General features: G+C 37.6%; 1 protein-coding gene and 2 long non-coding RNA genes across 7 annotated transcripts; 1 reads left to right on the forward strand and 2 right to left on the reverse strand.

Annotated features, from left to right (window-relative positions):
• Positions 1–60478: 60478 nt before the first annotated feature.
• LOC144333389 (uncharacterized) lies at positions 60479–133559 on the reverse strand. The gene is made up of 3 exons (XR_013402008.1): positions 133383–133559; positions 132425–132496; positions 60479–60963 (listed from the first exon to the last, which is right to left on the reverse strand). It is a non-coding gene; the product is annotated as an uncharacterized LOC144333389 (long non-coding RNA).
• TANK (TRAF family member associated NFKB activator) lies at positions 104655–209688 on the forward strand. 5 transcript variants are annotated; one of them, XM_028830464.2, is made up of 9 exons: positions 133733–133859; positions 134246–134401; positions 152559–152706; positions 176563–176671; positions 177764–177882; positions 197487–197563; positions 198198–198313; positions 204514–205094; positions 208872–209688. In XM_028830464.2, the coding sequence occupies exons 3-9, from the start codon at positions 152608–152610 to the stop codon at positions 209046–209048; spliced, it is 1278 nt and encodes a 425-aa protein (XP_028686297.1). In that variant the 5' UTR covers positions 133733–133859; positions 134246–134401; positions 152559–152607; the 3' UTR covers positions 209049–209688.
• LOC144333388 (uncharacterized) lies at positions 196830–228467 on the reverse strand. The gene is made up of 4 exons (XR_013402007.1): positions 228410–228467; positions 224816–225031; positions 222342–222403; positions 196830–197054 (listed from the first exon to the last, which is right to left on the reverse strand). It is a non-coding gene; the product is annotated as an uncharacterized LOC144333388 (long non-coding RNA).
• Between the last annotated feature and the right edge of the window lie 49918 nt (positions 228468–278385).

Here is a 278385-nt window from a genome sequence, read left to right on the forward strand (position 1 = left end):
CTTGGCACATCTGGTTGGCCCACTGAGTGGCCATCAAGAATCGCACTGTGGAGGTCAGGTGCAGTGGCTCACACCTATAACCCCAGCACTTTGGGAGGCCCAGGTGTGTGGATCATTTGAGGTCAGGAGTTCGAGACAAGCCTGGCCAACATGGTGAAACCCCGTCTCTTCTGAAAATACAAAAATTAGCCGGGCATGGTGGCGCACACCTGTAATCCCAGCTACTAGGGAGCCTGAGGCAGGAGAATCACTTGAGCCCAGGAGACAGAGGTTGCAGTGAGCAGAGATCACGCCACTGCACTCCAACCTGGGCAACAGAATGAGACTCTGTCAAAGGAAAGGGAAGGGGAAGGGGAAGGAAAATCCAGGATAAATGCTAAACTGAACAGGATACAGCAGGACATTCTCAGGCAAGCTGAATACATAATTTATGTACCCTAAGAATAAAGCTCTAGAACAAGGTCTGGCTCACAGTAAGCAATAGGTAAAGACTAGCGATTTTTATTGGTTTAGCTTTCATTACTGTTGTTGCTATTACCATGGTACCAGTTTTGTTCATTTATTATAAACAGTTCACTGAGATTTATAAATATTGTCTTGTTTAATTTTCCCCAAAGCCCAACTGCTGCATTCTTTTACTTCTATCTGCATGGCCCTTCAAGGCATACTGAGTTGGTAATCCCTGGATTTAGTCTGGAGTCTGAATCACTATACTGTGCTTTCTTTTCCTATTCTCTATTCCTGTAGCTGTTTTAGTATGAAGCACAATCTACTGGACATAATCTGACATACTATCTTATATATTCCAGATGTTTCTGTTAGTCATCTCCACCCCAAGATTAGAAATCTCTTGGGAGCATGGACCAGTGTATTGATCACAGTTTTAGATGCAAGCAACAGGAACCAACTCTGGCTAATTAAAGCAGAAACAGGATTTATTAAAATATATTACATAGCTCACGGAATCTACAGAAGGGCTGGAGAACCAGGCTTGGAGGCTGTGCAGCTCAGAACAAGGCCCCAGATCCACCACAGAACTCACTGGTCCTGTGAAGACAAACAAGCAGCATCACTGGACACAGTCCTCCCAACAGCCACATTGCTGGACACGGCAGATTAACTGTTGTCACAAACACTTCAGAAACCGCTAGGTTGCTGCTGTGACCATCAACCTCCCTAAGATAAAAATTCAAGTGTTCTGAGGTTTTTGTTTCATCAGTTTCCAAAAGAGAGGTGAGTGCACCCAATTGGTAGAAGCCAGTCACGTGCCCATCCTCCAGCTGCAAGAAAGCGAGTATTTGGCATTTTCAGCTTCTTTGGTCATGAGAAACATTGCTTTGTATGAGGAAAATTCCTACAAGCCTAGGGAGGGTGCTCAAAAACTAGGCAGTCAAAATTCAAGACAAATGTCTCCTGCATCCATGACTTACAGTTCTTTACTATCGTTCTCAGAACTGAGCACCACTGAACACTGAAGACTTGCTCTCTGCCAACATTACAAATTATCCAAGTGATGCTGTGGAGATTAATTTTAAAAGCAAGGCTTCAGACAACAGTGAAAAATGATAATGTAGCTATTTTCTCATTGGCATATCAGAATATTAGCATCACAGAATCCCTTTCTATTCAATCTCTTTGGTAGTACAGAAGTTCAAAGTAGTCTACAAATTCACTGAGAAACTGAGAACCAAATAATTTATAGATGACTATAACTACTACAAGTTCCTTTGATCTCTCAACTTTAAGGCAAAGCAGGAAGAAAAACAATAAAGGAAGGGAAAAGGTGTTTTGCAACAATTAATCAAGTGGCTGCTTTGCAATATAACACTTGACTCCTTCATAGTCACTGTTCAATTAAGTCTCAAATCTTTTCTACCAAAGCCTGCTGATTTCAAGACAACTGAGGTTACAACAGTTGATGTACAGCATCTTTAGCAACATAGTGCTGAGCAAAGAAAACACCCAAGAGAAATGAGAATTTAAAAGCCCAAGGGCCATAATCTAAAGAAACTACCAAAGAGCACAAAACATACAAGTTGACCCCAAACAACCTGAGGTTCCAACTACCACTCATCAGACAAGCCATGGCCGCAATATTGATTGGGATGTGACAACTTAACAGCAAGTTGAGAATTGTTCCCAGACACCAGGCACCTGCCATAAGGCAGAGACTGTTGACTTATCGTGGTTCCTATGCTAGACACTGACAATCTAACTTCTCAAATATTTATGTACCTGGCACTTCACTTGGTACTTTGATGCAAAACCAAGGTATATAAATTGCTATCCCTGATACCCCCAAACTTATCATCTGTAGGAGGTGAGAAGTCAAGAATTCAAATGGCTATAAGGCAGAACACGGTAAATGCCCTAAAGGTGGATTCAATGAGAGAAAGAACATGGAAGTCAAGAAAGGAAAATGACAGGAAGAGAACGCAATGAATTCCTGAAACCTCCTTGACTGCAAGCCATTTTCACAGATTATTAAAGACAGGGCTGAAACAGATCCCTCTACAGATTATCTAACACAACCCTCTCTTTTTAAAAACTTTTATTTTAGGTTCAGGGTACATGTGAAGGTTTGTTACATAGGTAACCTACCTATATTACACAGGTAAACTTTGTCATGGGGGTTGGTTGTACGGATAGTTTCATCACCCAGGTATGAAGCCCAGTACCCAATAATTATTTTTTTATGCTCCTCTCCTTCCTCCCACCCTCCACCCTCAAGTAGACCGCAGTGTCTCTTGTTTCCTTTTTTGTGTTCAAAAGGTCTCATCATTTAACTTGTAAGTGAAAACATGCGGTGTTTGCCTTTCCATTCCTGCACTGGTTTGCTAAGGATAATAGCCTCCCATTCCATCCATGTTCCCACAAAAGACATGATCTTGTTCTTTTTTATGGCTGCACAGTATTCCATGGTGTGTACGTACCGTAGTTTCTTTATCCAATCTGTCATTGACAGGCATTTAGGTTGATGCCATGTCTTTGGTATAGCAAACAGTGCTGCAATGAACATTTGCATGCCTGTGTCTTTAGGGTAGAATGATTTATATTTTTCTGGCCATACCTAGTAATGGGATTGCTGGGTGGAATGATAGTTCTGCTTTTAGCTCTTTGAGGAATTGCCGTACTGCTTTCTATAATGCAACTGCCTCTTTTTTGCACCTAACATGAGGCTCTCAAGTTCAGTGGCTAGCAGAGTCAGAATTAGAGTCCAGGTTTTCTGACTCCTAAACCTGTAGAGTCATAATCCCTTAGAGTCCTGAGACACTTAAGGAAAAGAAAATTTTCCCATCCTTTCCTGTGCCCTAAATGCCACTTCTGTCCTTATGTCCCATTTATGGAGAAAGGCTATTTGATCTTGTCACTTGGCAGTGAAGTATGTATGTTGGGGAGGAGGGTAGTCACAGGGACACAGAGACTCTGAGGGTCTTTCCTGATATTCTCCAGAGAGAGCTGCTTAGCTTAGCTGAGATACTGACCAAACCCCTGTTCTAAGAAAGACCCTCAGCACATAGGTGGGTGGAGATGGTCGAGAAAAGGCCAAGGATTGCCAGTATCTGAACCAGGGACTGAGTCTCTCTGGGAAGTAAGAATTGAAAATTCAATCTGAATCTGAGACAATTTGGCTGGAGCTCTGTCTTGTCAAGACGAGAGTGATCAGGGTCTCAGGTGTCTCAGGTTCAGGATATCATCAGTGGGCACCTAAGAACACAGTGCAGGACAAGCTTGGCAGCAGCATGGAAAAGAATGAGAACACCACACACTTTGTCCATAGCCAAAAAACCAAGGCTGTGGAAACCTAATTGGGCTTTGAAATTAGCACTTCATGGAGGGGAGATTGATTCCTCCTTGGTTCTGTTTCCCCGATGCTGGCAGCAGATTCTGTCTAGTAATTAGCTGGTGACAGTCCATATCATTTCCTTCCTAGAATGCTCCAAAGTTTCACAAAGCCTGATACACTTATGTTAATTTTCTTTTTTCTCAACTTTCTGGGCATGGTGTTTTTGTTCTTGTCTGGTTTTGTTTAATTTTGGTTGCAAAGTGGGTTAATTGGCCTCCTTCACTAATCTAGTGAATTCCTCTCTTGATTTTCAGATATTTTCTTTCCTTTAATGTCAAGACCAAGAACTGGCTGTTAGTAAGTATCTTTGACCTCAGGCTAAAGTCTGTGGGTTTTTAGGTTATCATTAAGCTACTTGTTCATCAAGGGCTTCTTGTGGGAACCTATTTCCTGCAAATAATAGGCCCACTACAGTTAGTTTTGACTGGTTTGGTCTTACTAGCACATTTACTGCCACCAAAACCACAAATGATTCTCAGTACATCACAGCCTGATTCAATTATCCTGAGTCCTCCAGTTCCCACATCCTTAACTGTCATAAACTTTCTGAAAATGAATCTATACTAATTTCTGCCATGTGCTTAAGTCTTTATGGCATGTCTTTTTATGGAAGATTTCCTTAAGGATGCATCGTGGTCAAATTTCCTTTCCTACTGACCAGATTGAGCTCAAGGGAGAAGGGAAAACAACCTATCTGAATCCCAAACATCCCTAGATTGTGATGGCTACTGTAGTTTAAAAAAAAAAAAAAAAAAAAAAAGTCACTTTCTGAGACAATAGTCAGATATCATGGCACTTTCTAGATGCCAGGACTATGCTAAATACCTTAGGAGCACCACATAAAGAGATGATTTTGTCCATAAATCCTTTGTACTTTTACCTTGAAGGCAATCAAGAGCAAACTGGTTAGCATGACTTATAATTAGAAGGCTATGTGTATTCTTAGCTCCATGTCTGACAGCTGAGTATGCCTCAGTTTCCTCTTCAGTGCAGTTTCCTCTCCCCCTCACAGTGCAAACAGACTGGAAAAGATATTACCATAGAGACTTTAGAATGTCTACAAGTGCAAGAATTCTTTTTACAGGACATTTCTCCTTTAGTCTATGGCAACGAATGCATATCCTCATCACTTTCAAAGGCAGTGTTGGCTGGACTCAGAATCAAGACAAGAGTGATCAGGGTACTTCATCTCCCTGCTGCAGCCCAGCAGGCAAGTGCAGCTTATCATTCTGGACCAACTCAGCTCCACTCCCTGTGTGAGCTTTAAGGTTCTTAGTCCCTACATCCATGTCTTCAGGGGCAGCCTGATAAGCATAAGAATTTGCCATTTTTATATTTTGCAGAATAAATTAAAACATGAGAGATTTGGATTAGATAACATGTTACTTTCCTCACTGGAAGTTTGAACACTGGTGTAGATGTTCCCCAATCAGCTTGTCCTATTAGGTCCTCTTGAGTACTAGATATTGAAATATACAGGTTTGAGAAGGTCTCAAGCCCATGTTTGTACAAAAATAATTTACTTATGTCACCTCAAAACAAAGGTAGTCTTCAGAAAATTCGGTAACCTAGCATTTGAGATCTCTGTAAAAGAACTGGTCCTCACTATCTGCTCATTGCTGTCCTAATCCTGTCCTTCATTGGCCTCCGAAGATGGTTAGCAGATGGGGTTCTCTCCAGGCCAAATATATGGCCACATACTGCTAACCCTCCCCCATGTTACCCCTTCCCTTGCCCATGACACATATAACTAATTATAGTACTCTTTCCTGCTATGGCCAGATGTAGCCTCAGAATCCTTCTCAACATAGCTTCAGACCACCACTAGTGATCATTTAGAATTGGCATTTAGAAGATCTATGCTGCCAAATTGCCCTAGGGACTGCTGAATAGTGAGCTTCCCTTGTCGAATTCTCCCAGAATCCGAGTCACTGTTCAGAGAAGCATCCACTAGAGGATGAGAGAAGAGCTTTGTTCATTACTATCTTAAGAAAACAGACTTGGGAATGAACAAAGCTCTCAATCTTTAAAATGCTTATAAATCACCTGTGGATTTGTTAAAAGATAGATTTTTATTCATTATTTCTGGAATTTATCCCCTCTTAACTTTTCCTCCTTTAGTTTCTATCTCTTTATTTGTGCTGCGTCTTGAGAAATCTTGGGAGTTAGTGTTATAGTGCAATGGTTAAACACAAGGGCTCTTTTTAGATTCAAGACTAGTTGTGTGACTTTTGACAAATTACTTATCCTCTTGACCTTAATTTCCTAATCAATTAATTGGGAATGAAAAGAGAACCTACTTTATATCATTCTTGCAAGGATTAAATGAAATTATACATATTAAATGCTTACAATAATGTCAGGCACAAAATAAGCACTCAATATCAGATAAAACTAATATTTCAACACAATTTTATGATTCACTGATTGACTCTTCAGTTATGTCTAGTTCACTATGTCGAGTCTTGTTATATCAACAACCTTATTTTTTATTGTCATTATTTCTAATTGGTTCTTTTCCATAATAACCATAATAACCCATTCTTGATTTATAGCATCATATTTTATGTATCTATATAGCTATCTATATGTCTATGTATAGATACTTTCACCTCTTTATCTCTTTGAAGTTATTAAATGTATTTACATTTTTTAAATTACCCTTTTGATTTTTACTTCCTTAGATGTAAGTTCTTTTTTGAAATTGTGCTTTCCTATCTATCTGGAGGTTTTTAGCTATGAACTTATTATGGTGAGGAGATTTTTCAAGATTTCAAAAATAATCTGCTGGATTATAATTTCCACATATGAGCTTTGAGCAGGGAGCATAGTGCCAGTACACAGGCCTCACTCAGGCATCTGTGTAGAGATCACCCTGCGGGGGAGTTCAATTCCAGGCCCTGTCCCTGCAGGCACAACCCAAGCCTAGCCCGTGGGGTTAGTACAGATGTCACTGCCCTGCCCCCTGGCCTTGTGCTGGCCGCTCAGCTCTCACTTCAGGTGGCTCCACTGTAGACTGGCAGGGCAGTTCCACTGCTGGCCATCCTCTGGCCTCAGATACACCTACCTTCTTAGAGCCTTTTCTTTTATCATCCAGGATCAGCCAATTTTTTCAACTGCTTTTGATCCTATTTGGCATTTTTTTTCTGCATTATTCTTAGGCTCCTCCCATGTGCTTAATTGCTTCCCACACTCACTTGTACCACATGCTCTCCTGAACCCTGTCCCCAGTGTTACAATTACATTTAATGAGGCAAGATATTCTGTGTGTGTGTTGGGGGGATGGGGGGTGGGCAGGGTCTCACTCTGTCACCTAGGCTGGAGTGCAGTGGTGCAATCTTGGTTCACTGAAAGCTTAACCTCCTGAGCTCAAGCGATCCTCCTGCCTCAGCCTCCCAAGTTGCTGACACTGCAGGCATGCACCACCACACCCAGCTACTTTTTGTATTTTTTGTAGATGCAGTTTTACCATGTTGCCCAGGCTGGTCTCAAACACCTGAGCTGAAGCCATTCACCCTCCTCAGCCTCCCAAAGGGTTAGGATTACAGGCGTGAGACACCACGTCTAGCCAAGACATTCTTCATCAGAAACACTTAGGAACAAGTTTGTCTTCCCATCCCTATCTCTACAGCCTCAAGCTGCAGAAGTTTTCAAACCCATAGCCTTTCAAAATCCCCCAATCTCTCCAAGCCTCCCATTTCTCTGCAGTCATTCTTATAGGACATACCAATACCGGAAGCTATTTGGGCCTTGGCAACACCAATCACTGGGCATAACAGCAAGTGTTGAAACCAGGAAGGAGGAGGGGGCAATAAAAGTGCCAGCAAGTGGAGAAGCTTACTGTATTCATACAGATCTCAGTTCTCCACAGCCCTTCCCCTTGCTCTATGGCTTTCTCTTTACAGTTGCTACAGAAGTCCTCTACAAGGTGTAGCTCAGATGTAACACTTTAGAACACATTAACTATCATGACAACCTCATGGTAGACACTTTTTTCCTCTCTCCTGTGGTATGGACTGGACTTAGTAACTGTTTTTCCTTCCAGACACACACACACACACACACACACACACACACACACACACACACACACACTTCTCAAGATGAAAAAACTCATGTGATAAGACTTGCTGCCTTCTTCCATGATTCATTTCCCCCTTTTCCATATGCTCTCTGCCTGCATAAATACCTTTAGCCTATTCATTAATTCCCTGGTAAATGTATTCAATTCTTCCCTCTGTTCCTTTTTTCCAACACTCCATTTGCTTTTTAGAAGTTTTAGCTCTAACCTTATGCTCTCTGTCTTTCTAACCCTGCAGTGATTGTCACTGTCTTTCTGTGTTTCTCTTTCCTCAGAGTCTTGTAAAATAGAACATACTGCAAAGCAGTGGTGTTCCTGGGATTTAGCATTTGGGGTGGCAGATGGGGTGGTAACAAATCTGCTTGTGGGGGCTGGGTACATCCCCCAGCACTCCCAATCCATTACATATATTTTGAATGAAAAATATTAAAGATAATGGAATTAAAAGCACATTAATGTGCCACTTAATCTATTTAGGAGAAGCTGAGAAAAGAAACTCTTTACTAATACTTAATCTAGTACAACTCACATATAGATAAACATAATCTCCTTGATCAACAAGCAGGTATGAGAGATTTCACTTTTGTGGTCTCATTGCAACTTAGCCATTGATGAAGAAAGCATTGGCAAAGGCAGATCCAGTATCAGAAGTTAAGGAGTTTGGCTGCCAATCATGTTTCATTTAGAATCTCTTCTTGAACGCTGGTTTTTACTCACTGTTTTCACTCAAACTATCCACAGACTCATTTTTTAATAAGACCAGGATGGTTGTTGCCAAATCTTAATGTTATAATTATTCCTTTTTACATGTTCCTCATTTAGATTGTAAACTCTCTAAACAGTAACGACTGTCAATCTGTTCCATGGGATGCCAATGTGCACAGTAGGAGGGAAGTAGAGCACCTCTTATCTACAAGCAATACGTACTGTGCAGGCATTTCACCTCTTTATTCTTCTGTAATCACTGCAACCACCTATGTTCACAGATGTCAGTATGGAAATTCATAAAGGTAAAGTAATTTTACCAAGATCATGAAATTAGTAAGAGAGCTTGGATGCAAACCCAAGTCTTGACTCTAAAGCTTATGTCCTTTACACCACACTGTGCCACTCACTGCTGCACGAATACATGATGAGTGATGAATTAATGAATCAATCAAACAAGCCTGGACCTAAGGCACTTAAATTCTGCCAGTTCAACTCTCTGATTGCAAAATAAAGGGTGGCCACTTAATAGTGGATGTGAAAAATAAGTGTTCTGTGAAAAGAATGATATTGACCTCTAAATTAAAATTTTCAACATTCAGATATGCAAAAAACCAACAGCAATAACTCTCCTTAAAACACTAGAAGCTATATCAGTTTTATTATCCCATCTGACAATTGATGGAATAAAAACAGAGAGACTAAGAGAGGCCTGGGTTAATGTCATATGGGCTATCTAGAATTAGAACCAAGAGCCTTTGAAAGTGGCATCCTCTGTCCATCAATCCATAATTTTTAAGATACTAATGTGCAATTTTTCACCACAAGCACTAATGGAACCTGCACCAGGAGTAAAACTTTAATATCAATTAACCAATATTGAATACTTATCAAGGATAGCCATTGTGTGGGTGCTGTTGGGTTTTCTAGAGTAAAAAAGCAGACTTAACTCTAGCCTCCTTTGTGATGTAACCATAGTGAAGCTAGAGAATTACATCAAGCACTGCAGATGGTATAGAATATCCTAATTACAATTCCAAATTGCACTAAATGTTTTTCTAAATAGAAAAAGATCCAGATAAATTAATCTGAAAGGATGTATAAAATTGCAGTCATGGGGAGATAAATCTTTCATTAGCAAATCTTTCCATTTGCCTGACCACTTCTAAGTAACTTTTAGATCACTAAGGATTCACACACAAACCATTTTCCATGGCTTATGAAAAAATAAATGCATTTCCATTATGTTCTGTTTCTTTTGAAGAATTCCCTGAGGAACTGTTCTAAAGTTGAGGCAAATCAGCATACACAAATACATCCATTTATAATCTCCTTGGAAACTAGAATCGCTGGTCAATTCAGGCAGCAAGCAGCAAAATGTTTTGTCCAGGTTTCCTTGAAGAGAGAAAAATATTGTGAAAAATTCGAAGGAGGATATACACTGAGTTGCAGGGTTTGATGTGCTAGCCTCTAAGCAACTACATTTCCATGCACCAGAAAGACTGCTGCTTTATGCCAAGTCTACATGCTATGCCATCAGAATGAAATAAGCCAAAGAAAAATGATAGTAAAAATGGCTACCATTTATAGAGCATTTAGCAGGTGCAGGCACTACACTAAGCACTACACTTACATTACCTCATGTAATTCTCACAACCACTCCAGGATGTAAGCATTGTTTTCCTCATTTTACAAAATAAAACATGGAGTCTCAGAGAAGTTAAACAGATCACTTAAAGTCACACAGCTAACAGGTGATGAAGTTTTATGAAACTTGGTGCCTGTCCTCTGAACACAATGCTGCATTTCCACAGGCACAATTGTGTTGTCAACAAGACCACCTTGCCTTCCCTCCCCAGCTCAATGACACAGTTACTGCCAAGCTTCAGATAGGATTTTCCATCAAAAACTGCTTTAAAAGAACCACAGATTTCCAGCAAAGACATGGAACTGTTAAAACAAGATACAGAAACTGTTCCCACTGATTATATGGCCATTTGTTTACCTATTCCTCATGACTCACTTCTGCAAAAATCTATACTGTAATGAAAAATCCATAATGAGGAAAGTAAACTATTTGTACTCTACTTCTAGATGGACAAAAAGATGAAGAGGCATACTGACACACTCACACACACACAAATGGAAAACAGATTTGTTTTGACAACCTATTATACTACAAAAATATTTATGAATGTAAGCTGCAGCAAAGTGCATCCATCTTCCAAAAGCACACATACCCCGCCAAAGGCTGCTGAGATTCAGGGAAGGTGAGAATATCCTCCCATTTAACTGCCTTCAGGCTAACGGGGGGACCAGAGGGAAGCCTCCAGTCTTCCATTATTAGGGTTTCTCATAATGTCGTTCTTTTCACAGAACATTCTTATTCTTCACATCCACTGTTAAGTGACCACCCTTTATTTTGCAATCAGAGAGTCGAGCTGGCAGAACTGAAGTGCCTTGGCAGCTGCAGAGATGAAACTCAACTGAACAAACAGATTCTTAAGTGATGCTTAGATGGAAGAACTTGGACATGGTTCAGATTTCTTAAAAGTTCATTTAAATGTGTGATTGAATCCTGCTCATTACCCTCTCGGCAGTATATTATATATTCAACTATTTTATTGTATAATAATATAGAGGGTGGAAAATAAAGGTACAGTATTACCAACTCTTCTTATTATAGAAGAAGAGCAGCTTTGTTTATGTCATAAACAATAGTCAATAAATGCATGTAAGTTAATTTTTCACAGCAATCTATACCCAGAACTTGAAATATGCTATTTTGTTCTTTGGTCCAAATATCTTGAGACAAATAAATCCTTCTGTATGGTAATCAGATTGAAGTTTTGGAGTAAACAGTGTGTGAGAACATGCAGGCCCAATTTTAGAATGTTGCTTAATGTGGACCAATGACAGACGACTTTACTACAGCACTGCCCGCCACCTCTCTGACCTCCTTTCCAAACACTCCTCTCCCCTCACTCACTCTGCTCCAGCCATTTAGATCAACTTATTTTTTTTAATTTTTATTTCAATAGGTTTTTGGAGAACAGGTGGTGTTTGGTTACATGAATAAGTTCTCTAGTGGTCATTTCTGAGATTTTGGTGCACCCATCACCTAAGCAGTGTACCCAATGTGTAGTCTTTAAGACCCATTTATTCTCCATGAATGTCCCAAGCATGTCCCCTTCTCACAGTCATTGCATTTGCTATTTCCTCTGCCTTAAACACTCTTACACCAGATGGCCATGTGGCTTAACCCTTCACTTCTTTTAAGTGTCTCCTCCAACGTTACCTTCCATCTTCACCCACCACTCTCTGTCCTCCTAACCTACTTAGTTGCTTCATATTTGCATCATCTGATGTATATTTGTTTGATTCCTGACTTTCTTCTCCCACTCGAAGGTAAGTTCCAGGAGCAAAGGGACTTTGTTCACTGCAGTAGCCCCAGCACCTGGATCAGTACTTGCACATAGCAAATGCTCATGAATGAATAAAATGATGAATATCCTCAGAAACAGCTTAGGGCTGGGGGGCACAGTGGGGTGGTGGCCTAAGATGCCCATCTATAAAAGGGGGCTGAAGCTTCACTGAAAAGATAGTGAGATAAAGAATATTTACTTTAGAACTCCTCTGCAAATGTTTAGAGGGAATACTTTCATAAACCACGTAAGTCAGGGGAAGGATGAGCCAGCCTCCCACAAGGGTGTTGGCTAAACTGCCCTGAAGGAAGGTAAGTACAATTCACTATAGGGATCTTCCTCTACTGAGTAGAGTTTTCAAGTTTGAGTCAATTTGCTTGGGTCTAATAAAGAGAGGTCAAAAACAGCCGCCAGTAGTTCTCCTTCTCATCTCTTCCCTATGTCTTGCTTAGTCTCTCCTCTACATAAATGTTACATGAATAATTAAATAATTCTGGTTTGAAGGTATGTCATATCATCAGCCTGTCCTGTGTACCTACATACCCTTCCTCTGTTCAAGAATCTACAGTGCTTCTCCATTACCTTCTGTCTCACATTCAAACTTCTCAGCTTGGCCCTTAGTCCCTGGAACCCACGAATATGTTACATGACATGGCAAAAGGAACTTTGCAGATAGAAGTAAGGTTCTGAACCTTAAAACAGAGATTAGGAGATTATCCTGTATTCTTTAGTTGGGACCAGTGTAATCACAAGGGCCCTTAAGAGTGGAAGAGAGAGGCAGAAGAATCAGGGTGATGCAGCAGATGAGTGAGGCACTGCAGTGATTTAAAGTAAGACAAAGACTCAAACCACCCTTGCCAGCTTTGAAGATGGAACAAGGGATCCATGAGTGAAGAAGGCAGGTGGCCTCCTAAAGCTAAGAACCACCACCATTCAACAGCTAGCAAGGAAACAGAGACCTCAGTCCTGTAACTACATAGAACTGAATTCTGCCAACAACCTAAATGAGCATAGATGCAGATTCTCCTCCAGAGCACAACTGCACCAACACTTTCAAGTTCGTCTTATGAATTCCAAGCAGGGAAACCAGTTGAGTCCACTAGACTTCAGGCCCAGAGAACTATAAGATAATAAATTTGTGTCATCTTAAACTACTACATTTGTGATAATTTGTTATGGCAGCAACCAAAATCTAAAGCAAGACCTTTAGCAATCTGGATCCAACTTATGTATCCAAAACATCCCAGTGCTCTGAAACATGAATCCACTGCTCCAGTCAAGTGGGTCTCCTTTCGGTCCCTAAACATGCTCATCTGTTTTTAATCCCACACTGCCCCTCCACTCAAACCATTTTTCCTGCACACCAATTCAAATCTGGTGCTCCAAGTCGGAGTCAGATGCAAGTGCCAACTCTTTATCACCTTTTAATTGGTTGCTCAATATGACTTTCCACTTAGGGACTTCCAAGTGTCACAACATGCTCCAAAAATTATGTATTTGGGGGCCGGGCCCAGTGGTTTTCACCTGTAATCTCAGTGCTTTGGGGGAGCTGAGATGGGAGGATGGCATGAGCCTAGGAGTTCAAGGCTGCAGTGAACAATGATAACAGCACTGCGCTCCAGCCTGGGCACAGAGCAAGGCCCTGTCTCTGAAGAAAAAAAAAGTATATACTTTTGTCATGTGTCTTTATCATTTTCTCTCCCAACAAAACTTTAAGCCCTTTGTGAGCTGAAAGTACATCTCCTTTGTTTTTGTCAAAACATAAAACAACAGATACCCAGGAAACATTTCTTAGGAATTTGCCCACTTCACTTTAAAATGCTCACCTGGAGATTTTTACGTATAGAGAATATTTTCTAATTTGCTAAAATGACAAAATTTGAAAAAGTTTTCACAGCATAGTTGATTTCAGCTTGTATCACAGATCAGGTGAGCAGAGTCCTAATGATATGATCCAGTGACAGGAAGTACTTAATTGCATTCATACCAACCAACTGGATATTCCTTGCTAGGACAGAGTTCTCACCTGACACCTGCTTTCCCACTTTATCCTGTTGCTGAGGACTTAATGCTAACAACATGAAAATCATAATCATACCATGTGGGGACAGCTCACCAATGCTAGTGACAGCAGTATTGTGTCTCATTGCCTAAATAACATCTCCAGCTTTCAGCTTTCATTACAGTAGACAGACCAGGTGAACAATGAAACCTGTTGTCCTCTCACGAATAAGCTCTCATTTTTCATAATAAAAAGAAGCTGGGCTGAGTGCTGTGGCTCACGCTTGTAATCCTCACACTTTGGGATGAGAATCAATGAGTTCAAGACTAGCCTGGAAAACATAGCTTTAACTTAACAATGAGTTCAAATGCAGGGATGAGAAATGCCAGGGTTTTTGCCACTGCTGGTTTGTGTAGCTGCTGGAAGATCCTGCCTTCCATAAGTGGCCCATCATTTTTAGGCTGAATTTCAGTCATGTTGGTAAAGCCCATTTCTTTTATTGCCTTCAAAGTGTTTTCACTGACAAAATTAGAGAAGCAAATGCAGTATCCTCATCCCTCTCATTGTCTGGCTTCCCCCTAGTTTTCTGTTTCTTCAAGAGCCTCGATATCATCTTCTTTGGATTCCCCTTTGTTTTCAGTTTTGGCTTTTTTTTTGTATCACGCCCAGCATTAGTCACTATTTTTCTCTTGTTCTCCTTTTCTTTTTTGGTTCTGAATCTAAAGACTGCATTGCTGTTTCTGCACTGGTTAATATGGTAGATTTCTAGTTTTCTTTAACTTTTACATTTTCTACTATTTCTTTAGACATGTCTCCATTTGGGGTTTCTGACAAGCCCACAATCATAAAACGTTTCAGGGATTTTTTTTTTTTTTAACTTTTCCACCTCCCACTGTTTCTTCTGACACATCTCCATTTTGAGTCTCTGATAGGCTCCCTCCGAGGCCCCCTGTGGCTTTAGGTTTCACTGCCACCATTTGAAGTTCTGCTTCTCCATCTTCTTGCACAGGAGTGTCATCCATAGGTAAGACGTGTTCTTGGGGAGGCGCCTTCACGTCCTCACAGCAGCACCACTGTATGGGTCCTCTGCTCTCCAAATGGCTTTTCATTAATATGCATGGCACCGAACAAACTTGCTTTATGGACCTCATAGAAGCAATCTGAAAGGTAGCAGGTTGTAAAATATCCATTATACTGTTCGGTATTTAAAAACATGTCTTTGTGAATTTTATATATCCCATAATTATCCTCATTGCACTCTTACAGATGATAACCAACAGATTTAGACACTATCCAGTAAGAAAACATTTTTTATACCAATGCTACCATCTTTTATTATAAATTGCATCTATTTTAATGCAGAGTCATTCAGGGAACATCTACTGAGTACTGACTATATGGTTAAAACTTACCACTTGCTATAAGTAGTTTAACTGAGATGAAAACTTGGTTTCTCCCCTTCTTCTAAGAACATGAGGCCTCAGTGATCTGGTCATTCCCTAACTTTCCAGCTGCAGTTCCCACCAATCCCTGCCCACACAAGATACACACCATGAGGTCTGGGTTCTGTGACCTTGTTCATGCTGTCTTCGTTGCCTAAAATTGTTCTATCTCCTAACTCCCCCAGCCGAGTTAGTTAATCCCAATTCATCATTTGGAACTCAGTTTAATGTCACCTCATCCAGGAATCTTCCTTACCTGCCCCTGCTTCACTTAGACCACCTTACCCCCTAAAGATTATGACTTTTTTGAGGGTAGGAATGAGATCTTTATCGGTTTTGTAACCTTGGGACCTAAAATTGTACCTGGCACCTAGTAGAATCTCAATCAATACCTGTTGAAAGGAAAAGTTTTAAGCATAGTGGTTAACTCCAGTAGCTCATAAGAAAGTCAAAACAGGGATGCAAATATTAAATACCAGCATAAGATGTTATCACAGGATGGAATAGGTATATTTGTTTCCTGGAGCTGCTGTACAAACTACCACAAATGTGGTGGTTTAAAAGAGAAATGTATTCTCTCACAATTCTGGAGGTCAGAAGTCCAAAACCAAGATGCTGAGCGGACCACACTCCCTCCAAGGGTTCTAGGGTAGATTTCTTTCCATGCCTCCTTCCTAGTTTCTAAGGGTGGCTGGCAACCCCACTGTCACTTGGTTTGTAGCCACAGCATTCCAATCTCTCTCTCTTTCTTTACATTGCCTTCTCTTCTGTGTGTCTGTCTTATAAAGATATAAGTGATGGCATTTAGTGCCCATTCAGATAATTCTGGATAAACCCCTCTTCTCAAGATTCTTAATCACATCTTTTGCAACATAAGGTAATATTTCCTCTTTTACCACATAGGGTAATATTCACAGGTTCCAGGGATTTGGATGTGTACATATGTTTTCAGGATCACCATTCAATACACTATAGTATGTGTAAGTTAGTGAGGCATCCAGGAAAAGTCATGAGAATTCAGAAGGAAGAGAGCACAATGCACCGAAGTGACAGTCACATGGTCTTAACACTTTAAAGTGTCAAGGTAATTGGTGGTTATCACCATGGCTCCTTTGAGGTAGCCCAGTGATGCCAATTTCCTTGAAGAAAAAACTGAAGAAAGAAAAGGATGTGTGCATATTGCAGAAAGACTAGTGATAAGGCCAAAATCAGGATTTAACTCTCTTCTCTTCAATCCTTGATATATTACCTATACCCCTTTACCATCCAAAAGAAAGACAGATAAATGGCAGACACATCAAAGAGCTGCCGCCTATTATTTAAATGGCAGATTTTCAGTTTCTTCTTTGTTCCTGCTGAAGTTCTCATAGCAGAGAAGTTAATGGACAAAAGAAGTGCAGTATCAAAGCTGGGGGCTTCCCATAGTCAACAAATACTGACTCGGCATCTGCCCTCAGCAAAATATTGTGAGGAATATGAAGAATAATTAGACATGCATTCATGCTCAAGGAGTTACCATCTCATAGAAGACATGTGATCAGGTAACAAGCAAAAGGTAGTAATTCTCATGTGGCCCAGATAGAAGACTGTGGGAGTTTACAGCTAGAGAGATCAATCCTGGCTGCAGTCATGAGGAAAGTCTTCATGGAGCAGATGGCATTTGAACAGGGCATTGAATGGAAAGCACTTTAATAAGTAGAACTGGAGGTGAAGAAGACAGAGGAATGATCTAGGGCAACTTAAGCAGGATGGAGAATTTTTTTTTTTAAGTGTGGAGATGAAAGACTAGAAAGTGTGTTGGGGAATGAGACATTCAGGGTATATGCAAAGAACCATGGGAGATAAAAATGAAAAGAAAAATTGTTATATCTGGTTCTTGACTGTCAAGCAAATGATATGGACTTTCTTAACTAGGCATGAAGCTGTCATTAAACATATTCTGAGTATAGAAAAGACATAATCAGATATAATCAGAGTTGTTTGAGAAGATCACTCTGGCATCGGTGTGAAAGATATATTAGAAGGCAGGAGAGGCTAGATGCTGGAAAATTATTGCAATAGAACAGACAGAAGCTGAATAAAGGTCTTGATTAGGGAGGCAGCCATGTGAAAGGCATGTGAAAAAAGAAGTGAGAGCAATTTCAAAGAAAATTCAATAGGATATAATGGCTTATTGGAGATATGGGATTGAAGATGTAGGAGACATGTTTGAGATTGAAATATAGTAATGTAAAATAGTGATGCCTTTAGAAGAATCTAGAAAGTCAGGAGGAGGGACACGTTTAACAAATGATTAACAAAAATGATTAACCTAGTTTACAAATGTGAAGTTTCAAGAACCAGCAGGATATAGATACTAAGAAGGACATGAAAGTAAGAATCATTCCCATGGAGAAAATAATTGAAGTCACAGAAATTTATACCATCACAAAGAAAGGGGAAGAACTCCTAAAGCTTAAGGAATGTCCATCATAATTAATGAATGGTAGAAGAACAGAAGCTAGCCAAGAACATCAAGAGCAAGAAGTGATTTGACCAAAGAAGAAACAGGAGTCCACATGATGAAGTTGATAGAATTTAAGAGAGAGGAAAACTTCAAGGCGGGGTCATTAATATCAAGTAGTTTAAATTCCAAAAATGTATTATCAAGGGGGAGCTGATTATAATCTTGACACAATCTTGTACACCATAATCCTAAATATTGAAATCCTGAAAGATCAAAATCCCTAAAGTCTAAAATCCCAGAAATGTATTTCAGGAAAAAATAATTGTAAAAGTTCTTTAAAAGATATTTCACACTTTAAAAGCAGGGGTTTATTTCAGAAACATATCACAACAGAACATTTCATAGGCTACTTCACACAATAATATAGGCAATAATAACATACATATTGTTGCAAACATAAATACTCTCATATACTAACAACAATCACACAGGTATAACAGTTATGAGCAAACCATATGCATAAATAGAATAAAAAAGGAAATGTATAAAAAGGGAAACACATAAACACATGGCAACTTGGTTAGTAATTGTGTGCACTCAGGTTTATAACTACAGTCATTGGAAATACTGTGATGACAACTGCGTAGATCAATCAAAACCCACAATGGGTCACACTACACAAGCAGTTGCCCAGGCAGCTAAGATCTCAAGAAATTATGCCTTTCACAAATCCAGATGTACAAAAAGCACATCTCTTCATTTATTAAGGAAGTTTCAGTGTTTTTACACACACACAATGCTTATACACAAAGGCCGTGTTGTATGCAGAGACCAAATTGCCAGGAGATAAAGAGTAATTGGTAGTAGGCTGGGCATGGTGGCTCACGCCTGTAATCCCAGCACTTTGGGAAGCTGAGGTGGGAAGATCATTTGAGGTCAGGAGTTCAAGACCAGCCCGGCCAACATGGTGAAACCCCGTCTCTACTGAAAAAAAAAAAAAAAAAAAATAGCCAAGCATGGTGTCACATGCCTGTAATCCCAGCTACTCAGGAGGCTGAGGCAGGAGAATCACTCCCAGGAGGCAGAGGCTACAGTAACCCGAGATCGCACCACTGCACTCCAGCCTGGGCAACATCTGTCTCAAAAAAAAGAGTAATCGGTAGTAAATACAAATGTTTCAAGATGTTTGAGGATAAAATCCAGAAGCCAATATCAGAGGAGGAAATAGAGTCAAAAGAAAGATGACATGTTTAGGTGTTTGGTGCAGTTCTCTTTTCAGAATAAATGGTTACATTTCAATAAACATTTATTTAGTGCCTACATTGTGCTGGCTGGCAAGATCCAGAGATGATTAGAACTTGATCCTTATTCTCAAGCAGTATACAATTTAGTGGAGAAAACAGAAATGTAAATACATTGCTCAACCTGAAGCCAGGTAACCAGCAGACTAGGGAAGCAAAGAGAAGCATTAGCCTGGTGGCCTGGTCTGGGGAAAGGGGAGGTGATGGGGCTGAAGGGCCTCCGGAACAGATGAAACCTATTGACTCTGAAGGGAGAACTAGAAGCTGGGCTGGCATATTTAAACAAAGGTGTAGGGAAGAAAAGTACCACATATGTTTTCTGCAAAGACAAAGAATCTTACCGGAGGGAAAACATTGATAAGAGAGAAAGTAAGCAATGGCAGCTTGTTTCTGAGTGAGGTGGGAAAGGATGAAATTGGACAGGCCTGTAAAGGAATTAGCCTTTTTTAGGAGGATACAAGAGAGAAGGAGACAAAAATTGATGAAGAAACAGGGCAATAGTCAAGTAGCAAAGAAAATGGCTGAAGGAACAAGGTGTTTTTCCTCTTTCCTTTTTATAAAATGGAAGGTCAACCATCTGCTCAGAGCAGAGTCAGGGCCAGGAAGGGCAGGGAAGCGATGGTTACTAGATGAACAGTCTTTCATTCTTTTAAAATAGAAGCATTCATTTAAATCATAGGTAGTCTGGGGCGCTGTCTCTTTCTAATGTATCTAGTGTGAGAGCCAGGAGGTGCAAAGCTTGGGCTCTGGAGACAGATTGCCTGCGACTGTTTTGTCTGTGTCACATATTAAGGATGTGATGCAAGTGGTTTTATGCTGTAAATAAGCTCTCTGCGCCTGTGTCTGCTCATCTATAAATCAGACAAATAGTAGGTTTGCTATAAGGAATAAGAGAATTCATACATGTAGAATGCTGAAAACAGTGCCCAGCACATAAGAGGTACACAAAAAGCTTTAGCTCTTAGCATTACTGGACAACTGCTAGCCACTAGAACTTTCTGAGATGATGGACATTCCACTGTGTTGTCTAATACAGCAGTCACCAGCCACATGTTGCTATTGAGCACAGGAACTGTGGCTAGCGTAACTGAAATTTTCATTTTTATTCATTTAAATTCAAAAAGCCATATACAGCTGGGCAGAAGACAGAGCAATCTTTTTTTTTTTTTTTTTTTTTAAGTTCCAGGATACAAGTACAGGACGTGCAGGTTTGCTACATAGGTAAACGTGTGCCATGGTGGCTTGCTGCACCTATCGACCCATCACCTAGGTATAAAGCCCTACATGAATTATTTATGATGATACTCCTCCCCTACCAGCCCCTACAAAAGGTCCCAGTGTGTGTTGTTCCCCTCCCTGTGTCTACACGCTCTCACTGTTCGCTCCTGCTTATAAGTGAGAACATATGATTTTGGTGTTCTGTTCCTGTATTAGTTTGCTGAGGATAATGGCTTCCAGCTTCTTCTTTGTAGAAAGTAAAAGTTCCTCTTTAATGTTTCCCTTCTTGTTAAAGAATAAGTCATAAGTGTTAGAAATAATAGTTTCTTTTAAAGACTAACTTTATGCTAGACATGCTCACAGGCACATAGTACATTCTATGACCTTGTATTTTAACCAAGATATCTGTGCTGGACATGCTTATAGGCATGTCCCAACTCGCAGCCTGTGCCCCTTCCTTATTTGGGAATGTTATTACTTTTCTAAGTATTTTCATAAGCAACTTCCTCCTTTCCTTTGTTCTTCTCTGCCATTTTCTCTTTAGGAAAAGTTTTAAACCTTTAGCCAACCAGGAGCAGCCTAGACTGTGAAGTACAATTCCAGCCATTGGAATCAAGACACAGCAGGAGGGTCTGGATGCATCAGACATAAATATTTTTACCCCCTTTGTTCGGTGTGCTCTCGTGGCAAGACTGCTGGTGAACAGCACCCTTTCTGCAGAAGTAAAGGTTGCCTTGCTGAGAGATCCTTTGTCTCCATGCTGACTTTTCTTGGCGACACCGATTATCTGCTTCTAACACCCGTGTTTCTGCAAAGGACATGATCTCATTCCTTTTTGTGGCTGCACAGTATTCCGTGGTGCATAAGTAACACATTTTCTTTATCCAGTCTATCATTATTGGGCATTTGGGTTGATTCCATGTCTTTGCTATTGTGAATAGTGTTGCAATGAACATACATGTCCATGTATCTTTATAATAGAATGATTTATATTCCTTTGGGTATATACCCAATAATGAGATTGCTGGGTCAAATGGTATTTCTGGTTCTAGATCCCTGAGGAATTGCCACACTGTCTTTCACAATGGTTGAACTAATTTACACTCCCACCAATAGTGTAAAAGCATTCCTGTTAGTTCCCAGTCTCACCAGCATCTGTTTCTTGACTTTTTAATAATTTCCATTCTGACTGGCATAAGATAGTATCTCACTGTGGTTTTGATTTACATTTCTCTAATGATCAGGGATGTTAAGCTCTTTTCATATGTTTGTCAGAGCAACTACTTTAAACAGGGTTTTATTGGTATACAAAAAGGCTCAGAGTTCTATCCCCCAACAACGCTGGTCCTGAAGTGCTGTAGAATAGGCCCAACCAATTAAAGATAGAGCTATAACTCTTAGGACGCAGCTTTATTTTGTTGGTGCTGATGATCAAAGATAACATGGAGAAAAAATGTGCTCACAACTCCTGTACCTCCAGAGGAGGTTTCAGTAGCCAGTAGGATATTTGTTAGATACACAAGAAGCAAGTGGCATCTCCCCAAGAGAACAGAACAGAGATTCAACCAACTTTCTGCTGAAGTGGGCCATTAAGAAGACGGCTGAAGTTCTAAGTGAAACAAGGAGCTGCCAGCCAAATGTTTTCTTGAACCCTGTTAATGTGTGATGACAATGGAGTAATTTCATATCAGAGACACCAAAAAGCCTGTATCATAGGCTGTGCAACAATATGAAATTCAGACGGTCTACAGTATTGCTAAAACACAAAGGGAGAGGGGAGGAAGGTTATCCATGAATAATGCATTTCCTTTTGTGGAAGCAGGAGGAAAAGAAACAAATGGATCATTAATGGGCTTAATGCGATTAGGCTTCACGGTGGGGCGGGGGCTAGTAAAAGCTCTTGCCAGCAACACCACCAGCAGAGGAGACTGCTGTGAAGTGGAGGGGGAGGGCAAGAGTTGGTGGTAACATTATTTTGGAGTTGCTGCTTTTTCTTCCCAGTATCCAAAGCCTCTTCTTGAATTCAAGATTAGTTGCATTATCTGTTTTCTGTGGGGAGGTTTGTTTGTTTGTTTTGAGATGGAGTTTTGCTCTTGTTGCCCAGGCTGGAGTTTAACAATGGTGCGATCTCAGCTCACCACAACCTCCACATCCCGGGTTCAAGCGATTCTCCTGCCTCAGCCTCCCAAGTAGCTGGGATTACAGGCATGCACCACCACTCCCAGCTGATGTTGTATTTTTAGTAGAAACAGGGTTTCTCCATGTTGGTTAGGCTGGTCTCGAACCCTAATCTCAGGTAATTCACCTGCCTCAGTCTCCCAAAGTGCTGGGATTACAGGCGTGAACCACTGCACCCAGCCTGTTATCTCTGTTTCCAGAGCAAAATAGCCCAGTGGTGAAAACATCATTTTCCTGAGAATATATGAAAAGGTATTATCGCAATTGAAAAGCTTAATTAATATGATAATGTGGAGAAATTAAGGATAAAGCAACCTAAAAGAACAGGAATTAAGTAAAGAATAAAACATTCTTGAACATTGCCAAGAAAACAGACAGACAAAAGTCGCAAGTTGTAGCTTGCTTTATGCAATAACGCACTGCTGTAAAGTAGCATACCTTGATCTTTCCAAAATCAGACATTTGAAACTTACTAATAGATTTCACTATTTAGAGGCATTCTGTGTGTATATATGAAAAAAATTCCTTTATGGTGTAAATAACCTATCTAATCATGATCCCATTGCAGGAATTTCTCTTTCTATTCCATGGAATAGTTGCAGACTTTGCAGTCCAGCAGACCTAGGTTCCAACTGAGCTCTGCTTCGTATTGATTTTGTGACTTTGGGGGAGTTACTTTACCTTGATGAGCCTCAATTTCCATAACAGTACAATGGCAACAATATATACAGAATGTCATAGAACTCTATGCCTATAGAAAATACTTAAGGGTGCCTGGATCATAGTCAAGGCTTAAAAAATGTTACTGACTCCTTCAGGAAGGGGTCAGGGTATGCATTCTCCTAAGAGGAATCAGATTCCACAGACGTTCAACATGCCAAGGGCCAACTTGACTCTGGTTTAGACACAGAAACCAAGAACACTTAGCTCTAGGAATCCTTCTCCCAGGGAACACTTATCTTGGTGGCTCTTTTAGGTATTAAGGATAAATCAGAGAAGATTTGGGTGACCAGGAATAAAGAAGCAGCTACTACATCAGTCTCCAGATAAAACCCTAACTCCAAGGAATTTTCCATGAGGCTATTACGACCCGGGCTCCAGCTGGCACTAAACTGTGACCCACCCTGACTCCATCTACCATCCCAACCCCCAGTGCCAGGCTACTGCCACAGGCCTTGCATTCTCAACTGGTCAGCTAAGCTTACTGTTCCCATCTAGAACAGGGAATGCTGCCTAGTCCACCAGATGTGAGGGTTTGATTTTCAGATATCATCTTTCCTAACATTGAACAATGTGTGTTTGTATTATAGCTGTTTTGGAAAAGCAAACTGCTAGCCTCATGTGAGGCAGCAATGGGGACAGACATAGTCAGCATTGGCAATGAGTGGCACAGGGGTTTGGCACAGGTCAGAGGTTGGACACAGCGTGGAACAAGAAGTTGCCCTGGAGTTAGTCAAGCCAAGTTAGAATGGCCTGACACCAGAGCAGACAGAGGCACTGGTTCATCAAGGAGGGAGAGCTCTGGGCAGAGACAGTCCTGTTTGTGTTCTAGGTTTTTATTAGCGAAATTGACCTGGAAGCTTGTAACTTCTCGACTTCTAACTTCAGAGCTTCATAATTCCAGTATTAGCTCAGACTCTTCTTGGAGGAGAGTCTCTAGATTCTAGAGAAACCATAGTCTTTGTATGCCAGCTGTAGTACTCATGAAATTGGAAAGCATCCTTATTCCCCTATGAATATCTGGTTCCATTTGATAGGAAGAACAATTGTCTAGCCTGACTGAAGCCCCCCAAAGAAACACTGTATCTTCATGAAATCATATCCTCATTATCCTTAGAAAATTTATGAGAATTCAAATTTTCCCCTTTCTCCTCTTTTCCCCTTTCTCCTCTTCTTTAAGGCAGGAAGTTAGCATCAGGCTAAAATCCTAAAACATTTAGAGAATAGGCTATTATAAGGATACTGCAAACTGGCTTATTGATGCAAACTGATGGTCGGGATAAATACGGGGATTGTTTGAAAAAGATACACATCTCGAACATACAAGACCTCTGTAACTCAGCCGTCAACACGTATCTGTGGCCATGACACACATGCCACAATGGCATGTCCAGATTTTAGGGTCTGGCCTTAACAAACAAGCACAATGTCAGTGGTGTGGATGCAGGGGAGAAATTCTACTGTCCACTGTCTTGATCCTTAAGGATAAAACCGAGTGTTATCATGAGTTTCACTAAGGATAGCTCTATTGTAGTAAAGTGAATTGTATCACTTTAAAAGTGGAATTCACTTAGAGACAAAAATATATATATTTACAATCATCTAGGAACTGTATCCCATTTCTAATCAGTGCTTCAGTATTCTTCACAAGCATCCACAGGAATCACTATCTCCTGCACAAAACCAATGAACAAGACACTAAGCATTCTAAGCCTCCTCTCACTCTCCACATTTTTTTAGAAAACTAACAAGAATTTGAGTCCTATGTTGACCCAACAATGAGTTATAGGATGGGGCAGAACACACTCATGTCTCCTTTTCTTGAAATCCTTGTGGAAAATGCATATAATGTTACAGACGGCTTACCAACCTCATAAACAAGACCTGAGAATTTCTAAGACTCTTCAGTTCCTTGTAAGAAGCCCACATTCCTGTGAAATACAAATAGCTACAGAGACATGCCCTGAACCAAAACTTTATTTCCATTTCAAGGAAACTGACTCAAAATATCACTCTGAAATGTAGACGTAAGAAAAATAGCAACCCAGATGTTCCATTTTCCGCTCAGCTGTGAATGCTTGCAGCAGGTCTTGCTAATCCTGAGTGCAGGTGAGAGCCAAATTATAATAATGGAAAACACCTGTTTACTCAAACCTCCTATACTCTTAACTTTGACACACTGGCCCCAGGTGGGCCTTTATCACAAAGCACTGGCTCTTCTTTGTTAATAGAACAGCATCACGAACAGATATGGTCAGAGTAATTTCCAAGAAAGGATTACAATTAAAGCCTCTGGACTATTCCAAGGGTGTCTGTAATGGTTAATACTGAGTGTCAACTTGATTGGATTGAAGGATGCAAAGTATTGTTCTGAGGTGTGTCTGTGAGGGTGTTGCCAAAGGAGATTAACATTTGTTTTGAGTCAGTGGACTGGAAGGAGGAGACCCACCTTCATTCTGGGAGGGCACCATCTAATCAGCTGCCAGAGCAGCCAGAATAAAGCAGACCAGAGAACGTGGAAGGACTAGATTTGCTGCGTCTTCCAGCCTTTATCTTTCTCCCATGCTGGATGCTTCCTGCCCTCAGTCATCAGACTCCAAGTTCTTCAGCTATGGACTCTTGGACTTGGACCAGTGTTTGCCAGGGGCTCTCAGACCTTTGGCCACACACTGAAGGCTGCAATGTCAGCTTCCCTACTTTTGAGGTTTTGGGATTTGGACTGATCCACCACTGGCTTCCTTGCTCCTCAACTTGCAGATGGCCTATTGTGTGACTTTACCTTGTGATCATGGGAGTCAATCCTCCTTAATAAACTCCTTCTCATATACAGAGCTCTCTTACTAGTTCTGTCCCTCTAGAGAACCCTAATACAGTGTCTCTCTGATATCCCACCATCTCTGTACCCTAATAAATTCTCCTTTCCACTTCTTCCAAAGCTTACTGCTTTTCTCTTATTTTGTCTAGGATTTAAAGTGAAATTTGTGGGGAAGAGGAAGCTACAGCTCATATTTCAAGGACTTGGAGCTGGAAGAAGACATTCACTGTTTCCCACCCTTTTCCCCAGCAGAAACCATCTCTATCTACCTCCCAGATCCTATTTATTGTATTTATTATCTGTGATGCACTTCACACACTATATGTAGTAGAGTTCCCTAAGATTCCCTTTAATTCATTTTAATAACCCATTTATTGAGCACTTATTATGACAAATCAATATATTAAAATGTTTCTTTCCACATGTGGTTTTGTGGAACACACACAAAATATGAAAGACTCGCCGTCTGAATACTCTCATCTCTGGGCCATAAGAACTCAAACAGCCGCAAGAGCAATCAACAGTTCCTTGTTCACTACACACTTGCAAAATCTGTTTTAGAAATGAAATGGGATAATCTATCCAGCTGATAATCTAAAGTGAATTATGTACCTTTTAGCACAGTCTGGCCCAATGTCCCCCTTCTTACATTTCTTGGCGTTGGTTGGTTTTGTTTGTTTCTTGTGGGGTTTTTATTTTTTTACCATTTTCTTTTCTCCTTTAAAATAATAGACATGGTAATTCATTTGTGATGCACTGAGAATCTTAATCTGGCACCAGCATTACTGGTAAATTGCTTCCTTTCAGCATGAGATAGGGCAGCTTACACTTGCTGCAATGTTTAAGACAGCCACTTCCATGCCTATACACAATAACAAGCTAAAACTCACATTTTAAAACATAACATCTACGTTTCTTTCTCAGAAAAACAAGTGAGAACATGATGGTTTATTTTGGATGTGGAGGAGAAAGAATTCCAACACCACCATAGCAAAACACCCTAGTTAGCTTAAATATTTTTTAATTTTAAGGGTTTGGGGTGGGGAGAGGGGATTACAGAAGAGAACTAATTACCTGTTTATTATCTCAGTATCAAATTATAACAATTCACTAACTGAATCCAAGAATCACTGAATTCTAATTGATCCAGGATGCTGGGCAATGAAAAAAGGCCAGGACTGCTAAATTCAATGTTATGAGAATATATCATAATTTGTCATATTGTCTTTTTTCTTCCTTAATTTTCTAATAAGAACCCCTCTAGTTCAGCAATTTCTTTAGGGCCACTTAATGTTCTCATATAGGGGCCTTGGCTGTTGCAGTGTTTCTTGGTCAATGGGAGATTGATTGAAGGTACCTCCCTTGCTCTGTACCCATTTGCCATGTGGTGTTACTCAGGTGAAAAAGCAGCCAAGTCTCTCATTCAGAGCTAACTTCCGTAGCCTAACAAAAGACAAATCTCCTATTAACCAAGAGCAGCACAGTCTTTGAGATGAAGATGCTAACAGCTGTGCCAATACAAAGGAAAATATTTTCTGCATTATCTGCCTAATGTAAAGGCTGTGTCACATCTGTGCACAGGGCCGACTGCTAGAGTGCACTGCATTTTTAGCAAGACAGCCAGAATTCCAACAGGAATATGCCATTCAACGGGCAAATGCAGCAGAGCTCTTATATCATCTCGAATTTTCCCAAGAAGCTGATATTTCCAAATATGTAAGAGGTACACCTTCAGCCCTTTCTACTTGTCATTTTTAATGTTTTGATTCTGGCTACCAAATCCACAATTAAACCAGCAAAACTCGCCATTGCTATCATCTCCCTTCACTTTGGCTTGCCTATTCTTAGCATTACCAACTTTAACGCTGCCAGACAGAAAGCTGTTGACTTTCCCTCTGAGACAGACAATGGCTTAACATGTAATCACTGGCCCCTCTTCATCCCAATTCGATGTTTATTGCTAGCCTGGTGGCACACCCCAGACTGACTGTACCGGTTCTTAGTCCGAAAAGCAGGCATCAGTCTTCACATTTCCAAGAGAAATGCCCCCTCTTGTGGTATTTGCTGAATACTGCAGTCCTCACTTGCAGCAACAGAGCTGCGACACCCCACTTCCCACACATAGACATGTGGGGACACTAGGAACTCCAGTCCACCCAGTATTGAAAATGTTGAGCTTTTTGCTGTGAGAGCTGAATCCTCTGTAACTGCATCAGGCTTTCAGATATAGATTGAACTGTATGAAAGTGCCAACAGTCAACCCTTTTTGACCTATAAAGCAGCAATTTCATACAGTTCAGTGTAAGCTGGGAAGGGAACTTCTTAGCTGAGCCCTATGAATGGCAGCCAAGAGTGGAAATCTTTTCTACTCTAGTAACTACATTAAGGCACAATAAGGTAGAAAGGTAGTTCAGTATATTATCTCTATAATAAATAAATGTTTTTCAAGCCCTATATAGTAGACACTTTGCCAAGTTATGAACATAACCTCCTTAGGTTTCTTGTTCAATTGGCAGTTGATTATAAGGGCAAACTTAGAAAGTTGGACTTAGTAGATTTGTCATTTATTAGGAACCATTGGTAAAATAAATGGCAAAACTATTTCTACCCCAGCACAAGCAGCTAGTTCTCTGAACAGGTTTATTTGTCTCAATGCAAATAAAGTAATGCAAAATGGGATGCTATAGTTCCTTCTGTAGATGTAATTATTTTGTAAGTATCCTATTTATTTGTTTTTAATATGAGATAATAGTGTGATTATGCCAAGTAATCTTTTTCAGCAATGTTAATTCATCATGCTAGCAAATTCTAAAAATAAAATTTTGTTTAATTATGTAATATTTAAAATCATTGATGTCAAATGGGAATAAACATCTGCAACCTCATATCAGAGACACCTTATAATAAATAAACAGTTCCTAGAAATCAATAAGAAAAATCAACTCAGTATTGCAAAGAATGTTATTAGATGATTCACACATTTTTTAAAAAATGGTTTTAAACACAGGAAAGATGGTTGACTTCACTTAAAATTAGAGCTATGAAAACTTAACTGACATTAAAATATTATATTTACCTTTCAGTCTGGCAAGATTTAAAACTTTGTTGACACCCTCTTGGCAAGGTTATGAAGAAACAGTCACTCACAACATTTCTATTGTAAGTATAAATTGACACACTTCCTAGAAAGTACAATTTAACAAACTAACCACATCACAAATACATACACTCTAGGACTCAGCAAATTTCATGTCTAGGAACATACCCTGCAAGTTTTCTTATAAACATATATGATGTCTGCAAAATGGTAACTGCAGAATTACTTGTACTAGCACAAAATTGCAAACAACCTACAAGTTAGTCAATAAGAATACAGTTAAATAAAGTACATCCATATAATGGAATATGATCCAGCTGTTAAGGAAAAAAAAACACATAGGAAGCTCTCCATGTACCAATGCAGAACATTTCCAAGATAAATTATTTGGAGGAAAAAATAAAGGTATGGAACAATATGCATAATATGGTACTTTTTAGTTACAGCAGGAGAGAGAATAACATATCCTTTTTCTTTTTTTTTTTTTTTTTTTTTTTTGACAGAGTCTCATTCTGTCACCCAGGCTGGAGTGTAGTGGTGTGATCTCGGCTCACTGCAACCTCCACCTCCTAGGTTCAAGCAATTCTCATGCCTCAGCCTCCCTAGAAGCTGGGATTATATGTGCGCACCACCACGCTCAACTAATTTTTATATTTTTTAGTAGAGACGGGGTTTCACCAAGTTGGCCAGGCTGGTCTCGAACTCCTGACCTCAGGTGATCTGCCTGCCTCAGCCTCCCAAAGTGCTGGGATTATAGGCATGAGCCACCAAGCCCAGGCTAATGTATCTATTAATATCTATTATCTAATATTAATATACCTGTTATCTAAGAATAATATGCTTTATAAACATAAAGAAACTTTAGAAAAACACCCATGAAAGTAATAACACTGGTCCATGGAAATAGACCAGATTGTGGAAAGTAAATGTGTCACTGCATTCTTATGTGGGGCTGGAGGAGAGGGGAAACACATGGAAATAGCACATACATTAAATGTAATAGAATCATTTATGTCAGTAGGTTAAAAAAAATCCCTCTTGTATCTTCAACAGATTTAATGAATTGTGTGTTGATGTGTAGGAAGAGTGTAAGTAAAACTGTTTAGGGCTTCCTTAACATTATTCCTTCATGCTGAAACTCTTGTCTGGCCCCAAACAAGCTAAGGGTGCCGATTCTCAGCTCACCAGCAGTAACAGAATTCAAAACCCAGTGGAGCACCTGACCCCCAGATAAGAGCTCTGCTTAGTGCCCAACTTTTCTTCAAGACCTCAGTCCACTTTTAGCTTGACAGCAGATGTCCAACAGCCGGCAAATGAGCCAGTGTTGCTTGTTTCCATGTGAAATAAGTTTAACTAACACTTAAATAATTTAAAAGACAAGCAGTTCTCAGTCCTTCTGAGCCCTTTTCTTTCTGCTACTGTCAATATTCATGCATTAATTCATAACTCTGAGCACTTACGATACATTGCTTGCTGCTCTAGAAGCACCAGGTGGACAGCTCAAGAGTGCCCCCAAAACACCTCAGCTTGAATGACACATTCCAGGGTCAAGACTTAGCCGTGGGACTATTTCACTCCTTGTTATTGACCTCCAAGAAGTTGAAATTTAGTGATTCACAGCTTAAGGCGGAGAGCATAAATAAGCCCACGCACAAACCCAGAAAGAAATCGAGTTAAAGGAGAGGACATAAGATTGTTGAGCTTGGCAAAGTGTAAGTGGTGCATGAGTCTTTTGCCCCTAAAAACAGCAGATTTAAGTCCACACATGCATATACACCGCTGACTAGATGTGTGACTGGGGCAGTCATTTCACTCTCCAACATTCCACATCTGTTCCCTAAAAAGTGAGAGAGCTTGACTTAGATCAATGCTTCCCAACCTTTTTCTGTGATCACACCACTACAGAGCCTTTTTAGACTCTCTTCCCATATCACCCTCCATCATAAAATATCAATGCCACAGTTAAACTGTACAGCTGAATATGTACTGTATGTATATCTGCACTTTATACATAAAGAGTATTTTTTTTAATCTCCCAAGAGAACGCATCAATTATATCCACAAGAAGGATCTACAAGAGTCTTTCTTACTTTAAAACCAGGAGGATGGTGCAGTGTTGTGAAGAATAAGAGCATGTACTTAGGTAACAGATGGATTTAAGTCCAAATCCTAACTCCACCTCTTGCTTATCACATGACCTTGAATATGCTATTTAAATTCTCTGATACTAAGTATCTTCATGTGTAAAACTGGTGGAATGATACCTTTCATAAAGGGATGTCATAAACGTCAACTGAGGCAAAGTGGGTAAAGCCTGGCACACTGAACCTGGCACACTAAGCAATCAGTAATTGGTAACTTTTCACTTGGTTTATTTAAAATAAATCTGTACCTTATATCTGTATATCTAAAAAGTTAAACACTGATCACAATATATGCAATAACTATAATCAATAAGTCAACAACCTATAATGTATTTTCATTTGTACCTGTAATGTAGCCCCAAATGCCAGCTTCTATCATGACTTCAAAATTCTATTCAACTTTCAAGACCAAGATTAAATGTCACCTGCTCCAATGAAACTTTCCTCAGTTTCACTGAATGTAGATCTCCCCATCCTTTCAGCACCCATGGTATACTCTGTTTACATCACTACGGAGTCACATATTCCACTTTATAATTTATATTGATCTTAAGTGCCTTAAGTATAGGAAATCTGTTTTACTCCTCTTTGCTGCACACACACACACACACACACACACACACACACTCAACATAATAGATTTTCAGTAACTATTTGCTAGACCAATGAATTCGTGGTGCAAAGTTGGATCCCAAAGATCAAATGTCACATTAGTACATTAACAGCAAAAGGAAAAAGATAGTCTTATATTAACATCTGTGTTAACATAATGACTTATAAGAGAAATTAAAATACAGGTAGAAGTTTTTTAATTTTAAATCCTGAACATGAATCCCAAGTAAAAGCTCATCTTCCCATATCATAGAAGTTGATGTAAAATCCTTCTGATAATAGTCAATTTATGAGACATATAAAATTTTTAAGAGGCTATTCCAGGGAAGGTAAGGATGCCCCTAATACATATCAAACTTGACTTCTATGAAAAGTGTACAGCGTGTCTGTGTATCAGCCAGAAGAGTATTCTGGATCTCTACTCTATCACTGTTACCGCTGGTCATTCTTTGTCATGCTCTTGTCTCAGCTGGGGAAATTCTGTGATAACAGAAATGCATACGTCAAATGTAACAGCAGAAAGCAAAGAGAAGCCGGAAAGAGAGAGTAACTATGTGAAGCATTTGTGTTTTAGACCCTATGATGTTTTAAGCATATACCTAATGCTTTTTACACATGCTGAATAACCAGGCTAATTAAAAAGCCCATACAGCTCTTGTTAAAATCTGTTCAAATTTTTTGGAGCACCTGTTATAACAGAATGCCCACAGACTTGATAGTTTAGAGCCAAGACACCTGCTACCTTATGTCTCACAGTATGTTCAGTTTTATACTGTTAGCAAAAAAATAAACACTTTTTGACATTTAGCAATCTTATACAAGAGATATGAAATTATCAGGAAGGAATGATAGTTTAACCCCTCCTGTGCTGCTCTGGGAAACCACACCCTTTCTTCTCTAGAAGGAAATGGATTTCTAATTTTGTCCCATGAAGTTACTACGGCTTCTCTAAACATCTCTATGCAAGGTTTTGTAAAGAGTACAAGTATCTTCTTGGAAGCTTAAAGCAGGGAATTCTCTAGTCTAAATAAGTTCTCAGTGAGCTAACTTAGATACATGCATTTAAGTGATGGCCAATTTACAAATTAGCTTTTCAGTGAGCCCTTTAACAAAGCACGTGACTGTTTTCACTTAGTCAACTGTTCATGAAATCCCAAGTCAGGTTTGATGTGATTAATCCTGGTGATGTTTTTAACAGAACTTTACTTGAAAATGCATTCACTTTTGAAGAACTATTATTATAATGTTCTATAGTTAGGAATTTTCAGAGTCCAGACATATAAGTAGGAATGTTTGAATATCTCTTTTAGATTCAATTATATGGTTAATAAACAAGTCTTTTAAGAATGACATTAAAATGGTTTTCAAGATACGTACTTTCTAAACAGCTGCCATTTCACCCATAGTATTTCAATCCCTTGAGGTCTGAAACGATGCCTCATTTGACTGTGTTAGCTCAAAGTCAGACAAGTAAGGGAACAAATATTTCACAAATATTTCACCTTGGTTAAAAAAAGTCTTTAATTTTATTGTCACAGTTTAAAATTTAATTTATGCTAATAACATTTCTATAACAAAATCTGCCTTTGATCTAGCCATTCCACATCTAGGATTATGTCTAGTGTAAAGTCACACATATATAGAAATAAATATAAGAACATAACTTTCAGGATTGTCTATATAGAAAAATACTTGAAACAACATAAATATCTATTGATAGGGACCTGGGTAAATAAATTGTAATAGATCAAAATAATGTAATGCTATGTTGTTGTTAAGTGAATAAAGCAGCTTTGTATATAGTGATATGAAACAATCTCCAAGACATACTGTTAAATGAAAAACATAAAGTACAAGAGCAAACAAATAACCAAACCACATACACACACACGAAAATTATAGCAGCTAGGCACGGTGGCTCATGTCTGTAATCTCAGTACTTTGGGAGGCTGGGCTGGGTAGATCACTTGATGTCAATTCTAGACCATCCTGGCCAACATGGTGAAACTCCGTCTCTACTAAAAATACAAAAATTAGCCAGGCATGGTGGGGTGCACCTGTAGTCCCAGCTACTCTGGGGGCTGAGGCAGGAGAACTTCTTGAACCTGGGAGGCGGAGGTTGCAGTGAGCCAAGATTGTGCCATTGCACTGCAGCCTAAGTGACAGAGTGAGACTCTGTCTCAAAAAAAAAAAAAGAAAGAAAGAAAAGAAAAGAAAAGAAAAGAAAATTATAGCAACATTGACTATCCTTGGGAGGAAACACAATAAATTGATAACAGTGGTTATATCTGAAGGGGAAATTCGAGGATTAGGGGACAGGGATAGGAGAAATACCTGTTTTTCACTAAAAAACTATTTTGTAATTTTAGTTATTTCTATTATGTATACATATTACCTACCAAAATATTTTAAGATGTTAATTATAATAATGTATTAAATTTGGGAGGAAAGAAAAAATGAGATGTATTATGGGCATAGTTTAATGTAACATAATATTGTAAAAGTACTTCAAATTTTCCAGACTGTTACTTGGTTAACTCTAAATCAGTATTTAACAATATAAATCACAATTTAATGTCTAATTATCATGATGAAAACAGCTTTTGAATGTTGAATGTGTATAGCTGTATTCAAATACAAGCTGTTTTGACTTTTAACCAACATACCAGAACTGGGAGTGATTTTATTGCATAATTAGAAAACAAACTGGAATGTATTTTAAGATGTTTTTAAAGATAATGGGAGGCATTTTTAAATGTTCAAGAGAAATGATGTTTTAATTCCTGTACATTTATCAGAAGGGAAATTCTATTTGTGTTGGGCACCAGAGAATGCATAGTTCAGCATGTACCTTGTCATTTTGTGATGGAAGCATCCCAAACCTGATATTCCTGGGGCCCATTTCCTAAAATGGATAAGAATCGATTATGTGACTGCTCCCGGGCTTGCAACTGAGGAACAATATATGGTACATAGCCCTATAAATCCCCACCCTGGTGATCAGGACCTATTCTGGGAAATAATTCGAAGCAGATGACTTCCTTTCAGACATCCTTTCTCCCCTTCTTCAGAGGAGATTCTAGTCTTTCAAAAATAACTTTTCCATCCTCAAGAGCTCTGCATCAGCCAGCCCCCCAAAACCATCAGATGAACAGACTAAATGATGCTGTACTTAATGTTTATATGCATTTTAAAAGAGAACAAAATTATGCCTAGAATTCACATAAGGAGTAAATTCTGACACAGAAATAACAGGCTTCAGTAGGTGGAGAGTGGATGAGGGAGACTGACACTGAGGCAGACTGAGACCAACAATAACACCACATCAGCCTGCCAGCCTTCTTGGGTAATGCTGGATTCACTTTAGAAACCCACATTACTGCATTGTGCAAGCAGTAATGGCATGCCAGTCATTAGTAATGCTTACCATATACTTCTGGTTCTCCCCTTTCTGGACCATGATAGGGTTCTATTTCCTGGTTCCTTTGTCAGGTGCGGCCACATGACTACCCCAGCCAGTGTTTGGGGAAATGGGTGATGTATGACACTTCTGAGCCAGAGCATTTACTTACTCTAGGCCAATGTGAGAGCCTACAGAGCTATCTCTCCTCTGCCATGAAGACTAGCAAAAGTCCATAGCAGGTGCTCTGTTGAGAGCATCCTGGAGGAGGAAATAAACTTACATGAGCAAGAAATAAACCTTTGTTGTTTTAAGTTATTAACACCTGGGGTTATTTGTTACCACAATATAAACCAGCCTCTCCTTACTGATACATATGGGAGATACAGTATACATACATGCACAAGTGACTAAGAACTCCACGGTTACAAAGGTAGTAAATGACTGCTAACTTATCACAACTGTAAGTTTGACCTTTTTATTCTTTCTAGTTTTATAAAAAACGTTTTCCACTTGCTCATTAAGGCCTTTTCCCAAGTACAAATTTTGAATACCTGCCTGGAAGGTGGTCAATTACACAATTTGGAGACAGAGGAAATGAGACGCAATGTCTCTCTTTCTCTTTCTCCCTCCCTCCCTCCCTTTTACAGTTTGATGAGGAATTATTAGTAAGAAAAAAACCCTGAAAAGTGGATATCTAAACAATTTAGCACAAGATATTTTATTAAACTGCTATATAGAAAACAGTCTATTCATGAGAAAAGTTTATATAATTCCATGACACTTTAAATTCCTCAGTTTGTCACATTGACGCTACAGAGGAGGTCACATAGTAAATTGTGATAGTTGGAGAAAATCTCAGAAACACTGAATTTGATTCTTAGAATATCACCATCTCATATTTCAATAGCACTTTCCAATTTGAAGAGTACATTCTTGAATATCACCTTTCCCAGGCTCATTGTTTATCTTGCACGTGGCTCCTCTTCATGTGTATATACCTGTACAACAACACTGTACATTTTCTGGGACAAGTTCTCTTACTTCCATACTATTGGAATGAAAACTGAAGTTCAGTGAGTCCAAGTGATTAACTAACACAAGACGTTACGAGCAGTAAGTGAAAAGGTCAAGATTCAAAATCAGATTTTCTTACTAAGTTCAGGGAATTCACTCACTGTTCCATGGAAATAGAAACCACTGAAAAAAAAGACCCAGAAGAGTATCAGCCTATGGTCAGGGAAAGCTTCTGGGAAAAAGTGACACCTGTGTAGAAGCCTGTCACTGCCCTGCCAGGTGTCTGTCATTGTACTAATCAGTGATTATCTTTGTATCTTCAGTGTGGTGCTTAACGCATGTTGAATGAATGAGCAAATGTATTGAATGAGTAAAGATGTCATTTTTATTTTTTTAAGTTCCGGGATACATATGCAGAACGTGCAGATTTGTTACATAGGTACATGTGTGCCATGGTGGTTTGCTGCACCTATCAATCCATCATCTAGGTTTTAAGCCCCACATGCATTAGGTATTTGTCCTAAATGTTCTCCCTCCCCTTACCCCCCAGTCCCCAACAGGCCTCAGTTTTTGTTCCCCTCCCTGTGTCCATGTGTTTTCATTGTGCAACTCCCACTTATGAGTGAGAACATGCAGTGCTTGGTTTTCTGTTCCTGTGTTAGTTTGCTGAGGATTATGGCTTCGAGCTTCATCCATGTCCCTGCAAAAGACATGATCTCATTCCTTTTTATGGCTGCATAGTATTCCATGGTGTATATGTACCACATTTTCTGTATCTGGTCTATCATTGATGGGCATTTGGGTTGGTTCCAAGTCTTTGCTATTGTAAATAGTGCTACAATAAACGTATGTGTGCATGTGTCTTTATAGTAGAATGATTTACATTTCTTTGGGTATATACCCAGTAATGGGATTGCTGGGTCAAATGGTATTTCTGGTTCTAAATCCTTGAGGAATCGCCACACACTCTTCCACAATGGTTGAACTAATTTACATTCCCACCAACAGTGTAAAAGCATTCCTATTTCTCCACAGCCTCGGCAGCATCGTTTCTTGAAATTCAGTAATCACCATTCTGAGTGGCATGAGATGGTATCTCATTGTGGTTTTGATTTGCATTTCTCTAATGATCAGTGATGTTGAGCTTTTTTTCACATTTTCACGTTTGTTGCCTGCATAAATGTCTTCTTTTGAGAAGTGTCTGTTCATATCCTTTGCCCACTTTTTGATGGGGTTGTTTTTTCCTTGTAAACTTGTTTAAATTCCTTGTAGATTCTGGATATTAGTCCTTTGTCAGATGGGTAGATTGCAAAAGTTTTCTCCCATTCTGTAAGTTGCCTGTTCACTCTGATGATAGTTTCTTTTGCTGTGCAGAAGCTCTTTAGTTTAATTAGATCCCATTTGTCAATTTTGGCTTTCGTTGCAATTGCTCTTGACATTTTCATCATGAAGTCCTTGCCCATGCCTATGTCCTAAGTGGTATTGCCTAAGTTTTCTTCTAGGGTGTTTATGGTTTGGGGTTTTACATTTAAGTCTTTAATCCATCTTGAGTTAATTTTTGTATAAGGTATAGGGAAGGGGTCCAGTTTCAGCTTTCTGCATATAGCTAGCCAGTTTTCCCAGCACCATTTATTAAGTAGGGAGTCCTTTCCCCAGTGCTTATTTTTGTCAGGTTTGTCAAAGGTTTGCACAAAATCAATGTGCAAAAATCACAAGCATTCCCATATACCAACAATAGACAAACAGGGAGTGAAATCATGAATGAACTCCCATTCACAATTGCTAGGAGAATAAAATACCTAGGCATACAGCTAACAAGGGATGTGAAGGACCTCTTCAAGAAGAACTACAAACCACTGCTCAGGGAAATGAGAGAGGCCCCAGCAAATGGGAAAAATTCCATGCTCGTGGATAGGAAGAATCGATATCGTGAAAATGGCCATACTGCCCAAAGAATTTATATATTCAATGTTATTCCCATCAAATTACTGTTGAAATTCTTCACAGAATTAGAAAAACTACTTTAAATTTCATATGGAATCAAAAAAAGAGCATGTATAGCCAAGACAACCCTAAGCAAAAAGAACAAAGCTGGAGGCATCACACTACCTGACTTCAAACGATACTACGAGGTTACAGTAACCAAAACAGAATGCTGCTGGTACCAAAATAGACATATAGACCAATGGAACAGAACAGAGACCTCAGAAATAACACCACACATCTACAAGATGATATTTTTAGATATGCAGTCATCCTTGTTATCTGCAGGAGATTGGTTCTATGCCCACTCCCACCCCCTCCCCAGGATACCAAAATCCACAGATGCTGAAGTCCCTTATATAACAGAGTGCAGTATTTGCATATAACCTACCCACATCCCTCTGTATACTTTAAATTATCTCCAGATTACTTATAATACATAATACAATGTAAATGCATTATAAATAGTTACACAATCCTGAACTCACAATCCCAGGTCTTGAACCCTCACATTTGCAGGACCAAGGGCAACAATACAAATGGGAGTCCACATACTATATGTCCAATTGTTTTAAAAGTATAAAGCAAACTGCTAGTGATTAAAGATATTCTATTCTCCTACCTTGACAAACACATCTTTATAATGACAAAAAATTAAAGTGTGTGAAAAGCTATGATTTTTATATATAGTAATTGAAATTAAGCAAAATATCAAAAAGAAATGAATGTAATTGTATCATGCATGTCTGTTCATAGGTTAGTAATGTTTTGATGACTAGTAAAATACATATAATTCATAATTTATTATGTATTATTCCATAAAACATTCTGTCTTGCTTTAATTTCCATAGCATCACAAATGTTGTTATAACCAAGATTTTCATATTATTTGTGCTTTATTGATAAGAATGCCAAATTAGACAAACTTTCTTGAGTCACTGTGGTTTTTAAGTAAATTTTTATTAATTCCTGTTTGAAGAAACTTGGCTCTGCTGAGGCAATAGGGGCAGGAATTGTCAAGTTATTAATTCAATAGATTCAGAAATGAGTAAGACATACATGTCTGGCTCAGATATTGTAACAGGGATATACTGATAAATTACAGAAAATATTCCTTGACCATATGTATAACTATTGCCTATACTGCAACTTTTATCATCTCTTAAAGCAATATGTAGATCTACCCATAATGTAAAAAATCAATATCTCTTACATGCTTCAAAAATTTTAAACTAAACCCTATATATATATACACAAATCTGAGTAATATAAACTAATCCTACAGAATTTCTACAGCTTTGTGCAACTGTTTCAAATACTGCACTAATTTATGAGTACCTCTAGAACCACAAATTGGAACAAGAAGCAAGAAAATAGTCATTCAGCACTGGGATACTTCACCATAACAAGAATCTATTTCATGCATGTTAATTAAGAGAGAGAATTTAACAAGTTAGATATTTATATTTTTATGTACCTCAGTGTTTCCACTGCTCCTGGATTCCAAGTAGTATGCGTCTTCCATATCAATAGTGTTTCAACCCATATACTTTCATGCCATTTGAACAGGTGACTTTTGTTTTGAGGCCATCAAGCAGATTCGAAGAAGGATTTCTCTGTGGCCTGAATGGTGTTTGTCCCGAGATTGAATTTTTAGGATTGCCAAGTGACAGAGGCACCCATGTGTTCTTTAATGAATTCATTTTATGTGTGATACAAGGGGACTTCTAAAGTGTAGGACCTGGACAGAGACTCCTCTTTCCTGGGCTAAGAGCTGTATTCATTGCAGCAATGCAGAGGGACATTCCAAAAGGAATTAAGTCACTTATGTAAATTCTTCAGGAGAGATTTTGCCAGCCTCCTTTTCACCTTACCTCCTGTTCATCATTAATTATGCATGGTTGAGAAGATGTAAGAAAGACAAAATGGTATTATTTAGCACGCTTGTCCAATCCGCAGCCTTCATCCCACATGCAGCCCAGGATGGTTTGGTGTATTTTGTGTGTGGCCCAAGACAATTCTTCCAATGTGACCCAGGAAAGCTAAAAGATTGGACACCCCTGATTTCGCATCTCTTACATTCTCAAGCATTGATAGAAGCACTTTATGTGCGTTAACATATTTTATCTTGACAACAACCAAGGAGATAAATAATCTTATTATTCCTTTTTTTTTAATGAGAAAATTGAGACAAAGGTTACACAACGTGCCTCAGGTCACAGAGCTGGGAAGCAGTGGAGCTGGTAGGACAGAAATTAGTCAATGATTCTTTTATTCCATGACTTCTTCCTTCTTCAGGTCTTACTTTTGATTTGCTTTTTGATTAAAGATTTTCTCAAAACAGTGCACATAGAGGAGAGTAAAGCAATGTGTTAAAACTGCTTGGGTTCTAATCCTGACTCTACCACTTGCCAAGTGGGTATCCTTAGAAGTCACACTCTGTAAAGCAGAGAGAGTCATAGTACCAATCTCGTAGTGTTAACGTGAGAAATAAATCATGTAATAATGTACAGCATTTTTAATTTTAGGTGCCATGTAAATGTTTGCTTTTGTTATTGTTCTGTTATTATGTATGGTTTATTTTCTAAGCTGCACAATATAGGAAAAACGGTGCCTTCCTTAGAGCTCTGTTGTGTGGTAGTTGAGTTAAAATATGAAAGACACTTAAAACAATGCCAGGCCAGGCATGGTGGTTCCTGCCTGTAATCTCAGCACTTTGGGAGGCTGAGGTGATCACCTGAAGTCAGGAGTTTGAGTCCAGCCTGAGCAACATGGCAAAATCCCATCTCTACTAAAAATACAAAAATTAGCTGGGCATGGTGGCAGCCGTCTGTAATCCCAGCTATTCGGGAGACTGAGGCAGGAGAGTTTCTTTAACTCGGGAGGCAGAAGTTGCAGTGAGCCAAGATCGCACCACTGCACTCCAGCCTGGGTGACAGAGCTCCATCTCAAAACAAACAAACAAACAAAACTTTGCATGTCCGTGTGCCAGTGGGGCTCATTCCAACATTTTGCCCCAGCACACCGAGGCGTGAGGCTCACTTCCAGAAGTAGCAGGGGCTACCGGGATATTTTGAGAGTATTTAAACAGTAAGCAGGAGGAAGAGATAAGGGGAGAAAGTAGAGAATTAAACATGAGAGAGAACGAAAGAACAATGAAAAGTGTGAGGCCTTAGAAGAACTGTGAGAAATGGAATTCAAAGAGTTATTAAGGAATTAACTTCAGTAAGGGAAAGGAGCACATATTCATGTGTAATACAGGGTAACAAAGAATGACTAGTGAGAATGAAGATGTTTACAGATTAGCTGTCAGAATTGGGGAAAATTTCTCTGGTGACCACAATTTTCCCCATAAAATAGGAAGTGAAGTCATCTGTTGGACACAGTGAGATCCACGTTTTGAAGAAGAGAACAGAGGAAGTTTGAAATAGTAGCTGCAGAGAAGGGAAGAGATAATGAGACAGGCTCGAAGACCTAAATGACTTTACAATGGTTCAGAACACATGATGTGGCTGTGTGGTTTCCTTCAACACTGCTCAGAAATATTGTATGGTTCAGGGAAAACAGCTGGGTTGGGGTTTTGCAAGGCTGTCACTATGGAAGGAAATACAGGTTTAAAGATATTGGCAAAACAAAGGATGAAGTGATAAACCACAATGTCTAGACTCAGTTGAGAAGGACGACGATGGGGAAGTTGGGAGCAAAAAGTGGGGTTTATTTGGGGACATGGGTGACATTGAAGGATTGGGTGGCAATAGCCAAATGTGAAGGTCACAAGGCAGTATAACTATGGTCAGAGATTTCCCAACAGTACAGATTTGAATGTAATATTTCAGAAAGTAACAGTTCTGGATCATGACAGCATCAGGGTGCTGCCCTGGGAGGAGAGGCTGAAGAGAGACAAAGTGAAGGTCCCTAGAGATGAGAAAATAAACTGAGAGGCCAAGCAATTGGATGGTATATTAGTTTGCTAGGGCTTCCCAAGTGCCACAGACTGGGTGGCTTAAACAACCGAAATTCATTTCCTCACAGTTGTGGAGGCTGGCACTCTGAGATCAAGGAGGCTGGCACTCTGAGATCAAGGCGTGAGCAGGGTCTGTTTCTTTGGAGGCCTGTCTGGGCTTGTAGGTAGCCGTATTCTCCCTGTGCCTTCAAGTGTTCTATCTTCTGTGTGTGTCTGTGAACTAATCTCCTCTTACAAGGACATGGGTCCTATTGGATTGGGGCCAACCCCCAAAGACTTCATAAAACCTTCATTACCTCTTTAAAGACCCCATCTCCAAATATAGTCACATCCTGGGGCACTAGAACTTAAGACTTCAACATATGAATGGGGATGCAGTAGAAAACACAATTTAGCCCACAACAGAATGGTCATTCAGGAAGAGACAGAGGGCACCCAGAATGGTGGTAAAAAGGTAAAATAGAGATGATCAGGGGAAATGAGGTACCAAACTCTTCCATGTTTAAGGTGGCTAATTAGCTTGTTGCTGTTTCATAGAGTTTGTGTCTTCTTGCATATTATTTAGGATTCCAAGCCATTTTTTTTCTGCAGTGTTTTTTTCATAGACCCATAACCCATGTCAGTTTTTTTGCTGTAGTATTATTTTTTGTCTTTTACCATAGACAGGGATTGTGGCTTGTACAACCCTATCCATTCAGCTTAGTGTGAGCCCCTCATTGACTGTGTAGCTGGAAATCTGGCTAGAATGAAGAGTACCTGGACAGACGTTCATCGTATATGATAGCATAAGACTGACAGAGAACCCACTCTCACCTCCACCCCACTCTCACTCCATGGCTAGATTCTCTGACACACTGAACATAGAGCATAAAACAAAGCCGCTATCTACAATGCACACACATACTCCTAGAATTCTTAGAACCTTCCCATTTTCTACCCTTGTCATAATAAAAATGTCTACCACTTATTGAACAAAGCATTGTACAAGGTACTATGCTTTGTGCTGTACATTCACTATCTCATTTAATATTAACAGCAACCCTAGATGAGGAAATTGAGTAGAGAGAGGTTAAATAACCCACTCAGAGTCACCTAGCTAGTAAGTGGCAAGTCTATCTGACTCTTAAGTACTACATTCAACTACAGTGCTTTATTTGTGGGGACCAAATCTCCCCAGATGCAATGGCATGCCACCAATCCCATTCCCTTCCAAGGTGTTTATGAATTGATGTGGAAAGTGGGAGTGAACAACAGTATACACAAAAAGTACTTCTTATGCCATCCATTTTTTTCTTGATTGTTCTAAACCCTGGACCAAACAGCAGGGCTCAGTGGAGAAATACTTGGCTTTTTACCTTCTTTCAGCTTAGCTGTCCTGTTATATTTCAGGAGGCAATGATTAGTTAAGTTAAAAATTGTTTTTCCTCAATCTGTTTTTATTTCCTTGTAGAAATGGAAAAAAATTTTTATAGATTTTAGCAATAGATTATCTGTCAGTTTTAGTTTCAGCATGAGGTAATGTGAAGTTTGCCTTTTACCAATATTTCATAAACATTTTAGTGGGCGAGTGGGAGAAATTGAATCAGTGGCTGCCAATACATGCCATTTTATTATAGGATTTTCACCCTTTATGTTTTTTATACCTCTTTCTTTCTCTCATGATGGTGCTTTCTATTATCTCAGAAAACCATTAGGGTCATTGACAATTTAGTGTTTGAAGTTGCTGAGCTAATGTTGGGAGGGACATTAATGTTAAGTCATAATGAGAATCCACCTACCCATTTATCAAGTAGGTTTTTCCTCTTTATAGACACTTTGGGCTTTGGTGGTTGAGACTAGAAGGATTAAGGCAGAATATAGAGGATAATTTATTGCTATGAAAATTTTCCAACTCTGCTCAACTTGGGTTCAGATTAATAACTAACTCATGAGACACAAAGACTTCATTTAACTCCGAATTTACTTTGTTTTTAGAAAGGATCAAAAAGTAACAGCATAGTATGTAAAGTAACAGTATAGTAGAGGTCTCCCAACTCCTAGGCACAGCTTCTAATGTCCAAATCCCACACACTTGGGAAGTGTATGGTCATAATGACAGATGAAGCTGAGTAGACACAGAATCTCTTCGCTCAAGGAAGCCATATGTCTCAGTCTGTTTTTTGCTGCTGTTATACCACAAACTGGGTAATTTAAAAAGAATTTTATTTGGCTTATGGTTCTGGAGACCAGGAAGTCCAAGACTGAGGGGCCATATCTGGTGAAGACCTTCTTGCTGCATTGTAACAGCAGAAAGCATCATATGGTGAGAAGAGTGACAGCACTCAAGACAGAGGAAAAGGGGGGCAGACTCTCACAATCACAAACCTATTCCTGAAATAATGTTGTTAATTATAGGTGCATGCCACCACACCCTGCTAATTTTTCTGTATTTTTAGTAGAGACAGGGTTTCACCATGCTGGCCAGGCTGGTCTCGAACTCCTGACCTCGAATTCCTGATCCACTTGCCTAAGCCTCCCAAAGTGCTGGGATTACAGATGTGAGCCACCATGCCCAGTCATAATCACCTCTTAACACTATCACAATGACAACTGAATATCAACATTAGTTTTAGAGGGGACACTCAAACCATAGCACCATCCGTTCTGGCATACCTTCACCTTTCATACCTAGCTAGCTGTGCAGCTGCATCTCATCAATACTTTTACTCACTACTTGATAAACAATGTTAACAGTAAGGTACAGGTGCTAGGTTTCACAGACAGTAGAATTTGCATTTATTTTAGATCTGGCACAGGGAAACTTTTTTCTGATGAAAAATATATTTTTATTTATAATACTTTAACATGTAGGGAATTGCATAAGATGATTTTTTGTTTTTATTTTTCTTTAATTTTACTTTAAGCTCTGGGATACATGCGCAGAACGTGCAGGTTTGTTACATAGGTACATATGTGCCATGGTGATTTGCTGCACCTATCAAATGTCATCTAGGTTTTAAATCCCACATGCATTAGGTATTTGTCCTAATGCTCTCCACACTGTCTTCCACAATAGTTGAAATAATTTACACTCCCACCAACAGTGTAAAAGCGTTCCTGTTTCTCCACATCCTTACTGGTATCTATTGTTTCCTGACTTTTTTTTTAGATTTTTTAAATTATACTTTAAGTTCTGGGATACACGTGCAGAACATGCAGGTTTGTTACATAGGTACACATGTGCCATGGTGGTTTGCTGCACCCATCAACCCATCATATACATTAGGTATTTCTCCTAATGTTATCCCTCACCTAGCCGCTCCCACCCACAACAGGCCCCAGTGTGTGATGTTCCCCTCCCTGTGTCCATGTGTTCTCATTGTTCAGCTCCCACTTATGAGAACATGTAGTGTTTGGTTTTCTGTTCTTGTGATAGTTTGCTGAGAATGATGGTTTCTAGCTTCATCGATATCCCTGCAAAGGACATGAACTCATCCTTTTTTGTGGCTGCATACTATTCCATGGTGTATATGTGCCACATTTTCTTTATCCAGTCCATCAACAGACATTTGGGTTGGTTCCAAGTCTTTGCTACTGCGAAGAGTGCTGCAGTAAACATACGTGTGCATGTGTCTTTATAGTAGAATGATTTATAATCCTTTGGGTATATACACAGTAATGGGATTGCTGGGTCAAATGGTATTTCTAGTTCTAGATCCTTGAGGAATTGCCACATTGTCTTCCACAATGGTTGAACTAATTTACACTCCCACCCACACTGTAAAAGCGTTCCTATTTCTCCACATCCTCTCCAGCATCTGTTGTTTCCTGACTTTTTAATGATCGCCATTCTAACTGGCATAAGATGGTAGCTCATAGTGGTTTTGATTTGCATTTCTCTAATGGCCAGTGGTGATGAGCTTTTATTCATATGTTTGTTGGCTGCATAAATGACTTCTTTTGAGAAGTGTCTGTTCATATCTTTTGCCCACTTTTTGATGGGGTTGTTTTTTCTTGTAAATTTGTTTAAGTTCCTTGTAGATTCTGGATATTAGCCCTTTGTCAGATGGATAGATTGCAAAAATTTTCTCCCATTCTGTAGGTTGTCATGGGGAAACTTTTAACAGTTCCTTGAGTTGTGTTGTAAGTAGCATAAGACGAAGGGCCAAATCCTCAGGCATCCTGAGGCAAAAACAGATTTTAACCCTTTCTTTCAGCCTGCAAAGCCAACGATAAAAATGAACTACAAAAATGAATAAGTTCATTTAATTTACAAGGAGCATTTTAATTTTTCAAAAGACAGGTGGCACCTTTTTTAAAAATGGGGAAAGGGGAATTTCAATTCCTGAAATTTCATTTTCTTTTCTGTAAAAACAAGTAAGTATTTCTCTCTAACTCAAAACACTGTTTCATTTTACCTAGTGTTCTATCCAGTGAACTCACAGAAATGTAATAATTTGAATAATGTTTGGGGGATCTAACTGATCCGGAAAACCTATCAAAAATCAGATACATACGTTCATTGATAACTCATTTCTGCTATTTCGTTGATACTATACAAAGAAAGATATTGCCCATGATAAGGATTATTTTATTTCCATATGCATGTAATGTGGGTATGTGCAATGTACATTATGTTGTTTAATCTATAAAGTATGTAGTAGCTTTATTTTATAACTTCTTATCCCCCCAACCATCTGTTATAGTTATTTGGCCTGAAAAATAAATAATTAAAAATTTATGCACATATATAAATAAATAAATCTATAACCTAAATTTAAAAAAAATCATTGGGAAAACTTTATTATGCCCTTTAAAATCCTTAGTATTTTGACACATTTCATTGCTAAAATAAAACTTTTAATTTAAGCTAAGAAAACTAATTGGTATCACATACTAAAAGTTCTTGTAAGTTGCTGAAAGTGTTAGTTCTGGGAATAGCATTTTTACATTTTTCGTATTGATTTGCCTTTGAGACAAACTGCAACAAGAAAGCAGGTGATAAGCCTTTGTTAATGCCTCTGAGAGAAAATGCTGTAGCTACAGACTACTGTTGATAAACAGATTTTGAATTAATTAGTTCCACATAATTACATGAGCCATCAAGTCTCTGAAACCAAATGTACTTGGTCTTACATTGTTTTATATATAAAGAAGAAAAGGAAAAACTTTGTTTTAAAATTTACCTCTTCCAGGGTATAATTTTTTACAGGTTTAATTTTTTAAAGCAATGATTGAAATATTTAAATGGCATATGTTCAAGGCATATTAAATATTTATTCTTAGATTTACAAAATTAGATAAGAAGACATTTGCTTTTTGTAAGCTGTTACCATTAGTGACAGAACTGGGACTCAGAGCATGCGACTATTCCTGCCTCATACTTCATAAAAGTCATATTTTGTTGCCAGAAGATGCCAAAGTGAACATCTTCAAAAAAATAGCCTGATGCTAAAAGGGCAGGCTTTCAATAAGATACTTTTAATAGTTTTGCCCACACTATTAAACTTTTAATAGTTTTGTTGCTGTTTACAACAGCAACAAAAAAAATTTTGAAGAAAAGCAGAGAAAAAAATTCTTAAAAAGAAATTGGGAAAAACTAGAAATATTTTTGCGAGACATAAAAGAAGCCTTAATAAATGGAGTGATATATAAATAAACATAAGAAGATACAATATTATAGAATTGTGAATTATTACCAAGTCAATATATATGTTTAATACAATTGAATCGAAAGTTCAATTAGTATTTTTGGAGTTTGGGACAATTTTTAAAGAAATTATCTAGGGAAAAAACATGAGGATAAGAAAAGTATTCAAAAGAAAATTTATGTAAAACAACTTGCTGTATTAGAAACTGACATATTGTAAAGCTATTATAATTTGCAAAAAGTGATACTAATGTAAGAACAGGCAGAAAGATCAATGAAACAGAATAGATGGCCCAAAGACCAGCGTAAATTAAAATTTACCCTAAGGATATAATTCAAGTTTTGTACCCAGAAATATTCATCTTAATATTGTCTTATAATAAAAATGTTAAGAAACCCCTAAAAGAGTTAACCAAGGTGAGTGGTTAAACAATGATGACACATGTAGGGGATAGAATATTATACAACCATTTAAAAGCACAGTTTGGAAAAATAATTGCATGGAAATATGTTTTCGAAAAAATATTAAGTGAAAAACACATGAGTCAAAGCTATGCATATACTTATATATTTTATATTGTGTATCTTTATATTTTTATTTTTAAAAGATTGAAAGGAAGTACAAAGTATGAAAATTAGTTATCAGTGCATAACGAAACTATGCATTACTTTTTACAGTTTTTACATTTGTTTTTATTTTCTAATTTTTCTATAATTGTTAGCTTCTGAGAGACTTTGTCTACCCATACCTCAATAAATAAAAAAGATATATTAAGAAAAATTTTCAAGCTGGTTTATTTTATTTTTGTAGTTAATTTATGGGTTATCTAACTTTGTTGATACTGACTTCAGCAACTTAAAATGCAGTCAGGTTTCTCTGTTGCCTCAAATTCCAAAATATCAAGTGTCATTTTTCCTTTGGGTACTGCATAAGCCACCAAACAAGCCAACAAGAGCATATAAATAAGTTATATGTGAAGGTAAGGCAAGAATAACTTGCTCTTCCAGGTCTGACTGTTGTACAATTATATTATGCTTAGCGTTATACTTCCCAATGGAAGAAAGCCTACTTTCTTATACCAGGAGAATAGTTATCAGTAGAACAAGGCCTATTTCTAATATATCTTTTTATTATTTTACAGGTATTTGGTTACAATTAACAGAGATCCCCAACTCAAATTTACTTCAACAATGGGAAAATTGATTATCCTACATAAGATGTCTGGAGCTTGGGTGAGCTCCAAGAGGTATAATCAACGGTTATGCCAAAATGGGCCCAAGTCCTTTCCACCTCTCCATTCAGCCATTGTTCATGTGTTGGCTTTATTCCCAGGCTGATTCCCTTCATGGGAACAAAAATGCTACAGTGGTTTTTGTCATAAAAATGCCAAGAGAAAACGAACCATCTCTTCCTGTGTCTCTTTCTTAGAAGCAAGGAAATCTTTCACAGAAACCCTCATCAGACTACTCCTCAAACCTTGGCCAGAGCTGAGACATGTGGCCCTTCTTAAACCAACTGCAGGCAAGGGGGAGGAGATTAACATAATTGTCATAGACAAATCAGGCTTGGGGTCAGCTTCCCCTGAAACACTTGGAGGATGGATATATGCATACAATCTGGTTCTGCTGTGAAAAGGATTGGCAGACTGGGGTGAGGTGGGGCAGTGCATATGGCATGCATGTTGGGTGAGCAATCCTTTCTGTTCCAGTTCTCCATGTTGTTAATGATATGGAAAGAGAAAAGATTCTTTTTTAAGTAGTAACACACTGTGATAGATGCTAATGATATCAGAGTGGACAGAACTAAATCTCTCTCCTCCAGGAGCTGACAGTTTTAAGAGAGAAGATACACAAGTAAACAGGCAACTACAACATAAAATGTTACATCCTGGTGCCAGGGAAGTTCCTTGAATGGGGCACTTAATTGGCCTTGATTCCCAAAGGAGGCAACATACAACTGGGGCCCAGAAAGATGAGGAGTCAGTAATTGACAGGATAGCATATCTGGAGAACCAGCAAGCTTTCAGGTTGGAGGTGAAAACAGGATAGAGATCATATAGGGCCCTGAAGGCCATGCCAAGGAGCTTATATTATCCTGAAGGCAATGGGACTCCAATAAAGGTTTATAAACAAGGAAGTAACATAATCTGATTTCCTTTTCAGAGCATTTATTCTATCTTCAGAATGGAGAATGGATTGGAGGGGGTCAAGCCTAGATTTAGAGAGAAGACAGATATTTTCACAGTAACCCAGGCTAGAAATACACAAATTAGAAGATGATTCAAAGTTCATGACTTAGGCAACTAAATGGATACTGGTACTATACACAAAGTTTAGTTTGGGACATTGTGAGTTTGAATTGCTTAAGGGACACCTAAGTGGAAATATGCAGTAAATAGAACACTTTGATTAGGCTTCTTATGACTATAAACATTATTAAATTGCTACCTAAATATTCTCCAGAAAATCTCAGCAAATAATATTAGTCATTGCCAAATTATCCAAGCAGTTTTTCTTTCTAGCTCTGACATGATTTGAGTGATATGATGAGGAAAATCATAGCAAATGTTTTACATGCTGACAAGTTAAACTAATAGATATTTTTAGATGTTGTGTAAGAAAAGAGCTCTGGGCTAAAAATGATGCTGACATTTAAAGGCTCTCCATAAACTTCAGAAATGTGTAGCCTTAGACACGAAGCCTAGTAGTTTAGAAGTGATGCTTAGCATCTAACCCATGCTTTCTCAACTTTGCTTTCTGTCGTGAATTGCCATTTATTATGACCATTTTCAATATCTTTAAATAGGCTTCAAGAACATGGTTTTTAATGGTTGAATTATTTTCTATCATATTGTATAATGGAAATGGTATTTTACCGAGCAAACTTACTTTCTGTGACAATTCAGGCAATTTCTAATTTTTTATAATATAAATAAATGCTGATTGAACATCACTAAACATAAATACTATACAAACATGTTTTAGTATTTTCATTTTTCCCAATCAGCTTTGTTAAACTTTGGGATTGACTAAGAGGTTCTTTCTCTTATTCTGAAACTGCAGCCATCTCAGAGGAAGCCTTGGATTTGGTACTAGAGAACCAGGTTCTAGTCTTAGTTTTTTGCTTTTGTTTTTTTTAAACAAACTCACAGTATTGATTATGGCCTATTTAACTTCCCTGGCCCTTCGTTTTCTCTGTCCAAATAACAAGGTTTTACTAAATAGATCTCTATAGTCCCATTTACTAAGTAGAACAGCAACAACAAACATTTTGCAAACAGTCTAATGATCTCAGTAAATAAGGTTGTAAAATCTGATCTAAGAATATGTCATGGTGGTCTTTTCAAAGCTTTCTTTTTTGACAAGCTAGCATCCTTCCCATGCATGCAGATAGATTCTGAGGCTTAGACAGGGTGGACCCTGGAGGTAGTGGGGTGGTGAGCTACCTAGGTGATCAGGTATAAATAGACCCCTAATTCTCTACCCCCACCTCATTTATTCCACCATTATAGCTTTATTGCTTACAGCTTGATTTGCTAATAATTCTAGGAGATAAATCATAATCTCAGCCTTCAAGAGGTTAGTCCTCTAGTTGGAGTAGGAATCCCGGGTCTACATACACTACTCTGGATATAAAAAGGTAAGAACCCCTTGGAAATGGTCACAAGACAAGGTCTGTCAAGATGCAAGAAAATTAGATGGTAAAAAAGTCACTTGACTTCATTTATTCCCTTTCTTTCACCATCACTTACGGGCAATCAAAAGTGAGTTTTAGCCATTTTTCTTCTTGCCAGATATTTAAAACCTTTCATTAATCCCCCATTTAAATCATAAGAGGCAATACATCTGCTGAGCAAAATATCTCAGCTATGTTTGATTGACAAATTTTGTATAAGACATCTTTTTCATCTGGAAAAAGAAAAGCAAAGTATTAGTAACACACACAAATGATTAAGTGAAGTCCCAAATTACCTTACAGATAATAGGGTACCATAGGTATCTCTGATTCCTAAGGACCTTTGCTTTGCCCACTATTTACTTATTATAAGCCAGCAGATTTGCAATTACCAAGGATCTTGTGACTCCCATGACAGAACACAGCACTGCAACAAGGATTTGAGGTGAAGGGCAGGCAAGCACCATCATGCTGAGGCCAGCCAGGGTAGGTCCCACAGGAAACTGACCCTGGGATATTACTACATCTCAAATGTATACTATTCAACTCTTAAACCTTGAAAGGTTGTTGAAATATTTGAAATATTAGTGCAAGGTTAAAACCAAGTATTTTTACTTTCTCAGAGAAGGTGAATTGCAACATATTTACCCAAACAGACTCAATTTAGGTCACAGGCAGTGGTTCGCAGCCTTGGCTGTCCATTAGAATCACCTGGAGAGCTTTTAAAACTCCCAAAGCCTACGCAGCATTCCTAACCAATTAAATCAGTATTTCTAAGAGTAGGAACCAGGCATCAGTATTTTTTAAGGCTCCGCAGAAGATTCCAATATATAGCCAAGGCTGAGATTCACTGATAAAAGATTTAACTCAGGTAATAAACCTTTGGGCTTATTGTGCTTATTTGACCAACACTGGGGCTTATTGTGTTTACCTGACCAACACAGAGCCAGAACTTATAGAAACCATTGACGAAATGACTTCCCCCAGAGACACCTAACTCTTTTGGCTCTCACCTTCTTCCTAGGCTATCAGGCATGGTGTTTGTCATATCCCAACCTGAATCTGCAACTCCCTGCTTGAGAGTCCTGAGGCTATCCCAAGGGTTCTGACGTACCTCATAACATCTCTTGTTTTTTCTCAGCCTACTGTCAAACCACTTAACTCAGAATTCCCAGAGGCCCCAAAACTCTCACTTCCCTCTGAAACACTAATGTCAGCTAAGGTTGATGCATGTACATTGATGTGAATCTTCTGAGTACTTTTGGTTTTACAAAGCCTTTAGGAAAGTCTAGGGCCTGACAGCATCAAGGCATGGCTATGGGGTCAGGGGAATGAGGAAGAATCTCTAGAACCCCCTCAATTTTCAGCTCCTCTCCTTCCCCTATTCTCTAATATGTATAATTAACATTTTCTGTTTTATATATCTTATATAAGGTGCCACAAAAACAGTTTCAAAGTGCTAAAATGATTTCCTGGACAAAAAGGCAAGCACCCACTCTATCCTCCCCACTTAGTCACCTACACCTTTCTCCTTGGGTGTAGATAGGTGTCACAATTGAAAAATAGCAGATTTGAATTGTCCTGTTAGGAGTTTTTTCGTGACCAATTTATAAACATTCAGTATGATTTCAGCACAACTGGCCTCTCAAATTCAAAGCCAGAATTTTTTAAATGTTGCAGGTTGTTTTTTAAGTTAGAATGACTACAGCTACACCTACATATTTAGGAAGTAGATAAATGTTATTTGTGTGCTGCAATTGTGATGAGCATATTGAATACAATGATTGTCAAGCAAATTTCCATGTGCAATTTCAGACAACAGACTCCAAAATGTGACCATATATAATCACCCCTTTTCTACTGCATTATGACAAAACAAGTAGTTGAAAATCATGTTTTATTGCTGTCTATCTCAGACAATAGGAATCTTAGTAAAAAAATCTATTTCGTTTAAAGAACAACTTCAGTTTTCTCAGAGTCACTGAACCCAGATTGGTCATTTAAACTCAGCAGCTTTCTATTTCTGTCTGGTCTCTCATTTTCTAGCTGTGTTTACAGGCTAGAATTGGGTAGCTGCCATTGGGTCTTCCCACTTCATCCCTTAGTTCTGTATACTGTATGTATCCTGAATCATCTAGCAATATAAGGCCACATTGGTCCAGTTCCTGACAACTTACCTATTATGCCTGTGTGCTGAATTTTATTATCTTAGGGAATCCATGAGCTTCCATGATTATGACTTGATAAAATTACAGCTCAGTTCAGATCTCAACACCATGGAAAGAGGTTTGCAGGGTTTGTTTACAAGTGAGGATGCCATATGCTCCTCTAAGAAAAAAATATGCTAATTACCAAAGAAGAAATGAGGTAAGAACACATGCAATTGCTGCAGACCTACTAAGTAAACAAGCAAGATACTTTCTGTGCAATGGGAATAAATGTGGTGAATCCATCCCCTGGTGTTTTTATGTTCAGCTGACTCTACACAGAAAAGACTGAAGAGCAAGAAAAGGCATTTTCTCATAGTTATGCATTATATGTGTAGATTGACATATTTCATATTTGAGGTTCAAACTGGCCCAAAGTCTTATGGGGGTCCTTATTTATATATAAGGTTATAAAGCAAGATATTAAGTATTTAAAGCTGTACACAATAACAACCTGAACTCAGTAATTACAACTACCAAAGTAAAGTAGGTTTTCCTTCCGCTTTACTTTATGCTTCTTGAACTTGCTGCTCTTCTCCCAGGTTTCATCTTCACACCAGCACTTGTTGCTGGGGGGAAATGTTAAATTCAGTCAATCATTTGTCTGCAAAATAACTGCGGGTGTTTGAGTTCAGCTCTTCAGGATTTTTTTCTTCCCTCTAGCTGGTTTGTGATTATAGATAAAGCTTTAAGGAAAGAGAAAAAATAAAAAAGAAACCATACAGCTTTTTCATCCAGCAACACATTGCCAGGAAATGCTGGCGCAGAGAGTGGTGCCTCAAAGCAGAGCCTGTATACCAAGACACCTTCCTCCATGCCGTACACACTACCCAAGTCTCCCCTCTTTTCAAACACAGGCATCCACATGGAACTTCCTCAAGAAGAAAACTCAGGCAGTATGTCTAATTACCCATTTATAACTTGATATCCCCACAAGTTAGGATCTGTACTGGCAATCTATAACAAGGGCCAGTCACAGCAACATTGTAAAGTAAGCAAACAGGCAAGTCAATTTTGCCTCTGTTTTCTTGACAGAACTAAAATGAGGAAGAGATAGGCTAGCCTTTAGCAAATGACCCTTTGATGAGGTCAAAACGTCTGGGAGCCAACTCCACTTCTAGTCACTTTAGCCAAACATTACAAGAACTCCAAAGGGGCAAACACTTGACATTTAGCCATGGGGTCTCCCAGCAGACATAGAGCTCTCCCAATCACCTTAGATCTCCATAATTTATCTACCAAGGACTTAGGAAGATGTACAACGTTGGAACCACATAGTTCAAACCCTATTAGTTATATAGGACACATATAAGTCCCAGCCTCAGTTTGTCTTTAAAATGGAGATGATCATTTTCCAACAGCAGCATAATTATTTAAGGGGTATTTTCATATCATTTATTTACCTCTGCCCAGAGAGATAATATAACACTCACTAAGCTCTCTTCCTCCAAGATGGTGTGTTGGAAAGAGCAAACACTGTCATTATGTTGGCAAATTCAACATGAGCATACGGGGTCTCCTGCACTAAAAATTTTGGTAGGCTCAGTGACACAGTAAAAACAAACAAAACACGGAAGTAGATAACTGTGGCAGAACAAGACTCAGTTTTCTATGACAACAGAGTGAAGCCTTAAGGGCTGCCATAAGGCCATCCCTCAATGCTATCTGACATTAGGACATATTAATTCACAGTTCTGGGCTACTTTGACCTTGTGGGGTCCTTACTCTACCCAGATGGTGACACCCCCAAGCTTCAGGCTTGACCTTAACCACCTCTATTCTCTGGTTAGATAGTAAAACAAAGCAAAAGTGACCTTAAACAAATTCAACTTATCATTCATGGCAAGCCTCAAATCTGCCTGGATTTTGTGGTCAGATTGACAAGAAATTATACCTCACTTTTGAGGCATTAGGTATTCAAACAAAAAAGAAATGTGGAAGCAGGGAATCACTCTCCATGAAACTCTCCATCCTGGTGACTAAGAGAGTGACTCTATAATTGTCTCTTCTACATATGAAAAATGTGGCAGAAATGAAGAGGTCAAAAAGAGGCTGGATATTCACTAGACTATAAGTTGTGCTTACTTGTGCTATTTACCACTGTATTTCCTGTGCATACCACAGTGCCTGGCACATAGTAGATGTGCAATAAGTATTGTTGAATGAACTAATTAACTAATGATTAAATGAACAAGCTGTCATAGTGTCATAGTCTGTTCAGGATGCTATAACAAAATACCATAAACAGGGTGGCTTATACACAACGAATATTTATTCCTCCCAGTCCTGGAGGATGGAAGCCCAAGATTAAGACACCAACAGGTTCAGTGTCTGGTGAGGGCTGTTCCTTAAAGACGGCACCTTCTTGTTACATCCTCACATGGAGGAAGAGCAAGTCAGCTCTCTGGGGCCCCTTTTATAAGTCTGCTAATCCTATTATGAGGGCTGTATCCTTAGGACCCAATCACTTCCCAAAGGTCCCACCTCTTAATATTGTCACTTGGGGATTAGGTTTCAATGTATAAATTTTGTAGGGACATAAACATTCAGATCATAGCACATGAGTTTCTCTCTTCTAATCTGGGGGAGGTGGTGGTGGAGCGGGATACTAGTAGCATTGAAACAAGAGTCTAAGGAAAGGATGCTGGACATGCTGGTTCCACATTTCTTTTTCCAGTTTGAATACCTAATGTCTCAAAAATGAGGTATAGTTTTTTTGTCAAGTAAAATATATATCTACATTATGGCCCAACAATTCCTCTCCTAACTATTTGCCCAAGTGAAATGAAAATGCATGTCCACAAAAAGGCTTCTGCAGGAATATCCATAGCTGTTTTTATGCAAAAATGTTCACAGAAATTCTATTAAAGACCAGATTTATGTAGCATTTGCCAATTTCCATGATACAAATACTCCCATCATGGTCAATTTCAAACTGCTACTGTGATGTCACTGAATGTAGAGTTGGAAAGGTGTGAACTATTGCAAATGGGACTCTAGCTGGATGGGACTCAAAATCATTATGTTGAGCAAAAGAAACCAGAGTACACCTTGTATTATTTCTTTTGTATAAAATATAAGACATGATATTGCACAAAACAGAAGTATGTTCCTATTTTTATTGCTGAGTAGTATTCCTTTGTATGAATATACCACCGTATGTTTACCCATTCACGTGCTGATGAACATTTGGCTTCATTCCAGTTTTCAACTATTTTAAATGGAAGTACTATGAAAAAAATTTTCAGAATTGAAGAAAGTAGCACATCTGTGTGATGGAGGCAGTGATGGCTTCCCCATGCTATAGATTTCATATGTGAAACTGAAGACTTCAAGAGTCACTAATGTTGTTAGGAGCTACCACAACGAACCAGGGTTGCCTCCCCCATACTGAGCTGTTTTACTTAGGTTATCTCATCACAGTGAAACAGAAGTTTTAAGCCAAAAGCTTCTATTCTGCCTTAATTTCCCAACACAGATAGTGCTAAACAGTATTCCAATGATATCTCACGAGTTCCAGACCTCTGTCAAAGATGAGATTCTTTGCTGTCTATGATCTTCTGGACTGACATTCTTGGTTTACTCTTCCTACTCGAGGAGGCATTTGCTCCCAGGATACCCCAAGCTTTAAGGTAGCAAGTGGCAACTGCTTCAAATGGAGAAAGATTCCACCCCCTTTAGCCACCTCTTCTGAAGCAGAAATCAGGAGACTGCTTCCAGAGGTCCTGCATTATTTAAGCCAAGATGCCTGGGTGTCGTTGTTCACATCTGTAGACCCAGCCACTGGGGAGGTAAGGCAGGAGGATCATTTGAGCCCAGGAGTTCTAGAGTGCAATGAGCTATGACTGCACTACTGGCATTTCAGCTTGGGAAACAAAGTGACACCTCCATCTCTAAAAAAACAATAATGATACCAAGATGCGTGGTAATATCCAATCTCAAATTTCTTGACGTACTCATTGCACTAAAAATCAACTTTCTCTCTATTTTCTAACAGAATCATTAGAGAGTTAACCAGCATAATTTCTTGATAACGAGGGACTTTTCATGATCCTTGTGCAAGCATTCCGTGATTCCTTCCATTGCTGCCATATGTGTAATTTGTCTTTGGGAAAGAGACTTACAAATATATCCCTGGTACCTCACAGTTGTGGTCACAGTTTATTAGCCCCAAAATATGTCAACAGTCTTTAAAATGTACATGCTCTATGACCCATTAATTTTACTTTCAGCATTTTATCCAAAGTACAAAATTAGTAAGTCAAAGTAATATATACATACATAAATTCTAATTAAAAATTGAAAACAACTTAAATGTACAATAAAAAAGTTTATTCATATGATAATTATACAACTGTTGAAGATCATGTTTTCAAAGAACAGTTAATGATATAGGAATATGTGCCAAAATAAATGTATGGTATTTATTTAAATATTTACAGAGTATTTATAAATGTATAGAATATTTATTTAAAATATCAACATATAAATTCAAATTTCCCCTAGGTCCCACTAGCTTGTTTGTAAGGAAGGCCATTAAATCCAAGGGATCATTATCATTAGCTGTTAACTACAAGACTACAGCCTCGAACGTCCTTCTGCCTGAATATCTCTTTGGAAGTCCCCAAAAGGTACATGGGTTTCCAAGATGAAAAATGTAGGCAAATCCCAGAATGAGGTAAGTGTATGTGCCATTATACCTTACCCCTGCAATCAGCCTGGAACTCCTGCTTCCACCCAAAAAATCAGGCCCTGTGGATGGGAAGGAAACAGAGGAACAGGCCAGGGCAATCACCTTACAGAAAATGGGCAGAAATTGCGCACATGACTTCTGCTTATGTTTCATTGGTGAGAACTTTGTCACGTAACCACAGCAAGCCTCAAGGAAACCTGGGAAATTTAGTTTTCAGTTGAATTGCCCTGTGTCCAGGAAGAAAAGCAGAATGAATTTTGGGGACAACCAGTAGTCTGTCACATCTCATTTGGACAGATTTTTTTTTTTTTTTTTTTTTTTAATGCAGGAAGGAAATACTGTGGCTATCTCTAAGTTAATAGGGTTTGTAAAGACTTTTTCCTCTACACTTTCTGAATTCCCTAAACTTTGTGCAGTGGCCATCTATTTCTTTCATAACAAGTTGAAACATTATTAATTTTTTTAAAGACCAGAAATAAATACTCTAAAATGTTATCAGCAGTTATCTTTGGAAGATAAGACTCCATGTAACTTTTTTTCATTTTCTTTTCTTATATTTGCTGAATTTTTATAATTTATTTGAAATTTTAGAAAGTAGTTCACCAAATGTCTTAGTTCCTGCAGGGACAGGTAGAAATATTGTTATGGCCTATATTTGGGTTTCACACATGGTCACAATTACAGTGTACTTCTGTCAGAGCCCTCTGTTTTCTTTGTTTTAAAATAGAAAGTAAGCCTGTTTATATATGACTCTCAGTAAGATGATGAACGACATAAAATTCTTCAACCTGCCCCCCACAGCAACCATTTTAAGTAACTCATCTGTTCAACTTCAGAATGGAAGCTGTAATCAGCTGCTAACTAGTTCTCCTAGCAAGTTACAGCACTCCCTGGCTCCATAAAAGTTTCTCACCTTACTGCTGAGCTGTCCTCTGGGAACACGACTGTCCTCCCATCCTCACACTTAGCCTCTATTACATTCAAGCGGGTTTATCTCACTGAAGTGAGCCTACCCCCACCATGGTTTCAACCAACGGAAGCTCAAGGTATTAACTTTCCTGGTATATCTACATTTCATTGGGACATTTTGGAGACCTGAAGAAATCAATTTGGAATGGTTAAACCATAGAAATTGAAAGAGTGAGAAACTAAAATATCTTGGAAGAAATAGAACTCTCTCAATAACATGTTAATCCTACCATAAATATAACAGCTCACTTATAAGGAAAGCTCTGTAGAGAAGCACAGAGATAAATCAATTAAAGCAAGCCTTTAAAAAAAAAAAAAAAAAAAAGTAGGCAGCAGGCCTGGCATGGTGGCTCAAGCCTATAATCCCAGCACTTTGGGAGGCCGAGGCAGTCAGATTAAGAGGTCAGGAGACCAGCCTGGCCAACATAGTGAAACCTCATCTCTACTAAAAATACAAAAAATTAGCTGGGCGTGGTGGCAGACGCCTGTAATCCTGCTACTTGGGAGGCTGAGGCAGGAGAATCGCTTGAACTCAGGAGGCAGAGGTTGCAACAAGCCGAGATTGCACCATTGCATACCAGCCCACGCGACAATGTGAGTCTGTCTCAAAAAAAAAAAAAAAAAAAAAAAAAAAAAAGGACGCACCAGTACTCTGGAAAATGCTACAAAATGTTTAAATGCTTTTCCTATCTTTCCCTTTTCGTACCTGTCCTTTTGTCTATCGTTCCACTCCTGTGATACTCAGAACCTGAACATCACACAGAATGAAAATAGCATTATAAAAACAAGTAATATAGAAACATCATTTTTCAGTATTTACAAGCATAAAAACCACCTTCACTTTTTCAGGGGACCAGTGATATGACTTGCTTCACACTGTGGCATTTTACCTATGATTCCCACCAAATTATTTAGTTGAAATGGGAGTGTTTATTTATTTAAGCACATTTATCAAAATCACTCTGAATAAGGGATACTGACATTCTGGATGACTGGTGTACACCTTCGTGAGAAACAGCCCAGATTGACTCTTCTCACTGACCTTCAACATCATGATTTAGTGGGGAGGAAGAAAATGACAAAGAGAATGATAGAAAGGAATAGAGGTCTATTTTACTTCACAGATTACATTAAGATTCCAAAATGTCTTGTTTGTTTCTCACACACCTACGAATCTTCCCGAAACCTACAGCCTGCTTTACTCTTTGTAATTTATTTTCTCATTCAGTTGTTCTCCTGATACTACAGTTCTTTTAGACTTCAAAATATTCTAATTGCTTAATCACCCCTCCTGGCATAGTCCTTATTTCCTTCAGTGTTCTTTCTTTCTCCCATGAGAAACACAGAGTACATCGATTCCTGCCAGCTGTTCTGCATCTCCAATTGTGAAGACTGAGACAAAGAATTAGCTTGGTCTGATTACATTTGTCAGTCAAATTACCCTGGGATTTTGTATTTATAACCACTATTTCATTTATAATTTAAAAAGAGAGGGCAGCGCAGTGGCTCATGCTTGTAATCCCAGAACTTTGGGAGGCCGAGGCGGGCGGATCACGAGGTCAGGAGATCGAGACCCTCCTGGTTAACACAGTGAAACCACATCTCTATTAAAAACACACACACAAAAAAAATTAGCAACCCCATCTCTACTAAAAATACAAAAAAAAAAAAAATTAGTCTGGCGTGGCGGAGGGCACCTGTAGTCCCAGCTACTGGGGAGGCTGAGGCAGGAGAATGGCGTGAACCTGGGAGGCAGAGCTTGCAGTGAGCCAAGATCGCACCACTGCACTCCAGCCTGGGTGACAGAGCAAGATATGTCTCAAAAAAAAAAAAAGAAAGAAAGAAAAAGAAAGAAAGAAAAAAGAAAAACAAAGAAAACTTTCATTTCCTTACTTCGAGATTCCAATTTCCTGACATAGACTATCATTTATGAAATACAATAGACAATGAAAACATAGGTAGATAATTCACTTATTTAAGAAAAAGAGGAGGAAGAGGAGGTAGAGGAGGCACTTTTCTGAAACATGTAGTAACTCAGGGATTTGTAGAATAATCCAAAGACTATTGATGTCTTTCTAGACATAGCTTTTTTTTTTTTTTTTTTTTAATCCCCAACCCTATATAATCCCCAGACCCTAAGCCTTTTTGGCATTCTGAATTAATAATTTGTATAATGCTTTTATCCACACCAGTAGTGCTGGTCTAGGTAAGGCAACATGTAGTGGTCTCAGCTATTCAGGAGCCTGAGGTGGGAGGATTGGTTGAGCCCAGGAGTTCAAGGCCTGTGAGTACTGCACTCCAGCCTATGTGACACAGCGACATTTGTTAAAAGAAAAAATTCAGCCAGATGTGGTGGCTCATACCTGTAATCCCAGCACTTTGGGAGGCTTACACAGTAGGATCACTTCAGCCCAGAAGTTCAAGATCAGCCTGGGCAACATAAGGGAGACCCTGTCTCTACAAAAATAAAAATAAAAAATTAGTCAGATGTGGTGGCACACACTTGTAATCCCAGCTACTCAGGAGGCTGGGGTGGGAGGATTGCTTAAGCTCAGGAGGTCAAAGCTACAGTGAGCCCTGATAGCACCACTTCATTCCAGCCTGGATAGCAGAATGAAACCCTGTCTCAAAAAATGACAGACTGGATTAAGAAAATGTGGCACATATACACCATGGAATACTATGCAGCCATAAAAAAGGATGAGTTTGTGTCCTTTGTAGGGACATGGATGCAGCTGGAAACCATCATTCTTAGCAAACTATCACAAGAACAGAAAACCAAACACCGCATGTTCTCACTCATAGGTGGGAATTGAACAATGAGATCACTTGGACTCGGGAAGGGGAACATCACACACTGGGGCCTATCACGGGGAGCGGGGAGGGGGGAAGGATTGCATTGGGAGTTATACCTGATGTAAATGACGAGTTGATGGGTGCTGATGAGTTGATTGGTGCAGCACACCAACATGGCACAAGTATACATATGTAACAAACCTGCACGTTATGCACATGTACCCTAGAACTTAAAGTATAATAATTAAAAAAAAAAAAAAACGACAGCAACAACAAAACAAACAAAAAAGTAAATATTCAAAGAGCTTTTGTTGCAGTCTATGTTTAGCTTAAACTGACATACCAGGTCACTGCCAATTCTTGACTGAACTAGGCAACCTTTCCTTCTACCAATGGGTCTTCCAGAAGATAATGTCACATCCAGAATGAAGTATCTGATGGTTATAAAGCATATTTGTTTTAGTAGAGCCCACTTTTATTGTCTACTAAAAAGAGAGCTGTCCCTACCGGTTCCAAGACTGCAAAATGGCAGAGAATTAAGCCATGGAACAAATCAGCCATTTAAGCAATGTGCTCCTTTCTAAAATGAAAATATCATCGCTATTTGTTTTGTCATGGAGAGGAAGAGCATTTTTAAAAAAATTATTATTATACTTTAAGTTCTGGGATACATGTGCAGACCGTGAAGGTTTGTTACACAGGTATACATGTGCCATGGTGGTTTGCTGCACCCATGAACCCGTCATCTATATTAGGTATTTCTCCTAATGCTATCCCTCACCTAGCCCCCCACCCACTGACAGGTCCTGGTGTGTGATGTTCTCCTCCCTGTGTCCATGCATTCACATTATTCAACTCCCACTTAGGAGTGAGAACATGCGATGTTTGGTTTTCTGTTTCTGTGTTAGTTTGCTGAGAATGATGGTTTCCAGTATCATCCATGTCCCTGCAAAGGACATGAACTCATCCTTTTTTATAGCTGCATAGTATTCCATGGTGTATATGTACCACATTTTCTTTATCCAGTCAATCATTGATGGGCATTTGGGTTGGTTCCAAGTCTTTGCTATTGTGAAGAGTGCTGCAATAAACATATATATGCATGTGTCTTTATAGTAGAATGATTTATAATCATTTGGGTATATACCCAGTAATGGGATTGCTGGGTCAAACAGTATTTCTGGTTCTAGATCCTTGAGGAATTGCCACACTTTCTTCCACAATGGTTGAACTAATTTACACTCCCACCAACAGTATAAAAGTGTTCCTATTTCTCCACATCCTCTCCAGCATCTGTTGTTTCCTGACTTTTTAATAATTGCCATTCTACCTGGTATGAGATGGTATCTCATCGTGGTTTTGATTTGCATTTCTCTGATGGCCCGTGATGATGAGCTTTTTTTCCTATGTTTGGCCACATAAATGTCTTCTTTTGAGAAGTGTCTGTTCATATCATTTGCCCACTGTTTGATGTTTTTTTTTCTTGTATATTTAAGTTCTTTGTAGATTCTGGATATTAGCTCTTTGTCAGATGGATAGGTTGCAAAAATTTTCTCCTATTCTGTAGGTTGCCTGTTCACTCTGATGACAGTTTCTTTTGCTGTGCAGAAACTCTTTAGTTTAATTAGATACCATTTGTCAATTTTGGCTTTTGTTGCCATGGCTTTTGGTGTTTTAGTCATGAAATCTTTGCCCATGCCTATGTCCTGAATGGTACTGCGTAGGTTTTCTTCTAGGGTTTTTATGGTTTTAGGTGTTACATTTAAGTCTTTAATCTATCTTGAGTTAATTTTTGGATAAGGTATAAGGAAGGGGTCCAGTTTTAGTTTTCTTCATATGGCTAGTCAGTTTTCCCAACACCATTTATTAAATAGGGAATCCTTTCCCCATTTGTTTTTGTCAGGTTTGTCAAAGATCAGATGGTTGTACACCTGTGGCATTATTTCTGAGGCCTCTGTTCTGTTCCTTTCGTCTATATCTCTGTTTTGGTACCAGTACCATGTTGTTTTGGTTACTGTAGCCTTGTAGTATATTTTGAAGTCAGGTAGCGTGATGCCTCCAGCTTTGCTCTTTTTGCTTAGGATTGTCTTAGCTATATGGGCTCTTTTTTGGTTCCATGTGAAATTTAAGGTAGTTTTTGCTAATTCTGTGAAAAATGTCAATGGTAGCTTGATGGGGATAGCACTGAATCTATAAATTACTTGGGGCAGTATGACCATTTTCATGATATTGACTCTTCCTGTCCATGAGCATGGCATGTTTTTCCATTTGTTTATGTCCTCTTTGATTTCCTTGAGCAGTGGTTTATAGTTCTCCTTGAAGAGGTCTTTCACATCCCTTGTAAGTTGTATCCTAGGCATTTTATTCTCTTTGTAGCAATGTGAATGGGTGTTCACTCGTGATTTGGCTGTTTGTCTAGTATTGGTGTATAGGAATGCTTGTGACTTTTGCACATTGATTTTGTATCCTGAGACTTTGCTGAAGTTGCTTATCAGCTTAAGGAGATCTGGGGCTGAGATGATGGGGTTTTCTAAATATACAATCATGTCATCTGCAAACAGAGACAATTTGACTTCCTCTCAGGAAGAGCATTCTTGATGTAATTTTGTAAATCTATTAAATAATGATAAATTGTTCATCAAGGCTGAGATGTTTCTTTTTAAATGAGCTCTATGAATTCAGAATACAGAACATGTAGAGGAAATTTAGTTGCTATTGCCATCTGGAAGGCAAACTAGGGAGGTCAAAGACATCTAAGGCCTGGAGAGATGTAGATGAGCTGACAGGATGAATACCTGCTCCTTTTTCAAAAGCTGTCGATTTTCTTAACAACTAGTAATTCTGGACTTTTTTTTTGGATCCTTCATTGATTATTGTTTATAGCAGTATATGATGAAAAAATATAAATATGCAGACAGGTTTTGAACAGTGAATTTCAGAAGGAAATGTCAAATTTTTAAAGTAAATCTAAACAGGGAATATAAATGGGATAATTCATCTTGATATCCAAAAGTAGTTTCACATTATGAAATAACATAAAATTTACATTTGCCTTCACTTAATAAATGCTTCCCAGATTTGCATGGCCCTAATACAATAAGATTAAGAATATTCTATCATTGTTTATCCTTTGTGATCAGTTGTTTATCCTGTGTTAAACAAATATTGTGGGAAGAATAGATTGGAACAGGCTTCAAAACTATTCCTTGGATGCTCATCAACAGAAACACAGAGAGACAGCAGAGCTCAGAACTTGGACAGATAAAAATCTAACAGGAAAACCAAAAGTAAACTGACTAGAATTTTAAATCTTCAACAATGAAGAGAGTCGTGGGATTACTGGTATAAATGCAAACCTGATGCTGCAGAAAATAACTTTGAATTTTTGTTTCCAAAAAATAAATATATCAACTTGTCTTTCCAAGGAGATCCTTAATGATACATGTGCCAGGGTAATGTATGCATGTATATATATAATGTGTGTATTTTATATATAGTCTTTCTTGAAAAAAGCAAGAGGAAAAAAAAAGCATGAAGAACATATAACATATGGCATTCCCTATCGCCTCAGCTGGTGTTTGCCATTTCCTGCTTGTAACTTTCTTAATTTTACATCTCCTCAATTTCAATATACTAGACATTTTAATCAGATTTGCAAGTTGGCCTTCCATTTCTTCACTTGCAGCCCCTGCTCCTATTAATCTTTTCAATTATGTAAGCAGGCCTATTTGATTTAAAGAAGAGCTAAAAATTACAATGCCTAGGGTGTCTTCATGAATAATCAATAATGTGCTCATTGTGATGTGGCTGTCTGGGTAAGCTATGTTCTGATGCAAGAGGCAATAGAATTCAAAACTATTCTAATATTTTAATCAAATATTATGGGATTGATATATGTGATATTTGGGAGAGCAAAAATCAGTGAGGGACATAGAGGCATCCTATGAGGGGGGAAAAAAACCAAAACAAAACAACTTTACTTTAAGTCACTCAAGCATTGCCCCCCAAAGCTGGGCCTGTTTTTCTTAACTTCTATGCCCCGCCCACATCCAGGCTGCATATGAAGCAGTTCTCTTTAGGAAAGTCAGGAAAACAAAACTGGTCATTAACCCTCAGGCAAGTAGATTGAATATCTTTCCCAAAGCAATTAATTAGGATTCCAGCATGTTAGGATCTTATCCTTTGCTGGCAAAATCTCCCTCACTAATTCCAAAGTCAAAAGTGGAAACAAAACAAAACAAAAAAAAAGTGAAAGCACCTCCACAGATTCTAAAATAAATGCATATTTGTTCTCAACTAGAAACCAGTTGCTGGGAAATGTTGGCAACTCAGGATGATCTCCCATTCCAAGCTTCTCACTGTCATCCTAAGAATGCTGTGGTTCTAAGAGTTCTTGTAGTTTGCTTCAGCAATAAACTCTGTGCCTTTAGACACCCCAAGGAGTTTTCCTGGTAAATGCAAAGAGTAACTTACCCAAAACACAATCTTTCACACTCTAGAAGCAATGCCTAAGGTTAGGCAGTACCACTTAAGAAACTAATGTGACCAGCCAGAACTCAATGTTGACATCTGAGATGTTAGGGTATGCGTGAGGGCTACTTTTCTAAAAGTTTACATACATATGCAGGATTCCATCCATTTTCTCCATCACATTTTCACTAATTAACATGGTTATTAAAGAGCTGGACTTCATATTATCCTAAATTTCCTGGCACATGTAATTGCAAACTCACTCCAGAACTTTCCTTTTATACCTCCCACCAGGTTGCCTAATGGTGTTACTTATAGACATTTCTCACTATGAGGGTAATCAGGTTTCAATGAAACTCTAAAATACTTTAGAGGAATCCATAAAATTTGAGAAGAGGGAGATAAGAGAGAAAATTATACATACTCTAGGCAGCCAATTTTGATGTGGTATCATTGATAGTCATTTTCTATTCATCACCTAGCTCTTAATATAAAACTTCATAAGTCAAAACATAAGTTCACAAATACAGAACCAGGACCCCAGTAAAAAATAAAAATCAGAAGACAATCAGGCAATATAGCCATAGGGAGGAAAAAACCACTATGATCAGAAGCAGAGAACTATAATATAGTCCTTTCCTTACCCTTAAGCCAATAGCCTAAAATGTACAATCATAGAAGAAATTTTTATTTCACACACATGAAAATGGCTAGTACCTATTGCTCATCCACATTTTCCATGTATCAAACAGCACAGACATACAGGAAAACTAAAACTCTCTTTGATGCTCATAAATATTCAGTTAAAATTTTTAAAAATTTACTTATAAAAAAAGAGCAGTTGTTACCTTATGTCTATGTAAAATTAATTTCTCTACAAAATAAAATCAACAAACTAAATTAAAACATCTCAGGATCTCACATGGATCAGAGTTCCAAAACTGGTAGCTGTAGTTAAGACTAGAGGTGTCAGAACAAAATTTTAAGTCAAGAGAATCTTTGAATCTGTATGAAATCATGTCTAAATAATGCTAAATATAAGAATTTACATTAACAAATGAAACAAGCACAAAGATAAAAATTGCACAGTTAGGGAAGGTCAAAATTTAAGCCTGCCTTCACATAAAATTTAACATTTTCATTCCTTGCCCTATGCCTTACCCTAGCCTAGAGAATTAATAGGAAACTAAGACTTCAGGCAATTAGGTACCACCATCTGTAAATTACCCAGAAAATGATTGAGAGTGTAGTATCAAAAGACTGACAAGAAGTAAATTCTCATGATGAGAATTTACAGCATTCTGGAAAAAAGCAGTGAAGCCAGATTTCAAAATATGTATTTAGTGACTCATAAAATTTCATTGCCCCAGAGTGAAAAAAAGAAATACCACAGTTAGGCAACATTTTCAGCAGATGCCCCTAAAATACTTCTAACTTTAAAATAGTTCTTCAAATCTTCTTGAAGTGCTTCCTATTCATTTATATTTCTCTTATTTTATTGGTTTTTCTTACCACTGTCCTACAGGATTAGGAGTGAATCCAGGAGTAGAAGAAATTGAGAAAAACTGAATGTCAAGTTCACAATGCCCTGCTTAGCCTCATCCAACTCAAACTTGCTATCCATATAGTCAGATGGGGTAAGCTGGGGGATAAAATGAGAAATGGAAATGGATCCATTTTAATCATATTCCTCTACTCCACCTTTGTGAAAAGCAGTCTACAAGATACCCCTCTTACATTTAATGTTTTAACATTATTTTTAAAATCTCAAAAGGAAAATAACACTGAGTATTTCACACAGGAGAAACTGAAGAAAACTCCAGGCATGAAGACTTTACACTCAGGTAAAAGAGAGGAACAAAGGCCAAATCTGTCCACAGTGACATTTTGTTAGCTAATGTGCCTTTCAACAGAGCTTCATTCTCCTGTTTGCCACAATCCCCACCACTACTTATTATATTGTACAAGCTGCTTCACACTTCACATTCACCTTTCCTATTAGTTCCTGTATGCATTGCAGACTTTGACCCCTGCAAGTGAAGATTTATCTTCATCCACTCTTACAAACTCAGCTTTGGCAGAGGTCTTTAAAGTCCATCCTCTAGAACAACCATCCATTTGATAATTAGATTCTCTAATACATTTCTGCCTAGCTTTTTGCACATCAGTAACACCAGAAGAACTTAAAAATGAATAAATAAAAAGATGCCTGAGCCCCGTCCCTGACCTACTGAATTAAAATATTGAAGGATGCAGGGGGTGGGAATTCGGGAGAGTTCTAAGTATCTATGCAGGTGAATCTGATGAGCAGCTAGGGGTTACAAACTATTTATTATATCTAATCATGAAGAACTCACAGTTTTTGGATAACAATGTAAGGAAGTTCTTTCCTCAGGCAAATCTTAGTGCTCAGACTAGAGATAGAGAAGAGTTACCTGCCTCTCAGCCCTGGGGTGGTTTGACAGTGTATCAGAGAGCCTTGTCAAAACTCGGAGGGGTTTGTTATAGAAACGAGACTTCACTTCTTCCACTGCCTGCCATATGTTTCATTCCCTGCTGGCTTGATTCTGAGAACATTTTCCATAGCTGTGTCCATGTGAAAGCTAAAGCTACCTATTCAGGTGTTGCAGCTGTCACCAACAATATCCTGGTGATGGGATGAAATAGATTTTGCTTCAGAAACTATGAAAAGAAAGTCGGTGTGCAGAAATGACACATTATGAAACGATGAAGTACAACATCTGGCTCAGAAGTGAGTCAGACAGGTGCCATTAATGAGACAAACAGGAAGCTTCTTTATTAAAAGCAAAGTTAAATTTTGAGGCTATTTTGGACTCTCTCTATACAGGTCTATTAACCAATTCAGTTGAAATATCATTACAGTGGATTTGAGCAGATGTTTGGCTGCATTAGCTGAAATGGCTGGTTATTACAGCAAAGATTCATCCCACATAATTGCCCATAGGAATTTAATAGCCATAGGTTAAAAAATACATCATTATTGGGCCAGGCACAGTGGCTCACACCTGTAATCCCAGCACTTTGGGAGGCCGAGATGGGTGGTTCACAAGGTGAGGAGTTCAAGACCAGCCTGGCCAAGATGCTGAAACTCCCGTCTCTACTAAAAATACAAAAATTAGCCGGGCATGGTGGCACACACCTGTAATCCCAGCTACTCGGGAGGCTGAGCCAGGAGAATCGCTTGAACCCAGACAGCAGAGGTTGCAGTGAACCAAGATCATGCCACTGCACTCCAGCCTGGGCGACAGAGCAAGACTCTGTCCTGGAAAAAAAAAAAAAAAAAAAAAAAAACAACATTATTATACCAGGTCAAAATTGTACAATAGTTTACACCTTTCAAAGCACTCACTCACAAATAATCTCATGGAAACTTTAAAGAAACCTGTTTGTCAGGTGATAATAAACCCATATAACAGATGAAGAAACAGAGACTCCTGTCCCATGACTTGCCCAAACTTATTCAAGTAGGATCACAGCTGCACAGACCCCAGATTCTCCACATCTAAGGTCAAGGCTCAAGCTCTGAGGATCTTCAGGTTTTTAAACTACAAGAGGAAGTTTTAAGAAACAAAGAAAAACTTTAACCAATATAAACCTAACCATGATTCTGGAAAACCTGGGGCCGAACAGGAAGAAATGTAGGAAAGAAATAAAATGTGAGAAACATCTAGCCCTGGATGCCAAGGCTGGAGACTTGCTAGTTTTCAGACTGAATCCTAACATACTGCTGGTACATACACATCTGCAAGCTATTCCCAGGCCCATCAAGAGCCCCCTGTCAAAGTCACAGGTGTAGGGTAGAAAACAGAAGAATGAAACCACCTTACAGTTGTGCAGCACTTTAATCATCTACACAAAAGAGATAAGACACATTTCCCTGCCAGGTAAGTATTGGCTAAGGAATACTGAAGCACAGGAATATTTTGAGAAAGAACATACGAAATGTAGCTGAAAGGACTTTCTAAATATCAGCCCCCACGGTGCTGACGGTCAATCATGATATTTTGGAACCAAGAGGTCCAGAATAGGTATTCTACACAGTAAAATAATAATAATAACTTTGAAAACATAGTGCATAATGCATTATTTGATTCTGCCATATTTGGTTCAGCATGCAAAGTTAAGTCATGGTAAAATGAGGAAGAATATCTCTTAAATATCAGGAAGATCTTTATGCCTTAAATGAGTAAACCCCTGAACCATGAGTCTGAGACAAGAAGAAATGGACAGTGAAAAGAACAGTGCCTTTTCCATTAAAATGTGTAAGGGTGAAATTAAAAGTAGAATGACTCCCTCTTTCTTTGTAATTACTTACTTATTTAGGACATTTTATTAAAACTCTGCTATGAAGTCATTAGCAGATTGTAAATCTTTGGGCATGAATCACATAATTTCATCTCTTTTCAGTCTCTAAATTTTATTAGTTTATCAATGTTGATTTTAAGGATGATGGAATTTGACCCAAAATATTATGTATCCCTGTACTTACATGTCTTAATAGGACATATATATGTGTGTGTAATCTGAAATATATATGTGTATAATTAATTTGCTTTTCCTAAAGTCACATATATATATGGCTTTAGAAAATATATAGGATAATATATAAAATAATATAGGATAAAATATATAGGATAATGATAGGATATTAATGTGTGTGTCATATATAGATACATATATATATCCTATATTATCCTATATACTTTCTAAAGCCATATATATGTGGTTTTAGGAAAAGTTAATTTAATTATATACATATACATTCCAGCTTAAGAAAAAGCCAATATAATAGAGTTCAAAATAATAAAATGGACCGGGCACGGTGGCTCACGCCTGTAATCCTAGCACTTTAGGAGGCTGAGGCAGGCAGATTACGAGGTCAGGAGATCGAGACCATCCTGGCTAACATGGTGAAACCCCGTCTCCACTAAAAATACAAAAAAATTAGCCGGGCATGGTGGCAGGCGCCTGGAGTCCCAGCTACTCAGGAGGCTGAGGCAGGAGAATGGCGTGAACGCGGGAGGCGGAGCTTGCAGTGAGCGGAGACCGCGCCACTACACTCCAGCCTGGACGACAGAGCAAGACTCTGTCTCATTAAAAAATAAAAAAATAATAATAAAACGAACAATTAGACATAATTATTTACCTCCATTAATTCAGCAAATATTTATCATGTACCTATCTTGTGTCAGAAACTATGTGAGACAAAAGGATGTGAAGATGTGTAACACAGGGCCCTTCCCTCAAGAGACTGACTATGAGAGACTGACTTAAGAGGAAGGCTTAAGTACTACGAGGAAGAAAAGGTATTCAGAGTATGGTAGAGAGACACAAACTAGTAGTCAAAACTCATGTAAGTAGCCTTATATACTGCACTAAGAAATCTGGACTTTTTATTGTAGGCCACAGGAGCCATTGAAAAGTTTTAAGCATTGAGTAATTATCAAAATCACATTTTGAAAATAGCAGCACTCTAGCAATAAGGAGCAAGATAGCTTGAAAGGATCAAGATCAGACATGGGGAAACAAAACAGAAGCCTACTGAGAGAGTTCTCATGAAAAATGATCAGGGCTTAAACTAGAACTGCAGCAAGGAAGATGGAAGTGGGGATGGAGTGGAGAGCAGGATTGAGTGGATTCATATATTGCCTTGGGAGAATCTCCCTTTATAATAAATCCTAAACTAGGGAATTAATCACCTTTTGAGTCAGTAGGACAATAGTCTAAACAACTTATTTTGATTTGCAAATTCCAGGCTTTACTTGTGAAGCGAAATTTTACTTTTCATGAACTAGGTAGAGAAAACTGAAGCATAGAGCTTTACAAGGAACCACAGTGCAGGAGAGACAAGACTATTAGATATAGGAATTTCCTGACCCAAGAAAGGAAGACCTTTTCACACGGTGGCAGGAGATGTCAGCAAAAGAAGAAAAGAAAAACAGGCAAAGAATCTGAATAGACATTACTCCAAAGAAGATATACAAATAGCTAACAAGCATATGGAAAGATATTCAACATTACCACTCATCAGAGAAATGCAAATCAAAAGCACAATGAGATATCACCTCAAACTCATTATGATGGTCATTATATTAAAAAAAAAAAAAAAAAAAAAACAGAAAATCACATGCACTGGCAAGGATGTGAACAAATTGGAACACTTGCGCACTATTGGTAGGGTTGTAAAATGGTGCAACTACTATGGAAAAGACCCAGCGATTCTACTAGGGGCATATATCTAAAAGAATTTGAAGCAGAGTCTTGAAGAGATACTTGTATATATTCATGTTCGTGGTGTTATTCACACAGCCAAGAGGTGGAAGTAAACCAAATGCCCATCCGCAGATGAAAGGAATAAAAAAAAGTTGTGTGTGTGTGTGTGTGTGTTTATACACACACAATGAAATATTATTCGGCCTTGAAAAGGAAGGAAATTCTGTCACATGCTACAACATGAATAAAACTTGAAGACATTAAGTGAAATAAGCCACAAAAAGACAAATATTCTATTATTCCACTTACATGAGGTATCTAGAATAGTCAAATTTATAGAATCAGAAAGTACAGTGGTGGTTTCCAGGAAATGGAGAGAGGAAGAAAAGAGGAGTTGTTTAATGGTAGAAAGTGTTACATTTGCTACATGAAAAGAGTTTTGGAGATAATGTTTCACAACAATGAATATACTTAACACTGCTGAACTCCATACTTAAAAATGGTTAAGATAGCAAAAATAACTAAATAAATGAAAGAGAGAGAAAGAAAGAAAGAGAGAGAGAGAAAGATGGAAAAAGACGGAAGGAAGGAAGGAAGGAGAAAGAAAGAAAGAAAGAAGAAAGAAAGAAAGAAAAGAAAGAAAGAAAGAAAGAAAGAAAGAAAGAAAGAAAGAAAGAAAGAAAGAAAGAAAGAGAAAGAAAGAAAGAAAGAAAGAAAGAAAGAAAGAAAGAAAGAAAGAAAGAAAGAAAGAAAGAAAGAAAGAAAGAAAGAAAGAAAGAAAGGAGGGAGGGAGGGAGGGAGGGAGGGAGGGAGGGAGGGAAAAGAAAAAAGAAAAGAAAAGAAAAAGAAAAGAGAGAAAGAGAAAGAAAGAGAGAGAGAGAAGGAGGGAGGGAAGGAGAGGGAGGGAGGGAGGTGAGGGAAGGGTGAGGGAGGGAGGGAGGTGAGGGGAGGGTGGGGGAGAGGGAGGTGAGGGGAGGTGGGCATGAGATCAGATCAAATGTACTCACTTCTCCCTTACCTCCTTAGGGTTAAACTTCAGATGGGTTGTGTGGTAGAAACACATAAACTGGTTGATGAGAGCAGGATCCCAAAACAGGAACCTTTCTCTTGGTCAGACTGTAAGCTTCTCAGAGAAATCCCACAGTCATTATGGGGCTTCACCTGACATGGCACTTGAGCAATAGAGGAGAAGTAACTAAAGAAGGTGCCCAACGGGTGGGCCTAAGAGAGCTTCCTGTTCCATAGGGCCAGCATGTGACTTGGGTAGTCACAGAAGATAGTTCAGGGTGCCAACTGTCAAGCTCATGAGAGGTTTACCAAGATCGTGGATGAGATAACTCTTCAGCAGAGGACCACAAAGCAAAAGCTAAGTCAGGGATCACAGCCAGACCCCAGAAGATTTATCTCACTGCAACTATTAAAGTGAGAGCCAAGCTAGCAAAGAAGAATAGTTTCCATCATAGTTCCCAGGCCCAAGGGCACTTCAGAAGCTCGTTCAGCAAGAACCCAGACATCCCTCACAAGAACAGACATCCCTCTCCCATTGCCAAAAGGCTAGTTAGTATCCCCTCTCACCTCTAGCTGCCACCTTGAGAAGGAGGGGGAAAGGAAGACACACAGAAGGGGAAAGGGGGAGAATCCAGGTTTTGCCTTGCCTGAGGTTTACACAATTTATAGAACCCTCTTTAGGAAAAAGAATACAAAATTATAAATAGAAAATTGCTGGGGCCCCTCCCAGGCCTTGAAAGGGTCCTGGGCAAATGAGGGGCCCTGAAGTATAAGATTCCCATAAACTTGCCTCTGAGAAGAGACCTTGGAAAACTGAGTAATTACTGAAGAGACTGTTTTGAACCTGCAGAGGTAATATGTGTCATTGACATAGCCAGTGTATACTGCCATCAGTGGGAATGAAGTCTCCAGAGTACAATGAAATTGGTCGTAGAAAATAAAGTGAAAATAGGAGTCATAGTGTGTAAATTCCTACCACCTGCTACATTTTCTATGTTCAGAGATTTAAAAGTCACTTTGCAAATTGCTCAAAAAGGAACAAGCTGCTGGAAGTCAAATTTGAGTTTTATTGCTATGTGAGTTTAACCTGATGCATGCCCATAACAACAGGGAGGTAAACCGCTGAAAAGTAATAAATGTGAAGATGATCAGGATCACCAGATATCTGGCTTCCCATGGAGATTTTTCACTTGTCCTGGAATTGCTTTACATACACTGAGTTAAAAGCTACTCTAGGACAGTGGGTTCTCAGAGGAACATGAGATCCTCCCTTTTCCAACTATATAGCTGTGTGAGGATGGATTTTTTAAAAATATACACTTCAACTGAAACATTTCATGACAGATTGAATGCAGGAGCAGACATGCAAATCCAGCTGTCTTCTATTAAGCCAGACAGTAAAGAGATTTGCAAAAATGTAACACAATGTCGCTCTCCTCACTAGTTGGTTCTGTTTTAAAAAATAATTAAATATAAATCTATAATATGTAAATATATATGTTGCTTATGTTAATAGTAATAAAACCATCACATTATTTTTCAATAAATAAATATGTTAAAATTTCTCTAATTTCAAATACAGTATATCTTAATATAATTCATATAAACAACTGTTAAGAGTGTAAGGTATCCTGAGACCAGAAAGTTTGAGAACCATGGCTCCATAAGAACCAAAGTGTGTGTTGAATAGCAAGCTTTATTCCAAAGGAATTAATAATTAAATATTGTTCTACTTTTACAGCATGTGAGACCCAGTAGAGATTAAGAAACACATAAATATCACAAATATCATTTTGTCAACAACTCTAGGCCCCAGTTGTTCAAAGTCACCCTCTCAAAAGTCTTCTCTGATCACCTTGTCCAAAAGGGCCTTTTTCAGTTCCTCTCTCTCTCTCTCTCTCCTCCCTAATCCTATTTATTTTATAAGATAAAAATCCCTAATTATCTTCTTTGTTTTTTTTAATGTGTTAATTTTCTGTAGTCCCATTCTTTTCTTGCTTATTATCTATCTCTCCCCTTGAACATCGGTTCCATGCAGACAGGGACCTAGGATGTCATGTTATATGATCTGTCCCCAGCTGCCAGATAAAGATCTCACACATAGTAAGAGCTTAATTGATATTTGTTGACTGAATGAACTAATTCTATTAAATACTTGTTTCCAAAGTTATAACGATAAGCAAAACTGAGAAATCTAGAAAGTACTTTAAAATGTGATATTTGCCCTTCTTTACTGATTTGCTAAACGTTTCTCAAATATGAAAGGACCCACTGTTCTCCCTATGATTTTTCGTGTGGAACACCATGGTCTTGCCCATAGCCAAGTCTATTCGGACCCCCAACTAGGAATATTTCCATTAGTGGAAGATAACACCCAACTGCAGACTCCGAGGAAACCTGCTGGAGTGCATCTGAGACTGACAGAACTTTGTAACATATTTGTCTCTGACCAGATTTCCTGCTGCTTTTTATCTAAATTTGTTCTAATGACAGTAGCTCAGCCTCAGATTTGGCCAGCATATCAAAGTTTCACACATAAACACATATCTCCTCACACATGTGCCCACACACGTACATATATATACACAAACACACACACACGCACACACATATATATATATACGACTGACACTGACTGTGATAAACATATATTTCAATCAAAAGGATAAATGCAGCCGGGTGCAGTGGCTCACACCTGTAATCCCAGCACTTTGGGAGACCAAGGCAGGCAGATCATGAGATCAGGAGTTCAAGACCAGCCTGGCCAACGTGGTGAAACCCCGTCTCTACTAAAAAATACAAAAATTAGCCAGACATGGTGGCACACTCCTGTAGTTCCAGCTACTTGGGAGGCTGAGGCAGGAGAATTGCTTGAATCTGTGAGGTGAAGGTTGCAGTGAGCTGAGATCAGGCCACTGCACTCCAGCCTGGGCAATAGAGTGAGACTCTGTCTTGGGGGGGATAAAAAAAAAAAAAAAAGGACAAATGCATGCTGGGGAAAGGACTTCTAAGTGTTTCATCCAGGCAAAGGACATTTGTTATGCATTTATAAAGAACATAAGAGTGTTATGTCCCCTTAAAAAGAGGAGCTAGGCCGGGCGCGGTGGCTCAAGCCTGTAATCCCAGCACTTTGGGAGGCCGAGACGGGCGGATCACGAGGTCAGGAGATCGAGACCATCCTGGTTAACACGGTGAAACCCCGTCTCTACTAAAAAATACAAAAAATTAGCCGGGCGCGGTGGTGGGCGCCTGTAGTCCGAGCTACTCGGGAGGCTGAGGCAGGAGAATGGCGTGAACCCGGGAGGCGGAGCTTGCAGTGAGCTGAGATCCGGCCACTGCACTCCAGCCCGGGCGACAGAGCGAGACTCTGTCTCAAAAAAAAAAAAAAAAAAAAAGAGGATCTAACCTTTTCCCGCAAGTAGCTTATGGACGGTGCTGTTTAGGTCATTAAATTACATCTGGGACCATGTCTGAATAGAGCTGAACAGTGTAGCTGCTAAAATGATGTACTATAGTTATAGCACTTGGTATACATATTATATTTCCCCTGGCTAACAGTATATAACCTTGCTTAAATCACTAAACTCTGTACCTGGTGTTTCTATTTGTAAAACATAGATAATAATACCTGTCCCAGGCACTCACCCTAAAAGGATGTCATGAGAATAGATGAGATTAGTGATGGCAAAGCTCTTTGTTTGAAATGTGCTATCTAAATCTCAAGTACTATTATTAGGGCTCCCTGCAATTTCCCAGCTAATGGATTATGCAACAGATGGGCGCTAGAAGATGTTTGATATTATTGATATTTCCCATAATTTTTTTTCTTTTTCCCACCTCTCTTATTTATTATTTATTAAAATTCTAGCTCTGATCTACATAACAAGAAAAAGCAGAAGGCTTCTGTGTTTGGGTTGAATTTGCCAAGATCACCTTATCCAGACAGTTTTTAAATTATTACTTCTATGCATTTGTAAATGCGTTGAGGTCTTCCCAGTAGGAACAACTGACACAGTTGGATTAAGCAGTTACCCAATGTGCCAGGATTTGATGCAGGCTAATAGATGAATTCTAAGTTCCTTTCCTTTCTTCTAAAAATGTCCTTCCTTTTGGTGTTCATGAACTAAAATGGAAAGAAAACAATTTGAATGCCTCATCTATACTAAAAATGTTTCTCTGGGAGGTCCAGCATGAACATTATAGACTAAACTAGCAGAGTAGCATTAAGTACTGACCAGAGATATACTAGTCATTTACAGTTTGACAGAGGGAAATCAGAAAGGCTCAAAATGCAGGCACTAGCTGCCAAGAGACAGAAGACTGATGGAGGGTTAGATCTGGAAGGTGGAGGTGTTACAGCAGAGATAGGAAAAGTTTCTAAAAGCCTGATTCATAGACCTAACACAGTGACAGTCTCGGGCTCGGCAGCCTCCATCTGCTTGCTTTCTGCTTACAATCACCTCTGGCCAAGCCAATTCCATTTTGAGTGTGATTTAGTCATCTTCCTTTTAACGCAAGTTATTTCAACAGTTAACTCACTGCCATGATGCAGCTTACAATTGGAAAAATATACCTAAGATTTGAGAGGAATGCCAGCAAGGTATTTTTCCTGGTTCCAATTTGGTTTAATCTAGTCACCTAGAAGATGTCACTTCTTATGAAGCAACTATCCAATACAATAAGCAGTCTGCTGCTGGGCAGAATATGAGAGAAAGGAACAGGTTGTGCCTGTTTATTGCTGTTTGGTGTTGTTCCCAAATAAATGGATGCTAATTGAGAGGGAGTGTGGCTTCATATTTTATGACACCCTGGTTATATGGTAAGAAGTCTCAGGAGAGCCGCTTTAAATTAAAGCTAATGTTAAACTCTGCTTAATTAGCATTGCTGTAGCGGGTTTCACTTTTCCCTGTGAGAGCAAGAATATGCTATGTTACAGTTTTCCTGTTGCAAAATACTAAACTATGTGATGGAGGTGAAGAAGTGATTTGGGAGCTGAATGACTTTCTGGCAAGGGAGAACCAGATAGGATGGCATTTTACTAATTAAGAGGAGTGGTGTATTAACCAGATGGGAAAATACAGAGTGGAACAATGGATTGAAGTCCTCAGAATGACACCATTACTTTGGAAACTATTATAAATCAGCTGGGGTTGGGGGCCCTATAATCAACTCCCAATAAAAAATGAGTCAGTCACTCCTGAATATTCTGTGATAAAAAGCACTAAAAATGCTCTGAACCAAAATGCCTGAATTCCATATAGTTCATCCACATGAAATGGAAGTATAAAAGAATAGCAGAGATGGGGCTGGGCGCAGTGGCTCACGCCTGTAATCCCAACACTTTGGGAGGCCAAGGCAGGTGGATCACCTGAGGTCGGAGTTCGAGACCAGCCTTACCAACATGGAGAAACCTCATCTCTACTAACATACAAAATTAGCTGGGTGTGGTGGTGCATGCCTGTAATGTTAGCTACCTGGGAGGCTGAGGCAAAATAATCACTTGAACCCCAGAGGCAGAAGTTTTGGTGAACCAAGATCGTGCCATTGCACTCCAGCCTGGGCAACAACCGCGAAACTCTGTCTCAAAAAAAAAAAAAAAAAAAAGAATAGCAGAGATGGGAATAGCCTCTACTTTTGCCAAATATCATTGTCTATCAGGACACCAATTGCTCTACCACTGGCCTCTTAATCTCGTGCTCCGATGCTTGCTTTTGCTTTCTTCCTATTTATACATAAACTGTGCAGTCTTTATGCAATAGATCACGTTCCTTTCTTGAGTGTCAAAGGAAGAGATGCCATGCTGGCTGCCAGTCACCCAATCTGGTGGCAACTTCATCTACAGCAGACTGGAAGCATAAGAATAGTTGTTTCTGGTGAGGTCAGCAAACTTGCATCTCTAGCCATTGCATAAAGTATAACGGAAGTTTTCACAGGTTGATACAACAAGTTGATCAGAGAAATTCGAGCTTGTAGTTATCTTACAAATGGTTTGCTAAGTGAACTGTCCTGTTCACTGTCTCGGGAGAAAAATTCTAAGGCTGAACAGTGTTTAGCTACTTACCTCTGCCAAAGAGGGCTATTATCATTTCAGAATAAAGAGATGATTATTCAGCTCTCTGACGCAAGTCAAAACACACTCACATCTCCTGCTCACAGAAGCCAGCATAAAATGGGTATTGAGCTGGGAGAACAGGTGTGTTTGTGCTTGGAGAAAGCAGCGAGGGATATGAAAATGACTTAGCAGCTGGTGGAAAGGAAGATTGAAGTTGTGCCAGGCAAAGGGTGTTTTTTCCCCTAATTATGCAAAAGCCTTAATTTCATTGATCATGTTGTTCTCTTCTTTCTCCATCTAAATAATATGAAATCTGTGTAACAACTCTTTTGGGAAGTCAAAAACATTGCCAGGGATGCTTATTAAGGGAAGGAGGGTCAAGAAATACTCTCTAGTGGATAACCTTGCTATTTTCTCAGGGTTTGTGAAGCAGAGTAACTTTAATTAGATAAAAGATAAAAGATGTAATAAAATGAGATGTAGTTATTCAAGCTGAAAACAAATATGTCAATAGAAAGAGTAACCTCTGAAAACAAGACCCAGGAAATCTGGAAGGCTTTCATATTTGTAGTTATTCAATTGTTGGTATTCATTATCTTATTTGATAAAAATTTATCAAGCATGTATTTTGTGCCAGGCACTGAGCTACGTTTTTAGAATACAAAGATTAAAAATGCAATTTCTGCCTTCTACAATGGCTCACAATCTAGGGACAAAAAATATCTCACCCTAACTCAGTTGGGGCAGCTGCATGGATAAATTTTTATTCTAACTAAAAAGCTTAGACTGTCCTTTCATTTCAAGTGCAAATTAAATTTTAAAAGTTGAATCTTAGTTTAAATTTTCTGATGGTATGTGAGAAACTTGGTAAATGATTTTAATTGAGGACAAGAACCTTTCTCACCCATGTATGACCGTGTGTCATGACCCAGAAGGTCTGTGTCTCCCCCTTGCCTTGCTCTGTGATCTTATAAGTGGCCCTACATTTAACCTAGATAAGCTCATCTTTCCCAAACCCAAAAGAAGACGGAAAATAACAGAATGAGAATACCCCAACATTCACACAAAAAAGAACAACTGCTTGAAAATGTGTTAGTGACATCACTGTCCTTTGAGTTGGTTCTCTCTCATTCCAGGAAGGAGCATGTGCCAAGCGACCAAAGAGTTGAGGCTACCTTCTGACTCTACAGCTTGTGGTTCTGAACCAACATTACACATCTCCCCATACTGTCAGAAACTGTATCAGCAGTCCTCAGAGCTGGAAACAGCAGTCACAGAATGAGGTTCCATGTCTCTCTGTTTGACTTATAAAATGTCAATCATTGTGTGGTCTCAGATACATTGACTTGCTCACTGTTTGGTAACATTGCAATGACAATGTGTTTTAAATATATGCTGGAAGGACAATTTAAACACTTGACAGCAGTGAGAGTCAAGACAGACCATATTTTCTGTTCTGAATCTAGTATGCAAGAGAATCTGCACATATTGCCAGTGTTTTATTGTCATTTACATAGTCTTCAATTGTAAAAGTGTTGCTTAAGCAGGCATTTTGCTGGTTAGTTTTACCTTGAGAGCCTGATACGGGGAGGAAGGGTTACTAGTTGAAGAGAACTAAGAGGGCTAAAGCCTAAGAGACCAACTTAAAGGTTTTCTATTTGTATTGCTCACCCTCTGTGCGCACCACCTCTTTCCTTAACTCCCCTCTAACGCCCAGGCTACTGTCTTAGAACTTGCACCCTTAAAACAATCCATGTAACACTCCAAAAATGTTCACCCATTTTTATTAGGGAAAGGATTCAAGAAGAATATAAAGAAGGAAAAGATATAAAACACAGTGTAGCTGGATGATTTATTGGAATACTTAACTGTGCTTTATTCTCAAATTATTTTTCCTCTTCAGACCCTTTCCAGAAAAAGAGCCAAAATCCTTTGGACTCCTTTGCTCCAGGATATGTTTCACTCCTGATTTTGTTTTTCAAAAAGTATAAGCTTCTTGAAGGTATTATGTTATGTGTATAACGAGAAGTTGTCCTAACGGAGAGAGAGGGCTTCCCCTCATCTGGAAAGAGAGCAAGGAGCCTGGGAACTCACTTCCCTGCCTGGGTGGAACCTCAGCAGAGATGCCCGCGCCAAATCAGCACAGAAGCACAGAATCAGCTGCTTCAAGGCACCATACTGGCTTAGACAAAGAGCAGATCAGAAGTGACCATAATGGACCATACTGGCTCTGCCCTCATTTTCGGGGCAAAATGCAAACCTCTAGATTGAAGGAAAAGGAGAACAAGGACAAAAATTAGATTTCCTGCCAGCTCAGTAACTTTAAGAACATTCATTATCCACACAAATTTGTAACTCCAAGTTCAATAGCTTCAATTAGATGAACCACCTTTGTCAGCAGTTATTTTACTCAAAACAGGTTATCTGTTTCTCCCCAGGGCATGTGTGGTTGTCACTGCTTCTCTGGCTGCACTTTATAGGGTGGTTCAGATTTTTCCAAGTACCCTGAATTACCGCCAGAAGACTTAGACTCTATTATTTGGGTCTTGTTCGCTTTTACAATCTTTAATTGAACACCATTTTGTGATTGTCAAGAACTGTGAAGGCTGTGAGATTTTACTCCATTGATTAGCTAACAAGTTAGTCTGCCACAGATTCGTGGATGCTGGCTGATGACGTAAGACTCTTGGGTCAAAGACAATGGACTTTATTACTGATGGCACAGCAAGCAGCATGAATACCATATTTTTCCCTTGTCCCCAGATCCCACAGAAGCAATGCAGATTGGCTCAGATGAATGCCTGCACGTGCAGTGGTTTGCATTTCAGGAAAGGGACTTTGAATTTAGGGAACTTGAATCTTTTATACTGGACAGCCAGCATGCCCTGCCTTTGCACCAAAGGGAGATGCTATCTCTGTCTTCAAAGACTGTTTGCTGTACAAACTTCATCAAAGACATTCTTGGGCAAGAGACAGTCGATGTCTCTGCTCCTAAGATATGTGACAGATCCGTGGAAAAGTTCTCCCAGCAGTGCTAAGCCTGCTGTAGCACTTAAAAAATTTAAAGAAGTATGACCTCAGCCCTCCAGAATTCAGTAGAAGATCAACTAGCTGATGTGGAACTATAAGCAAAACATTTCACTTTTCAGTGCTTTTTTTTCTGTAATTACAAAATAGGAATGATATTTGCCCACTCACTGCTTATTTTGAGAAATAAAGGAAAAAGAACAGTCTGACAAATGCTTTGAGTTTCATGATGGACACTAAAATAGGAGAACATCATACAAAAACATACTGGGTCCTATTCACACTTTTATTCTCTAATGACTTTGGGGAAAGTATGACAAATTTACAGATATTTTATTCTGATAAGGTGGAAATACCTTTTTTTTGTAAGTGCTGAATATGAGTTTAAACCCTTAGTTTTGTCAAACTATAAAGCTAACTAAATATGTTTAAACACTACTTTTATTGAAAGCGCTGTTTAGATTTCTTATCAAATAGGTTTGCTGTATCTTTATCACATCACTTTGTAGCTGGAGAAGAGTATGGATCTATGATTCTTGAGTCTTTACATCTTCTCCAGTCCTCTCATCATCTCAAACACGCAGCTGGCAAGGCTTCTGCCCTTTCTGTCTTCCACCTCAGGGGTAAGAGCTCTCTTATTCGTTCTCCTGGTCTTAACTTCCTCTTCGCTGCCTGGTGAGTTTTGACATAAAGTCAGACTAGACTTTCTGCTTGTAGGCACAAGAACAATGAGATTTTACAAGCTGCCTTAAAAAGTTATCCTAAATGCAATTAAAGATATTCCAGCATTCTGTGGTTAATTTGACTAACATTGTGCTAAATGATATTCTAAATTTCCGTAAAGACAATGCTTACCTACCTGTGCTATATAACCCTCTATGTGAGAATGCCTCAGCCAGTACCCAAGATCTAGTTAATCAGAACATCTGAAGATAGAGCTCAGAAATGTGCATTTTAACAAGTACCACAGGTGATTCTTATAGCCACTAAGGTTTGAGAACAGCTCCTCTGAAATTGTCACCAATAGAATTTCAATAATTATGTTATCTTATAAATTGTCTCATAAAATATAAGACACAAGCATAAGCCATTTATTAAAAGGCAAACAAGCAAGAGGTATATATTTCAGTTAAATAGGATAATTTCTGAAGAACAAGTCTCTCTTAATGATACACACAGTTTAATTTCATTTATCAAAAGGCAAGAAGTCTAAAAGAATTCTTGAATTAAATATCCAACAATAAAAAAACAGTTAAAGTACAATGTATCAACTCATGGAATATTTTTCAGCTTTTATAAATTATCACTAAAACAACCATTAAGCAATATAAAAATATGCATTAGAAAATAGAAAAAAATGTAGAGTACAAAATTGCATGTACATGATTGCAACTAATATCTTCTGTATTGGAAAAAAAACGACAAGAGAAAATGTCAAGAGTTGTCAGATTACGGGAAAGTCGTCTGTATTTTTTCTACAATTGAGCTAAAGAGATAGACTGTGACAGAGCTTGGAAATCCTAATTGCAGGCTCTGCCTAACAATTCTACTAAGTAAATTAGCAACACTATTTTGTAAGTATTATGAAACAAGAGAATAGGTGAAGGCGACTCATTCTGTTTACCTTGATTTCTCATGGGGCTTAGATTTCACTTTAATACATTATGAATACATTATGATCTTTTTGTTTCCTATCATCTTCCCACTAATATGTAACCTCTTTTCATCAAGACTTCTTAATTCACTAGAAATCACATTCTCTCCCTCTGCCCTTAATGGCCTCAGGTATCTGCATTTTCCCTCCCTGGAAATCCATGGGTCACCTGGCCAAACTAGAATTCACAATAAATTTTGCTTTGAGTGCAAAAGTTACCAACTGGCCTATCGGAATTGAATATATTTGTTTTTTGTTGTAGTTGTTCTTAGGGTTTCAAGTTAGGAAGACATAATTTTTTCCTTCTACCTAGTAAACGTATGATATAGAGGCTCTCAAGATGAAATACTCTTCTTAAACCACCTTTATTTTATAAACAGCACTGTATCTTGTGTCAGGAACATCATGAAATGTTCAGGAGGTACACTACACAGCAGCTCAGGCAAGAGGTTGAGGACCAGCCAACATTCAGCCCAAACTCTCCTCGCCCAGATATGTTCTTTTGTTAACATAAAAGCTAGAAGAGAGAACAAATCAGCTGTAAGTCTGCCTATTTTAAAGCTCCTTCATTGCATGATTTCACCTCATCAAAAATGCCTGCCAGGAGCTGCTTCAATATAACAGATGACTTGTGAATACAGAATTGTTCCCTTTTCTTGTGCTTTTTTGACTGTACTAAGAAACAAAGGTGCTGGATCAGACCCTGCCAAGACCACTGCTAGTATTCAGTTTCTTCAGTGCACATAGACAGCTGAACAGAGTATGGCTTGTATTTCCGTGACTTACAGAGAACAATCTTCAGCTCTAACATCTGCCCTACCCAAGAACAGCCCCAAGGAAGCTCAGTAACAGTGATGCTGGTGTCTCTGGAAATGGCACAGCATTGGAATAAGAGATGTAAGTTGACACTATTTAGCTACAGTAAGTTCTATTTATAAGCTTTTAACTTCAAAACTAATACATGCAGGTATCTAGGACAGTTGTGTATCTAACAAATCATAAACATTATCATCATTCTTATTACTCTCATGTAAATTCTGAGTAAAGAGGAAATCAGTCAAACATTAAGCTGGAGGTGGGAAGAACCCAAAATAATGCACTGAGTAAGTTTCCAACTAGTTACAAAATTGAATTTTCCACTTAGCTAATCCTTACCAGATTAATGAGTGCTCACACTATGCTTAGTATTGAAACCATAACTTGTGACAGTCACGTGCCCATACAGCTGTCCCAAACCAACACAGGACTGCTTCTGTTGCAGAATCCATCTTACGACTATTATCAATTCACTGATTTTTTAATAGAATTACTCATTTCTAGTACCTTTTCTAGTTCAGCCCCAGCAAAACTACAGCTTTCATTTTGGTTATTCAATATTTAGCACCCATTTTGTGGAGTTGCCATCAAAAAAAAAAAAAAAAATTCTCCTGAGCTCAGCTTTAGTGATTCAAGTAGTCTTGAATACACCAAATCATATGGAAGAGGAAGTCCCAGTATAAATTTTTGAGAACAGTCTGTTTTATTCAGTCCCATCAATAAATCAGAAATAAACAGGGTCTTAGGAATCCATCATGTTAACTATTGAAGACTTAATTAATCTCTAAATTAGAATGTAGTAGCTGTATGGTGGTAAGATTTCTTTCCTTGCCCATTGCAAGGTTCATGGCTAACATTTCTATAACAAAAGACAGTTTAACAAGAGAAAAGCATACAATTTATTTTACAAAAGGTTTATGTGACACCAGAGGCTTCCGAAATGAAGAACCAAAGACCTAGGGAAAACTGTGTATTTCTGTGGACAGTCATGCAGAAATGATTGGAGGACAAAAGGGTATGAGCTAATGGTAACAAACTGGGGGAAACTCCACAAGGCCTATTTATGCAGATTCTTCTTGACCTTTCTGTGTGACATTCCTTCCCTGGAGGTATAGGTCAGGACACCTGTCACATGAGGATCTTATGACCTACTTTCAGGAGGGGGAGGTCAGAATTCTTTGATGGCTAGCTCTCAGGGGAGAAACATGGGAGGAAGTCGGAGAACTACCTTATTGCTTCAGCTGTTTTCTCAGTTCCTATGGTGCTATACTTTGGGGTATGTGTTCTGACCCCCAACAGAGCCTACAATTTTATTCCATTTCTGTACCTGAGTCTAACACATATCAAGGTTCAAGCACCATGCATCTCTGGCTTTTCTTGGGTACCTCCAGACCTGGGCCAGTTTGACCCTTCACCTATACTTCCAAAGACTGCCAGGCCAGGACCAGCAACTAAAGGGAATCTGGGAGCTGGGTCAGCATTTGGCTCTTCAGCTCCACAAGGAGAGAAGAAGCGTATCACAGGGTGGGAATAGTTGAAGAATTACCAAAAAGAGAATGATAGGAGATGAGGAGAAGTAAAGGGAAATAGAGTTCATGGCCATGGCCCACTGTCATGATGTAAGGCACAGCTGTAGACCTTCAGCCAATATGTGTTTCATAAGTAAGTTGTTCCTTCTTAAATAATTAGCAGCCATCTATCGTGTGTGAGACACATCTTTATGGCTATAAACATGCTAGGCCAGGCACAGTGGTTCATGCCTCTAATCCCACTTCTTTAGGAATCCAACGTGGAAAGATTGCTCAAGTCCAGGAGTTTGAAACCAGCCTGAGCAACATAGCAAGACTCTATATCAACACACCGTTGTTTAAAATAGCTGTGCGTGGTGGTGCACACTTGTAGTCCCACTTGCCTGGAAAGCTGAGGCAGAAGGATGGCTTGAGCCCCAGAATTCAAGGCTGCAGTGAGCCATGATCATGCCACTGCATTCCAGCCTGGGTGACAGAGTGAGACCCTGCTCAAAAAAAGAAAAAAATAAAGAAGGAGAGAAAAGATACTATAGCAGGCTCCTCTCTTCTCTGGAGAGCACAGCATGTGTGCCATAGAAAGACAATAGGCTCTGAAGACCGGCACGCCTGAGTTCAAAAACTGTATCTGTCATTTACCACCTGTGTCCAGGTTACTCAGTCTCCCAGCCTGCTTGATCTTTTGAAAAATATCTAAAGGGTAGTTGTGAAAATGACATGAGAAAACCTAGCCTGGCCCAGAATAGGCACCCAATAAAAGTTAGCTTCTTGATACTTTCCTTCATAGGAATTTGCAAACTAGGCGTCAAGGTAATAAAAAATAATCTCCACGCTTCCAAGATTAGCCTTTTGTGGAGCCACTCCACTTCAAGGCAGTCTAATTAACACTCACTCTTCACCTTCACCCATGCATTCATCAGTTTCAACAACGGTTAATCACTAGCAAGAGGTCACAGAGCAGATCCAGGCCTCTTGAGTCTTAATCCCAATTTATACTTCTGAGTATCTGTTTGTGACAGGAAATTTAAATAAGATGAAAACAAATACTTTATTTGTGGTTTAAAATACCTTCAAATCCATGCTCCCCCTCATCATTCCAAATTCTAACATAATTAAATAAAATTTCTAATTAAATGCTTACTCCAATTTTTGTACTAATTTATATGGCATATATTTATGCTATAGTAGAGCTGCTTTTTTATGGATTGTAAATACTGTTTTTCCCTTTCAGGTCTTTAAAGCAATAACATTTCAGGGTTTACAATGCAGACCACATATAACCATCAACTGAGGACATTTTTAAATTACTGATGCTTGGGACAGACCTCAGTACAATTAAATCAGAATCTCTATGGGTAGCACCCAGGCACTGGGAGGTGGGGCATTTGTAAAGCTCTCTGGGTGATTTTAATGACCAGCCTGAGGGATGTAGGATGAGGGAGATTTGACTACATTTTCCCCTCTTATTTACCATGTCAGAGTTTCCCACTGTACTCCCCACTGATTATTCTGAGTCCCAACTCCAGCCAAAACACTGGATGGGATTATGGAAGAACCACATCATCTCTTCCCAAGAAGGAGTGCTGTGAGTTTGCCATGACTTTCCAGGCACATCTCAGCAGCATTTCCTATTAAACAGCTGTTCCTTTCAACCTTCCTGATGTCTTAACCTGGCCCTGTGTGCCCTGTCTGCTCTGGGCTCGTCTCCTAATCTTGCCCTTAGATTGTTCCCATTGTGGGGTCATAATAGACTTTGTTCTGTTTGCTAGCCCTTTTGGTCCTGGTTTTCCTCTACAAAACAAGCAGATGTCCATAAGTATCACCTGAGGATCTTGCTAAAATGTAGGTTCTGATTCAGAAATGCAGGGGCAGGACCCTGAGATTCTGCATTTCTAACAATGGCCCAGATGATGCTGATGTCTCCAACCTGCTGATCACACTTAAATAGCAAGGATATCCATGGTCTTTTTCACCTCTAACTGTGGGCAGAATAGACTTCAACTGTTTGAAGTTCTTTTTTCTTTTGTGAGACATTCTTTGTTTACCATTTCTGATATATTTGATGTTGAGTGTTTGGATGAAAGTATATCCCATAATTAAAGCATTGCTCCTATGGAAAAACACAATCCATTTATGATAACCCACTTTTATATTCAGTGCATAGGAAGCACCATGGTGAAGAGAGAGACTTTCTGGATAAACTGAGTCTGGGGTTTGATGCCATTTTTGCCCCACCCTCTATTCGCTATCCTTCAAAGAACATGGTCTCTTGCTAATTTAGGTTTCCTGTTCCTTTCCCCATTGTTGTATCACTGGATAGTGTGTGGCTTCAATCAGAACTTCCAAAATGTTTGGATTTTATGAAGTAGGTAATATTTTCAAAAACAATTTGGGGACTGATATAAGATCGCTAATCTTTAATTAGCTAAGCAAAGATATAAAAACAAATAACTACCATCCATTAACAGTGTTGTTTTATTTTTTTAAAGCACATGTTAATACCAAGACTTAATTAGGAGGGAACTAATCTCAGAATAAAAAACAGTTCTTTAAAAGTGAATAAATTTAGCTTTAAAGGAAAAATCACTACACTAGCCTTATCCTTCTCATTTCACCTGGTCTTATAAAAACTTCATCATAAAAAATAGTCTATACACTCCACTTTAGGTACTACAGTAGGCTTAAGTAACAGGAGAAACTTTTGATGATATTTTCTTCATCAATAACAAAGACTAGGGTCTTTGTGCAGAGAATGAATCTGGTTTGAAAGTCAGTACCAACCTAAACCACTTCCAGGTTTATCATCCTTTCCATGCTCTGTGCAATAGACACGAGCTGTTCCTAAAAGGCTGATTTCTATTTGCCCCATCCCAGCTTCCTTCTCCTACCTTCTGGTCCACATAGATAGGTTCTGTGATGTCCTAGTTATGGCAATCCTCTTTCCTGTGTATTGAGGAAGCGCCAGCCCTAAACAAGAGAGCTTTGTTTTTTCAGTTTTTCCAGAATATAAATGTTTGATTCCCACCAAGTTGCCGCTGATTGCTTTACATTTATGAGCAGCCCACACAGGATAAGTACCCAAAAGAGAAACAAGTTCCTGAGTCGCTGTCAGGATTTAATTTTGTAATCACTTTTAAGAAGTTCTGTTGGATTTGTAGAGAAGGCAAAACTCTGTTTTCCTATGCTTTGAAACTGGCATCAATGACAATAAAGAAGAAACCAAAGAAAATGCTTTCGAAATTAGAGAAATAAAAACTTCTGAAATCTTTACGAGCAGGCAAGCTGTGAAAGCAGTGGCAGGGTGCTTCCTGCTGAGTCATGAAATGGAATGATTCATAGTCAAGCAATTCAAGGCCACAGACAACAGAACTCAAGCAAGGGAGTAGCAGGAATCAAGCCCAGATTGTAAATCCAGGATTGGAAACATAATTGAAATCAGGAGTAAAGCAGAAATATCACAGGAACACAGGCTGTTTGAGTCTGGTGAACATGCCAAAATTAGGAACATGGTAGAACAGAATTAGGTCATTATTTGAGGATCAGGAACACAGATCAGCGATAGATGGATGCTAAGTGAAGCCCCTTGATTCAGGCTTCCTGGTAAAGAAGGCCTAAGAGACCTTAAGTAGATCTCTTGGAAATCTTCTCTGTCAGCCCTACCTACAAAATTACTCCCATTTACCCAGTCTATCCACTCACCTGTCTGGGAGCCACCCTGAAAGAATGATGAACGTCCCTGAGACTAATTCTACACACCAAACTGGTCCAACCATATTGACTGAAGCAATACTTTGAGAAAACAAGTCCACAAATCAAACCGTCTTGTTCTGTTTAGATATAACCTGAATCTAAACTTTTTTTTTTTTTTTTTGAGACGGAGTCTCGCTCTGTCACCTGGACTGGAGTGCAGCGGCGCAATCTCGGCTCACTGCAAGCTCCGCCTGCCGGGTTCACGCCATTCTCCTGCCTCAGCCTCCCAAGTAGCTGGGACTACAGGCGCCTGCCACCATGCCCGGCTAAGTTTTTGTATTTTTAGTAGAAACGGGGTTTCACTGTGTTAGCCAGGATGGTCTCGATCTCCTGACCTCGTGATCCGCCCGCCTCAGCCTCCCAAAGTGCTGGCATTACAGGCGTGAGCCACCACGCCCGGCCTGAATCTAAACTTTGACTTCAAATTGTCTCAGTAGTAAAATTACTGATGCATATAGCAGTATATGTAGGTTTTTTTCTGTTACCTCTGATTTTCATCAGAAACCCTAGAACAGAGAAGATTAAGAACCCAAATTATGAATTTAAGAAGCCACTCAAACAGCTGATCTAGAAATTCAAATAGCACAGATAAAAGGCAGTGGTGAGAAAAGAAATTAAGTTGCTTTCTGCATATATCATGCTTAGTTCATCCAATGTTATGGGCTAAAGTGAGTCCCATCAAATTTGTGTGTTCAAGCCCTAACCCCCATAACCTCAGAAAGTGTTTTGGGAAATAGAACTTTTAAAGAGATGATCAAGTTAAAACGGGGCCACTAGGGTAGGCTGTAATCTAATCAGACTGGTGTCTTTATAAGAAGAGGAAATTTAGCCACACACAATCACAAGGGACCTGCCTGTACAGGGAAACCACCCTGTGAAGGAGCAGAAGAGAGCAGCTAACTGCAGGCCAAGGAGACAGGCCTGGAATGGGTTCGTTCCTCATGGCCTTTAGAGGGAATCAACCTTGCCAGCAATTTAATTTTGAGCCTCCAGGCTCCAGAACTGTGAGAAAATAAACTTCTGTAAATACCTGATCAGTGGTATTTTGTTATGGCAGCTCCAGCAGATAGCACATCAAATAAACTGGTTAATGGACGGGGAAAAAAGATTCTGCTACTTATAAGTTTAAGTGCTCTATATCTTATAGCTGCACAAACTTTCTGAACCATACCCCATCAAATTTTAAATTAACCTAAAAAGTCAATTTAGAATTCTGTGTCTTTTATAAAGTTTTAACATCTTTCAAGAAGAGGAAATAAACTTTCATATCTTCAAATGTTCTATCACATAAAGTCTGAAGTTTTGTAGCCTGTTACTACATCTTATCATGTCAGAAATAGAAACAATTTTTCTTCCTAAAGTAAACTTTCCTCATTAACATAAACATATGTTCAGACAAGAGTATATTCAAGGTTTTAACCATGTTTCTGTGGATAGAAAATAAGAGAGAATACTCTGAGAGCTCATTAACATGGTTTGATACCATTTGTCAAAAGTTTCAAGAAAGAATGTTGATTAAAATACAGGCAGTCAGTTAAAGTCCTCTCCTCAGCCTCTTGGGGTAATTTACCACCTTCAATCATCTTAAAGTTTAATAGCCAATAACAGTATAATAGTTCTCATTCATGAGGTAGTTATATTTTAGCTGGGGTCAAAGTATTATACTACAAATAAAGATCTAACCTATTTCAGACATCATTCAAGGAAGATTTGAGGAGCCCCAAGACGTTGGTGGGGACTACACCTGTAAAGACATTTTATAGTTAACATCTGCTTCACTGACCTTCATATAATGTAGGTAATATACTTAAACAAAGCTACTGCTGAATGTTGACATAACAGGGTATAATGAAAACTTATTCCCTGCATTCAAAAGTGTGCCAGCTAAGTATGTATTGCATCCCAGCTTCAAAGCCACCTTTTATTGGCTGCTCAGCAAAAATGAAGCTGGAATGTTGAAATATTTTCTTTGCAGTGACAACAGTGTCAACAGTGTCAAGCTTTGTCAGTATATGGAGGTGGAGAAACACTACAAGATGAATAGGACTTCTCTTCCTGATTCTGGTGTTTTCTATTTTCTTCTTGTTCCTATCTCATGGCTGCCAACTGTGCATGTAAGGCTGCTCTAGTGACACCCCATCAAGTTGCAGTGGCATACATACTGATGGCTCCTCATCGAATCGCAGTGGCATTCCTATTGACAGCTTCCCAGTGAATCTCACAGGTGTCCCGAAAGTCAGCTTCCCAGCCTTGGCACACGTGCACTTTGGAGGGGTGGTTTACTCATTGCTCAGCATCTGTGGACCAGTTCTGGCCTGGGCAACCAAGCACACTTCTCTGGAATCTTGTGGTCTACAACCACACCTTTTCCACTGTGGTCTGAATTCTGGCCTTAGGAAGGAGGTTCTCTTTCCCACATTTGTTCCTTCTTTGGATACCCTCCCTGAGTCCCAGATATCCTTTTGTGTTATCTTTACTCCTTTATAGATCAGCACCTGGTATAGTTAATAGTTATTTATACTAACCTTTCCCTGTTGAAATTACTATCTGATTTCTGTCTCCTGACTGAACCTTGACTGGTATAAGAGGGGTTGGGGGAAAAGGCCTTCATTCCTAAGGAATAAACTTTCAAAGCACTTATTTAAAAACCTAAAGTATGCAAAGAACCAGAAAGATAGTGTGCCCTTCTGCCAGAGTAATCTATTTCAAACGACTCTACTATCCTGATTACAACAAATGACATAGAAAAAAACCAGTGAGCATTCAAATCCAAGAAAGATAGTTTCTCATATTAAACCTTCAACCAGAAAATCAAATAAAACAAAACCCTGAAACTAAAAATTCAAACTGAAATATACAAGGGACTTAATCAACTGTTAATTTTCAGTGTTGTACCCAAATGAATATGTTCTGTGTTCAGTTTAAAAATTATCTGGAGGGAACAGGGAAAAGGAGCCTGACTAGCTAGACTTTATACATCTGTTTTCCGCAAAAATATTATCTCAAACTAAGCCAGGTGCAGGGACATCTGTAGTCCGTAGTCCCATCTACCCAGGAGGCTAAATAGGGGATTGCTTGAGTCCAGGAGTTCAAGGCTGCAATAAGCTATGATCATACCTGATAATGGTCACTGCACTGCAGCCCAGAGTTTATGGATTATCCTTTCCATCTGACCCTCTATTCCCTTCTCCTCTCTTACTTCTTTCTCACTGTCATTGGGTCTTAGAGGTTAGATAGGTTAACATTTGTTATCTTCCTCATTTATAGAGAATTACAAGTATGAACTATTCATCCTGCTAATATTAGAAATTGTATCAGTACCAATAGAGAGACCTCCATCTCAAAAAGCCACCCACTCACCCACCCACCCACCCACACACACACACACACACACACATAATCACAAAATAAGCCAAAACAGGTCATGTTGGAAATGCAAGATCTGCAGTCATGATACGTTGAATATGGTATTCAGAGTCCCACACTGAGAGTGGTAATGATTGAGAGCCATGATACCTGTCTCACAGGATTGTTGTAAAGATTAATACTCAGAGCAGTGTTTGACATAGAGCAAATCTCCATAAAGGCAATTTGTTGTGGTTATTGTTGTATTCATGACTCCTTTTTGACCATATAGAGTATTATAGCAAGAAGATTTCAATTGCTAGTAACAGAAAATCCAACTCAAACTAGCTTAAACAATACGAGGGAACCTTGGGGATTACATAATTCAAAAGTCAAGAGGTAGAAGGAGCTTTAAAGTTGTTTGATTCAGTGGCTCAGCAATATTATTAAAGACCCATGTTTTGACCAGGCACAGGGCCTCACATCTGTAATGCCAGCACTTTGGGAGGCCAAGGTAGATGGATCACTTGAGGCCAGGCGTTCAAGACCATCCTGGGCAACATGGTGAAACCCCATCTCTACTAAAATTACAAACATTAGCTGGGCACAATGGCGTGCACCTGTATCCCAGTTACTCAGGAGGCGGAGGCGTGAGAATTGCTTGGACCCAGGAGGCAGAGGTTGCAGTGACCTGAGATCATGCCACTGCCCTCCAGCCTGGGTGACAGAGCGAGACTGTGTCTCAAAAGTAAATAAATATATATATTTTTTTTGAGACAGAGTCTCGCTGTGTGCCCATATATATATGTATATATGTGCCCATATATATATGTGTGTATATATATATTTTTGAGACGGAGTCTCGCTGTGTGCCCAGGCTGGAGTACAGTGGCACGATCTTGGCTCACAGCAACCTCTGCCTCCCGGGTTCAAGCAATTCTCCTGCCTCAGCCTCCCGAGTAGCTGGGACTACAGGCGAGTGCCACCATGCCCAGCTAATTTTTGTACTTTTTAGTAGAGATGAGGTTTCACCATGTGGGCCAGACTGGTCTCAATATCTTGATCTTGTGATCCGCCTGCCTTGGCCTCCCAAAGTGTTGGGATTACAAGTGTGAGCCACCACGCCCGGCCTAAAATTTTTAAAAGACCAATTTTTTCCCCATCTCTCTTTTTGGCCATCTCGTGATGATGGTTTTATTCTGTAGTTGAAGCCCCTGTAGCGTTAGGCTGATTGTCAGCTTAAATAATGAGGGCTGTGCTTCACTTTTACTTTCAGCTCTGTAAACCAAGCAAGAGTCCTGGTATTCACCAATGTTAAGACTGGCTCATGTCATGCACTCCACCCTCAGCCAATAACAAAGGTCGGGGAAATATAATGTACTGAGTGGTCTGAGCCAGTCCTAGCCTACCCATGGACAGTGGGTGGAGTTTGTTTCCCAAACAGTACATAGGCTACAAGGGGAAAAAGGAAAAGGCAATACAGAAGTTGCATAGACAAACAAAAATGATCTTGCTTAAATAATTTCTATCTAGTTTTCCTGCAAAACTTGTATGAATTCACATTATAATTTTTTTTCTTTTTTTTTTTTTTTTTTTTTTTTGAGATGGAGTCTTGCTCTGTCGCCCGGGCTGGAGTGCAATGGTGTGATCTCGTCTCACTGCAACCTCCACCTTCTGGGTTCAAGCGATTCTCCTGCCTCAGCCTCCCGAGTAGTTGGAATTACAGGTGCCTGCCACCATGCCCGGCTAATTTTTGTATTTTTTAGTAGACACAGGATTTCACCATGTTGGTCAGGCTGGCCTCAAACTCCTGACCTCAGATGATCCACCCACCTCAGCCTCCCAAAGTGGTGGGATTATAGGCGTGAGCAACCACACCCAGCCAATTCATATTTTAATTTTACAGAGACAATGAAGAAAAACACATCAGTGAATAAAAAAGAACAACAAAGAAACTCTCTTACATAATCTTACCATGTGCTCAGGGTTTTAAATCCTTTACACATACTAATTTGTTCAATTCTCAAAACTACCATAAGTTTGACAAGACATTTGTCAAAGGTGAAGTCAGCATTTGGAACGCAGGAATTACGGCTCCAGCACCTATTTGCCTAACTCCTCTGCAAAGAGATGGGTGTTACTTCTGACATGCTGCAGAAAGTGCCACTGGGCTTGGTTCTATGGCTCCCTCTCCCAAGAGGAGATCAGCATATTGCAACTGATGAATGAAGAGTTAAAGAATAAATAAACACCATGAGAAAGAGGTGTTTCTACAAAGTTTTTTTTTTCCAGCCAAACAATATTTTAAAATCTGAAACCCAATGACAAAAGAAGAATAAAACACACAAGTTCTTTCATCAATTGAGTAATTAGAAAAAGTTCACCAATTCCATCCCACTCAGCTTCCAAACCATAACAGCATCTTCAAATTATAATGCCAAAGGTGATCAAGTACTTTGAAGCCAGGATCTCTAATGCCAGTGAAAAATTGTCAAAATTATGAGTCAGCTGTTTGATATTTAGAAAATCAACTAATCTCTTTGGGTCTGTTTCCTATTTGAAGTCATTTAACTTAAAAATATCTTTTAAAAATAGCATGTCTACGCACAGAATTGCCTCTACACTTTTAGAACTACCTCAATCTTTCCTCCTTAAACAATAGCTTGTGATTTTACTTGAAACCCATGTTTATTGGATATTTTATCATGGCTCCGGCATCCCACCAAATATGATCAAATTAAAAAGGAATTAAACTGGTAAACCAAGGAATAAATAACACACAAGGAACTTTGAAATCTCTCTGCAAGCTTCAGCTAGTTAATCCTCCCAAACATCCCCCTGGAGTCATGCTAAACAGTTTTCAAAGGTCAGCTCTCATCGAGAGTCTGACTTATTTTATTGAAGTCATAGAAAAACTCAGAGTTTATGGATTATTCTTTCCATCTCTCCCTCTATTCTCTTCTCCTCTTTGATTTCTTTCTCACCACCATTGTGTCTTAGAGGTTACAGACAGGCTAACATTTTTTATCTTTCTCATTTATAGATAATTACAAGTATGAGCTATTATTAATCCTGCTAATATTAGTAATTGTATCAGTACTAAATTACTGTGTTCTCACATAGAAAATTATTGATGACAGGCATCTCATAGTAATTTCGATTTCATAAATTTATAATTCCAAAAAAATATATTTCAGGTAATGCAAATTTGTTTTCTACGATTTATATATTCCTTACCTCTTTGAGGGGAGTTCAGTAATTTCTATTTTATCCTAATATCAAAACCACTTTTCTGGGTTTCTCAATTTAGAAAGAAAAATGCATGTGAGGCTCATTCTTTTGGCTGGTGTTTCTCATCAACTTTAGAAAAAAGAAATCCCAGTGCATAGATCAAAATAGAAAGGTTATTTTGTAATAAACTAAATGTATTGCTATATTGGCCAATAAAACAGAAAGTAGAATGTATAATATCTAAAACAAATTCTTCAATGGTGAGATGCCTCATTTTCTGATTAAATTCTGTCAGCTTACAGAGACTTTTTAAGGAAACTTAAATAGTTCACCTAGTACCCTGTAGAAAGTATCATGTACTTTTTTATGAGACATAGTAAGCTATACATAACAGATTAGAAAGAAAAAAATGGAAGGATGAGTAAAACTGCAGAAACAAATGTGCATTATCATCTTCCTTGACTAATGGTATTGAATCTCCTCCCAGGTTGCCCTATTTTTCTAAATTGGCATTTGAAAAGAGGCAGCAAGGCTAATTTGCTCCTCCACTTCTCAACAAGAGCACCTGTGTTAGTCCGTTTGCGTACTGCATGAAGAACTGCCCGAGACTGGGTAATTTCTAAAGGAAAGAGGTTTAATTGACTCACGGTTCAGCATGGTTGGGGAGGCCTCAGAAAATGTGCAATCATGGTAGAAGGTGAAGGGGAAACAAAGCGCCTTCTTTACCAGGCTGCAGGAAGGTGGCGTGCCAAGCGAAGAGGGAAGAGTCCTTTATAAAACCATTAGATCTCGTGAGAACTAACTATCACGAGAACAGCATGGGGGAAACTCCCTCCCACCATGATTCAACTGCCTTCACCTGGTCTCTTCCTTGACACGTGGGGATCATGGGGACACAAAGCCCAACCATATCAGCACCCCTTCTGCATCTCCCTCCTTTTCCCTTCCCATCCTCCTGCCATCTTCAATTATGCTATTCTTAACATGCCCATCCCAAGACCCAGGTAAGTATTGAGCAGGAACTGACAGTGGTATATTCCCAGTTCATTAAGTTCTTGTCAGCCTGGAAGCTTCCACAACTAGGCATAAGAAGAAATCAGCCCGGGCTCAGTGGCTCACGCCTGTAATCCCAACACTTTGGGAGGCCGAGGAAGGCGGATGAACAGGTCAGGAGATTGAGACCCTCCTGGCTAATACGGTAAAACTCCGTCTCTACTAAAAATACAAAAAATTAGACGGGCATGGTGGCACGTGCCTGTAGTCCCAGCTACTCCGGAGGCTGAGGCAGGAGAATCACTTGAACCCGGGAGGTGGAGGTTGCAGTGAGCCGAGATCGCACCTTTGCACTTCAGCCTGGTGACAGAGCGAGACTCCGTCGAAAGAAAGAGAGAAAGAAAGAGAGAAAGAAAGGGAGAAAGAAAGAAGAAATCGAAAGTGGTAGAGAATGCATCTGAATTTTTTTCCGCCTCCGTTAAAATGTCATGTGTCAATGAGTGACAGAATCTTCACCAGATAAAGTGCACTGTATTGGGCAATCCCAGGTGCATTAAAAGTTGTTAAGAGGATGGACTTTGGAGACAGACACCTCAGTTTCCACTTACTATTTAATAGCTACGTGTACTTGGTCAAGCCAGTTTACTTCCTTATGCCTCAGTTTTGAAACTATAAAAGAGTACTTCCTTTATAGGGTATTATAAGGATTAAATAAACTGATACATGTGACGTACTTAGAATTGTGCCAGGACCACAGTAAATTATATACAGGTATTTGTCATTATTAACCCATCTGAGATTTTAATCTCTTCTACATTTCCAAACAATGGTCATTCATCATATGTCTCCTTTCTCCCGGGGAAGAAGGAACTCATTACCTCTTAAAGTGGCCTATCTCGTTTTCTGACTATTGGAATGTTCATTTTCCTGTAACAAGCCAATTTTTTTTTTTTTCCTTATAGCTCTGGCTCACTGGTCTGAAGCCTTTCTTGGAGCTACATAAATGAATTTGATATTTGAATACAGTTCTCTCCTTCTCAGTTTCTCTAAGCTAAACATCCTCCATTCCTGCAATCATATACATGTAATATGGATGAGTATTTGATAACTAGTTTGTCTGCGGTCTTAAAGAGTGGTACCCAGAAAGATGGGTCAGAAAGCAGGACTAATGCATCCCTCATTCTAGAGGGAATTCTAAGGTCCTATTACTTTGGGGATATTTTTAGAATTCCCATATTATCACCTCAAGTAAAACTCAAGTTAGTTTTGTGTGACTGCTACTAATTTGCAGCTCATCAACCCTTTCCGTGATTATGCAATTCCTTTCTAGTTTTTGTTCATTTGTGGGATGGTGGTAGGGAGGGGAGTAGTAACTAACAACTTTATAATTATTCCTATTGAATTTCATTTTGGCATCAGCCTATTACTTGAGTTTGTCAAGAGTTTTTTTTTTATTTTTAATCTATCTTTGTTTTATCACATATCACTAAATTTCCTCTTTCTTTTGATAGCCAAAAATACATACCTATCATATAAAGGGGAGGACAGAGTTCTGGGGAATCCAGGGTCCCACTTTTATTCTTGTTCTCAAAAATAATGCGCCTAAGTTGCAGAGAAAAAGAAACACACACTGTTGATGGGAGTGTAAATTAGTTCAACCATTGTGGAAAGCAGTGTGACGATTCCTCAAAGACCTAAAAACAGAACTACCATTTGACCCAGCAATCTCAACACTAGGTATGTACCCAAAGGAATATGAATTGCTCTATAATAAAGATACATGCATGTGTATGTTCATTGCAGTAATATTTACAATAGTAAAGACATGGAATCAACCTAAATGCCTATCAATGGTAGACTGGATAAAGAAAATGTGGCACGTATACAACATGGAGTATTATGCAACCATAAAAAAGAACGAGATCATGTTATTTGCAGGAACATGGATGGAGCTAGAGGCCATTATCCTTAGCAAAGTGACGCAGAAACAGAAAAGCAAATACCACATGTTCTCACTTATAAGTGGGAGCTAAATGATAACACGTGGACATATAGAGGGGAACAACACACACTGGAGGGAGAAGATCAGGAAAAATAACGAATGGATACTAGGCTTAATACCTGGGTGACAAAATAATCTGTTCAACAAGCCTGCATGACACAAGTTTATCCTGAACTTAAAAGTTAAAGAAAATTAAAAAGACTATGCTCAAGCTACTTCTTAACTACTTAGCCTATGTACCTCACAGATTTATTTTTTAAGGCTAGATGCTAAGAACACTCAAATTGTGTCTATCTATCATCAAGACTATAAGCTGGGTGCAGTGACTCACACCTGTAATCTCAACCTTTTGGGAGGTTGATTGCTTGAGCCCAGAAGTTCAAGACCAGTCTGGGCAACATAGTGAGATCTCAACTCTACAAAAAAATGTAAAAAGAAAACTAGCTGGGAGTAGTGGTGCCCACTTGTAGTCCCAGCTAGTCAGGAGGCTGAGGTGGGAGGATTGCTTGAGCCCAGAAGTTCAAGGCTGCAGCGGGCTATGATTGTAACACTGCACTCCAGTCTGGAGCAACAGACTGAGACCCCATCTCAAAAAAAAAAAAAAAAAAGAAAGAAAGAAAGAAAAAAGAGTAAAGATTATAAATAATCCCCTACAATGTTAAAAAGATAATTAAGATTTTTACAATTATTTTACTAAAAAAGCTATGGAAACAAGCAAAAAAAACCACAAGCTTAGTCTAAAAAAAAAAAAATCAGAGTGGATTTATTGAGAATGTGGAGAAGGGTATGAAATAAATTTTTAACCTTTGATTCTCTTGTTTGTTTAATCCCTGGGTATCTAGGCATCTCTTCATGCGTAGCTCGAGCTGTGAGAACTGCCTATCTGCCCACACAGCTAGCACTCGTATGCATCGCTGCTCTTAACTTTGTCAATGAACAGAGTTAAACATTTGCACGTCTATCTCCTCCTTAAGAATATGAGCTCCTCAAGAGCAAAAAAAGCATTTTAAGAACTTCTGCACCCAGCATGGAGCCTAACACATAGTAGATAATATTATATACTATAATAAATACAGTTGATCCTTGAACAACATGGGTTTGAACTGTGTGGGTTCACTTATATGTGATTCTATTTCAAAAAAGTTATACCAAGTGTGCCTACCTCCCCTGCCTCCCCCTTCACCTTCTCCTTCTCTTTCACTCCTCAAACCACTGATACAGCAAGACCTTCTCATCTTCCTCCTTCTCCTCAGCCTCCTCAATGTGAAGACAACAAGGATGAAGATCTTCATGATGATCCACTTCCACTTAATGAATAGCAAATATATTTTATCTTCCTTATGATTTTTAAATACATTTTCTTTCCTCTAGTTTATTGTTAGAATACAGTATATAACACATATACAAAATATTCATTAATCAATTTTATATTATAGGTAAGATGTATTAGTTAAGTTTTGGAGGAGTCAAAAGTTATATGAGGGGGGTTGATGCAACTGTAATTGACCAAGCATGCTAATTAAATGTCCCTACAGGTATAAGGCCAATCATCAACTTAGGTAACATCTTAAGTATATGAATTGTAAAGAGTAAGTACATTTTCCCTATACTATCCCACTCCCTACATCACTATATCCCTTTCATCCATTCACTGTGACCAGAAGTTTCATTAAATGGGGATACCTTTAATTCTACAACTCGACCTAAAATGCAAATATCCTCTATGGAGAAGAAAAACTTTGGCATAAATTTTCATTGAGTTGCAAATAAATGATATAGGTTACTCTGCCCAGTGCACAATTTATTGAGGTTGGGGTGGTCGTGGAAAAAGAGTATCTATCATCCCGGCAGGTCTCAAATTCCCTTAGCGTCAGCCCCACTGTGGCCATGGGCCAATAAAATCCTGAAGCATCAGCCCACCAACAAGTAGAGCCTAGAAAACACTGCTGTTTTCACACATACTGTGCCTAGAGCATGAATTCACCCTGTAGGTGTCCATGTGATCATCTGAACCAAGTTTCTCAATCAAACACCCACCCCATGCAGCCTGGCTACCTAACTGGCTACTTGGCCAGAGTCTCAGGCACCTGGGTCTCCCTCTGAAGGAGGGAACCTATTCCTAAATCCTAGTTAGCAATTAGGAGACCTGGCTTTCTTGCTCTCCACTCTCTCTAAAAAAGACTTTCCAGGATTCTTCTTAAGGAAGCCTTTCGTCCAGACCTGCCCTGAGAACCCTGCTGCCCCAGGGCAGTGATGTCTGCACTCTTTGACTAGTAACTCCCCTCAGCCATTCTTCTCTGCCTGAATACGAACCTGACTTTTGCCTCCCACCCTCTAACTTGGGCTTGGAGATGCTCCTCCCACTCCTGCCCTGGTCATTATACCCTAACCATTGCCAATCCTGGCTTAGTACCAGTTTGCTTCCTCCTCTGAAGGAATTTCTGCATTTTTGTCAGTCCTGGTCACATGATTTATGACTGAGAGAAAGAAAAAGGCAGGGAGCGGGTAAATACGAAAAGGAACTACTAGAGACAACAAAAATTAAAACTTCCATCTGCCTCACGTATTTTGCCTAGTCTAGAACTGGTCAGTGGCATAGGTTTTAAATTTCATGAACTCAGAATTTCTTCAAAAAGCTTCTCTAACTGTAGCTTCTCTGTCTTGGCCGCAGGACCCTCTCTCAAACAATGCCCCACCAGATTGAGGCCAACACACCCAGGAGTAGCCAGTTCTGCAGGAGGCTGGGTGTCAGCCAAGCTCAAATGCCAAAGTAAATAGAGGAGGGAGGATGAAGAGACCAAAGGGGCATTTCCCAGTCTAGATAGGAGACCTGCTTTTTTTAAAAGCTGTATTTTTAAAACCTTGCTCATTCAAAACTGTAAATTCTTAAGAAGTAAATTTGCCTTTCACTAGTGACTATCTTACTTTTTTGTTGGTTTCTTTTGCCATATTTACAGCACTGGATAGGTTGGTTTTATTTTTCTATTGCACACAAGCATTTAATATTTAACATTTCATCAGTGAGATAGTTATAAAACCCATAGTTCTGAAAGAAATGTAATGCTTCATTGTATGCTAGATGAGTAAGTAGAAGCCTTTTAATCATAAGTTTATTCAGCATTTTAGATACTTTTGAAATTATTTTTTATGGAATAATTTCATCATAAGTAGCATATCTCAGGTTTATTTAACATATAATTTAAGAGAGGGCAGTGTTTCAAAGTGGAAAACAAACTAGACTAAGAATCAGAAGTTCTAAATTCTAGACCTTTTAGTAACTGTTGAAGTTTAGGTAAAACCTCAGACTTCTCATCTATAGAATGCAGGAGCTGAAAAAGGAGACTGCTTAATTGACACAGTTTTTATCCAGCTTAATAACTTTATTTGCCAAGAGTGTAGTGCAGTAAAAAAAAGAAATGCACTTGGATTCAAAAGACTCAGATGTTAATCTAAGTGCTGCTTCTAACTTTACTTGTGACATTGAGCATTTACCTTCTCCTGTTTCCCTCATCTGTAATAAAAAGGAAATGAAACAGATGTTGTCTAAGGTCATTTCCAGCTCTAAAATTTTATATCAAAGAAAAATGTCTGTGGTGCACATGGTGTCTTCCGTTTGCATGTAAAATGTGATGTTTTGCTCTAAGTAACCTAAGAGAAATACATGTATTTGTAAAGCATTTCCCAAGTTTGCTGGAACACACATTTATCCCACAAACAGTGAACCTTAAGTTCTCAAGGCAGAAAAGCTGTCTTAAGAGCCTTGTTTGCTTCATCTCTCTTCTGAGTACCTAAGCTCAGGCTCTGCAACTGAGCTTAAACCTTATTACTACAAAGCTTCTTCCAAGTGACTTCTGTAGGCCATAAAGACAACTATAAACAAATTTGGTTTTTACCTCCTGTTTATAAATATGCTTCTTAGGTCAAAAAGCCACTTATCAAATAAACTGAACTTTTAAATTTTCTTACATAAAACGCTTAATCCAAAAATATTTTTGTATTTACAGTTCCTGGGTTTTTGTTGTTGTTGTTGTTGTTGCTGCTGCTGCTGCTGCTGTTAAAATGCCTTAACTATTCACACAAAGTATCTTTGCTTCAAAAGGAAGTCAGAACTACAGTCACGAGTGGTTTACAGAATATTTTCTGATAGTCTTTGCTTCATTTCAGTATCGTGCCATGATTGGCTGTTGCTAGTTACAAATAAGGAAGTCTTCAAGTTGGGGGATTTCTCAGTGGAAGTTCCCACTTCAACGAAGGGAGAGCTCTGGACAGTTTGAGCAGCATTGATAGAGCCTGTGGAAAACACTTTCCGACTGTGTAACTGTTTACATCTTTACAGAGGAATAGTCTACAAAGGAAGACTCGTAACCTGGAGAAAAGGTAATCTAATTTCAATAGTTCCTACTGATTCTCAACCTAGCAAGGTGGCCTGGATGTCTTAAACTGAAGTGTTGCAGATATGTTACCCTCTTACTCTTGCTATGTGAGTAATTTATGACATGATTCAATAATGCCTTTGTAGTCAATGTCATAGTTAGAAATTTGGCCTTCAAAAAATGGCTGGATGTGGTGGGTCATGCCTATAATCCTAGCACTTTGGGAGGCCAAGGTGGGAGGATCACTTGAGCCCAGAAGTTTGAGACCAGCCTGGGCAACATAGTGAGACCCCATCTCTATTTAATTAATAAATACATAAATGATAGGGTCCCTAGCCAAGACCAAGGAAAATTTTTTTTAAATTTTCAATTTCTTTCTAACTTTTAGGATAGAATTTATGTCTCTACCTGAATGATTTTTTTTAAGTTTATATCTGGAATGAGAGCCTTCTCCAATGAATGATTTTTATAACATAATGTTGATATTTATGCTGAAAGATATTTGGCTTAAGTTGTTCATAACTTACTAGGCTGAAAAGTAAATTAAAGTAAAAGTGTATTCATACTTTTTGGTTATATTTTTAAAAATCGATCCTGGCCTGATCCAGTGTGTCTATTCAAACATTAACTCAAGGCTGGGCGTGGTGGCTCACTCCTGTAATCCCAGCACTTTGGGAGGCTGAGGCCAGCAGATCACCTGATGTCAGGAGTTGGAGACCAGCCTGGCTAACATGATGAAACCCCGTCTCTACTGAAAATACAAAAATTGGCCGGGCGTGGTGGTGTACACCTATAATCCCAGCCACTCAGGAGGCTAAGCCAGGAGAATCACTTGAACCCAGGAGGCAGAGGTTGCAGTGAGCTAAGACAGTGCCATTACCTAGGCAACAAGAGCAAAACTCCATCTCAAAATAATAATAATAATAATAATAATTAACTCAAGTTTAGTATTTTTCTCATCTCATAGAAAGCACATGATAGTGAATATTTCATTACACTAAAGTATTAATCTTATAGACAGTGCTGCATCTCCTTGGACCATTTAAACTTACGCAGTTATAGTAATCTAGTCTTATTCTATTACCAATTAGCCCTCATATTTTCACAACCAAAAATGAATATTAAATACCATGTAATATTTCATAAAGTTATTTTCTTAAGAATAATCATAGGAAAAATGACAGCTCAAAAATATTAAAAGTCAAGAATTATTATCACTATTGTTAAATTATTATAATAGCTGTGATATTCAAGCTTGTAAGTGGCAGAACTAGGGCTTAAATATAAATTCATATCACCTTTTTATCCATGGCTTTCTGTTACTACTGGTCTACCTTTTTATAATATTAAAATAATATTTGAGAGATGTCATATCCCAAAGCATGGAGACTCTTATGATAGAAAAAGGAAGATGACTTGGCCATGTTCACACAGCAACCAAGTCATTTTTAGAAGCCAGGTCTTTCTTCTCACTCACCCACTCCCATCTCCTCACTCCCTCCAGGATACACTTCCACGTGCACACAGGTGGTGCGCACTAGTGTGCCTCCAAGCAGTTAGCTTCAGAGCCAGAAGAAGATGTGGGGTTGTATACCCAGTCTAACCTGCCTGAGGTTCTGCCCGGCAGCCCACTGGGGCTCTACAGCAATGTCTAGTTACTTCTTTTAAACACTTATGACATTGAGTCATAGAGATAACTAACTGGAGGATTAAAAATAAATAAAGGGCTCCCCTGAAAAAGTTCTGATTAGAATTTCATGAAACTTATGCACTAATTTGAGTAAAGTGATCATCCTTATAGCATAGAAACTTCCTGCCTGAATGTTCTATTAATGTGTCTCTAATGTATTAAGGCCTCAGTAGAATACATTTATCATTAAATGTATTCCAGTATATTTTGTTTTGTCTTCTTGTGTGTGTAGTAAAGGTACTTGATAGGGATATTCTTTCCACTATATTTTCTAACTAATTATTGCTGGCTTCTTAATTTCACAATTTTATCTTTCATCTAGCGATTTTATTGATCCCTCATTTTTCCTAAATTACTTTAGGTAACTCACATGTGACGCCTAGACAGAAAAAAATATAATCATGTATTATCCCTTTTTTTCCTCACCACATTGGCCAGAATTTCTGGAACAGTGTTTAATAACAGAGAAGAAAGCAGTCAACCTTGTCTTGTTTCTGATCTCAGTGGGAATTTCCCTAGTGGTTAACATTAAGAATGAGGTTGGCTGTTGGTTTGAGATAAGTACATTTATCATAAAAACCAAATAATTGCCAAGTACCTTGTTTACTATAGGCTTACTTAAATAAAAACAAAATGGAGACTTCATGTTAAACTATACTCAATGTCTTTTTGGTATCATTAGAGACAACTGTATGGTTTTTCTACTTCAAACTGTGTAGTAGTCTGCTGTTACACAAGACAGTCGTTGCATTTTTTAAAACTCCATGTCATCAAAAATCATGATATTAAAATGATTGTTTTGGTAATAAAGGTAGATTTATAGTTATAAGCTATGTTTTGTTGTTGCTCCAATTAAAATAATAAATTGGTAGTTCAAAATAAACCAACCAAACCTACACATTTCCTCTTTTTCTCTTCAATCCACATGCTTAGACACCTCTTCTCTATTATTTTGGCTTCACAATTCTGTTCACAACTCAAACTAACAGAAGAAGAATGAAAACAATGTGACATAAGCCAAGGAACCCTATCCAGGCAGAGCAACCAAATAAACAAAGCAGCTGTTCCTATGCTTTGTGCAAAAAGCCTTCTTCCTATTATGACAGTGCTAGCTGCAGACCACAATTCAGTTACAACTGTGGTAAGCAAAATGTGTGTCCAAATTGATTAATTTTATATCCAACTTATATTAAGAAAATGTATGCTAAAGAGAAATGTTTGAAATTTGCTGAGAATCTTTAATATTCATATTCACAACTAGAAGTTTAGTGTGTATTTTTGTTTTTATATTCATAAGTCTGTAAAAATTAGTCTGTATTTTTATTTTCTAGAACATATCACCGATAGGTTTCAGTATTAAACTGAGACTAGTTTAATAAAGTAAAATGATAAAAATACCAAAATTTCTAAAGAAAATTCAATAGGAGTTATCTGTTCCTTGAAATGTTTAAAGAAGAAATCCATAATACTGTTGGGCCTTGGCATCCCCTTTTGAAAATAATTCTTTAAATGCTATTACAATGTCTTCTATTGTTATTGATCTATTTGGGGTTTATGCTATTTTTCATGCAGCTTAGTTTATTTGCTTTTGCTTAGCAATGATTCTTTTTAAAAATTTTTCAAATATATTGGCATACATGGTATTATCTTGAATGTTTTAAAATTATCTCCGTAACTATGTGGATAACCCTTTTTCATGATGCATTTTGTCCATTTTTCTGTCTCTTTTTTTTCCTGATTGGATGTCACAGAACTAATCTCTTGGATCTATTCCTTCTATAGTTAGCTCTTCGTAAAATTGTTTTTGCTTTATCTTTATTAATATTTTCTCAATGCCTTTTTTAGACTATTTTACTTTTCTAAGTTTGTGAGTTGAATTCTTAGTTAATTTATTGTTATTCTTTCTTCTTTTATAATGAAAATATTTAAGGCTAGGAGTTTTTTAGTACTATTTTAACATCTTACAACTTTTGATATACTGCTTTCACATTTCACTGTCTTACAGTTTTTAATTGAAGTTTTATTTCCTCTTTGAGCAGATTTATTTAGGACAGTGAAGGGTTTTTTTAGTGAATAGTCTTTTTAAAACCATTTTAGATTTAGAGAAAATTTGAGTGAACACTACAGATAATTCACATATACCACCCTTTCTACCCCCACCACTCACAGCATCCCCTATTATTAACAACTTGCATTAGTATGGTACATTTGTTACAATTTATGAACCAATATGGGTACATTATTATTAACTCAAGTCCATAGTTTATTCAAGTTTTCTTATTTTTTCCCTTTTTAAAACTGAGGTGAAATTCATATAACACAAAACTAATCATTTTAAAATGAACAATTCAGTGGCATTCAGTACACTGACAATGTTATGTAACCACCACCTCTATTTAGTTTCAAAACATTTTTACCACCCCAAAAGGAAATAGTGTACTATTAAGCAATTGTTCGCATTTCTCACTCCCCTCAGCCCCTGGCAACCACAAATCCACATTCTGTCTCTGGATGTATCTATTCTGAATATTTCATATAAGTGAAACCAGACAGTGTGACTTTCTTTTTTTTACTATTATTTTACTTTAAGTTCTGGGATACAAGTGCAGAACGTGTAGGTTTTTTACGTATGTATACATGTTCCCTGGTGGTTTGTTGCACCTATCAACCTGTTATCTAGGTTTTAAGCCCCACATGCGTTAGCTATTTATCCCTCCTTCCTCTCGCCCCTCAACCCTGACTAGCCCCAGTGTATGTTGTTCCACTCCCTGTGTCCATGTGTTCTCATTGTTCAACTCACACTTATGATTGAGAACATGTGATGTTTGGTTTTCTGTTCCTGTGTTAATTTGCTGAGGATGATGGCTTCAAGCTTCATCCATGTCCCTGCAAAGGATATGATCTCATTCTTTTTATGGCTGCATAGTATTCCAGGTGTATATGTACCACATTTTCTTTATTCTGTCTATCACTGATGGGCATTTGGATTGGTTCCATGTCTTTGCTATTGTAAATAGTGCTGTACTAAACATATGTGTGCATGTGTCTTTATAGTAGAATGATGTATATTCCTTTGGGTATATACCCATTATATATATGGATCAAATGGTATTTCTGGTTCTAGATCCTTGAGGAATAGCCACACTCTCTTCCACAATAGTTGAACTAATTTACATTTCCACCAACAGTGTAAAAACGTTCCTATTTCTCCAAAGCCTCGTCAGCATCTATTGTTTCTTGTTTTTAATAATCGCCTTTCCGACTGGCATGAGATGGTATCTCACTTTGGTTTTGATTTGCATTTCTCTAATGATCAATGATGTTGAGCTTTTTTCCATGTGTTTGTTGGCTGCATAAATGTCTTCTGTTGAGAAGTGTCTGTTCATATCCTTTGCCCACTCTTTGATGGGGTTGTTTTTTTCTTGTAAATTTGTTTAAGTTCCTTGTAGATTCTGGATATTATACCTTTTTCAGATGGGTAGATTGCAAAAATTTTCTCCCATTCTGTAGGTTGATGTTCACTCTAATGATAGTTTCTTTTGCTGTACAGAAACTCTTTAGTTTAATTAGATCCCATTTGTCAATTTCGGCTTTTGTTGCAGTTGCTTTTGGCATTTTCATCGTGAAGTCTTTGCCCATGCCTATGTCCTGAATGGTCTTACCTAGGTTTTCTTCCAGGGATTTTATGGTTTTAGGTCTTATGTTTAAGTCTTTAATCCATCTTGAGTTAATTTTTGTATAAGGTGTAAGGAAATGGTCCAGTTTCAGTTTTCTGCGTATGGCTAGCCACTTTTCCCGACACCATTTATTAAATGGGAAATCCTTTCCCCATTCCTTGTTTTTGTCCGGTTTGTCAAAGATCAGATGGTTGTAAATGTGTGGTGTTATTTCTGAGGTCTCTGTTCTGCTCCATCAGTCTATATGTCTGTTTTTGTACCAGTACCATGCTGTTTTGGTTACTGTAGCCTTATAGTATATTTTGAAGTCAGGTAGCGTGATGCCTCCAGCTTTGTTCTTTTTGCTTAGGATTGTCTTGGCTATATGGGCTCTTTTGGGGTTTTCATATGAAATATAAAGTAGTTTTTTCTAATTCTGTGAAAAATGTCAGTGGTAGTTTGATGGAAATAGCATTGAATCTATAAATTACTTTAGGCCATATGGCCGTTTTCTTGATGTTGATTCTTCCTATCCATGAGCATGGAATGTTTTTCCATTTGTTTGTATCCTCTTATTTCCTTGAGCAATAGTTTGTAGTTCTCTTTGAAGAAGTCCTTCATGTCTCTGGTTAACTGTATTCCTAGGTATTTTATTCTCTTTGTAGCAATTGTGAATGAGAGTTCATTCATGATTTTACTCTGTTTGTCTATTATTGGTGTATAGGAATGCTTGTGATTTTTGCACACTGAATTTGTATCCTGAGACTTTGCTGAAGTTGCTTATTAGCTTATGGAGTTTTGAGGCTGAGATTATGGGGTTTTCTAAATATAGACTCATGTCGTCTGTAAACAGAGACAATTTGATTTCTTCTCTTCCCATTTGAATACGCTTTATTTCTTTCTCTTGTCTGATTGCCCTGGCCAGAACTTCGAATACTATGTTGAATAGGAGTGGTGAGAGAGGGCATCCTTGTCTTGTGATGGTTTTCAAAGGAAATGCTTACAGCTTTTGCCCATTTCGCATGATATTGGCTGTGGGTTTGTCTTAAATAGCTCTTATTATTTTGAGCTATGGTCCACCAATGCCCAGTTTCTTGAGAGTTTTTAACATGAAGGGATGTTGAATTTTATTGAAGGCCTATTTTGCTTCTATTGAGATAATCACATGGTTTTTGTCATTGGTTCTATTTATGTGATGGATTACATTTATTGATTTGTGTATGTTGAACCAACCTTGTGTCCCAGGGATGAAGCCAATTTGATCTCGGTGGATAAGCTTTTTGATGTGCTGTTGGATTCAGTTTTCCAGTACTTTATTGAGGATTTTTCAATTAATGTTCATCAGAGACATTGGCCTGAAGTTTCTTTTTTTGTTGTGTCTCTGCCAGGTTTTGGTATCAGGATGATGCTGGCCTCATAAAATGAGTTAGGGAGGAGTCCCTCCTTTTCAATTGTTTGAATAGTTTCAGAAGGAATGGTACAAGCTCCTCTTTGTACCTCTGGTAGAATTCATCCATGAATCCATCTGGTCCTGGGTTTTTTTGGTTGGTAGAGTATTAATTACTGCCCCAATTTCAGAACTTGTTATTGGTCTATTCAAGTATCAACTTCTTTCTGGTTTAGTCTTGGGAGGGTGTATGTTTCCAGGAATTTATCCATTTCTTCTAGATTTTCTAGCTTATTTGCATAGAGGTATTTATAGTATTTGCTGATAGTAGTTTGTATTTCTGTGAGGTCAGAGGTGATACTCCCTTTATCAATTTTTATTGTGTCTATTAGAGTCTTCTCTCATTTCTTTTTTATTAGTCTAGCTAGCCATCTATTTTGTTAATTTTTTCAAAAAACCAGCTCCTGGATTCATTGAGTTTTTGAAGGGTTTTTTGGTGTCTCTATCTTCTTCAGTTCTGCTCTGAACTTAGTTATTTCTTGTCTTCTCCTAGGTTTTGGATTTGTTTGCTCTTGCTTCTCTAGCTCTTTTAATTGTGATGTCAGGGTGTCAATTTGAGTTCTAGCTTTCTAATATGGGCATTTAGTGCTATAAACTTCCTCTTAACACTGCTTTAGCTGTGTCCCAGAGATTCTGGTACATCTTCTCGTTGTTCTCATTGGTTTCAAATAACTTCTTGATTTCTGCCTTAATTTCATTATTTACCTAGGAGTCATTCAGGAGCACGTTGTTCAATGTCCATGTAGTTGTGTGATTTTGAGTGAGTTTCTTAATCCTGATTTCTAATTTGATTGCACTCTGGTCTGAGAGACTGTTATAATTTCAGTTCTTTTGCATTTGCTGACGAATGTTTTACTTCCAATTATGTGGTCGATTTTAGAATAAGTGCCATGTGGCACTAAGAAGGATGTCTATTCTGTTGATTTGGAGTGGAGAGTTTTGTACATGTCTGTTAGGTCCACTTGATCCAGAGCTGAGTTCAAATCCTGAATATCCTTGTTAATTTTCTGTCTTGTTGATCTAATATTGACAGTGGAGTATTAAAGTCTCCCAGTATTATTGTGTGGGAGTCTAAGTCTCTTTGCAGGTGTACAAGAACTTGTTTTATGAATCTGGTTGCTCCTGTATCAATTTTTGGTCTCATTGATCTGTCTAATATTGAGAGTGGGGTGTTAAAGTGTCCCACTATTATTGTGTGGGAGTCTAAATCTCTTTGTAGGTCTCTAAGAACTTGCTTTATGAATCTGGGTGCTCCTGTATTAGGTGCATATATATTTAGGATAGGTAGCTCTTCCTGTTGCCTTGATTCCTTTACCATTATGCAATGCCCTTCTTTGTCTTTTTTGATCTTTGTTGGTTTAATTTCTGTTTTGTTAGGGACTAGGATTGCAACCCCTGCTGCTGCTTCTTTTTTTTTTTCTTTCCATTTGCTTGGTAAATATTCCTCCATCCCTTTATTTTGAGCCTATGTGTGTCTTTGCATGTGAGATAGGTCTCCCTAATACAGCACAGTGATGAGTCTTGACTCTTTATCCAATTTGCCAGTCTGTGTCTTTTAACTGGGGCATTTAGCCCATTTACATCTAAGGTTAATAATGTTATATGTGAATTTGATCCTGTCATCATGATGCTATCTGGTTATTTTGCACACTAGTTGATGCAGTTTTTTCATAGTGTCATTGGTCTTTGTTGATGTTTATATTTTGGTGTGTTTTTGCGGTGGCTGATACCAGTTTTTCCTTTCCATAGTTGTTGCTTCCTTCAGGAGCTCTTGCAAGACAGGCCAGGTAGTGATGAAATCCCTCAGCATTTGATGGTCTGGAAAGGATTTTATTTCTCCTTCTCTTATAAAGTTTAGTTTGGCTGGATATGAAATTTGGGGCTGAAAATTCTTTTCTTTAAAATATTGGCCCCCACTCTCTTCTGGCTTATAGAGTTTCTGCTGAGAGGTCCACTGTTAGTCTGATAGGCTTCCTTTTGTAGGTTACCTGGCCTTACTCCCCGGCTGCCCTTAACATTTTTTTCCTTCATTTCAACCTTGGAGAATCTGATGATTGTGTCTTGGAGTTGATCTTCTAGTGGAGTATCTTAGTGGTGTTCTCTGTATTGCCTGAATTTGAATATTGGCCTGTCTTGCTAGGTTGGGGAAGTTCTCCTGGATAGTATCCTGAAGTGTGTTTTCCAATTTGGTTCCATTCTCCCTATCTTTTTCAGGTACTCCAATCAATCGTAGGTTAGGTCTTTTTACATAGTCCCATATTTCTCAGAGGTTTTGTTTGTTCCTTTTCATTCTTTGTTCTCTAATCTTGTCTTCATGCCCGATTTCAGCAAGATGATCTTCAAACTCTGATATCCTTTGTTCTGCTTGGTCAATTCAGCTATTGATACTTGTATATGCTTCACGAAGTTTCGTGGTGTGTTTTTCAGCTCCATCAGGTAATTTGTATTCCTCTCTAAACTGGTTATTCTATTTAGCAGCTCCTATAGCCTTTTATCAAGGTTCTTAGCTTCTTTGCATTGGGTTAGAACACGCTCCTTTAGCTCAGTGGAGTTTATTACCCACCTTCTGAAGCCTACTTCTGTCAATTTGTCCATCTCATCCTCTGTCCAGTTCTGTGCCCTTGCTAGAAAGGTGTCGCGATCATTTGTAGGAGAAGAGGCACTCTGACCTTTTGCGTTTTCAGAGTTTTTTGTTCTTTCTCATCTTCACAAGTTTGTCTAGTTTCGATATTTGAGGCTGCTGACCCTTGGATGGGGTTTTTGTGGGGGATTTCTTTGTTGATGCTGTTGTTGTTGCTGTCTGTTTGTTTGTTTTTCTTTCAAAGGTCAAGTCCCTCTTCTGTAGGGCTGCTGCAGTTTGCTGGGGATTCACTACAGGCCTTATTCATCTGGTGTTTGCTCTCGCGCCTGGAGGCGTCGCTTGAGGAGGCTGGAGAACAGAAAAGATGGGTGCCTGCTTCTTCCTCTGGGATCTCTGACCTCGAGGGGCACCAACCCGATGGCAGTAGGAATGCTCCTACATAGGGTGTCTAACAACCCCTGTTGGAGGGTCTCACCCAGTTGGGTGGCATGGGGAGCAAGACCTGTTTAATGAAACACTTTGTCCCTTGGTGGAGGGGGTGTGCTTTCCTGTGAGGGGAACCCACTCATCTGGGCTGCCTAGATTCCTCAGAATTAGCAGGAGGAAAGACTAAGTCTGCTGGTCCATGTAGACTGCAGCCACCCCTCCCGCTAGGGGCTCAGCCCCAGGGGGATCAGAGTTCTGTCCCTGAATCCCTGGTTGGAGTTGTTGGAGTTCCTGCAGGGAGGCCCCGCCCAGTGAGAAGGGATGGGTCAGGGTCAGGCCTGAAGAGGGTCTGGCCGCAGTTTGCCACAGCTGGTGTGTTGGGGTGTGGGAGATACCGCTTGGGACCAAGCCATCCAGCCTCCCTGGCTCCAGCAGAGGAAAAGTGCAGCTTGGAGCTATAGAGATGGCTGTCGCCCTTCCCCAACCCTGGTAACTTAGTGTGTTAGGTGGCTATCGGTTCCAGTATTGGCTACCATCTCTCCCCCAAGGAGCTCGGACAGCTTAGACAGCAGACAGCTGCAGCGTGGTGCTGACCGCCCCCTGCCCCTGGGAACTTAGCAGGCTTAAGCAGATTCTAGCTGAGCGGCTGTTGAGAATCTGTGCGACTCCGTGGTTGGGACCCTAGGCCCTGGTGGTGTGGGTTCACTAGTGGCATCTTCTGATCTGTGGGTTGCACAGTTCCATGAAAAAAGCACGGTTTCCCAGGTTGGGTAGCACACTCACTCACTGCCTCCCTTGGCTATGGGCTGGGGGCTTCCCCGCCCCATGTGGCTCTCAGGTGGGCCACTGCACCATAATTATCTTCCTTCCTCTCTGAGGGTCACACCAGCTGCCTGGTCAGTTCTGATGACAGAACCTAGATACCTCGGTTGCCAGTGAAGGATTTGCATGCTGTTATAATTCTTTTTGATGGGAGCCTCCAAGCGCTGCTGCTTCTAGTCGGCCATCTTGGCCTCACCTGTGACTTTCCTAAACTGGCATTTTTTACTTAGCACAATGGTTTTGAGTTTCATCCATGTTGTAGCGTGTATCAGTACTTCATTTCTTTTTATGGCTGAATAATATTGTATTATATGTATATACCACAAATTATCCATTCGTCTGTTGACGGATAGGGTATTTGGTCTGTCTTCACTTTTGGACTATTGTAAATCATGCTGTTATGAACATGTATTTACATGTATTTGTTTCAGTACCTGTTTTCAGTTCTTTTGGGTATATACCTGGCAGTGGAATTCTGGGGTCATATGGTAATTCTATGTTTAGTATTTTAAGGAACTGGCAAATTATTTTCCATAGTGGTTGAACTATTTTACACTCCACCCAGCAATGTATAAGACTTTCAATTTCTCCACATCCTCCTCCACACTTGTTATTTTCTATTTGGGTTCTTATTACAGCCATCCTAGTGAATGTGAAGTGGTAATTCATTGTAGTTCTAATTTGCATTTCCCTAAAGACTAATAATGTCAAGCATTTTTTCATGTGTTTGCTGACCATGTGTAGATCCTCTTTAGATAAATGTCTATTCAAGTCAGTTACCCATGTTTTAATTGGCTTGTTTGTCTTTTTGTTGTTGAGTCATGAGAGTTTTTTTTTAATATATTCTAGATTCTAGGTCCTTATCAGATATGTGATTTGCTAATATTTTCTCCCTTTCTATAGACTGTCTTTTCAGTGTCTGGACATCTTTCAATGTATAAAAGTTTTAAAATTTTTTATTAAGTCAAATTTATTTGTTTTCTTGTTTGTTATTTTTGTATCATATCTAAAATCCATTGTCAAATCCAAGGTCATGATGACTTACCCACTTGTGTTTGTCTAAGGGTGCTATTATGGTTTTATCTCTTATATTTAGGTGATTGATCAATTGGGAGTTAATTTTTGTGGTGTGAGGTAGGGGTCCACCTTCTTTCTTTTGCATGTGGTTATCAGTTGTCCCAGCATCATTTGTTGGAGAGACTATTTTTTCTCCATTAAATGGTCTTGGCACCCTTATAAGGGTTTATTTTTGGACTCTCAGTTCTATTCTTTTGGTCCATGTGTATATCTTTATGCTAGTGCCAAGCTGTTTTGATTACTATAGCTTTGTAGTAAGTGTTGAAATTGGGAAGTGTGAGTCTTCCAACTTTGTTTTTCCTTTGCAATATTCTTCTGGCTACACTTGCAATTTAATATGAATATGAGAATCAGTTTTTCCATTTCTGCAAAAAAAAAAAAATAGGCCATTGAAATTTCAATAGCAATTGCATTGAATCTGGAGATCAATTTGTGGAGTATTGCCATCTTAATAATATTAAGTCTTCCAATCCATGGACATGGGATGTCTTTCTACTTACTTATGTCTTCTATAATTTCTTTCAGAAATGTTTTGTAGTTTTCAGTCTATAACTATTTTACCTCTTTGGTTAAGTTTATTCCTAGGCATTTTATTTTTTTGGATGCCACTGTAAATAGAATTTCCTTAATTTCCTTTGAAGAGGGTTCATTGGCAATGTATAGAAACAACTGATTTTTGAGTGTTTATATTATACCCTGTAACTTTGCTAAATTCATTTATTAGCTCTAGTAGCTTTCTTGTGAATACTTTGGGAGTTTTCATATATCAGATAATATCATCTAAGGATAGAAATAGTTTTACCTCTTCCTTTCCAATTTGGATGGCTTTTATTTCTTTTTCTTGTCTAATTGCACTGGCTACTATTTCCTGGACAGTGTTAAATAGCAGTGGTGAAAGAAAGTGTCCTTGTCTTGTTCCTAATCCTAGGCAGAAAGCTTTCAGTATTTCACCATGTGATATGTTGTTACCTGTGGATTTTTCATAAATGCTCTTTATTATGGTAAGGAAGTTCCCTTCTAATCCTAGTTTTCTGAGGAATCATGAAAGGGTGTTGGTTTTTTTCAAATGCCTTTTTGCATCAGTGGAGATAATCATGTGGTTTTTTTTGTTGTTGTTGTTGTTGTTTCATTTTTCTATGATGTGCATTGCCTGGAATGATTTTCTTATGTTGAACCACCCTTGCATTACAGTGATAAATCACACTTGATCATGATGTATAATACACTTAATAGGCTGTTGGATTTATTTTGCTAGTATTTTGTGGAGAATTTTTGCATCTATATTCACAAGGAATATTGGTTTTTAGCTTTCTTTTTTATCACATCTTTGTCTGGCTTTGGTATAAAGGCAATGCTTGCCCCATAGAATAAGTTAGTAAGTGTCCTTTCCACCCCTGTTTTTTATCTAGCGGTTTGAGAATTTGGTGTTATTTAAGTGCATGGTAGAATTCACCAGTGAAGCCATCTGGTCCTGATAGCTTCTTAGCGGGGAGATTTTTGGTTATTGATTCAATCTCTGTATTATTATAAGTCTGTTCAGATTTCCTATTTCCTCTTTACTTAGATTTACTAGTCTGTGTGTTTTTAGGAATTTGTACAGTTCATCTAGGTTATCTAATTTGTTGATCTACAACTGTTCCATAACCTAATATTTATAATACTTTGTATTTCTATTTGGTTGTCGGTAATGTCCTCACTTTCATTTTTGATTTTAGTTATTTATTTCTTCTTCCTCTTTTTTCTAATCCATTTAGATAAATTTTTGTCAATTTTATTGATCTTTTCCAAGAACCAACTTTTAGTTTCATTGATTATCTCGACTGTGTTTCTATTCTCTATTTCATTTATCTCTGCTCTAATCTTAAGTTTCATCCTTGCTAGCTTTAGATTTAGTTTGTTCTTCCTTTTCCAGTTCCTTGAGGTATAAAAGTTACATTATTCATTTCAAATCTTCCTTTTTTCTTTTTTTTTAGATGGAGTCTCACTCCAATCTCGGCCTCTCAGGTTCAAGCGATTCTCCTGCCTCAGCCTCCCAAACAGTCAGGATAACAGGCACATGCATACCACTACACCCAGCTAATTTTTGTATGTTTAGTAGAGCCGAGGTTTCACCATTTTGGCCAGGCTGGTCTCAAACTGCTGACCTCAAGTGATCTGCTTGTCTCGACCTCCCAAAGTTCTGGGATTACAGGCATGAGCCAGCATGCCCGGCTCTTAGATCTTTTTTAATATGAACATTTACGGCTATTACTTTCCCTCTGAGCACTGTTTTCACTGCATCCCATATATTTTGATACGTTGCAATTTTGTTTTTATTCTTCTCCAAGTAAATCTAATTTTCCTATGATTTATCCTTGTAACTCACTGGTTGTTTAAGAATGTGTTGCTTAATTTGCACATATTTGTAAATTTTTTAGTTTTCCTTGTATTAACTTCTAGTTTCATTCCATTTTGGTTGGAGAAGATACTTTGTATGATTTCAATCTTTTTAAATATATTAAGACTTTTTGTGGCCTAGCATTTGGTCTACCCTGGGGAAGATTCCATATCAACTTGAGAAGAATGTATATTCAGCTTTTGTTGGGTGGAATGTATAGTCAGCTTTTGTTCTGCTAGGTCTAGTTGGTTTATGCTGTTTTTCAAGTTGTCTATTTTCTTTTGGATCATCTGTTTTTCTATTTATTATGAAAAGTGGCATAATGTAGTCTCCGGTGACTATTGTAGTACTGTCTATTCCTCCCTTAAGTCTGTCAATGTCTCTTTCATATATTTTTGGGTCCTGTTGTTTGATGGATATATGTGTATAATTGCTATATCTTCTTGATGAATTATCTTTTTGTCAATATATAATACCCTTCTTTGTCTCCTGTAACAGTTTTTTACTTAAAGTCTATTTTCTCTAATATTAGTATAGCCACAATCTCTCTTGTGGTTACTATTTGCATGAAAAAATCTTTTTCCATAATTTCACTTTAATCTGTTGGTCTTTGCATCTAAAGTAAGTCCTTTGCAGATAGCATATGGTTTGATCATTTGATCACGTTGTATTATCCATTCTGCCAAGCTCTGCCTCTTGACTGAAGTGGTTAATACATCTACATTTAAAGTAATCACTGACCTGGAAGGTCTTACTTCTGCCATTTTGCTATTTGATTTCTGCATGTTCTATACCATTTCTCTGTTTCTCACTTCCTCCAATACTGTTTTATTTTGTATTTAGCTTATTATTAGTGGTATACCATTTTATTCCCTTTTCATTTTCTTTTGTGATTTTTAAAACATATTTTCTTAGTCATTGCCATGTGAATTACAATTAACAACCTAAATTTATAACAACCTAATTTTAACTGATACCAACTTAGTTTCAGTAACATACAAAAACTCTACTACTTATCAGCTTAATCACCCCTTACATGTTGTTGTCACAAATTATATATTTATAAGTTGTGTGCCAGATTTATAATTATTTTTAAGCATTTGTCTTTTAAATCATATGGGAAATAAAAAGAGGACTTACAAACCAAAATACAATTATCCTAGCTTTAATATATTTACCTATGTAGTTGTTTTTACTGAAGTTCTTTATTTCTTTGTATGGCCTCAAATTATCTTCTAGTAGTCAGACTGAAGGACTTCCTTTATCATTTCTTTAGGGTAAGTCTACTAACAACAAGCTCCTTCAGCTTTCGTTTATCTCAAAATGTTTAATTTTCTTCTTTTTTTTTTTTTATACTTTATGTTCTAGGGTACATGTGCACAATATGCAGGTTTGTTACATATGCATGCATGTGCCATGTTGGTGTGCTGCACCCATTAACTCGTCATTTACATTAGGTATATCTCCTAATGCTATCCCTCCCCCCTCCCCCCTCCCCTCACCCCACAATAGGCCCTGCTGTGTGATGTTCCCCTTCCTGTGTCCAAGTGATCTCATTGTTCAGTTCCCACCTATGAGTGAGAACATACAGTGTTTGGTTTTTTGTCCTTGTGATAGTTTGCTGAGAATGATGGTTTCCAGCTGCATCCATGTCCCTACAAAGGACACAAACTCATTCTTTTTTATGGCTGCATAGGATTCCATGGTATATATGTGCCACATTTTCTTAATCCAGTCTGTCATTGATGGACATTTGGGTTGATTCCAAGTCTTTGCTATTGTGAATAGTGCCGCAATAAGCATACATGTGCATGTGTCTTTATAGCAGCATGATTTATAATCCTTTGGATATATACCCAGTAACGGGATGGCTGGGTCAAATGGTATTTCTTGTTCTAGATCCTTGAGGAATTGCCACACTGTTTTCCACAATGGTTGAACTAGTTTACAGTCCCACCAACGTGTAAAAGTGTTCCTATTTCTCCACATCCTCTTAGCACCTGTTGTTTCCTGACTTTTTAATGATTGCCATTCTAACTGGTGTGAAATGGTATCTCATTGTGGTTTTGATTTGCATTTCTCTGATGCCGAGTGATGATAAGCATTTTTTCACATGTCTGTTGGCTGCATAAATCTCTTCTTTTCAGAAGTGTCTGTTCATATCCTTTACCCACTTTTTGATGGGGTTGTTTGTTTTTTTCTTGTAAATTTGTTTGAGTTCTTTGTAGGTTCTGGATATTAGCCCTTTGTCAGATGAGTAGATTGCAAAAATGTTCTCCCATTCTGTAGGTTGCCTGTTCACTCTGATGGTAGTTTCTTTTGCTGTGCAGAAGCTCTTTAGTTTAATCAGATCCCATTTGTCAAGTTTGGCTTTTGTTGCCATTGCTTTTGGTGTTTTAGACATGAAGTCCTTGCCCATGCCTATGTCCTGAATGATACTGCCTAGGTTTTCTTCTAGCGTTTTTATGGTTTTAGGTCTAACATTTAAGTCTCTAATCCATCTTGAATTAATTTTTGCATAAGGAGTAAGGAAGGGATCCTGTTTCAGCTTTCTACTTATGGCTAGTCAGTTTTCCCAGCACTATTTATTAAATAGGGAATTCTTTCCCCATTTCTTGTTTTTGTCAGGTTTGTCGAAGATCAGATGGTTGTAGATGTGTGGTATTATTTCTGAGGGCTCTGTTCTGTTCCATTGGTCTATATCTCTGTTTTGGTACCAGTACCATGCTGTTTTGGTTACTGTAGCCTTCTAGTATAGTTTGCAGTCAGGTAGCGTGATGCCTCCAGCTTTGTTCTTTTGGATTACGACTGTCTGGGCTATGTGGGCTCTTTTTTGGTTCCACATGAACTTTAAAGTAGCTTTTTCCAACTCTGTGAAGAAAGTCATTGGTAGTTTAATGGGGATGGCATTGAATCTATAAATTACCTTGGGCAGTATGGCCATTTTCACAATATTGATTCTTCCTATCCATGAGCATGGAATGTTCTTCCATTTGTTTGTGTCCTCTTTTATTTCACTGAGCAGTGGTTTGTAGTTCTCCTTGAAGAGGTCCTTCACATCCCTTGGAAGTTGGATTCCTAGGTATTTTATTCTCTTTGAAGCGATTGTGAATGGGAGTTCATTCATGATTTGGCTCTCTGTTTGTCTGTTATTGGTGTATAAGAAAGTTTGTGACTTTTGCACATTTATTTTGTATCCTGAGACATTGCTAAAGTTGCTTATCAGCTTAAGGAGATTTTGGGCTGAGATGATGGGGTTTTCTAAATATACAGTCATGTCACCTGCAAACAGGGACAATTTGACTTCTTCTTTTCCTACTTGAATACCCTTCGATTTATTTCTCTTGCCTGATTGCCCTGGCCAGAACTTCCAACACTGTGTTGAGTAGGAGTGGTGAGAGAGGGCATCCCTGTCTTGTGCCAGTTTTCAAAGGGAATGCTTCCAGTTTTTGCCCATTCAATATGATATTGGCTGTAGGTTTGTCATAAATAGCTCTTATTATTTTGAGATATGTTCCATCAATACCAAATTTATTAAGAGTTTTTAGCATGAAGGGCTGTTGAATTTTGTCAAAGGCCTTTTCTGCATCTATTGAGATAATCATGTGGTTTTTGTCTTTGGTTCTGTTTATATGCTGGATTACGTTTATTGATTTGTGTATGTTGAACCAGCCTTGCTTCCCAGGGATGAAGCCCACTTGATCATGGTGGATAAGCTTTTTGATGTGCTGCTGGATTTGGTTTGCCAGTATTTTATTGAGGATTTTTGCATTGATGTTCATTAGGGATATTGGTCTAAAAATCTCTTTTTTTGTTGTGTCTCTGCCAGGCTTTGGTATCAGGAAGATGTTGGCCTCAAAAAATGAGGATTCCCTCTTTTTCTACTGATTGGAATAGTTTCAGAAGGAATGGTACCAGCTCCTCCTTGTACCTCTGGTAGAATTTGGCTGTGAATCCGTCTAGTCCTGTATTTTTTTTGTTGTTGTTGGTAGGCTATTAATTATTGCCTCAATTTCAGAGCCTGCTATTGGTCTATTCAGGGATTCAACTTCTTCCTGGTTGGTTTAGTCTTGGGAGAGTGTATGTGTCCAGGAATTTATCCATTTCTTCTAGGTTTTCTAGTTTATTTGTATAGAGGTGTTTATAGTATTCTTGGATGGTACTTTGTATTTCTGTGGGGTCAGTGGTAATATCCCCTTTATCATTTTTTATTGCTTCTATTTGATTCTTCTCTCTTTTCTTCTTTATTAGTCTTGCTAGCAGTCTATCAATTTTGTTGATCTTTTCAAAAAACCAGCTCCTGGATTCATTTATTTTTTGAAGGGTTTTGTGTGTCTCTATCTTCTTCAGTTCTGCTCTGATCTTAGTTATTTCTTGCCTTCTGCTAGCCTTTGAATGTGTTTGCTCTTACTTCTCTAGTTCTTTTCATTGTGATGTTAGGGTGTCAATTATAGATCTTTCCTGCTTTCTCCTGTGGGCATTTAGTGCTATAAATTTCCCTCTACACACTACTTTAAATGTGTCCCAGGGATTCTGGTATGTTGTATCTTTGTTCTCATTGGTTTCAAAGAACATCTTTATTTCTGCCTTCATTTTGTTATGTACCCAGTGGTCATTCAAGAGCAGGTTGTTCAGTTTCCATGTAGTTGAGTGGTTTTGAGTGAGTTTCTTAATCCTGAGTTCTAGTTTGATTGCACTGTGGTCTAAGAGACAGTTTGTTATAATTTCTGTTCTTTTACATTTGCTGAGGAGTGCTTTACTTCCAACTATGTGTCAATTTTGGAATAAGTGCAATGTGGTGCTGAGAAGAATGTATATTCTGTTGATTTGGGGTGGTGAGTTCTGTGGATGTTTATTAGGTCCACTTGGTGCAGAGTTGAGTTCAATTCCTGGATATCCTTGTTAACTTTTTGCCTCATTGATCTGTCTAATGTTGGCAGTGGGGTGTTAAAGTCTCCCACTATTATTGTGTGGGAGTCTAAGTCACTTTATAAGTCTCTGAGGACTTGCTTTATGAATCTGAGTGCTCCTGTATTGGGTGCATATATATTTAGGACAGTTAGCTCTTCTTGTTGAATTGATCCCTTTACCATTATGTAACGTCCTTCTTTGTCTCTTTTGATCTTTGTTGGTTTAAAGTCTGCTTTATCAGAGACTAGGATGGCAACCCCTGCCTTTTTTTGTTTTCCATTTGCTTGGAAGATCTTCCTCCATCCCTTTATTTTGAGCCTATGTGTGTCTTTCCATGTTTAGTGCTTCCTTCAGGATCTCTTGTAGGGCAGGCCTGGTGGTGACAAAATCTCTCAGCATTTGCTTGTCTGTAAAGGATTTTATTTCTCCTTCACTGGTGAAACTTAGTTTGGCCCGATATGAAATTCTGGGTTGAAAATTCTTTTCTTTAAGAATGTTGAATATTGGCCTCCACTCTCTTCTGGCTTGGAGAGTTTCTGCCGAGAGATCTGCTGTTAGTCTGATGGGCTTCCCTTTGTGGGTAACTCGACCTTTCTCCCTGGCTGCCCTTAACATTTTTTCCTTCATTTCAACTTTGGTGAATCTGACAATTATGTGTCTTGGAGTTGCTCTTCTCGAGGAGTATCTTTGTGGCATTCTCTGTATTTCCTGAATTTGAATGTTGGCCTGCCTGACTAGGTTGGGGAAGTTCTCCTGGATAATACCCTGCAGAGTGTTTTCCAACTTGGTTCCATTCTCCCTGTCACTTTCAGGTACACCAATCAGATGTAGATTCGGTCTTTTCACATAATCCCATATTTCTTGGAGGCTTTGTTCATTTCTTTTTACTCTTTTTTCTCTAAACTTCTCACTTTGTTTCATTCATTTGATCTTCAATCACTGATACTCTTTCTTCCATTTGATTGAGTCGATTACTGAAGCTTGTGCATTTGTCACATAGTTCTCCTGTCATGGTTTTCATCTCTATCAGGTCGTTTATGGACTTCTCTGCATTGGTTATTCTAGTTATCCATTCATCAAATCTTTTTCAAGGTTTTTAGTTTCTTTGCACTGAGTTCATAGTTCCTCCTTCAGCTCTGAGAATTTTGATCGACTGAAGCTTTTTTCTCTCAACTCGTCAAAGTCATTCTCTGTCCAGCTTTGTTCCGTTGCTGGCGAGGAGCTGTGTTCCTTTGGAGGGAGAGAGGCACTCTGATTTTTTGAATTTCCAGCCTTTCTGCACTGCTTTTTCCCCATCTTTGTGGTTTTGTCTACCTTTGGTCTTTGATGATGGTGATGTACAGATGGGGTTTTGGTGTGGATGTCCTTTCTGTTTGTTAGTTTTCCTTCTGACAGTCAGGACCCTCAGTTGCAGGTCTGTTGGAGTTTGCTTGAGGTCCACTCCAGACCCTGTTTTCCTGGGTATCAGCAGCAAAGGCTGCAGAAGAGAGAATATTGCTGAACAGCAAGTGTTGCTGTCTGTTTGTTGCTCTGAAAGCTTCGTCTAGGAGGTGTACCCAGTCGTGTGAGGTGTGAGGTGTCAGTCTGCCCCAGTGCAGTTAGGCTACTCAGGGGTCAGGGACCCACTTGAGCAGGCAGTCTGTCTGTTCTCAGATCTCAACCTCCATGCTGGGAGAATCACTAATCTCTTCAAAGCTCAGTTGGAAATGCAGAAATCACCTGCCTTCTGTGTCACTCACGCTGGGAGCTAGAGGCTGGAGCTGTTCCTATTCGGCCATCTTGGGCACCCCCTTCTTCTTTATTTTTGAAGGATAGTCTTGCCATTTATAGAATTGTTGGTTTACACTTTTTTTCTAGCACTTTATATATATCATTCTACTATTTTCTGGCCTTCATAGTTTCAAAGCAAAATTGGCTGTTAATCTTATTGATGATTCCTTGCACATAATGTGTCACTTGTTTCTTGCTGTTTTCAATATTATCTCTTCATCCTCAGTTCAAAAACTGCCTCAAAAGTTGAGAGTATCTGTACAATGAAATAATATATGAACAGCACCTGACCTGCAGAGGGACCTCAATAAATACTGGGTAATATAAATGATTCCTGTTATTTAGTGGGTGATTCTACATGCATTTGATTTTTAATTTAAATAATTAGCCATAATTATCACTTAAAATATCTTTAAACATTCACACTGAGAAGGTCTAGATGTTAGACTTACTAGAAAAAGAGTAAGTATGCCCAAAGAACTAAAGGATAATTTGATTATAATGTGCTTCAGTGTGGATTTCTTTGACTTCATTCTACTTAGAGTTCATTGAGCAACTTGAATAAGCTGGTTCAGACTTTTAGCAAATTGGGAAGTTTTCAGCCATTATTTCTTGAAATATTTTTTCTGCTTCATGTCTCTCATTTTTCCTTCAAGACTCCCACAATGTATATTAGGTAAGCTTGATGTTAATTATCTTATCACATTCTCTGACTCTTTCTTCTGCTTGCTGAAATCTGCTATTAAACCCCTATAATTAATTTTCTATTTGTTATTGTGCCATTCAGCTCCAGAATTTCTATTTGGTTCTGTTTTATAATTTATATCACTTTTCTATATTCTCCTTTTGTTCATAAATCATTTTCCTGATTTCTTTTAGTTCTTTGTCCATGGTTTTCTTTAGCTCTTTGGGCATATTTAAGGCAACTGATTGAAAGTCTTTTGTAGTAAGTCCAATATATAGACCTTCTCAGTATGAACTTTTAAAGACATTTTAAGAGATAATTGTGACTTTTTATTTAAATTAAAAATCAGTCTGGGTGTGATCCCACTTCACACCTGTAATCTCAGCACTTTGGGAAGCAGAGGCAGGTGGATTTCTTGAGCTCAGGAGTTTAATACCAGCCTGGGCAACATGGCAGAACCTTGTCTCTACAAAAAATACAAAAATTAGCCAGGCATGATGGTGCACGTCTGTAGTCCCAGCTATTCAGGAACATAAGATGGGAGAATCACATGAGCCCAGGAAGTCAAGGCTGCAATGAGCCAAGATCATGCACTGCACTCCAGCCCGGGTGACAGAGCAAGATCCTTCAAAAAAAAAAAAAAAAAAAAAATCAACTGCATGTAGAACCACCTACTAAGTTACAGGAATTTTCTATATTACCCAATATTTACTGCAGTCCTCCTGTAGGCCAGGTCTTGTTCATACATTATTTTGTTGGACAAGTACACTCGACCTTTGATAGGAGAAGAAACTGAGGCACAGGATTAGTAAAGTCATATGATTAGTAAATGGCAATACCAACATATGAACAAGGCAACTTTAACACAGAACTCTCACTTATAATCATCATGCTTTAGCTTCTCTTAGCTGTAGTTTGCCTTTGTGGGGGCAATGATAACCTAGGACTCTGCCTAGTGAGTGTAAGTTTCTTTAACATCAGTCATAATGGCCACCCTAAGGTTAAAAACATCCAAATATGTATCTTGAAATTTCAAGCATAATGCACGTCATAAAGAGGAAAGGACACGGTGAAATAGAAGCCCACAGCTGAGCCCATAGTCACCCTATAAAGGAAATCAAGTGTGGCCTAGCTTAGAATCAGATCTTTCAGTAGAGGACTCAACAGACCAGGTAAAATATGAGCAAAACATGTTCTAGGCTGAGGAAAGCAGCACATACCTGAAAAGGACAAAAAAGTGATCATTTAAGGTATTAAAAGAAGCCCAAAATCCCCAGGAAGAAGCAGGACATAAGTCTGGAGAGTTAGGAAGATGTCTCATTCCAGGATTAAGAGTTTGGATTTTATCCTAAAGGTGAGGGGTAGACATTTAACGGTTGTAGGTGGTAAAGAAACATAACAACATAGAATCTGACAAGGGAGAAAGTAAGGCAAACAATTAGGAGGCTAGCATAGTAACTATGAGTTGATGGTGGCTTGAACAAGGGGTAGGAATGGAGATAGATAGTGGCAATAGGGACATAGAGTGTAAGCATGCAAGAAATACTGCAGAGGAGTACTCACATGATGTACCTGATTGGGTGACTGATTGAATGTTGGGAATTAAGATGTTTAAATCTTTATTATGTGGACAATGTTTTCATTTCTTTCTTCCTCTATTAACATAAAAATTAAGCATATACTTTTTTTTTTTGAGACAGTCTCACTCTTTTGCCCAGGCTAGAGTGCAGTGGTGCCATCTCAGCTCACTGCAACCTCCACCTCCCAGGTGCAAATGATTCTTGTGCCTCAGCCTCCTGAGTAGCCGGGATTACAGACATGTACCACAACACTTGCCTAATTTTTTTACTTTTAGTAGAGACAAATTTTCTCCATGTTGGCCAGGCTGGTCTTGAACTCCTGGCCTCAAGTGATCCACCTGCCTTGGCCTCCCAAAGTGATGGGATTACAGGTGTGAGCCACCATGCACAGCCAAAAACAAGCGTACACTTTTAAATTCTACTTGTAGTTATTTATCTTCACAGTAAAAAAACCTAAAATGATACATCTTCAATTATTATACTTAGAATGAGATCCTGTAATTTTCTTATTTCTATATATAGATGAGAAAATGAGTAAAATAGCAGAACACATTTACTTCCTGCCACCTCTCTCCCACCCACTTGCATATTTGTTGCTGTAATCAGAAAGTTGTGACCATATTATTATTAAATTATTTATTAGGTAATAATTTGTATCTTATGTGTCAAAAATTTCATTTTTCCATTGCTTTGTAATTGCAACATGTTTTTAATGGATCTATGTTTAAATTATTTCAAATGTTTTCTAATATTTATTTTATATCAAAATTTCACCTTTCTTGAGTTTTTAATTTTGACTCCTTCTTGAATAAGGGAAGTATATCTTCAATTGTTTCAGAAAATGGGTGGTATGATGTTTGAACCTTGAGGTATCTGAGAATACCTTTTCTCAGATATTCTAAGAAAACAAAGGTGTCTTTGTTTTCCTTTCTTGAATAAATGATAACTTGAGTAGGCAGACGCTATAGGTCAAATCTTCCCCAGGCAAATGTAGATGTTATTCTATTCAGCTTTTGAAGTTTAATGCTGAAAATAAGTTTTTCTTTTTTTGCAATTAATTAATTTTTTTTTTGCCACCTGGATTTTTGTTGAACTTTTTTCATACCTTAGATACCAGAAGCCTTCCCTTGCCCTCTCAAGACTGGACTATGGCCTTTCCAATGTGTTTTCAGAGTACTATATATTACCCCTAATGTAAAATCATAATACCACATTGTATAATAATTGCCTGATTCTTCTATGTATGTCACCCACTATAGACACCAGTTCTTTTAAGGTAGGACTGTGTCTTAGTGATCTTTCTATCCCTAATTCTTAGCACATAGCAAATATTACCAAAATATTCACTGATTAAATTAATGAATTGATAGAGCATTTAATATTGAAATTTTTAACAAGATAGGTCATTAATATATTTCAAAACACATTGAGTCCTTTTCATTTTTAGGAAGTATTGTATTGGTTCAAAGTATTACTTCAGATAGCTTCTGATATATCTGTGGTTGCCGTCTCTGTTCTATTTACCCTAATCTCTTCTTCAGGAAGAAGCTGGGGCATAATCTTTCTACCATTTCCTTTAATGGTTGTCACCTATTTGTACTTTCCATTCATATTTTGAAAGAGTTTTTCAAGCTTTTACTCTAATCATTGATTTATTATTCTGCAATACTGATTCCATCTTTGATTATGTCCAAATTATATGTGAATTGCCATTGCATGTTGTTCTGTGTCCTTGCAGCCTTAACTTATCCAACTTTGGTTTTATTTCACCTTGTCTCTAGTTCTCTCCTTATCTTAGTCTAATAGCTTATCATATATTTCATCTCTTTTTGCATAGAAAATACAAAGCAGATTCTCTCCATATACTTCTGCTTCTAGTAAATCATTTTCCAAAGTATTCACTTTCTTTGCATTTTGAAGACTCTCTTTCAGACAGCATAATCTTTTCAAGGGGTGCTTTCTCTTGTAGTTACTTGTTCTAAGCCTTGTGTCAACCTTACTACCTGAATGTGTGGATTTTGGTTCTTGGCTCTTCTCATTTTCTGTCTGATGCTATTAGTTCTTCAGCATAGATGTTGAGCTGGAAGACATATAGACATGTACAGTCAACAGCTAACCTTTTGGCTTGAAGCTGACATTTATCAACTTTGTCACTGCAGGTCTTTGGCTGAGGTAAGATTCTTTACCTTTAATAGGTACTTACTTTACTATAAAGATAAGAATTCCTAGTTAATCGGAAACAATGATTTGTCTTTTTCTTCATAAGAACCACATATGAAAAACTAAACCCCCAGAGAATCAAACACCCAGTTCTGTCTGCCCAACCCCTTTCATTATTAGTTTCCCAAGCTTGGATACAGAGCATCACACCTATCCACTCCCTTTGGGTTATTGCTGGTATTCTCCATAGCTCCAAATGGGTCACACAGAGAGAAGCTAATGGGAGAGATTAGGGCAAAGAGGTGTAAAATACTTCTTAGCCACCAAGCATAACAGTTGAGTTACTAGTAGGGGTGGTGAGGCTGGTAGCTTCCTTACTATCCTTCCATACCAACACCTTTGCTTGCCTTCCAACAAAAAAGTACATGTCCATTTCAGCTTCACACTTCTTGCAATAAGTGCAATATCCTATCAAATTCTGGAACTAGGGTGCTTGTCAATAGGGTTATAGCTGCTCTTATGGTACTTTTCTGTGAGTTAGAAAAAGCACCTCTCTGAGAAGACACAGGCTGAAGGAGGCAAGGCTTTGCAAGTGAGCACAGCCTGCTCAACCATACACAGTGGCCCTCATTGTCAATCTGTGTTCCAAGGCCATTTGAGTTCTCAAGTTTTTCTGATTTTTCATAAGCATTTTAGTTGGAGAGTCTGCAATATAAACAGCCAGTCCAGATGTCATCGTAAATCAGAAGTCAACCAGATTCCATTAATAGTGATATTTCACATCAAAGATTTGACTGAGAACATACCTGACATTTCAAGTCGTAGTAAGTGTTTATATTGGCAGGTTTCTTTGTCCTTAGATTTATATTCAGAATTCTCAATAAATTATTAAGCAGTTTTAAAACTAGGATTCAAAATATTTTTGAGACACAGTCTCTCTCTGTTGCCCAGGCTGCAGTGCAGTGGCATGATCTCGGCTCACTGAAATCTCTGCCTTCTGGGTTCAAGTGATCTGCCTGCCTCAGCCTCCTGTATAGCTGGGATTACAGGTGTGCACCACCACACCTGGCTAATTTTTGTATTTTTAGCAGAAACGGGTTTTCACCATGTTGGCCAGGCTGGTCCCAAACTCCTGACCTCAAGAGATCAGCCCGCGTTGGCCTCCCGAAGTGCTGGGATGACAGGCGTGAGCCACTGTGCCCATCCAGGTTCTAAAATATCTTTCAAAGGCCTGCAATTCCTCCATTTTATTTTAATAATTAATTAATTATGATTATTATTATTAAATAGAGATGTGGTCTCACTATGTTGCCCAGGCTGGTCTGAAATTCCTGAGCTCAAGTGATCCTCTGCCCTTGGCCTCCCAAAGTGTTAGGATTATATGTGTGAGCACCACACCCGGCCAGTTCCCCATTTTCATGCCACCATACCCAACCTCCAATGCTACATCACTGCTCACTAACTTGAGGTATATAATAATATGAGTGAAGGAAAATTTTAATAAAATTATGTCATTATTTTAAAAGATTATTCCTCAAATAAATATCTCAACTTAATTTCTAACCTTCATAAAACATATTGTATGTGAATTCTTAAAAAATCATCATTATAGGAAAAGGAAAATGTTTGATACCATTTTAGCATTGTTTAGAAAGTAATTCTACCAGCATTTATGCATATTTCACATATAGGGGAATTATGCAGCCACTTCTCTTCAAGACTACAACATCATGGAAGTGGAAAGAGAAAAACATATATTTAAGAAATGTGTATATCTAGCTTATTTCCTTATTCAAAGTTTTTAGCACCTCCGTATTTCAAAATGCCTATGCATTCAGCTTTAGATTCTGAGTATATTACTAAATTCCACTATTTCAATCAGAAATCTTCAAACCAGCTTATTTAATTCACTCAAGCAGTGCTGAATAAACTGGACTTCATCAAAATTAAGAATTTCTGCTTTGCAAAAGATATTGTCAAGAGAGTAAAAAGACAAGCCACAAACAAGGAGAAAATTTTTGCAAAAGACATATCTGATAAAGGACTGTTATCAAAAAATACAAAAACACTTAAAACTCAACATTTGGAAAACAACCTGATTAAAAAATGGGCCAAAGGCCTTTACCTCCCCAAAGAAGATAACCAGATGGTAAATAAATAGCCATATGAAAAGATCCTCCACATCATATGTCATCAGGGAAATGCAAATTAAAACAACAATGAAATACCACACACATCTATCAGAATGGCCCAAATCCAGAACACTTACAACACCAAATGCTGGCAAGGATTTGGAGCAACGGGAACTCTTATTCATTCCTGGTGGGAATGCAAAATGGTAGCCACTTTGGAAGACAATTTGGCAATTGCTTACAAAACTAAACATTCTCTTACCTTATGATCCAGCAATCATACTACTTGGTATTTATCCAAAGGAGATGAAAACTTATGTCCGCACAAAAAAACCTGCACACAGATATTTATAACAGCTTTTTCCATCACACTGGGGTGAGGGATGTTGATAATGGGGAAGGGCTATGCTTGTGTGGGTTCAGAAAGTATATGGAAAATCTCTGGACATTCCTTTCCATTTTGCTGTGAATCTAAAACAGCTCTCAAAAAAGGTTTAAATAATTTTTAAAGCAGTACCGTTATTGTCATGTTTAACTCACTTACTTATTACAATAAAACTATTCAACTAGTAAAAACGTTATATATAAGAAGTTTCTGTTTGTTAAAAAGATTGTTTCAAATATATTTAGACTTTGACTTTTAAAAGTATACAGCAACATTCAAGATAGCTAGACAGAATGCACTGCACCTTGGCAGGTTTTTAAATCCTTGGACTTACTGGCCTAAGGAAAGATGTGTAAACATCCATGATTCAGAACTACAGGGAGAAATTGGGGCAGCCAGAACCTCATCCTCTTGCCCTAAAGGGAAAAGATATCTTGCTTGCGGTATCTAAGATTTGAATCTTAGAGAATATTCGTGCATGGCTAGGAATTGGAATAATGGGGAAGTCTTAATTCATGGGGAATTTTCTAATGAAGTTCCACCTCCATTTGCAGTCATTCTTTAACAATTTAGCGAAAAATACTACTAGTTGGGGAGAAACCAAATAGGTATGTGTAAATGTAGTGTTTCTCAGAGTGTGGACTTTAACCACCTTTAATTATATACATTTACGAGGATCTGTTGAAAATGCAGGTTCCTGGGCTTCACCCCAGTTGCTCTGAAATGAAAACTGTAGGAGTCGGTTGGCGAAACTACATTTGGTTTCTCAGGTGATTCTTGTGTACTCTAACTCATATATAGGGTGATGTTATTTATTTAGTGGTTATTTATTTACCGGTTATTTATCGTTTGGCAAAAAAATCCAGCAAAGACCCGCAAGTGACCTTTACACTTGACATAGGATTCCCTTCCGCGGCTGACGCTTTTTTTTTTTTTTTTTTTTTTTTTCTAAGAGGCGGGGAGTTGGCTGGGCGGGGCGGGACGGGAAGGCGCTGGGCGGGGCGGGGAGGGGCGGGGAAGAATAGCCCTGGGCTGGGCTGGGCAGGGCTGGGCAGGGCTGGGCAGGGCAGGGCAGGGCAGGGCGGAAGGGCCCTGGCCTTGTCGGGTGGAAGGTGAAGAGTTAATGGCTCCGCGCTCAGGCACTGCCCTCTGAACTGGAACAAAAAGCAACTTCCGGTTGGAGGCACTCGGCCAGGCGCCGGCGACCTGACGGGAGAGGGAGCGTAGCCGAAACCGTGAACTGTGTGAGTAAGAAACTTTGTGAAATGGTGTGTCCGAATCCATCAAGCACCGCGTCGGAGAATTTGTCTGCGTAAGCGAGAGGAACGCGCTGACAGTAGGGGCGCCGCAGGGAGAGAAGCCGAGGAGCAGCAGAGACAAAACAATTTGCAGTTTGGGGAGGGATTTTTTGCGGGAGAGACCACGCGAGTTCTTCCCCCGGAGCGGACTCCTTGGCGGGGAGTTTCCGGGCCCGCGATGTCAGCATAGCATCGTCGGCCCCTGCCCCAGCGGCTTCAGGGGAGGGACTCGTCCCGGCTGCTTTGCCCGGGAAATGGGGGTGGCAGGGCCTGCGGTGTCGAGGTGAGCAGTGGACCCGCCAGGAACATCCCTGACTTCCCTTCGAGAGAGGGACTGCCTCCTAGAATCAAGTAGTATTCTTTCGAAAACTTAATTGGTTCTTTCTGTTGTTTTCCCAAGGTGGTTGCACAATTCCCCTCTGCCTTCCTGTGGGGTGTCATCATAGCCTGGTCAATGAGAAGTTGGGTAACTTCCCAGAGGGTCACGGAGGGAGTGGGTGGTCAAGGCAAGAAGAACAGAAGCCAACTCCGCCCACAGTGGGAACCCAGGCATTAGGTAGAGTCCCCACGCCGGTAAAAACTGACTAGCAACGAGTTACAGGCAAAAAAGCTGTGCTTGTCAAGAAGTAGAAAGAGGGGGAGGATAATCAGAGAAGAGCTGTGCTTTTATTATGCTATAACGAGCAAAAGTAAAGCAGCCTTGCTATGTAAAGTGGTGTTTATCTCACCTCACAGGACATGCTTTTGACAAGTTATAATAAGGGAGAGATGGTAGTAAAGGAAGTGAAGAAGCCACGTGAAATTGAAGGAAAAGGAAATGACCTGCCTCCTTACCGCGGTTGGAATACACAAACGAGAGGTAGCAGAGAAGCAAGCAGTGTATTCTGTTAAAAATTATTGTGTCCTCATTTGAGAGAAGAGGGATCCTCAAATAATACAACTTTGTGTAAAGCAGGAAGTGAAACCCTTCTCAGTCCTCTCCCCAATTGTAATCCAAGCCTTCCACATCTTTCCTGTATGTGCATAATCATGTTATTTTGCTTTCTTATGAAAATGAGATTATGCATACTGTTCTATAATCTGTTTCAGATTAAATATATATATATGGTGAAAGTCTTGCCATATGTAGCTCTATTTTATTGTAATGTTGGCGTGGTATTGCATTGTGTAGATGTACCAAATTATAATTAACTATCACTTACTATGTCCTGTCCGTATATCTTGCCCAATATTCTTCAAAATTATCTATTTATCATTAGAATACAGATTTCATTAATTCTTTGTGAAATATATGGCAAATATTTTCAAGAATTATCAATGCTTTGGTTTAAAATGCGCAGGCTTTTTGTCTCAAGTGAGAAGGTAGTCCCCAGTCAAAAATTCTTAAAATCTTCTCCTATATTGCCTGTTAATTCTCTTTTTATGATTTACTCATTAAAACATCCGAAAATGATTTTTGTATACTAAGATAAGGATTTTTTTTTCTTTGTTTTTGTGACTGGGCAGCTATTTTTCCTGAAATCATTTGTTGAAATCATTTCTCTCCCGACTGACTAGAAATACCTCCTTAATATAGTAAATTCTTATGTGTGCATGCATCTTTTCTTTAGACTCATCTGTTTGATCTTTTTGTCTCTTCCTTTAAAAATACCAATCTGCTTTGATATTACATTTTCTAGTAATTCATAGGACAAGTCCCTCTTCATTTTTCCTTTTCAAAATTTTCTTGAATGTAATTGCATTATCTTTGAGATAAAATTTAACATAAACTGTTCATGCTTCATTAAAATACTCTGTTGGGGATGTAACCATTTTCTTATATTTTGTGACTGGTATGTAGATGAGTGTTTATGTATCTGGCCAACTTTCTAAATTTATTAGTTTTAATAAATTGTTTCACTTGAATTTTCTAGGAAAACAATCATCTAATTATAATTATCTTATATCTTTCTTTCTTTGCTTTAGTGAATTGCTGGCTTCCCCAGAATAGTGGTAAATAATAACAGTGGTTCTGACCATCCTTTATCTTCTTAGTTTGGGGATTTTTTACTATGTCATCATTAAATATGAAGTTACTATTAATTTCTAATAAATTCTATTAGGGAAGTTTCCTTTAATATTTCTAGCTCATGATTTTTACAGAGAAATGTTTGGATTGTATCCAAAGTCATTTTTGCAACTGGGGATTGGGGAGTGTCTATTGTATTAGATAGCACTTTGAGAACAATTTTAAATAATAGATATTGGGTGTTCATTTGGTGTGTATATATATTTCTTGTTGTGTTAAGATAATGTCTCTTCATTACTTCTTAACATTTTTATCAGGAATGGAAGTTGGATTTTGTCAAATGACTTTTTGACATCCATCATAACCTTTTATAAGTACTTTTCATCTTTGACCTAATAGGATAGTGAATTATTTTAGTATATTTCCAGTTTGTGAACCAATCTTACACATGGTCATGGTATAATATTTAAGTATATATTGGTTCCTTTGGTAACATTTTTATTTAAAATCAATAATTGAGATTCATTTCATAGTCACCTTTTTCTGTTACTTTTGCTAGGTTTTGATACCAAGGTTGTGCTGATTCCTAAAAAGAACTGGGCAGAGTTCCTCTTCCTCTGCTCTGATGTAGTTTAAATAGCCTAAGAACTCTGTTCTTTGAAGATCTGAAAGAATTCACTCATGAAACCATCTGGGTCTGATATTGTTCTTAAGACAGCAACAATCCTCAGCAAAATGGTTCAGAACAAACAAAAACTCCTTTGTGTAAATACAATTGAATGAAAGAGTCTGGGACACCAGTAATATCAAGAACTAAGAGCACCTGCTGTACTGATGCTGGTTATTTACCCCCTACACACAACTTTTTTTTCATGGGCAAGGAAAAATGCTGTAGGTAGGCTGAGGCTGTTAAGTAAAATGTCTTGCTGTTCTTTCTCTTCCCTTCTCCAGTTATGTTACAGAAGCAAGGGTATTGCTTCTACATGGGCAAGTTCTGTCTATGCCCTGAAAGAAACCAAGAGTGAAACTCAACTGGTGAAGTATCAGTTTCACTTTGTTGTCATTAGTTTCCCAATTTTGCCGGGAAATTTCTTACTTTAAAGGTAATAACCAAGCTGACATTTTACTGTAGCCAAATCCTACAGAGGGTTTCAAAATGAGTGGGTGAAAAAATATACAAGCTTAACATGCTTATACTTATTTAACATGAAGTGAAAAACATTAGCACGGTTCAGGTATGTGCATGGTATGTGCCCGCACATGGAGCAGTGCTGTCATCTAACAAAAGCCCACCTTTTTACTTGACTAATGGTTTACTGTTAATACATAGATAATAGTGTAAGTAATCTTTGATAGACTTTTATAAATGATTATTGCAAATGCTTTTTGATCACCTTCGAGAATATGACCTGAGACAGGTAATGTAGTTTAGCAGTTTGTATCTGTGAACTGTGGAGGATACCTACAGACGCTCAAGTGTTATTTACAGTAGGATGGAGGCATTATGTGAATGCTTGGGTATTATATTTCCATTTATGGGCTCTTATAGCAAAAATAATTGGGGACTTGCCCTATGATGAAGAAAGACTGCATGTTTTTTAAAACCATACCCGTTGTCCAAAAGCAAATGGTAAATAAAAATAGCCTGTTGACATAAAGCTTTGCTATTTCGATGCTATGCATTAGCTGATTGACTGTTACAATTTATCCTTTTTGTTTTCTAACACCTTATAAGCATAAAATATTACCGTTTAATTGAAGTTCGTTTGTGTTCAGTTATGTAAAGCCTAGTTTTAGTTTCTATTTCCTGTAGGATTTATGCTGTGGCTGCCATTTCCCACCTGCTATCTCCTATGCTTGCTGCCATGGTTTTGAATCATAAACACAGGGAAAGAGGAGGCTATTATTTAGATATGTAACAAAAATATCTTTATAGTTCAGAACCAAGATTATGTTTACCTTCAGGAAGGGATAACAGAATATGAAATGAACTACCTTTTCAGTGAGTGGTTAATTAATTTTCGAAGTCTTTTGAACTAAGTGCAGTATTTGGCCACTGTTCAAATAAGTTGAGGGTTAACTGGTACCAAGCCCTCTGCAACTGAAAACAGCCTTTGGGACCTATGTAGTACATGTGTCACATTTTCCAATTCCTAATCTGTAAAAGCTTTTTAAATTGTGGTAAAATTCACACAACATAAAATTTACCATCTTAACCTTTTTAAAGTATATGGTTCAATAATGTTAAGTGCATTCACATTGCTGTGCAACCAAGAAAAAATTTTTAAAGGGACTTATTTTTCTTAAGGAAAAGAGTTTGGGAAGTAAACGATGGCAATTGTTTGTCTCATGGAAAATTTCCTGGACTGTAACTTTTTACCTTCAGAGATATATTCTCTATAAATGGTAATTATTAGTAGTAAGTTATGAGAGTAAACAGTTTGAGTACTAGTGATCTATAATAGCTTTTATTTAACACCAATACTTTTTCTTTGCAAAAAGAAGGGTCTACTGAAGATAGGTTGCTAACATTGAAATTAAAGTATTTTAAGTCTTTGCAGTAAGGAATTACTGGAAATTGAGTAGACAAAGAAAATTAATATGAGTTCCATTTTGATGGTTACTTAGCAAGTTGAAGTTATGGGAGTCTTTGAAATATTTGCAGTAGAATGAAGTGTGGAGAATTGTTCTACTGAACAGCAAAACAACCCAATCAGGTAATAATTTTGCCAGAGAGTGACTTGCTATAAGGGACAGAAGTTAGAGACTTAGATTCTTTCAAAATAAAGGATTTTTTTTTTTATTGCTTGAAGAAAGATTTTTGGAATCAGCAAATCAACTGTTACTGTGAGAGATTTAAGTGGTTTTACTATTCATAACCATTTATCATATGGCATTTACTGGAATGTGATTTCATAACCTCAAGTATTTGGAATCCCAAAAGTAGAAATGCCTTTCCCTTTATATTGTTGTTTGTCAACCTTTAAAAATCCATATTTCCTTTCTGATGAACATTAAAATCTCGCAAATCCTAAAGGATTGTAATACGTGTTCCTTCCCATACAGTCCTACTCCTCCTTTACACCTTGCTGACTACAGACTTTCTCTTCTAGTTCCCTCATCTGTGAATATTATGCACAGTCCTTCTTTATATAACTTATGTAATAGATTTTTAATATTAACTATTTTAAAATTGTATATCCTTCCTCCCCCATCTTTAGATTCTAACATTGCTCCTACTCAGAGGAGAGGACACCCCTTTAAGATTACTCAGTTGAGTATAGCCCACTGAGCAGTGCCATGTCTATGTTCACCTCAGAGGAGAACATCACATGCCTACTTTCCCTTTTGGTGTTACACTGTTTAGTTGTGCACTTAAACCCATAACATTTGATAAATAGTCTCAGAGAAAGAAGTATTACTGGAGAAAAAAAGGAAGTAAGGCAAAACTGAGACTCATGGGTGTGGTCTTTGACAGTGAAATCTTTTTGCTCTTGCAAGATCACATAGAAAATTTCACTAAGTTCTAACATCCAGCAAAATGGAGAACATGTACTGGGGAGCTTTGTGTTTAACCAGTGAGATTGTCTTGTTTATCCTGTTGCATTTAGCCTGCCAGCTTATGGAAAAATACAAAATTCAAATTCTAACACTGCTGGATTTATGACATTTAAGGTTTCTATTATATCAACTGCCTGGATGGAGCACAGAAACAGTGTAGTACAGTATGCTATGAGTATATTCATGACCAAAGTTTACAACGTGGAAGGAGAAGAGAAATGCAGGAAGTTAGTTGGGGAATTAGCTGCTCATGTTATATAACTCCTTAAAAGTGGAAAATGATCATAAGTAACTGTGAGTAGTGACAGTTCTCTTCCATTTCCTTTCTTCAGGTAAGGAAAACACACTTAATATTTTTGAGTGTCTTTAAAGTTAATCTTCCTAACCATCCAAAAGAGAAGATGTCTTGTTTATGTGTATATGCCGTGTTGTTGACTGGTTTTTTTGCTTTTTACTCCTGATGTGTTTTGTGGGTGAGGAGGCAAACATACAACTAAGATACAGAAAAGACAGGATGTAGTGGGGCACAGTGGCTTGACGCCTATAGTCTCAAGTACTCAGAAGGCTGAGGTAGAAGGATTGCTTGAGGCGAGGAGTCCAAGCTGCAGTGGGCTATCATACTCTAGCCTGGGGGGACAGAGTGAAGCTCTGTCTCAAAAAAACAAAAAGCCAAACAAAACAAAAACACAGAATGTATCTTTCATTCACTGATTCACCTCTTTATATGCTACAGTGGCAACTTTTCTGAAACAGAATATGAACTCTTATTCATAGCCCAAGGGGTTGGGAAAGGCTGGTGTCTTTCTTTTGTAGGGCAAAGTGGAAGGGGTAGCAGTTACTCAAGGTGATTTCCTTTCCCCATCCTGAAACTGCTTTAGATTTGAGTTGGTCTCTCACCACAAGTGTGAACTCTGGCAGAACATTTACCCAGAAACAGAACAGGCTCAGCAGTCGGGGAAACCCAGCAGAGGGGCCTTGCCTGCCTCCCAAATTACTCACACTTGTCTCTACCACCTACAAAAAAAAGTAGACCTTACTAAAGAATTACTAATCATCCTGGGGCCAAGATGGCGAAAATACTACCTTTAAGCCTTTGATTCTCTTCAAACGTGGAATCCCAATGTATATATACATAACTGATCAAAGCTCAGATGTTCTGGTTGAACAGGCAGTTAGAGGTGGAACATCATTTGGATCATACACTTTCAGCCTCAGTGCAGCTCCAGAAGCACCATTACTCACCCTTGATTACTACTTTCTTACCCTTGATTACTACTTTCTTTATCCAGGATTGGTTAGCTGTCATTTGGCAGCATAATAATGGCTGCCAAGGACAACAGACTTAAGATATTGTATCTATTGTCAGACTAAAGAAACTGAGGCAAAATTAATGTAGGGAGTTTATTCGGGTAAAGGTTGAGGACAGCTGCCTTGGACACACTTCCAGGTTGCCTTGGGGAGTGTCCATTCGGCCCTTGTTGCAACCAGGTTTTTAAAGGCAAAAGAGGACAAGGAATGGGCTGATGCTAAGTTATTTGATAGGAATTCTCACTGGTTTACAGAAATAACACTGATTAGTGATTATACATTGTTGAACTATATGGTATGAGTTTTGGTATCTAATGTATGGCATTTTATGGCTACTTGTCATCACATAGTAGGTAGCTTCAAGAGGGTCATTTAGTTCACAGGGGAGAGTGATGTGTGACTGCTGTCACACACTCACATTTCAGTGCCTCTCTGGGCCTGATAATTAAAAGGGGTTTGCACTCCTCACATTAAAAGTTTTTATTTCTCACTATGAAATAAGGAGGGAAGTTCATTTTAAGAGGGGTGGAGGAATAAGGAGAATTAGAGAACCAGTACAGAAGATTCAACACCCAGATAGAAGTCCCAGACAGGAATATAAAAGGAAAGAAATTGCCCCAAAAAATTTTCAAGAAAATTTCCAAGAACTGAAGGGGGAATTTCCAGGTTGAAAGGACCCACCAAGCACCTATTGCTATGATATAGTCCATGGCCAGGTATGATCCTGAAATTTCAGAATCCTAGGGACAAAGAGAAAATCCTAATATTTTTCAAAGAGAAAAAAAATCGGTTAAGGCTAGGCACGGTGGCTCATGCCTGTAACCCAAGCACTTTGGGAGGCCAAGGCAGGCAGATAACCTGAGGCTGGGAGTTCAAGACCAGCCTGGCTAACATGGTGAAAACCCATCTACTAAAAATACAAAAATTAGCTGGGTGTGGTGGCGCGCGCCTGTAATCCCAGCTACTAGGGAGGCTGAGGCACAAGAATCGCTTGAATCCTAGAGGTGGAGGTTGCAGTGAGCCGAGATCGCGCCATTGCACTCCAGCCTTGAGCAACAGAGTGAGAATTATACAAGATCAGGAATCAAAATGGATCTGATCCTCAACAAAAATAAACAGAAGCTAGAAGATAGCATAGCAAAGCTTTCAGAATTCTGAGGAAAAATTACTTCCAACCTAGAACTCTTAATCTAGCCAAACTATCAGTTAAGTCAGAGGGTAAAGATATTTTAGTTATGCAAAGCCTCAAAAAATTTACTTCTCAAACACTTTCTTAGGAAGCTGCTAGAAGATTTGCGTCACCACATGGGGATATAAAACAAGAAAAGATTTAGGAGACCGAAAATGAGGGATTCAATTAGAGAAAGAGATGGACAAAGGATATCTCCAAATTCAAGGTTAAGAAGGTCCCAAGATGAAGGCTTTCCATCAGGCATAGAGAGCAACTAGTCTAGATTGGAGCAAACCAGAAAGCTTACAGAGTGATTCCTCTAAAGAGATAGAATACCTGAAGTGTCTCAATGTGTTGAGGAGTTGTATTAGTGGTAATAGGAAACAAAGCAAACAAAAATTTTCGGGGAAAAAAATTTTCAGGAAAGGAAAAGCATCCATGGTATATTATATTGTTCAGCAGTGAATAGCATTACATAGTAATAAGAAAGTAAAAGCTGAATGCTAATCTAATGAAAAATTAGATATAACTGTATTGGGGAAATGGGGAGAATAGGAGGTAGGGAATGTTTAAAGAGAACTGAATCCTAATTTTCCATGATGGGGAGACAAAAACTGAAAAATCAGTGGTGGCCATATTACCTGTTATTTAGAGATACAGAGATAAATACAAAAAAGAATTAGTCAAAAGAATTGTTGCCAAGGTGAAGCAGGAAATGGGGAGGGGAAAGCAGAGAACTACCGTTTTTCTTGTAGAACTGCTCAACTCATTAAGATATAGGTATGTATAGCTCTGATTAAAATAAAAACTAAATTAGAGGGGAGAGAGCTAGAAATTGTGCTGTAGCAACAGAGACCTAGATTTATTTGGTTCTTCTATTTTCTAATTCTGTGCCTTATGCAACTTATTTACCCTTTTGAAGCTCAGTTTTGAAGTTCAGTTTCCTCCTCTGTAAAGGGCAGACAATATATGCTTCTGCAGAGGGAAGATTAAAAATGGGGTAGTTTTATGTAAAGCACCTGCAAATAGATATTTGTTCCTACCCCAACCCCAGTGCTTCCTATGATCAAATAGGGAACCACCTTCTTCATTGTTGGGATGATTGCCGTTCAAACAGAAGACTGAGATTGTCCTTCTGATCCATGACTCTTTGTACCTCTTTGAATTAAAGGCATGTCTTTGAGATCTATCTTGTCTCTCAACTATCTATAGATAGTTTGAGAATTTAAATAGAATTAGGATGATTAGAGTATTGATAGGGGGAACATCAAGTTAAAAATGTCATTGCTACTTAGTGGGAGATGGGCTATGGTCAGTCAAATTTCTCAACAAGAACTTCAGTGCAAATGCCATTAATAGAGAAAACATTTGTCATACAAGTTGATGAGTTGTGAAAGTTTTATGGAACCAAGATCAATAAAGTGCTGTTGCTCTGGGCCATCTGCCAAAGTATCAAAATACCGTTATTTATTTATTTATTTGAGAAAGTCTTCTACCTTAGCAACTGCTATTTTTGTTCCTAAATTCTATATACTTCTTATAGAATAATTTAAAAAGCAGATCACTATGGGAAAAAAGGCAACTTTATGAAAGCCTGTTTCCCTTCGTTGGTGCATATTTGTATAGTGTTTTATAGTGCTTTCCAAACTATGACTTGACCCGCTATGGCAGTAATTTTAAATTTATCTTACATCTCCCCCCTGTACAAAATTAGATCCAGGAGTCTTGGACAGGGTTTGGTAATGTATTTTTTAAAACCACCATGGATGATTCTAATGTGCTGACAGGTTGTGAACCAATGTTCTATAACCTGACTCTACCCCAAGATTCTAAATTGGGAGAGATGGGGGAACAGAGGTCCATAGAAAGGTTAAATGACTTGTTTACTCTCTCCCATCACCAAGCCTGTCTAGACTGGACATGTATTGTGTACTTCAACTCTGATTTTTATCTTCAGTTGACTAGGCTTTTTAATTTAGAGAATCTAATCTAAATTGCCTTAACAGAGAAATTAGTACATTTTACACAAGATGTGGTCTAGTTAAAAATTTGGTTTGCAATCTTTATTTTATAGTGTCTTTTATTTTTTTCCAGAGACAAAAGGAAGTGAAACAGCAAATCTGAGTTTCGAATCAACTATTGCTTCCCAACAGTAGGGTGGCACAGCAAGTGTTAAGATTTACTAGGTCTGAATATTCATATTTGAGGTAAACTGGTGTGGCCTTGAAAAGGGTAGAAAGTTGGGTAATTTTGGCACAGATGCAAGTTTGAAAGGTTGGTCTGTTGGGCTGCCCAGGGATTTTTGTAGGCTTCTCTTCAGGAATATTCAACAGTCTGAAGGAGAGAACTTGTTGCATGGTACTGGATTAAAAATATTAGATCTGGTTTTAAGCTAATATATTAAAGTCATACCCTAAACATCTTCGGAATAACTGAAAATGGAGATCTGGAAATCTCTGAAACCTTATTTATTTTTTTATTCAAGTTCTCACAATTACTTCTAATAAAACAAGTTGTGACTTGCAAATCCAACAGCCTGTAGGTGTCCTCAGGGAAATTAAAAACAAGGGATATGAAGAGCTGTAGAGTCCTGTGCCAGTGGTTAAGAGCACAGAGTAAAGCTTTATAATTATGTAGGTTTTTGCCTGTTCCTATTTATCATTGGTAATGTTCTCAAGGCTAAATGGCTGCTCAGCTATTTTAAATGGTGATTTAAAGAGAAATTAGGCCCTTTTGTGAAAAGGTCCTCTATCTCTTGAAATTTCAACTCTTTTTTCATAGAAGAGCTCTCTTCCTCCATAGTGTTTTTTTCTGATACAGTAAATGACTCAGGGATAATGGAGGGGCAGCCAACCCATTAACTCATAAGATTTTAACTACTTCTCTTTCAAAACAACTTTACCATTTATGAATCTTGTGCAGCCTGTGACTTCTCTTACATTATTGTCTTGTGTTTCGGGGGACCTTTTTGAGATTACTGAAAATATTTTTTTTCAAACTTTTCTGTTTAAGACCAGAAGATAGATACAAACTCTGCCACTCTTTTGAAAAATCATTAGTACTACCTTATTATTTATTTATGAATCTGGTAGAGTAGAAGATACTTAAGGAAAATCTTGCATTCAAATACTCTGCCAGAGTTGTTTTTCCTGTTATTTAACAGCGTATAAAGATTAACAAAGCAGAGCATTAGATAACATTTCTACATCTTTTATTAATAGTCTTTTTACATAAAATAACAGACATAAACTGTCATACACTATTTTATGCATTTTCTAGTTTTCCTTCTGACCTCCTTCAAATAAATAATAAGTGGGCCTGTCCTCTTTTTTGGTTTATATTTGATAGGAAAAACATGTACATCTTGTGCTATAAGGTGGTGCAATAATGCGTATTGCTTTTCTCTATTGTTTTCTTTTCAAAAATGTAGTTTTTTTCTTTTTCTTTTTTTTTTTTTTTGGTAAAACGATTTTGGCCTAATTGGCCATCCAAGGATGTACTAGTATCAGGGGACATTAAAAACAAGTCTTCAAGAATACAAACAATAGGGAAGGCATAGTTAGTCTTCATTTTTTCCTATAGATAATTATATAGTTGTTGCTTTTTTCCTCTTTATTATGATGTCTTTTCTAGCACTGTTGTCCAAAATTGGATTCAGTATCTTCCCTCTCCTGAAAATTTTGTTTCTGTCTCTTTATGTCTGGCTATCACCACTTTCTACTGGGTGTTGTGAAAAATAATGGCTGGTGAACCATCTGCAACAAAATCACCTGAGGCACTGTGCTAGTTAGAATGTAGATTCCGAGGTCCCATTTCAGGCCAACTGATTTGCAGTCACAGGTACCTGAGTTGCTGCCCTCTTGTCTATTGTGCACATCCAGTTGGCCATCAAATCCTGTTAATTCTACTCTTGAAATGTCTGTTGAATCCACTCATCTTTATTTCCCCCGCTCTAATTCAAGCCCTCATCTTTTACCTGGAATACAGCAATAGTTGCCTGTGGTGTAGCGTCACTTTGTCTCCCTCACTAGTTTGTAGTCTGTGTTATCTGTTCTGTCTTTCTAAAATATGTCTATCATCTCCTTGAAAACCTCTCATTACTCCTTGTGTCAACATGTTAAGGACTAAATTTCTTAGAGTGACATTTGAGGTCTGCTATAGTCTAGCCATAACTGAGTCTGCTGCATGTGGTTTATGTGGTCAGTGTACTCTACAGCTCTATGGGATGCCATTCCAATCATGGTCTTTACGTATGGTCTTCCCTAGGATTTTTGTAGTACAGCACAGTCATATGTGCTGACCCTGACTGTAGCTCATTTTGGCACCCTCACCTCTGTATCATCTCTGCACACATGCTGGACTTGCATAAACAGAATACTCACTCTCATCACTAAATGCACCATACTAACGACTCCTCAGGGCCTCTGCTCTTTCAGAATGAATGTACTTTTCCCATTCATTCTCTACTTGTTGAAACTCTTCTCATCTTTTGGGAGCTGGTTTAAGTGTCAGATCCTCTGTGAAGCCTTCCACAATCCTTCTTATTTTAATTCTTCCTTCTATTGAGCCTTTATCTTGTTTATACCTTTTGCTTAACAGTTTTCTTCTTCTTTTTAGGTAAAGCTTTGAATGAAATGCGTAAATCTCTAGTGAACCATTGGGTGAGGTCCTACAAATGCTTATACCTGTGCTACCCAGACCTCTATGAAGATGTGCCCAGACCTTTTTTTTTAAACATTTGTAATTGACCTTTTGGCTAATTATTTTCATGTGTGTCTGCCTCACTCCATTATAAGCTTTAATTGGAGAAAAAGGCAAAGACCATGACTGTTTTTTTGTTTCCCAGGGAGAAAAGGAGTGCCTACTGTGTGTTCAACACTGAACCAGTCTTGAACATTGTACCAATCAGGATACAGCTCAGTTAGTTCCTCCTTTAGAGACCCACAAAGCAGTAGTTAAACGTGTTGCCTGCATCACAGTGTTCTAGGTGGCTTGTCACCACAACATTCCATCCAACTGGGAAAGAGAAAAAGGTGAAAGGGAAAACTTGTTATGGAAGTTACACCCATTTGCCAATGACTAGCACATAGTCACATGACCACACGAGCTAAAAATCAGAAGTGTTAGTACTATAAGAGAAGGGGAGAATGGATATTGAGGAACAAATAACATCTTTTGTATATGATCTCACTTAAATTTTACTTACTGTATATATGGTCTCAATTTTTATTGTAACCCTACAAACTATGTATGATATGCAAACTGATGTGCATAGTTCAGTAAATGGCTAGGAAATTGCAGATCTTGGGTCTGAATTTAAAGCCTGTATTTTTTTTTCACTCAGTAAAGTGTTTAGGAGGAAATATATAAATGTTATTGAATAAACAAAAGTCACAGTAATTTTCACAGTATTATTTGTAATCACATATTTTTCATATCACATATTTTTATAGTATCATATCATCTCTTTACTTCCAGGACACTCTATATAACTTTACTCCTTGCTTCTCACCATTCTGAAATGAAATGCCCTAGCAACTGGTTTGCAATCAAGGCTTAATTTGTAACATAAATTAAGACAAAGCACCTACTCTTTTTAAATATATGATATCATTTATGAGCAAAAGTTTTTGTGCTCTGTATAGTTTGGTAATGCTATACAATTATAAAGTTAAAGGAAACTCTATTATCCAAACTCTTTGTCTTAATAACAAAGAAAATCAAGGCTGTAGAACTTACCTTTTCTTTCATTTCCACCCCTACTTGCTTTCAGGCATCATGGGAAAAGCTTTAGCCTGATCTGTCATGTTTATAGTAACCATCATTGTTATGCTTAAGAATTGTCTCAGGTTTGTATGGTTGTCCTGATCAGGACAATCAACCTGAGCAATGCATAAGAAATGCATATAATCTTGGCCTGTTTTAGTAAAGAATTGATGTTATTTAATATTAAAAACATCCTTATCGCAGTGGGAAACCTGTTTGAAAAAGGATGACTGCCATTTGATAATTAAATAAAAGGAATGGGTAAGATCATTCCCACCTATATTTCAAAACCCTATTCAAATACCACCTACCTCTCAAAGCCTTTCCTAAACTTCATAAATAGATGAACTTTCCTCTCCAAACTCTATAGCCTTTTGGATATCTTAAGATATTCACCTACTGTATGCTTCAAGTTACAGTTAATGGTACCTTCATGGGAGGAGATTTCATGTCTGTTTTGTTCTCACAGCATCAGTGGTATCCAGCACACTTCTGCTCATAGTTGGCACAAAATATTTTATCAAATAAGCATATTAACCATAACACCCTGGGAGAGCACTTTGCAGCTGGCTTTAATGAACAATCCTTGAACTAAGAATTTTAAAGATTTAATCTAGTTCATAACACAGCTTTATAGCTATAGGTAAGTCATTTAAGCCTTCTGAGCCTTATCAAACAGGAATATTAATATGTAATAGGAAATGAAGAATTGGTGAAAATACTTTGTGAAAGAAACATAACTTTAAGATAGTACTATATTTGAATCCCTTGCTGTTCCCCATATGGTGCCTTACACATAGTAAGCCAGCAAATACTTTGTTCTAATTGAAGGGTAATGGGATATATTTTATTAAAATCAAAGCTTTGTTAGGGCTGGGAAGCTTTACCAAAGGAAGGGAAAATTATCTTTCTTGCTCATGCTGCCTCTCCTACTCCAGGACAGTTTCATTATTGAACCAAGGGATCAATGAAAGAGGAAGCAGGGATTTTCCTGGTATTTCTTCATGGACAGGCACACCATGGTCAATCACTGGGCTGGATAGGTGGGACAAGAACCTGCTGCCCTCAGTTTTGCTTTTCTGAACCACTGGTCTGGGTAGGAAAAAAGGAATTACTGCTAGAGGGACAACAGTGGGTAGATGAGAGTATCCACGCTCCAGAAGAATTGCAGGGGACAAGATTGGGATGGTGATTTGCATTGAGCTAACCCTGCTACCTTCTGGGATTTCAGAATTTTTTTCTCATGTAATGGAAGGAAACCAGCAAACCAAATCCAGAAATAAAGCGAAACCCTAACTACAAGAATGTTTTCAAGGGAGAGGTTGCTGTAGCCGTCTCCTGGGTTTGGAGAATGAGCTTAACCATGAGATTTAGGTTTGAGCATGTTTACTATAAATATAAAGCATTCTCCTGGAGTCTGGCAAATATTGCGGAAGGGGTACTGAAATGTAATTGAAATGTAGCTGCCTCTTAAATTAATTTTATACTTAACAAATGCTAAAAATAAATAAACAAGTGGCTTTAAAGTTCAGGGTGTTAATATTTGAAATCTGTCCATTTTAATTAGCCGAGTCCCAGAGACTTTCCTTTTACTCTGGTCGGTGTTGCTGATCTAACACCTAATTCCCTTCTTGGTTGTGAAATAGGAATTAAAAGTTTATCATTTACTTATTTGTGTCAACCTGGAACTTATTTCTTCAGCATACATTCTTATTTCAGGAAATAGGACGCATCTGTGTGGAATTTACTCAGTAGCTCCTCTCTTAGTGACATTTGTATAATCTAATGCAAGGACCTGAAGTGATGGCTCCACATGATTTACCTGCATACAATGCAGCTATTTTTAGTGCTGCATTTACGTTTTTAAAAACAAGAATGCATCTTGTTGATGGAACAGACATGCATTTTTAACTCATAAACTCAAGAACTGTAGAACAAGGAAGTTTCTTAGAAATTGAGTCCAAACACCTTTTTGTACTGAAGAAAAGGAAACTTTGGTCCCAAAAAATTTAGTGGCCCTTAACTAAGGGTCAGTCAGTAATAGAACAAAGCAAGGAACTAGATGGATTTCCAGTTCAAGGCTCTTATTTGTCCCAGATCTAAAAGTACAGGTGTGGTTTACATTGACAATTTTTCATGACATGCAGCTTTTTAAGGCTTTTTAACTTAGCCACTTAGCTACTTAAAACCTCTAACTTCTGTATTAGTATATTATAGTATATTATAGTCCCTGTGACTGCCTATACTTACTTTTTCTTTCCTCTTCGCATATTTATTTTTAATCTCATGTATTTTTTATAAGTAGCCTTAGTATGTTTTTGAATGAAGCAGTGTCTAAAATACTCAAAATGGTGCTTTTTATTAATGCTAATTGCTTATGTTTCCATATTGTCTATGTCTGGGCAGAGATCCTAGCAATGTTAATTATCCTAACAAGATTTCAACTTTTTCATCTATCAGAGACAGCAGTAGAAACTAACTTCCTAAGTGGAATGCATAGAGTTGCCATTTCTTCAGTTTTTCAGAAAGTAATGACATTGTTATCCAAAACCCTGGAATTGTTTTTATTCCAGGTAAATTACTTAAATGTAAATTACTTAAAATGTATCTAGTATCTTAAAATGAAAGACTTTGGCTGAAAGATTACTTGCATGTGGGTATTTAAAAGAACATTGTGATTTATGATCAGTTGATTTTTGGCAAGGGTGCCAAGGCTATTCAGTGGGAAAAGAATAACCCTTTCAACAAATAGTGCCAGGGCATTCGGCTAACCTCATGCAAAAGAATGAATCTGGACCCCTACCTCACACCTTATACAACATTAACTCACTATGGATCAAAGACTTTAATATAAATTATAAGCTTATTAAAAAGAAACAGTTGAAAATCTTCATGACCCTGGATTAGGCAACAGTTCCTTAGATATGACACCAATAGTACAAACAACAAAAGAAAAAATAGGTAAATTGGACTGTATTAAAATTAAAGACATTGTGTGTCAGAGGACACTATCAAGAAGTAAAAAGACATCTACAGAATGGGAGAAAATACTTACAAATCGTATTGGATAACAGTCTAGTTTCTAGAAAATATAAAGAACTTTTAAAATTTAACAATAAAAAGAGAAATAACCCACTTACTACAAGTGGACACAGGATTTGAATGGATACATTGCCAGAGATACACAAATGGCCAATAAGCTCATGGAAAGATGCTCGTCATTAGGGAACTGCAAATCAAAACCTTGATAGGGTACCCCTTCACACCCACTAGGATGGCTGTAATTTTTTAAATGGACTATAAGAAGTATTGGTGTGAATGTGGAGAAATTGGAACCCTTATACATTGCTAGTGGAAATGTAGAATGGTACAGCTTCTGTGGAAACTGGCAGTTCCTCAAAAAGTTAAACATAGAATTACCATATGACTCAGCAGTTTCACTTCTAGGTGTATATCTGAAAATACTGAAAACGTGTTCACACAAAAATGTATACACAGATGTGCACAGTAGCCTTATTCATAGTAGCCAAAAGGTGGAAACAACTCAAATGTCCATCAACTGAGGAATAAACAACATGTTGCATATCCATACAATGGAATATTATTTAGCCATAAAAAGGAGTCAAGTACTGTTACATGCTACATCATGGATGAACCTCAGAAACATTATTCTTTCTGAAAGAAGCCAGACACAAAAAGCGTGTATTGTATTATTCCATTTATATGCAGTGTCAAAAATAGGCTAATTCATAGAGACAAAAAAAAAGATTAATGGTTACCAGGAGATGGGGGAAGAGGAGGATTGGGACTAACTTAATAGGTATGGACTGTTTTCGGGAGGGTGATTAAAATATTCCAGAATTAGATGATGGTGATGATTGCGTAACATAATGAATATTCTAAAAAATACCAAACAGTACACTTTAAAATAGTGGATTTTATACTATATGAATTGTATCTCAATTGAAAATGTGAAAATTTTGAAAGTGTGCCTAAAGATGTAACAAAAGATATTAGGACAGATTAGAGACTGAAATTTTGAAGAATTTTCAGAAATATGAAATAATTTGGTACCCAATATAACTGATAGAGAACTTTGTCTAGTCTGTGGCTTTTAGAGGATTAACAGAAAGGTCCTGTGTTGTGGTTTTTACAGTTGGACAGGAAGAATTGGAGTCATTAGTTAGCCTTCTGCTCAGAGCAAAGGAATGTCATTAAGAGATGTTATGCAAACTGAGATTATAAAACCAAATTACCTCCACTGAGCAAATCACCTGTATTCAGAAACAGCAGGGAAGTTAGAAAACTAATAGGTATTGGGGGTAGGACTGAAGGGATGTAATTTTTCTTTTTTAATGTACAATGCAACAGCAACTCTCCCTAGATTTTGTGCTAAAATAAGAACATTTTCACACATTTTAATTGCTCTGTGATAACAACAGTGTGAACTCCATCCACAAACATTTATTATCTATTTAATTTTGCTCTAATTTCAGTGTAGCAAGAATTCACCTCGTAAGTGGGAATAAGAGTCCATTTAGTAAAACGAAATCTCTTCCCACATTGCTGATCCTATTGTACATTTCCATAATAAAGAATTTAAAATGGCCTTTTATATTTTCTCATTTTTAGGTTAAGTTTATAGATTACTATTCTCAAAGTAGCATCTTCCTGAACTGGAACCCCACTTGCTCCTTGAACATTAGAATAAAAATATTTAAAAATTGTAGAACTTAAGGTTTCATAAGATTTCTAGTCAGGATTTTAAATGAGACTTATGTTTAGTATTTGGTGCTATAATGTTTGTGGTAAACCTTATAGAACTATCTTTAAGGTACATTTTTAAAATGAGATTTATGTAACTTAGTAATTATCTAAATTGTTCTCATTATTTTGCAGACCTGTCATTTACTCCATCCTTTATAGTGATGCTACAGGACGAAGAGGAATGGATAAAAACATTGGCGAGCAACTCAATAAAGCATATGAAGCCTTCCGGCAGGCATGCATGGATAGAGATTCTGCAGTGAAAGAATTACAGCAAAAGGTGTGTGGTTCTGGTTTTGAAAGTTATTCTTTATCTTGGTACATGGAATTTTAGAGCCTTTTGCATCAAAAATGTTATATTGTCAGAAATTGTCCTGAAGAGCTATAATTACAGAAATGCAGGTATATATTAATGGATGAAATTTGAGGTTTTTGTTTGTTGTTTTTTAAAAAATATTGCCACCCATAGGAAGAGTTGATTTCATGGGCTCCTTTTCAGGTGATTGTGGAAGATTGTCAATGTTGTCTTCCATAAATAATTTTAAAATATCAGTATTTATAAATAAGGAGGAAATAACTATAAAAACAGTTTTATGACAAAGTTAGAAGTATCACTGTCTCCGTTTGTTTGGTTTTGGTAGTTTTTACGTTGTTATTTGGCTGGCAGGAAAACTTCAAATCTTAAAATATTCAAGAACAAAATTTGTTATTAATTTATAATACTCTTCCATTCTTTATAACAGTTAAAAGTAGACTATTTCAGTGAAATCTTTAATGACTTACTAAAAGTTTCAGCTTTTAAAATTATCCCTGTACACATAACGTTTCTTTTTAGTACTTTTAGTTTCAGAAGAAAGTAAATTGGAGGAAAGGCATATCTAGGCAAAACTTACTTAACCTCATAGTTCTTAAGCACATGTCTGTTACTGGTTCATGATGAGATTTTCACTGATCTGTAGCAAAATGAGAAAAATAAGGCTAATTATTAAACTTATCCTAATGCTACATTTATTTCATTTAAAATTCTGCCTTCTATTCTGATGTTATGCTCCATGTTTCCATATGGTCAGAGTAAAGAGCAGAATTTTATTAACATATACTTTTGTGAAATATGATGATAGGATCCTCTCCTTGTTTATTATCTTTACATAGTAGTGTTTCAGAAGTCTCCAATTTCACCTACACGTTCTGTGATTCCCCAGAAGGATTCGTACAACTCAACATTCAATCATACTCATAGCTAAGATTTATTACAGTGACATAGTAAAGATATATAGCCAGATTATTAATGGAAAAAGACATCAGGAGGAGTCTAGAGGAATCCATGTTTTTCAGACTTCCCTATACACCTGTCCTTCAACTTAAAATTCAGTAACGTATGTAGTACATCAGGAACTCTATTTTAGTTTCAGAGTTCAGGGTTTTTATTTTCTTAATTGAGGATTGATCACGTTGGCACCTTCTTGTCAACCAGAATTCCAGACTTTCTCAAAAGGAAAGGTGTTCATCGTAAATCTCATTTTACGGTCTTAAGTAGGCTGGCACAGCAGGCACAACATTATCATTTAGGAAAGGTTTTCAAAAGACAGGTTCCCAGATGCCAGCTGTATTAGTCCATTCTCACACTGCTATAAAGAACTACTTGATGGCCATGTGTGGTGGTTTGCGCCTGTAATCCCAGCACTTCGGGAGGCTGAGGTAGGCGGATCACCTGAGGTCAGGGGTTTGAGAACAGCCTGACCGATATGGTGAAACCCCATCTCTATTGAAAATACAAAATTAGCCGGGCATGGTGGCATGTGCCTGTAATCCCAGCTGCTCGGGAGGCTAAGGCAGGAGAATCACTTGAACCTGGAGGCAGAAGTTGCAGTGCGCTGAGATTTATGAAGAAAAGAGGTTTAATTGACCTACAGTTCCACAAGCTTAACAGGCAGCATGACTGGGAGGCCTCAGGAAACTTACAATCATGGCAGAAGGCGAAGGAGAACCAAGCACCTTCTTCACAAGGTGGCAGGAGAGAGAGAGAGCGCAAGGGGGGGATGTGCCACACTTTTAGCATCAAATCTCATGAGAACTCACTCACTATCACAAGAATAGCATGGGGAAAATCCACCTCCATGATCCAGTCACTTCCCACCAGGTCCCTCCCCCAACATTGGGAATTACAATTCAGCGTGGGTACACAGAGCCAAACCACATCACTAGCCCAGGGTAAACTTTTCTGAAGATAACAGCCTCAGGCCTGCTATGTTAAATTACTTCTGCACAGGCAGTTGAAAGTGAGGGATCTTATGTTGGTTTTCTCAATTAAAAAAAAAATTACTAGCCTGTGAAACTCTGAAGTCTAATACGCTAATATTTTGGAAAAAGTCTCGAACTTTGCTTTTCCTCTATCTCACACCACAACAATAATCATCAACATAGAAGAAGAGAAAAGGAGAAGGTCAGAGAATTGAAGTATAGAATTTGGATTTTTTTTTTTCCCATTCAGGTTTAAGTCATAACCATTTTTATTAAAAAAAAAAACACCAAAAACAAAAATCCTCTCAGCATTTATTCTTCTTATTTTGTGATTAGGTTCATTAAGAAAACTTGACATTTGTGACGAAATGTGTGTGTGTTTCTCCCCCCCATATTAAGGAGTGGACACCAGCTAGATGTCCTCCAATTCAGTTTCAACACCATCTACTCAGAGATAGCATCAGATCCCACAAGTAAAGGGCTCAGTCCCACAAGACCACCCTCTCCCCCCCCCAAGTTGCAAGTCTCGGCCTCCAGAACTTCTAACCGACTAGTTTCCAGTTGGAGTTCCCACAACCCCCTCTTTGCGTTTGGTTAATTTGCTAGAGTGGCTCACAGAACTCAGGGGAACCAATACTTACTTTTACCAGTTTATTTTGAAGGATATTTTACAGGATATTAACATCCAAATGAAGAGACATAGGGTGAGGTCTGAAAGGGTCCCAAGTACGGGAGCTTCTGTCTTCGTGGAGTTGGAGTGCACTACCCTCCCAACACGTGGATGAGTTCTTCATCTTTCTGTCAGCTTCCACATGTTCAGCTCCCTAGAAGTTCCCTGAACCCTGTCCTTTGGGGCTTCTATGAGACTTCATTGATTGTCCATGATTAACGTGACTGCACAAAAAGGGTATGATTTAAATCCAGCAAGTCCTGTCTGTTCAGATTCTTCTTGGTCATTCTGTGCAGCATTCCTTCCTCCAGAGTATGCAGCAGGACCCTCTCTGGAAAGAAGGTCTGATGACCCATAGTCTAAATATTAAGAGTCCTGTCTTCAGCAAGTGAGAGCAGGGCAGAAGGTTAGAGAGAGAGAGAGAGACTGTTTCCTGAGGCCTGCTTCCAAGGCCTGAAGCACCGCAACATTGTAACAAAAGACTATAACAAGAGTTGTGGGAGTTAGGGGCTAGGAACCATGGACAAAAACCTAATCATAATGCCACAGCTAGTCATGCAATTATGAACTTCTTCCTTAAATACAGGAACTACACAGTTTCCTTCTCCTTTCTAGTTGATAAATCTATAAAACTAGCTGTCATTCATAACTCCCTCCATTCTTCAGAAATCGTTATTCTTTGTGAGGCTCCTCTTGGTTTACAAAAAATACTCCATTATGGAATACTTATGAATACTTATGGACTGTAAGTCTTCATTAGGGGAGGATAGGAGGAAAGAGCACACAGTATGAGAGAGGGCTTTCTAAAATTATTGAACTGAAGTTTAGAATTAGAATTTTTTTTTTTTTTCAGTTCAGGTTTAAGACATAACTACTTTTGTAGAAAACAAAAAACTCAGTGTTTGTTCTTCTTAGATTCATTAAGAAACCATGACAATTCTATATTTCTTCTAGAGGAGTATTAAGATATCTTTTGGATAAGACAGAAACAGGAATTCCTATTAGCTCCTATTTTTCCACTAGCCATTGGTAAGCAATTGAGAGTTGAACCCCTTATCTGCTGTGAAAGAAGCCTTTGCTCACATTAGCATATATTCCAAAGAAGGAAAAGGGAAAATTTTTTACATTTAGTTTTCAAAGCTAATATTTGTTAAGTACTCAAGAATGGATGAAGAAAAAATGTATAATATGTATTGTTATATGTTAAATTCAAAATATTCTGGTAGTTTTATTTAAGAAACATTTATTGAGTACCTCCTAAGTACTGGGCCCTTAATGAAGTTTTGAGAATACTGAAATAAATAAAATATCGTTTATATCATTAAGAAACTTTAAAAAGTTCAAATCATAAATAAAATAGATATTTTACTATATAGTGGAATAAAAAGAAAAGAAGATGGTAGTTATTACTATAGTGTATTATGTGCTACAGTAGAGATCAGCATAGGAAAATACATGAGCACAGAGAAGAGACACTTGGTCTGTGAGAATCAGGTAATAAGCTCAATGTGAGTCCATACTTGAGCTAAGATTAGGAAGAGATTAGCAAACTGGGGAAGAAGCAGGAGGAGCACTATATATTTAGAAAAACTCAGAAGTGAGAGAGTGTATGATATATTTCATGTACCACAAGGAATCATATAGCTTCAAAGAGAATGATAGGACGTTCCAGGAAAAGAAACTGTAAAGATAGATTAGTATGGCTAAGTAGTTTGTACTATATCATTTTTCAGTCAAAAGTTACCGAAGGATTAATATGTGCTTTGGAACAGTCTTCCTGACAGTGGGATAGAGATAGATAGTATACAGAGCAATGTGAAATTGAGCTCAACAAATGTAAATTAAGAACCTATTTCATACTAAGCAAAGTTCTAAGAGCAAACAATATAATATAACTGGCAACTATCCAGTTGCACTTTATGCACTTTAATATATGTATTGATATAAAATCATGTAGTTATATGATACATAACATATATTAATATACATACATACTAAATGTATGCACATATATGTTATACCTGAATTTTTTAAAAAAGTGAATGGCAATCATTTCAAGCAATCAAAATGAGGACACAAATTAAGCATTAGAGGTGAATTGGGGAAAATATTTAAGGTTTATTTAGGAGACAAAATGGAAAACAGGGGCACCTGAATACAGGCCACATCTGAGGCCTGGTACCCTCTCAGATGGTGTCCTGGTATCTGGAATAGATTACTGGGTTAATGGTGGTGCTGATGACTGAAACAAAGGATGGATAAGAGGGTACAAATTTGGGGTGGGGAAATAAGATCTATAATTAGGTTTTAGTTAATATTTTTAGTTACCTGTGAGGCTTACAAGTGAAAATGCCAATGGATGGTTGTAAATGTGAATCTAGGCCTAGAAAAAGTTCTGAATTGGAAAATGTAGATATGGAAGTAATGGATTTTGTTGTGGATCCATTACTTAAATGTGGATAACATCTCCCAGTTAAGAGTGCATAGGTTGAAGGAATATTTGAAGGATAGAAGTGAGAGAGGGAGAAAGAAGGGGAGAAGATCAGTCACTTGGCCTCTGGAGATTCAGAACATAGGTTAAGCAATTTGAGAGGCATAGGAAGAGAACTTGGAGAATACCAATATTTTAAAGAATAGGCATAGAGAGGGAAAAAATCATTAAGGAAACTAATAAAAACCACTCTACAAGGTAAGAAACAAATGATAGAAAAAGAGTGTAATATCATAGAAGCCATTAGAAAAGAGCTTCAAGAAGGAAGCACTAGTTAGCAGTACCAGATATCCAAGAAATCTAGTAAGATGACAACTGGCGAAGCCAGTTGCATTTGGCTATGTGGAGGTTACTGACATTTATGAAGGCAGTTAAGTCGAGTGGGGAGGGCAGATTGTAGTAGGCTGAGGAGAATTAGGGAATGAAGAAGTAAACACAATATAAACCACGCGGTTAAAAGCGTGACTGTGCAGAAGAGAAATAGAGTGATAACTAGTGAGATTTTGTTTTTTTTTTCTTTTGTTGGATAAATGAAACAATGTGGAAGCGTAATAACACAGCAGAGAGAGAGGAGAAAGCTTGAACATAGAGTGAAAAAATAATTGATGCCTTTTTACAATCACATTACACAACAGCCAGAGTGATCCTTTTAAAAAGAAATATTTAAATGTTAATTATATCAGTCTCCTACTCAAAATTTTTCAGTGATTTCTATAAAATATAAGCCAAAGTTATGAACAAATTAGCTGGACATGGTGGTATATGCCTGTAGTCCCAGCTACCCAGTAGGATAAGGTGGGAGAATTGCTTGAGCCCAGTGATCCTGGGAAGTTGAGGGAGAATGAGGCTGCAGTGAGCTGAGATCACACCACTGCACTCCACTCTGGGTGACAGAGCGAGACCCTGGCTCAAAAAAAGAAAAACAATCAAAGTCCTTCCTATGGACTACTAAGGCAGAGCCTAGTCTAGCCCTTACCAGACATTCCATTTATCTCCTACCACTCTATTCTCTCACAGCCTTTCTACCACATGGGCTTCCTATTGTTTTTCAAATATATTCCTATTTCAGAACCTTTGCATTTACTATCCCATTTCATTGGAGTGGTTTTTCTTTGGATATTTTCATGGTTTTCTCCCTTATTGTTTTCCTCCCTTACTGCTTTCAAGGACAGTCTCTTCAATAAACAGTGCTAGGAAAACTAGATAACCATATGCAGAAGAATGAAAGTAGACCCCCATTTCTCACCATATATAAAAATCAAATCAAAATGAATTAAAGATTATATATAAGACCTGAAACTATGAGACTACTAGAAGAAAACATTGGGGAAATGCTTTAGGACATTGGTCTGGGCAAAGATATTTGCCCGGGCACAGGCAACAAAATTAGACAGATGGGATTATATCAAGCTAATATTACACAACAAAAGATACAATCAACAAAGTACAGAGACAGCTTACAGAATGGGATAAAATATTCGCAAACTGTCTGACAAGGGCTTAACAAGCAGGCTATATAAAGAACTCAATTCAATAGCGAAACAGCAAAAACAAATCAGTTTTGAAATGGGCAAAAGATCTGAATAGACATTTCTCAAAAGAAGGCATGCAAATGGCAGGCATTTTAAAAAAATGCTTACCATACTAATCATTAGGAAAATGGAAATCAAAACCACAATTTGATATCATCTGGGTATGAGATGATACCATACCCAGTTAATAGTTTTCTTGATTAAAAAATTGGACAAAAAATAACAGATGCCGGCAAAGAGGTGGAAAGGGGAGAACACTCATATAGTTGTTAATAACCAAAAGAGAGCAAGAGTGAATATACTAAAATCAGACAAAACAGACTTTAAATCAAAAATTGTTCCAAGCCGGGCATGGTGGCTCACACCTGTAATCCCATCAGTTTGGGAGGCTGTGGCAGGTGGGTCGTTAGAGCGCAGGAGTTTAAGAATAGCCTGGGCCAACATGACAAAATCCCATCTCTACAAAAGAAAAAACAAAAACAAAAAAAACAGGTCTGGTGGTGTGCTCCTGTAGTCGCAGCTACTCAGGAGACTGAGGCAGGTGGATTGGTTGAGCCTGGATGACACAGCAAGACCCTGTCTCAAAAATAAAAGAACAAAACAACAAAAACTACTACAAGAGACAGGAAAGGGACATTATATAATGATAACAGGGTCAGTTTATGAAGCAAATATTAACAGTTATATATGCATCATACATCAGAGCTCCAAAGTATATGAAGCAAGCATTGACACTATTGAAGGAAGAAACATTACAGCTTTATGATAATAGTAGGAGAATTAAAGTATTATACTTTAAACACTTTAAATAATGGATAGAGCAACTAGACAAAGATCTATATGGAAATAGAGGATTTGAACAACATTGTAGAGCAGTTGGACCTAACAGACATATGTAAAATATCCCAGCAACAACAGAATACACATTTGCTCAAGGGCATATGGAACATTCTCTGGGAGAGACCATATATTGGCCATTAAAAATGACTTAATAAATTTAAAAAGATTGAAATCATTCTAAGTGTATTTTCTAATCACAGTGAAATGAAACTAGGAATCAGCAAAAGGAAAAGTGGGAAATTCACAAATATGTACAAATTAAATAACACTCTTAAACAACCAGTGGGTCAAAAAAGAAATCACAAGGGAAATTAGAATATATATTAAGATAAATAAAAGTGTAAATACAAAGTACCAAAACTTCTAGGATGCAGTAAAAGTAGTTAATAGAGAAATGTTTAGCTGTAAATGTGTATATTAAAGAAGAGAGATCTCAAATCAGTAACTTAACTTTATGCCTGAAGAAACTAGAGAAAGAACAAATGAAACCCAAAACTAGCATAAAGAAGAAAATAATAAAAATGGAAACAAATATAAATAAAAAATAGAAAAACAATAGAGAAAATCAACAAAAACAAGTGTTGACTATTTGAAAAGATCAAGAACAAACCTTTAGTTAGCTTGACTAAAAAGAGGGAAGACAAATAACTAAAATAAGAAAATGAGGACATTATTACCAACTTTACAAAATTAAAAATATCATAAAAGAGTGCTATGAACAATTGTATGCCAACAGATTGGATAAGCTAGTAAAACGTCCTAGGAACATACAAACTACTAAGAATGAATCATGAAGAAAATGAAAATCTGAATAGACCTTTATCTAGTAAGGAGATTGAATCAGTAATCAAAAACTTCCCAACAAAGAAAAGCCTGGGATGAGATAGCTTCTGCCAAACATTTGAAGCAGAATTAATACCAGTCCTCTCAGTCTCTTCCAAAAACTTGAACAGTATGTAACACTCCCTTACTCATTCTATGAGGCTAGCATTACCCTAATACCAAAGACACTATTAGAAAAGAAGACTACAAACTAATATCCCCTATGAATATTTGCTATGGTTTGAATGTTTGTCCCCTCCAAAACTCATGTTGAAATTTAATTGCCAGTATAACAATATTAAGATGTGGGACCTTTAAGAGATGATTAGGCCATGAGGGCTCTGCCCCCGTGGGCATAATTAATGCTGCTCCAAAATGGTCGGTTTGACTCCTGCTGCCCTTTCTCTTTGCCCTTCAGCCACATGATACCTTCCACTATGTGGAAGATGCTAGTGTCTTGATTTTGGACTTGCCAGATACTGGTGTCTTGGTTTTGGCCTTCCCAGCCTCCAGAACTGTGAAGAAATAAATTACTGTTCTTTATAATTTACCCAGCCTCAGGTATTCTGTTATAGCAGCACAAAACAGACTAAGACAATATTGATGCAAAAAATCCTCAACAAAACACTAGCAAATCAAATTCAACAGCATATTAAAATAATTACATACCATGACAAAGTGAGACTTATTCCTGTAATGCAGTAATGGTTCAGCATACAAAATTAGTCATGATATACTATGCAATATACCACGTTAACAGGGTTGAAAAGAAAAAACATGATCATCTCAATTGATTCAGAAAAAGCATTTGATAAAATTCAACACTGTTTTAGGATTTTAAAAAACACCCAACAAACTAAGACTAGAAGGAAACGAACTCAACAAAATAAAGATCATCCAACATAGGAAAAACCCACAACTAACATCATACTCCAGAGTGAAAGACTGAAGCTTTTTGTCTACGATTGAAATAAGTCAAGGATATACTTCTATTCACCATAGTACTGGAAGTCCTAGACAGAGCAGTTAAGGAAGAAAAAGAAATAAAAGGCATCAAATTGGATAGGAAGAAATAAAATTATCTCTGTTTGTAAACAACATATTAAGTATAGAAAGCCCTAAAGATTCCACACCCAAAAAAAATCCCACCTGTTAGAACTAATAAACAAATTCAGTAAAGTTACAAAATAAACATGCAAAAATCAGTTGTGTTTCGATAATTAACAACAAGCCATTTAAAGAAGACACAAATATATGGAAACATCACATTTTCATGAATTGGACCCTTGCCTTTCTCCATATTCAAAAATTAAAACAGATCAAAGACCCAAATGCAAGAGGTAAAAACCATAAAGACTTAGAAGAAATCATAGGGGGGAAAGGTTTATGACATTGGATTTGGCAGTGACTTGGGTATGACACCAAAAACACAGGCAACTAAGGAAAAAATAGTTAAGTTGGACTTCATCAAAATTAAAACTTTTGTGTGTCAAAGGACACTATCAACAGAGTGAAAAGGCAACCCACAGAATAAGAGAAAATATTTGCAAATCATATTTGGTAAGAAATTGATATCTAGAATATATAAAGAACTACAGCTCAACAACAACAAAACCTGGATTTAAAATGGGCAAGGGACTTTAGAGATTTCTCCAAGAAGTTATACAGATGGCCAATAAGCATATGAAAAGATGCTTAGCATCCCTATTCATTAGTAAAAACACAGTGAGATGCTACTTCACACCCATTGGTGTGGCTGTTATTCAAAAAAGCAAAATAAGTGTTGGCAAGGATATGTAGAAATTAGAACCCTTATGCATTGCTAGTAGGAATGTAAAATAATGCAGCCATTGTGGAAAATGATATGACAATTCTTTAAAAACTTAAACATAGAATTACCATATGATTCAGCAATCCTACTACTTTTTGGTTACATACCCAGAAGAAGTGCTAGCAAGGACTTAATTGGATATTTGTACATTCAGATTCAGAACAGCATTATGCACATTAGGCAAAAGGTAGAAACAACCCAAGTGTTCTTAAGCAGATGAATGGATAACCGTGAGGTGGTATATACACACAACATAGTAATATTTCGCCTTAAAATGGAAAGAAAATTTTACATGTGCTACAAAGTAGAACCTTGGAGATGTTATGCTAAGTTAAATAAGTCAGTCACAAAAGCACAAATATTGTATGATTAAACTTATGTGGGACACTAAGAATAGTCAAATTGATAAAGACAGAAAGTAGAAGGGTAGTTGCCAGCGGTTGAGAGGGAGGAAGGAATGAGGAGTTAGTGCTTAATGGATATAGAGTTTCAGTTAGGAAGAATCAAAAAAGTTCTGGAGGTGGATGGTGGTGATGGCTGCACAACAATGTGAATTATTTGATATATATTTTAACATAATTTTTTAAACTCTATTACAAAAAAAAGAATTGGCCTAGCCTAGATTATCTTAGTAGCCATGTTTTATTGCTATTCAACTGTCACTCATCAGTTTGTACAAACTCACCAGCCTTTTACCACTCAGCTGTCTATACTCCAAGTCAGTTCTTCTCTCAGTGTTTCTTCCGGTTCACTGCAATTTGAGACTCAGAAGCTTTTCTTTGAGAAGTTAGTATGCTGTATCCATTAAGGAGCATTCTGTTCAGGAAAGACATCCAAGCATTCCAAATTGATAAGGGAGGTAAAGATAAAACAGATAAGTGATTTTTAAAGTATTATTGGCTTAAATTACAAAAGCACCATGTTTTTTTTTTTTTAAGTAAACAAGATGTACAGAATATAAAGTGATAGTCCTCTCCCTCACTCTCTAGGGCTGTCCATTGTTAGTAATTGGGTATATATCCTTTCAGAGTATGTGAATCATATTTTTTCAAAAATGGAATCATTCTAATCTGAAAAAGATTTTAAATGTTTTAATGTCATCATCTTCTCCATTATCATCACTAAGATTTATTGAGGTTTGTTTGCCAGAGAGCTTTACAATTATTTAATCCTTGTATAAATCTAAGAGGAAGTATTATTTTCATTTTTTGAATGAGGAAAATTAAGTGCAGAGAGATGAAGTAACTTGCCCACAACCACATAGCTACTAAGTTAGTAGAATTAGTAGACCTAGAATTTGAAAAAAATGTTTGACCACAAACTTCTTGTCTATAACTTCTCTGCCAAAAATTGTCAATCGTCTTTCAGGTTTGCACATATAAACCTACCTCATATCACGAATACCTGACAATACCTTGTACTACACCTCCTTCTTAAAACACTGTTTTTCTTTTTCTTTTTTCTTTTTTTTTTTTTTTTGAGATGGAGTATCACTCTGTTGCCCAGGCTGGAGTACAGTGGCACTCATTGGCTCACCTCTGCCTCCTGGGTTCAAGTGATACTCCTGCCTAAGCTTCCTGAGTAGCTGGGATTACAGGCACCCGCCACCACGCCCAGCTAATTTTTTATTTTTAGTAGAGACAGGGTTTCACCATGTTGGCCAGGCTGGTCTCGAGCTCCTGACCTCAAGTGATCTGCCCACCTCAGCCTCCCAAAGTGCTGGGATTACAGATGTGAGCCACTGCGCCCAGCCCTTACTTTCTATTCTTATATGAACCTTCTCATTTTTTCCTGTGGCTTGAGATATCTGTGACAATTAACTCCTAAATTTATATTCCTAGTCCAGACCTGCCCTCTGAACTGTAGACCCATATATCTCACTGCTACTTGGAAGGCACATTAAACTGAATATCCAGACCTGAACTTACATATTCACCATTTTTTCTCACCTGTACCATTGCAGGAGAGTAATGAGTTTAATAAGCTGCTGTGTGGAATAATACTACCTTTTATTTACCCTAAATTTACTTCACATAAATTTCAAAGAATAATCTCTCCTCCTACTACTAGCGTCCTGCTATTGATCACGAAGTATATTTATTTTACCTGGACCCTAAATAGTGTTTTTCTCCTTTAGTTCTAGACCAAATTTTCCATTGTTATGCCTAGGCTCTCTTGCCACCATGCTGTTAAATTGTTTTTTTTAGAACCTCTAGTCTTAAAACATGGCTCTTTTTAGCTTATCCTCTGGTACAGCCCTCATTCTAGACCATACTAAAATACCAGACAATTTCAGATACATAGAAGCAGTGCACTAATCTCAGATACACAGAAGCAATCTTCTTCCCTTCAACATTTAAATTCATATTACTTCATAAATCAGAAAGGAAAATTAACATTTAATGAACATATTCTACAGGTGTTACAGCCCTACAAAAGTATGCATTGTTAGCTTTATTTTCAAACGAAGAAACCGAGAGTCAGAAATGTTGATTTTCCAATCTAAGTTGCAAAATCTATGCTGAAACTAGGTTTATCAGACCAAAGACCATATTCGTTATACTAACCTAGCTAAGTCATAGCTCATTCCAGGTTTTCAAACTGTTCTCTTCCCATTGCTATGAATAACTTAATATAGTCTCCTCTCTTCTTGGATGAATCCTTTCTTTGTGACTTATACATCGCTTTTTACCAAAAGAGGCTAGAGTATAATATTTAATATTTCCTTTACTCATCCTTCAATTTATCATGTGCCAGAGACGACATATGTGCTAGCAATTAAAAGATAGGTAAAACAGAGCATGCACTTAAAGGGTTCACAGTCAAATATTGCTTATTCCATTTCTTGGCATGTGTAAGCATTCATACATACCCACACTAAGAGGTCTTCTGTTCATTCTAAAGTAGAGGAATCTTTTAATCACAATAGCCTCTGACCAGACAACTTTTAATATGCTTACAGAATAAGACAAAAGATTATTATGGCGAATATAGGGCGGTAGAGTTGATTTGGCCCCTGAATTGGTTATTATGTAGGATAAGCTGTTACAAAGAGACTAAGAAATACAGTGCGTAAATATAAAAGTTGACTTTTGTCTCTGCTTGGCACAAAGACTCACGTGAGTAATCCCAGCACTTTGAGAGGCTAAGGCAGGACAATTGCTTGAGCCCAAGAGTTCAAGACCAGCCTGGGCAACATAGCGAGACCCTGTCTTAATTTTAAAAAGTAAAAAATAAAAAAATAAAAGTTCTCTCTTTTGTAGCAGTCCACAGGTGAATAGAACAGGGCTAGTAAGGCAGCTCTACCGTTCTTAAAATATGGTTTCCCTCTCTGAAGTCACAGTGGCTGCTCTCCTTATTTCCTTGCCAGTGAGAAGGGGAAGAGAAGTGAAGAGCAGACAGCTTTCTTTTAATGATGTTGTCCAAAATTTGTGCAGATTATTTCTGTTCACACCCTCTAGCCAGAACTTAGTCACATGATCACATGTAGTAGTGAAGAAGGCTAGTAAATATATCCTCTAGCTGGGTGACCATGTGCCCTGTTAAAACTCTATATTACTAAAAGAAAGAAAGAAAATGGATATGGGGAATAATTAGCAGTCCTTGCCACATCTTTTAGCTAACTAGTCTAAAATTGCTTGGAGAGTTTCAGGTATCACAAGACTCCATAATATGGAATTAAATATTTAATCAGTTTGTTACTCATACCAAGTTACTTGTCATCAATTTCTGCCACTGTTGCATGGGAGAAATTTCTGTTGCTTCTTTGACCATCTTTCCAAGAGAAGAATCAGTAATAAAAGTAATTAAAACATCTGAAAATGTTAAAACTGATTGCTACAAGTCAGATTACCATAATCATAAATGATTAGGTTATAGAAAACCTGCAGCTGGCCTCTCCTGCTTGTCCCAAGATTCTTTGCGTTATGTAATCAGAAAATAGAAATCTCTTTGTTGAGAAAAGAAATTTGAAATAGAGTTTTTCTCTTCTTGCCCCCTCTTGATTAAAAGAGAAAAACTGACAAAGTCTTACATAGAAGGAAGCAATATCCTTAATTATAAAATGATTCAGATGCTGTGTTATATTAATTGCTTTTTCTTTGTACTGAGAAGAAAAGTAAAGGATACATAATATTTAAAACCATCCAATTTGCTAAGCTTATTGACTAGCCAGTAAGGCTGAAGAGAAGGCCTAAAATAAGAGTAAATTTGACTGTGGCTTTTTTATCATAAATTACAGATCTTCTCTAACGTTTTTCTGACAATAAATGTTAAGCGATCAGGACTGTTTTGTTGTCAAATTGCTTTATTCAGGAGCTAGTCTTGACCCATGTGAAATGTAAAGCTTTAACCTTAAGGCTTATGTTACCTCTAAAAGCTTGTAAAACATATTTTAAAGGATTGCAAAAGGCATAAAATACCTTTATTGTAGGTACTACGTTAAAAAAAATCCTTCATTTTCACATAAGATGTAAATGGCCTCATTATGGTTTACCACTCTTTTTTTTCCCCAACAACATATATACTCTATCCAAAGTGTTGACGGGGTAAAGTGGTTCATTCTGGTTTTTTCCTAATGAAGCTACTGGTATTAGAATAAAGGTGCTCCAGGTGGTTTCTGATCAAAGCTTTATTTCTTTGTTTTACATTGTCAGTACTTTGCCAGTAGATTCATTTTCCACGTTATCAGAATGAAAAATATTTGTATCCTTTCTTCCAAGGTTTTACTTCCAGAAATATGTCCTGTTGAAACTTTTAGTCAGGTATGTAGGATATATATTCAAGGAGATTGGTTAATAAAGAATTAATGATATTCATTCAAAAATATATTGAGCACCTACTATGTGTCTGGAACTGTACTAAGTACTAAATCTATAGTGATAAGCAAACAGACATGCTTGCTTCCTGTTTCATGGAATGGTGGCACAGTCTAGTAAAGCAGAGACTAATCAAACAATCTCACAAATATAGCTTGAAACTCTGATCAAAGTATCAAGAAGAAAGGTAAATTGCTATTAGAATGTCTGTTGGAGACTTGACCTAATCCAGCAGGTCGGAGATTATCATTATATAATGATTTTTGAAAGGGCAGGTTTCGAGGGCTTTTTAAGTATAAGGGCCTGCATTATAAAGACCCATTGGCCTAAACGAACTTAAAGTATAAGGGAAATAGTGCAATGAGAAGAGTCAGAGGCTCTTAGTAGGGACTTGGAGACCATATTAAGGACTTTTGGTTCTTTATTCTAGGAGTGTAAGAAGCCATTTAAGGTTTTTTGGGGGACAAGGATAAGGAGTAGAAAAAAAGTATGGAGTAATATGATTACATGTGCATTTTGCAAAGAACACAATGGCTGCTAGAGAATAGTTAGGCTATTGCTGCAGTCCATTAAGGTTGTGGTAATAGATTTAAGAGATATTAATAGTTAAGATTAAACTTGATACTTGGGGCCAGGCGCAGTGGCCAATACCTGTAATACTAGCACTTTGGGAGGCCCAGGCAGACGGATCACTTGAGGTCAGGAGTTCAAGACCAGCCTGGCCAACATGGTGAAACCTTGTCTGTACTAAAAATACAAAATTAGCCAGGCGTGATGGTGGGCACCTGTAATCCCAGCTATTCGGGAGCCTGAGGCAGGAGAAGCACTTGAACCCAGGAAGTGGAGGTTGCATTGAGCCTAGATCACGCCACTGTACTCCAGCGAGCAAGACAGAGCTCTAAAAGAGCAAGACTCCATCTCAAAAAGATAGATAAATAAATAAATAAATAAATAAATAAATAAATAAGATTGATACTTGGTAATGGATTGGCTATAGAACAAATAGATGTCAAAGATGGTCACAGCTTTCTGTATAGATAAGAGCACCGTATACCAAGAAAAGGAATACTAGCAAAGAACCAGACTTTTCAGGGGTAGAGAGGAGAGATGAGAGGGAGTGGTAATGGGGGGAAATCATCAGTTTTGAATATTTGAAGTGCTTTCCCCGGAACAGTTGACCACATAGATCTATAGCTTAGAAGAGAGATCTAAGCTAGAAGAAAAATTCGAGCTACTAGCATGGATGAGATTACCTAGGAAGAGAATATATAGCAAGAGAGGGCCTCATGTGAGCTAGAGGTACTTATAAGATGTGGCATAGTGGTTAGTTAGGGGCTTAGGCTATGTATTCAGGCAAGCCTAGATTCAAGTCTTAGCTCTACTATCTACTGGGAAAGCTTAATAGTTAAGATTAAAATTGATACTTGGGGCCGGGTGCGGTGGCTCATGCCTGTAATCCCAGCACTATGGGAGGCCGAGGCAGGCGTATCACTTGAGGTCAGGAGTTCAAGACCAGCCTGGCCAACATGGCGAAATCCTGTTTCTTCTAAAAATACAAAAATTAGCCAGGTGTGATGCGGGGGAGGGGGCGCCTGTAATCCCAACTACTTGGGAGACTGAGGCAGGAGAATCACTTGAACCCGGGAGATGGAGGTTGCAATGAGCCTAGGCAGATTATTTTGTACCTCTGTAAGACTCAATTTTCTCATCTGTAAAATGTGGGAAATAGTCTCCTGGGAAGGTTGGTTTAAGGATTAAATGAGATAAAGAAAATAAAACTGATTTTGGTACATAGTATTTAGTGAAATTATCACATGATGATAATGTGTTGCTGAGTTGAAAAATGTGGTTGCAGAATAGTTCTCATTTGTGAAAAAGTGTGATACATATACACACATGTATACAGGAGTTCTGAAAGGGTATATACCAAAATACCAGTAGTAGTTACCTTTGAGGAAAAATGGAAGGCAAAGTAAGGGAGGATACTGCCACGTTTTACCTTGTACATATCTGTACGTACTTGTACATTATTTTTGTTGTGTTGGTGGTAGTGGTCATTTTGTTATTTGAATTTTTTGACAAAGGTGTGTGATTTTTATAACTTTTAATAGCCATTAATCTTTAATCATTTAGTCCATTTTGTCTCTTTGTAAACTTTGAACAACCAGGGCTTGGTTTTTTGTTTTGTTTTGTTTGCTTGACAGGAATGTTTTTGATTCAATGGAGATGCCATACTGATTTCTCATAAACACCTGAGTCCTAGGTTACAGTGAACTAGAAAAAAGACTGAGAGATCTGGCTTCAGTGATAACCAGAGCTTTTGTTCATAAACATACGTACTACATGCTCTGTGTCTTAGTCCATTTGTACTCTATAACAAAATACCTTATACCAGGTAATTTATAAATAATATAAATGTATTTCTCACAGTTTTAGAGGCTGAGAAGTCCAAGATCAAGGCTCCAGCAGGCTTGGCGTCTGGTGAGGGCCCAGTCTCTGTTTCCAAGATGGCACCTCGTTGCTGCATCATCTAGTGGAGATGAACAGTGTATTCTAATATGGCAGAAGGGATGGAGGGCAAAAAGGACTGAACTCTGTGTGAAGCCCCCTTTATAAAGGCCTTAATCTTATTCATGTGGGAGCAGCCATTATAACTTAATACCTCCTAAAAGGCCCCACTTCTTAATATCATCACAATGGGGATTACGTTTCAACATGAATTTTGGTGGACACACACTTTAAGATCATAGCATTTCACCCCTGGCTCCCCCAGATTTATATCCTGCACACATACAAAATATATGAGATACATGTATGTGATACATATTTATTCCATCCCAGAAGCCCCAAAAAGACTTACCTTGTTCCACCATCAACTTTAAACTCTAAAGTTTTCATCTAAACATTATCTAAATCAGATATGGAAATGAGACTCAAAGTACAATTCATCCAGAGACAAATTCCTCTCCAGCTGTGAGCCTATGAAATTATACAGTTATATGCTTCCAAAAGACAACAGTGGGACAGACATAGGATAGACATTCCCACTCCAATATGGAGCAACAGGAAAGAACAAAGGGCTAACAGGTTCTAACCACATCCAAACACCTCAAATAAACAACAACAAACCCAGTAGGGCTAACATTAAACCCTGAAGCTTGAGTGTAGTCTTTAACTCCCATTTCTCATTTTGTGGACACACTGGGGTGAAAGTTGGGCCCCCAAGGCTCTAGGCAACCCTACTCCATCACATTGTCGGCTGCATTTCTTGGTGTTGGAGTTGCATGCCTTTGGGTCTCCCAGCCTGGAGTTGCACCCTGGTGGCTCTACTGGTCTGGGGTCTTGGGGTGGCCCTGCCTGGGCAACTCCACTAGGAATTGCCCTGATGGCAACTCTCTGCATTGGCCTCACTCCCACGGCTTTGGATATTATGTAGATACCTTGTTAGACAGGAACTAACATTTCCAAGGAGCATATTGCAAGACAAATACTTTATATATTCTGTCTCTTTCAGTCCTTCAGGTAAATATAATTTTCGTTTAAAGAGGAAGAAACCAAAGGCTCAAAGAGGCAAGTAAATTAATCAGGACCGAAACACAGGATTGTAAAATAAAAATAGTTTGTCACAGTTTACCACTTGGCATGCTGAGAAATTGGTGGCAGCACTGTCACCTAAAAGTAGATAATTAGATTGGAAATCTGATCTGTCAAATTGCAGATCTTCTAGATAAGTCTTGGTACTGGAGGGTGGGAACGTACAGGGCTTATAACCTAGTAGGCAGAAAACGGTTGAAGAAAGACCTGTGTAAGCCAGGATCTCTGGGTTGCTGATCCTATTTGATCTCATACTTTTTAAAGAAAACTCAAAATTGAAGTTGATTCTTAGCTTACCAAAATTTCAAGATGTATTTTAATTAGATTGTGTCTAAATAAATTAGTTTCTATCTAAAGTGCTATGTATTAGGATAATTAATATTTAATTATCTTCCTTCATGAACTGTGGAGCTTCCTATGGAGAACATTTGTGGTAGCCATGCAAATCCTTCAGTAAATCTTTCATTCTCTTTGTTAACCTTGGAATAATTTGAAAAGTTTTTAAATTGGGACTATTTCAGTTTTTTTTCAATCCACTCAACATTTATTAAATTCCTTAATAAATCATTGGAGGAAAGCAGTGATATTTTTTAGAATATTGAAATTAGTTATTGAGGAGGAGAAGAAATGTTTGACTTAGAATATTATAGATGACTTAAGGGCACTTAAACTTTTTTTTCCCTAGGTAAGAAATAAGTGCCTTGGAAAATACAAAAAAAAAAAAAAGTTCAATACCAGCAATAGGAAAAAATTCAATTTATTAAAATTCTATTTTAATATTTATGATACTCACAAAAACTTAAACAGGTATCTACACAAAATTATAGGAAATATGCTGCCTTAGTTTTGAAGAGGAAATATTGAAATTTTGCCTGGATAAAAGGGTAATTTTTAAAATAAACTTTTTTTTTTTGCTTATCATAATCCAGAGTATGGGCAACCATTTTTAATAAATTTAGGATGTGTGCTCTATTTGATCACCAGTGTTTTAAGTTTTACTTTTGAACAGTAAGAAAGAATACAAAGTTAACCTTATGGGCTAGGCGTGGTGGCTCATGTCTGTAATCCCAGCACTTTGGGAGGCCAAGGTGGGAGGATCACTTGAGCCCAGGAGTTTGAGACCAGCCTGGGCAACATAGCAAGACCCTGTCTCTATATAAATAAAATAATAATAAATAAAATAAAATAAAAAACAAAGTACCTTATAGCACAAGTACCTAAGTACCTGTTTACCTATTTAGATGCTGGTAGACCACTTGTTTTGCTAGTCTTTGAAACTGGAAGGAGTGTCAAATACACAGAAGCCAGAGTCATCTTGGCCAGATGGTGTTTGATACAGATGGATGGTTAGTTGTCATGCAGATCTCCTAGTTGGTAACTTGTTGCTGCCATCTGACTCAAAGAATCATTCACACACACTGGCTGTCAAAAGCATCTTCTCTTCTGTCTGTTTTAGCTGTCATGTCTGTGCTCTGTACAGAAGTGTTGACAAGACATTGCTGTTGTACATTTTCAATGTGGTTGTTAGTGAGTTTTCTGTTTTGTGGGGTCTTTGATAGTGCTAGAATGTACTTGCTTTGTAATTGTATTTAAAAAAAAATACTATGATGGTACAGCAATAATCTGACCTTGTAAAAGGACTTTTCAGGTTTTAAGTTTAGGCAGGTATGTTCTGTGAACAAAAGCATTTAATAAAAGGAAAAAAAAAAAAGACTAGTTTCGTTTAGTTTCCAAACAGCAAATAAACCAAATTCTACTGGTTGTTTCCCAGTTCGATGTAATATTTCCTTTTGGACTTTCCATCTGACAGTCTGTGGTCAAAATCTTTATACTCTTTTCTGAATATGCATTTTCTCAAATTGCTACCTTTTTTCTAATAATATAAGCTTCCCTTTTTTTCCAAAAAAAATCTTCAAATATTACCTATCTTTTGCATCCATTTTCTCAAACTTAATATCCCTTTGTTGTATTTACCTACTGACCTTGTTTCTGTTTTTACTGTTTCCCTTAGAGAAATATAAGCAAAGGCATTCCTCCATTCCTCCAGATCATTTCTGAAAGCATATCTGTTTCTCTGATACTTCTTTTTTTTTTTTTTAAGTGAAAGTAAGTTTATTAAGAAAGTAAAGGAATAAAAGAATGACTACTCCAGAGGCAGAGCAGCAGCATGGGATGCTCAACTGTGATATTTCTTTAACAACTTAATTAGTTTGTTTATTCAACTAATATTTACCGAGCATCCCAGTATGTGCCAGCCACTCTGTAATACTCTGGAGATACCAGGAGGAAATACCCTCTACCCTTGAGAAGTTCAGTCTAGAGGGAAATCAGACATTAGACAATTAGACTAGAACACTGTAACTGCTAAATGTAAGTATGTGAAAAGTGTAGGAGGAAAACATGGGCTCTTGCTGTTCTATTTCCTCTATTATACTTCCAGAGTGTTGGTTTTTAAAATTATTGTAGACTTTGCTCAACCTTTATAATACTTTATTAAGTAGCTTAAGAAGTAGTTAAAACTTCAGCTTGAAATAGCCATTGATCCATTAATTTTTCCTAGCTGTTGAATACATTTTCAGGATTATTTATTATAATATCTTATATGCAGATGTGCTAAAGTATGTTTTTTAAACCAGAGAATAGAAGATAAAAATTAACTGGCAGAAGCTTTCTGAGTTGGTTTCAAAAGAAAATATATGGTTTCTTCATCAAGGTGGGAGAAAAAGACATAGAGACTTGAGTAACATAGACATTTATTCTGGACCTGTCTCTAACTTGCTAAGTTTTTTGGACTGGTTACTTAATCTCTGGACCGTCTAATGTATATACCTATCAAAATAAAGTGAAAAAATAGGTACTTATTGATTGATGTTTGTGAAGAACTTTGAGTTCTTGGAGAAAGCTTTAATTAATGCAGAAATATATAGAGAAGACTCTTAACTTGTTTACTGATTCTTCAGCCCTGGTGGTGCTATGTAGCCCAGATCAGTCTAAGGTATTTAGAATTTGCTGTAGATTTTTGGGTCCTTCATTCAGTCAGCTTACCACACTGTTTCTAGGGGGTTGGATGTGAATTTATATAGACATACGATGTCTTATCCTGGGAAGCCAGGCCCTAGACTAGACTTGGGTATCAGTGATCATTTCTGAGACATAGTCATTGGACATACACTTCAGGTAGACCCACATGATTCATTCTTCTGTTCACAATAATAAAATGTAATTGGAATCCATATTTCCTTTTTAAATTTTTCAGTGAACATATACTGAACATCTCCTATGTATAAGTTACTTAATCTATATGAATTCTGTGGGGAGTGTGAAACTATGTAAGACTGCCTTTAGGCAGTGTGCAAAGACAACGCACCACATGGGTTGCTTATCAGCTCTGTCAGTTATTCATATTTGAACTGTATTACTTATAAAAGTTCACCTTTTATTTGGGAAAATGTATTTAGCTTTCGTTTCTTTTTTTTTTTTTTTTGAGACAGAGTCTCACTCTATTGCCCAGGCTGGAGTGCAGTGGCGCGAACTCAGCTCACTGCAAGCGCCGCCTCTCAGGTTCACACCATTCTCCTGCCTCAGCCTCCCGAGTAGCTGGGACTATAGGCGCCTGCCACCACACCTGGCCAATTTTTTGTATTTTTAGTGGAGACAGGATTTCACTGTGTTAACCAGGATGGTCTCGATCTCCTGACCTCGTAATCCACCTGCCTCAGCCTCCCCAGCTTTAATTTCTTTTCTTTTTTTTTTTGAGACAGAGTCTTGCTCTGTCGCCCAGGCTGGAGTGCAGTGGCCGGATCTCAGCTCACTGCAAGCTCCCCCTCCTGGGTTCCCGCCATTCTCCTGCTTCAGCCTCCCGAGTAGCTGGGACTACAGGCGCCTGCCACCTCGCTCGGCTAGTTTTTTGTATTTTTTAGTAGAGACGGAGTTTCACTGCCAGCTTTAATTTCTTAAGCTAATTTATATTTGCTAATCTATGAACAGCTGTGTAATTTATTAAAATTTTTAAGTTTATTGGTCTCTGAAAATAATAGAGCTTCACTAATTTTGAACTTTAAGAATCAGTTTAAAGTCAAATAGTATCTACTGAATATCATTCTGAGATTATTAGAACTTCATTTTCATTTTATATTTCAAGGAATTTGCAACTTAAACATTATTTATCCCTCCAGGGATAGAAATTGGTTAAAGAAAAAAAAAAAGTTCTCTGTTACTGTTTGGTGATACGTTTTTAAGACTGTACTAATTTGGTAATTGTGATACAACAGTTTCAAATTTGCTTGAAGGTTTGCGGCATCTGTATTCTTCAGTACAAACTTGTGTCTTATTTCATTGCTGTATTTTCACAGTCATTGCAATAAAATAGCAAAATGAATGGATTAACAATATAAGGGAAACTATGGCATTTAAGATAGACACCAAAGGTCAACCATGGTGTTCTCTTAATTTCTTAAAACTTAGCAGACAAGTTTCTGGTCATTATAATTTTATAATTTGTATTTGTCCCTTTGATTTTTATCAACACTTCCTTAGTGTTTGTGTACCCTAAAAATAAATTTAGAAGTGTGTTTATTTGAAAGACACAAAATCTTAATTTTTTAAGTTAGTGTGTATTTTTTAAAAAATCATTTTAATATAGTATTTGTTGTTTCATTTGTGCTTTTTTTTTCTTTAAGGAATAAATGCTAAATTACAGTTTTGATCCTTACTGAAGGATCAGGAAATCGTAGATTGAATCCTTGACTGATATGTGTTTAAATAAGATAATCCTTTTTTTTTTTTTTCCTGAGACGGAGTCTTGCTCAGTCTACCAGGCTGGAGTACAGTGGCGCGATCTCGGCTCACTGCAAGCTCCACCTCCCAGGTTCATGCTATTCTCCTGCCTCAGCCTCCCAAGTAGCTGGGACTACAGGCGCCCACCACCATGCCCGGCTAATTTTTTTTGTATTTTTAGTAGGACGGGATTTCACCGTGTTAGCCAGGATAGTCTCGATCTCCTGACCTCATGATCCACCCACCTCGGCCTCCCAAAGTGCTGGGACTACAGGCATGAGCCACCGCGCCCGGCCAAATAAGATAATCTTTAAAACTTTTACGGTGCTTTAAGTGTCTTCAATCACTGATGTTTGTAACAATTACAAGTACATTCCTGGAGCCAGTTTGTATCTCATAAATCACAATACCTGCAAAATGACAATGTGGGCAACTCATATCTATTTATATTATTAATGGATGGTAAATAATGTGTTCATGTCTGTCAGTAAATATCAGGCTAACTGGTTTTTATGTCAGCAGACTGAGAACTATGAGCAGAGAATACGTGAACAACAGGAACAGCTGTCACTTCAACAAACTATTATTGACAAGCTAAAATCACAGTTACTTCTTGTGAATTCCACTCAAGGTATGTGCATGTTAATTTTTTATGTATTTCTAGAACCTCTTGGTGAAAAGAAAAGTGTAAGCTGAGTTCTTCTGTTTTATTCCTTCGTTGTTTCTCAGTAGTTTTGATATTATAACTGTGGTACAGTTATATGTTACATTTATTTAAATGAACACTTGCAGGATATGGGAAAGTGGACTTTCACCTATACTATTCTATACTATACTATACTATACTATACTATACTATACTATACTATACTATACGGTGGAACTCTAAGTTTATAAAACTTTCTAAAAAGCAATTTGCCAGTAAATAGCAGCAAAAGCTTTTGAAAACATCCATGCCTTTTGAACCAAAAACTCAAGTCCTAAGACTATATCATGAGAAAACATTTGTTCAGGTACTCAAAAATATATATGCAAGGATGTGTATCGCAGTATAATTTCTAATCATGGAAAGCTAGAAACAAATATTCAATAGTTACAGTGATCTATATGAATAGCTATGTAGCCAAGAAAAGTGATAATAGGTATTAACTTGTAAGAATATGTTGATGATATATAGCAAAATGAACGAAGCAGGATACGTAAATAAGTGTTATTTTCATTTGTGCAGAAAAAGGTGATTCTTGTGTGAATTTATGTGTTTAGGAACAGAAGTATTAACTGGAATAATTCACAGGTGATAAAAATTTGGGTAACATTTACTTTTTATTCTTTTTGGCTGTCTGCATTTTCTAATTTTCCTATGATAAGCATGGAGTCATAATACAAATAATTATCTTAAATAAGAAATGCATACCTGAAAATATGACTTATATAAAAGTTGAATTGTTGCTGACAGGGGCAAAGAGCATATTTCTAGTTTTCTAAATTCTGTATATTTTACATACTGCTGACTTTTGGAGAGCAGGGGTTTTGTATGTTTAGTGGGAAGGAAAAAATGTAAATGGACAACTTGTCAAAGTAACTATTACCTAAAGAATTTTCTAAAACTCCTACCTTAAAATCTATTCTCTTTACGGTTTTGAGTTTGTATTACTTTTGCTTTTTCAGGTGGTACCAAAAATAAGGGTTTTCTGCTAATATCCAAGAGGTTTTTGTCTTGCAGATGGCAATTATGGCTGTGTTCCTCTGCTTGAAGACAGTGAAACAAGGAAGAATAATTTGACTGTTGATCAGCCACATAATAAAGTGATTTCAGGAATAGCAAAGGAAAAACTACCAAAGGTAGACATTGCTTCTGCAGAAAGCAGCATTCAAATGCTGATGCGTAACCTAGCTTCCTCATTTTATTTTTCTGAAGTGATCTACCACGGGAATTCCAAACAGAAGTTCCATGTATATAAATATGTGACTTAAATATTTCTGAATAGAAGAACTATTTTCAAGTAAAATAAAGGCTAAGGTTTTGTATTTCCTACTAACCTTTTTTCTACATCACAAGCATTTCAACAAAGAAAAGATTTAACAAAGAAATAGGACTGGGCACAGTGACTCACTCCTGTAATTCAAACACTTTGGGAGGTGAAGGAGGGAGGTTCACTTGAGCTCAACAGTTTGAGACCAGCCTGGGCAACATAGGGGGACCCCTATCTGTATAAAAAATTTAAAAATTAGCCACACAGGATGGCACATGCCTGTAGTCCCAGCTACTCAGTGGGCCGAGGTGGGAGGATTGCTTGGGCCTGAGAGATCAAGGCTGCTACAGTGACCCATGATCATGACACTGCATTCCAGCTTGGGCAACAGAGTGAGACCCTGTCTCTAAATAATTAAAAGCCACATCCACATACATATGTACATATATGTGGGTGTGCGTGTGTGTATATAAATAAATAAAAGTTTAAAATCAGGTAAATAATAAGACAGATTAGAAAATAGCTTTCTAGCTTTTTCTTCAATTGTCTGTGCTTAGTTTAAAAAAAACAAATCCACCCAACTAGCTTAAGCAAAACTTTATTGAAGTAATACAGAAAGAAATAATACATATCCGCAAGGAGACATATACAAGGACGTTCATGCCATGGGTTAGAAACAACCTAAATATCCACCAATAACAGAATAGTTGATCTTTAGAAACTCTTTTGAAAAATTAAAATATACTAAATATATATTAATTTGCCTAAATTTCAGTAGCAATGTTGAGTAAAGATGGAAATTACAAAATGATAAAATGGGAATACTTTATATAGTTTGTTGTTGTTGGTTTTATTTTGTTTTGTTTTTGTTTTTGTTTTTTTGAAGATGAAGTCTTGCTCTGTCACCCAGGCTGGAGTGCAGTGGCATGATCTCTGCTCACTGCAACCTCCACCTCCCAGGTTCAAGCAATTCTACAGGCACATGCTGCCACGCCTGACTAATTAGGATACTTTATGTAGTTTTTAAAACATAACGTTAATGTTTGTGAAAACACACATATGTAATAAAAGTATAAAAACCTGGACAGGAAGGGCACACATCTTCTTTAGAAAAATGATCACTTCCAGAATTGGGGAGAAAAGAGACTGTGATACCTGAGAAAGGAATAATGGGGCTTCAGCAGTTATATCTGCAACTTTTTTTTTTTCTTAATAGAAGAGAGCTAAGCAGGTATGCAAAATGTTAACACTTGTTAACTCGGTAGTATATATGTATATTGTTCTCCATGTTTTCATAAGTCATTGAAATTTTATAAGTTTGAAAAGGATATCTTTAATGAGATGAGTTGGCTTTTAGTGGGATGATACATATTTTGAATAAAATAAGAACTCTTAACAAATAAGATTTCTTAACATCAACAACAATTAAATCAAGAGTGCTGTATTTATTTCTTTCCTTCTAAATAAAGTAGCAGATTTTCACTTTGTCAGGGTTATTCAGTTACTGATTGCATAACTAAGACTATCTTATTATTTAACATCAAATCTGAGAAATCCAATTTCGAGAGCTTTTCTCTATAAATAAAAGTTTTAGAATAAGAAGTTATCTTGGTACCCGTTATTACATATATTTTTATTTGAAACCATTCTTTGAGTCATTCAGTTTTCTTCACCCTCATTCGATTTTTCATGTATCTAAAAATGCTGATAAACACTGAAACCATGGCATTGAAATATACTAGGTTTATTTTGCAAAAGAGGAAATTGAGAAACAATGATTCTGACTTTTTGGAATACAATTTTGTTACTAGGCCTATTGTAGTACATTATAAAATTGTTGAATTACTATACTGACATAAATTTAGTGCTTAAATAAACAATATTTCTAATCTTCCTGTTTCAGTGTCTTCCAAATGCCATTACTTTACCACAAATTTAATAATAATTTATAGCGTTCCTTTGAAAGTAATAGGACATCTCCAGTTTAAACTATGTAGAAGGTAGTTTTGAAAATAAAACTTTGGTTAGAACAAAAGGGATGATGTGAAAAGCTCTAAGATATAGTAATAGTTTTTTTTTTTAATTTGGATAATTTGTTATTTATGAAAGTTTTAGAGTTTATTTTCAGTCAAGTATCAACAGCAGACCTTCAACAGAAATCTCTTTAAAAATTATATTTGTTTAAATTCTGTAGGCTAATTATTTTATCTGTGAAATATATATCTGGATACCTGGGATGAAATTAAGTTTAAGTAACAGAAATCATTTCAGAGATAGCCTGTGTGCAAAGAATTAATAATATTACATCGATTGTAACTATAGTTTTGGGCAGATGGTAAGAGGAAAAGCTCCAAGTAAGGAATAAATCTAACTTCAGTGAGTTATCTTAATTATCTTTACTAATAGGGGAACGATTTATATTATAGCCACATTTTTATACTTTGAATAGCTCATCAACTCAATTTTCTTTGTAACCATTTAATAAAAATTAAAATTAACTGTCTTGTATTTCAGCTTCCTCTTCTTTTATATATCTCTAGCCAAAGTGCTAATGAGCACTAAACGTATAAGGGATTAAAGAAAAGAGAAAATACATTCTAAAAGAATGGATATATTAGATGTATTGAATATTTGAGAGTTGTCTGTATGCTTAGTGTAAAAAATTAGGCCTATGTTAGAAAAAATACTGGCCATCAAGCAATGGAAATTAAAATATGTTCCACTGGCCTATGTGTTGGTCTATACTTAGTGAGTTATAATTCACCTTTAGCTAATACGGGTGAAACCTTTCCTAAAGAACTCTGAATGTGTAGCTATATTCAAGCTTCTTCTTCCACAATGGAAAAAATCCATGTTGGTTGGTTGCATCTCACATGGATGAGAACTAGAAGGCATTATAGAGAAATGGTTAAGGTGATGGTATGATTCTTTTTTATTCTATTTTTTATTTTTTATTCTATTTTTAGTATATTTTTAGTATACTTTAATATTATTGGTCTTCTGCAAAACTAATCTGTTTCTAGAAATCACATTCCCAGTCAATTGGCCTAGCTTCTATAATGAATTAGTAAGTTAATAGAAATGCTTTGAACCAGTAACAGAAGGAAGCCACTATGAGCCACCCACAGTCCTTTCCTCCTTCTGTTTGGTGGGTGGTTTGAGAATTTGTTTTCTTTAGACTACTTGTTTTGTTGAGGATTTTGTTTTGTCAGGATGTTTGAGAAGGGAAAGGTGGACATTTTAGCAAATAGCCATTCTGGCTGCCTTGGAAAAAGAGACATAAAGTAGAGGAAAGAGGGATATTTGAAGGGGAAAGAGGTGCTTTTAGAAAATTTTACTTAAGAGACATGAAATTTATAGTTCAATCTGTATTCATGTTATTCCTACACAAAAAGCTTGCAAAAATCCTTTGACTTCTAAAGGGACAGAAAGAGGTAAAGACAAAGCCTCTATCATTAGATGACCCTTAGTGCTCTGCTTGAGACAGTAGGGAAGGAAATACTCAGTTTAATGGAAAACTTTAGTTTTGTCTTTTGTACACCACAGTAATTTGCACAGTCTTTTGTATTATCTCTCATATTATTCCAGACTTACCCAAAACTTAGGGCTTAAAACAACAAATTTATCTGAGTTTCTGTGGGTCAGAAATTCTGGAGTGACTTACCTGGGTGGCCCTGACTCAGCGTCTCTTATGTTGAAGTCAGGATGTAGACAAGGACTGCAGTCATCTGAAGGCTTAACTGATTGGAGGATCCACTTCCAAGATGGGTCACTCACATGACTGTTGGCCAGAGACCTTTCCACATGAGCCTGTCTGCCCGAACTGACAGCTAACTTCACTCGAAGTAAGGGATCTGAGAGAGAGAAATGTGCCCTCTGTGACTTAGTCTCAAAGTCACATTCCTTCACTTCCACTTAATTTTGTTCATTAGAAGCAAGTCACTAAATAGTGGGGCAAGAAATTAAGTTATACCCCTTGAAGGGATGAGTATCAAAGTTTCATAGATGTATTTTAAAAGCAACACAGGTATTGGAGATTGTTTGTGGTGTATAGAAGAGGATGTGAAAGATCAAGAGACAAGGAGACTGATACTTAATTTAATTTACCTTACAACAAATATTGATGAAAGGTAAGGGAACTTAATATTCACTTAATAGTGAATTTAACTTCCTGAATCATGTGATTATTAATCTTAAAGGGAAAAAATATCATAGCCTATCATCTTAAGAACAATTTCAAAAATTCTAATATGAATATACTTTCCAGAGGAGAATAATAGCAGTGCTTAGAGAACTAAGAAATTGTTGCATATTACTGATTCTTTTTTATAATGTTAAAAACTGAAAATGCAGATAACAAAAATGCACACAATTATTCTTGACAAAGACTGTTCATCTCTTGTTTACAGGACACCATTGTCAGACATAGTAACTTATGTCCATGTTAGCAGTTACTATTTAAATAACAAGTTTTGTATTTGTGTAACAAATATAAAGGTATTCTATAAAAATATAAAACTGTAAATTATCAGTTTAATTCACTTTTTTAAAAACCAGGATTGTAATGTACTGTTTCACTTTTAAAATCTCAGAAATGAGATTTTTATAATTTACTTCTGCGAGAGTGTTTGGTTGCCAAACTAAATACTATCTTGAGTGTCTAGGTTTTGACAGAAATTGTTTGCCCTCATCTTTCTATGCCACTTTTTGTTCCTGTGGAGAATTATACAAAATTCTCGGGTGGTTTGATGCAAGAAAATATGTAGAAAGCAATAATAAAGAAGACAAAAAATTTGGTGATATTGGTAAATTACTTTTCGTCATTTATCCAATAATTCTGAATTCATGGTGTATACTTAACACTGCCAACCACTGGAGAGCAAAGAGATGTTGTCCCTGTCTTCCAGCTTAAAGTCTTGATTTAATAATTAACATTATTGAATGTTGAAAAGTTATTTCAGATTCTAGGATCCAAAATATGAAGTAAACATGGTATGAGTTCACTAATTAAATAGAGTTTATGTGTTCTCATGCCTATATATTTCTAACTTATTCTTTATACATGTCTTTATTTTTCATCTGAGTTAAAAACTCAAGTATATGACGAGTGCAGTTGTTACTGAAAGATGTCAGTTAAAACAGTTTGCAGATTTCAAATATAGCTATCATTGTGATTAGATCAGCAGATATGGTAGCTTTGAGGAACAAGAAAGATTTTAGGTTTAGAATAGTATAAACAGTGATATAGCTGTGGAGCTGGCAATTGCAAGCAGTAAGATGTGCTGTACTGGACAATTGCAAGTAAATATAGAAGCTCTGACATGTTTCAAGAAAGCTGTTGTCTAAAAAGTCATTTGTCAATCACTTACACAAGAAGTAGTTATTGAACTCCTATTTGCCAAGCCTTGCTGGTTATTAACAGAAATACAAAAAACAAAACACAACAATAGCAGTAGTATTGTAAGTAATAGACAACATCTATCCCCTTTAAGGAGCTATAGTCTGGTTGGGGAAATGACGATTTGGAAACCTACAGCAATTAGCAAGCATTATAAAATAATGTAAAGTCCTAATTATATAACAAAATGAAACCCGGTCTCTACTAAAACTACAAAAATTAGCCGGGCGTGGTGTCAGGCACCTGTAATCCCAGCCACTTGGGAGGCCGAAGCAGGAGAATTGCTTGAACCCAGGAGGCGGAGGTTACAGTGAGCTGAGATCACGCACTCCAGCCTAGGTGACAAGCGAAACTCTGTCTGAAAAAAAAAAAAAAATTCTAACTGTAATTTTATGGCACAGATAAAACATATAGAGCCTTAATTTAATTTAAAAATTAAAATTCTCAGCTTAAGGGCTTGATCAAGGGCCCACAATTTAGGTTCCAGTACAGAAAAGAAGACAACTTACTTGGCCTTTATCTTGTTTATGTGTGCATAGATAAGTAAAGTTAAATTTTCTACAAGATTTTGATGGAAAAAGGATACTTTTTAGACAAGAGCCAGAATTATTCTAGGTCACTTGGGAGAACATTATGTAAACCGAAAGCTAAAACTGAGGGTTTTGAATGAGCCATTTCATTTACCATAACCATTTTTAGGTGACATAATCATGGCTGCAGAGGAGAAAGTGCTTCCTACCTTTTTCTTACTTTACTCTATAGACAGCCCTTCAGTGAGTGGCATTTACGCATGGTGTGCTCCTTCAATTATGTATAGCAGTTTTGGCAGGCAGTACATGAACTTGAACTCTGTTCTGCTTTCTGATCTTCTGTAGCTAATAAAATCCTAATCTCACAGGTCTAGGTCTTAGATGGCATCCCCATCCTTATACTGTTTATATCTTATATACACTGGACTTCAAGGGCAGTGCCCACTTAGGGATCATCTGAGTTTTGGGCCCCATAGCTTCTCTCAACACTCCAGACACTTTCTGTTGCAAGTCTCTTAAACCACATTTGTTCGTTAAGTTGCTATATATTGTCCAAGTAAGTAAAAGCTTTAAACTGGTTTATAGGTAAATGATAAACATGTTTTTCATCATTTGAACAAAAGCTAAAAATTAGGCCGTTAGTCAACATATTTAACTACTAAGTGATTTCTGTGGAAAAGTCAAATCTCATTTACATCATCTAAACACATAGCACCTCTTCTAAGAGAGGAACTTGAAGTAAATTTAACTGCATTTGTTACTCAACTTTTAAAAAATTTGCCCCTGAATTCCTTTAATGTTTAATCTTTTCTTTCCATCTTTTATCATACAGAAATGGTGATTATGCACACTGTACAATGGCACAGGCCAATGTAGGCTGGGGCTTAGAGAACTGGAGAAAAACATGTTTGTGTGTAGTACCTCAGGTAATCCTTGCTTTGCAATCCAGAGCAAATGTACTGCTTCTCCTGGTTTTCTTTCTAGAAACTGCATTATATATACCCTATTTTTATATCTAATGCTTCTATATTACTCCTCTTTGGAGACCAGCCTTTTTTATAGACTTTCTGGTAGAATATCAATTAGAAAGGAAACAACCAATTTATTCATTAAAGTTCAGTTTTCTCCAAAGTGTCATACTACACAAACTTTTTTTTATTTTTAGACAGGGTCTCACTCTGTCACCCAGACTGGCTCACTGCAACCTCCGCCTCCTAGGCTCAAGCGAATCTCCTGCCTCAGCCTCCTGAATAGCTGGGATTACATGCATGCACCACCACACCTGGCTAATTTTTGTATTTTTAGTAGAGACGGGGTTTCACTATGTTGGCCAGGCTAGTCTCGAACTCCTGATCTCAAATGATCCACCCGCCTCGGACTCCTATAGTGCTGGGATTACAGGTGTGTGCCACTGTGGCTGGCCAATACAAAAGTCTTAAGAAAAAAATATTGACATCCAAAACATTTTAATAATTACATTGAAATTTTCTATTGCAGAAACTTTGTTTCCTAATCTAAATTATTAATTCTTCCTAACCCTTTCCTGCTCTAGGTTTGTGTTTTTGAATTCAGTACATCATCTTACAGTTTTTGCTTTTGTGAAAATACTGGAAATAATTTTGAGGAAGAAAAGAAAATAAGAAGTGATATGTCAACCTTCTAAATTCTCTTTCCTAACTTAGAAGCAAATTTGAATGTCTCTAGTATGGCTTTTCTCTCCTTATTTCCCCTTCTCATCCTTTTTCTCACACTTCCCTTTATTTAAAACTCATCTTCAAAGCACACACAATAGAGTCGACAGAGTCTATCCAGCCCTGATTTCTCTTGGCCAAGACATGAAAGGCTGTTCTCTCAACCTCGATAGGTAAGGAATAGCCCCCTGTCCACCTCCATCTTAGTCTGTGTTGCTATAAAGGAATACCTGAGGCTGGGTGATTTATAAAGAAAAAAGGTTTAGTTGGCTCATGATTCTGATATCTGTAAAAGTTCAAGATTGGACATCTGCCTCTGGCAGGGGCCACAGGCTGCTTCCACTCATGGCAGAAGGCAAAAAGGAGCCAGCATTGCAGAGATCCTATGGTGAGAAAGGAAGCAAGAGAGAGAGGGGAGGTGACAGACTCTTTTTAACAACCAGTTTTCTCAGGAGCTAAAAGAGTAAGAAGTCACTCACCTGCTATCCTTACCCCCACAGCCCCCAGGATTTCTCTATTCATGAGGGATCTGCCCCCATGACCCAGACCCCTCCCATTAGGCCACCTCCAACATTGGGGATCAAATTTCAAAATCAGATTTGGAGGCAACAAATATCCAAACTATAGCACCCACAAACCATCTAGTTTATCTTATTATAACCCGTCATCCTAAAAGTTGTCAAAATCTGGCTGGGCGCAGTGGCTTACGCCTGTAATCCCAACACTTTGGAAGGCCAAGGTGGGTGGATCACTTGAAGTCAGGAGTTTGAGACCAGCCTGTCCAATGTAATGAAACCCTGTCTCTACTAAGAATAGAAAAATTAGCCAGGCATGATGGTGGGTGCCTGTAATCCCAGCTACTCTGGAGGCTGAGGCAGTTGAATCACTTGAACCCAGGAGGTGGAGGTTGCATGAGCCAAGATCACAGCCTGGGCAAGAGTGAGATTCTGTCTCAAAAAAAAAAAATTTTTTTTCTCTAAATCTGTTTTGAAGGTATTTTTTTTTTCAGTGTTATGAAATGCTTCTACATTCAATCTGCTGTGATTTTTTTTTTGGTTGAATTATATGATGAAAATTCAGCCTCAAATAGATATTGTAGTTGAAAATGGGAAGAGTATTTTAATAGCCTTTTTAGCAATTGTGGATAGTCTTTGATACTGCACTAAAATTTGGTAGTGTCTTAAAATGTTAGCTGCAATATGGAATCTGAAACCGTATCAGTGAACTTTACATTAAAAGCTGTTGGTCTATCTTGTACTTTGAATATGTCTTTTACTAATGTATGATTGTTGAAATATTGGTTCACTAAGTTGTGTAGATCTTGCAAATGTTGACCTATTATATAATATTTTTAAATCACATTTAACATCATCACTGATCACATCAGAAAAATCTTTTAAGTATTGGGCATCTGTCAAGCTTACTGTGACAGGTACAGGTTTTCCAAAATTTTAATTTTCACTTGGAAGCTCAAATTTTATCATTGGCAACAAATCTTGTCAGTTGCTTTCCTTAACATGACAGGCTAACTTCATTTGGTTTTGAGAAAATGTCTGAATAACCATAGCTTGTGTGTCAGTCATTCTTTCAAGCAAAAATGGCATTCCATTAGAAAAGTAACTGGTTTACTTGGAACTCAAATAGTTGCACAAGTACTTTTCCCCAAGACAATAATTGTACTTCAGTATGCAGCAGAAGTCCTTTTGTGTATACTTCCCATTTTGTCACACAAAATATTAAAAATATGTTGAGATCAAGTTTCAATAAAATTAATCATTTTACTGCCTTATTAAGGACATTCTTAGTTGAAACTGCCTTTTTTTTTTGGCTGTTTTTTTACTGAGTGTGTGACATTGAAGAATACAGTGACAACAGTTTGACATGGCCTTAGTCATACTCGGGCACCAGCAGTTTTACTCACCATTGTTTTTGCATAATCAGCCTAAATGCCAACACAGCAAAAAATGCAAATATTAATAATATCTTAATTGTGACAATAGTTGATTTCAATTATGTCATTATGTCAGGGTCTGGGATTTCATTTTATTCTACTTACAAGCTAGTAAGTTAGCCAGTTACTGTTTCATGGGTACTGGAGAAAAACAGAAAAGTGAATCAGAGAAAAAGGACTTTATTATTTACAGTAAAACGAGTAGCCAAGAACATCTTATTTTCATTAGTCCCACCTAGGAGGTAACACAGATAGATACAGATGATGCTTATACATGCAATGGTTACATTGAAGGAGAGGCATATTGAGCTTGGGGAACCCACCATTTTATAGCAGGCGGTAAGCATGCCTGCTCTTTGTCCAAGAGGGAGATATTACCGAGTCTTTCAAATTTGCTCTCTGCAAACACAAGCCTGAGAAAAGCCCCAGGTAAAGAACAGTGAGATTCTTGTATTCCTGACATGAACAGCAAAAATGCGCCAGGATGCTCAGGGGCCATGGCAGATTACATCTCCCAACATTGTATCCCTTGAAAGGCACTTGGGGCCGGGCGCGGTGGCTCACGCCTGTAATCCCTGCACTTTGGGAGGCCGAGGCGGGCGGATCACGAGGTCAGGAGATCGAGACCATCCTGGCTAACACAGTGAAACCCCGTCTGTACTAAAATACAAAAAATTAGCCGGGCGCGGTAGCGGGCGCCTGTAGTCCCAGCTACTCGGGAGGCTGAGGCAGGAGAATGGCGCGAACCTGGGAGGCGGAGCTTGCAGTGAGCCGAGATGGTGCCACTGCACTCCAGCCTGGGCGACAGAGTGAAGACTCCGCCTCAAAAAAAAAAAAAAAAAAAAAAAAAAGAAAGGCACTTGGGACCCTTAAGGATCCTGGACCATATTTTGGGAACCACTGGTTTAACCAGATTATAATATCCTGTTAGAAAAAAAAATCATACTGCCTTTTTCTCAGTAAGTTACTTTTCATCCTACTGAAAAAATGTCATGTTCTAAGAATACTCCAGCATCTCCTCAGGAATGTTTACTTGTACATGGAGGTCCTAGTGCTTCCTCATCACTTCTTTTCACATACATCAGATAATAAATTGTTTTACATCTTCATACTTTAAATCATGATGCTTGTAAATTAATCTATATTAAATCTAGAGCAGACTCTGAATTTTGATTCTAATTTGTTAAAAGATAGTTTGATAGTAGATACCTGCATTTTCTAGTATGTTCCATAAAACCCTAGGACTATGAAGTGCTGCATACTAGGTACTCTGGTAATTTTTAAGGGCACAAGACTGTATCTAGGATATGAAATCAATACTAAGAAAACCACTTAGCTTTGTTTAAGTACAGAATCTTCAGCTAACTCTGTTCCCGGTATTGTATTTTAACATCCTCTCACTGGATTCGTAGTTGCCTCTAAGATACTGCTAGATTTTGAGGGTAGAGGAGGGAGAAGAGTCACCTAATTTTTCATTTGCACCTGTACACTCCGAGCTTCTCTGTTGCTTGGTTAAGCAGTGTCTTGCTGTGTTATGAAAGCTGATTTATTCCCTGAAAGATTTTTTTTTCTTTGCCAGTTAGTCATCTTTCTATATATTTATGCTCTAACTATATATCTTAGAATCCTAATAAAACTATTGTATAGCAGTTCCCACACATTCTGCATTGTCATTGACCTGTGGTTTTTGTCTCCCTCCCTGATAAGTCCCTTTTGGAAACGAATAATTTTAAGATGAGCATCTTTTGTTGTCTCTTTCCTATTATGTTTGTCAATAGTAGTGTGATTTTTGCATTTAAGCTTAGTTTCCTCTAAGTAATTCCATATTTGATGGATTTACTCATTGTTATTTCTACTCCTAATTTCTCTTGACTATTTAACATTAAAGACAGCATGTTACCCTCTACATTTTATCTTAATAATACTGTAGGGAGCCACTGACTTGTCTGTATTCTCTAGAAGTTACATCTGGACCATATGTCTGCTAAATGGCCAAATGGCCACAGTGAATCTCCTTGCTTTCCTTCTTGCTTCTGCTCATTGAACATTCTTTCTTGCCTTCTCTTTTTTACCTATTCTGCAGCCTGAGACTCCTCACTTCTGTCCTCAGCTCTTGCTTCTCATCTTATCCTGAGCCGTGAGCATAAAGTGATAACTTTTTGATAAAGCTGAATCTAAAATTCTTCTTCCTACTCTTTTTCTTTTTGATAAATGTTCATTCCCCTTTGACGTGAAGAAGATATTAGGTCTTGGTAGTTTGTTTATTTTTTACTAAATTCTTTCTTGGCCAAAAAAAAAAAAAGGTGGTGAGGCCCCCAGTTTTCAATTTTACTACACAGGAAAGACCTAACCTCAGTTTCTTTAGGGTTTCTCCTGCCCTAAGATTTTTTTGATGCTAACAGAAAAGAAGAAAAGTTCTTATTTGCCTTTATCTTGGTTATGTGTACATAGATATGTAAAGTTAAATTTTCTACAATATTTTGATGGAAAAAGGATAATCTCTAGACAAGAGCCAAAATTATTCTAGGTCACTTGGGAGAACATTATGTAAACTGAAAGCTAAAACAGTTTTGAATGAGCCATTTCATTTACCATAACCATTTTTAGGTGACATAATCATGACTTCAGAGGAGAAAGTGCTTCCTATCTTTTTCTTACTTTATAGACAGAGTGCTGCTGTAAACATTTTGTGTACAGGTTTCTGTGTGAACATAAATTTTGAAGTGCCCAGGAGTGCATTCATTGGGTCCTATAGTACTTACATGTTTGGAGTTTTTGTTTGTTTTAAGAAATGGACAAAATGTTTTCTAGAGTGGTGAAGGGTATTGGTAGTTTTGTTTTTACAGGCAGTGAACTTGATTAGCTCAGGGTAACTGTCACTCCTATGGAGAGAGGCAGCTCCAATCTCAGTTCAATCCTTAGAGCTTTAGCTACAAAGCTTTTAGTCTCACCCAACTTGGGGACTGCCAGAGACTTGAGCTGAATTGAAACTCAGAATTTAAGGTTCTCAAATTCTCTAGGGCTCCTTTCCCTCACTCTCCAGTGACCATGGTTATGATCTCATTCTCCTTCTTGGTTCTTCCAGCCAGAATGTTAGTGGGCTTTTTTGTTGGAATTTCAGCCACTACTGTGCCTCTACTGCAGGGTGGCCATCATCAGGACAAAACCATAGAAAACTGGGAATACACTCTAAGCCAATTACTTACTACACATTTTTGACTCTCCTCCAATATATGCAAAGTTTGGTCTTCAATGTTTTCAAGTGGTTGGGGTGTGTGTGTGTGTGTGTGTGTGGATGTGTGTGTGTGTGTGTGTGCGCGTGTGTGTTGCCCAAAGTTTATAACTTATTTGCAGAAGAATGGTTTGTTAGGTGCTCACTCCTACACTATGGAATCTTAGCTCCTAAAGTCTAGTTTTTTGTTTTTTTCTGGCTGAGTATGGTCAGGATATGGTCCAAAATCACCCAACATATAAAGAACCCAGAAAATGTGACCCAGTTATAAGAGAACAGACACCAACCCTAAGATGATTCAGACACTGAAATTACCAGACAAGGACTTTATCAGCTACTATAACTATACCCAGTCTTTTATTAAAAGATAGCTGGGGAGGCAGGAAGGGAGTTAAGCTTTCCAGAGAGGATAGAATTACCAGTAGGGTACTCTACCCATTGTCATGCTTTGTCAAATGCTTAACTTCTATGCCAAGTTTGAGAAATACTATGAAATTTTGTCAAAGAAAGTACTGCCAAATTGCCTATGTTAACAAGTGACTCGTTTGGCAAAACTTGAGTAAATCTATCTTAAGTTATTTATGGATGTACATTTCTATTTGTACGATACATCCTTGAGAACACAGCAAAAAAAAGGCTATACCAAAGGTTTCCCCTCCCACCCTGGGCAATATTTAAGCATCAAAACGTGGCCTGTAACTGCTTCTCAGTGATAAATATATATATTTTTATTGTATGACAGGAAGATTTTAGAATCTTAAAATTAGTTTGCCTTGGTGCAATATGTAAATGTAACCATTCTTTATCTCCAGCCCTATGCTGGATAACTGTACCACTTAGCTTCTCCAGCAGCCAAGCATTATGGCTAAGTAGTTAAAGCTACTGGGGCAGAAAGGCTTGTGTTCCAGTCACAGCTACTCCGTCTGCCAAACTATATACAAATTATTTGATCTCTTCAAAGCAAATTTTAAAATCATAATTAAGTACAGAATTCAGAAGATTTTGTGGCTTGCCAGGTGCAGTGGCGTGCACCTGTAGTCCTAGCTACTTTGGAGGCTGCAGCAGGAAGACTGCTTGAGTCCAGAAATTTGACTCTAGTCTGCTCAACGTTGCAAGACCTCCATCTCAAAATAAGCAGATTTTGTGATTTAAGTTAAATAAGTAATACATGCAAATTGCTTAAATAATAGCTATTTTCAAGAAGATCGCTTCTGTCCTTCATGGTGTAGTGGTATAACACTAAATTTGTGGTTAAAGGATTTTTCCAAATCAGTTGATTTTTTTCTTTTTTGAGACGGGTTCTTGCTGTGTTGCCCAGGCTGGTCTCAAACTCCTCCCTCTCAGCCTCCCTAGTAGTTGGGATTACAGGAGCATGCCACCATGCGCAGCACGGATCAGTTCGTTTTAAATGTAGTATTTGGGGAAAGAGTGAAAGGAGTGTGAGAAATCTTAATTAAATTGGTCACTGAAGTTATGCAGTTTCCGTTTTGCATTAAAAAAGCATCTCCACAAATATTTCTTCCCTTTAAAAAAATAAATTCAGAAAGATATATGCAAAAGGTACCTAATACAAAGTGAAAGACTTAGAAGACAGATAGTAGAAAAGTATTCATCTCATTCTACAAATTAACTTGGATAGAATTGAAATTACAGTAATTGTGGCAGTACTGGTAAAGGATTTTACCTTTTCTGAAACAATATGTTTTATTGTAGCATTGAATCAGTAGAGATTGTGGGGATGGGTTATGTTAAACCACAACCCAATAAAGAACTTGGAAGTAATTAGGGTGTTTAATTTTATTTTTATATTGTTTATTTTCTTGCCACTTCCTTCAGAACTCTGGGATGGATCCCATTTTGCCCTGGAGTTGTTCCCACACTGGCAGTGGGTTTGCCTAGCACACTGTATCACACAGAACAGACAAGGCTCCTAGGATTTGTGTTTCTCTTGCTTTGCTAGATTTTCAGGAATGTTAATGAGGGTGAGAGAACCATAGATTTTATATGGCTATAAGTTCTTTTAGATTAAATACAATATTTTTTTTTTAGCGTTTGTCTTCAAACTTTTATGTTACTATTCTTTTATGTTTATTCTTATCAAATATCTTTTTGTAATTTTTTTCTGGTCCTGTTTTATACCTTAATCTTTTTCTGTCTCCGCCCTTTTTTTACTTTCTCCCTAATTCAGCTGTATCCAGTGCTTGACTTCACCATAACATCTTTTGTCACAGTATATGTAAACTGGTAATGAAATACTCAACCTCAGTTCCTCCTTTAACATTTCATTCTTAGATCTCAAAAATGTAAGTGACAAATGAATCTTTATTTTCAGTTTTTTTCCTACTACGTACTTTTCCTTTTTCTGTAGTGAATTTTATCAAGCTAACATTTATACCTATTCCATAGTTTTATATTCCCTCTACCAATCCATCCCATCCCACCTTGGCTTATTTCTTAGTTTATATTGATCCAAGTAAGGATTCTTGTTTCTGCTTAAAAAGCGTATTTCTATTTAGCCTCATCCAGAAAAGAAATAAAACATTGACTACACTCAGTTGCCTGAGCTAGCTAAAAATAAATATTCCTTTGCATGCAAGGATCCTAACTAAAGTTTAAAGGAAGTCTTTGATATGAACACTGGAGTAAAGTGAAATATGTATCATTGAAAACTTACCTTCTTCACTTAATAGAAGCCTTTTAAAGTTTGGGTTTCTTACATACATATGAGAGAATATACATCTTGTTAAAGAGTTTAGTCAGAATTATCTTTAAAAATTCCATAACTCAGCTGGGTGCGGTGACTCATGCCTGTAATCCCAGCACTTTTGGAGGCTGAGGCGGGCAGATCACCTGAGGTCAGGAGTTTGAAACCAGCCTGACCAACATGCCGAAATCCTGTCTCTACTAAATATACAAAAATTACCCAGGCATGGTGGCAGGCTCCTGTAATCTCAGCTACTTGAGAGGCTGAGGCAGGAGAATCGCTTGAACCCAGAAGATGGAGGTTGCAGTGAGCCAAGATCATGCCACTGCACTCCAGCCAGGGCAACAAAAGCGAGACTCTGTCTCAAAAAAAGAAAAAAAAAATTCCATAACTCAACTTTATTTTACTGACTTTAATTGCTTAAAATTTTTAAGAAAAAAATAAGGTTTTGAATGACAATTTTTATTTCTTTTCTATCTTTCCAATTTTTTATAAAAGGAATAAAATAATTTCACTTTTAGTATCAACTGTAACAAAAGCAGGTGTTAAGGAAAACGTACATTTCTTTGAGAGGTTGATATCTAACATATCCTAGAATGCGAAACAAAAACATTTTTCATTATTTTTGCATCAAGAATAAAGCCTGGTTTGGACTAATGAAATATAAACCACTTTTTTCTCCTTCTTAAATATCACTGCATATTCAACTGTCCCCTGAACATATATTTTTGATATAATACCCATCTATGAGAAGCTTAAATTGACTTACACTAAATCAAAATTCTCCCAATTCACATAAGAAATTTAAGGAAACATTTTACATCTTCCAACTGTTTCAGATGTGTTTATCTTAATGGATTTAGTTGAATGACTTACCCAGCGACATACTGGAAGTGTATATGAAAAGTATGATGTGTAAAACTCTTATTTCAGCATTCATTCCACAAGTTCAGCATTTCCAAACTAGTACTTGGAACAGTTTATGATGTTAAGTATTTTAAGTTTTAGTACCTCAAAATAAATTCATTTTTTGAATGATTTAATGCTTAAAATCTCCTAAAATATAATGTTCAAAATTCCCTTGCTTTCTTATTTGAAGTTATAACTTCGTCTTCCTGCAGTACAGAGCCCACTTGGATTATATTTGAGAATCGAAAGAAAAATACAAGTTATCCTTACTCTCTGAGATGCTCAGCAAACTGATTAATCTTTATTAAGATCATGCACTGAAAACGTCTGAGTTTCTGGGAAAGTGTTGAAGTTGCCATTGACTATACTAATCCTAAATCCTTTGAAAAATTAATGATTGTTTTCAGAAAGTTGTATCAGACTGCTATAATGGAAAATAGCATTAACATGTTATGCCCCATTCTAAATAAACCCAACTTCAAAATGTCTGTCAGAAAACTGTTTAGCTTTTTTTTTTTTTTCCAAGTAGCATTTTAAGAGGTCCCTTTCTGAAAATTTTTCTTGGGTACTGGGAACTCAGAATTTTCATTTGAAATATATTAACAGGTTTATTTGGCGTGAATGATAAAAGGTGCAGTGTATTGCCTAGTACAACCACTAATACTTTTTTTCAATAACAATAAAAACAAAAATAATAGTAAGCAGAGCTGTGTTTCTAACCCCAAAGAAGCTGGAGACCTTAGTTTAGATACTTCATAGGAATTCCTTAAGGAGTCCTCCTTCACCTCCTGCCAATACACCCAAGGAATCTTTTCTTGATAAATTCACCCACATTAGTTATCAAATCTAAACATCACAGAATTTAGCATCAATTATTTACCAAGTGAGACAAAGGTTTGCCATTTTTTTCTTATCTTTTCCTTCAGTCCTCTTCATCCCCATTAGTTTTTAATACTTCTTTAATCTCAGAAGCAATCAGTCCTAGTTTATGTCAAAGTCAGGACTTTGGAATTTAGAACACTATCTTTACCACTTTCTGTAACTATCTCCAGTTTTAGCCTAAAACTACAGAGCATTACTCTTTTTTTTTTTTTTTTTTTTTTTTTTTTTGAGACAGAGTCTTGCTATGTCGCCCAGACTGGAGTGCAGTGGTACAATCTTGGCTCACTATAAGGAGGTCATTCTATTTAATCACTTATTTTATGGTTTGTTTGACCATATTAAATTGTCAAATACAAGTATTCTTTCTTCTTCTTCTTCTTTTCTGAGACAGTCTCACGCTGTTGCCCAGGCTGGAGTGCAGTGACGCCATCTCAGCTCACTGCAAGCTCCGCCTCCCAGGTTCATGCCATTCTCCTGCCTCAGCCTCCTGAGTAGCTGGGGCTACAGGCACCTGCCACCACGCCTGGCTAATTTTGTGTATTTTTAGTAGAGACGGGGTTCCACCGTGTTAGCCAGGATAGTCTCAATCTCCTGACCTCATGATCCACCCACCTCAGTCTCCCAAAGTGCTGGGATTACAGGCATGAGCCACTGTGCCAGACCAAGTATTCTCCTAATATACCTCTTCTCTGATTTTGTTGATATAGACTTAATGATAAAATCTTTGAAAAGTTTGTTTCATATTTGTGGTGTTCTGACTGGCTGGCTAGCTGTAAAATGTTGCCTTTCTTCCTAGTCCACACTAAAATCCATTGAGTGTTCTTACTGCACAAAACACCATAGAAAAACTTTGTCTACCACTTTAAAAAAAAACTGTGAATGTGAAAATATCTTCTGATGTGACTGCATTATAAAGCTCAGTACAGCAGTTTTAATCCAGAAGAATATATGACCTGAATGTTTGTCAAACACATGATATGCAGCAACAAAATAATCTTTATTTTATTTTGGCCTGACAGTATAATGTATAAAATCACAAATTGTTTGTATTGGCAAGATTTTATTTTACTAATTTTGAGATACTATAAAAATAATACTCTATATATATTTAAAGTATTTATTTAGAAAAAACTGGGAAATAAATTGAAGAAGATACTAATTTTAAGAAAAACAAACTGAAATCAAGTCTTTGTCTTAGAGAACAAATAAGACTGAAGAAATTGAAAGAAATATTTTGAAAAGCAAGAGTGAGGTACTTAAGTGATAAGACACAATGAAGTAAAGTCTTCCATTTATAATAGCTACAATGACCTTAATTAAATAAAATCTAAATGTCACTAAAGATAGATATCCACTGGTTTGGATTTGAAATTTAACTATACAATTTTGGATGAATTATAACTTATGATTCGGTATTAGGATTCTTCAGATCTCTGGACTTGTCAGTTTATAAGCTTTAGAAAGTACACAACACTTTCTAGGTATGGTGTAAAATTTTTTAAATATTTAAGACATAGAATACATTATTACAACATGTTCTTTAATGTTGATTTTTAAATGTCAGAATAGATGTAATACCAGTGTAAGCCACAGGGTGGGAGTGAAAGGCAAGAACTTGTGTTGAAGCAGCTTAAATACATAATTGCACCATTTTATAAACCTTTTAAATGCTTGTTGAATTATAAGGAGCTGTAGCTTGGTTTTCTTTCTGCCTTTAATACAGCTGCATTCTTCAGCAAAGAATCTATAACACAAGACAAACACATTAATTTAAATATATAGGCCATTTTTACTGAATATCAAAAGAAGTAAACACATACATTTTATTTCCCCCTAAGTTTCTGGGCATATGAAGTGCTTGGTGAACAGAGCAGCAATTTTGATCAATAGTTGAATTTGAGAAATTTCTTAAATTACCAGTACCGGAAATAGTAATTGAAGTTGCCAGAAATATTTCATCTCTTCAGACTTTCCTTCTTCATTTTCCTTTTTCATTGATTTTTCTCATTTAAAGAAAAAAATCAATTGTATATTACATATAGGTCTATAAGCTGTCTCAAGTTATTTTTCAATAGGGAAGGTAAATAAGTTTTCCTTTGTGTTTTCTTTTTACTTGATCTCATTTGAATTTGGAAGCAATTTAAAGTAGTAATAGTAATCATTTTGTATCTTTAAGGTAAGAAGACAAGAGGTTTCTTCTCCTAGAAAAGAAACTTCAGCAAGGAGTCTTGGCAGTCCTTTGCTCCATGAAAGGTAGTTCTACATCCTTTTTTTTGCCAACTCTTAAAAATTTTCAATACTGAAATATATTTTATATATATATTTTTAAGCTTTAACAATTGCAAAAAAATAGCCTTTTAGAATAAGTGGAAGTAACCATCCCCAGAGTCCTACATGTTAAAAATGACCTAAACAAGTCATGCAGTTAATAGCAGAGCTGGATCTAAAACTTGAATTCTCTAAAGCTCTACTATTTCAATAAACCAAGTGTTAAGGCCATATTTCTTTATATGGATGGATCCTAATGTGAACTTTACCAAAATGAGGAATATTTAATATTCTATTTAAGATGTTTGCAGAGAACAAAAGTCAATGCATTGAAATTTCTAATGTGAGAATAAGACAGCCAGCATTAGTGTATATATGAATAAGTAGATATGCTAGACTATACTATATTTATGTATTAAAACTTTTAATTTATCACTTACTTGGTGCCTGGCCCTCTACAAACACAAGCTGGTTTTTGGGATATTGTCTAGGAATTAAAAATTTTTTTTTAACTTTTAAATATTTTGTGGCACATAAAATGGTACTACATAAGTTTGATTATTTTAAAAACTTGGAAATTATAGCTTTACATTTTAAAATGTTGATTTTTATTTTTTAGGGGTAGTATAGAGAAGACTTTCTGGGATCTGAAAGAAGAATTTCATAGAATATGCATGCTAGCAAAAGCACAGAAAGACCACTTAAGCAAACTTAATATACCAGACACTGCAACTGGTAAGATTTAATTTAATTTACAGTAATATTGATTTGATTGATTGAAATTGATTTCTTTTTGAATGTGAAAATATTCCTGAATGCCTATTAATTGTGTAGCATCTGTAATTTACCCCTCATCCACGTATATTTGAATGTGTACATGCTGTGTAAGTTCTGTAGTGCATTACATATGTATTTGTTGGTTTTTTTTTCTTTGTTGTATATGGTACTATATAGATTGAATTGAAAGACATAATTACTAATTATCTTAATGAGAAATCCCACCTTAAAAAATACAAAATAAATATTGACTATATCCCTGAAAGTTTTCAGTTGTTGTTTGGGGGACTTATTAAACATTAACTCTTATGTGAATAAGCGACCTTGAAGCCATACTACCATATTATATGAGCTAAGTAAAATTATAACATCAGGTTTGTTTGTAAGTTCTGCCTGAAAGTTCATTACATACACTATGGATAGATGTTTTTTTCTGGTTTTTTTTTCTTTTTTTTAATTAAACACAGGATCTTGCTATGTTGTCCAGACTGGAGTACAGTGGCTATTCATAGGCGTGATGGTGCACTACAGCCTTGAACTCCTGGGCTCAAGAATTCTTTGAACTCATTTGGTTCAAGAATAAAAATGTGACACTCAAATTTCCTGAGTGCTAGTCCTGTTTAATGCACAAAATATACATTTAGTATAAAATACAACTTAGAAGGAACGTTTGTTTTACACATGTGTTATAGTATGTTTTATAAATGCTCCACCCTTTCCTAAAACCCCAGACTGGCTTCCTGGTATTTGCTTCAGTAGTTCTATATGAATAGCAAAATACAAGGGATTAGGTCTGGCAACCAAACACTTCTGCAAACAAAAGGAAGGTAAACTGATCATTTATAATGATAAATTCTCCTTTACCCTTGTGATTTGAGCTATTCTGCAGACAATTCCCAAGGGATGTGATTTACAGTTTTCACTCTGAGAGATGTAGTCTTGCTGACTAACACCCCTTTAATTAAAGATCACTTTCCATTTCTTGCAGCTCTTACATCTAGGCTATTTAAAATAATTTTATAGTGTAAATTCACTTTTTGCTACTACTACCATTTTATATTCAGAAAAGTTACACAATGTGGTATTACAGAAGCAAAACAATCTTTGTAAATACATATAATTTGGTTCTTTCTCTCCCTTCTCCCACCTCCCCAAAAACAACTCTTTTCTTCACCTGAATTTTTGTCATTTTCATGAGAAATTGATCTTTTGTATGGACTAAAGTCACTAGGTACCTCTGAAGTAAATGAATTATTTCTGTTTAAAATATGCTAGCTATGGAGATGTAGTACCTAGAATTCATAAACATGCTTTTTTGAACATCAACATCTTTTCAAGGCATTGTAATGGTGATATATTCTTTGTTACACAGAAAACTTACCTCATTATCAGTGGCTTAATACTTTGACCATTTTTAAATTGCACAGGTCTAAATCTGAGTATGTATCTGTCAACTAGAACACTGAGTGTTTAACTTCAATTTCTTCTCCACTAAAACTGCTTCCTGATGCTTTATTTTTATGCTTTATATTAACAGTGTCACAAATAATAAATATATTATTCTCAAAATATTTTGTGCTACAGACTCTAGTGAAGTTTTGCTGGGGTCCAAAGAGAAACCAAAATAAATATTATGCTCTGACAGTAGTATATCAAAAGGAGAAAGGAAAAAATATTTTTTGAAAAGATGCCTATTCATGGTTTCCAAGTATGTATGCTATACTGTATAAAAATATAGAAGAACTATTTCAAATATGATTTGCATAATATATCTGGGAAAAGGTATGTGTATTGTCCCTGTGTTATTTTGTATTAAAGTTTGATGTTTGCTTTTAAATAACCAGATGATTCATTTGAAAATACTGAGTTAGTAGAATTTTTACATTTCCTTTTTATTATTACTTTGTTTTTTCTACTCATCTACATATGGCAATAGACTTGAGAAATGATAAACAAAATGTATGTTTATCCATAGCTTCAAATAAAGTACTGTTTGGTTCATAAAGGAGTGTCCAATTTCAGTAGAGATTAGGAAAGAAGAATATAGGATTAAGGGTAACAAACATCCATGAGCAGGGTGACAAAAAATCATGAGGTCTTTTTCTTTTGTCAATATACAAAATAATTATACTGAGAAGTAACTAAATGGATAGCCTATATTTAAAATTTGGAAATCTAAAAATGTTTCCCATTTTACTTTTTCCTTGCAAAACTAAGTATTCTTAAAATAGACAAAATAGAAAAGCTATTTGCTCACCTGATCATGTTTCTCAATATGGTGTCAGGATGACAAGTGCTTTCATGCATCTCATTTGAGTTTTAAGTTGTCTCAGCTTAGATTTCTAGTAGCATTAGAAATCTAAGGTTTAAATTTTTTTAATAGATATAACTCTCACTGCTTGAGCAGATTAACTCAGATTATTTTAATGTGGCTGAGTTTTATGCCAGCTAGCTTTGCTGAAAGAAAATATCTGTTTTTTTAGAGCTGTTTGATTTCTCCACGTTTTGTTCACAGCCGGGATAGATCAACTGCTGGAAAAATAATTCAAAGCACATTTCTGTCAATTTGGGGACTTCTCTCTATATCTAGAAACCAACATGTTCAATTTAGCATAATGGTTCAGAGCACAAATCTAGAGTTAGATCGCCTGGGTTCCAGTGGCAGATCTGCCACTTACTATTATAGTTGTGTGGCCTTTGAATTAACCTCTCCAACCAGTTGCTTCACATGTAAAGTGGGGATAATAATAGTGCCTACCTCAGGATTACTTTATTATATGAATTAATGTACATACAATTATTATAATAGTGCTTGCCATGTGGAAGTGCTATTAATGTTAATAGTCATTGCCATTAGCAGCAGTAGCAGATTCTTCAGCATTCACCTTGTTCTCCTTGTGAAGATCATTTGATAAGTCTCTCCTCTTCAGGTGTTACAGAATCTGATTACCTCAACAGTTGATTTTCCTGATTTGTTATTTGCAAGTAGCAAATGTCATCTACAAAGACAGTACTGTTTCCTTGACTTTCCTGCCACTTTCAAGTCTACTGCCAGGAAGAATGACTACTCGAGAGTTAATGGACTTTAAGAACCTCAGAGGCTAAAGAAATCCAGCTAAACAATTAAGCTTGGTCACAATTACTATAGCACTTCTAGTCACAGAATATCTGGTAAATGTTGATTATTATAGTAGGCTCTGTAAGGGAGAGATTACAGATTCATTCAGAATTCGTTTGTTAGGGGCATACTACGTGCCAGACACTGGGCAGGGGTCTGGAGTTAGAGGGAAACAAAACATAGTTTAAGACCTCAAAAAACCTACTTTAATGGGAGAAAGAGAGTTATACTTGGAAATACAGTCATGTGCCAAATGACATTTTCAGTCAACAACAGATTGCATATACAATCATGGCCCCATATGATTATAATGGGGCTTAAAAGTTCATATCAGCCCAGGCACAGTGGCTCACGCCTATAATCCCAGCACTTTGGGAGGCTGAGCTGGGCAGATCACCTGAGGCTGGGAGTTCGAGACCAGCCTGACCAGCATGGAGAAACCCCGTCTCTACTGAAAATATAAAATTAGCCGGGCATGGTGACTCATGTCCGTAATCCCAGCTACTCTGGAGGCTGAGGCAAGAGAATCACTTGAACCTGGGAGGTGGAGGTTGCAGTGAGCCGAGATCGCACCATTGCACTCCATCCAGCCTGGGCAACAAGAGCAAACCTCCGTCTCAAAAAAAAAAAAAAAAGTTCATATCACCCTAGTGACATTGTAGGTAGCTGTTGTTACATTGTATCACACTTTTTTGTGTGTGTAAATTTAGCGTAACCAAAGTGTATAGTGTTCATAAAGTCTACAGTGATGTACAGTAATACTAGGCCTAGGCCTTCACATTCACTCACCATTCACTCACTGACTCAGAGCAACCTCTAGTCCTGCAAATTCCATTCATGGTAAGTGCTCTATATAGGCGTACCCATTTTTTATCTTTTATGCCGTATTTTTACTGTACCTTTTCAGTGTTGAAATAGATACCATTGTGTTACCTACAGTATTCAGTACAGTAACATGTTGTATAGGTTTGTAGCCTAAGAACAATAGGCTATACCGTATAGTGTAGGTGTGTAGTAGACTATACTGTCTAGGTTTCTGTAAGTACACTCTGTGATGTTTGCACAATGACAAAATTGCCTAAGAATACATTTCTCAAAACGTGCCATCGTTAAGCAACGCATAACTATATAACAGAGTGTTTCAGTCCTCAGGGCATCCAAGAGTCATGGGAGAGTCATCCAGAGAAACTTATGTCCAAGCCAAGATGTGAAGGACAAATAAGAGTTGGGCAAAGAGTGATGGGAGGGGACACTTCAGGCAGTCTGCACAGCATGTGCAAAGGTGCAAAGACAAGAGAGTGTGGCTGTTTTGGGGAACTATACGAAGTTCATTATAGCCAGAGTATGGAGTGAAAGATGAGCATGGAGAGGTGACCAGGGGCCAGTAATGAACAGTCGATAAGCCTTTTTTGAGATCTGAGGGCCTTGTAGAGCCATCAAAAGATTTTATTAGGAAGGTAACGTGGTCAGATTAGTATTTTAGAAAAACTACTCTGAGAACGAGGGATGGAGGGGAAGTTGCAATGAAGACAACAGATTGGATATGAGACAAATTTAGAGGCAAGGAAGCAGTTTAAAGGCTGTTATAATAATCCAGTAAGAAAGGATGGTATGAAGAGAGGTATAAAGAGAGGCAGTAGGTGTACAACAAGATGAACCAGAGAAGTTGGTTGCATTATACTACACATATCCAAACAGAAAAAAATATATTACATTGGAATGTGCTTTGGCAAAAGACAGAGAGGTGTCATGAGACTGCCAAGACCAAAGGAATATAAAGGAAGTGACGATTGTTAAGTGCCTACTAACCTGTACAGACACTTTGTATACCTTGTGTTCTGTATACCCTGTCTACCTAAATTTGCATCATTGGTAATGTCTCCATTTGTGAATGTTCAACAGTGCCGATGACAATCCTTAAAATATATGCATTACCAACTTCAGTGCCTTCTTTAAGGGACGTTGTGGAGTTTAATTTGGCTTTTTCTAGTGTCTCAGAATCATCAAGATGGAGAGTACTTTATTGTTTTTTTGTATTGAGCACTCATTAGCTCTGTATTAGACTGTAGTGTTTTCTAAAAGTTCTTGTATCAGCTTTTTTGTCTTTCCTATGCTTTTAGTTCCTGTTGATATCTATGTCTGCCTTTAGCAACTCATATTCCCTTTTAATTTTTTGTTTCAAACCAGCTATGAGCTAGGGAAATACCATCAGGTTTGTTAGAATAAATCTAAAATGACAATAAGAACAAAATTCACGTATCTATGAACCTTGTGGCTCTAATTCTGGCTCCTCAGAAGCTCTACTTTCCTTCTAGCTTTTGACTGTGTCCTAGAAAGCTGAATTTGTTGGATAAGTGGCTCTAGATAAATGAGCTACAGAGGCTATTTCATCTACCAGATATTTACCTGTTATTTACAGAGGTCTTTTTAAAAAAAAGATATAAGATGAGAAAATAATCTATTCATCCGCAGTTTTCTTAACATGCATCACAATGTTTCATCCTTCCTTTGCCTTCACTGTCTTCCTTTTCCCAACTCCTGCAACCACCAGTCTTCACATGGATTATTGACAGCAGACAGTGGCTAAACTGATTAGTGATATACTTAGTTAGACAGTGACAATAATAAATGACCTAATTTTAGATATACCTAGTAAGATTTTCCCTTTTAACAACTTATTTGTCTAAGCAAACACAGTTATAGCTTCCGTTACTGACAAAAATGTTTAAATGTATACACTACAAGCAAATGTTTTTAAGCTTGGAGCAGTGTAACTGAACAAGATGCAAAGCTTACAGCAAAAGACCTAGGAAAAGACAAAGTAGTTAAATTGCAACTAGTAAGCTGTGTTTCAGTTCACCCGCTGGAGACTGCTAATATTCTGTGTAAGATGGTAGCAAATTTTAAAATCCCAGTTGTCTTCATTTGCTATAAAAACCAATAGAAAAAATAATAATAATCTGTCCAAAGCTGATTGAACAGATTTTTTTTTTAATGATTTGAATGTGACTGTTTCTCTTTTGTGTTCTTCTCCCTGCAGAGACACAGTGCTCTGTGCCTATACAGTGTACGGATAAAACAGATAAACAAGAGGCGCTGTTTAAGCCTCAGGCTAAAGATGATATAAATAGAGGTGCACCATCCATCACATGTGTCACACCAAGAGGACTGTGCAGAGATGAGGAAGACACCTCTTTTGAATCACTTTCTAAATTCAATGTCAAGTTTCCACCTATGGACAATGACTCGACTTTCTTACATAGCACTCCAGAGAGACCCGGCATCCTTAGTCCTGCCACGTCTGAGGCAATGTGCCAAGAGAAATTTAATACGGAGTTCAGAGACAACCCAGGGAACTTTGTTAAAACAGAAGAAACTTTATTTGAAATTCAGGGAATTGACCCCATAGCTTCAGCTATACAAAACCTTAAAACAACTGACAAAACAAAGCCCTCAAATCTTGTAAACACTTGTATCAGGACAACTCTGGATAGAGCTGCGTGTTTGCCACCTGGAGACCATAATGCATTATATGTAAATACCTTCCCACTTCTGGACCCATCTGATGCACCTTTTCCCTCACTTGATTCCCCAGGAAAAGCTATCCGAGGACCACAGCAGGTAACTGTTTTGCGTTAACAAATATATTATTATGTGTGAACACACATTTTGCCATACATGGACAGATATGCATCTCTTTTACGTTATCTGACATCCTTTTTAAACTACTGTCTAGCCAAAGTTAGGGGTTTCAGAAAAACAAGTCCTATAATAAATGACATGAAATTAGAAAAGCTGAATATGGTAAAACTATTGTAAAGTATCTTAGAATTTATGTCATTTAAAAATTCATGTTAAGCCTTATCCGTATCTATTGTGGTGTCACTTTCTTAGTTCCTTATTCAAAGCTTGTTTACTCAGGATTAATAAGATTATTAAATTTCATAGTGTGAAACAAATGCTGTTTTATTTAATAGTTTCTGTATATCATATTCATCTTTATAAGAATTCACGATCTTATGTAAATAATTGCATCTTACATTCCTATTTATCAACATAAGTGAACTATCTTTCAATGAATACTTCTACTATATCCTCAGTTATATAGTACGTAGATCTGTAGGGTTTAGTTTTGGTTTTGGTTGCTAATCTGGAAATGAACATGTAGCCTAGTATATTTTTAAAATAGTCTCTGCATGTGTATGATATCAGATATTTTATTCAATGTTTCTAAATCTCACAGACTTATGTCCCCCAAACCACTCCTGCCCTCCCTTTTAGATTCAAGTTCCATCACAGAATGATTCTTTTAGTTAAAAAAAAAGTTTAATGTCTGAAAGCAAATGAAAACTATAAAATTTTTACAAAAAACAGAAGCTTATGAAAATAGATTGATGTAAATGTCTATGTAACTTGCAAACATTTGTCTGATTTCTCTTTGCCTTGAGATTTTTTTTTTTTTAAAGTTGTTAATACCCTTTTGCTTTAAGTACACTTATAGGTTATAGACTTAAATCAGCATGCAAAGAAGGCAGTTGTCAAGCTGTGGTATATTTTAGTAGTGGGAAAAACTAGGCATGGCTGACAATAAGTTTTAATTATAACCTCACTTAGGTTCTTGTTCATTATACTTTATTTCACATCATAGTCTCTGTTATAGTTGCTACTAAATGAAACAAATTAAACAATTTCATTTATTGCAAGTAGAATTCCTGTGGAGCTGTGAAGTGCATCAGTTCTAATGCTTGTTACTTTTTTCTCTATTATATGTCTTGCTTGTTCTTTTACTAGTCTGTGCATTCATGTTTCAGTAGATGGCACCCTGCATTGTACATTTGCTTTCTATACTACAGCAAGGGAAACAGCTGGTATGTGATTACAACTTGATGGAAAAGTATTCAGCTTAAAAAATTCAGGAGAATTAGTGTTGAGTTGTCACAAGACATGGGGCATAAGGTTAGATAATTGATATTTTAGCAGAAAAAGCAAAGAAATTAGTTTGTTTTGAAGACCATGTTACAGTTTAGGATGGAAAGAATATTTCTTAAAGTGAGTTTTTTAAAAAACATTTTAAGCTATTTTATTTGTATTAATAAAGCTAGTATTATACAAGCTAGTATAAGTACAAAATTCCTGAGTTGGGCCAGGTACGGTGGTTCATGCCTATAATCCCAGCACTTTGGGAGGCTGAGGCAGGAGGATTGACTGAGCCTAGGAATTTGAGACCAGCCTGGGCAACACAGTGAGAACTTGTCTCTACAAATACATATAGATATATAGATATTTGTAGCTGGTTGTGGTGGCATGCGCCTATTGTCTCCAGCTACTTGGGAAGCTGAGGTGGGAGGATTGCTTGAGCTAGGTAGTTCGAGGTTGCAGTGAGCTGTGATGGTGCCACCACACTTCAGCCTGGGTGACAGAGCAAGACCCTGTCTCAAAATAATAATAATAATAATAATAATAATAATTTTTTTAATCCTGAGTTGTTTGTAGATAGTAACAAAGAGAAGTGAAATTTTTGGCTGCATATTTAAAAATTTTACTTTATATCAATCATTACTACTAAACATCTATTTTATATATTCAGCTATCATAACCAAGACTAAAGTGTATCAGATTATTATTGTTCTATGTGATTTTCTTTTTTACTTTGCTGAGTCAGTGAGTGGGATCCCAACTAAATTCTATGAAGAGATCAAATCTGAACTAAAAGTTCTTAATAGAGAAAAATGAATATGGACTTAATAGGTAAATTGGGAGCAGAAGATTGGCTTACCAAATTTAGAAGCTAAATTGCTTCTGATTTAATTTCTTGCTATTTTATATAAATAAGGACTATCTTTAATAATCTTTTATTTCTGGCCATATCAATTTCCCATTACAGTGATTTGTACTTTTTTGTTTAAAACTGAAAACATTAAAATTAGACTCAAGTTAACTCTAACTAGATTTTTGCTTGTATGCTCACAGTTTTTACTACTTTTACCAAAGAAGTTTTTCCAAAGAAAGTTATTTTACCTTAAATTTTATAACATTTGTTTTAAATATTACTATTTTTGTAATAAAATTGACATTTCTTATGAAAGGAATTGAGTCAGCATTATTATAAGTCCTCCATACTGATATTTGAATGTATCTGGGTGCCTAGACAGACGTTGTATATTTATACCAATTGTACACAGCTGTCCAGTAAACTGTTTATAAGAAGACAGTGATGTCGTGAAACCCAAATGCTTCAATCGGTAATATACTGTTTATGTAAATGATTGGTTAGCCAGAATGAAAGAAGTTAGGGGAAATAACAGTAACACTTGTCAGGTGCTAGACTAGGCTGTGTGACTTTAAAAACATATTAGTAATAGGAGGATAAGGGGTCTTTTTAAATTTGACTTTATGAGGTGATTAAAATACCAGAATTTAGCTGTGTCAGAGTAATTTACCTGTGTCCACATAAGAAAGAAATTTTAAAAAATAATTTGTTTTACACAATTCAGGGAAATATTTTCCAGTTAACAAACATCTATTGTGTAGCTATTATTAAGCCAAATGCTATTTCTTGTCCTTCTAGAAGTTTTAAAAAAAAAAAAGAATAATGCAGTTATGAAAGGGTATTTATGTGCTGGTTATAGTGGAGGTGGTTCTATTAGATTATGACTTGCCATAATTCTTTAACCAGGCAACTATTGACAAGTTTCACTTTATTCAGCCACAAGAATGAGTAAGGGCAAACTACCTATTATATAACAGAAGCAAAGTAAGAAGTCAAAACACTGCATGTGTTAGATTTTGTTGAATGATTAAGTATTTGCATTTTTAAAAACAAATAAAAGATAACTGATCAGTGAAATTTGTTCAGTAGTTTAAAAGGAAAATTTTCTTTTTAAAAATCAAAATAATGCTGATTCATGTATGATGTATTCACTGTATCTGCTTATAAACAATAGTGAAATTGATTTTGAGTAAGACGCAATGCACACACACATCATGTCTTGTGTACTGTGTAATTAATAAAGCCCCTATAAGTTAAGGTTTTTATTGTAAAAAATAAAAGACAGAATTTAATTTAAAAGACCAGAGTATTAACTATTGTTCCAAAACTACTCACGTTGTGATCATTGGGTATTAAAAATTGCATGCTAAAGCTGCAATCTTTTTAAATATGATAAAATGCATAAGTGTGTGTCCCAAGTGGCTTTTAATCAAAGTTTAGTTGTCCCTTTTATGAAACCAAGAATTGAGTCATGTCCTCATGCTAACTTCATGGAAAAGTAATTTGCTTTTATATTAGGGAATTAAATATATATGCTCATACATAACTCATTCAAAAATTCAAATTTGAAGTCCAGTGCTATTTGAATTTAAACATAAGTAACAGATATTTTTGTTTGTTTCCTGCAGCCCATTTGGAAGCCCTTTCCTAATCAAAACAGTGACTCGGTGGTACTAAGTGGCACAGACTCAGAACTGCATATACCTCGAGTATGTGAATTCTGTCAAGCAGTTTTCCCACCATCCATTACATCCAGAGGGGATTTCCTTCGGCATCTTAATTCACACTTCAATGGAGAGACTTAAGACACATTTGAAAACAGACATACCAAGTTCTATGTGATGATTTGGGGTTTGTAATACTATAAATACTTGATTGTAAACTAAATTCAAGATCATTTATAGGAAAATCTAGTTTCACAGCTATTTGAATTGTTTTCTAGATTTACTGTATAACTCTTTCATTTTTTTAAAAGATCATTCTATTCTTTCAAGGAGAAATAAGCCTAAAAGAAGAAAAACAAAAAAAAACTGCATAAAACTGCAATCCTTTGTATTCATGTTTACAGTGCTATTACTATAATTCAAAATTACATATGTGACTTAGTTATATAATCATAATTTATGTTTATTTCAAATATCTAAGTTTATTGCTTGGATTTCTAGTGAGAGCTGTTGAATTTGGTGATGTCAAATGTTTCTAGGGTTTTCTTTGTTTTTATTGAAAAATTTATTTATGCTATAGGTGATATTCTTTAAATAAACCTATAATAGAAAATAGCAGACAACATAAACATCTTTGTAAATATCAAACCTAATACATTTCTTGTCCAGTGATAAAACAACTGGTAGAATTATTTAAACACTTAAGATTTTTAAAATAATATACATGGCTTTAATTTTACTATGTGTATAGCTACATGATGAAATTAAATATTAAGAGGTACTTATGTTGTGATCAGTAGTGTGTCCTTTGTTCTTGATATAAAAAAAAAAAGGAAGGAATCACATTTTTAGGGAAGTTTATAAAATTCTTGTTTTCTTTTCAGTAACCTAGTAGAAAGGTGATGACCAGATTTGGTGGCATTTATTGACAATTAGTGAATCACTTTGAATTTTAGAATTATTTTTCAAACTCAACTTTCTAAAGAAACATTTGTTTTTAATGGGAGCAAATATAAAACCCTACAAGGACTATCCATATTTGTTAACTTAGATTAGAAATGTTCATATTCTTGTTGAGAAATTTGTTATTCATTGTTAGCAGCCTGATTGATAGCCACTGAAAGACATTTGAGAGAGTGGATACCAAATTCAGAAGGCTGCAAAATTTGTTTAAAATGAGACTTCCCTTTCATTTTTATTCCCTATGATTCTCGCCTTTTAGGTGTCTCTTTTCCCCTGATTCTTAAAAGTGTTTAAGGCATGGCTTCCATTTTATGAAGTAAGCATTGATTTGCAACCCTCAAAAATTTAAGCCTTCTTGAAGCAAGTGCTTTAAACTGGAGGGTGTGGGGTGGGGGAATTTGAGCAGACCTCTGTGCCCCAGTGAAGAACCTTAACTTGTGGAAGAATGAGAGTGGTGCCTCGACTTCTCCCAGTGCCAAGCACATCATATTGACATCTTCCTCACCAAGGTGACAGCAATTATTAGGTATTCACTGCGAAGGGTTCTGAGGCATGTACATCTTTCTTTCATTGCCACTAGGGCTGAATGGAAATGCCTAGACAATTATCCAAGTTTCTTCCCTTCCCCCACCTCCCGCCCACCCAGCCTCCCCTCTCCACACACGCACGCACACACACACGCACACGCACACAAAATTAAAAATAAAAACTTCCCAGCGTGTACCAGCCAGAAGATACCACTGTACCTATCTCGTGAAAGGGGATCCTTTTTTTCCCCTGTCCTTTTCTAGATGGGAAGACTTCCTCTCAACACAGTTGACATCTACTAAGTGCTTGCTGACAACCACAGGAAAGTCTATGGCCCAGAAAGTGACTCAGAGTGTACTACTGACCTTCCTCCCCAGCCCATCCTTTCCCCGCCCCCACCACTTTTAGCAGGACTAGCAAACTCGGTTTTCTTTTGCGTTCCAGCGGCACCCTAAGCTCCACGTTGTGAGGGACAGAGACCCTTTGGGGCCACAGGAGAGGCGGCCTGGAGAGCAGCCCCCGCCCTGCTCTACATAGGAAGCGCGGGCCACCGCTCTAAAGGTGGAGTGGGCACCCGCCAGGTCTCTCCCTCTGTCTCTTGACTGAGTCGTGCAGGGGCTGCTGGCTTTTGGCATCTGCTAAGCGTGGCCGGGTAAGAACAGCTCCCAGGTAAAAAAGCTGCACACGCGAAACGCCGAGTCTGAAAAAACCACCCCCGCCGAGGCGAGGCAGTTGTGAGCGGGATGCCTGAGAAGTGGGAGGTGAATGTCCTCGGGAGGGCCCCCCCGGTGCAGCTTTCCCCGGAGGCTGAGGCTGCTGCCAGCGGGGACATCTGCTTTCTTACACTCCAGCCTGGCTCACCCCGCCCCCTCAGCCCCGGGTTGCGTGGTTATTTTACCAACACGGAGGGAGGGAGAGCTCGAGGAGGTAGAAAAGGGGTGGATGGAAGCTTATAAGATTTTCTTCCCACTCTTCGTCCCCTCCTTTCTTCACATCTTTTAACCTTCAAGGTAAAGAGTTTAGGAAACAATAAGCGTGTCCGCCGGCTCGCCGACCCGCCTTTGGCTCGCCGGGGCTCTCCGGCGCGGGGCCTTGCCCCTCTCCATCCTCCCTACGTCGGGCCGCGTTTCGGCGGTTCGGCTGGGCGCAGGGGCCAGCCGGGTGCGCCCAGCCTGTGGCGCCTCCTCTCCCCGGCTGCTGCCTCGACAGCTGCTTGTAGCTACAGTAATTAGACTGTCAGTGCTTGTTAGAGGAGAGAGGGGAAAACACGCTTCTGACAGCAGATTCCAAGACTCCCCAGTTTGTTAATTTCTAAGAGATCTTTAAAGCATTAATTGAGGTCTCCCCAACTCTCCCCTCCCGTCCCTCTCCGCAACTCCTCCCTTCCCAAAAATATCTTTAGGAGAAGCGAGTTCTCTCGGCGTGGAAGCAGTGTTTCCCGCAAAACTGCCAGCCCGCCCCCCGCTCACGCACAGGCGCACCCAATTTCCCATATACAGATAAATGCACACATGTATACGGGGAAGGTTAACTCGGCGGAGGACTCGCCCAAATAGGCACCGGGATTGCATTTAAAATAATAAATAAATAAATAAATAAATAAACTAGGAAGGAAAGCGGGGGGAGGGAAGCAGAAGTCGGGAAGAAAAGAGAAAAGCAGCAGGCTGATTACGAGGTGTCAAAACTGCCAGGAGCAAGAAGGTGATAGCAATCAGGGGTGAGAAGAGTGCGGCATTCGTGCGGGGCAACTAATTATCCGTCTCATTTGAGAAGAGCAGCATTTGAGGCAGCAGCGTTCGCCTGCTGAACGGTGACAGATTGGCGCGGAGGAGAGGGGAGGTGTTAAAACAATGGAGCCGGGCGCGCGAGCGCTGCTGCATGCTAATCAGCCCTCCCTCCGCCTGCCTGCCGCGCTCCCTCCTTCCTCCCGGCTTCCCTCCTCCGCGCTCCCTCCTCCCGCCTGCGGCGCTCCCTCCTTTCCAGCGGGCCCCGCGCCGCCGCCGCCACCCGCTTCCTGCTCCCTCGCTTTCCCGCGCGTCCTTCCCGCCGCTGGCGAGTGGAACACAGCCACCGCTAGTGAGTCCCTAGCGGGCCGGGAGCCCCCGCGCGGCCCTCCGAGCCGGCCCGGCGGAGCGCGGCCCCGCGCGGGTTCGCCTGAGGGCTCGGTCGGCGCCGCGCGCCCACTCCCCGGGGCGGTGGGGCGAGGACCCGCCATCCAGGATCCACGTCTTGGGGAACAGGCCGAAGAGCCCCGTTCTCACGCCCACTCGCTTTCTGGTGAATCTAACGCGTCGGCCAGCGAGTGCGAGTGGGAGTCCAGGCGAATTCAGAAAGGGCTAGGGACAGCCAAGGCTGGAAAGAGTGGCAGGGCCACAAAGGCCAAGAAGGGTTCCAGGACTGACCGCAGATCCCCTGCCCTGCCCCGCCCCAGCGAGGCCGCCACCCCGAGGCCTCCAGGCGCCCCCAACCCGCCCTGCAGCGGCCGCGCCCTGCTGGCCTGCGGCGAGTCGGCGAGGTCAGCACCCCCCTGCAACGCTTCCCGCGCTGCGGCCCTTAGACCCCTGAAGCCCCTCTTTCAGTAGAGCGACCGGTCCACGGTTTAAATGATCGCTGCGAAGACACATAAAGGGCCTTAACATTAGCTGTGCTTCCAAGGCCTGACCTCCTGACCCCAAGACTTTACTAAGGGGCCGTCTGCGCCTCGAGAGTTCCCTCGAAAGGCCGTGGCGGGGACAGAAGGTCCTGGAAAGAAGCGGGCCGCGCTCCCCACTGCTGCGGAGACTGCGGGGGTAGATGGGGCCAGGAGCAGATCCAGAGGCCCAGCTCCCCGCCTGGCCGCTCTGTTCTATACTCTGGCCTGAGAGAAGCTGGTCAAAAACAGCAGTGCCCTGGCCGCCCCTCCGACAAAGAGTCCATCGGAACCCGAGTCTGCTGAAAGAAGCCTTTGGAACCTGTTGATGCAGGCGGGGACCTGAGATTTGATACAACCTCCCGTTACTTTTTGACCGTAAAAGCTGATTGTTGCGCTTAAAGGACACTTTTATTCCTACCATTAAAATACTTTTACTGTTACGGTTTACATAAACTATCCTTATAAACATCATAAAACTTCCTTTCCCGTAAGCCGTGGATGGACCGCCAGAGTAACCAAATACCTGTGCAGTGTAATTGTTTCTTCTACTGACCCTTACCTTTGCATGACTTTACACACCATTAGTCCTTTTTAAAAAATCAATTTAAAATAAGGTTTGCTAAAGCTCAGTCATATATACACAAAGGTTTCATTTATATTATTCTGCTTTCTAATATGATAAAAGTACACAAAAATGAAATTAAAATGAGTAAATTTTGGTATTTTTATACCATCCTCATTGATTCTAGTCATGTGAAAAACTATACAAGTGCCCAGAATGAATCATTTTTCCTTTTAGAATATGCCCAGGCATACCAATAGAGTAGCTGAATGCAAACTTCAGATCTACTAAAATCATACAAAATGTTTTAAAGTTTTTAAGTTGAAAAATCTTAGAAGAGTTACATAAAGGATTTTGTGTAAGTAAATGTTAATGTTTTCTGCTTTCCACTCTTCGGAAAACTACTAAGCAGGCCTCTGCCCTTGGTGTATTACAGACTTTCTGGTGCTGCAGTATTAGCTGGCATTTGGAAAATTCCCTTGTGACTGAATCTGTTAAAATAGCAACCTATCTAACAGCAAAACAAATTTTAACTTTATATTTATTCATGTAAACGTGGAGATTCAGATGTTCCATCAGCATCAAAATTAAGCAATTTATTAACTATTCACCAGCCTTTGCTTCATTAACCAATTCTATAGAAGTAATGTCTCTCTAAAGCTGTGAATCTATAGAGCTCAAATAAATGTAGTTCAATTCCATGTCGTTATGTATCTCACCAAATTATTTATTTTCCAATAACTTGGTTTTTATAGGCTTAGTGTAATTTCCTCTCAATCTACAGACCTCACAAATTTGCATGACTGTTTTAACGGTGTATTTACAGATAAGTTTTTATTTGCACATAAGGACAAAAAGGTGAAGTGAAATTTGGTCCCAATGGAAACCTGTTAGGTTCCCTGAACATATGGCTCATTGGGCTGTTACTTCCTTTTTGAGATCATTTTCCAAGATTTTTTAATATATACATCAATTTGACACCAGTTATAAAGAAAATATATTGGCTTTGAAGATTCCTCCACCTGGGGCATATCTCTTAGTAACACACCATGTAGTCAGGTGTACCTCTGAATGTACAGGTTTCCAGTCTCTGAAAACAGGGCATAATTTGAAATCAGTCAGAGCTGCCAGTTGATTTACACTGTCTTTGAAATTAGGTAGTTCTTTGGATTCTTAGAATGCCACATTGATTTGATTAATACAGTTTAGGGGTGACTGAGTAAAACTCTTTTTTGGAAGGCTGTGCATTTGGAATCCACAGTATTACAATGATTTCTCTCAGTAGATACAAGTGATATAAGTCTCATTTGTTGAAAGTGGGTGGTGCCAGCTTAAGACTTAAGGGGAAAATCACAGCACTTTGAAAAAGATGTAAATGTTCAATTGGTATAAAAGGGGAAAAAATTGTGCTAAAACATGTGCCTATTTCCATTATGCTTAATTTACTATTCAAAACAAGTTTTTCCTAATAAGCTCTATTGTTTCTTTCTGTTTTGTAAAATTTAATATGTGTGAGACAAAAACCAGATTCAGAATGTGAATGAAGTCTGTTTAGCGAAAGATTGTGGGAGCTTACAGTTGAAGAAGGCCTCAAATTAAAAGAAACATCACCTTCTATCACCGAAAAAATACAAAGAAGCAAGTTTCTTGGGTCATTTCTAGAACCAGTTCCTAGATTGCCAACTTCCTCCATCCTCAGAGCTCCTCATGGATGAATTCACACACTTTAAAGTGCACCAAGCACTAGAATATTCAGAATGATTATGCCACGTTTACTTACTGCATAGCTGTAGCTTTCATCTTACTGTAGTGCTCTTTTTTCTGAAGTATCAATCCCATAATAGGACTGAAGGAAGTTCTCAAACATGTTATCCCCTTCTCTTGCCTATACAGGGTTATGTCTGTCTCAAAGTCACTCACACATCTCCAGAGAATCTGCACTTGATTATGCAACCCTTTGGCGTTTAACCCATCTCCCATGGTTGAATGTCCCTTTGGAATCTAGAAGGCCTGGATATCCTGGCACTTGCCCATGTGTCCTTTGTTGTTTAGAGCTTATTAGGAAAAACTTGTTTTGAATAATAAAGCATAATGGCTATTGTTAATATCCTTTGGAAGGAGTGTACAAATAATGACTTCTCACTTTAAAATAATTCAAGAAATAGTTGTTTTTAAAATAAGAAAATATTGGTCGGGCGTGGTGGCTCACACCTGTAATTCCAGCACTTTGGGAGGCCGAGGCAGGTAGATCACCTGAGGTCAGGAGTTCAAGACCAGCCTGACCAAGAGATGGAGAAACCCTGTCTCTACTAAAAATAAAAAATTAGCCGGGCATGGTGGCATATGCCTGTACTCCCAGCTACTAGGGAGGGTGAGGCAGGAGAATCGCTTGAACCTGGGAGGCGGAGGTTGCGGTGAGCCAAGATCACGCCATTGCACTCCAGCCTGGGCAACAAGAGTGAAACTCTGTCTCAAAAAAATAAATAAATAAATAAAATAAGAAAATATTAAAGACTGCCTAATTCAGCTTTCTTTTTGTGTGGACAAAACAAACAATAAACAAAAAATACCCCACTGTATCTAAAGAGAATAAATGAGTCTATCACACCTACTCAAATAGTTGGAACTCAACTCAAGCTCTCCTGTCTTTTTCAATCTATTGTTTTTTCCATGACCAACCCCTACCTCAAATAAAATATAGTTTTTCACTGACTTTGTACTTTGTTTCAGAGGATGCCTGAGTCCTACCCAAAGTCTTTTTACACAAAAAAATGAACCACAGAGAGAGGAGGGGGCCTGACATTACCTGACATGGAGTGGGGTTTATTATTTAAAGGTTGTCGGTCAGGTGAGGTGGCTCACGCCTGTAATCCCAGCACTTTGGGAAGCCAAGGCAGGCGGATCACCTGAGTTCAGGAGTTCGAGACTAGCCTGGCCAACGTGGTGAAACCCTATCTCTACTAAAAATACAAAAATTAGCTGGATGTGATGGTGCGTGCTTGTAGTCCCAGTTACTCGGGAGACCAAGGCAGGAGAATCGCTTGAACCTGGGAGGTAGAGGCTGCAGTGAGCTGAGATCACGCCACTGCACTCCAGCCTGGGGAACAAAGCCAGACTCCATCTTAATCAATCAGTCAATCAATCAATTGATGTTGTCAATTTATCACCACTCTAACAAGGGCCCCAGTCCATGTCTGCTTGGAGAAGAGGCACCTTAACTCACTGGGTGTTGAGCATCTCTCTGGCCTGCTCCAATGAGGGAAGAGCAAGTCATGGAACATATTTTTGTAGACACAAACTAACATGAGAGAAGATAAAAAATGATTTGTACCTCTAGAGTATGGAGTTAAACTTACCATAACTGCCAAACTACAGTGCTAAGTTTTTTAACTGTGAATTCTAGGTTAGAGTTTGTCTGGGGGAAAAAAAAATAGCTAACCAGCATGAACTGGAAGTGAGCTTATGTATTTTCTAAAACTATCGATCTGGAACTAAAACATTCTCTAAACCAACCAAATACTTCATTTGGCCTTCACTGTCTGGAGATGGCTGTGCAGCTCAGCAGGAGGTCTCGGCCTTATATTATCTTCCCCTGAGAGTGTTGGTGAATCAACTCTGAAAACAGCACTCATTAGACAAATAGTTTCTCCATTTGCAGCTGTTAAATAGCTCTACCCGCCAGTGATAAAGGGGCATCCTGTGTGGGTGTATTCAGACCACTTCAAGCAACTGGCTTAAAAGGAAGGCTAGCTCACTGGGGATCCAAAGTATCAGTAAGGGTGATAAAGCTTGCTTGAAAAAGCTCTCTCTGACTGGGGCTGGGGAAGCAATGCAAGCAGCAGGCTTCCTCCAGAAAGGCAGCTTTCTGACTCCTCACCCTCTCACACACACTTCAATATGCAAAGACCCACTGTTTTGTTGCGTTTTTCCTGAGGTTTTACTATTGACATTGCAAAAGCCTTTTCTTTCAGCATCTGCAAGACCCTCTTTGATGAGATCTATTTCTAAGTTAAAGCCTTTCATACATTTCAAAGCAGACTTTGCCTTTAAAGTTCGCAACTTTTTTCCAAAATAAACTAAATACCAATGGGTAACGTGGCTCCATAGTCAAGGTTTAGGAAAAATATACGCACTAATGCCGGCATGGGAACCACTGTAACGGACATTCCACTTGCAGACATGCTAGGGTACGCTCTATCGGCCAGGGATGGAGGGTTTCTGTGGGCCAGACCCAGTCTGCCAACCTTAGGAAGGGAACCCGGCTCCATTTCCTAGTGAAGTGGCAACAATGACTGCCAGTTCCTCCTCAAATATAATGTAAGGACATTTCCAAGTCGCTTCAGTCATTTCTTCCTCCTCCACCCTACCATGTGCTTACAAAAGTATGCTGTAGGAGAAACTCAATTTCTTTTTCCAGGCAAGGTTCCATTAAACATGTCCCCAATAACCTCATTACATCAGACAATGAGCCTTCCTTCTTGTATGGTTTCTTCAGCAGAATATTTTTTAGTTAGAATAGACAGATTTAGCCAATAAAAATACAGGATGCCCAGTTAAATTTTTTGAATTTCAGGTAGATAACCATTTTTTTACTCTAAGAATGCCCCATGCAATATTTGGCAACCCTATTTTTAACATCACATTGACGATCTAGATATGGAGTTGAATCTTAGCAGATTCTCTCCTAGTTTGGGGCTGGGGAAGTGGTTAGGTGTGGAGTTAATATTTACTCTTTTTCCGTCCGGAATTTTCTTTCTTCCGTTCTCCTTCCGCAGGGAACGTCTCGGGGCTTCTTGAACATCTCTCAGCATTTACTGTACGCCCCCCTCCCCTCGCTTTTGCTGATAAAATGGTTGGTGTTGTGTTTAAAGTGTTTATAAAGTCTCCTCCGTGATAACGCGAGCATTTAAGAGAGAGAATTCGTGGCACACCGCTTCCTCCCCTTCAGGGTGCCCCGGCGTCTCTCTAGCCGCCGCCTTCAGGCGGGTGAGGAGGTGACACCTAAGAATTCCTCCCTCTTACCCCTGACCCTGCCGGAAAGGGAAACTGAGATGCCGGCCTTGGGCCCCTGGGAAGCGAGGGGAAGAGGAAAGGAGAAAGCCAGGAGGGCTTTTAGGTCCCTTCCAGTGCCACACGGCGGGGCGTTGAGGGGCCGAGCGAGGCAGGCCCTTCCCTGAGGCCTGGACTGGAGGCCTCCTCCAGGCGCCGGCGATGGCCTGGGCCGCCTGCCGCCACGCTGGGGCCGCGCGCCTGGGCCCCAGGGCCCCTTTGCCGGCGGGAGACCGGGGGGACCGACTGCTCTCGGCGCCCGGGGTGGGGGGAGGCCGGGAAACCTCGGCTTCCGGGCGAGAGGCACCCAGGCCCTTCTCAGCCCCCCGGCCGTGGCCGCGCCGGGCCTCGCTTCAGCCGGGCGATTCTTCCCCTCATTTGTTGCATTGTTTGCATTAATATGAATATCTTGTTCTGTTTGTTTTGTCTCCTGAGAGCCAATAAAGCTGTGAGTTTTTTCTTTACACCAAATGCAGCTCTACGGGCGATCAATCAATGGGTAGTCTTCGGATAATCTGTGAGAGTGAGAAATCTAATAAAGCTAGCGACTAAAAAAGGAAAACAAAATCTATTTTTCTCTTAGGTTAACTACGTCAGGATTAATGTGTTCCACTTCTGCTGCCTGAGGTGGGTTTAACTCTTGTTCTTCCCCCCTCCCCCCCCCAACAAATTGATTTAAATGTCAAGATGGGAGGGGAAGAGGGCTGAGGAAAGAAAGAGGAAAGAAAAGGGATGTTTAGGAGTCTCTTAAATTTTCTGATGGTTGGCCGATTCTTTCAAGAAGAGGGAAGACGGTACTTTCTAACGTCCCAGAAAATCAGAGAAATGGAGGATTCCAACAAAATGTAGTTTGGCAAAGAGACCCTCCCTCAGTTTTCCGAACAGACAGGAAATGTAAATTAATAATGACGTTAAATAAGTGATGATAATAAAACAAGTTATTATTAGTGCCCCCTGCCCCATCACTCATTTGCTTTTGCTAGATGCTAAACTTAACTCCTCAAATGCATTTTTTGGAAGGCCCCTCAACCATCCTGAGCAATGCAGGAAATAAGAGAAAGATCATCTGCCTGGGCTGCAGTTCTCCTCACAGCACATTGCAACCAAAATCATTTATAAACAGATCAAAATAACAATCTGAATTATCTAACATTAGCAGCTGAACTGAAGAGCCCAAGATTATGTGATGAATTGTTAAATTGCAGTAGCATTGTTTTGGATTGCTAATTAAAAAAAATAAGCAAACCCCATGACTCTAGATATGACAACTGAAAATACCCACAAATTATTTAATAAATGAAGCGTCTAACAACTTTAACACTTCCTGGTCGCCCTGTTAATAAATGTAATTTGAGGTAGATTTTTAAAATCTTCAATCTAAACAGTGAATTCATTACGCGCCATTCAGATCTCTGGATGCCTATGGACTTCTTGGAATTAGGTGTTAAATAGACAAAAGTGAACCAAACTGCCTTTAAAAGCACAGCATGACCATGTAATTCTTTTTCCAGTTTGTGGTAAAAAATGATGAAACTTCTTTCCAAGTAGCTATCACCCAGATTTAGTGTGAAAAGTAGTGTAATTGTAATTCACGCCATCAGGGTCTATCGCTGATAGACGATCAGCTGTTCTGTAGAGGGGAGAGGCTTTCTTTTCAAATAGGAAAGCTGCCAAGTGCTCTGCGATACCTCCAGCAAGCTTATCGGATTGAGTTCAGAGCCAAAACAGCAGCTGCACACATATGCAAATTGGCAATTAATAGTATAACATTCTGTAAAAAAAAAAAAAAAAAAAAAAAAATGTTTAAAAAAATTTTTAAAGAAAATAGAAAGAAGCTACCTGAACATTAACCTTAACTGTAACTGGGACTTCTAAGATGAATGACTAAGGATTAATTACCCTCTGGAGAGGACTTGCTCTTTAATACCTTCTCTCCTGCAGATCAAGTCTTTGTTGTCTTGCTGAGTTTTGTCTGTTCATGGAACACAACAATACACTCTACAGTTAGAACTTTAAAGTAACTAAAAAGCCCTTATATTTTGATTCCAGAAAATGGAGAAATTCCGTCCTTTGCATGGATCATTCCTTCTGTAAACAGAGATCACAAAGCAAGAGCTTTAGCATCCTCGTGAAAAAGACATTTTGTTCTGGGTGTCATCATCTCCTTCCACTACAGCTTGCAATTGGAACAAGCTTCACATCCTGGGGGTGCTGCCTATCTCTGTCTTGATTTCTGTCTGTCTCTTCCTCCCATTGACAGGAATGTCGTTTGTATCCTCCACGCAGCAGTTTGCAGAAATCCAGCAAGGTTTATGGTTTATGTTGCCCAGCATGTATAAACACAACACTCTCAAATGTTTTTTTAAAATCTATGAATTTGTTAGATTTCTTAACATCCTGGTCCTCCTACCCCAATTCACACACACAAAGTACTCTGTTGCCCTGATATAGTCCTACAATAGTTCTGGCCAGGATTAGGTTGATGGTCTAAGCCCCAAGAAAGGCATGGCATTTTCATAGCAGGCTTTTCCCAATGTTTTGAGTCTTCCTCTCTCACTCCCGTTTTCTTTTTCCCTCGGAGGAGGTGATGTTAGGGATGGGGGTTGATTAGCAAATGTTTCAGGTAATCTGTGAATTCTTAATAGTCATATTTCCATGGTGGAAGATCTCCCTATTTCTCTGATATGACAGGTTACAGAAACCTTGGTGTTGGGGGTTTTACAGATATTTCCAAGTTCTAGGAGTTTGAGCTTTGGGTCAAGATGTTGATTCCTTTTAATGTGTGAGGGTGAAGGAGATTTTACTTTGCTTTATTCTTTTGGATGTTATGAGATGAGATTGTATCTAGTCTTGGCTGTAACCTATACCATAAATGCAGAGTTGCAACCATTATTTCTGTCTCTTTCTCCTTTTATCACCTCCACTTCTAGAGATATTACTTTCAGTTTTATTGCAAATCAACTGTGTCTTTAGTTTAAACCATTATTTTTCATATACCCTAGGCACATTTCCCTTATAATGAGAGAAATTTTAGATTATTAATGGTCTACCTAAAAGGATACTGTACACTTTTCATTGCCAATATGGGCTTTGAAGCTTAAATATCAACATTTTTATAGGAAATTTACCCATATCAAATTTTAATATATTTGCTTATATTTCTCCAAAAAAAGATTTTAGATAACCATCAATTAAGCACCCAATTCCATTTGGGGTGCAGAAAATTTTGAGCCCCTTGATAAGAAGGAAAAAAAAAAACTTTCCTCTAAATAACCAACACTGGATCAGAAAAATTGAACTTTTCTAAATATTTATTATTAACAAAACTTTTTTTGTCTGATTCCACTAGAAGCATCCTATGTTGTGAACACCATAAAGTTATCCTATGTTGTGAACACCATAAAGTTATGAGGGAAAAAAATCGCAAATCTAAATTTTATTTAGAAGTAAGATACTGTTTTTCTTGATTTGCAATCCAATTCGAATGCATTGTTAGATTTTCTGTTTTATTATGATTAAATAACAATGGTTTAAAATGATAGCAAGTCAACTGAAAAGTTGCTTTGGAATAAAACAAAAGTGGGAATGCCAACTTTCTTTTCTTTTCTATAACTTCATTAACATGGTTGTATAGACATTTGCATGTAAAATGTAGCTAACAAAAATTACACAGAAGTAAATTTAGTCCTCTAGTGCCTACCTCTATGGTGAAATCAGACCATTTGGCATAGTTTGAAGTCTTCCAAGAAGCCTGGTTTCCACCTGGAAAATAAATTACTAAATTTGAATGTGTTACTTATACTATGGTGAGTTGTCTATCTGTTACATTTTATTTTAGTGCATATACTAGAAATTGTATTTAGGGTGTTCTAAAATTGTCATCTGTCAAGGTAGAGAATTATAATAATATAATTATACTCAGAAAGCATTCTGATTTTAGATTATTTTGGCACTGTTACAAATATGATGAATTTTTAAAAAATTCAGAATGTTTATTACAAATTCATATGTTTAATTGTCAAATTTTGAGATTAATTTAGATAAGCTATAACCTAAGTTTATTTTCTTTGCATTTATTGGTACATAGTTAATGCTTGTACACAGGCTTCAGTGTAACACATATATACTATTGCAATATTTAGCTGTACTTATTTGCTTTATCTTTAAATGGTACTTTGTCCCAAAATTTTCTAAGAGTTTGATAAATTATCAAACATTTATCAAATCACTGTTGCACTCTCTATTCATCAGTACATTCTGTTTTAAATCATAAACAGTTTGATTCTGAGTTATAAGAAATATTTTGAGTAATCAAAGATTCTATGTTGTATGACATAAAGTATCATAATGAGATTATTGATGAGATGTCATAATCAGTGAAGACCATACTCAGTGAATTTACCCAGATAAAACTATGTGTTATAATGCTGCAAGCGTACACAGAGGTAGGAGATAAAGGTGTGCTACCATGGCTCAGTAAAAACTCCTTACCACAGCTAGTGACAAGAACAATGTTTTGTTAAAATGTGTAGGTTTTTCTTCATCTCAAAGGATAGTGCATTAATCTCCTAAAGAAAGTAATTTTTCTCTCTGAAATGTACAGTAAGTTGAGTTAAATAACTAGAGCAAGTATGGTTGTGGAATTCTATTTTCTCAAGCTCAGAAACTTCTAAATTTACTACAATATACCCAAATACGTCTAATTACTATACCACCCTTGCAATGATTACAATTTTGATGTTTGTCATTTTTTACATCCTAAAGCTCTTTGTGAATCCAGGTGATTATATAATGGATATCATCTTCTGTGGGAGTGAAAAGAAGAAAAACTTGATTCATACTCAAAGGTGCTATATTTGAGGAATGTGATGTTAAAATATTTTCTCTTAGCACAAGGCATTTGTTTTAAAGAATTTATCTGGAGGACTCAGGACATTTTCTATATAATAAACTGAATGATGAACATTATTTAAGATGATAAATGGGAATAAATTTTAGAAAGTCATATCTCTAGAAAAATTTACTTGACCATTGGATTAATAGTCTAAGAAGTGATGGTGATAGAATAATCATAGCGTCTTGGTGAAGCCCTTTCTCTGTGCTAGACACTTCACATACTTTCCCTCATTCAGTCGTTAATAATCACCTAATGAACCCAACATGATTTTGTTTTGCTGATGAGAAAAATGAGGCTAAGTTAAGTCACATAGCTTGTAATGGATGAGGCTTTATAGCTGTGGGACTCTAGAGTCCATCTGATCATGTGATGTGGTTCCATTCTGGTTTCTGAAGGACAGAGACATGGAGGAGGATTGAAAACTGTCTCTTTCCTCTCTTAAAATTCAGTTTTTCCTTTACTAAATCCAAGAGTAAGTGAAGTGGTCCAAGAATTTAGCAATGTAGTCAAGGTCCATTTGATTAGGAAGTCTTTATATGACTAGAAACAGGATTGCTTTGGCACATACATAAAGACTGGGAGATCTACACATCCATCCTCAAATTTAGCAATTTGAAGCAGTTAGCTACACGGACAGTTTTGTATGCATTGCTAAATGCAGACACAAAAACTGCATTTGCAAAAAGAGGAAACCCAGTTAAACTAGGTTGCAAATTTGGCCCTAATTTAGCGTAGCATTTGTGATACATATAGGTTAGAGTGACATTTATATAATGGTGTGAAATATGAGAAAGTTCCAATGCTAGACACAAAGACTTTTAAAAATTGCTTTTGCCTACTTTGGTTAGTTTAAGAAACAGGAGGAAGAATTTGGTTTTTCAAGTGATGGGAAGCCTTTAAGGATGTTGGAACACTGTTCAGTCCCCTGGGGTTCTGCCTGCTGTACAATTTTAAATGTCTTTTAGCTAAAAAATTGGCCAACAAGGGAAACATAGAGATGAAATCTCTTATTTCTTATCTAGAAAGTGAGAAACTATAGGTGGCTAACATAATCCAATTTTGAAAGTCGAAAAAATGGTCAGCTTTTGGGGTCAGAAAGTCATAATCCTCCTTGTTAATATGTCTATCTAACGGGAGTAACCACCTACCTATTAGAATTTATCTTGGAAATTTTGTCCTTATGCTCAGTTGTAGACATGTTTCAGCTTAAGAAATACAGCCAAAAATGAGACTAGATAAATATACCATGTTTCATGTAAATGCTGCTATCATGGTACCTGAAACTATTTCCATTTCTTCATTGAAGACCACTGGAGGGCAGTGTTTTCTCCTTTGGGAACAGCACCTGGTTTCACATAGATGTGTTAAAAAGGCATCTGGGTTACGGGAAATGAGTTGTACTTCTTATTCAGGCTGTGCTTGGAATTTACCCCCTCCTGTTTACATGTCATTCAGATTGTTCCTTATCATACTGCCTGTCAAATTAGTTGTACCTGAAATCAGATTCCAAAAGATCATGTACAATACATATTTTCTGTTTTAGAGCTTTGTATTCATTAACTATTTGAGGCATTATGTCAAGTTCATTTTGCTAATATAAATAGCAATAAAAAAGGATATATGAGCAAGAGTAGGCAGTTTTAACCAGATGCTTTGCACTTAAAATTTCAATAGTTCATTGATTTTATTTTCAGTATAATTTTATTACATATAATATGTATACATATATTTGTCACCAAATTAGCAAATTCACATTTCCTGGAAAGAACAAATGAAGACTTTTCCTAGAAGCTTATTTGTCATATCTTATGATATGCCTTGTTCCCTAAGGGTGGTATGTGGAAAAATGTTTAGTTTCTTCTATTTTAAAAAATGATCTATTGCTGAGTATTGAATTATAAAATTATACTAATTTGTGTTCCCATTAGTTAAAAAATTAAACTGGATTACATAATAATTTGGTGTGTCAGGGGGTTCATTTAATCTTTATTTAAGGGCATATAATGCAAATTGAATTCTTTTAATTATAATAGTCATATTTCATTGTTAAAAATGAAAATATATATTTTAGCTCTGTGACTTTGTCTAGCAAAATATTGCTATTTTTGCAAAATCAATGTATAATTTTAGTCTAATGATTTACTTGATTTAGTTTTTCAACAAAGTGCCCAGAAGCTTACCTGGAACTTGGCTAAAATAAGGCAGAGCAACCAATCACTTGAGGAAAAACATAAATAACAATATCTGTATCATAAGTGCTCTTTAAAAGTATTTCATTTTTATAACATTATTTCCAATTACAAAAGTAATACATGTTCATTGTGTACAGCCGCGTGGCTAACTTTTTGTATTTTTAGTAGAGACAGGGTTTCACTGTGTTAGCAAGGATGATCTCAATCTCCCGACCTCGTGATCTGCCTGTCTCGGCCTCCCAAAGTGCTGGGATTACAGGCGTGAGCCACTGTGCCTGGCCTCTTATACATATTTTTATGCACTAGTATGTATTAAAAATAATTAGCATATATGACATTACTCATTTATAAATGACACTTCCCTTAAAATATATCACATTTTCCCATGTCAATTAAATACTTACTATCGTATTCCATAGTATAAATGCACCATAGTTTGTCTAACAAGTTCTCTAACACTATGTATTTGGTAATTGCTAATTTTCCTTTTTTTGAGATGGAGTCTCACTCTGTCTCCCAGGATGGAGTGCAGTGGTGCAATCTCATCTCACTGCAGCTTCCACCTCCTGAATTCAAGCAATTCTGCCTCGGCCTCCTGAGTAGCTGGGACTACAGGCATGTGTCACCATGCCCAGCTAATTTTTGTTTATTTTAGTAGAGATAGGGTTTCACTATGTTGGCCAGGGTGGTCTCGAACTCTTGACCTCAAATGATCCACCCGCCTAGGCCTCCCAAACTGCTGGGATTGCAGGCATGAGCCACCATGCCCAGCCAATAATTGTTAATTTTTCTATATCATAAACAATGCTATGTGAACATCTCTGTAGACAAATATTTGCACACATTTATAATTACTTCCTCCAGATAAATTTCTAAAAGGGGAATTTTAGGGTCAAAAAGGATTTTTTTATAAATTTTGATACGTAGGCTAAAATGCCTTCCAAAATAGAAGTACATGAGAATGTCTGTTTATCCTTATCTTCACCAACACTAAATGTTATCAGGTTTTTAATGATATCTAATTTGATGTTTGAAAAAATTATTGTTCTTTTACTTTTAGTTATTTTGCTTACTTGAAAAATTTTAAATTTCATATATTATTTGCCATTTATAATATTGCTTTATAGTATACTTATTCCTATATGACATCCATTTTTTTCTGTTGGGGTGTTTGTATTTTTTTATTTTTTATAAAGAAAGTTATTTATGTAAAGTTACCATAGTAATACTATGTCATACATTTTACAAGGATCTTTCTAAGCTAAACTGTATCATATTTTGTTACTGACTTTTTCACTTTTAAATTGTCAATATCTCAAGTGTTTTCATTAACATTTCTACCTTTACTTGTAGAAAATCTTCCTCATGGCCGGGCGCGGTGGCTCACGCCTGTAATCCCAGCACTTTGGGAGGCTGAGGTGGGTGGATCATGAGGTCAGGAGTTCAAGACCAGCCTGGCCAGCATGGTGAAACCCTGTCTCTACTAAAACATACAAAAATTAGCCAGACGTGGTGGCACATGCCTATAGTCTCAGCTACTTAGGAAGCTGAGGCAGGAGAATCACTTGAAATCAGGAGGCGGAGGCTACAGTGAGCTGAGATTGCACCACTGCACTCCAGCCTAGGCGACAGAGTGAGACTCCATCTCTGAAGAAAAAAAGGAAAATCTTCCTCAAAAAAGGTTAGATAAATATTCACTTTTATTATTTTTTATTTACTTCTTTATTTTTTTATTCAGACAGGATCTTGCTCTGTTGCCCAGGCTGGAGTGCAGTCGGACGATCATGGCTTACTGGAGCCTCGACCTCTTGGGCTCAAGTGATCCTCCAGCCTCAGCCTTCAGAGGAGCTGGGACTACAGGCATGCATGACCACCTGCTAAAATATTCACTTTTGTTTTCTCATATATATTTGATGATTTTTTGTTTTTATTTTATGCATTTAATGCTTTAATATGTCTGCAATTTATTTTGGTTTATCATGTGAGGAGAGGATTGGATCTTTTTTTTAACTCTTAAGCAATTGTCCCTGAAAGTTTATTGAATAATATATTTTTTTCCTACTGATTTTAAGATTTTTGAATTTAGCTGAAAGCTTTTATCTTCTAGGGTCCTCTCTTGAGATTAATTTCCACTCTGCTGATTTCTCTATTCTTCTACCTTTATCACAATATTTAAATAATACAGTCTTATATCTGGTATTGCAAGTTCTTCTGCAGTTTTCCTTTCCAAAATTTTCTTTGTCATTCTTGACTATTTATTCGTTCATATTATTCTGAATTACATTATTAAGTTAAAAAAAGATTCACTTAAGAACATATGTATTGCTGTGAAAAAATACTCAAGATACATTAAGTGAAGAAAGCAAATTGTACAACAATATATATATTAGCCTGCTTGAAATTTTAAAAGTCAGAAAAAGCCTAGAAGTGTATGTGCAAGCCCGTGTGTATGTGAGGTTGTTCCTTATTGATACATATAAACATTCTGGAAGATTGGCCAAAAAAAGTATTAACAATGGTTAGCTTTGGTTAGTGGGAACGGATATTGTGGAGAAGAGGAAATTTTGCTCTTTGTTATAAAGAATCTTCTTAGGTAGTTTGGATTTTCTACCATGAACAAGCATTAGTCATAAAATTTTGGTAAATGTCTTTGAAAAAGATTATTTAAAAGCTGCTTACACACAAAGGACAAATACTGCATAATTCCACTCATCTGAGGTACCTAGAGTAGTCAGATTCATAGAGACATCAAGTAGAATGGTGGTTGCCAGGAGCTGAGGGAAAGGGACAATGGGGGTTGTTGTTAAAGGTGTACAGAGGAGTCTCAGTTTTGTAAGATGGAACAGTCTGGAGATGGATGGTGGTGATAGTTGCACAACAATGTGAATGTACCTAATGCTACTGAACTGTACACTTAAAAATGGTTAAAACGATAAGTTTTATTTACCACAATTTTTTTTTTTTTTTTTTTTGAGATGGAGTCTTGCTCTATCGCCCAGGCTGGAGTGCAGGGGCGTGATCTTGGCTCACTGCAACCTCTGCCTCCTGGGTTCAAGCGATTCTCCTGCCTCAGCCTCCAGAGTAGCTGGGATTACATGCACGTGCCACCATGCCTGGCTAATTTTTTTATTTTTAGTAGAAATGGGGTTTCACCATGTTGGTCAAGCTGGTCTCGAACCCCTGACCTTGTGATCTGCCCACCTCGACCTCCCAAAGTGCTGGGATTACAAGAGTGAGCCATCTCACCTCGCCCTACCACAATTTTTTTTAAAGCTCTTTACAATGATTTACCTCTGGGGAGTTGGATTGAGGAGTTAGGATGTAGGCCAAGGACAATATTTTTCATTTAACACCTTCTGTATGGCCTGAATTTTTCGGGAGAAGCCCATGTTATTTTCATAATAAAAAAATTTTAGGACTCTCTCTAGACCTATTCAGATTCAGGGCCTGCCCAATTAAAAGAAATCTAATGTCATAGTTAATTTTAAAAATTTATTGGAAATCCTAAGCTGAATTACATTAAATTTATAAATGATGGGATGGCTTTAAAATATTGCCATTTACTCATATAGAAATAGTTTTCAAAAATTTTAATGATCCTTTTAAAATTCTGAAATTTCTTCATATGGGTCCTCTACAAGTTCTGTAGTTTATTAGTTTATCCCTGGGTTTTTTATATCTGTATCTCTATCCATAGATTGATAGAGATATATATAATATTATATGAATTGCCTAATTGCTATTCTTTGTAAAATTAATTTGTCTCATTGAAGACTTTTTTGTAATTATTTTTTCCTCTAAATAACTGAATGAAACTTGATTTTTATAATTTTCTTGATTTGAATGTTAAAAAAATCCTAAAGTAATTGGTCCATTCAAGTTGGTCAGTTCAAGTTCAAGCTAAAATTATTGGTTTGTGTAGAAATACTCTAATTTAGCCAATGTAACTGTTTTTTATTTATGTGATTTTTTAAAATCATGTAAACATGGCTTAAGAAATATCTATTATAAAGAATATAATATAAATGACTGCAGAGTATAATACCTGTCACTCTGAAAAGAAACGCAAAGGAGTAATGAACAAAAAATAATTATTAGTAAGATAGGATTTCCATGAATAATTTATGAGAACCTAGATAAGGAGCAAACAATAGATATCACCCATTTTGAGTTCTATAGACTTTTTCCATATTTGCAGAAGATATTGCTTGTATGTATATTTTTCATTTCTAAGAGGAAAGTGTTTTGCTTTTATTTCTGACTATATATTATTGTAGAAAGCATTCAATACTATTGACAAAAAGCATTTTCTTGTATGAAGATCAACCATAAACCCATCATCCAGAAAAAAACTCATAAATAATATTTTGCCTATTCCTCAAGAATTATATTAACATATATTTCACATAGTTATAAAAATGAGATCACACTGTACATACAGTTTTATAGCCTCCTTTTTTCTCTTAATATATAATCATTGCTATCTTTAATGTCCATACAGATCTTCATAATTCTTAATGACTATCATTGAAATGTATATTTTATTTTATGGAAGTTTCATAATTTATTTGATCAATCCCCTGTTGATTAACATTTACGTAGTTTCAACTTTTTTACTTTGAATATTGTAATACATCTTTTCACATTTGACAAGATTATTCCTTAAGAAATGGAAATACTCAATGAGTCTGCATAATTTTAAGACTTTCATGTTAAAAATAAATATTTTTTCTTAAAATATGTGTTATTGCTGAACTGTCCTCCAAAAGAGGTCATAGTCATTTTGCTCTCAAGGCTTTTTTTTTTTTTTTCTTTTCAAACTCTGCAAAGTCTCAGAATATATTAGGTGTTAATATAATCTTTAAAATCATTTACATTCCAATAAGTGGGAACTTTTATTTTATTGTTTCTTTTAATTTCCAGAATTTGATTAGTAATGAGGTTTATCTTGTTTCCATGTGTCTATGGCCTATTATGTTACTCCTGTTGTTCTTCTGGAGTATACCTCTTATTATTATTGACTTGTAAGCACTTCTCAAGGATTACAAATATTAAGTTTTGTTTGTGATGTTTATGCCATTTTCTTCAAAGTTTTTATGTATTCCAATTAATGACTTTGGTATCACTCTTAGACATTCTTTACAAGATTAGTAAGAAAAAATTCGGTATTTTATTCTAATTATATTATCTTTATCTTTTCATATTTTTCATTTATATCTCTAACAAACTTAGAGTTTCTTTTTTTTAAGTATACATTAGAGATTTAATATTTCTTCCAAGCGGTTAGTTACTATCCCCCCACCACTTTTGAGCAATCCATATTTTCTCGACTAAATTCTTGGATACGCTGTTATCTATTTCCAGATTTTTGTCTCTGTTTCGTTGACCTTTTTTAGCTGTGTGATTCCGAGGTATTGTTCAGGTTTTTCTGCAATAATGCTAAGAAACACTTCCCCAAATCTCAGTGGCGTACAATAACAAATATTTATTTCTTTTTCATGGGTATCTGGGTCAGCTGTGACACTGCAATGTTCTTCTGGACACAAACGGACTTTGCTCCAAGCTACAGGTCAGATTGGAGTGCTACACATTTCTTTTTTCAGGCTGTGATAGCAATAGCTCCTTGGAACAAATTCTTCTTATAATGGATGGTAAGAGTACAAGAAGGCTGGCTGAAACTTGCCACACTCTTAAACCTCAACTCCAACACACTGTTTTTTCCATCCACCCTGCATTGGTCTGAAGATCAGACAATCAACCCTAAGTGAATGGGAAAGGAAAGTGCATTGTCTCCACGGGGAAGGCATGTCAGGGACTTAGAGAAAATGGAGAACTGTAAGCAAATAGTAATATGTACCACACTGAGCTAGTTATATTTTCTAAGTCTCAGTTTTCTCAGTGTCAAATAGAATAATTGTGAAGACTCAATTATATAGATGATAAATGTCAAACACATTGTACCTGGTATTTTAGTCATTCAGAAATTGTGTATCTGGTTGCTAACAGTGTATCACTGAAATTACTATAGTTTTGCAAGTTTTTTTTTGTTGTTGTTGTTGTTTGTTTTTGTTTTTTAGATAGTATCTCGCACTGTCACTCAGGCTGGAGTGCAATGGCGCGATCTTTCGCTCACTGCAACCTCCGCCTCTTGGGTTCAAGCGATTCTTCCTCCTCCACCTCCCAAGTAGGGATTACAGGTGCCTGCCATCACGCCCCACTATTTTTGTAGAGACAGGGTTTCATCATGTTGGCCAGGCTGGTCTTGAACGACTGATCTCAGGTGATTCCCCCCGCCTCCACCTCCCAAAGTGCTGGGATTACAGACATGAGCTACCGCCCCCGGCCAATATTTTTAAATATTTATAAAGGCAGATTAGCTCCTACCCCATCACTCTTTCTTTTAAAGGATTTTCTCACTATTCTCTACCATTTTTTTCATCCAGATGAATAGATTTTAGATTCCATCACATATGTTCATCTTTTTAATAAGTGAGGAAAATATCTTCTCAGTCATAGTACTTTTAGACTGATGAGCAAGGTGTTCCACAGCCTTACCAAGAGGAGGTTGAGGAATGACTTAGAACCCATAATAATCAACATATTTTCTGTTTATTCAAAAAATTCAAAACTATACTGCACCAATTTGCAAATGACATTGAATAAATTGGGGTGATTATTATACCGGAAAAATAAACTAAAATTTAAATTACGATAATGATCATATTTTTTAAATGAGGCTCAAAGAAGCAAATGTGAGGTGTACACATAAACAATAACATATAGAATTGTGCAGGAATGTCTAGGCAAAAAGCACAGAAGAAAAAGACTTGAGGGTCTATCTAGACTGCACGAATGGTCCCCAATGTGGATGAAAGAGAGTTTTTATGATTTCTGAAATATTCCAAACAGGCAGGAAACCATTCCTCCTCTGTTTCATGTATAAATTATACTTTTTAAATATATTATTTTTATTTATTTATTTTTTTAGATGGAGTCTGGCTTTGTTGCCCAGGCGTGATCTCGGGGCACTGCAACCTCTGCCTCCCGGGTTCCAGCGATTCTCCTACCTCAGCCTCCTGAGTAGCTGGTATTACAGGCGTGCATCACTATGCTTGGCTAATTTTTGTATTTTTAGTAGAGACGGGTTTTCACCATATTGGCCAGGCTGGTCTCAAACTCCTGACCTCAAGTGATCCACCCACCTGGGCTTCCCAAAGTGCTGGGATTACAAGCGTGAGTCACCGCGCCCGGACCTAATTATACTTTCATTTGAAAATTATTTCCTGATTTGGACCACATTTTTAAAGGATGTGTAGAAATTGATGAGAGTTCAAAGAATAAAAAAGTAGCTAAAAAGATCTCATTTAGGTCCTTGAGACAAGCTAAGGGAACTGGCATTTTTAGTCTTAAAAGGCTAAGGTATGACTTGATTAGTATTCATTTGTAAAATTTATTTCCAGAGAAAAAATACTGAGCATTGTTCCTCTATGTCTAAATAAGAACAAAAAAAAATTTCATGAAGACAATTTATGACTATAAGGAGCAATGATTGTTAAGTCATGGAAATACTAAAGGTAAATATCAAGAAAGATTTAACATTTTCTACGTCTGGAAAGTGAAATAATTCTATTTTATAAGTAAGAGAATAGATAATTATGAATCTGGTTAAAACTGTCATTTGAACGCTGGTGATAGAGAGATGAACTCTTCTAACACTATGAGCTTATAAATTAATCTCAAGATAAATTGCCTAACATGTTAATCTGTAGTATTCATTAATAAACTTGTGTATTTATTATGTAGCTCATCATAGCAAAATAGCTGACATATTTATGTACATTTTTAATGTAAAATAAAATAGCACAGTTGTCTAATTTACTTCTTCTTGATAAATAGCAACAGATATATTAGGAATTCATTTGGTCAGTTTTGTTCTGTGGATCATTTTAGGCTATTATTCAAAAGCATCCAATAAAATGTGACTCAAACTATACCCATTCATTATTGATTATAACATAGAAATATGGGATTTTAAATGTATTTTTAAACACTACTTTGAGGCTTAATTTTAGAGCCATACATTTTAAGTTATCCTCCAAAGACTCAAGTTTTAGAATGAAAATGCTCTTTTAAATATTATTTGTTAGTCCTGAAAAACTGAATTTTGAAAGGGGCATCTTCCATGCATTTAAAAAGGAGTCTGTAATAATTTTAAAAAAACACATGAAATTCTCAGTAAAAAGACAATTGGGAGGAGCAATATCCTTTACTTTCAGTCTTATGAAGAACTGACTGCTCTGTATATGTGTGTGTATGTGTATGGGTGCATGTGTGTGTGTACATATATATGTATGAGATAAGAATTTTTAAGTGAGGATAAATGTCAGTTTTCCAAATATAAACCTGTCGATTAATTTATCTTTTTTTTTTTTTTTTTTTTTTTTTTTGAGACAGGATCTCGCTCTGTTGCCTAGGCTGGGGCCTAATGGTGCAATCATAGCTCACTGCAGCCACAGCCTTCTGGGCTCAAGAGATCCTCCTACCTTAGCTTCCTGAGGAGCTGAGACTACAGGCACATGACACTGCACCTGACTAATTTTTAATTTTTTCATAGAGATTGGGTCTCACTATGCTGTCCAGGCTGGTCTCAAACTGGTGGCCTCAAAAGTTCCTCCCATCTCGGCCTCCCAGAGTGCTGGGATTATAGGCGTGAGCCACCACATATGGGCCTCAGTTAATTTAGATCCAATAATAAGAAATGTGTTTTGGTAGAAAGCAAGAATACAGTAAAGTTGTTTTGTTTTTATTTAAACATCTGCCTATAGTTCTATTCCCTACTCAACCCACTGGTATAAACTTTGTATAAGGAAGCAGTACATTTACAGATTACAAATGGGTCAATCCTTTCCAAATTTTTAGAATGTTATTTCCAAACCACTGATATTATTGGCTCTGATTTCATTTTGCCCCTAATGAAGGCCTGTTCTACATTCTCTCTGCTTTGTTAGTTTTACGTAATTAAATGGCCTTCCCTGCTTGAAAGCCTTCCAATGGGTTCCACTTGTTTACTGTGTTATCTCAACTATTGATAAATTCATGTTTGCAAGACTAATAGGCTGTCAAACTGTGTTGATGTCTGTGTTAGTTGTGAATATCCCTTAAAGTGTTTTTTGCATTGGAACAAGACAACCCATTTAGAGGAGAGTGTGACCAAGTGACAGCCTTGCTTTGTTAGCTATAGAATCATCAATGCATGGAAATATGCACAAGGTGGAAGTAATGTAGGATGTCTATTTAAATTTCTAAAATTAATTTTAATAATATTTTGTATTTTATTTAAAACATTTTTTTCTTTGTAAAATAAAAAACTATATCACAGGACCCCACTGTCAGAACTGACTATGGTTGTAAAGGTGAAAATAGTGTTTATTCTGCCTTATAGTTTACTTTTCCGCCACTAAACAGCACCAGAGGCCTGGCAACACTCAATATTTATTTGTTTTGATTAACTGACAATGTAATATAATGGTAACACAACTGACCCTTCTTTGGTTTTTTTAACTTCTACATAACTTTGCTGTTTTTAAAGCCACAGTTTAAAAGTATTTAGCTATTCTCAGGTGATGTGGTTTGGATGTTTTGTTCCCTTCAAATATCATGTTGAAATGTAATCTCCGATACTGGAGGTGGGCCTAGTGGGAGGTGTTTGGGTCATGGGGGCAGATCTCTCATGAATGGCCTGTTGCTGTCCTCGAGGTAATGAATGAGTTCTTGCTCTGTGAGTTCACACGAGATCTGGTTGTTTAAAAAAGACTGGCACCTCCTCCCTGTGTCTTGCTCCTTCTCTCACCATGTGACATGCTGGCTCCCCTTCGCCTTCTGCCATGATTATAAGCTTCCTGAGGCCCTCACCAGAGGCAGATGCCAGCCTATGCTTTGTGTACAGCCTGCAGAACATTGAGTCAAATAAATCTATTTTCTTTATAAATCACCCTGTCTCAGGTATTTCTTTATATCAAGGCAAAAGGACTAGCATATCAGGTGAGAAGTAATTTGATACACACCAAAAAAGTTTAGTTGGCATTTTCTTTCATTGTAGTTGGAATTTTGGCAGTGTTCATCAAAATACAGTACACATGCATTTGACTCAGTAATTCCATTTATTTAGGCCTATACTATAAAATACTCAAGTGTACCCACAAAGGCTACACGTGCAAGGCTACATGTTGCATCATTGTTTTCAATAAAAAACACTTGAAAGAACCTAAATATTCATCATAATTTAATAAAGTAAAGTATATCTTTACTTTGAAACACTATGCAACAATTTTAAAAGGAGGTATATCTATGTATACAGACATGAAAAGATCTTCAAGATGTGTTGCTTAGAGTTTAAACAAACAAACCTCTCCAAACAATGTATGCGATGTAAATGCTAAAGGATATATGCTGAAATAATAGACATTGTCTTAGTCTGCTTGGACAGCTATAACAAAATACCTTAGCCTGGGGAAATTATAAATAATAAACTTTTATTTCTAATAGTTCTGGAGGCTGGGAAGTCCAAGATCAAGGTGCCGCCAGTCTGCCAAGGGCTCGTTCTCTGCTTCCAATATGATGCCTTCACGCTGCATCCTCACATAGCAGAAGGGAACAGAGGGCACTCTTCCCAACCTCATCTATACATGCATTAATCTCATTCATGAGAGTGGAGCCCTCATGACTTAATCACTTCAAAAAAGACCTTACCTCTTAATACTATGAATTGGTGGGAGGTGAGAACACTAACATTCAGGCCATCACAGATGTCAAACTTTTAATCATATTAACCTCTGATGATAAAATGATGTGTTTTAAGATGTGGGGAAGAGCTTTCACTTTTTACTCTAATATATTATTGTATTGTTTTAATTTTTAATGAGCATGCATTTAAGTATAAAATAATTAAATAAACCTTTGATTTTTAAAAACAATAATTTTTATGCAGAGAACCATTTCTCTGATAAACAACTGTTAAGAGTATAACATGAAATACAGTTATCCTCTACTAATTATTCTCTATTAATATTTTTCTTTATGTACAACTTATGTTAGTTGAATCCCAGTATATATTAATATGTATTCATGTATGTTGTTTTGACATTTCATTTTCTATTTATCTGCTTACCTCACACAAGACATTATTTATTGCTGAGATTGTCTTGTCCATATAGACCTTTGTAATTCAAATATTAAAATTACAAAAAACATTACTTACCTCTTGTCATTTCTTAGGCTCTACTTTTGTATATACTTGTTTACAATCTAAAACTTAGGTACACAATTATTTACTGTTTTTACCTGTTTTATCATGAGAAATATTTTAAATAATGAATAAGGAAGAGATACGCTGACATATAATGAGAAATTGCCTTCCAAAAAAAGTAAATTTTTAAAATGTTACAAATGCTTAAACTTACTTGTTCACTCTCACTAGATTTCAGCTACAGGTTTTGATCTCCACTTTTTAAAATCCTGAATATCTAAATCAAGTCTTTAATTATTTTCTCTGAAGCATAACTTAGTCTTAACAGAGGTCTTCCTTAAAAAGAGGAAAGTTTTTTTTATGTTGAGGCCTGAGGTTGTCTCATTTAAGGCCATTTTAAGCTGACTTCTAATATTAAGATCATTAAGGAGAAAATGTAGGCATATCTTATCTCATATGGCCTCTACAGAATCTGATCTGGTCAGCAGAAGAACTGCAAATAAAAGCATGATTTCCTAAAGTTTACTGCTATTTTCTCCCTCCTCCCTGGCCCCACCTTTTTTTTTTTTTTTTTTTTTCGAGACAGAGTTTCATTCTGTTGCCCAGTCTAGAGTGGAGCAGTGCAATCTTGGCTCACTGCAACCTCCACCTCCCAGGTTCAAGTGATTCTCCTGCCTCAGCCTCCTGGTAGCTGGGATTACAGGTGTGTGTCACCATGCCCAGCTGATTTTTGTATTTTTAGTAGAGATGGAGTTTCACCATGTTGCCCAGGCTGGTCTTGAGCTACTGACCTCAAGTGACCCGCCCGCCTCGGCCTCCCAAAGTGTTGGGATTACAGGCATGAGCCACTGCACCCGGCCAAATTTATTACTATTTTCTAAATGAAAAGGTATTATACTAATAAGATGGAACAAAATCTAGTGATAGTTACTGCTTTAACGATTCAGATTCAGAAATAGCCACTTATCTTCCCAGGAAGAAAAGTTTTTAATTCAACAAGTAGAAAATAAAGCTGCTTTCATACATTTTTCTATAAATACATTCCAAGAAAGAAATAGGTAGGTAAAAACCTTAAAGCAGGAAAATTCGGCAATAAATAATGTGGCTTTTTGTTTGGTTTTGATCATTCATATTATTTTCTTTGTTATTTAAATCTACTTCCCTTTTTCTTTTATAGCAGTATTTCTAAAGTCAACAGAGAAAGGATACATTGTTAAAGAACAAGCAACAAAAGACATGTTAATTATATGATACATAAAAATGTTAAAAATCTTACTTAGGTCTTAACAGTCTTCCAGGACATTAGCTTCTCTTTATATTCTGTTTTGTTTATGTTTTTTTTTTTTTTCTTTTAGAGATTAGGTCTTCCTAGGTTGCCCGGACTGGGCTTCAACTCCTGGGCTCAAAAGGTCCTCCTGCCTCAGTCTCCGGTGTAGCTGGGACTACACATGCACACCAGTGCACCCAGCTACCTTCTGTTTTCTTCTCACTTCTCACTACCTCCATTTTTCTTCAGCACTGTCATCTTAATTGAACATTAACAAAATGAATGATGTTATTGGGAGCTACACCTTCCATTTAAATGTACAAAATTTAAATAGTTGATGATCTAATAGAAGAGACAAGATAACCGTGAAATGAATTCACTTAAACTAATATGGATTGTTTAGTTATTTGAGATATTTACTTGTAGGTTTGCGTATTATATAGATATTTGTATGCATCTATTACATAAATTATTACATATAAATACATGTACATGAAAGGGAGGAAGTTATTAATTGTTCTGTATTAGTCCAGAGATAGTTTCTGCAAGAAAACATTGATGGCTGATAATTCCATGCTTTTAGAAAGCTTTAAGATTATAATGGATCAAAGCACCATATGAACTTTTTACTTCTAGAAACTGCAATATATTCACAAAAATGATTGGTCTCTACTGGACAACTAGAAATGCACATATATAATATCCAACACATATATACACACTCATTACTACTAGTCTGTTCGCCTTAAGGTAAAAAAAATTTCTTTATTTCAAACTTTGTTTCAAACCGAATTTGGATGAACTGGAAATAAATTCATATATGAATAAAAAAATTCTGTTTTCCATTTCTATATGCAGTTTGATAACTGACTTCTACTTTAGAACTATTTTTCACACAAATATAAATAATACACATTGAAAGAAATGTCCAAGTTGTCAGCAGGAATGAAATTTAAAATCGCTTTACTGGAAACATAACCAGTCCTCATGTAAACTTCACTCAAAAGAGCTAATAGTAGTATAAATGCATCACGTTTACTGAAACCTCCATTTATCTTTCTAACTTGGATGACTTTAGTAATGTTATACTTTCTTAAAATTGATAAAGTATTATACTTACCTGTATCTCTACGAAAGAATAAATGAGGCTATACAACTAATTTTACGTATTTGTTAGCTATCCTATGTTTTTACAGGGCCAAGCTCCAATACATCTGTTCCTAATGATCTGCTTCTTGTCCTTGGTCAGGTGAGTTGGAATGCCATTTCTGATATTTTTCTACTGAGGATATTTTCTTAGCCTTTCAAAATCCAAATAACCTTGAAGATCCCATCTAGCACAACTTTGGTTAAAGATATATTACCTACCTGTAACTAAGCAACAAAGATAATTTTTTCCTCAAGAGCAAAGTGGGAAAAGTATTCCGAGTTCTGTCTGAAACTTGATTCATTTCTTTTTAGGGTACACTGGACAATTAAATAAACTATTTTCCTTTTTTTGTTGTTAAGTGATCTTCTAATAATAAAACAAGCCACCTAAATGGTTTTCCATTGAGATGAGAAGTTTTATAAAGACCTTGGGTTATTTTACCCAACACTTTATGCTGTGAACAACTCATGGTTATGTTGAGAACTAGGCTGTTACATGCCTTTCATGGTCTAATTTTAAAGGTTCTGCGGAATGGAGCTTCCACTACTTTACTGGGAAGACACTTCTCCAGTGTAGCCCTTCTAATTATTTAAGGTAGGTCTCCATTGCTTTAAAATAGCTGAGTTATTCAAGTTTGAAAAGCAGCTACTCGCAAGCAGCCTGACTTAAACTGACAAAAGCAAGGAAATTCTGGATCCATAATTCACCTTCCACCCCTTGACCTCACAAACCGCCATATTAGCGTGATCACACCAAAATACCAGCTTGTGTTTACAGTTTCAGTCCTCCTGATGGCGGACGGGCGCGTGTACACGAGCACTCGCTCTGTGTGCACTGAATAGGATCACGATCCGGAGAGCTGAAAATGTAAACACAAGCTGGTATTATGGTGTGACTGGCGGTTTGTGGTTCTTTGTTTGAATACTTTAAAAATGGGCACCCTGGCAAGAACAAAAGAGACAGAAAGCAGAACTGCTCTTAAATGGCTCCTCTCATCTTTGTCCCTCCTCAGGTAGACCCGAAATAACTTACCCACTTGACGGGGTCCCCAGGAACCATGTGTTTTTGCCTAGTTGGCTACGCTTCAATGCAACAGTTTTGTTTTCAAATGCTGGCCGTTAATACTTTGCCTTTGGTAGTTTTAAATTATTTTCTGAGTATTTGCAAGCACTATACTTCTCCAGTTATTATTTGTACCAAAATCTTCCACCTTGCAAATTCATTGCAATTTGATATGTTTAAGTAAGAACCTAAACGTCTTATATGGCCCTTTAAAAAAATTTGCAAATTAACAATGGTTCTTTCACCCCAAATGAAGATTGGCACCAACCTAACTCTATTAAACAACATATCTACCTACCACTCTTGCTTATGCAATTTTAGTCATTGATTTTGAAGTGCAGAAGTTGACCTCAAAAGAAATGTAAAGGGTAAAAAATGTAAAATTATAAGCTTTATTTTAGCGTAGCACCTGGTAGCATAGTTGGTCCATCCGTTTCCTCTGCAGTCGTTGTCATTTCTCCATCTATTTTTCTTTTTCCTTGAGACGGAGTTTTTGCTCTTGTTTCCCAGGCTGGAGTGCAATGGCATGATCTTGGCTCACTGCAACCTCCACCTCCCAGGTTTAAGTGATTCTCCTGCCTCAGCCTCCTAAGTATCGTGCGTCACCACGCCCAGCTAATTTTTTGTGTTTTTAGTAAAGACAGGGTTTCACCATGTTGGCCAGGCCGGTCTCGAACTCCTGACATCAAGTGATCCACCCACCTCGGCCTCCCAAAATGCTAGGATTACAGGTGTGAGCCACCATACCCAGCCCATTCCTCCATCTTAACACTACATAAGTTTGATCATTGGCCCCTTCAGTGTAAACTTTGATTCTTAAATAGATTGGTTTGTAGAGTGAAGAGATTACCATATCATTGCAAGGAGAAAATTCAGACATATAAAGAAGAAAGTTTGAAAAAAACTTATTTTGTCAAAAATGTCAATACAGCACATGATGTGCTTGACTTGATGGTAAAGTACACTGTTTTGATTTTTAGAAAACAACATTTTCCCTTTGGAATTAGGTATATCATTGTTGCCAAAAAAAGGTAACTAAAGGAACAGTGGATAGTTTGGCAGATCCCTTTTCTTAAATAAAAGTTACAAATTGATTTTACACCTATTGAAGCAGTCATTCGCCACTGTAAACTTATTTCTGACAACTGTTTCTTTTAGAATCCAGTAAGTAATTGAAAAACAAAAGTGATTTTCTCAATACAATTGAAAAGTAGTTAATGTAAAGACATAAATACAAACAGCTCCTGGTTGTAGACAGTTTTGATGTAGACTGCAGTTCTTAATAAAGGAATAAAGAGGGATCTTAGCTTGGAATGTTTTAATGAAATGCCACTCAAATGGAAGCAAGTGATTTCAGAAGTGTTGTCAGTCACTTTAGACTGAAGAGAAATAACAAGAAATAGCTTTTAAAGTATCAAATAATTTGCACTAAAACGTTATACCATAGCACCTCACCTTTGAATAGGCCAACAATTTGCCTTGTTTAAAACATACTGTACTTGATCACTTCACGAAACTGCACAACTTGACTGACCTTTGTCATCTTGTATCTTGATTATCTCTCTCCATGTGAGATCCCTCACCAAGACAGCTTGCAAGCATTTCACAAATTATTATAAAAGAACCACCTATATGGACGTCAGTACGGACATATCTGGATCTTGTTATTTTCACCTGGGGTATGGATAGGCTCAATTGAAAACTAAATTATGGAATGAATAGATTTCCTGGAAGAGTGAGTTTGGTCTTATTTTACACACACACTTTCAGAACAACCATATGAAGCTCTTTTGGAGATTCATTATCTATGGTAATATGTTCAGATATATAAATAATTAATATACAAAGAATTGAATTTTCACAAGTTTTTATCCCCAATATAACATAAACTCCCATCTTGCATGCCATATTTCATATTCTGGAGAAAAAAAATTCTATGCTACAGGAATTCATAACTTTAGCTTTCATTTTAGTGGTTTTAAAAAGTTTTATTTCAAATACATGATTATAATTTTACAGTTAGTTCAAAACATCTATGAGCTTCAGGCATCCTTATTGCTCCTCATAATTTGCATTGGCTCATCCACTTTTTGATGTCATGATTTTACTTAGCTACCTCGTCCTATTAGCATTTACAAATAAATGTGGCCTTTCAGATTAGAAGGTCTTTGGCAAATTTATCTTGTGGAAACTAGCTAAGAAAGGTAGCGTGGGGGTCACAAATGCTGCAACAATTTCCCACTTCTACATCTAACAATGAGGGTTTTTAAGAAAGATGAAAAAGTTCTAGAGATGAACGGCGGTGATGATTGCACAGCAATGTGAATAGTTCAAATGGTTTCATATTAAATATGTTTACAATACAAAATAGTTAAGATTAATTTGAATGAGAAATTAGGGACTGACTCTAAGAACCTACTTGTCTCACAAAATGCAACCATACTACAGAAAAGATGCAAAAATATCTGAGAGATTAAGCAGAAAAACCAAACATTCTTCCCAATTCATTGGAGCAAACACTTAGGAATTCCTTGCCACTGGAGTTCATTCAAATTCAAATTAATCATGCAAAGTAGCCAAACGATAATATTAAAGTAAGAAAAAATTTATTAAATATTCTTTATTCTCTCCTGTCTATTTTTTAACTGGTCATTTTTATTTTTCCAGGTTGTTATTTTTTTAAGTCCATGCACATGAGCATATAAGTTATCTGTATGACTACTTCTAAAAATGAAAATGAATAAAGTAAAAAGAAGTGAAAAATAACACTGCCTTAAATACTAGTGAATTTTAAGTAGTTGAATTTTTTAAAGTAAACTCTAAGTCATACTTTAGGGCCTACTTTCCCACTTTTTAATAGCTTTCTAAAAAAAATCAAACCTTGAAGTGCATGCAATTAGAAACATGCAACAGTGAGGCTAGGCTTAGTCACAGTACTATTTCAATGCAAGTGGCTTCTATTTTTGTGTCCTACGGAAAAATAGGATTAGAATGTTCTAACCTCTGCTCATTCTGTAGGTGAGAGTATTAAGTTGGCTGTTTAAAAAATTGGGGGGTTTTTAGTCAGTTCTTTCTCATGTTTTAATTATTAGGTGATTATTTTACTAAGATTTGGAGCATTAAGGGCATATAATTAATTTTTTACTCATAATCAGCTCCAAACTTTCCTGGACAGACTGCTATGGATGCGGCTTATCTATGAGTATCGGGACATGGTTTCTGCCTCATACTCATATTGTCCTACTGGTTTTGTGCCCTAGCGGCATGGTTTTTAAGGCACTGCATTATCTAAATCTGTTATATAAATTTATAGAACCTCAGAGCTAGATGAATTTTGAACACATCTTGTTCAAGCACCCATCTGATGATGTTTATACTTACACGGCCTTAGTGTTAATAATTCTAGGGATGGTAATACTTACTATTACAGGGGAATATATAATTGAGAACAGGAAAACTAATAAGCCAGGAATAAGTTACTGTTTCCTCATCTGCAAAAGATGTAAAGGATTGAAGATTAAACGAAATAACCTATATAAGCATACCTAGCACAGTGCTAGAAATATAATACATACTAAAAATAGTTATACTTAAATCCATTTGCATCACACTTATTACTCTTTATGTTCCCAAGTATCGAGTGCTATTTAATGTCACACAGTTTTTTTTTGGTACTTGGTTGTCTATTATGATGTTAAGGTTGAAGTTGTTGAAGTGTCATTAATCTAATATTATGATATAGAACCAGTTCAGTTTTTTTAAATGAAAAAAAAAAGAAGATACTTATATTACTTCATTACTAACATAGAATGAAGATATTCTATGTTACTAGATTCTCGTGACATTAGGGCTTTGGCTACGTCAAGATAAATTTACATAAATATTTACTTATTCATTTAACTTACCTTCCCATTCACTCACTCTAATGCTAAAAGCTTAGTAAACATCACTAGAAATTTTGGAGTCTTATGACAGCCTCAGTGGATGCTTGTTTTTACAAATGCAAAGCTCCTCTTCTACTTCATTCTACATTTTGGTTGACTAGATAACAGAGGAGTTTGAAAACCTATTAACTTCTAAATCTAAAATACCTCACATGTCTATTTCTTAATTTTATATGTAGATATAAGAAAACTGGTAAAAATTCAGATATCTACCTTCAGCTAAGTATTATAGTCTTTGAGCCATGTTTTCAAATGTTCTTAAATATTTCTAGTTCTATGATTATTATTACAGTAATCTGATTATAAGCAGTTTTGGTAAAGGTAAATTAATTTAAATTATGAAGATGTGACTTAAAAAACCTTAAAGTAATTATCAGCTCTGGTTTACCTGAAAGTCACAGTTATTAGAAGCATGTAATTTAGTATCAGCACATCTCTAATATCAATGTTATTTAAAGCTATACATTAAGAGTCATAAGCATCTGTAGTGACAGAAGAAGCATGCAGCAAAGTACTGAAAAACTGGAATAGAATTAATTAGTTGTGGTCTACCCACTTCAAATTAGAAAATAGCAACAGAAAAAAAATTAAACAGTAAATGTATTCGTTAGGCAGGATCAGCAATCATGCTGCCCACACATGATCTGCAATGAATTTGTAAATAAGATTCATCACCTGGAGGATAATAAACTCTAGTTTAATGGTCCAAAAGACTAGACAAGTAAAAACTACTAATGAATGTACTGTATAAACACAAGAGTAAGAATGTACATTGGTTGAGCAAATAGGGTAACAAGGAGAGTCCGTTTTGTTGTTAAAGTAGACCAAAAGATACACAACATATATCTGGAAATTTTTCTAAGGTGTTAACACTGCTCAAAACAGGGTCACTTAAAAGGAATGGAAAAGTGTTACTACCAAGTAAAGACAGCAAACGTTGATTTTTAGAAAGAGTTGGCATTTTAAAAAGTAAGGATCACTGTAAAAAAAAAAAAAAAAAAAAAAAAAAAAAAAAACTGATATAGTTACCTTAGGCCAGGCGCAGTGGCTCATGCCTGTAATCCTAGCACTTTGGGAGGCCGAGGTGGGTAGATCACGAGGTCAGGAGATCAAGACCATCCTGGCCAACATGGTGAAACTCCATCTCTACTAAAAAAAATACAAAAAAATTAGCCGGGCATGGTGACAGGCGCCTGTAGTCCCAGCTACTCGGGAGGCTGAGGCAGGAGAATGGTGTGAACCCAGGAGGTGGAGTTTGCAGTGAGCTGAGATCACTCCACTACACTCCAGCCTGGGTGACAGAGCCAGACTCTGTCTCAAGAAAAAAAAAAAAAAAAGAAAAACTGACATAGTTATCTTAATTTTAGTTAATTTTTCATAACTGCATATTAGAAAGTTTTACTAATAATAATCTGAAGTGATTTTAGTACACTATCTTCAGATGTGATTCCAGCAATGAAGAGATATCTTCAAGTATTATTTATTGAGATAATAAATATTTAATATATTTAATAAAATTTTAAGTATTACCTCACTTTAGTAGAGCCTTTGATGTGAACTACATTTCCTCTTGTAAGTTATAGTTCTATAACACATCTTAATTTTGAATCCAAAACAAAACACTCAACTTCACATCCATTCAAGTGAGAATTTCTTCCTCAGGGCAAGCTAAGAACCTTGACAAGCACAGAGGTAAAAGAATTAATTGCAATATTTATTTAAAATTCATAGTTCTGGTCTCTACCTCATACCAATCGAAACACAGTCTCTGGCATTGTAACCCTGGAATATGTATACAATTGTAACAAGATCTCTACTTGATTCTTATTCATATTAAAGCTTGAGAATGACTTTACTGGTTAATATTCACACTTGTCCTAAGTTTCTTTAAATATTTCCCTTTTATAAACAAAATTATTTTTTCAGTTGTCATATAGAAATACATTTGCAGGCCAGGCATGGTGACTCAAGCCTGTAATCCCAGCACTTTGGGAGGCCAAGGTGGGTGGATCACCTGAGGTCTGGAGTTTGAGATCAGCCTGGCTAATATGGTTATACCCTGTCTCTACTAAAAAATACAAAAATTAGCTGGGTGTGGTGGCATGCACCTGTAATCCCAGTTGCTCGGGAGGCTGAGGCAGGAGGATCTCTTGAACCCGGGGGGCAGAGGTTGCAGTGAGCCAAGATCACACCACTGCACCGCACTCCAGCCTCGGTGACACAGCAAGACTCAGTGTTGGACAAAAATAAAAACACTTAAGATTACTTATATAAAATAAGTTATCAGACCTGCAGTCACTTTAATGGAATCAATAATATTATTAATGCTAAAATTAAAAGGGGACAGAAGTCAAAGGGAAATCTTAATATAGGAAATAACATTTAAGTTTTTGAATGCTGTAGAACTCAGTTATTAATTAGAAATATAATCAATATTTAAAATATACCACTTTTAAGCAACTTTAACTATCAAAACATCTCAGTACTTCAAATGATCTGGATGTCATAGATCACTCAAAACAGATTCCATAAAATATTGCAAAGCCCATGTAATTCACCAATAAGACTTGTATTAGACCCAATTCTAATAACTTCATTTATCTGGTTTATTTGAGCACAGTACATGAAAGGTGGCAATATTTCTAAATGAAAGTTGGAGAAAGAAGGCATTTGTTATTAGTAGTTACTTTTAAAAAGAACTATCTGGAAAAAAGGAAAAAAAATGCTTATTTAAAAACAAGCCTCAAATTACAATTCTACTAAAGTACCGTAAAGAGCTATCTCAAAATGTATAATTATCTGGGGCCATTTAATGTAGGGTCAAATACTAGAATAATCTATATGTCATTGTGTAGTACTGTGATTGATGATCACTAATAATTATCAGGAAACAGGTTTATAAACCCTAGTTTAGCAAGGGAGAGAAATGTGTAACCTCTTTTAGATGGAGTGCTTGAAAGTAACAATTCTTAAGGAATTAATAATTCTTTTTGTTTTTTCTTGAGCCGGAGTCTGACTCTGTCACCCAGGTTGGAGTGCAGTGTCTTATCTCAACTCACTGCAACCTCTCCCTCCCAAGTTCAAGTGATTCTCCTGCCTCAGTCTCCCAAGTAACTGGGATTGAAGGTCCCCACCACCATGCCCAGCTAATTTTTGTTGGGGTTTCACCATCCTGGTGAAGGCCAGGCCGGTCTCAGATTTCTGACCTCAAGCGATCGGCCCACCTCGGCCTCCCAAAATGCTGGGCTTACAGGCGTGCACCAGCATGCCTGCCCACTTTAATTCTTAAAGAGGTGCATTTCACCTATCATGAAAAGTCACCAGTTGGATTTACCTCAAAGGAAGACAAGGTTTTTTCCCAAATAGTTTAACTTAAAGAATAGGGATAGTTACTTAGACATAGGCGCCATCTAGTGGCAAAAAGTAATATGAAACTGACTTTCATATGATAGGTTGTCAATAAGCATTAGTTCAATTCTTTCACCCTTTCATTAATATAGATGAGCAAGCAAGACTAGTCAATAGTAAAAACTGAACAGGTACTGAAGCAAAATATTGTACATTAAATATGATTAGACAAGAAAGGATTTAAGATGTTTTGAGTAAGAGCTGGAAGAGTGAGAGATATAAAATGACAAAGAAGGAGCAAAAGGCATATAAGCTGGGAGCATAGTATCCAGAGGACTTGCTAAAATCTTTTTTTAAATTGTCTATTTTAAATTGCACAGATTTAACTAAAGATTGTTTATTTAAGATGAAAGGAATAGAGATGGCTGAAGATAACAAAGTGAGGAAGAAGTCAAAGATGATGAAGATACCGTTAACATAAATAGGGAAGATACAGAGCATACAAAACAAAAGTCAATACCAATAGAGTTTAAGAAAAAACTTCATTGAAGATTGATTATAGATATATTTATTATGTACAGGCATCTTATGGGGAACAGTTTTCTTACATTTTATTATTTCCTTATATTTTATTAATATGGAGTAGAATTCTGTCTTTGATGAGGGTGGTTACATGGGACATTATTATACATTCAAAAATTAGCTGGTCATAAGGCAAACTGGATTTTCTGATTAATTATAGTTAACCCACAAATATGTATTAAATAACTACTCTATATAACTAGACAAATTCTAGGGAATGGATAACATTGAAAGAAATAATAATCTTTGCTCATAATCTAACAAAATATAGCTGAAATGACAAGGGGTTAATTACAACTGATAATATTTCATAGAAAAAATAATATAAAAGGCATTCCAAACTTATGACCACTGTCTAATCAAAGCTTAAGAAAGGGGGTTCCTGCTTATCCTGGTGCTTTGTGCCAGCCTAAGAGAAAGTAACTCTATTAAAAGTTTATAGTGTGGGCTTATTATCTGGTTTGACATATATTTTTGTACTTTTGGACACTCTATGTTCAAACATAAATACAAAATACATTTTTTCCAAAGTTAAAACAGGAATTCTTTTTTAAATCAGCCACCATTTTGGATTAGTTGGCAGTATATGAGATGAAGAGTAGATAGTGTTTAGAAATAGATGGCCATGGATTGAACCCCAGTTCTGCCAATTTTTAGTTTTTAGCCTGTTTGCAAAATATTCAAATTCTCTGAGCCAACCTTTTGTTCTATAAAGAATTAATAATGTCAATTATGTAAAACCATAAATGGCATTGCCTGGCTATGGTAAGTTTTCAATGAGCTTTAGTTCCTTTAATTCGTTGACCCTTTTGCTACTATAGATATGCAAGTCTAGTCGATAGTAAAAACTGAACGGAAATATGTTAGATGGAATATGATTAAACAAGGAAGGACTTAAGATGTTTTGAGTAAGAGCTAGAAGAGAGTGACAGATATAAAGTGACAAAGAAGGAGCAAAAGGTTAGGAGTATAAGCTGGGCACAGTGGCTCATGCCTGTAATCCCAGCACTTTGGAGGGCCGGGGCAGGTGGATAATCCGAGGTCAGGAGTTCGAGACCAGACTGACCAGTATGTGAAACCCCGTCTCTACTGAAAAATACAAAAATTAGCTGGGCATGGTAGCAGGCACCTGTAATCCAGCTAGTCAGTAGGCGAGGCAGGAGAATCGCTTGAACCTGGGAGGCGGAGGTTGCAGTCAGCCAAGATCGCGCCATTGCACTCCAGCCTGGGTGACAGAGCAAGACTCCATCTCCAAAAAAAAAAAAAAAAAAAAAAGATAGGAGCATAAAATTTAAATTAACATGCAATATTGATGCAGAGGCCAAGGTGGAGAGTAAAAAGAAGTAGCATGAGAATGGCATTAGGATTATGTAAGAAATCATTCCTTAAAGATCTGTTTTATATGATAGACAATAGGGAACCACAGTATTTTCTTGAAAAATAGTGAAATATATTGAAACAGCTATTTTTCCACCTTATGTTGCCATTGAACTGACTCAATCTAATTGCACAGTGATATGTGAGTCTAAGGAAGAAAGAAAAGAGGGTCAAATACCTCATATCTGTATGTGGTCAGAAACCCTAAAGGAAAGTCTTTCTAAAAGATTTGTTAAAATGGTTACTTTTTTCCTAGACTCCTGCAGTGCTCAATATGTATTTGTAGCATTTCCCGTCTCTATCGTTGTGTTTTTTCTTTTTGTCTTTCTTACTGTTTCTTTCTCATTCATCATTTTTATTGTTTTAATAGTTTTTAAAAAGGCAAAGCATAATAACATTTTAATTTTTATTAACAAGTATATCAAAATTCTTAGGGAAAAAATGAGTAAGCAGTTATTCAGCTTTTTGTTTTTGTTTTTGGTTTTTGATTTTTTTTTGAGATGGAGTATCACTCTGTCACCCAGGCTGAAGTACAGTGGCATGATCTCGACTCACTGCAACCTCCGCCCCCCAGGTTCAAGCAATTCTCCTGCCTCAGCCTCCCGAGTAGCTGGGATTACAGGCACCTGCCACTGTGCCTGGCTAATTTTTGTATTTATAGTAGAGATGGGGTTTCACCATCTTGGTCAGGCTGGTCTTGAACTCTTGACCTCGTCATCCACCTGCCTCGGCCTCCCAAAGTGCTGGGATTACAGGCATGAGCCACTGCGCCCGGCCTGCAACAGTTATTCAGCTTTACTTCCAGCATCTGGAAACAAAATATTTAGATATATTAATCTTCCTCGGCTATCAAAACTACTAATCCAGGCTGGGCACAGTGGCTCATACCAGTAATCCCAGCACTTCAGAAGACTGAGGTGGGAGGATCACTTGAGCCCAGGAGTTCGAGACCAGCCTGGTCAAAAAACTGAGATCCCGCCTCCAAAAAAATATGAAAATTAGCTGGGAATGGTGGCATGGCCACTACTCCCAGCTACTTGGGAGGCTGAGATGGGAGGATCGCTTGAGCCTGGGAGATCAAGGCTGCAGTGAGCTATGATTGCACCACTGAACTTCAGCCTGGGTGACAGAGTAAGACATCTCAAAAACAAAACCTATGAATCCATTCATATATTTCTAAGCTACACTATTTAAATTTTCTATATCAACTAATATCTATCATCACAAAATTCCTTTTATAATTTTAATTTTTAATTTGTATGGCTACATAATATTTGTACATATTTACAGGGTACATGTATTTTTATACAAACATACAATGTGTAATGATCAAATCAAGGTAATTGGGATATCCATCACCTCAACATTGTTACTTATTTGGGAACATTCAACATCCATTCCTCTAGTTACTTTGAAATATATTATAAATTATTACTAACCAAAGTAATGATCATTAACTATGGCTACTATAGTTAACAATAATAATCTAGTGTGCCACCTAACACTAGATCTTATTTCTACTACGTAACTGCCTTTTTTGCACCCATTAACCAATCCGTCTTTATCCACCCTTAAAAGTATTTAAAGTAAGTCATTCTACCTGAATATGGTCCTTGTCTTAGAAAAATAAAATAAAATGAGAAAAAAACTATCTCTAGGTAAATGTTTAATAAATTGATTCTTAATCATCATAAATGACAGTAGGTCCTGTCAAAAGTATTAGATTATAGTTTTCTTCAGCAGAACATAGACATAACTGATCATTCACAATCTTTTCCTACCTCTTATAAACTAAGCACATGGGCCTCATGTTTGCACACTTCACACTTAATATTTTAACAATGTAAATTTTGTAAGCCTCAGAGCTGTTGTTCTCTTTCTTTCTACTTTTTCTTTTCTTTCTTTCTTCTTTCTTTCTTTTTTCTCTCTCTCTCCTTCCTTCCTTCCTTCTTTCCTTCCTTCCTTCTCTTTCTCTTTCTTTTCTTCCCTCCCTCTCTCTCCCTTTCCCTCCCTCCCTCCTTCTGTCTCCCTTTCCCTCCCTCCCTCTCTCTCTTTCTTTTTTTTTTCTTTTCTTTCTTTCTTTTTTTGAGACGGGGTGTTGCTCTGCTGCCCAAGCTGGAGTGCAATAGTGCAATCACAGCTCACTGCAGCCTCGATCTCCTGCCTCAGCCTCCTGAACAGCTGGGACTGCAGGTATAGGCCACCACACTGGTTATTTTTTTATTTATTTTGAGACAGAGTCTGACTCTGTCACTCAGGCTGGAGTGCAGTGGCACCATCTCAGCTCACTGCAACCTCTGCCTCTTTGGCTCAAGTCATCCTCTCACCTCAACCTCCAGGGTGACTGAGACTATAGGCATGTGCTACCACATCCAGCTAATTTTTGTATTTTTGGTAGAGACAGGATTTTGCCATGTTGCCCAGGCTGGTCTCAAACTCCTGGGCTCAAGCGATCCTCCCACCTTGGCCTCCCAATGTGCTGGGATTACAGATATGAGCCACTGCTCCTTGCTTTTTTTTTTTTTTTTTGGTCAGAGACAAGATCTGGCTATGTTGCCCAGGCTGGAGAGCAGTTGTTCTTAACCTCTATGTTGAAATTGATTGGTTGGTGTCCCATGGTTGTAAGATTTGCCAAAAGTAGTATGTTACTAATAGAGAATAAACAGCATTTGATCTTAAAGCTTCACTGGTTAAAGATATACAAGAGGCCAAGAAGTGAATTGGGCCTATGGCTTAGGCCTGTAATCCCAGCACGGTGCGAGGCTGAGGAGGGTGGATCACTTGAGTCCAGGAGTTCAAGAGCAGCCTGAGCAACACAGAGAGACCTCATCTCTACAAAACATACATAAAAAATTAGCCAGGTGTGGTGGCACACGCCTGTAGTCCCAGCTACTCTGGAGGGTGAGGTGGGATCGGTTGAGCCCAGGAGTTTGAGGCGGCAGTGAATTGTGATCCCGTGACTGCACTCCAGCCTGGGTGACAGTGTGAGGCTTTGTCTCAAAATAATAATAATAATAAAATATAAGAGGCCAGGAATGGTGGCTTATGCCTGTAATCCCAACAATTGAGGAGACTGAGGCTAGAGGATCACTTGAGGCCAGGAGTTCGAGACCAGCGTAGGAAACATAGTGAGACCCTGTCTCTACAAAAAAAATAAATAAATAAAAATAAAAAATTTGCCAGGGGTGGTGGTGCATACCTGTAGTCCTAGCTACAGAACTGCAGCTAGCCTGAGGCAGGGGAGTTGCTTGAGCTCAGGAGTTCAAAGCTGCAGTGAGCTATGATCCCACCCATGCCTCTGCACTCCAGCCTGGGCAAAATAGGTCTCATCTCTAAAAAACAAACAAAAATAAAAGAGAAGAAAGGGCCAGGTGTTATGGCTCACACTTGTAATCCCAGCACTTTGGGAGGCCAAAATGGGTGGTTCACTTGAGGCTAGGAGTTTGAGACCAGCCTGGCCAATATGATGAAACCCCATCTCTACTAAAAATACAAAAATTAGCTGGGCATGGTGGCGGGCGTCTGTACTGTAGTCACAGCTACTCAGGAGGCTGAGACAGGAAAATCACTTGAACCTGGGAGGTGGAAGGTGCAGTGAGCTGAGATCACGCCACTGCACTCTAACCTGGGTGACAGTGAGACTCTGTAAAAAAAAGAAGAAGAAGAAGTATAAGAAGAAGAAGAAGAAAAGAAAGAAAGAAAGGAAAAGAGCAGCAAAGTTTGCAAATAATTTTTCAAAAACTTACAGCAGAAATAAATTTACTTCTATAATGACATAACTCACTCATTTGAGTTCACCGATTGTTCTTAAAAGAAAAACAAAAACAAGGGGAGGGGGAGTGCTAGAATAAACTTCTGTTCCCGTTTCCAACAGTTGTGTGCATCCTTCAAAATAGGGCTGCATTGTTACAGCACAGATATAAACTCTGTTCAAGTAACCTATGAAATAAATTCCTTCACTATCCATCCTGCAGAATCGTTTTGTGGTTAACATTCATTCATTCATTTACCCTATTTCTTGAGAACCGAGCAAGATACTAGAGTTTTAAGATTAGGTTTCTGTATTGAAAGAGCTCACAATAAACTAGAGTGGGAAGTTTGCCGGATATCCAAAATTACAACTTACGGCGATGGTAGGAACGCGATTTTAAAGATAAAATACATTGATCATCTTCTTTTAAAATTTTATTCAGTTCAGATGTAAACACACCCATTTCCTGTTTTTATTTTTCAAGTTTTAATATTAATTAATTCTAAAGTAATTTTTAACTAATCTTAGGGAAGATGCACATGGTCCCCTAAATTGACTGAATATCCCAGCATGTCCCCTAAAATCAGTGCATTTTTCCTAATCCTTATAACTTTCAAAGTGATTGTCAAGTGTGGTTTGGCCATGAAATTCCTCCTTAGATGTCATTTGTTGAGTTAATTTTCTAGAGCATGATATGTCAAGACTTGATGAGGCTTGCACTGGATGTTTTTTTCCTCTACATTTGTTCTTCACTCTCCCCACTCTGCTGTTTGCCCAGAGAGGCTGGCCTCTAAAGACTTCCTTGCCTTCTGGCTTCTGGTTGGGTTTTGCTAATTGCAGGAGGTAAGGGAGCAAGAAAAGAAGGAAATTAGCACAGGGGTGTCCAATCTTTTGGCTTCCCTGGGCCACATTGGAAGAAGAATTGTCTTGGGCCACATATAAAATACACTAAAACTAATGATAGCTGATGAGCTAAAAAAAAAAAAAAAAAAAAAAAATCGCAAAAGTTTTAAGAAAGTTTACGAGTTTCTGTCGGGCCACATTCAAAGCTGCCATGGTCTGTGTGTGGCCCTCCTGGCTGCAGATTGGACAAGCTTGAATTAGCGTATTCATTTTTCTGGCTCCCTCCCTGCCAGGTCTTAGCTTGAGAATGTCTGGATTCCACTAAGGCCATAGTTTCTGTCAGATGGCCCATAACCTGTGGCTGTGGATCTCCTCTCAGGTCCTGGTAACAACTACTTCCTTTGCCCGTTTAAGTCTAAGGGTAGTAATGGCTTCCTACAATTGAAGGAATCTAATTCCTTCCTAACACTTTCCCTTGTTGAGTTCCTCTAAACTTTCCCACATCTCTTAATGAAGTCTTCATTAAACTGTCTTTTAAATATGTATCTATTTCCTACTGGGATTCTGAGGGATAGAAGACTCCCAGTCAGAGTCCCAGCAAGATTTTAGAAAAGGGGGATACTAAGCAAGAAAGACCACCTTGGAGAGGCTAGGCTTATGTTGCATAACAAACAACTGAAAAATCTTAGCGGTTTAACAAACAAAAGATTATTTATCAACTGGGCAAGGTGGCTTGCCCCTTTAGTTCCAGCTTCTCAGGAGACTGAGGCAGGAGGATTGCTAAGGCCAGAAGTTCAAGGATGCAGTGAGGTATGATCACACCACTGCACTATAGCCTGAATGAAAGAGCAAAACTCCACCTTTAAAAAAATACATATGGGCCGGGCGCGGTGGCTCAAGCCTGTAATCCCAGCACTTTGGGAGGCCGAGGCTGGTGGATCACGAGGTCAGGAGATCGAGACTATCCTGGCTAACACGGTGAAACCCCGTCTCTACTAAAAATACAAAAAAATTAGCCGTGCGTGGTAGCGGGCGCCTGTAGTCCCAGCTGCTTGGGAGGCTGAGTCGGGAAAATGGCGTGAACCCAGGGGGCGGAGCTTGCAGTGAGCCGAGATCGCGCCACTGCACTCCAGCCTGGGAGACACAGCGAGACTCCATCTCAAAAAAAACAAAAACAAAAACAAAAACAAAACAAAACAAAACAAAAACATATGGGCCGGGCGCGGTGGCTCAAGCCTGTAATCCCAGCACTTTGGGAGGCCGAGACGGGCGGATCACGAGGTCAGGAGATCGAGACTATCCTGGCTAATATGGTGAAACCCCGTCTCTACTAAAAATACAAAAAACTAGCCGGGCGAGGTGGTGGGCGCCTGTAGTCCCAGCTACTCGGGAGGCTGAGGCAGGAGAATGGCGTAAACCCGGGAGGCGGAGCTTGCAGTGAGCTGAGATCCGGCCACTGCACTCCAGCCTGGGTGACAAAGCGAGACTCCGTCTCAACAACAACAACAAAAAATACATATGATATACAAAATATGTGTTAATTGACTGTTTATGTTATAGGTAAGGCTTCCGGTCAAGAATACACTATTGATAGCTAAATTTGGGGAGAATCAAAAGCTATACACAGATTTTAGACTGCACAGGGCTCACTACTGCTAATCCTTTCCACTCCCATTGTGCAAGGGCCAACTGTGTATCTCTAATAGTAGTTACAGATGAAAGGAGTGGAGAGAAGTAGGGGGAAGCAAAGAAAAGAAGATGGCTGAGAATTTTTTTGAAATTGATGAAATACTTGAATTCCTCAAACTGAAGAAGGGCACGAAAATCTGAAAAATTAAATTAAAATGAATCTATTGCTAGATATACATATATCAAAATGACACTCCAAATACTAAATTCAAGGACAAAAATCTCAAAAGCAAAAACAAACAAAAAATCACAAAATCAACAACTAAAAAAATGGAGTACCTACAACAAAATAGCAAAATTAATGACTGAAAACAACAGAACAATATTTTTAATATTCTGAGGGAAAATAACCAATAACCTAGAATGTAGTAGCTAGTTAAATTATCATACAAGAGTGAAAGAAAATATATTTTCAAAGTCAACAGAAGTTTACTAGTCACAGATTTTCACTGAAAGAACTAATAAATGATGTATTTCAATAAGAAGGCAATAAAGTCCATATGTAAGAAACAATGGTAAGCAAAGAAATCAGTAATCATGTGGGTAAGTCTAACATTGACTGAAAAAATAAATACAATGGCTGGGCACGGTGGCTCACGCCTGCAATCCCAGCACTTTTGGAGGCTGAGGCGGGCAGATCATGAGTTCAGGAGATTAAGACCATCCTGGCTAACAAGGTGAAACTCTGTCTCTACTAAAAATAGAAAAATTAGCTGGGCATGGTGGCATGTGCCTGTAGTCACAGCCACAGAGAAGGCTGAGGTAGGAGAATCACTGGAACCCAAAAGGCGTAGGTTGCAGTGAGCTGAGATCACGCCACTGCACTCCAGCCTGGAGACAGCGAGACCCATCTCAAAAAACAAACAAACAAAAAATAAATATAATGATTAATCATGAGAGTTTCAAAAGCAAGATGAAACTGAGCAACAATAACATGGAAGATAGAAGAGAAGTTTATTGGAGTTCAAGCATCTTAAAGTTCCTGCTTAGGCAGAAATGAGAGCGATACTGATTAAATTTAGACATTGATACGTTAAATATGCACATTAAAAATTCAAGGGCAGGCCAGGCTGAGGTGGGAGGATTGCCTGAACCCAGGTGTTTGAGACTATCCTGGGCAACATAGCATGACCTCAGTCTTTACCAAAAAATAACAAAAACAAACAAACAAACAAAATTAGCCAGGCATGGTAGAGCACACCTGCAGTCTCAGCTACTCCGGAGGCTGAAGTGGAAGGATCGCTTGAGCCCGGGAGACCAAGGCTGCAGTGAACTATGATTGCACCACTGCACTCCAGCTTGGGTGAGAGAGTGAGACCTTGTATCAAGAAAAAAATAAAAGGGAGGAGGTTCCAAGATGGCCAAATAGGAAGAGCTCCAGTCTATAGCTCCTAGCGTGAGTGATGCAAAAGACGGGTGATTTCCGCATTTCCAACTGAGGCATCAGGTTCATCTCACTGGGGCTTGTCGGAGAGTGAGTGCAGCCCACAGAGCAGGGCGGGGCATCGCCTCACCTGGGAAGCACAAATGGTTGGGGAATTCCCTTTCCTAGCCAAAGGAAGCCATGACAGACAGTACCTGGAAAATCAGGACACTCCCACCCTAATACTGTGCTTTTCTAACAGTCTTAGCAAATGACACACAAGGAGATCATATCCCACGCATGGCTTTGAGGGTTCTATGCCCAAGGAGCCTCACTCACTGCTAGCACAGCAGTCTGAGATCAAACTGCAAGGCAGCAGTGAGGCTGGGCGAGGGGCATCTGCCATTGCTGAGGCTTGAGTAGGTAAACAAAGCGGCCAGGAAGCTCAAACTGGGTGGAGCCCACCACAGTTCAAGGAGGTCTGCCTGTCTCTGTAGACTCCACCTCTGGGGACAGGGCATAGCTAAACAAAAGGCAGCAGAAACTTCTGCAGACTTAAATGTCCCTGTCTGACAGCTTTGAAGAGAGTAGTGGTTCTCCCAGCATGGAGTTTGAGATCTGAGAACAGACAGACTGCCTCCTCAAGGGCGTCCCTGACCCACTAGTAGCCTAACTGGGAGATACCTCCCAGTAGGGGCTGATCGACACCTCATACAGCTGGGTGCCCCTCTGAGACGAAGCTTCCAGAGGAATGATCAGGGAGCAACATTTGCCGTTCTGCAATATTTGCTGTTCTGCAGCCTCTGCTGGTGATACCCAGGCAAACAGGGTCTGGAATGGACCTCCAGCAAATGCCAAAAGACTTGCAGCTGAGGGTCCTGACTGTTGGAAGGAAAACTAACAAACAGAGAGGACATCCACACCAAAACCCCATCTGTACATCACCATCATCAAAGACCAAAGGTAGATAAAACCACAAAGAAAGGGAGAAACCAGAGCAGAAAAGCTGAAAATTCTAAAAATCAGAGCACCTCTTCTCCTCCAAAGGAACACAGTTCCTTGCCAGCAATGGAACAAAGCTGGATGGAGAATGACTTTGACGAATTGAGAGAAGAAGGCTTCAGACAATTGGTAACAACAAACTTCTCCGAGCTAAAGGAGGATGTTCGAACCCATCGCAAATAAGCTAAAAGCCTTGAAAAAAGGTTAGATGAATGGCTAACTAGAATAAACAGCATAGAGAGGACCTTAAATGACCTGATGGAGCTGAAAACCATGGCATGAGAACTACATGATGCATGCACAAGCTTCAGTAGCCAATTTGATCAAGTGAAAGAAAGGGTATCAGTGATTGAAGATCAAATGAATGAAATGAAGTGAGAAGAGAAATTTAGAGAAAAACAGTAAAAAGAAACTAACAAAGCCTCCAAGAAATATGGAACCATGTGAAAAGACCAAATCTACGTCTGATTGGTGTACCTGAAACTGACAGGGAGAATGGAACCAAGTTGGAAAACACTCTGCAGGATATTATCCAGGAGAACTTCCCCAATCTAGCAAGGCAGGCCTACATTCAAATGCAGGAAATACAGAGAATGCCACGAAGATACTCCTCGAGAAGAGGAACTCCAAGACACATAATTGTCAGATTCACCAAAGCTGAAACAAAGGAAAAAATATTAAGGGCAGCCAGAGAGAAAGGTTGGGTCACCCACAAAGGGAAGCCCATCAGACTAATAGCAAGTCTCTCGGCAGAAACTCTACAAGCCAGAAGAGAGTGGGGGCCAATATTCAACATTCTTAAAGAAAAGAATTTTCAACCCAGAATTTCATATCCAGCCAAACTAAGTTTCATCAGTGAAGGAGAAATAAAATCCTTTACAGACAAGCAAATGCTGAGAGATTTTGTCACCACCAGGCCTGCCTTACAAGAGCTCCTGAAGGAAGAACTAAACATGGAAAGGAACAATAGGTACCAGCCACTGCAAAAACATGCCAAATTGTAAAGACCATTGATGCTAGGAAGAAACTGCATCAATTAACGAGCAAAATAAGCAGCTAACATCATAATGACAGGATCAAATTCACACATAACAATATTAACCTTAAATGTAAATAGGCTAAATGCTCCAATTAAAAGACACAGACTGGCTAATTGGATAAAGAGTCAAGACCCATTGGTGTGCTGTATTCAGAAGACCCATCTCATGTGCAGAGACACACAGAGGCTCAAAATAAAGGTATGGAGGAAGATCTACGAAGCAAATGGAAAACAAAAAAAAGCAGGGGTTGCAATCCTAGTCTCTGATAAAACAGACTTTAAGCCAACAAAGTTCAAAAGAGACAAGGCCATTACATAATAGTAAAGGGATGAATTCAACAAGAAGAGCTAACTATCCTAAATATATATGCACCCAATACAGGAGAACCCAGATTCATAAAGCAAGTCCTTAGAGACCTACAAAGAGACTTAGACTCCCATACAATAATAGGAGATTTTAACGCCCCACTGTCAACATGAGACAGATCAACGAGACAGAAAGTTAACAAGGATATCCAGGAATTGAACTCAGCTCTGCACCAAGTGGACCTAATAGACATCTACAGAACTCTCCACCCTAGATCAACAGAATATATATTATTCTCAGTACTACACCACACTTATTCCAAGATTGACCACATAGTTGGAAGGAAAGCACTCCTCAGCAAATGTAAAAGAACGGAAATTATAACAAACTGTCTCTCAGACCATAGTGCAATCAAACTAGAACCCAGGATTAAGAAACTCACTCAAAACTGCTCAACTGCATGGAAACTGAACAACCTGTTCCTGAATGACTACTGGGTACATAATAAAATGAAGGCAGAAATAAAGATATTCTTTGAAACCAATAAGAACAAAGACATAGCATACCAGAATCTCTGGGACACATTTAAAGCAGCATGTAGAAGGAAGTTTACAGCACTAAATGCTCATAAGAGAAAGCAGGAAAGATCTAAAATTGACACCCTAATATCACAATTAAAAAAACTAGAGAAGCGAGAGCAAAGACATTCAAAAGCTAGCAGAAGGCAAGAAATAGCTAAGATCAGAGCAGAACTGAAGGAGATAGAGACACAAAAAACCTTCAAAAAATCAGTGAATCCAGGAGTTGGGATTTTGAAAAGATCAACAAAATTAATAGACTGCTAGCAAGACTAATAAAGAAGAAAAGAGAGAAGAATCAAATAGATGCAATAAAAAATGATAAAGGGGATATCACCACCAATCCCACAGAAATACAAACTACCATCAGAGAATACTATAAACACCTCTATGCAAATAAACTAGAAAATCTAGAAGAAACACATAAATTCCTCAACGCATACATCCTCCCAAGACTAATCCAGGAAGAAGTTGAATCTCTGAATAGACCAATAACAGGCTCTGAAATTGAGGCAATAATTAATAGACTAACAACCAAAAAAAGTCCAGGAACAGATGGATTCACAGCCAAATTCTACCAGAGGTACAAGGAGGAGCTGGTACCATTCCTTCTGAAACTATTCCAATTAGCAGAAAAAGAGGGAATCCTCCCTAACTCATTTTATGAGGCCAACATCATCCTGATACCAAAGTCTGGCAGAGACACAACAAAAAAGAGAGAATTTTAGTCCAGGGATATCCTGATGAACATCGATGCAAAAATCCTCAATAAAATACTAGCAAACCAAATCTAGCAACACATCAAAAAACTTATCTATAATGAACAAGTGGGCTTCATCCCTGGGATGCAAGGCTGGTTCAACGTATGCAAATCAATAAACATAATCTAGCATATAATCCGAACCAATGACAAAAACCACATAATTATCTCAATAGATGCAGAAAAGGCCTTTGACAAAATTCAACAGCCCTTCATGCTAAAAACTCTCAATACATTAGGAATTGATAGGACGTATCTCACAATTATAAGAGCTATTTATGACAAACCCACAGCCAATATCATACTGAATGCACAAAAACTGGAAGCATTCCCTTTGAAAACTGGCACAAGAGAGGGATGCCCTCTCTCACCACTCCTATTCAACATAGTGTTGTAAATTCTGGCCAGGGCAATCAGGCAGGAGAAAGAAATACAGGGTATTCAATTAGGAAAAGAGGAAGTCAAATTGTCCGTGTTTGCAGATGACATGATTGTATATCTAGAAAACCCCATGGTCTCAGCCCAAAATCTCCTTAAGCTGATACACAACTTCGGCAAAGTCTCAGGATACAAAATCAATGTGAAAAATCACAAGCATTCTTATACACCAATAACAGACAAACAGAGAGCCAAATCATGAGTGAACTCCCATTCACAATTGCTTCAAAGAGAATAAAATACTTAGGAATCCAACTTACACGGGATGTGAAGGACCTCTTCAAGGAGAACTACAAACCACTGCTCAATGAAATAAAAGAGGATACAAACAAATGGAAGAACATTCCATGCTCATGGATAGGAAGAATCAATATCATGAAAATGGCCATTCTGCCCAAGGTAATTTATAGATTCAATGCCATCCCCATCAAGCTACCAAAGACTTTCTTCACAGACTTGCAAATAACTACTTTAAAGTTCATATGGAACCAAAAAAGAGCCCACATTTCCAAGTCAATCCTAAGCCAAAAGAACAAAGCTGGAGGCATCATGCTACCTGACTTCAAACTATACTACAAGGCTACAATAACCAAAACAGAATGGTACTGGTAGCAAAACAGAGATATAGACCAATGGAACAGAACAGAGCCCTCAGAAATAATGCCACACATCTACAAACATCTGATCTTTGACAAACCTGACAAAAACAAGAAATAGGGAAAGAATTCCCTATTTAATAAACTGGCTAGCCACAAGTAGAAAGCTGAAACTGGATCCCTTCCTTACACCTTATGCAAAAATTAATTCAAGATGGATTGAAGACTTAAATCTTAGACCTAAAACCATAAAAACCCTAGAAGAAAACCGAGGCAATACCATTCAGGACATAGGCATGGGCAAGGGCTTCATGACTACAACACCAAAAGCAATGGCAACGAAAGCCAAAATTGACAAATGGGATCTAATCAAACTAAAGAGCTTCTGCACAGCAAAAGAAACTACCATCAGAGTGAACAGACAACCTATAGAATGGGAGAAAAATTTTACAATCTAACCATCTGACAAAGGGCTAATATCCAGAATCTATAAAGAACTTAAACAAATTTACAAGAAAAAAACAAACAACCCCATCAAAAAGTGGGCAAAGGATATGAACAGACACTTCTCAAAAGAAGACATCTATGCAGCCAAAAGACACATGAAAAAATGCTCATCATCACTCACCATCAGAGAAACGCAAATCAAAACCACAATGAGATACCAACTCACACCAGTTAGAATGGCGATCATTAAAAAGTCAGGAAACAACAGATGCTGGAGAGTATATGGAGAAATAGGAACACTTTTACACTGTTGGTGGGACCATAAAGTAGTTCAACCATTGTGGAAGACAGTGTGGCAATTCCTTAAGGATCTAGAACTAGAAATACCATTTGACCCAGCCATGCCATTACTGGGTATATACCCAAAGGATTATAAATCATCCTGCTATAAAGACACATGCACACATATGTTTATTGTGGCAGTATTCCCAATAGCAAAGACTTGAAACCAACCCAAATGTCCATCAATGATTACCTGGATTAAGAAAATGTAGCACATATATACCATGGACTACTATGCAGCCATAAAAAAGGATGAGTTCATGTCCTTTGTAGGGACACAAATGAAGCTGGAAACCATCATTCTCAGTAAACTATCGCAAGGACAGAAAACCAAACACCACATATTCTCACTCATAGGTGGGAACTGAACAATGAGATCAGTTGGACATAGAAGCCTGTTGTGGGGTGAGGGTAGTGGGGAGGGATGGCATGAGGAGATATACCTAATATAAATGATGAGTTAACGGGTACACCACACCAATATGGCACATGTATACATATGTAACAAACCTGCACGTTGTGCACATGCACCCTAGAACTTAAAGTATAATTTAAAAAAGGAATAAAATAAAATAAAATAAAGTATTTAAGGATAGCAACTTTTAAAAGATAAAATGTATCACTTACAAACTACATAATTTGATTTATAGATTATATGCAACAATAATAAGACATAATACTTATTAAGTATCTTACAAATATTAAGTCATTTGATCCTCACAACAACCCTACTAAATAAGTATTATAACTGATCCCATTCTGGCCCCACAATTCAAGCTCTTAGCACTCTGATAATAATTTATATATAGTAGTCCTCGCTTATTGGCAATTTTGTGACTAACCATGGTCTGTAAATATTAAAAATGTACAGAAATTTACAGAAACAATTTACAGAAACAATTCTTAAGTTGGAAATCATGCACCATTCTGAGTGGTGTGATGAAATATCACACTGTCCCGCTCAGTCCTACCCAGACAGGAATCACCTCTGCGTCCAGCATCCCCATCTGTAGACTGCTATCTGTTCATTAGTCACTCAGTAGCCATACTGGCTATAGATGGACTGTTGTGGTATCACAGTGCTTATGTTCAAATAACTTTATTTTATTTAATAATGACCCCAAAATGCAAGAGTAGTGATGCTGGCAATTTGGCTATGCCAAGCAGAAGCCATCAAATGCTCCTTTTAAGTGAAAAGATGAAAGTTCTCAATAAGGAAAGAAAGAAAATCATATGCTGAGGTTGCGGAGATCTACAATAAGAACAAATCTTCTATCTGTGATATTGTGAAGAAGAAAAATGAAATTTGTGCATTATTTATATATATACACACACACACACATATATATGTGTGTATATATATGGCTTGTACATATATATGTGTGTGTATATATATGGCTTGGTATTATCTGAGGTTTCAGATATCCACTGGAACATATCCCCCTTGGCTAAGGTGGGGGACCACTGTATGTCTTATTTGATTGCAAATGTAATAGATGACAATTTTTTTACACAGTTGACAATAAAGAATGGTAAATGTGACATGCAAAGTTAAACAAAAAACTAACCATTTGTGTACATAATGGAAAGTCTTCACATTAAAAAAAACAAAACAGGACTACAAGATATTTGTCCTTCTTGGTCATTGGTGAATGGCGGAATGGGGAGAGAACAGAATGGGGAGAGATAATACATTCCTAAAACTTAAGTACCAGAAATTAGAAAGAGATTCCATAATATGGACTTTTTTTTTTTTTTTTTCAGACGGAGTCTTACTCCGTTGCCCAGGCTGGAGTGCAGTGGTGCAATCTAGGCTTATTCCAACCTCTGCCTCCCAGGCTCAAGCAATTTTTCTGCCTCAGCTTCCCAAGTAGCTGGGATTACAAGTGCGCACCACCACGCCCAGCTAATTTTTGTATTTTTGGTAGAGATGGGGTTTCACCATATTGGCCAGGCTGGTCTCAAATGCCTGACCTCGTGATCAGCCTGACTTGGCCTCCCAAAGTGCTGGGATTACAGGCAGGAGCCACCATGGCTGGCTGATATGAACAATTTATTATGTGAGAAAGGTGACATTTCAAATCAACAGGATAAAGACAAATTGCTTAATAAATGGAGGAACAACTAAGTAGAAACCTCGAAAAATGTCAAGTTGGAGCCCTTACACTAAAATAAATTCCAGATCGATGAAGGGTTTAAATATGAAAGTCTTTGAAGAAGGAAGAGATGTTTTAAAAGTTTTATACTATAAAATGTTTTTCTGAATATACACAACCCAGAAGCAAAAGCAAAGCCATTAAATGTTTTTTGAAACTTTTATACAGCAAAAAATAGCATAAACAAATCTGGAGAGGGCTCCAGGTTTTCCCACCCACCACCTTAGCAGAACAGCTCTGCATTTATCTGTTTTATATATTGGTGCCCTATGTAAGATTCCATTTGACAAAATGTTCCATTGCTAGAATAAGAGTGAGAATAAGAATAAGAAGTTAAACAGCACTCTCTCTGCACACTGGGGACCAAAGCAGTAAATGACTTAAAGTCACAAAGGTAGCAGCATAAGGTTTCCAGACTTTTTGTGCTTTTTTTTTTTTTCTTTTTACTAAACTTTTGGGAAGATTAAATAAAACATTGGACTAGCCATTGAAATAAATCCTTTTTTACACTAACCAAATCAACAGCATATTGGGTTTTTGTTTTGTTTTGTTTTTTTGAGATGGAGTCTCACTCTGCCTCCAGGCTGGAGTGCAGTGGCACGATCTTGGCTCACTGCAACCTCTGCCTCTCAGATTCAAGCAATTCTCTTGCCTCAGCCTTCTAAGTAGCTGGAACTACAGGCACATGCCACCATGCCTGACTAATTTTTGTATTTTTAGTAGAGATGGGGTTTCACCATGTTGGCCAGGATGGTCTCCATCTCTTGACCTTGTGATTCACCCATTTTGGCCTCCCAAAGTCCTGAGATTACAGGTGTGAACCACCACGCCCTGCTGGGGTTTTTAGTTTGTATAGTTCTTAGTAGTTTTGATTGGTTTTAAATCTTTCTCATGTGTCCCATTATTATTTAATTACTTATTATAGCACTACAGAGTCCATACACATGCAGGTTAGAAAAAAACAGAATATATTTTAAAATGTGTATATAATATACATGATTTTTAAGAGTTATTTTTAAATTCCTCCAAGCATTTAAAATTCATTAGAAACATTTTACATACTAGTGAAATATGGCATAATGAATTGATGTCATCCAAATTTCCAAAGCATTTTATTATAAAGTGTCACCTTTGAAGCAATTCCATAGCACAGATACATACCATTGTTAGTATTATAACTCAAGCAAGCCTTTTTGCATTCTAGTCTCATTAAAGTTGCTTTATGAAAAAATATATAAATGTATATATAAGATTTGATGTTGTATTATTATAATGTTTTTCAGTCAGAATAATTAATAGCTCGATTGCTCTTGTTAAGCATTAATGGCCCAATTATGTTTTGTTTGTTTGTTTGTGTTTTGAGATGGACTCTCACTCTATCACCTAGGCTGGAGTGCAGTGGTGCAGTGGTGCCATCTCAGCTTACTGCAACCTTTGTCTCCCCATTTCAAGCTATTCTCCTGCCTCAGCCTTCCAAGTAGCTGGGATTACAGGCATATGCCACCACGACTGGCTAATTTTTGTATTTTTAGTAGAAATGGGGTTTCACCATATTGGCCGGACTAGTCTTGAACTCCTGATCTCAAGTGATCCACCCACCTTGGCCTCCCAAAGTGCTGGAATAACAGGTGTGAGCCACCATGCCTAGCCCAATTATGTTTTGAAGCACAAAATAAAAATTTATCTCTCATTTTAAAAAAGACTTCCCTTTACTTAATTATTAATCAAGTTTTTTGTAGTCTCAGAATTACCACTTTTGTTCCTTTTCATTCAACAGCTGAGATTTTAAAAGCTACCATTTATCTGTTAAAAAATTCTTGTCATTTTGTGAATAAATATCAAATTGTCTCTGTGAATGAGTTCATTTTCACCCAATTGTTAGGAAATGACTGTTCCACAACAACATCTTAAAGCGTTAAGATTATTGCTTAATGTATTAAATTCACAATAATTACATAAAGAAATCACACAATGCTCAGAAAACCAATACAAAGATTAGAAAAGGTTTAAAGTAAACTAGTCTACAAATTAAATAAGCTCATTATAAAAATAGTCATACTCTAAAAATAGGACTCTTTATAGACTCAATTAATATTATCCAACAAAGATGATCTTGCTGAAACCACCTTATTAGGGGCTAAGAAGCTTTTGCAGTTTAACTGAGCAATATTCTCTGATACCTAACAAATTTCTGTTTAATCTTCATGTTTGTAAGTGGATCAAGTTTATTTTATAAAAAGTTTAGAAACTTTGTGTAAGTCCTAACCAACGAGTCACAAATATTTTGCTCTTAAAATGTGCTTAAAACTATACTTAAACCAGGTGCGGTGGCTCACGCCTGTAATCCCAGCACTTTGGGAGGCTGAGGTGGGTGGATGACCTGAGGTCAAGAGTTTGAGGCCAGCCTGGGTAACATGGTGAAACCCCGTTTCTACTAAAAATACAAAAAATTAGCCGGGCGTGGTGGCATGCACCTGTAACCCCAGCTACGTGGGAGACTGAGGCAGGAGAATCGCTTGAACTCGGCAGGCAGAGGTTGCAGTGAGCCTAGATCGCACCACTGCACTCCAGCTTGGGCAACAAGAATGAAACTCCATCTCAAATAATAATAATAATTATAATAATTATTATTATTATAATACACTTAAAGATTTTTTTGAGATGGAGTCTTGCTCTGTCGCCCAGGCTGGAGTACAGTGGTGCGATCTTGGTTCACTGCAACCTCTGCTTCTCAGGTTCGAGCAATTCTCCTGCCTCAGCCTCCTGAGTAGCTGGGATTACAAGCATGTACCACCATGCTCAGCTAATTTTTGTATTTTTTTTTTTTCAGTAGAGATGAGGCTTCACCATGTTGGCCAGGCCGGTCTCGACTCCTGACCTCAAATGATTCACCCGTCTCAACCCTCCCAAAGTGCTGGGATTACAGGCGTGAGCCACCACGCCCAGCCTCATTTAAAGTATTTTTAAGAGTAAAAATCCAGTCTGAGGATTTTATTTATGTATTTTTTGTTTTTTGGCTTTAAAGTATTTTATTTATTTTTAGTTTTGTAAATTATTTGTTTTTCTAACTTTTATTTTAGGTTCAAGGGGTACATGTGTAGATTTGTTACATGGGTAAATTGGGTGTTGAGAGGATTTGGTGTACCAATAATTCTGTCACCCAGATTATCAGCATAATACCTAATAGGCAGTTTTTCAATCCTCACCCTCCCATCTTCAACACTCAAATTGGCCCCAGTATGAGGATTTTATGGAATTAAGAAAATTTTTTTTTACTCCAATTCTTAAGAAGGGTGCAAAATTTTATGCAAACAGTAACTGAGCATGTTGAAACAAAACCAAATACAATACCATACTTATCTGAATCCTACAATAAAAACCAGTTGGTTAAGAGTCCTTCAGTAGTGATTTGATGTAGTTGTCTTAAGCAATAAGGCACATAAACAGTGTCTCCAAGTGATCACTCATGTTAGTTCAAAAAAATGTCTCCATGATATATATGTGCCACATTTTCTTTATCCAGTCTTATCATTGATTGGCATTTGGATTTGTTCCAAGTCTTTGCTATTGTGAATAGTGCTGCAATAAACATATGTGTGCATGTGTCTTTATAGTAGAATGATTTATAATCCTTTGGGTATATACCCAGTAATGGGATTGCTGGGTCAAATGGTATTTCTAGTTCCAGATCCTTGAGGAATCGCCACACTGTCTTCCACAATGGTTGAACTAATTTACACTCCCACCAACAGTGTAAAAGTGTTCCTATTTCTCCATATCTTCTCCAGCATCTGTTGTTTCCTGACTTTTTAATGATCGCCATTCTAACTGGCATGAAATGGTATGTCATTGTGTTTTTGATTTGCATTTCTCTAATGACCAGTGATGATGTATACCTATGTAACAAATCTGCATGTTCAGCACATGTATCCCAGAACTGAAAGTAAAATTTAAAAAAAAATAATTTTTTTTAAAAAAAGGTCTCATGGTGGTGCGTGTCTGTAATCCCAGCTACTTGGGAGGCTGAGGCAGGAGGGTCACTTGAGACCAAGAGTTTGAAGCAAGAAGAGTAATATAGCGAGGCCACCATCTCAAAGTTTAAAAAAAAGAAAAGTCATAGTTCAGAGATACTGGGCTGTAAGGTCTCCTCCCTCTTCTACTTTCTTTGGCTGCCCTGCATCCTAGTAATTTTAGGGGAGGTACTTTAGCTTCTTTCATCTATACAACTTCTTGAGTAATAAATGGAAGATAGGACATTATTATTTAAAAATTGGTTACCTCCCCATTCATCTGTTTTCAAGGCTCTTAAGAACAAATTTTTTTTTTTTTTTTTTTTTTTTGGAGACAGGCCTCACTCAGTCGCTCAGGCTGGAGTGCAATAGCATAATTATGGCTTACTGAAGCCTCAATCTTCCCGGCTCAAGCGATCCTCCTACTTCAGCCTCCCAAGTAGCTGGGACTACAGGCATGCACCACCACTCCTGGCTAATTATTGCATTTTTTTGTAGAGACAGGGTTTCACCATGTTGCCCAGGCTGGTCTCCTGAGCTCAAGTGATAGGCCCACCTGGGCCTCTCAAAGTGCTGGGATTAGAAGCATGTGCCACTGTGCCCAGCCCTGAAATACTTTATCCTTAGAGTTGATAAAGCCTTGTTTATAATTAGTAAAGCTCTTCATAATTATCATTCTGTGTCTTCTATGGAATAGAGGACATTCAGCATTTTTCTTGAAATAATTTAGCATTCATTTGAATTCATCCCTTAGTCTTATTTTCTAGGTTAAAAACCCCAAATTATTCTCATCTTTATTCATGTGTTCTATTATTAAAATAATTATTATTGTGGCTTTTTCTCTGTGATAAAGTGTGGTGATAAAAGTTAGATATAAGATTCTAAAAGAAGCCAGGTGTGGTGGTTTGCGCCTGTAGTCTGGGCAGTTTGGGATGCTGAAGTGGGAGGACCACTTAAGCCTGGGAGATCAAGGCTCCAGTGAGTCATGATCACCCATTGCACTCCAGCCTGGACAACAGAGTGAAACCCTCTTTCAAAAATTTAAAAAAGAAAAATAAAAGAAATCATATCACAGGTCTGATATGTTATTTTTGTATTTTTCTATTATACATCAAAATAAGTATATTCCCATTAATACAGAAAATATTCATGAACTATCTGAAATTATCTTGCATTCTGCCTGTGGTATTCATGACAGGCAATAAGAAATTCACTTTATTTTGGTTTTGTGTCTCAATCACTTTAGACAATGAGTAGATACATCTGAAGTAATGGACAGATCAGACTCATATGGGCATGTTTATTACACTACACAGTTCCACACTCCATCACCCAAATATGAGTTTCCCGGATTGGTGGAAAGTTTGTTTGGAAAATTTCCTTAGTTATTTGCCAATATAATGAACAGACCTGTGACTTCTCAAGACTCACTCTGAGTGTAGCATCCCTGAAATAGCATTCCAATCTCACTGGCCTGCAAAGCCCATATGTCTGTCTGGCTCAGAAAGGAGGTGATCATATGCAATCTTAAGTGTCAAACACAATCTTTCTTTTTTTTTTGAGACAAGGTCTTACTTTGTCACCCAGGCTGGAGTACAGCGACACAATGATGGCCCACTGCAGCTTCAAACTCCCTGGGCTCACGTGATCCTCCTGCCTTAGCCCCTCAAGTAGCTGGGACTACAGGCACGTGCCACCACACCCAGCTAATTTTTGTTTTGTTTTTGTAGAGACAGGGTTTCACCATGTTGCCTGGGCTAGCTTAGAACTCCTGGGCTCAAGTGATCTCCCAGCCTTGGTCTCCTGTGCTGGGATTACAGGCATGAGCCACCATGTATGGCAACACAATCTTAAGTGTCACTGAAATATTTCATTTGTGTTCACTTTAGAAAAAAAAAAAATAACACAGAAGGAAATGACATTGGTTGCATATAAATTGCTTCCCTCCCCCAATCCCACATACTGGTTACTATGAATTTTGAGTTCTGCTACTAATTACATTACCTTTCCCATACGACGTATCCTCATTTTACTAAGCATGAATGAAGAGTTTGAAAGTATGCAAAAAAAGATAGCTAATTCTAGAGGAAAAAATGTGCCCAAGTCATGAATTGGCATTTCAGAAAAGAAAAAATATAAATGGTCAACAAATATGAAGCACATTCAATCTTATTAGTAATTAGAAACATGTAAATTAAAACAAATAATATATCACTCTACTTTCATTAGATTGTCAAAAATAAACAAGTCTAACAACACTGTTAGTGATGGCACAAAGTCATGAGATTCTGAACATCACATTGTAATACAATTTGGTACTATCTAGTAAAACTGACATGTATGTCTTAGAATCTAGCAATTTTACTTCTAGATATATATTCTTGAGAATCTCTTGATGTGATACACCAGGGGACACACAGAATATTCACAGCAGCATTGTTCATAATAGCAAAAAACTGGAAACAATCCAAATGTCCATCGACTGAAGAATGGATAAATAGTGACAGCCATATAACAGTGAAAAGTCTGGAGAAGACAGATGCACAGACAATAGAAATCTGCAAGTCTTCAGTTTGTAGATGGTAATTCAGATTTTAAGCCTGAAAGAAATAATACATGGAGTCCTATAGCGTGAGAAAAGAAATGGGTGAAGAGTGACAGAGGAAGAGGGGCTGAGATACCCTTCTCAAAAAAGTAGAGGAAATAAAGGCACATAAAATCTTTGTTTTAATAATAATCTAATACCAGTTTCCTTTTTCTATTGTAGATTGGATGCCATTTTCTGTGTCTTCCTTAATGTTTTTTTCATTAAACATCTTTTTGTAAAGAGGAAAATTGTTTTGTAATATAGTCACCCTCTTTTTTTTTTTTTTAATTCTTAATAATATACTGGACCAGGTGCGGTGGCTCATGCCTATAATCCTAGCACTTTTGGCGGCTGAGGTGAGTGGATCACTTGAGGACAGGAGCTCAAGACCAGCCTGGTCAATATGGTGAAACCCAATCTTTACTAAAAATACAAAACTTAGCCAGGTGTGGTGGTGTGCACCTGTAATCCCAGCTACTTGGGAGGCTGAGGCACTAGAGTCACTCAAACCCAGGAGGCAGAGGTTGCAGTGAGCTGAGACGGTGCCACTGCACTCTAACCTGGGCAACAGAGTGAGACTCTGTCTCAAAAACAAAACAAAACAAAAAGAATATACTGGTTTCTTAACTTTAAGGCAAATCAATTTGTAATCATTTGATTTATTCTATATATTTTATTCACTTTACTAGAATATAGTAAATTAAATTCTAGAGCCTTCTTGAAAACAGAGGTTATGCTTCTCGCCCAATAGTAACTTGAATATATACTCTGGATTCTGATTTATCCACTGTATGGTGTTCTTTCTTTGTAGATGCTAAGGTAATTCTTCATTGAATTGTTGGATCAAACAGTTGAAGAAAACTAAGGAAATTACTTGAAGAGATTATATTTTATTGACACCAAGGATAGACTACATCACCAAAAAAAAAAAAAATTATGGCAATATCAGTAGTGCCTTTTAAATTAAATGACAAATTGGAAGTGTTTAACAACATATGGTCGCTTTTCTTTGACATATATGATTAAGAATATATCTTTTTATCAAAATGTAAAATACCATCTGGCAGAAGTAACAATTATTCTATTGGCCTTATACATTAACTTAATTCACTGTACTTTAACATGTAAATATTTTCCTATTTTTTCTTTTTCTTTTGCTGGATCTATATTTATTTATAATACTCACAAACTATGTAACTAAAAAAACATAATTAAATATGACAAAGTTGATTTTAAATTTTGAACAGAAAACAATGCATTTCTTAAAAATTCAATTCCTTAAACATTTCTTAAAAATTCAAATGGCAACAGCCCTTTTTGATATTCATAATTGTAAATCTGGGTAATCTGAAAATTTACTTTTACGATTTCGTACTAGACATTTAGTCATACTTTGTATATGAAAGGAGCTGTCCTTAGAGTTCTTTATAAATAGGAAGAAATATTTACAGTAAGGTTGATGCATTTTAATGTTTGGAACATGTATGTAGTAATGCCACTAGTCAGTCCTTCATTTAATAAACCTGCCAGATTCAGTGGATACCAAATGAGCAGGAAGGCTTCTCTTTGACACAACACCACTTACATTACATATTTAATAATGTGAACTCTTGTCATTTTATGATTTTAGAAAACTAAATATTTTAGAAAATTAAATATTTCACTATTCTGTGCACTGCGGTGGTTTCCAAAGCCACCTTGCGTCTAACCCAAACAGTAATTGCTTTAAGGACTAGCATGTGGGCTGGGCGCTGTGGCTCACACCTGTAATCCCAGCACTTTGGGAGGCTGAAGTGGGAGGGTCACTTGAGCCCAGAGTTCGAGACCAGCCTGTGCAACATGGCAAAACCCTGTCTCTACAAGAAATATAAAAAAAAATTAGCCGGCATGGTGGTGCACACCTCTAATTCCTGCTACTTGGTAGGCTGAGGCACGAGAATTGCTTGAACTGAGGAGGCAGAGGTTGTAGTGACCCAAAATTGTGCTACTGCACTCTAGCCTAGGTGACGGAGTGAGACTGTCTCAAGAAAAAAAAAAAAAGGCATTAGCGTGTAATATTCGTGTCAGTTATGTAGCTATATAAATTGCATAAATTTGCTTGTTTTTTTGTTTGTTTTTAAGGAATTCATTATTTCAAGAGGAGTTATATCTGGATTTAAAATGTTCCTGATCTTTTAAAGTATTCTTAGCAAGCAAAGTATCTGGACAAGTACCTTCAATATCCAACATTAATTGTAAATTATCTACTATGACCAGGCCATGCTCCTTGCTGTTAAGAATTTTAAAGTTTAGATGGTAAGGCAGACAAGTAAATCAAGGATTACAGAGTAGGGCTATAGGGTAGATTATATGGGAGGGTATTGACTGATCAACACCCCCCCACAAAATGTGGAAAAGAGTGTGGGGATAGGAGAAGGGAGAAAAGACATTCAGAGTGGAGAAACAATAGGTCTGAAGATTCTGAGGCATATGATAGCATGATTTAATAGCAAATACTTTGGTGTGGCTAAAAGAATGGGGGAGAATAACAACTTTGAGGTTTTTTCTTTTAAATCAACTTTATGGAGGCATAAATAATCAACCATAAATGCATCCATTTTTAGTGTACAATTTGGTGTTTTGACAAGCTTTCACCACGATAAAAATATAGAACATTTTTAAGAAACCAAAAAGTTCCCTCATGCCCCTGTGCAGTTACTCCTCCCACCTAACTCTACTATTAACCACAAAGACAAGAAGTGATCTGCTTTCTGTCACTGTCTATTTGATTTGATTTGTTTAGAGTCTCTTTAAGGGGTATTGTACGGTATGCACTCTTTCTCATCTTACTTTTCCTCAGCATGATGTTTCTGAAATTCATTCTTGTTCTTGCATATATCAGTAGTTTCCTTTTTATTGTTAATATTGCATTGTAAAGACATACCAGACATTATTTATTCACCAGTTGGCAAACATTTAGATTGTGTCCAGTTTAGGGCTTTTATCAGTAAAGTTGCTATGAACTGTTGCAGTCAAGAGTCTTGGTGTGGGCACATGTCTGCATTTATTTTTGGTAAATATAAAGTGGGATTGCTAGGTCAAATGATAATGGCATTTTTATTTTGTAAATGCCAGAACAATTTCTAAAGTGGTTGTGCTATTTTAGTTACTATTTATATGGTATGTTTTTTTTCATCCTTTTACTTTCTACCTGTGTCACTGAATGTAAAGTGTGACTCTGTGGACAGATATAGTTAGATTTTTTTTTAGCATATTCTGCCAATCTCTGCCTTTTAATTGGAGTTTTTATTCCATTTATATTTAATATACTGACTTATGTGAATCCTGAAAGAGCTAATCTTTCAAGATGGATCCCTAGTGGCTAAGTGGTCCGAAATTCAAAATGGAGCCAAGCAGCCATTTGCTGACTAGAGGTCACACATGTACTCTGTGTTCTGAGAGAACCTACAAGCTTATGAGACTTCGGGTCATTCATAGCTATCTGTTCCTGTTTACTACTGCCTCAATCAACAACTGCTAGAAAGTCTCATTTCACCACCTGGACCTAACTGATACACTGTGACCTGCATCAACCAGTCAGAACTAAACAAGCTTTTATTCTTCATTTGCCTAGCAGACCAGAGGGGCAACCTGGGTGGGAACTTTCTCTAAAGAAGATAATCCCTTTTGTTTTCTTGAACCACACCTTTGTTTGGTACAAAAGACTGCAAACTGCTCACTGGAATAAAGTGTCTTTTTTTTTTTTTTGAGACAAGGTCTCACTGTGTCACCAAGGCTAGAGTGTAGTGGCATGATCAGGGCTCACTTCAGACTTGATTTCCTGGGCTCAAGCGATCCTCCTACCTCAGCTGCCCGAGTAGTTGGGACTACAGGCATGTGCCACCACACCTGGCTAATTTTCTGTATTTTTTAGTAGAGATGGGGTTTTACAATGTCACCCAGGCTCATCTCGAACTCCTGGACTCAAGCAATCCTCCAGCCTTGGCCTCTCAAAGTGCTGTGATTACAGGTGTGAACCACTGTGCCCAGTCTTTCTTTTTTAAGAAAAATCCTTTGAAGTGGATTGTTGACATCGATAAGGTGGAATTTACATTTGTCATTTTGCGATGTTTTCTTTATGTCCTGTGTCTTTTTTACTCCTCTATTTCTTAATTGCTGCTGCCTTTTGTTGTGTTAAATATATATTTTCAAGTATGCCATTTTAATTTCCTTGTCCTTTATTCATATATTTTAAAAGTATTTTCTTAGAAGTTGCTCTGGGGATTATACTTAACAAGTTATAACAATCTAGTTTGGATTAATAACAACTTTATTTTAATAGTACAAAAAAACTTGCTACTATATGGCTTCATTCCTCCATTATTCTTTCCCTCCTTCCTCTCCCTTCTGTTATTGTCATATTAATATCTTACAATAAGCCCATATAGACTTATAATTATTGCTTCATGCAATTGTCTTTTAAACCAAATAGAAAAATGAGTCACAAATAAAAAAAATATACTTTTATATTTATTTATGTAGTTAAGTTTTACAGGCGTTCTTTATTCCTTCATGTGGATTTGAATTACTGTCTAGTGTCAATTTAATTCTGAAGGACTCCCTTTAGTATTTCTTGGAAGGAAAATGTCCTAGTGACAAATTCTATCTTTATATATACATACATTTTGGGAAAGTATTAATACCTCCTTCATTTTTGAAGGATAGTTTTGCTGCAGGTGAAATTCTTACTTGATCTTTTTCTTTCAGCACGTTGAGTATGTCATCCCACTGCCTTTTGGCTTTCATGGCGTCAATTGTAAATCTTATGGAGGATTACGTGATGAGTGGCTTCTCTCTTGACACTTTCAAGAGTCTCTCTTTGCCCTTGACTTTTAATCAGTTAATTACAATGTGTCGAGGTGTAGATTTATGTTACTTGGCATTTGTTAAGCTTCTTTGATGTGTAGATAAATATTTCTCATTAAATTTAGGGAGTTTTGGACATTCTTTTATTTAAGTATTATGCCTGCCCTTTTCTTTTTCTCCTCTCCTTCTGAAACTCCCATTATGCACATGTTGGTATGCTTGATTGTGTCCCACAGGACTTTGAGGCCTGTTCATGTTTCTTCTTTCTCTTCTCAATCTGTTGCCCAGACTAGATCTTCTCAACTGACCTAAATTGAAGTTTGTTGATTTTTTTTTCTCCCTGCTAAAATCTGGGGTTGAGCCCCTCTAGTGAACTTTTCACTTTATTATAACTTGTTACTTTTATTTTTTAAAAAATTAAAAATTGTCTCTGTCATGGCATATTATACTTTTTAACTCCAGAATTATTTCGATTTTAAAAAATGATTTGTCTTTATCATCTATTTGATGAAACATCTCATACTTTCCTCTAGTTCTTTAGACATGGTTTCTTTTAGCTTTGTAACATATTGAAAATATCTGATTTAAAGCCTTTTTATCTAGTAAGTCCAGCATGTAGGCTTCCTCAGGGTGAGTTTCTATTGATTAATTTTTATCCTGTGTATGGGCCATACATTCTTGTTTCTTTGCATGTATCTTAACTATTTTGAAAACTGAACATTTTAAATAATATAATGTGCGACACTGGAAATCAGATTCTACCCGCTCCCCAAGCTTCACTGTCGTTTCTGTTTGTTGTAGTATTTGTTGGTTTAGTGACTTCTCTGAACTCATTCTTTTTTTTTTAGAGATAGGGTCTGAGTTGGTGACTCAAGGGATCCTCTGGCTTTAGTTTCCTGAGTAGCTGGGACTACACATGTGTGCCACTGCACCTAGCTTATGAACGAATTCTTTAAAGTCTGTATTATTGTGTGTGACCACACAGGTTTCTGCTCAGTTAGCTTAGCGGTCAGTTAATGATTAGTGAGACAGGTTTCCTTAAACACCTTCAACCAAAAAGTCTCCCAGTCTTTCCTGAGGGCTTTCGTACTTACGTTGGGACTTCAGCAATCAGTCAAGCACTTTCTATTAGGTTGGTGCAAAATTAATTTCATTGAAATGACAAAACCACAATTTTTTGCACCTACCAACCAAATAATTCTGCCTTTGCCTTCACTTCTTGCTTCTGTAGTGCCTCGAGTCACCCAGAAGTTAGAGCTCAGGGCCCTCTCAGGCCTATCTTGAGTGTTCACATAACCCTAGGCATGTGCACACCCTAAGCACCTTCTACAGTCTCAGGAATATGTTAGCATTTTTCAAAGCCCTATGAACATCTTATTCCCCAGTTAAATACTTCAGTATGGGTGGAGCAAAAGGTGCTCCAAACAAAGTTTAAGGGGTTTTTTTGTTTGTTTTTTTGTTTTTTGTTTTACCTTTATGATGTATGTTATGGGGAGCCACTAGTGGAATCTTACGCAAAGAAGGAGCATGACTATATATAGCACAAACATTTTTACCAATGAGGTGAACAGATTAAAAGGAAGCAGACTGAAGGCGGAAAGATCAAAGAGCACTCTAAAAACATAGCTTGGGGAACATGGTGAAATCCTGTCTCTACTAAAAATAAATAAATAAATAAAAACATAAATAAAAAAGTAGCTGGGCATGGTGGCAAGCACCTGTAGCCCTAGCTACTTGGGAGGCTTAAGTGGGAGGGTTGCTTGAGCCCAGGGACGGGGAGGTTGCAGTGAGCCCAGATGGCGCCACTGCACTCCAGCCTGGGTGACAAAGCAAGACCCTAACTCAAAAATGCATTAATAAATACATACAAAATAAAATAAAATAAAAAAATAAAATAAAATAAAATAAAGTGAGGAAGGTCTGAGTT

Source organism: Macaca mulatta, chromosome 12 (assembly GCF_049350105.2).
Source record: "Macaca mulatta isolate MMU2019108-1 chromosome 12, T2T-MMU8v2.0, whole genome shotgun sequence".
Taxonomy (NCBI): Eukaryota; Metazoa; Chordata; class Mammalia; order Primates; family Cercopithecidae; genus Macaca; species Macaca mulatta.

What these genes read in the sequence shown, in the direction of transcription:
- TANK (XM_077956357.1), top strand. Translation starts at nt 133,813, where the DNA reads ATGGTGTGTCCGAATCCATCAAGCACCGCGTCGGAGAATTTGTCTGC. An exon ending in TGAAAGAATTACAGCAAAAG is followed by an intron (nt 152,707 to 176,562) that starts GTGTGTGGTTCT and finishes TTATGTCAGCAG; the next exon opens with ACTGAGAACTATGAGCAGAG. An exon ending in CAAAGGAAAAACTACCAAAG is followed by an intron (nt 177,883 to 197,486) that starts GTAGACATTGCT and finishes TGTATCTTTAAG; the next exon opens with GTAAGAAGACAAGAGGTTTC.